Source organism: Heptranchias perlo, chromosome 35 (assembly GCF_035084215.1).
Source record: "Heptranchias perlo isolate sHepPer1 chromosome 35, sHepPer1.hap1, whole genome shotgun sequence".
Lineage (NCBI taxonomy): Eukaryota > Metazoa > Chordata > Chondrichthyes > Hexanchiformes > Hexanchidae > Heptranchias > Heptranchias perlo.
In genome coordinates, this window is record NC_090359.1 from 24,809,024 (window position 1) to 25,017,201 (window position 208,178).

Sequence of the window (208,178 nt, forward strand, 5' to 3'; positions counted from 1 at the left end):
CAACCTCTCCTCATAAGTCCGCCCCCTCATCCCCAGGATTAGCCGAGTGAACCTTCTTTGTACTGCCTCGAGAGCAAGTATGTCTTTTCTTAAGTATGGACACCAAAACTGTATGCAGTATTCCAGGTGCGGTCTCACCAATACCTTGTATAACTGCAGCAATACCTCCCAGAACTAGATGTCGGACAAGCCGTATGACAAGATAAAGGCAGTGGAGGGGTGTAGCGAGGTGGAGTTGGGGTGTGGTCAGTGCACTTGTATCCAGATGTCTTTGGATAATTTGGTCAAGGGGCAGCAGGTCGGTGTGGAAGGGTGGTGGGGGGTCAGTGGTCAAGAATAGATCCTTGGAGGACTCCAGAGGTAATGGTGCAAGGGTAGGAAGAGAAGCCATTGCTGGAGATGCTCTGTCCATGATTGGTAAGAGTGGAACCAGGCGAGGGCAGTCCTGCTGAGCAGAACAACGGCGGAAAGGCGTTGGAGGAGACTAGTGGGGTTGATCACATTTGTGACTTTGATTAGGACCATTTCACTGCTGTGACAGGGGCGGAAACCTGATTGGAGGGGTTCAAACAGGTAGCTGCAGGAAAGGTGATTTGAGAGGCTTTAGAGAGGAACGGGAGGTTGGAGATGGGGCTAGTTTCTAGGGACAGAGGGGTCGAGGTGGGAGGGGGGGTAATGACGGTTTGGGGGCACGGTATCTGCAGAGAGGGAAACCGTTTACAATGTCAGCTAGCACGGGGGCCAGGAAAGGAGCTGGGCGGTCAGCAGGTCAGTGGGAATGGGATTAAACGAATAGGAGGTGGATCTCATGGACAAGATGAGCTCAGAGAGGGCGTGAGAAGAAATAAAACAGGTCCAGGGCTAAGGGAGGGGGGAACCTTAGGGCAAATTTGGCTAACTGGGCAAGGAGAAGGGAGCGGTGTGGTAGAGGTAGCTGAATGGATGGTCTCAATCTTCGTGACAAAGATGTCCATGAGTTTCTCGTGCCTGTTATTGGAGGTTAGGATGAAGGGGGCAGGGGAGAGGAGTTTAAGGAAAGCAAAAGAACAAAAGATCTTGCATTTATATAGCATCTTTCACGACCTCAGAATGACCCAAAGCACTTTACAGCCAAAGAAGTACTTTTTGCAGTGTGGTCACTGTTCTAATGTTGGAAATGCAGCAGCCAATTTGCGCACAGCAAGATCCCGCAAAGAGCAACGAGATAAAGGACTGGATAATCTGATGGTCGAGTGATATATATTGGCCTGGACACCGGGAAGAACTCGCCTATTCTTCGAAATAATGCCATGGGATCTTTTACGTCCACCCGAGAGTTTCATCCGAGGGACGGCGCCTCCAACAGTGCAGCACTCCCTCACTACTGCACCGGGAGGGTCGGCCTAGATTAACAGCTGGTAGCGGATGAAGCCGGGAGTTGTCTTCGCTCTCCAGGATGGTCCCCGAGTGGTTTCGGCAGATGAGAGTGAGGCCCGACAGCTCTTGATGAGGCCGAGAAAGACCTTTGTATCAGATGCCCTCAAGTCTCTGTCCGTTGGACTTGAGGGAACAAAGATCAGGGCCAACAATCAGGGGGGGAAGAGGCTGTAGCTTTCAGTGTTCAAATTAGTTTCATTGTGGTAACCTGGGAACTACCTGATTTTGTAATCTCTGCTGTCGGGGAATTTTCTCTTCTCATCAAAGTCTGGGGGGAAATTTCAGTGAGAAATCAAACAGCATAAATACTGCTCCGCACAACTTTAAAAGCCCCACTTGCAGAGATTAACACGATGGAGATTGTCAGACTGGTTTCAGCTGTCGTGTTCCTCGTTGCGATCTCAGAGGCAGGTGAGTGACAATCCTCCAGTATATCGTACGCACGGCGGATTATTACCGATGTAAACTGTTTCTAACGGGGTGTCCAAGACAACCTGTGAATCTCCTGCCTTGACCTCCCCCACCCCTCGAAAAACCAACTTCAGAAAATTTGGACGTCTAGGGGCGCTAAATTGGGCCGTGCAGCGCCCGTTGTTTCGGCGCGACGCGGCCTCTTCGACATCCAAGATGGCGTCTTGGATGCGCGCGCGCGTTTCCAGCGTGACGCGCGCCGGACGCCATTTTGGTATAGGAGTTAGCGCAGGCGCAGATAACGAACGCTGGAATCATGTAGAGTAGGGAGAAAATGGCTTCAATCAGTGCACAACGCTGATTTAAAGTGACAGACACCATTTTGGGACTTAACGCTCAACTCAACGCACAGTCTTAACCCCGACCGTCTGAACGTGTCTTAGAGTGCCTGGAGGACCCCCCACCAGCGCTATTTAAAGGGACCATGCAGGATTTACAGGTTAGTGGCTGGATTATTGTAACTGGTTTTGGAGGTCTGCTACACTTGAATACTAGGACGCAGGGACATAGCCAAACATTTCGAGCCAGGACGTGCAGGAGTGAAGTTGGGAAATGCTTCTACGCGCAAAGGGTGGGAGAAGTTTGGAACGCTCTTCTGCAAACGGCAGTTGATGCTAGCTCAATTGTGAATGCTAAATCTGAGACTGATAGATTTCTGTGAACCAAGGGTATTAAGGGATATGGGGCTAAGGCGGGTATATGGAGTTAGGTCACAGGTCCACCCTGATCTGATCGAATGGTGGGGCAAAATGCCACCGCCACTTGCTGCCTCCTGATATGTGCCAGCTTCTCCTGCAAGAAAGCGGGAGGTGTGTCTGGGTGATGTGCCTATCATGGTTGAATAGCTGCCAGTGTGTGTGGCCTGTGGGTTGTGGGTGGGCGGCTCGCAACGGTGGTAATGTGTAAGGATGAGAGGGTTGAGTACTGATGGAGTTTGTTGGTAATGGGTGATGGGGGGTGTAGTATGTGGAGCAGTTGGTAGGAGACGCCACTTGACAGTTGACCTCACTCACCTTGACCACTCGTCAAAGCATTGAACTTCTTCCTGTACTGCATCCATGTCCATGATGCTGTGCGCCTGGGCATTGACTTCATCCCCTACTGCCTCCCACTGCCTTTTGGATGTATGTCTGGAGGGCCTCTTGCCCCCCCCACTCCCCCCCATGGATATAGGATGTCCCTCCTTCTGTCCACCTCTTGCACCAAGGCCTCTAGTGCATCAGCAGAGAATCTTGGTGCACGGAGTCTCAGATCAGCAGATTGGTGAGGTCTGGCATGCAGATTGGAGGATGTGGGATTTAGTGGTGTGCAACCTTTATTCAATGTTTTAACATAACTCATCAGTATGTAAAAACAGGGATGGGACCTGCATCTGTGCTTTACGTGTGCGATGTCTGATCTCTGTTCAGACTCCATTCAGACAGCAGGCTGTTATATTCAGCAAATAACAGGTACCAGCTACCTTTAAGAGATTTTCTAACAGACAGCCTGCCTTTAAGAGATTGGAGCTTCCCCCTGCTGGTGGAAAGTGCAAATTGCATGGATTCCTCGTTCAACGCTGATTTCCAATGTAGATTGCAGGTGAGTCCTCAGGCTTGACGAAAATCTCGTCCTGCCTGCGCAGGGACCATGGGGCGCGGGGTAATAGCGGATTGTGCTACCCCCGCCCAAAAACAGGCCCGATACAATTATCCCCCTCTACTGTTTAAAGTGCCCGGGTCCAGAGGGCCGTTCCTCGATTGGTGGATTTTAACCAATCAGGAAGCAGCCTCTGCCCATCCTCCATGGCCGTGGAATTTTGAAGAGTCGAAGATTCCAAGCGTTCGGGTTTCGGGGGAGGGAGGGCGAGGAAAGAAGAGGGAGAAAGTGGAGGGGAAGGAAGGGAGGGAGTACGAAGGGTGCCTCTGAGTAACCAGACACGGCTCACAGTTTGCCCACTGTTTGGGTCTCGGAGAGAAAGAACTTCCCATCGTACGTTGTAATTATCATTTGTCGGCCGACCGACCCACATCTTGAGAGGGGGAGGGGGGTTTCCGTCTTGGGGAGGGGGGTTTCCGTCTTGGGGAGGGGGGTTTCCGTCTTGGGGAGGGGGGTTTCCGTCTTGGGAAGCGAATCCCATTAAGGCAGCTATTCATTAAACCTCGTGACAGCTCTCGGCCGAGGCCTTGCTGTGAAAAAAAATGGCCAAAGAATTCCAAGCTGTGACAGGGAGTTCTGCTTTTTTGCTTTTTGTGTGTACAGCAATCTCACTTTTGGGGGGTCTCACTCTTTGCGTGTATGGCGATCCCTCTTTTGGGGGTCTCACTCTTTGCGTGTACGGCGATCTCACTTTTTTGGGTCTCTTTGTGTTTACGGCGATCCCACTTTTGGGGGTCTTGTTCTTTGCGTGTATGGCGATCTCACTTTTGGGGGTCTCACTCTTTGCGTGTATGGCGATCCCTCTTTTGGGGGTCTCACTCTTTGCGTGTATGGCGATCTCACTTTTGTGGGTCTCTTTGTGTTTACGGCGATCCCACTTTTGGGGGTCTTGTTCTTTGCATGTACAGCGATCTCACTTTTGGGGGTCTCACTGCGCGTATGGCGGTTTCTGTGAGTACGGCTGTCTCAATTTTGGGGGTCTCTATTTTCTGTGAGAATGGCTGTCTCACTCTTTGTGTGTATGGCGGTCTCACTTTTGGGGGATCTCAATGCTCTATGAGTACTGTGGAGTCCCACTCTTTATGTGTGGGAGTCTGCCTTGGTCTAGACTTGGTCTAGGATTCTCACCTTTCCCAGACAGGGTGAGTGAGGGGGAGGGGAGAGGGAGGGTGGAGTACGAGGCCTTGGGTGACATTGCGACTGCAATTCTGATAGTTGCTTCACCTCTGATGAAAATTCCTTGAAAATCTAAATAGCCAGAGGCTCCCCACCAGGTGTCACAGAAGGAAGTTGGGAAAATGTGTTTCTTTTTTTAACATTTACACATTTCCAGATGGCTCCACTTTAATTGCACGAACATGAAATGCAGACAAAAGAAAGATTCCCTCCGATAATTCCTGGCCAAAAAAATTCCTGTACAGCAAATACACAGACTATTAATGACGTTAGCCCCAAATCTCAGGGACTTTCCTGTTCTGTGTGACTCACAGGGTGTGGTTTTCTCTCAAGGCCAACCGGGGGGTGGGGGGGGGGGGGTGCAGACGGGGCCTCGGTTTAACGTCTCAACCGAAAGACGGCACCTCCGACAGTGCAGCACTCCCTCAGTACTGCGCTGGGAGTGTCAGCCTGGATTATGTGCTCAAGTCACTGGATTGGGATTTAAACCCACAATATTCTGACTCTGAGGCAGGAGAGCTACGAACTGAGCCACAATCATAGGAATATAGGAACAGGAGGAGGCCATTCAGCCCCTCGTGCCTGCTCCGCCATTTGATAAGATCATGGCTGATCTGTGATCTAACTCCATATACCTGCCTTTGGCCCATATCCCTTAATACCTTTGGTTGCCAAAAAACTATCTATCTCAGATTTAAATTTAGCAATTGAGCTAGTATCAATTGCCGTTTGCGGAAGAGAGTTCCAAACTTCTACCACCCTTTGTGTGTAGAAATGTTTTCTAATCTCGCTCCTGAAAGGTCTGGCTCTAATTTTTAGACTGTGCCCCCTACTCCTAGAATCCCCAACCAGTGGAAATAGTTTCTCTCTATCCACCCTATCCGTTCCCCTCAATATCTTATAAACTTCAATCAGATCACCCCTTAACCTTCGAAACTCTAGAGAATACAACCCCAATTTGTGTAATCTCTCCTCGTAACTTAACCCTTGAAGTCCGGGTATCATTCTAGTAAACCTACGCTGCACTCCCTCCAAGGCCAGTATGTCCTTCCGAAGGTGCGGTGCCCAGAACTGCTCACAGTACTCCAGGTGCGGTCTAACCAGGGTTTTGTATAGCTGCAGCATAACTTCTGCCCCCTTGTACTCCAGTCCTCTAGATATAAAGGCCAGCATTCCATTAGCCTTATTGATTATTTTCTGCACCTGTTCATGACACTTCAATGATCTATGTACCTGAACCCCTAAGTCCCTTTGGACATCCACTGTTTTTAACTTTTTACCATTTAGAAAGTACCCTGTTCTATCCTTTTTTGATCCAAAGTGGATGACCTCACATTTGTCTACATTGAATTCCATTTGCCACAGTTTTGCCCATTCACCTAATCTATCAATATCGCTTTGTAATTTTATGTTTCCATCTACACTGCTTACAATGCCACCAATCTTTGCGTCATCGGCAAACTTAGATATGAGACTTTCTATGCCTTCATCTAAATCGTTAATAAATATTGTGAATAATTGAGGCCCCAAGACAGATCCCTGCGGGACTCCACTAGTCACATCCTGCCCATTGCAGCTCCTGTCGACATAAACTAAGCAATAGGGACAAAATCAACAACAACTCGCATTACATGGACTTCTGCCTCTATCAGCACGGGGAAGAGAATGAGGATCAACTGCAATTGCTGCTCCTCAGGTGTTCCGCACACCTGAGACCTCCCCCTCCCCCTCCCATCCCCCCGCCCCCCACGAGAGAAAGAAAGAATTGCATTTCTATAGCGCCTTTCACAACCTCAGGACGTCCCAAAGCGCTTTACAACCAATGAAGTACTTTTTGAACTGCTGTGACGTAGGAAACCCGGCAGCCGATTGGCGCACAGCAAGATCCCACAAACAGCAAATGATTGTACCTATCGCAAGAAATATTTAAATGAGTGCACACACTGAGTATTTCAAGTATAACGGAAAGGGAATTTTAAAATTTAATTTCCTTTCTTGTTTTTAGTCAGTCAAGGGAGAAACCTTGATTGTGGAACTGGCAGACTTTCAGTGAAAAAAAATGTAATTTTGAAACAACTTTTAGTGTCTAAAATAAAGTTTCCTGAATTTAAAAGTTTTCGCCACTGATTGAAAGTGAAATCAATTTTCAGTTTACAATGTGGAGCCCTAGTTCAGGAGAAACTTCTTTGCCCAGAGTAGTTGAGGCGAATATCATAGATGCATTTTAAGGGGAAACTAGATAAACACATGAGGGAGAAAGATATAGAAGGTTATGGTGATCGGGTGAGGTGAAGTGGGGTGAGAGGTGATCGTGTGGAGTATAAACGCCAGTATAAACCAGTTGGGCCGAATGGCCTGTTTCTGTGCTGTAAATTCTACGTAATGTGATAACAACCAGATAATCTGTTTTAGTGGTGTCGGTCGAGGGAACGATACTGGCCCAGGACAACGGGGAGAACTCCCACTGCTCTTTTTCAAAAATAGTGGCCGTGGGATCTTTTACGTCCACCTGGGAGGGCAGACGGGGCCTCGGTTTAACGTCTCATCCGAAAGACGGCACCTCCCTCAGTACTGGCACTGGGAGTGTCGGCCTGGATTTTGCGCTCAAGCCTCTGGAGTGGGACATTAAACCGAGGCCCCGTCTGCCCCTCTCGGGTGGATGTAAAAAATCCCACGGCCGCTATTCAAAGAAGAGCAGGGGGGAGTTCTCCCCGGTGTCCTGGGGCCGATATTTATCCCTCAACCAACATCGCTAAAAAAACAGGTTATCTGGTCATTTATCACATTGCTGTTTTGTGGGATCTTGCTGTGCGCAAATTGGTTGCCGCGTTTCCTACATTACAACAGTGACTACGCTTCGAAAAGATGTAAAGCTTGAGGATGTCCTGAGGTTGTGAAAGGCGCTATATAAATGCAAGTTCTTTCTAATGTGGGTGCTCCAGCTGCATTATTGGTAGTCCCCTAATTTGCATAGTGTGGAAATCGTCCTTCTCAAGACACATTTCTCCTCCCCACAGGGCGTCTCTCCTGCGGGAATCAGCAGGATACGGTCGAGGCCCACTCTGGAGACGCTGTCCATTTGCCCTGCCCGTTCACCTGGGTTGGCGAGGACCCCTCGGAGTACATGGTGGTCTGGCAGCTGACCAGGGGAGAGAACCTCACGGTGGTGCACGACCGGGAGAACCACGTGGAAAACACGGAGCAGGACCCCAGGTTCAGGGACAGGACGGGACTGGGGCCGGACTGGTTCACGGAGGGAAACGCTACCCTGAGCATCAGGAAGCTGGACCTCGGAGACGGGGGAATGTACACGTGTCTCATCACCACCATGAACCCGTATAGCAGGGCGATGTGCGCGGAGACGACCGTATCTGTACAGGAAGGTGAGCGAAACTGTTCCCCAGGAAACCGGTCAGGGCTTCAGAGAGAAACCCACTTCAAATTTAAAATTCTCATCCTTGTTTTCAAATCCCTCCATGGCCCTCGCTCCCCCTCCCCTATCTCTGTAACCTCCTCCAGCTCCTACAACCCTCCGAGATCTCTGGGCTCCTCCAATTCTGGCCCCTTGCGCATCCCCCGATTTCCATCGCTCCGCCATTGGCGGCCGTGCCTTCAGCTGCCCGGGGCCCTAATCTCTGGAATTCCCTCCCTAAACCTCACCGCCTCTCTCTCCTCCTGTAAGTTGCCCCTTAAAACCTCCCTCTTTGTCCAACCTTTTGGTCACCCGTCCTAATATCTCCTCCTGCGGCCCAGTGGATGCAAACGATCCAAACAGGGCGTTTTTTGAAGAGTTGTTCTCCCCAGTGCCCTGGGCCAGTATTTATCCCTCAACCATCATCCTTAAAACAGGACATTCAACTCGTCTGCTGTTTGTGGGATCTTGCTGTGCGCGAACAGGCGGTCATGTTTGCCTGCAAAACAACACTTCAAAAGTACTTCACCGGCCGTAAAGGGCTTTGGGGTGTCCTGAGGACGTGAAAGGTGCTTTATAAATCTTTATTTTTGTAGAATGCTTGGACATAAAACTTACCCTCTGACAGTGGGCGGGAGACCCAGAGAGCGAAGGACGGCTTTAATTAACGAGATTCTCTACGATTGCAGGAGCAGGGGGGTCGGACGCGGGGAACGACAGGAGCGAGCCGGATGGCAGAAACCATCAACAAAATCAGGGGAACTCAACGACAGCCACGGAGCCTGAGCAGATCGCAGGACACAATCCTGATCCGGGGCAGATGTCCAGAGAACTGGGTGGGAGGAGCAGCAAGAGATCCAGATCTTATTTGCTCGTTGCGCTAGCGCCAACCCTTCTGTTCCTGGTCATCTGCACCTGCTAACCCCGAGATTCTAACTGTTTTCGGTGAGTTCTTTCTGCCCTCTCAAAGTGAGCAATGCTCGCGCTGGAGAATGGGGCGCTTTCTGATATCTCTGTTACCGTCAAACGTTCCCCATGTCACTGCTTTTTTCAAAAAATTCATTCTCGGGATGTGGGCGTCGCTGGCAAGACCGACATTTACCACCCGTCCCCAGTTGCCCTCGGGTTCGGTACAACTGAGGAACTTGCTAGGCCACTTCAGAGGGGCAGTTAAGAGTTGGCCACGTTGGTGTGGGACTGGAGTCACATATAGGCCCGGACCGGGTAAAGACGGCAGGTTTCCTTCCCTAAAAGGACATTTTGTGAACCAGTTGGGTTTTTTTTAACCACAATCCAATAGATTTGTGGTCACTTTTACTGACGTTGGCTTCTTGTTTCCAGATTTTATGATCTGAATTCAGATTCTCAAACTGGCCAGGGTGGGATTTGAACTCATGGATTATTAGATCAGGCCTCTACATTACTAGTCCAGTAAGATAACCATTACACGACTGTCCCCCAATACCCCCCTCCCTCCTAATATCAAACCCCCCCACCCCCCACATCCTGACCCGGACTGAGATATATCAGCCCTCTGGTACCTCGCCCCATATTTTATACGTGAACCTCGACGGTGAGTGTTGGTGGGCTATTTGACTGTGTGGGGCATCACAGACGAGCCCGACACTCTTCTCATCCGCCGCCCTCACGCAAACACTTTTCGGCAAGTCACTAAATTACCTGCTCATTATCTCATTGCTGTTTGCGGGATCTTGCTGTGCGCAAACTGGCTGCCCCGTTTCCCCACATTACAACAGCGACTCCACTTCAAAATGTACTCCATTGGCTGTAAAGCGCTTTGGGACGTCCTGAGGTCGTGAAAGGCGCTGTATAAATGCGAGTCTCTCTTCCTTTCTTTCGTGCCAGAAGTTTAAGTGCTCTGTCAGAACGACTAAGCTACGTCCTGCCCCCTTTAATGATTTACGAGTTCCCGGGTCTGACTGTGATCATTTACGTTGCAGGTTTGGATTGGCATGGGCGTAGCAAAGTGCAGACGAATGCGATGGTCTTCGAAAGTGGTACCGGACGATCCTGACCCACCACGCTGCCTCCACGAAGGCCTTTCTGTCTGGTGTATGCAGCACTCTGGACATGGAGTCAATGGAGATCTGTCAACCAGCTGAGTGGCTTGTAGCGGGGGGAGGGGGAGGGCCGGGGGAGCAGGATTGGCACCTCGGTGGGTCTGCAGCTCTGTGTGCGTGCCCTCTGACCTCCCACACCCCTGACCCCCAGAGGATGAAGGCACCAATCACGCACCAACGTTCAAGGTCAAGAGTCCGGGTCGAAACTCACCTAGTGGGGGAGGGGGGTGGTCGTCGCCAACCCTCCAGGATTGGCCTGGAGTCTCCAGGAATTAAAGATTAATCTGCGGGACACTGTTGCGGGCAAAGACCCCGGAGAAAAAAAGTCACGGGGGGGGGTGGGGGGGGGGGGGGGGGGAGTGTTATAAAAAACTGTGTTGTTTTCTTTCAACATTTTCCCTTTTTGAGCCATAAAAATGTCGGAGACGGGGTTAAAACGGACTGTTTTGACTGACGGTCATGAATCGTCCAATTGGGTGACGGAGAGCCTGGTCGTTCTCCAGTCGGCTGTGGGAAGGCGGGGCCTCACGGAGATGGACATGTCGGACGACCAATGGCGGGGCCGCTGGAGTCCGGCGGTCACATGATGAACTCCCATCCAGGAGTACGGACCAACCAGAGTTGGCGACCCTAAGCCTGGCGCCTTATTCCTGGTCATCAGCCGGGTCCTGACTGAGCCTTTAGTTTTAAGTTATTTTTTTAATTTGCTGGGATTATCTTCTCGACGTCACCTCGATGTGAATTTTAAGCTCCCAATGTTGCCCGGCGACTCTCGACAGCGATCCCATTTCCGGGTTGAACCGTGAACGTTGGCCGGGGTTCCCGCTCCTGATTGCTCTCCACTGACCCCGGCTGGCAAGTGGATGTTGGACGACAACAGGTTTGGGGGCGCAGCCAACGATGCCTCTGTGGTTGAATTGCCTGGCGACATGAACCAAAAGGGATTATTAGAATCTGGCGTCAAGACGTCTTTGTTTTGTTTCGGAAAGCAAAGAAATCCACTGATGGTCTGGTCGGTCAGTGCATCAATTCTGGCCTTTCACTCTGTGCGGGCTGACGTGTCACGAAAGGTTTGATCGCAGCAGGGTTCTATGGAGCGTCAATAGATGCTGGCAATGTGTACTGGGGGCCAGTGAATGTAACCTGCAGCTTTCATTGTGTCTGGATGAATCATCGTGCCTTTTAAATGCAGTAGAAGCTTTCAATGAATCTCTCTCTTTCTCAGTATGATTCACGCCCTCCCTGTCTTTAGACTCTCTCATAAAGGCTCAGAGTCTCAGATGAATGACGCCCCTTCCCTCAGAGACTCTCTCTTAACGAAACTCTCACACGTGTTTCTCTCTATCTCTCTCTACCTCCACTCTTTTTCTCTTTTTCTCTCTCTCTCTCTCTCTCTCTTCCCTCTCTCTCCTCCTTAGCTATACAAAACCCTGGTTAGACCGCACCTGGAGTACTGTGAGCAGTTCTGGGCACCGCACCTTCGGAAGGACATATTGGCCTTGGAGGGAGTGCAGCGTAGGTTTACTAGAATGATACGGTAGCATAGTGGTTATGTTACTGGGCTAGTAATCCAGCGGCCTGGACTAAAATCCAGAGTCATGAGTTCAAATCCCGCCACGGCAGCTGGCGAATTTAAATTCAATTAATTAAATAAAAAAATCTGGAATTAAAAATACTAGTATCAGTAATGATGGCCATGAAACTACCGGATTGTCGTAAAAACCCATCTGGTTCACTAATGTCCTTTAGGGAAGGAAGCCTCCTGGTCTGGCCTATATGTGACTCCAGACCCACAGCAATGTGGTTGATTCTTAATTGCCCTCTGAAATGGCCTAGCAAGCCACTCAGTTGTAAAAATCTCGCTCAAGAAGGCGACTCACCACCACCTTCTCAAGGGCAATTAGGGATGGGCAATAAATGCCGTGAACGAATAAAAAGAAAAAATACCCGGACTTCAAGGGTTAAGTTACGAGGAGAGATTACACAAATTGGGGTTGTATTCTCTAGAGTTTCGAAGGTTAAGGGGTGATCTGATCGAAGTTTATAAGATATTGAGGGGAACGGATAGGGTGGATAGAGAGAAACTATTTCCGCTGGTTGGGGATTCTAGGAGTAGGGGGCACAGTCTAAAAATTAGAGCCAGACCTTTCAGGAGTGAGATTAGAAAACATTTCTACACACAAAGGGTGGTAGAAGTTTGGAACTCTCTTCCGCAAACGGCAATTGATACTAGCTCAATTGCTAAATTTAAATCTGAGATAGATAGCTTTTTGGCAACCAAAGGTATTAAGGGATATGGGCCAAAGGCAGGTATATGGAGTTAGATCACAGATCAGCCATGATCTTATCGAATGGCGGAGCAGGCACGAGGGGCTGAATGGCCTACTCCTGTTCCTATGCTCCTTTCTTTCTGCCTCTCTCTTTTCACCCCTTTCATTTTCTTCCAGCTCTCTCTCACTTTCTCTCTTTTCCCCCTCTCTCTCTCTCTTCTACCTCTTTCTCTCCGCCTCCTCTATTTTTCTCTCGCTCTCGGGAATCTCTCTGACTCTGAATCTTTCTTACAGACCAGACTTTCTCCCCTTGTCTCACTGAGTCTCCGCCCCTCCCTCGCTGTCCTGGAGAGAGATACATATTTGCAGCATCTTCATATCACTGTTGAGTCTGTCTGGGCCTAAGGAGTGAATTGATTGCCGGATAAATGGAATGTTTATAAAGCTATTCCTCTGGAAACAAAGCAGTATTTTTTGGGGGGGAAATCAATGACTGGAATCACTCGGCTGTAGTTCACCTGGAACCCAATCTCGCTCCTGCGGTCTCTGTGCACCACACACTACCCCAAGCTGTGCAATCAGCCACCGACAACAACATATATATTGTGCCTTTTATAGCAAAAAATCGACACCGAGCCACATGAGGAGATATTAGCACAGGTGACCAAAAGCTTGGTCAAAGAGGTAGGCTTTAAGGAGGAGAGAGAGGTAGGCGTAAAGGAGGAGAGAGAGGCGGAGAGGTTTAGGGAGGGAATTCCAGAGCTTAGGGACCCAGGCAGCTGAAGGCACGGCCGCCAATGGTGGAGCGATGGAAATCGGGAATGAGCAAGAGGCCAGAATTGGAGGAGCGCAGAGATCTCGGAGGGTCGTAGGGATGGAGGAGGTTACAGAGATAGGGAGGGAGGGTACGAGGCCGTGGAAGGATTTGAACACGAGGATGAGAATTTTAAAATCGAGGCGTTGCTGGCCCATTCAGGAAATGAATGGGCGAGGTCGATACGCTGACCTCCTGTCCACACTTGCTGTGGGCAGTGTGGGTTTCTGCCAGTAAAGAAACACAAGGTGGGAAACGTCTTATCAGGTCTGCCACATGGAATCCCACATCTCACCGTTAGTGGGTACGGTCAGGTAGATACAATGCTTGGTTGGACCGCACTTGGATTACTGTGAACAGCTCCGGTCTCCATGTTGTGGGGGTGGGGAGTGGTGGAGGCACTGGAGAGGGTGCGGAGGAGATTTGCTAGGATGATACCAGAACTGAGAGGTTTTACCCATCAGGAAAGATTGAACGGGCTGGGGCTCTTTTCTCTGGAGGAGAGTACTGATGGGTGACTTGATAGATTATGAAAGGGTTTAAAACGTAGAAACATAGAAAGTAGGAGCAAGAGTAGGCCATTCGGCCCTGCTCCGCCATTCAAAATCATCATGGCTGATCGTCTAACTCAGTACCCTGTTCCCGCTTTTTCCCCATATCCCTTGATCCCTTTAGCATTAAAAAATATATCTATCTCCTTCTTGAATACATCTAATGACTTGGCCTCCACTGCCTTCTGTGGTAGAGAATTCCACAGGTTCACCACCCTCTGAGTGAAGAAATTTCTCATCTCGGTTCTAAATGGCATACCCCGTATCCTGAGACTGTGACCCCTGGTTCTGGACTCCCCAGCCATCGGGAACATCCTCCCTGCATCTAGTCTGTCTAGTCCTGTTAGAATTTTATATGTTTCGATGAGATCACCTCTCATTCTTCTAAACTCTAGTGAATATAGGCCTAGTCGACCCAATCTCTCCTCATACGTCAGTCCTGCCATCCCAGGAATCAGTCTGGTAAACCTTCATTGCACTCCCTCCATGGCAAGGACATCCTTCCTCAGATAAGGAGACCAAAACTGCACACAACACTCCAGATGTGGTCTCACCAAGGATCTGTAGAACTGCAGTAAGACATCCCTGCTCTTGTACTCAAATCCTCTTGCAATGAAGGCCAACATACCATTCGCCTTCCTAGGGTAGGATAGGTTTGATCGGGTAGACGTAGAGAAGATGTTTCCACTTGTGGGGGAGACCAGAACTAGGGATCATAAATATAAGATAGTCGCTAATAAATCCAATAGGGAATTCAGGAGAAACTTCTTTACCCAGAGAGTGGTGAGAATGTGGAACTCGCTCCCACATGGAGAACAGATGTTCGCTGATGATTGCACGGTGTTCAGTTCCATTCGCAACCCCTTAAATAACGAAGCAATCCGAGCCCGCATGCATCAGGACCTGGACAACATCCAGGCTTGGGCTGATAAGTGGCAAGTAACATTCGCGCCAGATAAGTGCCAGGCAATGACCATCTCCAACAAGAGAGAGTCTAACCACCTCCCCTTGACATTCAACGGCATTACCATCGCCGAATCCCCCACCATCAACATCCTGGGGGTCACCATTAACCAGAAACTTAACTGGACCAGCCATATAAATACAATGGCTACAAGAGCAGGTCAGAGGCTGGGTATTCTGCGGCGAGTGACTCACCTCCTGACTCTCCAAAACCTTTCCACCATCTACAAGGTACAAGTCAGGAGTGTAATGGAATACTCTCCACTTGCCTGGATGAGTGCAGCTCCAACAACACTCAAGAAGCTCGACACCATCCAAGATAAAGTAGCCCGCTTGATTGGCACCCTATCTACCACCCTAAACATTCACTCCCTTCACCACCGGCGCACCGTGGCTGCAGTGTGTACCATCCACAGGATGCACTGCAGCAACTCGCCAAGGCTTCTTCGACAGCACCTCCCAAACCCGCAACCTCTACCACCTAGAAGGACAAGAGCAGCAGGCACATGGGAACAACACCACCTGCACGTTCCCCTCCAAGTCACACACCATCCCGACTTGGAAATATATCGGCCGTTCCTTCATCGTCGCTGGGTCAAAATCCTGGAACTCCCTTCCTAACAGCACTGTGGGAGAACCGTCACCACACGGACTGCAGCGGTTCAAGAAGGCGGCTCACCACCACCTTCTCAAGGGGCAATTAGGGATGGGCAATAAATGCCGGCCTCGCCAGCGACGCCCACATCCCATTAACAAATAAAAAAAAGTTGAGGCGAATAGCATAGATGCATTTAAGGGGAAGCTCGATAAACACATGAGGGAGAAAGGAATAGAAGGATATTCTGATAGGGTGAGATGAAGTAGGGAGGGAGGAGGCTCGTGTGGAGCATAAACACCGGCATAGACCAGATGGGCCGAACGGCCTGTTTCTGTGCTGTAAATTCTATGCAATGCACAGACTCTGAGCCCTAATCCCGAGGCAGAAAACTGAAGGACTTGCCATTCCACCGCACCTTTCACGACCTCCGGACATCCCCGGAAGCACCAATCTGCGCACAGCAAGATCCCACAGAGCCAGCGAAAGAGGAACAGACGGATGGCAAGAGAGAAACCGAAAGTAAAACAAAAACGAAACGAACCTGAAAAGACTAAACCAGTCACCCTGCCGAACGCCGAATTGACTTCCAAATCGTTTGACTTTAAATGCGTTGGTAATCTCTTAAATGGAATTCATCCTCACTCAATCATTTATCCCCACTCCCCAAGTGACTGAGGCTCTGAGACCCTCCTTACAAATAACAGCTGGGAGCTAGGCTGCCTCAATGCAGGCTCCCTTTAAGGGATATCTCCTTGTTGAAGTTAGCAGCTGCGTTGTGGGATCAGGAAGATCTAATCCTGCGGGAAGAGCCTGGGTCAGTCCTAGTGAAAGGGACCTGATATTGAAGCGGGGGAAGCTCAGGTTGGGTGGCCCCCAGAGCAAAGTCAGTCCAAGGAATTCCCCCTTTATTTTGCTGTAACGCAGTTTGTGTGTGTGTGTGTGGGGAAAAATGCACGACGTGATAATCCTGGGAGCTGGGATCAGCGGTGAGTTCACAGTCTGGTGTTATTTCTGCATCAAGACAAAGACTTTTACTCCCTGCAGACTTTAGCTGGGTCGGTCCGGTCTAGTTCTGACCTCCCCCCATCACTGCAACCTCAAGCATTGTGCTCTTTTGTCATGTTCAAACCTGCAGATGGCCAGGCCTTGGGCAGCACGGCAGTGATTAAAGGGGAAGGACCTACTTTCCCTTTAAAGCACAGATTTCTTTATTGGCCATGATAATTTCTCTATCACCCGTGCTGTTGCACAGCCCAGAATCAAGACCAAGTGTAGTGTTCAGGTGAAGCAGGGTTAGAGGGCAAGGGAGTATTTTAAGAATTTTTTATTATTCGTTCGTGGGATGTGGGCGTCGCTGGCAAGACCAGCATTTATTGCCCATCCCTAATTGCCCCTTGAGAAGGTGGTGATGAGCCGCCTTCTTGAACCGCTGCAGTCCGTGTGGTGAAGGTTCTCCCACAGTCCTGTTAGGAAGGGAGTTCCAGGATTTTGACCCAGCGGCGATGAAGGAACGGCCGATATATTTCCAAGTCGGGATGGTGTGTGACTTGGAGGGGAACGTGCAGGTGGTGTTGTTCCCATGTACCTGCTGCTCTTGTCCTTCTAGGTGGTAGAGGTCGTGGGTTTGGGAGGTGCTGTCGAAGAAGCCTTGGCGAGTTGCTGCAGTGCATCCTGTGGATGGTACACACTGCAGCCACTGTGCGCTGGTGGTGAAGGGAGTGAATGTTTAGGGTGGTGGATGGGGTGCCAATCAAGCGGGCTGCTTTGTCCTGGATGGTGTCGAACTTCTTGAGTGTTGTTGGAGCTGCACTCATCCAGGCAAGTGGAGAGTATTCCATCACATTCCTGACTTGTGCCTTGTAGATGGTGGAAAGGCTTTGGGGAGTCAGGAGGTGAGTCACTTGCCGCAGAATACTCAGCCTCTGACCTGCTCTCGTAGCCACAGTATTTATATGGCTGGTCCAGTTAAGTTTCTGGTCAATGGTGACCCCCAGGATGTTGATGGTGGGGGATTCGGTGATGGTAATGCCGTTGAATTCATCTCACTCCCTTTATTAGAATGATTCCAGGGATGAGGGACTTTAGTTACGTGGATAGACTGGAGAAGCTGGGGTTGTTCTCCTTGGAACAGAGACGGTTGAGAGGAGATTTGATCGAGATATTCAAAATCATGAAGGGTCTAGACAGAGTAGATAGAGAGAAACTGTTCCCATTGGCGGAAGGGTCAAGAATGAGAGGACATAGATTTAAGGTGATTGGCAAAAGAACCAAAGTTGACATGAGGAAAAACTTTTTTACACAGCGAGTGGTTAGGATCTGGAATGCACTGCCCGAGGGGGTGGTGGAGGCAGATTCAATCATGGCCTTCAAAAGGGAACTGGATAAGTACCTGAAAGGAAGAGATCTGCAGGGCTACGGGGACAGGACGGGGGAGTGGGACTAGCTGGATTGCTCTTGCATCGAGTCGGCACGGACTTAATGGGACGAATGGCCTCCTTCCGTGCTGTAACCTTTTCTATGACTCCCATCTCCCTCCCTCCACTCCCCCTTTGGTGCAAGAGCCTTCAGGCGTCTTGCTGCCTCGATTTTAAAATTCTCACCCTTGTTTTCAAATCCCTCCATGGCCCTCGCCCCCCCTCCTTATCTCTGTAACCTCCTCCAGCCCCTACAACCCTCCGAGTTTCTCCAATTCTGGCCTCTTGCGCATCCCCGATTTCCATCGCTCCACCATTGGCGGCCGTGCCTTCAGCTGCCCGGGACCTAAGCTCTGGAATTCCCTCCCTAAACCTCTCCTCCTCTCTCTCCTCCTTTAAAACCTACCTTTTTGGCCACCTGTCCCAGTATCTCCTTATGTGGCTTGGTGTCAGATGACATTCCTGTGAAGCACTTTGGGATGTTTTTGCTATGTTAAAGGCACTATATAAATGCAAATTGATGTTGTACTCTGGAACTCACTTCGACCTCTCTCTCTCTGTAAAGCCTATCTCTCCTCCTCCGCTACGGCTCAGTATCTGTACACACGTGATAGCTGCAGATTGTGGTGGTGACCTAGCCAAATGCAGTCTTCACTCTGTGCCAGCAACGGCACACGAACAACCACGAGGTGAGCGGTTTTGGTGGTGACTGCTGAGGGAGGAATATTGGCCCAGGGCACCGGGGAGAACTCCCCCTTGCTCTTCTTCGAAATAGTGGCCGTTGGATCTTTTACGTCCACCTGAGGGGGCCTCAGTTAAACATCTCGGCTGAAAGACGGCACCTCCCGACAGTGCAGCACTCCCTCAGTACTGGACTGGGAGTGTCGGCCTGGACTTTGTGCTCAAGTCGGCCGAGTGGGATTTGAACCCATGACCTTGTGACTCGGAGGCGAGAGAGAGCAATCAATGAGCTAAGGCTGACACACACAAACACATTTTTAAAAAAAAATCTGAAATCTTTGTGGAGATTATACAGGGACCGTTGGTGTTGTCATGGATACCATTGCCTGTCGTAATCTGACCTTTCCCAATCTGCTGAGACGCTTAGGCCGAGATCCTGGGCATGTGTTGTGAGCGTTCCCCAGCGTCGCTCGAGTGGGCTGGGGGTGCAGCGGGAGCCGATCTCCTGACTCGCCCAGGATTTCGCACTGGGGTGGGAGGGGGTGGAGGGGAGGTGTTGGTGGGCGGGAGGGGTGGGGTTGGGGAGAGATGTGGGGGTGGGGTGGAGGTACGGTTAGCAGGAGGGGTGGGGGGGAGGGGTGGGCTGAAGGTGTGGTGGGGTTGGGGAAGGGTGAGGTAGTGGGGGGAGGGGGGAGGGTTAGCGGGTGGGGTGAGGTGGGGGGGGGTGGGGTGAGCGGGAGGTGGGGGAGGGGTGGGGTGAGCGGGAGGTGGGGGAGGGGTGGGGTTAGCGAGAGGCGGGGAGGGGTGGGGGTGGGGTTAGCGGGGGGTGGGGGTGGGGTTAGTGGGAGGCGGGGGTGGGGGTGGGGTTAGCAGGAGGCGGGGGTGGGGTTCGCGGGAGGCGGGGGAGGGGTGGGGGTGGGGCTAGCGGGAGGTGGGGGTGGAGTTAGCGGGAGGTGGGGGTGGGCTGGAGGTGGGGTGAGGTCCACATTATGTCCACCATATGCATCACACAACATTTTTCCCGAACAGTGGCCGTGGGATCTTTTGCGTCCACCTGAGAGGGCAGACGGGGGCCTCGGTTTCACGTCTCATCCATTAACAGAACGGGTTAACCATTTCACCTCTCTCTTTCCATTGTGATTCAGTGCTTCCCTCCTGTCCACATATTACTGGAAAAACCAATCTGATATTTGAGGTAAATTCTCCAATTCTCTACATGCAATACCTCAGCGATATCACCTGCGAGTATTTTCTTCCAGTTGTTCTATATTCCTGGCTTTGGTTCTCCTCCCTCCCCACTCAGGCTTCCACCTATTCCTGCCTCAACACACCCAGGGGAGTGAGTTGGCCTCTGTCAGTACCAATCTCTGAGCCTGCGCCCAGACCCTGCCTGACAGGCTCTCCCCCAACGGTCCAGCAGAATTTGGACAGTCAGCATATGTGGCCAAATCTCACGGACACACCGCTGTCCCACAGTGTGGCAAGCTGGAAGGCCCAGTATCTTTTCAATTGCAACTCACTCTGGTCTCCATATTTTGAAAAAAGGATATAGAGGCACTGGAGAAGGTGCAAAAAAAGATTTACAAGGATGATACCAGAACTGAGAGGTTATAGCTATCAGGAAAGACTGAACAGGCTGGGGCTCTTTTGAGAAAAGACTGAGGGGGGACCTGATAGAGGTCTTTAAAATTATGAAGGGGTTTGATAGGGTAGATGTGAAGAAGATGTTTCCACTTGTGGGGGAGACCAGAACTAGGGGCCATAAATATAAGATAGTCACCAATAAATCCATTGGGGAATTTCAGGAGAAACTTCTTTCCCCAGAGAGTGGTGAGAATGTGGAATTCGCTAACACAAGGAGTAGTTGAGGCGAATATCATCGAATCATAGAAGTTTACAACATGGAAACAGGCCCTTCGGCCCAACATGTCCATGTCGCCCAGTTTATACCACTAAGCTAGTCCCAATTGCCTGCACTTGGCCCATATCCCTCTATACCCATCTTACCCATGTAACTGTCCAAATGCTTTTTAAAAGACAAAATTGTACCCGCCTCTACTACTGCCTCTGGCAGCTCGTTCCAGACACTCACCACCCTTTGAGTGAAAAAATTGCCCCTCTGGACCCTTTTGTATCTCTCCCCTCTCACCTTAAATCTATGTCCCCTTGTTATAGACTCCCCTACCTTTGGGAAAAGATTTTGACTACCTTATCTATGCCCCTCATTATTTTAGAGACTTCTATAAGATCACCCCTAAACCTCCTACTCTCCAGTCTATCTAACCTCTCCCTATAAGTCAAACCATCAAGTCCCAGCAGCATCCTGGTAAATCTTTTCTGCACTCTTTCTAGTTTAATAATATCCTTTCTATAATAGGGTGACCAGAACTGTACACAGTATTCCAAGTATGGCCTAACTAATGTCTTGTACAACTTCAACAAGACATCCCAACTCCTGTATTCAATGTTCTGACCAATGAAACCAAGCATGCCGAATGCCTTCTTCACCACCCTATCCACCTGTGACTCCACTTTCAAGGAGCTATGAACCTGTACTCCTAGATCTCTTTGTTCTATAACTCTCCCCAACGCCCTACCATTAACGGAGTAGGTCCTGGCCCGATTCGATCTCCCAAAATGCATCACCTCACATTTATCTAAATTAAACTCCATCTGCCATTCATCGGCCCACTGGCCCAATTTATCAAGATCCCGTTGTAATCCTAGATAACCTTCTTCACTGTCCACAATGCCACCAATCTTGGTGTCATCTGCAAACTTACTAACCATGCCTCCTAAATTCTCATCCAAATCATTAATATAAATAACAAATAACAGCGGACCCAGCACCGATCCCTGAGGCATACCGCTGGTCACAGGCCTCCAATTTGAAAAACAACCCTCTACAACCACCCTCTGTCTTCTGTCGTCAAGCCAATGTTGTATCCAATTGGCTACCTCACCTTGGATCCCGTGAGATTTAACCTTATGTAACAACCTACCATGCGGTACCTTGTCAAAGGCTTTGCTAAAGTCCATGTAGACCACGTCTACTGCACAGCCCTCATCTATCTTCTTGGTTACCCCTTCAAAAAACTCAATCAAATTCGTGAGACATGATTTTCCTCTCACAAAACCATGCTGACTGTTCCTAATCAGTCCCTGCCTCTCCAAATGCCCGTAGATCCTGTCTCTCAGAATACCCTCCAACAACTTACCCACTACAGATGTCAGGCTCACCGGTCTGTAGTTCCCAGGCTTTTCCCTGCCGCCCTTCTTAAACAAAGGCACAACATTTGCTACCCTCCAATCTTCAGGCACCTCACCTGTAGCGGTGGATGATTCAAATATCTCTGCTAGGGGACCCGCAATTTCCTCCCTAACCTCCCATAACGTCCTGGGATACATTTCATCAGGTCCCGGAGATTTATCTACCTTGATGCGCGTTAAGACTTCCAGCACCTCCCTCTCTGTAATATGTACACTCCTCAAGACATCACTATTTATTTCCCCAAGTTCCCTAACATCATGGATGCATTTAAGGGGAAGCTGGATCAACACATGAGGGAGAAAGATATAGAAGGTTATTCTAATAGGGTGAGATGAAGTAGGGTGGGAGGAGACTCATGTGGAGCATAAACACCGGCATAGACCAGTTGGGCCGAATGGCCTGTTTCTGTGCTGTAAATTCAATGTAATTCTATGTAATCTGTAATTCCCTTTCAAGGGAGGGCCCCACAGCAGATGACGAACAATTCCCCCGTCATTCTAAATGGTGCAACGTCCCCATCTGCTGGCAGGCAGGCAGGTCTATAGCAACAGGAAGTCCTCTCCACCTGTTACTGTCATTCCCTAATTGTCTGGGCTACAGCAGTTCTTTAGGGAATGGACTTGTTTCTGAAACTGCGGACAACAAAACTCCCCCCTCTCCTCCCGAGACAATAATTGCTAACACCCCTAGGAGTCACCCCACCTTTTCTGGAGGGACATGGGGCCTGGTAACTGAGCCCAGGATGAGGAGGGTTGAACCTGGTACCTGGGTCTGTCACTGGGCACTGAACGTAATAACTCAACCCAGTTCCTGTTTAACAAAGACTCTTGTTTTGAATAAATATTTTTTTGATAGAAGTTTAACTATCGCTACGAATAAGATTAGTCCTTGACTTCCAGCTTTCTCCGTTCCAGGTCTGTCGGCTGCTAAACTTCTCAGTGAGATGGGACTCGACGTCCTGGTGCTGGAAGCCAGGGACAGAGTTGGTGGACGCACGCACACTTTGCATGTGAGAACATTGTCTATTTCGTCAGTTTTGTGTTCGTCAAGCTGAGGGGTGTTAGTGCTGGGAAGAGGACTCATCTCAATTTAGGTACTCAGTCCGGGTTAGATACAGAGTAAAGCTCCCTGTGCACTGTCCCATCAAACACTCCCAGGGCAGGTACAGCACGGGTTAGATACAGAGTAAAGCTCCCTCTACACTGTCCCATCAAACACTCCCAGGGCAGGTACAGCATGGGTTAGATACAGAGTGAAGCTCCCTCTACACTGTCCCATCAAACACTCCCAGGGCTGGTACAGCACGAGTTAGATACAGAGTAAAGCTCCCTCTACACTGTCCCATCAAACACTCCCAGGGCTGGTACAGCACGGGTTAGATACAGAGTAAAGCTCCCTCTACACTGTCCCATCAAACACTCCCAGGGCAGGTACAGCACGGGTTAGATACAGAGTGAAGCTCCCTCTACACTGTCCCATAAAACACTCCCAGGGCAGGTACAGCACGGGTTAGATACAGAGTAAAGCTCCCTCTACACTGTCCCATCAAACACTCCCAGGGCAGGTACAGCACGGGTTAGATACAGAGTAAAGCTCCCTCTACACTGTCCCATAAAACACTCCCAGGGCAGGTACAGCACGGGTTAGATACAGAGTGAAGCTCCGTCTACACTGCCCATAAAACACTCCCAGGGCAGGTACAGCACGGGTTAGATTCAGAGTGAAGCTCCGTCTACACTGCCCTATCAATGTGCCTCGGCCCCATACCTAGGAGAATGCTCCCTGCTCCCTATTGTGACCTTTTTCGGAGCGAGGGAGCACAGAGCAGCAGCTTTCGACAGAGTCGGGTTTCGACAGAATCTATAATTGGGAATGTGGTGAGTGAGGGGATTCGGTGCAGTAAGGGGTGTGAGGTGCATTTGTTTAGACAGCGGAGAGGAGCGTCCCGAGAGCGGGTCACAGCAACAACAAACCAAACTGCAGTGTGACGTCACAGGGAAGGCAGGTAGGTGGTTGGTGGTGATTATCTCTGCTGTTTTCTTCTTTCTTAGGACTGTGCGCTCAGTAACTTATAGAATAAAACTAAATTTAAAAAAAAAATAACTAAACTTAATTTAATAAATTAAACAAGGCCAGTACTTGGTTCAACCTAAAAATAATTTGATTGGCATTGTCGTAATCAATTAAATAAATAAAATAGTTATGACAGGGCAGGAGATGCAGCTGCAATATGTGGGAGCTGCTGGACAGTTTTGTCCAGGGCGACTACATTTGCGGTAAGTGTCTGCGGCTCGAGGAACTTCGGCTGGGAGTTGAGGGGCTGGAGTCCGAGCTGCAGATATTGCGAGGCATCAGGGAGGGAGAAAGTTACCTGGACACTTTGATCCAGGAGGCAGTCACGCCCCTTAGACTAAATACTGTCGAATTGGCATGTGGACAGGGACAGGAGGGTGTGACTGTGAGTGAGGCAGGTACGGGGATCCAGGAGGGAGCGTTGCAGGAGCCTCAGTCCCTGTGATTGTCCAATAGATACGAGGTCCTTGCAGCCCTTGTGGACGAGTGCAGTGACTGCAGGGAGGACGAGCAAACTGGCCATGGCACCGTGGTTCAGGGGGCCATTCAAGTGGGGGGAGTAAGAAGGAATGTGGTTGTTGTAGGTGACAGTATGGTCAGAGGGATAGACACTGTTCTCCGCAGCCAAGAGCGAGAGTCCCGAAGGCTGTGTTGCCTACCCGGTGCCAGGGTTAAGGACATCTCCTCAGGACTGGAGAGAAACTTGGAGTGGGAGGGGGAGGATCCAGTTGTCATGGTCCACGTAGGTACCAACAACATAGGTAGGACTAAGAAAGAGGTTCTGCTGAGGGAGTTTGAGCAGCTAGGGACTAAATTAAAAAGCAGCACCACAAAGGTGATAATCTCCGGATTATTACCTGAGCCACGAGCAAATTGGCACAGGGTAAATCAGATCAGAGAGATGAATGAGTGCCTCAAAGATTGGTGTGGGAGAAGTGGGTTTTGATTCATGGGGCACTGGCATCAGTACTGGGGAAAGAGAGAGCTGTTCCGTTGGGACGGGCTTCACCTGAACCATGCTGGGACCAGTGTTCTGGCAAACCGAATAACTAGGGCGGTAGAAAAGGCTTTAAACTAAATAGAGGCGGGGAGGGCTCAGGTGGGGCGAAGTTTAGATTGATAAAGAGAAAAGACAAGGAAGTAGTACAGGAAAGTGATTGGGTTAATGATAGACAGAGTGTGTCAGGAAGGGACAGAGCGTACAAACATAAGAGTGCACCAGCAAATGGGGCCGGGGTAGGAAAGAATGGTAAAAAGACAAAATGAAAGGTTCTTTATCTGAATGCGCGCAGCATTCGTAATAAGATAGATGAATTGACGGCACAAATAGAAACAAATGGGAATGATCTCGTGGCCATTACAGAGACGTGGTTGCAAGGTGACCAAGGTTGGGAGCTAAATATTCAGGGTTATTTAACATTTCGGAAGGATAGGAGAAAAGGTAAAGGTGGTGGGGTAGCTCTGTTAATAAAGGATGAAATTGGTATAATAGTGAGAAATGATCTTGGCTCAGAAGATCAAGATGTCGAATCAATTTGGGTGGAGGTAAGAAATAGCAAGGGAAAGAAATCACTGGTGGGAGTAGTATATCGGCCCCCGAACAGTAGCTACACTGTAGGGCAAAATATTAATCAGGAAATAAGGGGGGCTTGTAAAAAAGGTAATGCAATAATCATGGGCGATTTTAACTTTCACATCGATTGGACAAATCAAATTGGCAAAAATAGCCCTGAGGAGGAGTTCATAGAGTGTATTAGGGACTGTTTCTTAGACCAATACGTCGGGGAACCAACCAGGGAAGAGGCCATTTTGGATCTGGTAATGGGTAACGAGACAGGATTAATTAATGATCTCAAAGTAAAGGATCCCTTGGGAAGCAGTGATCATAACATGATAGAATTTCACATCCAGTTTGAGAGCGAGGATCTTGGGTCTGAAACTACTGTATTAAACTTAAATAAGGGCAATTATAAAGGAATGAGGGCGGAATTGGCTAAAGTGGACTGGGTAAACAGATTAGATGGTACGATGGTGGATAGGCAGTGGCAAACATTTAAAAAGATATTTTATGACTCGCAACAAAAATAGATCCCTGTGAGGAGGAAAGACTCCACAAAAAGGGTGAACCAACCATGGCTAACTAAAAAAGTCATAGAGTCATAGAGTCATACAGCACAGATAGAGGCCCTTCGGCCCATCGTGTCCGCGCCGGCCATCAAGCCCAGTCTAATCTAATCCCATATTCCAGCATTTGGTCCGTAGCCTTGTATGCTATGGCATTTCAAGTGCTCATCCAAATGCTTCTTGAATGTTGTGAGGGTTCCTGCCTCCACAACCCTCTCAGGCAGTGAGTTCCAGACTCCAACCACCCTCTGGGTGAGAAAGTTCTTTCGCAAATCCCCTCTAAACCTCCCGCCTTTTACCTTGAATCTATGCCCCCTTGTTATAGAACCCTCAACGAAGGGAAAAAGCTCCTGAGTATCCATCCTATCTATGCCCCTCATAATTTTGTACACCTCAATCATGTCCCCCCTCAGCCTCTTCTGCTCCAAGGAAAACAAACCCAATCTTCCCAGTCTCTCTTCATAGCTGAAGCTCTCCAGCCCTGGTAACATCCTGGTGAATCTCCTCTGCACCCTCTCCAAAGCGATCACATCCTTCCTGTAGTGCGGCGACCAGAACTGCACACAGTACTCCAGCTGTGGCCTAACCAGTGTTTTATACAGCTCCATCATAACCTCCTTGCTCTTATATTCTATGCCTCGGCTAATAAAGGCAAGTATCCCATATGCCTTCTTTACCACCTTATCTACCTGTTCCGCCGCCTTCAGGGATCTGTGAACTTGCACACCAAGATCCCTCTGACCCTCTGTCTTGCCTAGGGTCCTCCCATTCATTGTGTAGTCCCTTGCCTTGTTAGTCCCTCCAAAGTGCATCACCTCGCACTTTTCCGGGTTAAATTCCATTTGCCACTGTTCCGCCCATCTGACCAACCCATCTATATCGTCCTGCAGACTGAGGCTATCCTCCTCGCTATTTACCACCCTACCAATTTTTGTATCATCAGCGAACTTACTGATCATACCTTTTACATTCATATCCAAGTCGTTAATGTAGACCACAAACAGCAAGGGCCCCAGCACAGATCCCTGTGGTACCCCACTGGCCACAGGCTTCCAGTCACAAAAACAACCTTCGACCATCACCCTCTGCCTTCTGCCACTAAGCCAGTTTTGTATCCAAAGTGCCAAGGCACCCTGGATTCCATGGGCTCGTACCTTCTTGACCAGTCTCCTGTGCGGGACTTTATCGAAGGCCTTACTGAAATCCATGTATACCACATCCACTGCGTTACCCTCATCCACGCGCCTAGTCACCCCCTCAAAAAATTCAATCAAATTAGTCAGACATGATCTTCCCTTGACAAAGCCATGTTGACTATCCCTGATTAATCCTTGCTTCTCCAAGTGGAGACTAATTTTGTCCTTCAGAATTTTTTCCAATAATTTTCCTACCACTGATGTTAGGCTCACTGGCCTGTAGTTCCCCGGTTTTTCCCTACTCCCCTTCTTGAATAATGGTCAAGGATGGTATCAGGTTAAAAGAAAAAGCATACAACATGGCAAAGATTACTGGTAAGCCCGAAGATTGGGAAAACTTTAAAAACTAGCAAAGGATGACTAAAAGAATAATAAAGAGGGAGAAAATAAATTATGAGAGTAAACCAGCAAGAAATATAAAAACTGACAGTAAAAGCTTCTACAAGTATATAAAAAGGAAGAGGGTAGCTAAAGTAAACATTGGTCCCTTAGAGGATGAGACTGGGGAAATAATAATGGAAAACAAGGAAATGGCAGAGGAATTGAACAGATATTTTGTATCTGTCTTCACAGTAGAAGACACTAATAATATACCAATAATAGTAGAAAATCAAGGGGCAAAGGGGAGGGAGGAACTAAAAACAATCACTAACACTAGAGAAAAAGTACTAGGTAAACTAATGGGTCTAAAGGCTGACAAGTCCCCTGGACCTGATGGCTTGCATCCGAGGTCTAAAAGGAAGTGGCTACAGAGATAGTGGATGCATTGGTTGTAATCTTCCAGAATTCAGTAGATTCTGGAAAGGTCCCAGCGGATTGGAAAACCGCAAACGTAACACCCCTATTCAAGAAGGGAGTGATGTGATAGAGTAGTGTTGGCAGTGCAGAAGGAGATGTGGGGTGGGGGCGGTGATGTGGCAGACGGAGTGTAGGGGAATGAGTAAGTGTACTCACTTTGGTTGACCTACTTAGGTCATTGCAGCGCCTCCTACACTGTATGCAGGTGGGCGATATGTTGGTGGTGCTGGTGACCTCCTCTGCCACTTCGAGCCAGGCCTCCCTGGCGGCAGAGGCAGGCCACTTCCTCCCGTCTGCCAGGGAGAAGATCTCTGACCTCCCCCTCCTCCTCACCCCATCTCGTGGGACCTGGAGTGAGGCATCATTAAACCTGGGAGCAGCCTTCCCCCTGGGCTGCTCCATGCTGTAATTGTGGCTCCTTTCTGCAGCATCAGTCAGTGGAGGACTGCCCCTTTAAATAGGGCTCCTCCAGCTGACGGCCTATGATGCGCGTGTGCAGTCCGCCCGCTGCGCAGCTTTCCAGCACGAAGCCAAGGTAAGTGGCTCCAATTAGGCTGCGATCGCGTGCAGGGCTCCGCGAATTCACTGGGCGCGTTACCCACGTGCCCAGTCGACCCCCCGCTGCCAACCCGCCTCCGTCCTAAAATCGGGCCCAAAGTGTCTGCAAAGGGATATTGACAGGTTAAGCGAATGGGCAAAAATTTGGCCGATGGAATATAATGTGGGAAAATGTGAAGTCATCCACTTTGGGAGGAAAAATAAAAAAGCAAAATATTATTTGAATGGAGAAATACTACAAAATGCTGCGGTACAGAGGGATCTGGGTGTCCTCGTACATGAAACACAGAAAGTCAACATACAGGTGCAGCAGGTAATCCGGAAGGCAAACGGAATATTGGCCTTTATTTCTAGGGGGATGGAGTATAAAAGCAGGGAAGTCATGCTACAACTGTACAGGGTGCTGGTGAGACCACACCTGGAGTACTGCGTACAGTTCTGGTGCCCTTATTTAAGGAAGGACATACTTGCATTGGAGGCAGTTCAGAGAAGCTTCACTCGGTTGATTCCAGGTATGGAAGGATTGTCTTATGAGGAAAGATTGAACAGGTTGGGTCTATACTCATTGGAGTTTAGAAGAATGAGAGGAGATCTTATTGAAACATACAAGCATCCAGCAGAGGCGATAGCCGAGCCGAGCGGAGGGAGCGTCCGATAAAAGGCGGGATTTCAGAGCGCTGAGAGGAGCCGAGCGGAGGGAGCGTCCGATAAAAGGCGGGATTTTAGAGCGCTGAGAGGAGCCGAGCGGAGGGAGCGTCCGATAAAAGGCGGGATTTCAGAGCGCTGAGAGGAGCCGAGCGGAGGGAGCGTCCGATAAAAGGCGGGATTTCAGAGCGCCGAGAACAGCTGAGCGGAGCGGAGGGAGCGTCCGATAAAAGGCAGGATTTCAGAGCGCTGAGAACAGCTGAGAGGAGCCGAGCGGAGTGGAGGGAGCGTCCGATAAAAGGCGGGATTTCAGAGCGCTGAGAGGAGCCGAGCGGAGGGAGCGTCCGATAAAAGGCGGGATTTCAGAGCGCTGAGAGGAGCCGAGCGGAGGGAGCGTCCGATAAAAGGCGGGATTTCAGAGCGCCGAGAACAGCTGAGCGGAGCGGAGGGAGCGTCCGATAAAAGGCAGGATTTCAGAGCGCTGAGTACAGCTGAGAGGAGCCGAGCGGAGGGAGCGTTCGATAAAAGGCGGGATTTCAGAGCGCTGAGAACAGCTGAGAGGAGCCGAGCGGAGCGGAGGGAGCGTCCGATAAAAGGCGGGATTTCAGAGCGCTGAGAGGAGCCGAGCGGAGGGAGCGTCCGATAAAAGGCGGGATTTCAGAGCGCTGAGAGGAGCCGAGCCGAGCGGAGGGAGCGTCCGATAAAAGGCGGGATTTCAGAGCGCTGAGTACAGCTGAGAGGAGCCGAGCGGAGGGAGCGTCCGATAAAAGGCGGGATTTCAGAGCGCTGAGAACAGCTGAGAGGAGCCGAGCGGAGCGGAGGGAGCGTCCGATAAAAGGCGGGATTTCAGAGCGCTGAGAACAGCTGAGAGGAGCCGAGCGGAGCGGAGGGAGCGTCCGATAAAAGGCGGGATTTCAGAGCGCTGAGAGGAGCCGAGCGGAGGGAGCGTCCGATAAAAGGCGGGATTTCAGAGCGCTGAGAGGAGCCGAGCGGAGGGAGCGTCCGATAAAAGGCGGGATTTCAGAGCGCTGAGAGGAGCCGAGCCGAGCGGAGGGAGCGTCCGATAAAAGGCAGGATTTCAGAGCGCTGAGAACAGCTGAGAGGAGCCGAGCCGAGCGGAGGGAGCGTCCGATAAAAGGCGGGATTTCAGAGCGCTGAGAACAGCTGAGAGGAGCCGAGCCGAGCGGAGGGAGCGTCCGATAAAAGGCGGGATTTCAGAGCGCTGAGAACAGCTGAGAGGAGCCGAGCCGAGCGGAGGGAGCGTCCGATAAAAGGCGGGATTTCAGAGCGCTGAGAACAGCTGAGAGGAGCCGAGCCGAGCCGAGCTGCGACCGAGTTCGAAGTGACGTCAGGAATCAGATCGGGACGCGACACAGGGGAGGCACCTGATTGGTGAGTAGGTTCAGGTGAGTATTTCTACTTATCGACAGTAACTGAAGTAAAAGGAAAGGGAAGGTCTGCAGGTCTTATAGGAAGTAGCGTTTATTTTTTAGTGAATCAAGGTCCCTAGTGTAGTTAACATTCTCTAAATTGAGAACAATTTAAAGGAGTAAACTCCTTAAAGGGAGTGGTAAGTAGTTTTTCTTTCCTTTTTTTTCTCTTGACATTGCAGTTGTTGTTAAGCTAACTTAAGGGTTAAGTCATGGCAGGAGATCCCAGAGCCGTGTCATGTTCCTCTTGTGAGATGTGGGAATTCAGGGCTCCTTCCTGTATCCCTGATTCCTTCACCTGCGGGAAGTGTGTCCAGCTGCAGCTATTGTTTGACCGCTTGACGGCTCTGGAGCTGCGGATGGACTCACTTTGGAGCATCCGCGATGCTGAGAAAGTCGTGGATAGCACGTTCAGTGAGTTGGTCACACCGCAGATAAAAATTACTGAGGGAGATAGTGAATGGGTGACCAACAGACAGAGGAAGAGTAGGAAGGCAGTGCAGGGGTCCCCTGCGGTCATCTCCCTCCAAAACAGGTATACCGTTTTGGATACTGTTGGCGGAGATGGCTCACCAGGGGAAGGTGGCAGTGGCCAGGTTCATGGCACCGTGGCTGGCTCTACTGCACAGGAGGGCAGGAAAAAGAGTGGCAGAGCTATAGTGATAGGGGACTCGATTGTAAGGGGAATAGACAGGCGTTTCTGCGGACGCAACCGAGACTCCAGGATGGTATGTTGCCTCCCTGGTGCAAGGGTCAAGGATGTCTCGGAGCGGCTGCAGGACATTCTGGAGGGGGAGGGTGAACAGCCAGTTGTCGTGGTGCATATAGGTACCAACGATATAGGTAAAAAACAGGATGAGGTCCTACAAGCTGAATTTAGGGAGTTAGGAGTTAAACTAAAGAGTAGGACCTCAAAGGTAGTAATCTCAGGATTGCTACCAGTGCCACGGGCAAGTCAGAGTAGGAATGACAGGATAGCTAAGATGAATACGTGGCTTGAGAGATGGTGCAAGAGGGAGGGATTCAAATTCCTGGGACATTGGAACCGGTTCTGGGGGAGGTGGGACCAGTACAAATTGGACGGTCTGCATCTGGGCAGGACTGGAACCAATGTCCTAGGGGGAGTGTTTGCTAGTGCTGTTGGGGAGGGTTTAAACTAATGTGGCAAGGGGATGGGAACCGATGCAGGAAGTCAGTGGGAAATAAAATGGTGACAGAAACAAAAGGCAGTAAGGGAGAGTGTACAGAACATGACCGGACAGATGGTCTGAGAAAGCAGGGCAAAGACCAAGGGAAGTCTAGATTAAACTGCATTTATTTCAATGCAAGAAGTCTGATGGGCAAGGCAGATGAACTCAGGGCATGGATGGGTACATGGGACTGGGAAGTTATAGCTATTACTGAAACATGGATAAGGGAGGGGCAGGACTGGCAGCTCAATGTTCCAGGGTACAGATGCTATAGGAAAGATAGAGCAGGAGGTAAGAGAGGAGGGGGAGTTGCGTTCTTGATTAGGGAGAACATCACGGCAGTAGTGAGAGGGGATATATCCGAGGGTTCGCCCACTAAGTCTATATGGGTAGAACTGAAAAATAAGAAGGGAGAGATCACTTTGATAGGATTGTACTACAGACCCCCAAATAGTCAACGGGAAATTGAGGAGCAAATATGTAAGGAGATTACAGACAGCTGCAAGAAAAATAGGGTGGTAATAGTAGGGGACTTTAACTTTCCCAACATTGACTGGGACAGCCATAGCATTAGGGGCTTGGATGGAGAGAAATTTGTTGAGTGTATTCAGGAGGAATTTCTCATTCAGTATGTGGATGGCCCGACTAGAGAGGGGGCAAAACTTGACCTCCTCTTGGGAAATAAGGAAGGGCAGGTGACAGAAGTGTTGGTGAGGGATCACTTTGGGACCAGTGATCATAATTCCATTAGTTTTAAGATAGCTATGGAGAAGGATAGGTCTGGCCCAAAAGTTAAAATTCTAAATTGGGGAAAGGCCAATTTTGATGGTATTAGACAGGAACTTTCAGAAGTTGATTGGGAGAGTCTGTTGGCAGGCAACGGGACGTCTGGTAAGTGGGAGGCTTTCAAAAGTGTGTTAACCAGGGTTCAGGGTAAGCACATTCCTTATAAAGTGAAGGGCAAGGCTGGTAGAAGTAGGGAACCTTGGATGACTCGGGAGATTGAGGCACTAGTCAAAAAGAAGAAGGAGGCATATGACATGCATAGGCAGCTGGGATCAAGTGGATCCCTTGAAGAGTATAGAGATTGCCGGAGTAGAGTTAAGAGAGAAATCAGGAGGGCAAAAAGGGGATATGAGATTGCTTTGGCAGATCAGGCAAAGGTGAATCCAAAGAGCTTCTACAAATACATAAAGGGCAAAAGGGTAACCAGGGAGAGAGTAGGGCCTCTTAAGGATCAACAAGGTCATCTATGTGCGGAACCACAAGAAATGGGTGAGATCCTGAATGAATATTTCACATCGGTATTTACGGTTGAGAAAAGCATGGATGTTAGGGAACTTGGGGAAATAAATAGTGATGTCTTGAGGAGTGTACATATTACAGAGAGGGAGGTGCTGGAAGTCTTAACGCGCATCAAGGTAGATAAATCTCCGGGACCTGATGAAATGTATCCCAGGACGTTATGGGAGGTTAGGGAGGAAATTGCGGGTCCCCTAGCAGAGATATTTGAATCATCCACCGCTACAGGTGAGGTGCCTGAAGACTGGAGGGTAGCAAATGTTGTGCCTTTGTTTAAGAAGGGCGGCAGGGAAAAGCCTGGGAACTACAGACCAGTGAGCCTGACATCTGTAGTGGGTAAGTTGTTAGAGGGTATTCTGAGGGACAGGATCTACAGGCATTTGGAGAGGCAGGGACTGATTAGGAACAGTCAGCATGGTTTTGTGAGAGGAAAATCATGTCTCACGAATTTGATTGAGTTTTTTGAAGGGGTAACCAAGAAGATAGATGAGGGCTGTGCAGTAGACGTGGTCTACATGGACTTCAGCAAAGCATTTGACAAGGTACCGCATGGTAGGTTGTTACATAAGGTTAAATCTCATGGGATCCAAGGTGAGGTAGCCAATTGGATACAAAATTGGCTTGATGACAGAAGACAGAGGGTGGTTGTAGAGGGTTGTTTTTCAAACTGGATGCCTGTGTCCAGCGGTGTGCCTCAGGGATCGGTGCTGGGTCCGCTGTTATTTGTTATTTATATTAATGATTTGGATGAGAATTTAGGAGGCATGGTTAGTAAGTTTGCAGATGACACCAAGATTGGTGGCATTGTGGACAGTGAAGAAGGTTATCTAGGATTGCAACGGGATCTTGATCAATTGGGCCAGTGGGCCGATGAATGGCAGATGGAGTTTAATTTAGATAAATGTGAGGTGATGCATTTTGGAAGATCGAATCGGGCCAGGACCTACTCCGTTAATGGTAGGGCGTTGGGGAGAGTTATAGAACAAAGAGATCTAGGAGTACAGATTCATAGCTCCTTGAAAGTGGAGTCACAGGTGGATGGGGTGGTGAAGAAGGCATTCGGCATGCTTGGTTTCATTGGTCAGAACATTGAATGCAGGAGTTGGGATGTCTTGTTGAAGTTGTACAGGGCATTGGTAAGGACACACTTGGAGTACTGTGTACAGTTCTGGTCACCCTATTATAGAAAGGATATTATTAAACTAGAAAGAGTGCAGAAAAGATTTACTAGGATGCTACCGGGACTTGATGGTTTGACTTATAGGGAGAGGTTAGACAGACTGGGACTTTTTTCCCTGGAGAGTAGGAGGTTAAGGGGTGATCTTATAGAAATCTATAAAATAATGAGGGGCATAGATAAGGTAGATAGTCAAAATCTTTTCCCAAAGGTAGGGGAGTCTATAACGAGGGGGCATAGATTTAAGGTGAGAGGGGAGAGATACAAAAGGGTCCAGAGGGGCAATTTTTTCACTCAAAGGGTGGTGAGTGTCTGGAACGAGCTGCCAGAGGCAGTAGTAGAGGCGGGTACAATTTTGTCTTTTAAAAAGCATTTGGACAGTTACATGGGTAAGATGGGTATAGAGGGATATGGGCCAAGTGCAGGCAATTGGGACTAGCTTAGTGGTATAAACTGGGCGACATGGACATGTTGGGCCGAAGGGCCTGTTTCCATGTTGTAACTTCTATGATTCTATTCTATGATTCTGAGGGGACTCGATAGGGTAGATGCTGAGAGGATGTTACCCCTCATGGGGGAATCTAAATCTAGGGGGCATAGTCTCAGAATAAGGGGTCGCCCGTTTAAGACGGAAATGAGGAGGAATTTCTTCTCCCAGAGGGTCGTGAATCTTTGGAATTCTTTACCCCAAAAAGCTGTGGAGGCTGAGTCATTGAATACATTCAAGGCTGAGTTAGACAAATTTTTGATCAGCGAGGAGGTCGAAGGATATGAGGAAAAGGCGGGAAAGTGGAGTTGAGGTCAAAATCAGATCAGCCATGATCTCATTGAATGGCAGAGCAGGCTCGAGGGGCCGAATGGCCTACTCCTGCTCCTATCTCTTGTGGCTCTTATGGTCTTTTCTATTTGCACATATGCTATTTAGAAGAGCAGGTGAATTCTCCCCGGTGTTCTGGTCAATATTTATTGGTCAACCAACAGCTAAAAACAGATTATCTTGTCTCTAATCTCAATTGCTCTGGGAGCATGCTGTGCGCAAATCAATCTATCTCTTTCTTTCTCTCTCTCTTTCTCTTTCTCTATCTTTTTAACTCCGTCTCTCTTTCTCTCTCTCGCTCTTTCGCTCTTTCTCTCACTTTCTTTTTCTTTCTCTCTCTTTCTCTTTCTCTCCTTTCTCCTTTCTCTCTTTCTCTTTCTGTTTCTGTCAATCTTTCTTTCTTTCTTACTTTCTCTCTCTCTTTCTCTGTTTCTCTCTCTCTTTCTCTGCTGGGAACAGGCTGCGCCCTGTCTCAGTGTAAATGGGGAAGGTGGGTTGGGGGGGTGGTGGGGGCTGACGTCTCAGGCTGTTGTCCCTCTCTCCTCTGTCCTGCTGCTGGCTCTTCTGCAGCCCACCTGCCTGGCGCCCTCTCGTGACCTTTCTCGTGTGTGTGCCGTTCACTCCGGCAGGACCCGCGATTCGGGTACACGGACGTCGGAGGCGCCTACGTGGGGCCCACGCAAAACCGCATCCTGCGAATGGCCAAGGACTTGGGGGTGGACACGTACCTGGTCGATGATTCGCAATACTGCCTGACTGAGATCCAGGTAAATGGGGCGGGGTGGTTGGTAGAGACTGAATGGCGGGGCCAGTGACAGGACCTCAATACCAACAGTAACCCACCTCACTCACAGGAGTGTTCAGCAAGACCCTGGGTGCCCAGACAGTGACTCTGAGATGCACTTGGTAGCCCCAATGGTTAAAATCCACTTACTAACACAAGGTCCCTGGCACAGACCCAGTGATAAATGGAAGTGGTCCTAAATCCAGTCTGAAGATTCCCTCGTTCCCCGTTTGTTCCAAATGAACTCCACGTATCCCTCGTGACATTAACAGCTGTACAGGAAATGCCTCATTGCTTCAATGGGAATTGTTTTCTTGTTGTGTTATTTTAAAAACAATCTTTAACTTCTAATCGTTTAAAGAGACACTCTTTTCCCCTCCGACCGCGCACACAACTGGAAGGTACCATTGCTTGCCCATGACGATTTCTGGCCCTGACCCCAGTGTATGTGCCTGGAAGGTGGGGGTAAATAGTGACCCAGGGTTCCCGCTCCTGGTCGTACCCGTTGCCGTTTGCTGGAAAGTGTATCCGGTTTGGCTGCGGCCAGGATCGGGCCGGGCTGTGATGGCTCCCACAGGCGAATAGCCTGTCCCCGCGCTCACCGTCTAGGCTCGCGGCCGGTTGGAGGGGAGGCGCGGCTGGCGCCCTGTGGAGTTATTGGGCCTGCAAAAGTTACTGAGCCTACGTTACCCCGCGGTGGCTTCCCTCTCGTAGAATCGTGGAACGGTTACAGCACGGAAGGAGGCCGTTCGGCCCATCGGGTCCGCGCCGGCTCGATGCAAGAGCAATCCGGCTAGTCCCACGCCTCCCGCCCTTTTCCCCGTAGCCCTGCAAACTTTTTCCTTTCAAGCACTAATCCAGTTCCCCCTTTCGAAGGCCATGATTGAACCTGCCTCCACCACTCCCCTCGGGCAGTGAATTCCAGATCCCAACCTGAAGGCCGCGCAGAAACGACGCGCCCAAAGAGAGCGGCTTTGTTCTAACCTGACCCTTGACCTTTCAGGGGTCGGTGCGGAGGTTCGTTGGCGTGATTCCGCCCATTTACAATCCGATCGGCCTCTTGGACCTCAACAACGCCATCCGTACCATCGACAAGATGGCAGCTGAGGTGCGTATCAGCACGCGGAGCATTTAGTCGCCCTTCTAACGGAGGCTCGTGGGGAAGATCTGAGTCTAAAATGGACGTGTTGCGTTTCGATTTGGGGGCGAGCAGCGTGTCCTGGACTAGGAGCCGCAGTCCCTGCAGAAAACATTTACATAAGAACAGTCCGGAACTGACCACTGACTCGGACCCCCTCCCCCGCATGAGCATGTCAAACCCAGGAGTTAAGGATTCAGTCCTCTCCAGTTGGCCGCTAGTTCAGGCGTCATCTTCGCTTGAACTGTCGCCCTCCCTACTACAGGGTCCGGAGTTCATGCTTTTACGGTACTCGCATAAGAGAAACATCTCCAGACTCCGCCCTTGTCCCGGGCTATACTGGTCTGGCTCGGTTCAGCGGACATCGGCTCTGAGCCGCTCTCTTCCATCCGCTGTTTGGCCCCTAAACTCGCCCGTTGACAAATTTATTAAACTGAGTCCGTTGGGTGCAGAATAGCACGGAGATGTTGGTGTGTAGTAGGTTAATTACTGCAGTAATCCCGTACAGGATAGCGCATTGATATGGTAAACAGTAACTACACCCCACACGCCCGCCACAAGCGCGCACACATACACACGTACATACATGCCACACACACACCACACGTGCACACACAAACCACAGCACACACAAACCACAACACACGCACACACACAAACCCCGCGCGCGCATGCACAAACCACACACACACCACACGTGCACACACAAACCACAGCACACACAAACCACAACACACGCACACACACAAACCCCGCGCGCGCATGCACAAACCACACACACACCGCGCGCGCGCACCACACACACACCACACGTACATACGTGCCACAAACACACAAACCACACGCGCACACGTACATACGTGCCACAAACACACACCACACGTACACACGCGCGCACGTACATGCGTGCCACAAACACACGTGCATGCGCGCACACGTACATACGTGCCACAAACACGTGCGCGCACGTACATACGTGCCACAAACACACGTGCATGCGCGCGCACGTACATGCGTGCCACAAACACACGTGCATGCGCGCGCACGTACATGCGTGCCACAAACGCGCGCGCGCACGTACATGCGTGCCACAAACGCGCGCGCGCACGTACATGCGTGCCACAAACGCGCGCGCGCACGTACATGCGTGCCACAAACGCGCGCGCGCACGTACATGCGTGCCACAAACGCGCGCGCGCACGTACATGCGTGCCACAAACGCGCGCGCGCACGTACATGCGTGCCACAAACGCGCGCGCGCACGTACATGCGTGCCACAAACGCGCTCGCGCGCACGTACATGCGTGCCACAAACGCGCGCGCGCACGTACATGCGTGCCACAAACGCGCGCGCGCACGTACATGCGTGCCACAAACACGCGCGCGCACGTACATGCGTGCCACAAACACACGCGCGCACGTACATACGTGCCACAAACACGCGCGCGCACACAATAATAGCACACACAATGTTAGAAGGGAAAGAGAGAAAATAGCAGTCTGTGATCGTGAATGTCTCTCAGAAATTAATATTTAATAAGGGGGTGATTCAAATATATTGAAACGGTTGCTGAAGGGCGAACGGTGGTGGACTTGGGGGGTTTGCGGAAGGTGAAACCCACCCCCCGCCCCCCCCAACCCGAACAACTGCTCAAACTGCACGGAATAATCCAGAGAACGTGAGTTCAAATCCCACCCTGGGCGGTTTGAGAATTTGAATTGAGTTTAAAAAAAAATATCTGGAAATGAAAATCTGGTCTCAGTAAAAGTGACGGTGAAGCTGTCGGATTGTCGTTAAAAACCCAACTGGTTCGCTGATGCCCCTTTAGGGAAGGAAACCTGCCGTCCTTACCCGGTCTGGGCCTGTATGTGACTCCAGTCCCTGCCCAATGCGATTGACTCTTTAACTGCCCTCTGAAGTTAGGTTACATGAACTTTTAATCTCTTTTTAAATTAATTTAAATGTTTGTACCGAAACCGTTACCAGCAGATCATGAAGAAGGCAGCTCACCACCACCATCTTCTCGGGGCAACTAGGGATGGGCGTTAAATGTCGGCCTTGCCGGTGATGTCCTGGGAAGGAATTAAAAAGATCAGGGAACCTTTACACTGCTGGACGGGAGTGGAATCAGCCAGAGGTCCCTCCGCTGGTTGCTGAGAAGGAAATGTGTCTTCTTGTGTTGCAGGTCCCTCGAGCAGCTCCCTGGAAACACCCCAGTGCCAAACAGTTGGACTCCATGACTGCCAAGGAATTCATTGAGCGGATGGTGTGGGCTGAGTACGGGATATTTGCTGCTCAATTACTCTCTCTGGGATTGACAGCCCAGAGTCCAAACGGGAAAATCCAAATGAAAATCCCACCGGAAAATTCTTATCAACGGGGTCTCTGATTCTGTCTCCTCTCGTTCCATGGTCTGTCTCTCCGTTATCCGGTTCTGTGGGGGTCGGTCTGTCTGTCCGTCCGTCTATCGATCTGTCTAACCCTGTCTCCCTGTTTTCCTGCTTCATTAGGGTATCTCTCTCTCTCTTACCCTGTTCTACGCTCTCTCCTGCTCTCTCGCGCTGTCGCATGCTCTCCCGTGCTCTCCCGCTCTTTCCCCTATTCTATGGGGTCTCTCGCTCGCGCTCCCTCTCCCTCTCCCTCCCTCCCTGGCGTGCTCCCTCTCCCTCCCTCCCTGGCGCGCTCCCTCTCCCTCCCTCCCTGGCGCGCTCCCTCTCCCTCCCTCCCTGGCGCGCTCCCTCTCCCTCCCTCCCTCGCGCGCTCCCTCTCCCTCCCTCCCTGGCGCGCTCCCTCTCCCTCCCTCCCTGGCGCGCTCCCTCTCCCTCCCTCCCTCGCGCGCTCCCGCTCCCTCCCTCCCTCGCGCGCTCCCGCTCCCTCCCTCCCTGGCGCGCTCCCTCTCCCTCCCTCCCTGGCGCGCTCCCTCTCCCTCCCTCCCTGGCGCGCTCCCTCTCCCTCCCTCCCTGGCGCGCTCCCTCTCCCTCCCTCCCTGGCGCGCTCCCTCTCCCTCCCTCCCTCGCGCGCTCCCTCTCCCTCCCTCCCTGGCGCGCTCCCTCTCCCTCCCTCCCTGGCGCGCTCCCTCTCCCTCCCTCCCTCGCGCGCTCCCGCTCCCTCCCTCCCTCGCGCGCTCCCGCTCCCTCCCTCCCTGGCGCGCTCCCTCTCCCTCCCTCCCTGGCGCGCTCCCTCTCCCTCCCTCCCTGGCGCGCTCCCTCTCCCTCCCTCCCTGGCGCGCTCCCTCTCCCTCCCTCCCTGGCGCGCTCCCTCTCCCTCCCTCCCTGGCGCGCTCCCTCTCCCTCCCTCCCTCGCGCGCTCCCTCTCCCTCCCTCCCTGGCGCGCTCCCTCCCTCTCCCTCCCTCCCTGGCGCGCTCCCTCTCCCTCCCTCCCTCGCGCGCTCCCTCTCCCTCCCTCCCTGGCGCGCTCCCTCTCCCTCCCGCCCTTTTGACTACCCTACTCGTTGGGGTCTCTCTGTTTCTCTCTCTCTCCCTCTTTCCCTCTCTCTCTATTACCCTGATCTTGGGAGGTCCGTCTCTCTCTGTTACCGTGTTTTTGTGCAGGGTTGGCCTCCCCGTGGTGGAGTGAAGCCTTTTCACCAGGCTGAGCTGGTCGGTGGGGCGGACTATTATGGTATGTTAACCGTGATGTCAGCCGGTAGCTCGGCTGAGCACTACGACTCTCTCCGGCGATTTGCTCTGCCGAGTCCTCGCTGCTAAATTCAGCTGCTCTGTCTCCCTGGCAGGTCCACAAAGATCCTGTTGGACATCTTCATCAAGACCGTGTTCTGCGTGGAAACGCACGAGATCTCGACGCTCTGCGTGCTGTGGGGAATACGGTGCGGGCAAGGCATTGAACGGATGAGCAATATATCTGGTGGGGCCCAGGTGAGGCAGTTAGTTCGAGGTTTGAGGGAAAGCCCCTCCTTGTTTCGTTCAGTAGCTGGCACTAGGGGTCACCAATCATCCAGGATTGCCCTGGAGTCTCCGAGATTTGAGGATTGATTTCCAGGACACTGCTTTGAACATTTCCATTAATTATTGGAGATTGGGGGGGGGGGAAAGGTCAAGAGTCGGGTGACAAAGAATCAGGGAACGATACAGCACAGAATGAGGCCATTCGGCCCATCGTGCCTGTGCTGGCTCTTTTGAAAGAGCTTATCCAATTAGTCCCACTCCCCCTGCTCTTTCCCCACAGCCCTGCAAATGTTTCCCCTTCAAGTATTTATCCAATTCCCTTTTGAAAGTTATTATTGAATCTGCTTCCAGCGCCCTTTCAGGCAGTGAATTCAAAATCGTAACAACTCGCTGCGTTTATAAAAAAATTTCTCCTCATCTCCCCCTCTGGTTCTTTTGCCAATTTAAAAGTTGATTGTTACATGACTCACTGTCAGCCGTGGCCCAGTGGGCAGCTCTCTCGCCTCTGAGTCAGAAGGTCGAGGGTTCAAACCCCACTCCAGAGACTTGAGCACATAATCCAGGCCGGCACTCCCCAGTGCCAGTACCGAGGGAGTGCAGCACTGTCGGAGGCCCCGTCTTTCGGATGAGACGTTAAACCGAGGCCCCGCCTGCCCCCCTCAGGTGGATGTAAAAGGTCCCACGGCCACTATCCAAAGAAGAGCAGGGGGGGAGTTCTCCCCGGGTGTCCTGGTCAATATTTACCCCTCAACCAACATCGCTAAAAATAGATTATCTGATGGCTTTCTCTCCGAGCCGCCATGATCTCATTGAATAATGGAGTAGGCTTGAGGGGCTGAATGGCCTGCCCCTTGTCCCGGTGACTCGTTGACCGTAACCGCGTCCGTTCCTTCTGCCTTGCAGGAGCGTAAGTTTGTCGGGGGAGCGCAGACGATCAGCGAGAGGCTGGCCGAGCGGATCGGGAGGGAGAGGGTCCGCTTGAGTTCGCCGGTGGTCAGAGTGGAGCAGGCGGGCGACGGCGTGACCGTCACCAGCGAAAGGGGCGAGACGTCTGTGGTGAGGAGCGCCCGGCTCCGGTGGAAGGCAGCGGAATCGTCTTGAGCGTGTTCCGGTGGGGAGAGGCCGGGTCTGAGTTTATGTACTGGGGAGGGGCGAGGGGCGAGGGGAGTGACCAGGTGTACTGGAGTCCAGGAACGCCGAGTGGCCTATCTCGGCAGTGCTGCCGCGGGGAGGAGACGGGCACGGACCAGAGTGGGGGATCGGATCTGGTGGGGCCTCCTCCTGGTCGAGGCCTGGGCGTAGGGCACACACCTGGCCTCTCTAACACGCAGCAATCCAGGGGCAAGGGGCGAGGTAATAATCTACTGGGGGGAAAAGAAAGGAACTGTACACCAGGTAGAGGTAGATGCGAAGATTAGGAATCACTTCAACATCCATTAGTTCTCCTTGAGTCTTTTGATTATTCAATATTTTTAATGTTTCATTATTAATGATCTCACGTTCAGTTTGATCAAGGTGCTGATCCCGACAGTGTGAGGGAGAGGGATTAACATCGGTAGAGATACAGTCAGTAACACAGGGCGCTGGGGGGAGAGGGGTTACTGAGTGACAGTGTGAGGGAGAGGGATTAACATCAGTAGAGATACGGTCAGTAACACAGGGCGCTGGGGGAGAGGGGTTACTGAGTGACAGTGTGAGGGAGAGGGATTAACATCGGTAGAGATACAGTCAGTAACACAGGGCTCTGGGGGAGAGGGGTTACTGAGTGACAGTGTGAGGGAGAGGGATTAACATCGGTAGAGATACAGTCAGTAACACAGGGCGCTGGGGGAGAGGGGTTACTGAGTGACAGTGTGAGGGAGAGGGATTAACATCGGTAGAGATACAGTCAGTAACACAGGGCGCTGGGGGAGAGGGGTTACTGAGTGACAGTGTGAGGGAGAGGGATTAACATCAGTAGAGATACAGTCAGTAACACAGGGCGCTGGGGGGAGAGGGGTTACTGAGTGACAGTGTGAGGGAGAGGGATTAACATCAGTAGAGATACGGTCAGTAACACAGGGCGCTGGGGGAGAGGGGTTACTGAGTGACAGTGTGAGGGAGAGGGATTAACATCAGTAGAGATACGGTCAGTAACACAGGGCGCTGGGGGAGAGGGGTTACTGAGTGACAGTGTGAGGGAGAGGGATTAACATCAGTAGAGATACAGTCAGTAACACAGGGCGCTGGGGGGAGAGGGGTTACTGAGAGACAGTGTGAGGGAGAGGGATTAACATCAGTAGAGATACAGTCAGTAACACAGGGCGCTGGGGGGAGAGGGGTTACTGAGTGACAGTGTGAAGGAGAGGGATTAACATCAGTAGAGATACAGTCAGTAACACAGGGCGCTGGGGGAGAGGGGTTACTGAGTGACAGTGTGAGGGAGCTGGATTAACATCAGTAGAGATACAGTCAGTAACACAGGGTGCTGGGGGAGAGGGGTTACTGAGTGACAGTGTGAGGGAGAGGGATTAACATCAGTCGAGATACAGTCAGTAACACAGGGCCCTGGGGGAGAGGGGTTACTGAGTGACAGTGTGAGGGAGAGGGATTAACATCAGTCGAGATACAGTCAGTAACACAGGGCGCTGGGGGAGAGGGGTTACTGAGTGACAGTGTGAGGGAGAGGGATTAACATCAGTCGAGATACAGTCAGTAACACAGGGCCCTGGGGGAGAGGGGTTACTGAGTGACAGTGTGAGGGAGAGGGATTAACATCAGTCGAGATACAGTCAGTAACACAGGGCGCTGGGGGAGAGGGGTTACTGAGTGACAGTGCTGGGTCAGCCTGACCTTACGTTCACCACCCCCCTCCCCGTGGTTTGTCTCCCTAGGGTCGGTTTGCCATCTCGGCAGTGCCACATGCCATCCTGCAGATGATCCGTTTCCACCCTCCTCTGCCAGCCCGGAAGAGGCAGCTGATCCAACGCATGCCCATGGGGTCAGTCATCAAGACCGTTACCTTTTACGATAGAGCTTTCTGGAAAGAGAGAGGTAAGTCACCCGGGGCAACGGGGGGGGGCTGAGAAAAATAACCAAACAGCCCCAAAATCGAACTTTCAACTCCAGCATAGAGCAAGAGAGAGGGCTTCCCTCCACCTCCCCCCACTTTCATACAATCATAGAATGATACAGCACAGAAGGAGGCCGTTTGGCCCATCGAGCCTGTGCCGGCTCTTTGAAGAGCTATCCAATTAGTCCCACTCCCCCCTGCACTTTCCTCATAGCCCTGCAAATTTTTCCTTTTCAAGTATTTATCCAATTCCCTTTTGAAAGTTATTATTGAATCTGCTTCCACCGCCCTTTCAGGCAGCACATTCCAGATCATAACAACTCACTGCGTAAAAAAAAAAGTCCTCATCTCCCCTCTGGTTCTTTTGCCAATCATCTTAAATCTGTGTCCTCCGGTTACCGGCCCTTCTGCCACTGGAAACAGTTTCTCCTTATTTACTCTATCAAAACCCCTTCATGATTTTGAACACCTCTATTAAATCTCTCCTTAACCTTCTCTGCTCTAAGGAGAACAACCCCAGCTTCTCCAGTCTCTCCACGTAACTGAAGTCCCTCATCCCTGGTACCATTCTGGTAAATCTCCTCCGCACCCTCTCCGAGGCCTTGACATCCTTCCTAAAGTGCGGTGCCCAGAATTGAACACAATACTCCAGCTGGGGCCTAAATTTCTCCCTTCCTCTCCTGAAGGTGCTGCCTCCTTGCTGGGGTTCCATGACTGCCAGCTGGACCTCCCAGTTCTCGTCCTGCGTGGCCGTCCCTTACATGAGTATTGTGTCCAATTCTGGGCACCGCACTTTAGGAAAGATGTCAAGGCCTTGGAGAGGGTGCAGAGGAGATTTACTAGAATGGCACCAGGGATGAGGGACTTCAGTTATGTGGAGAGACTGGAGAAGCTGGGATTGTTCTCCTTAGAGCAGAGAAGGCTAAGGGGAGATTTAATCGAGGTGTTCAAAATCATGAAGGGGTTTTGATAGAGTAAATAAGAAGAAACTGCTTCCAGTGTCAGGTGTGCTGGTAACCAGAGCACACAGATAATTGGCAAAAGAGCCATAGGGTGGATGAGGATTTTTTTTTAACGCAGCGAGTTGTGATGATCTGGAACGCGCTGCCTGAAAGGGCGGTGGAAGCAGATTCAATAGTAACTTTCAAAAGGGAATTGGATAAATACTTGAAAAGGAAAAATTCGCTGAGCTATGAGGAAAGTGCAGGGGGAGTGGGACCAATTGGATAGCTCTTTCAAAGAGCCGGCACAGGCACGATGGGCCGAATGGCCTCCTCGTATGCTGTAAGATTCTGTATGAGGGTCGGGCCAGTGAGTAACGCCAGGCTGTAAGGGGATCACTGCCATCTCACCCATTGTCCACATTCTCGCTGCAGTTGGAAGGGAATAGAAGGTTGAATTATGGGGACTGGTTGCACAGACTTGGCTTGTATTCCCATGAGAACAGAAGATCGAGGGGTGACCTGATCGAGTGTTTAAAACCTTAAAAGGATTTGATAGTTTCTCCGTATCGACCCTATTTCCTCTGGTGGGAGAATCAAGAACAAGGGGGCATGACCTTAAAATTAGAGCCAGGCCGTTCAGGGGTGATGTCAGGAAGCACTTCTTCACACAAAGGGGAGTGGGAATCTGGAATTCCCTCCCTCCCCAAATGGCTGTGGATGCTGGGGGACAATTGGAGCTTTCAAGACTGAGGTGGATAGGTTTTGGTTGGGTGAGGGTATCGCGGGATAGGGAGCAAAGGCAGGTCAACGGAGTTGACGCGCATGATGTAATTGAATGGCAGAGCAGGCTCGAGGGGCTGAATGGCCTCCTCCTGTTACATAAGAACATAAGAAATAGGAGCAGGAGTAGGCCAATCGGCCCCTCGAGCCTGCTCCGCCATTCAACAAGATCATGGCTTATCTGATCCTATTGGTCCTTTCTTAGGGAGCTTCTGGTCTGCGTGGCTTAGCTGTTCACTGCTTCAACACGGTGTCAGCCGTGGCTCAGTGGGCCGCTCTCTCTCTTGCCTCTGAGTCAGAAGGTCGTGGGTTCGAGTCCCACTCCAGAGACTTCAGCATATAATCCAGGCCGACACTCCCAGTGCAGCGCTGAGAAAGTGCTGCACTGTCGGAGATGCTGTCTTTCGAATGAGACGTTAAACCCCGTCTGGCCTCTCGGGCGGGCGTATAAGACCCCACGGGCACGGAGAAGAGCAGGGAAGTTCTCCCCAGTGTCCTGGGGCCAATATTTATCCCTCAACCAACATCACTAAAAAAAACCAGATTATCTGGTCAAAATCACATTGCCGTTTGTGGGATCTTGCTGTGTATAAAATTGGCTGCTGCGTTTCCTACATTACAACAATGACTACAGCTAACGAAGCACCCTTGAAGTGTAATGTCCTGAGGCTGTGAAAGACGCTATATAAATGCAAGTCCTTTTTTCAGTGTGTTGAGCCTTTGAAGGAGCTGCTCTGCTCCTTTCATCGTTCGAGTCGGGTTAACCTCCTCTGTCCCTCCATCCCGCCCAGGGTTCAGTGGCTGTTCCATGTCGGACGTCGGGCCTGTCGATTTCAGTATCGATGACACAAAGCCCGATGGGAGTCACCCGGCCATAATGGGCTTCATCCAGGCAGGGACGGCGCGGAGACTGAGCCTGGGAACTCTGGAGCAAAGGTCAGATCGAATGAGAATCTGCAAATTTACTCAACGGGATGATTCGGGATGAGGGGGAAGTCACGAGTGGAAACCAACAAAGACGCCCGTTTACTGTGCGAGAATCAGAACGGTCTCTGGTGGTTTGAGAGAGTGTTGTGCTGTTGTGACTGTCCAATCCCTGGTGGAGAGGGGCTTTTGGGATGGTGTGACTTTCCAATCGGTGGTCATATGATGGGGTGCAGTTGATGTTTGGGACGTCCTGAGGATGTGACGCAGCAAAATATCCAGATTCTTTATCTCTATTGCACCTTATGGCGGTTGGTGGCAGAGTAGTTGGGAGTCAAATTGGAAGAAACTAGTTCTAAAATCACCACGTTCAAGAATACGGCCAAGGACGTACTGCATGAGACCACCAAAGTTGAAAAGAGTAGGCGGGCAGACCGGATTAGAGCAAGAAATGATTATTAAAGGGTGACAAATTTGGGGTTTAAAAGCCTCTAGATTGTTGGAGGAAGGGGAGAGCGAGGGAGGGGAGGAGTTCTTTTTTGACGTCCTGGAGACAGAATGGGTTACGGTTGGAGATGGCAGATAAATCTTGATGTTAACATGGGTGAGGATGCAGGGAGGAGGAAGAGATGTGGGGCGGGTGTGGAGGAGAAGAGAGCAAAGTTAAGAGGAGCGGTGACAAGAAAAGAGAGAGAGAGAGAGAGAGATTGGAGGTGAGATGGGATGTCGAACAGGTGACGAGCCCTCCAGGAATGTGAGGGAGCTCCGACAGCTTGTGCGAAAGTTTTAATGTCTGTTCTTGTCGTTTGGAGATATCCAGACCTTTAATTTTCTTTCTTTATTACTAGGAAGGAATCTGTGTGCCAACATTATGCCAAAATCTTTAAGATGGAGGAGTTTTTGAATGTGAGTGGTGAACCCTGATAATCCTCCTCTCCAATTCGGGAGCAAGTGTTCAGAGCAAACATGCTCCCACAAAGAGAAAGGTTGGGACTGTCCCGGGAGCATAAGGCAAAAAAGGGAAGTTTATGTCTCACACCGAGAGCTCAATACTACAGAAAGCCCAGAGGAGTATAGAAAGTGCAGGGGTTAAATTAAGAAGGAAATTAGGAAAGCAAAGAGAGGGCGTGAAAAAATACTGGCAAGTAAAATTAAGGAAAGCCCAAAGATGTTTTATAAATAGATAAAGAGCAAGAGGATAACTAAGGAAAGAGTCGGGCCTGTTCGAGACCAAAATGTGTGGAGGCGGAAGATGTGGGTATGGTTCTTAATGAATACTTTGCGTCTGTCCTCACAAAAAAGAGGGATGGTGCAGAGATTGAGTATTTCAAACACTCCTCCTTAACTACAATCAAGTTAGGTCAGATACGACCTTCCCTTAACAAATCCAGGCTGACTGTCCTTGATTACTCCGTGCCTTTCTAAATGACGATTAAACATAGTGAGAGAGGAAGTATTAAGGGGTTTAGCATCTTTGAAAGTAGATAAATCGCCAGGCCCGGATGAAATGTATCCCAGGCTGTTAAAAGAAGCAAGGGAGGAAATAACAGAGGCCCTCACCATCATTTTCCAATCCTCCCTGGCTACAGGCGTGTGCTGGAAGATTGGAGGACTGCTGACGGTGTACCATTGTTTAAAAAGGGAGCGAGGGATAGACTGAGTAATTATAGGCCAATCAGCCTAACCTCCGTGGAGGGCAAATTATCACAATCAATTCTGAGGGACAGTATTAATCGTCATTTAGAAAGGCACGGATTAATCAAGGACAGTCAGCATGGATTTGTTATGGGGAGGTCGTGTCTGACTAACTTGATTGAATTTTTTGAGGAGGTAACAAGGAGGGTCGATGAGGGTAACGCGTTTGATGTAGTCTACATGGATTTCATCAAGGCTTTTGACAAGGTCCCACATGGCAGACTGGTCAAAAAAGTAAAAGCCCATGGGTTCCAAGGGAAAGTGGCAAATTGGATCTAAAATTGGCTCAGTGGCAGGAAGCAAAGGGTAATGGGTGTTTTTGTGACAGGAAGGCTGTTTCCAGTGGGGTTCCGCAGGGCTCAGTAATAGGTCCCTTGCTTTTTGAGACATATTAATGATTTAAACTTAAATGTAGGGGGCATGATTAAGAAGTTTGCAGATGATACAAAAATTGGCCGTGTGGTTGATAGTGAGGAGGAAAGCTGTAGACTGCAGGAAGATATCAATGGACTGGTCAGGTGGGCAGAAAAGTGGCAAATGGAATTCAATCCGGAGAAATGTGAGGTAATGCATTTGGGAGGGCAAACAAGGCAAGGGAGTACACAATAAATGGGAGGATACTGAGAGACGTAAAGGAAGTGAGGGACCTTGGAGTGCATGTCCACAGATCCCTGAAGGTAACAGGACAATAGATAAGATGGTTAAGAAGGCATACGGGATACTTTCCTTTATTAGCTGAGGCATAGAATATAAGAGCAGGGAGGTTATGCTAGAACTGTATAAAACACTAGTTAGGCGACAGCTTGAGTACTGCGTATAGTTCTGGTCACCACATGACAGGAAAGGTGTAATTGCTCTGGAGAGGGCACAGAGGAGTTTTACGAGGAGGTTGCCAGGACTGGAGAATTTTAGCCATGAGGAAAGATTGGATAGGCTGGGGTTGTTGTCTTTGGAACAAAGGAGGCTGAGGGGAGATGTAGGAGATGGGCGAGACATATTTGGGAAGTGAGAAGGTCAGGGATTAGAGACTGGTGAATGAGAGTGGGAGATGGTGGATGTGAGATCAGAGGCTAGTACAGAGATTCAGGAGCTGGTTAGTGTCGCTCCATTGGACACCTGTCACATGACATAGCCTCCTTTTAGAAGAGATTTTAAGATGTCTAATGGATGAGCCTTGTCCATCCAAACCTCCTCCTTTCTCTTTACACCTCTTCAGCCTAAAGACTACATTGAGAAGAACTGGATGGAGGAGACTTACTCTGGGGGATGTTATTCAAGCATTTTTGGACCCGGGGTCCTGACTGCCTTTGGAGAGTGAGTTCAGCCAACACAAGAATCTTTTCCTGCAATTCCAACTCTCTCATTCCAAGCAGACAGTTTTCTATTCTTCGAATCAGCTTTTGTGTTTTAACCACTTGTTGCTATAAAGGATAGAGAATTAAGCAAATGCTGAGCTAGCGCAGAGTGTGCACTCACTCCCCAGTGACCCAGTGTGTGTGGGATACACTCACTCCCCAGTGACCCAGTGTGTGGGATGCACTCACTCCCCAGTGACCCAGTGTGTGGGATACACTCACTCCCCGGTGACCCAGTGTGTGGGATACACTCACTCCCCAGTGACCCAGTGTGTGGGATACACTCACTCCCCAGTGACCCAGTGTGTGGGATACACTCACTCCCCAGTGACCCAGTGTGTGTGGGAGACACTCACTCCCCAGTGACCCAGTGTGTGGGATACACTCACTCCCCAGTGACCCAGTGTGTGGGATACACTCACTCCCCAGTGACCCAGTGTGTGGGATACACTCACTCCCCAGTGACCCAGTGTGTGTGGGAGACACTCACTCCCCAGTGACCCAGTGTGTGGGATACACTCACTCCCCAGTGACCCAGTGTGTGTGGGATACACTCACTCCCCAGTGACCCAGTGTGTGGGATACACTCACTCCCCAGTGACCCAGTGTGTGGGATACACTCACTCCCCAGTGACCCAGTGTGTGTGGGATACACTCACTCCCCAGTGACCCAGTGTGTGGGATACACTCACTCCCCAGTGACCCAGTGTGTGGGATACACTCACTCCCCAGTGACCCAGTGTGTGGGATACACTCACTCCCCAGTGACCCAGTGTGTGGGATACACTCACTCCCCAGTGACCCAGTGTGTGGGGGATACACTCACTCCCCAGTGACCCAGTGTGTGGGATACACTCACTCCCCAGTGACCCAGTGAGGGATACACTCACTCCCCAGTGACCCAGTGGGGGATACACTCACTCCCCGGGGACCCAGTGTGTGGGATACACTCACTCCCCAGTGACCCAGTGGGGGATACACTCACTCCCCAGTGACCCAGTGTGTGGGATACACTCACTCCCCAGTAACCCACTGTGTGGGATACACTCACTCCCCAGTGACCCAGTGAGGGATACACTCACTCCCCAGTGACCCAGTGAGGGATACACTCACTCCCCAGTGACCCAGTGGGGGATACACTCACTCCCCAGTGACCCAGTGTGTGTGGGATACACTCACTCCCCAGTGACCCAGTGTGTGGGATACACTCACTCCCCAGTGACCCAGTGTGTGTGGGATACACTCACTCCCCAGTGACCCAGTGTGTGTGGGATACACTCACTCCCCAGTGACCCAGTGTGTGGGATACACTCACTCCCCAGTGACCCAGTGTGTGGGATACACTCACTCCCCAGTGACCCAGTGTGTGGGATACACTCACTCCCCAGTGACCCAGTGTGTGGGATACACTCACTCCCCAGTGACCCAGTGTGTGGGATACACTCACTCCCCAGTGACCCAGTGTGTGGGATACACTCACTCCCCAGTGACCCAGTGTGTGGGATACACTCACTCCCCAGTGACCCAGTGTGTGGGATACACTCACTCCCCAGTGACCCAGTGTGTGGGATACACTCACTCCCCAGTGACCCAGTGTGTGGGATACACTCACTCCCCAGTGACCCAGTGTGTGGGATACACTCACTCCCCAGTGACCCAGTGTGTGGGATACACTCACTCCCCAGTGACCCAGTGTGTGGGATACACTCACTCCCCAGTGACCCAGTGTGTGTGGGATACACTCACTCCCCAGTGACCCAGTGTGTGGGATACACTCACTCCCCAGTGACCCAGTGTGTGGGATACACTCACTCCCCAGTGACCCAGTGTGTGTGGGATACACTCACTCCCCGGTGACCCAGTGTGTGGGATACACTCACTCCCCAGTGACCCAGTGTGTGGGATACACTCACTCCCCAGTGACCCAGTGTGTGGGATACACTCACTCCCCAGTGACCCAGTGTGTGTGGGATACACTCACTCCCCAGTGACCCAGTGTGTGGGATACACTCACTCCCCAGTGACCCAGTGTGTGGGATACACTCACTCCCCAGTGACCCAGTGTGTGGGATACACTCACTCCCCAGTGACCCAGTGTGTGGGATACACTCACTCCCCAGTGACCCAGTGTGTGTGGGATACACTCACTCCCCAGTGACCCAGTGTGTGTGGGATACACTCACTCCCCAGTGACCCAGTGTGTGTGGGATACACTCACTCCCCGGTGACCCAGTGTGTGGGATACACTCACTCCCCAGTGACCCAGTGTGTGTGGGATACACTCACTCCCCAGTGACCCAGTGTGGGGGATACACTCACTCCCCAGTGACCCAGTGTGGGGGATACACTCACTCCCCAGTGACCCAGTGTGGGGGATACACTCACTCCCCAGTGACCCAGTGTGTGGGGGATGCACTCACTCCCCAGTGACCCAGTGTGTGGGATACACTCACTCCCCAGTGACCCAGTGTGTGGGATACACTCACTCCCCAGTGACCCAGTGTGTGTGGGATACACTCACTCCCCAGTGACCCAGTGTGAAGGACCTGCCCATGTTCTATTGACCAAATTATGTTCTTTATCCATTTCCTCCCAATCAATCCTTGTTTTGTTGGGCTACTGCAATCAACAACAACAACTTGTATTTATATAGCACCTTTAACGTAGTAAAACGTCCCAAGGGGCTTCACAGGAGTGATTATCAAACAAAATTTGACACCGAGCCACATAAGAACATATTGGGACAGGTGACCAAAAGCTCAAAGAAGCTACTTTTTTGGTCAAGTTGGTCGGGTTTAGGGAGCGTCTTAAAGGAGGAGAGAGAGAGAGGTTTAGGGAGGGAATTCCAGAGCTTAAGGCCTAGGCAGCTGAAGGCCTGGCCGCCAATGGTGGAGCGAAGGAAATCGGCAAAGCGCAAGAGGGCAGAATTTGAGAAGTGTGGTGATCTCGTAGGGCTGGAGGAGGTTGCAGAGGTAGGGAGTTTTTTAAAAAGAATTTCTGCATTGAAGATGTGACAATGTAGCTTATCTGTTTGCTTTGCAAAAATCCTTAAGATCATAATTGACTACTCATTAGCACCGAAGGTTTTCCACCTTTATTAGTTCTCACGCCCTGTGTGAGAATCTCTGGTGTTCCCGAGACAGCGGTCATGCGATCAGGATATTGTCTGTTGGCATTTCATGTCGCTCCTTGCTTTCGAGGGAGGCGGGCCCACCCTTCGCTGTGCGACTCTCCCTAGCGGCGCAAATGAGATGCGCGCTCCGCGGAATAACCTCTGCCGCAAACATCGACAAACGAGCCTGCGGTTAATTTCCAAGTAAAGAACGCGGTTAACCGCCGGCGTGAAACCAAACGGTCCGAGACACGGGACGCCCCCCGGCTCCCAACGCACCGTGCCCCTGAGCTGCCTCACTGCAAGTCCCACTCCAGAGACTTGAGCACATAATCCCAGGCCGACACTCTCTCAGTGCCGGTACTGAGGGAGCGCTGTGCTGTCGGAGGTGCCGTCTTTCAGATGAGACGTCAAACCGAGGCCCCCGTCTGCCCCTCTCGGGTGGACGTAGAGGATTCCCACGGACAATATTTCGAAGAAGAGCAGGGGAGTTCTCCCCCGGTGTCCAAAGTCCGCATTAATCCCTCTACCAACATCACTAAACCAGATTATCAGATCATTATCACGTTGCTGTTTGTGGGACCTTGCTGTGCGCAAATTGGCTGCCACGTTTCCTACATTACAACAGTGGCTACACTTCAAAAAAGTACTTCATTGGCTGTAAAGCGCTTTGGGACGTCCTGAGGTCGTGAAAGGCCCTAGATAAATGCAAGGTTCTTTTTTGCTGTTTGTCACCCCAAGATTAAGGATTAGCTTTTAATTCTGTTCGAACATGTGGGCGATATTGTGGTATTGCGGACCCCACTCGGGTTAAGTGAACACCTCCGATCCTTTGGGCACCAGCTGACCCACACTGATGACTGATGCTCTGTCACTCCGCCTCCAGTGCCCTGCGCCAGCCTGTTGGCAGGATCCATTTTGCGGGGACGGAATTGGCCGATGAGTGGATTGGTTACATGGACGGGGCAGTGCAGTCGGGCGAGAGGGCGGCTCGAGAGGTGAGTGGACCTCTTCTTAGTTAAGGACGCACGTGGTTTGGGGGAGGGGATCGATGGGATGTGACTGCCCTAACCCTGGTGGGTTTGAGATGGTTTATCACTGGCAAGCCCCTCCTTGGTCTTGAGCAGGTAATCTGGGGCTGGCACTCTGGGGCAGTACCGAGGGAGTGCTGTGCGAGCCCCAATACTGTCTTTGCCCGACTTTCCAGCCGGGGCATCGCGTGGTTAACGCTGGCTGATCGCTGCCCCCACGAGCCAAGAGGTCCTGAGGTCAATTGTACGGTCCGCCATTGCTGCCTGGATGCAGTCGGCTGACCGGGCGCAGACTGGGGACAGAATCTGGCACATTCTCGTGTGAATCTTAGAACAACTAGCAAGTAATCAAAGACAATAACGTCTCCATGTTTACAGATATTGCTCGAGCTCGGAAAAATTCCCGTGGATGAAACCTTCCAGCCTGAACCACCACCACCCGCTGACGTCTCGCTCAACCCGACGGAGAGCTCCTGGTTGACGGGCGCGCTGCCCTCAGTAGACACCCTCCTACGATTCGGTGGGATTGCCCTAGCTGCTGGCCTGGCCTGGTTTTTCCAGTCAAAGCTTTGAAGAGGTGGGCCTGTACCATCTACCACTACAGGGGGGGGGGATTGGGAAGGCACAGCGGCGAGGCAGAAGGCAACAGAACATTTTGCCACAAGGGTCGTCTTCACATCAAACTATCCAGCTGGGAATGGAAGACTTTTTTTATTCAGCCTTGGGTGGTGGGGGTCTGGAACTCACTGCCTGAAAGGGTGGTAGGGGCAGAAACCCTCAACTCATTTAAAAAGTACCTGGATGTGCACTTGAAGAGCCATGACCTACAGGGCTACGGACCCAGTGCTGGAAAGTGGGATTAGGCTGGGTGGCTCATTTTCGGCAGGAGCGGACACGATGGGCCGAATGGCCTCCTCCCGTGCCGTAAGCTTTCTATGATCGGATCTCACATCAGGCCAAAGTTCCTTTTTGTTTTTAAAATCTCTGATTCAAACTTGGCAGGGCAACTCCGTTAATTGATGGAATTTCTTCTTGGCAAGCAGAAGATAAGCCAAACTTAATTTTCCAATCGTTTGGGCAGCTGGTATCTATCAGTTGTATGAACCAGGAAAGTGTAGAATGAGAGACGGCCATTCAGCCCATCTAGGCAATTCCTTCAACGGATCATATGCCATCCACTCCATCATGGACTCTACTCCCAACCCATTGCAGCTCCTGAGCGAAAGTTCTGCAAAATGTCTCCCTGTCCCAAGTGGTAAATGGACATGACTCCAATACATCTGTCCAACGTTGTACCCTACATCATACATCCTGGGTCAGTTGCTTCCTCGACTTTTTGGTTTCAATATAGATAATTGTGAGGTGGTACATTTTGGTAGGGAGAATGAGGCCACATACTCCTTGGAAAATAAGAGTCTAAATAGGGTAGGGGAGCAGAGGGATCTGGGGGTACAGATAAACAAATCACTAGGAGTAGCGACGCTGGTTAATAAGGCCATAAAAAAGGCAAACCAAGCACTGGGGTTCATTTCTAGAGGGATAGAATTGAAAAGCGGAGAAGTTATGTTAAACTTGTATAAAACCTTGGAGTATTGTGCACTGTTCTGGTCTCCGTATTATAAGAAGGATATAGAGGCACTGGAGAAGGTACAAAAAAGATTTACTAGGATGATACCAGAACTGAGAAGTTATAGCTATCAGTAAAGACTGAGCAGGCTGGGGCTCTTTTCTCTAGAAATGAGAAGGCTGAGGGGTGATTATGAAAGGGTTTGATAGGGTAGACGTAGAGAAGATGTTTCCACTTGAGGGGGAGACCAGAACTAGGGGCCATAAATATAAGATAGTCACTAATAAATCCAATAGGGAATTCAGGAGAAACTTCTTTACCCAGAGAGTGGTTAGAATGTGGAACTCGCTCCCACATGGAGTAGTTGAGGCGAATAGCACAGATGCATTTAAGGGGACGCTGGATAAACACATGAGGCAGAAAGGAATAGAAGGATATGCTGATAGGGTGAGATGGAGTAGTGAGGGAGGAGACTCATGCAGAGCATAAACACCGGGATGGACCTGTTGGGCCGAATGGCCTGTTTCTGAGCTGAACATTCTCTGTAACCTTCGTGGTTCTCGGGACCAACATGTTCCACACAACATTTGACCATTTTTATCTATACTTGTCCTTCTAACTTTCAGTCTTTTTCAAAGGGGTTAACTGACACACCATTAACTGGTGTACCTGGAAGCCCTGGTTGCGTCCACTTGTTCTGCACTCAGCCCAAGTTACAGTTGGCTCCTATGTAAGTTGCCGTCATCATGTTGAAACCCTGCACCGTGCCCCCTCTCAGTCTATTCTCCAATGAAAGTAAGTCCGGTTTGGTGATCCTTTCAATGGACCTCAGCCCCCGGACTCCTCCTTGTAATGTTGGTTTCTGAACCCTCGCCAATGCATCAGTCTCCTCGAAAGCTGGATTACCAACGTTGCACGCAAAACTACGAGGCTCTGTTGCCGACGTAGCACCTTGCTACCAGGAAGCATAGAATCTTACAGCACAGAAGGAGGCCATTCAGCCCATCGTGCCTGTGCCGGCTCTTCGAAAGAGCTATCCAATTAGTCCCGCTCCCCATAGCCCTGCAAGTTTTTTCCTTTTCAAGACTACATCCAATTCCCTTTTGAAAGTTACTGTTGAATCTGCTTCCACCACCCTTTCAGGCAGCGCATTCCAGATCATAACAACTCGCTGTGTAAATAAATTCCCCTCATCTCGCCTCTGGCTCTTTTGCCAATTATCTTAAATCTGTGTCCTCTGGTTACCGACCCTCCTGCCAGTGGAAACAATTTCTCCTTATTGACTCTATCAAAACCCCACATTTTGAACACCTCTATTAAATCTCCCCTTAACCCTCTCTGCTCTAAGGAGAACAACCCCAGCTTCTCCAGTCTCTCCACATCACTGAATGTATGAATGAATGTTCCCGGTTTGCTGATTGAGATACTCACGATGTGATTTCTTCGCTGTACTGCAGTGGGAGCGTCAGCCTGGACTATGTGCTCACGTCTTGGAAGTGGGACTCGAACCCACAACCAGAGGCAGGAGTGCTACCAACTGAGCCAAACTGGCACGATGATCAGTTTGTCTCCGGCGAGTGGTTTATCAACCACTTTAACCAGTTGGGTAATGGCCGAGGAGGTTAATCTAGCTGCACAGAGCAGGAAACTAGGAAATTAAGCGGAATTGTGACTGGGTACAGCCCGATCCACCAACACAACCATTCTCAGATTTTGAAAGACTCGCGTTCGAACGGTGGGTTTAGATTTTGATTTTTGTGCGATGGTGTGAAACAGACGATAGTGAGTCGGCAGCCTGTTTTACATCCGTTGACTTCGAAGGTCCTGCCGAGGTGCGATCGCCCGTTTTACGTTATCGGACAAAGTCGAGATCTATTCCCGCGTGTTCAAAGCAGGTGACGTGTCAGTGCGTGCAATCAAAGCCTGAGGTGCGAAATCGCAAAAAAGTGATGGTCAGTCACGTCATTTGCCAATCTTTCAGCTGCGATTTAGTCATTATTTGCTGGTGTAGTTTGCAATAAAAAAAAATTGATCTCTGCTTGGATCCGCCGTCGATTTTACTGAAGCAAACAAACCTCGAGACTATTGCTTTCGGCCAATACCGCGGACCTGTCACCGTTGGTCAGGAGAAGGCCAACAAGCTGGCGCCAACTGAAGGCTCCTTGTGTGTGTGTGTGTGTGTGTGTGCGGACTCGATCCGCAGGAGGAGAAGTGAAGAACTCGTCAGTGAGGAGGTGATGCCCACCTCTGGGCAGAGACCAGACAGAGTTCGCTTTGAAGCCAAAAGCAGAAATTGTTGGCTGCTACTTCCCATTAAACTGCACTAGTTGCACAGACTAATATAATTTAAAAAAAAACAGATTATCTGGTCATTATCTCATTGCTGTTTGTGGGATCTCGCTGTGCGCAAATTGGCTGCCGTGTTTCCTACATTACAACAGTGACTGCACTTCAGAAAGCACTTCGTTAGCTGTAAAGCACTTCGGGACGTCCCGAGGCCGTGAAAGGCGCTATACAAATGCAGGTTCTTTTTTTTAAGGCAGACTTGCAATTGCACAGCACCAGGCCCCCACTTATCGTTCCCCTGCATAAACACATGAATGCTGTCATCCAGGGCAATCATCGCCAAAAGTCTCTTGTTTCCAAGGAGACGCTTTAGCAACACCAAGGCGTTGAACTTTCCTGGAATGCGCCCTTAAAGGGACGTGGCCTTCAAGGAAAAATAATCGGCAAAAATCCTTTCCAGGCTGGAGAGGAGGAACTACATGTCCCCTTTAACTTGATCGCGTCTTGCACAAACACTTTTTTTTTGTGTCTGTGGCAAAAATCACTTACCCGGGACTGAGACTTTGACGTACAAGGTAACAGCTGCAAGCAGCTGTCTGCGTGCACAATCTCTCCGTCCCCGAAAGCTCCGGCTGCTCCCAGTCTGCGAGTTGCAGCTTTCTGAAGCGAATCGTTTTGTCCGCAGGTCGCAGAGATTCTGGGAAAAAAAAGACGAGACGCCAAGGCAGGTCGAATAGGAGGAAGAGACTCCGCCAGTTTCGGCCACGCATGTGGGACTTTTTAGCGCTGCAGGGGGGCTGAGCTATTTCTGTGCCTTCGTTTCTTAAAGGGACCGTCTGGAATAAGCCTTGTGGGGGGGGGGGAGAAATGTTTTTTTTCTGTAAGTCAGTAATCCCAGATCTTGACCCCGTTTGTGTTGTAGGTAATCATATATCTTGCTTTGCCAATGAGTATTTTTTTTCGCACACAGGAGGTCACTGCTCCTTTAATTCTAGTTGCTGTTGAGTTGGATTTGGCAATCTTCCAGGCAAATTAAGTCATCCCCTCGGGGAGCCAGACAGTTGCTGAATTAGAAAACTAAAGTTAGGGACTATCCACAATTATCAGGTGCTTTTCAGCAGAGCAAAATTGACACAGCTGCTCGCCGCCAGATGACTGATAAGATATCGCTCCTCGCCGTCTGGAAATAAATCTGGACGTAAAAGATCCCACGGCCACTATTTCGAGCTCTCCCCCGGTGTCCTGGGGCCAATATTTACCCCTCAACCAACATCACTAAGAACAGATGATCTGATCATTATCACGTTGCTGTTTGTGGGATCTCGCTGTGCGCAAATTGGCTGCCGAGTTTCCCTACATAACAACAGTGACTACACTTCAAAAGTACTTCATTGGCTGTAAAGCGCTTCGGGACGTCCTGAGGTTGTGAAAGGCGCTATATAAATGCAAGCCTCTCTTTCTCTTGTAGAGCTGGTAATTACCCTGGTTCCTGATACAAAGCTGGGTTTGAACTGCCTCGATGCCAGACTTGTACCATTGCGCCCCATCGCTCTTATCCCTTTGCCGATATTTTATTCCTCACTCCCCCCCTCAGAACCGATTTACCTCCCTCCCTTCTCTCCCACTCCTCCAACAGACGTCCCTTCCATTCCCCCCCCCACCCCAACCCAGTGCCTCGTCCCAACTGGCTATTCTGCACACGTGGAGCGGAACGGCTATTCGACCGAGTGGGGCATCGCGGCTGAGCCTGATCCCGTCCTCAACCCAACACTAGTTCCATCTTGATGGGTGGGGTGGGGTGGGTCACTGGATCAGGAGCGAGAGAACCCCCCCCACCCCCCCCCAACCCCTCCCAAACTGGTGCTTTTTTTGTTTCAGCATCCTAATCGAGGGACGCTGAGCCCAAGGGGATTTCCTCTAACTCTCCACGTCCCCGTCCCCCCCCCCCCCACCCCCACCTCCAGTGCCTCGTCCCAACTGGCTATTCCGCACACGTGGAGCGGAACGGCTATTCGACCGAGTGGGGCATCGCGGCTGAGCCCGATCCCGTCCTCACCCCAGCACTAGTTCCATCTTGGTGCGTGGGCGGGTCACTGGATACCGATCAGGAGCGGGAGAACCCCCCCAGACCCCCCCACCACCACCAAACTGGTGCTTTTTTTGTTTCACCATCCGAATCGAGGGACGCTGATGAGCCCAAGGGGATTTCCTCTAACTCTCCACGTCCCCCCCCTCCACAGCAGTAAAATAAATCACTCAGCACACAGCAGATATCGAAATGCAGGGCTTTCCCAGTGTGAATTTCTCAGTACCGCCGATTCAGAAAGAGGGCCTCAGTTCTATTTAAAATCTTTCACAGTGTTGAAGTGGTTGAGTCAAAGACCCAGATCTCCTCCGTTCCCCCACTGCCCACAAAGATCGCTGACCCTTTGCTAAGCAGTAGTTGAAGCGTTTTTTTTTTGGTAAAATACTGGTGAAGTTTGAGCTCGTTTAACGGTTGTGAGGGTGTCACGGTGGGAAGGTGTGCTTTGACTCACTTATGATGTGGAGATGCCGGTGATGGACTGGGGTTGACAATTGTAAACAATTTTACAACACCAAGTTATAGTCCAGCAATTTTATTTTAAATTCACAAGCTTTCGGAGGCTTCCTCCTTCCTCAGGTAAATGTCTCTGAGGAACATTTACCTGAGGAAGGGGGAAGCCTCCGAAAGCTTGTGAATTTAAAATAAAATTGCTGGACTATAACTTGGTGTTGTAAAATTGTTTACAATTGACTCACTTACACACGCGCAATGCCTCGTCTGTTACTGAGGCAGCCTGATCTCAGCCGGAATGGTTGCCAGGGGTGCTGCAATTTGCCCCAGTGCCCTCCGGGTTACAGGCCCCAGCGTGCAGTGGGAGAAACTGGAATAATTACCTGTCCAACCTTCGACCCTCCAGCTCATCCAAAACTCTGCTGCCCCGTATCCTAACTCGGACCAAGTCCCGTTCACCCATCGCCCCTCCCGCCGCCCCGCGGTGCTCGCTGACTTACATTGGCCCCCGGTCCGACAACTCCCCAATTTTAAAATTCTTGACCTCCCGTTCAAATCTCCCAATGGCCTCGGCCACTCCCTGGGCAGAATTTTGACTTCGAGGCAGGAAGGGAGCGGTGGGTGGGTGGGTGGGTGGGTGGGTGGGGGGATAATTTTCGGGTGTGAAACCCGGAAGGTAAGTTGGCAGGGCACGAGGCCAGTAAATTTTACTTCTGGGCTTCGAGCTGATTGACAGGCAGGCTGGGTGCCGGGGCAGGGAGGCCTGCGGAAGCAGGCCGCAGCGGGGATCAGAGGGAGGGAGGGAGGGATCATCGGCCGAGGAGGAGATCAGATGGGCCAGAGAGGACATTGGAGGGGGTGGGGAGGAGATCGGGGGGGGAGGGGGGCCAGGGGGAAGATCGGGGGCCTGGGGAGGAAATTGGGGGGCCGGGGAGAAGACTGGGGGGCCCGGGGAGGAAATTGGGGAGCCGGGGAGGAGATCGAGGGGCCGGGGAGGAGATCGAGGGGCCGGAGAGGAGATCGGGGGGCCGGGGAGGAGATCGAGGGGCCGGGGAGGAGATCGAGGGGCCGGGGAGGAGATCGGGGGGCCGGGGAGGAGATCGGGGGGCCGGGGAGGAGATCGAGGGGCCGGGGAGGAGATCGAGGGGCCGGGGAGAAGATCATGGGGCCGGGGAGGAAATTGGGGGGCCGGGGAGAAGACTGGGGGGCCCGGGGAGGAAATTGGGGAGCCGGGGAGGAGATCGGCGGGGCCGGGGAGGAGATCGGGGGGCCGGGGAGGAGATCGAGGGGCCGGAGAGAAGATCATGGGGCCGGGGAGGAGATCGAGGGGCCGGGGAGGAGATCGAGGGGCCGGGGGGGAAGATCGGGGGCCAGGGAGGAGATCGACGGGACTGGTGCTCTTGATCACCTAATATCTCCTTATGTGGCTCGGTGTCAAATTTTGTTTGTCAGTCGCTCCTGTGAAGCGCCTCGGGACGTTTTACCGTGTTAAAGGCGCTATATAGATGCAAGTTGTTGTCGTTACATAACTAGACTAGTAATCCAGGCCTGCATTAGGAGATGGTGGGAGTTAGGACCCTACGGAAACCATCATAAGATGCTGAGAGACAATGCGGAAGCAGCTGCAGGCAAGCATTTGACTGATCCTGCAATGGGAAGTCGTCCCCCCCCCCCGCCTCCCGCCTCCCCCCGAGCAGTGAGGACGCAGTAAATTCTCCCATTGCAAGGTCAGAACGAAGATTTTCAGCCTCTCGCTGTCAGGCAAATGAAGACTCACGGGCTGCTTCCCGCTCTCTGGGTTTTGGCTGGACTCACACGAGCAGGTAGGCCCCGTTCCGTCTCCATGGTAACGGACCGTTTTCTTTTTTCTCCGAGTGGCGTGAGTGTCGGGAGCATTGCCCTTCCGTGTGTGTGTGTGTTGGCCAAAGAAGGTGGAGGAAGGCGGAGGGACAGCAGCTCCATCTGGAAAGAGAACTGCCCCCCTTCAGGTGATGGATGTGTTTTGTAAGGCTGGCCGCAAAAAAAGGCGGTTTCGTGCTCAGAAAGAAAGGAACTTGCATTTATATAGCGCCTTTCACGACCTCAGGACGTCCCAACGCGCTTTGCAGCCACTTTTGAAGTGCAGTCACTGTTGGGAGACACGGCAGCCGATTTGCGCACAGCAAGATCCCACAAACAGCAACGTGATAACGACCGGGCCGTCGTGTTTTTAGTGATGCTGGTCGAGAGACGAATATTGGGCCCCGGGACACCGGGGGGGAGAACTCCCCCCCCCCCACCTCTGCTCTTCTTGCAATGGCGGCCGCGGGATCTTTTACGTCCGCCTGAGAGGGCAGACGGGCGGGGGGGTGGCCTCGGTTTAACGTCGCATCCGAAAGACGGCGCCTCCCGACAGCGCGGCGCTCCCCCTCAGTACTGGCACTGGGAGTGTCCGCCTAGATTTTGTGCTGAAGGACCTAGAATCTATGAGCTTCTGACTCTGAGGAGAGAGAGCTCCCAACTGAGCCATGGCGCACACCTAAATTGCAGTAGTGATATTATTTGATAGTGAGTGAGAGATTCCGCCCCCCCACCCCCCCCGGTGTCGAACGCTGTTCACGACCCTGAGTACTGAGTCTCTTAGGCCTTGTGTGGTGCAAGGCAGGTATAAGGCCAAGGTTAACTCATGCTTGCCTCACCTCATTGCTTGACCAGCTCTTCAAGTCTCTCTCTGTAGCCTCCTCCAACCTGGCAACCCTCCGAGATCTCTGCGCTCCTCCAACTCCGGCCTCTTGTCCAGCACCCGATTTCCTTCACTCCACCATTGGCGGCCGTGCTCTCAGCCGCCTCGGGCCCTAAGCTCTGGAATTCCCTCCCTAAACCTCTCCGCCTCTCTCTCCTCCTTTAAGACGCTCCTTAAAACCTACCTCTTTGACCAAGCTTTTGGTCACCTGGTCCTAATATCTCCTTATGTGACTCGGTGTCAAATTTTGTCTGATTTACGCTCCTGTGAAGAGCCTCGGGACGTTAAAGGCGCTATATAAATTCAAGTTGTTGTTGTTTAGGCCCCGTTAGACGCGACAGACTAGATGCAGGGAGGATGCTCCCGATGGCTGGGGAGTCCAGAACCAGGGGTCACAGTCTCAGGATACGGGGTATGCCATTTAGAACCGAGATGAGGAGAAATTTCTTCACTCAGAGGGTGGTGAACCTGTGGAATTCTCTACCACAGAAGGCAGTGGAGGCCAAGTCATTAGATGTATTCAAGAAGCAGGTAGATATATTTCTTAATGCTAAAGGGATCAAGGGATACGGGGAAAAAGCGGGAACAGGGTACTGAGTTAGACGATCAGCCATGATCATTTTGAATGGTGGAGCAGGCCTGAAGGGCCGAATGGCCTACTCTTGCTCCTACTTTCTATGTTTCTATGTTAAGCTGTAGAGCTACTATCAGCTCTAGAGATGGGGTTTTTGGCAATGCTATAAATAAATTGAGTATTTTTTCTACAAAACAAAAATAAAATTTCCAGTGCAGTCACGAGGAGGCTATAACTTGTGCTATGATTTCTATAACGTGATTCACTCTTGGAAACTTTCTGATTCCGTTTCGGGTATTTATGACAAACTGCTCACATTAATCATCGCTTAGTATGACCGTTCTTTGCTGAAGCAGGTTGTAGCTTTTAACAGGGCAACCCACACAGGCTTTAATCTTTGCCTTCAGAAGGCCACGGGTTCAAGCCCCTACAGCAGGACTTAATCAGCAGGGTGGGATAATTTACGTCCACCTGAATAGGCAGACGGGGGCCTTGGGTTTAACGTCTCATCGGAAAGACGGCACCTCCGACAGCGCAGCACTCCCTCAGTACTGCAGTGACTCATCGGCCTAGGTTTTGCGTTCGAGTCTGCGGAGCGGGGACTTGAACCCAATGATCTATCTGACTCAGAGGTGAGAGTACCACCAACTGTTAACACCTCAGAACGGTCCTGGAAAGTCTGTACTCGTCTAACATGAATTCCAGTTGGGAGAAGTTCAGACTGTTTCTCCCGCGTTCAATTTTGGACATTGTCCACCTGAGATTTGTTTGCGAGTACAGCGATACCCAGTTGGGTTTGCTTTCTAATCACTCGACTTAATCCTGTTCAAATAACTCTTGGCTCTTCTAAAGATATCAACGGTTGAGTATAACACAGCATGGCTCAGTGTACAAACTATTCTCCTTAGTATTCAGCGATTAAAACCAGGGGGGGTGAGGCCATGAAGGGATTTAAACACAAGGATGAGAATTTTAAGATTGGAGGCTTTGGGGTACAGGGAGCGGGGCGAGGGGTGAGAGGGACTTTGGTGCGGGATAGATACGGGCAGCAGAGCTCTGGACGAGCGGAAGTTTATTCACAGCTAATTAGACCAGGAGGCCTTGAAGAGACAAACCTTTTGCCCACGGGCTCCGCCTTAGCAGCAGAATAATACATTGTCCATCACGGGCCTGTCCTTATGAAACAGGGTGTCATCTGACTTCATGCGAGCAACACCAGGAGGATTCACCAGTATTGTTTGAAAGTTTAGACAAATATTTAGATGGCAGGAAGGCACAGAGTGGGGAAATCTTGAATTTGCAATGGACTATATTTTTCCCATCGAGAACACAATTAGCTCCCTCACCTTCTCCTCAAAACCCAAAGGCGCCAGCTCCTTTGTTTCAACGGTACAGCTTGTTATTTGCAATCTCTGCACCTGTGACCCATCCAAATTCTGGTTTCTTAATTTTCGAGCCACACTTGGAATATTGTGCACTGTCCTGGTCTCCGTATTACAAAAAAGGATATAGAGTCACTGGAAAGAAAAGCAAATAAAAGATTCCCAAGGATGAGACCGGAATTGAGAGGTTATAACTATCAGGAAAGATTAACAGACTGGGGCTCTTTTCTCTAGAAAAGTGAAGGCTGAGAAGTGGCCTGATTGAGGTCTTTAAGATTATGGAAGGGGTTTGATAGGGTAGACGTAGAGAAGCTGTTTCCACTTGTGGGGGAGACCAGAACTAGGGGTCATAAATATAAGACGGTCACCAATAAATCCAATCGGGAATTCAGGAGAAACTTCTTCACCCGGAGAGTGGTGAGAATGGGGAACTCGCTACCACAAGGAGTAGTTGAGGGGAAGCTAGATAAACACATGAGGGAGAAAGGAATGGAAGGATATGGTGATAGGGTGAGATGAAGTAGGGAGGGAGGAGGCTCGTGTGGAGCATAGACCAGTTGGGCCGAATGGCCTGTTTCTGAGCAGTAATACACATCACAAACGGTGACAACATTTCAAAAACAACTCCATTGGCTGTAAAGCGCTTTGGGACGTCCTGAGGTTGTGAAAGGCGCTATATAAATGCAAGTTCTTTCTAATGTGGGTGCTCCAGCTGCATTATTGGTAGTCCCCTAATTTGCATCGTGTGGAAATCGTCCTTCTCAAGACACATTTCTCCTCCCCACAGGGCGTCTCTCCTGCGGGAATCAGCAGGATACGGTCGAGGCCCACTCTGGAGACGCTGTCCATTTGCCCTGCCCGTTCACCTGGGTCGGCGAGGACCCCTCGGAGTACATGGTGGTCTGGCAGCTGACCAGGGGAGAGAACCTCACGGTGGTGCACGACCGGGCGGATCACACGGAAAACACGGAGCAGGACCCCAGGTTCAGGGACAGGACGGGACTGGGGCCGGACTGGTTCACGGAGGGAAACGCTACCCTGAGCATCAGGAAGCTGGACCTCGGAGACGGGGGAATGTACACGTGTCTCATCACCACCGTGAACCCGTATAGCAGGGCGATGTGCGCGGAGACGACCGTATCTGTACAGGAAGGTGAGCGAAACTGTTCCCCAGGAAACCGGTCAGGGCTTCGGAGAGAAACTATCTCTCACTCCACTATTCAGTCTCCCCGTGGCGTTGCACATGTGGAGTGAGGAATTAGTGCAGTCTCCAGGTTTTGTGGAGCTAGAATTAGGCGGGATTCATTCAATCATATTCCAGTCCCCGTTTTAAAGTCATGCCGGTGTCAGCCGTGGCTCACACACTCTCTCTCTCTCTCTCTCTCGCCTCCGAGTCAGAGGGTCGTGGGTTCGAGTCCCACTCCAGAGGCTCGAGCGCAAAATCCGGGCCGACACTCCCAGTGCCGGTACTGAGGGAGCGCTGCACTGTCGGAGGTGCCGTCTCGCGGCTGAGACGTTAAACCGAGGCCCCGTCCGCCCTCCCAGGTGGAGGTAAAAGATCCCACGGCCGCTATTTTGAAGGGGGGCTGGCGAGAACTCAAGTAACGTCTCTAAAATAGGTCATTATCACATTGCTGTTTGTGGGATCTTGCTGTGCGCAAATTGGCTGCCCCGTTTTCAACAGTGACGACACTTCAAAAGTACTTCATTGGCTGTAAGGTGCTTTGGGACATCCTGAGGTTGTGAAAGGCACTATATAAATGCAAGTTCTGTCTTGCTTGCTTTCTTTCATTCTTGCTTTCTTTCTTTCTTGCTTTTTTTCTTTCTTTCTTTCTTTCTTTCTGTCTTTCTTTCTTTCTTTCTTTCTTTCTTTCTTTCTTTCTTGCTTTCTGTCTTTCTTTCTTTCTTTCTTTCTTTCTTTCTTTCTTTCTTTCTGTCTTTCTTTCTTTCTTTCTTTCTTTCTTCCTTTCTGTCTTTCTTTCTTTCTTTCTTTCTTTCTTTCTTTCTTTCTTTCTTTCTTTCTTTCTTTCTTTCTTTCTTTCTTTCTTTCTTTCTTTCTTTCTTTCTTTCTTTCTTTCTTTCTTTCTTCCTTTCTTTCTTTCTTTCTTTCTTGCTTTCTTTCATTCTTGCTTTCTTTCTTTCTTGCTTTTTTTCTTTCTTTCTTTCTTTCTGTCTTTCTTTCTTTCTTTCTTTCTTTCTTTCTTTCTTGCTTTCTTTCTTTCTTTCTTTCTTTCTTTCTTTCTTTCTGTCTTTCTTTCTTTCTTTCTTTCTTTCTTTCTTTCTTTCTTTCTTTCTTTCTTTCTTTCTTGCTTTCTGTCTTTCTTGCTTTCTTTCTTTCTTTCTTTCTTTCTTTCTTTCTGTCTTTCTTTCTTTCTTTCTTTCTTCCTTTCTTTCTTGCTTTCTTGCTTTCTTTCTTTCTTTCTTTCTTTCTTTCTTTCTTTCTTTCTGTCTTTCTTTCTTTCTGTCTTTCTTTCTTTCTTTCTTTCTGTCTTTCTTTCTTTCTTTCTTTCTTTCTTTCTTTCTGTCTTTCTTTCTTTCTTTCTTTCTTCCTTTCTTTCTTGCTTTCTTTCTTGCTTTCTTTCTTTCTTTCTTTCTGTCTTTCTTTCTTCCTTTCTTTCTTGCTTTCTTTCTTGCTTTCTTTCTTTCTTTCTTTCTTCCTTTCTTTCTTGCTTTCTTTCTTTCTTTCTTTCTTTCTTGCTTTCTTTCTTGCTTTCTTTCTTTCTTTCTTGCTTTCTTTCTTTCTGTCTTTCTTTCTTGCTTTCTTTCTTTCTTTCTTGCTTTCTTTCTTTCTTTCTTGCTTTCTTTCTTGCTTTCTTTCTTTCTTGCTTTCTTTCTTTCTTTCTGTCTTTCTTTCTTTCTTTCTTCCTTTCTTTCTTGCTTTCTTTCTTTCTTTCTTTCTTTCTTTCTTTCTGTCTTTCTTTCTTTCTTTCTTTCTTTCTTTCTTTCTGTCTTTCTTTCTTTCTTTCTTTCTGTCTTTCTTTCTTTCTTTCTTTCTTGCTTTCTTTCTTGCTTTCTTTCTTTCTTTCTTTCTTTCTTTCTTTCTGTCTTTCTTTCTTTCTTTCTTTCTTTCTTTCTTTCTTTCTTTCTGTCTTTCTTTCTTTCTTTCTTTCTTGCTTTCTTTCTTTCTTTCTTTCTTTCTTTCTTTCTTTCTGTCTTTCTTTCTTTCTTTCTTTCTTTCTTTCTTTCTGTCTTTCTTTCTTTCTTTCTTTCTTTCTGTCTTTCTTTCTTTCTTGCTTTCTTTCTTTCTTTCTTTCTTTCTTTCTTTCTTTCTTTCTTTCTGTCTTTCTTTCTTTCTTTCTTTCTGTCTTTCTTTCTTTCTTTCTGTCTTTCTTTCTTTCTTGCTTTCTTTCTTTCTTTCTTGCTTTCTTTCTTTCTTTCTTTCTTTCTTTCTTTCTTTCTTTCTTTTTCTTTCTTTCTGTCTTGCTTTCTTTCTTGCTTTCTTTCTTTCTTTCTTTCTTTCTTTCTTTCTGTCTTTCTTTCTTTCTTTCTTTCTTTCTTTCTTTCTTGCTTTCTTTCTTTCTTTCTTTCTTTCTTTCTTTCTTTCTGTCTTTCTTTCTTTCTTTCTGTCTTTCTTTCTTTCTTTCTGTCTTTCTTTCTTTCTTGCTTTCTTTCTTTCTTTCTTTCTTTCTTTCTTTCTTTCTTTCTGTCTTTCTTTCTTTCTTTCTTTCTTGCTTTCTTTCTTGCTTTCTTTCTTTCTTCCTTTCTTTCTTGCTTTCTTTCTTTCTTGCTTTCTTTCTGTCTTTCTTTCTTTCTTTCTGTCTTTCTTTCTTTCTTTCTGTCTTTCTTTCTTTCTTGCTTTCTTTCTTTCTTTCTTTCTTTCTTTCTTTCTTTCTTTCTTTCTTTCTGTCTTTCTTTCTTTCTTTCTTTCTTGCTTTCTTTCTTGCTTTCTTTCTTTCTTCCTTTCTTTCTGTCTTTCTTTCTTTCTTTCTTTCTTGCTTTCTTTCTTGCTTTCTTTCTTTCTTCCTTTCTTTCTTGCTTTCTTTCTGTCTTTCTTTCTTTCTTTCTTTCTTTCTTCCTTTCTTTCTTTCTTTCTTTCTTTCTTTCTTTCTTTCTTTCTGTCTTTCTTTCTTTCTTTCTTTCTTGCTTTCTTTCTTGCTTTCTTTCTTTCTTCCTTTCTTTCTTGCTTTCTTTCTTTCTTTCTGTCTTTCTTTCTTGCTTTCTTTCTTGCTTTCTTTCTTTCTTCCTTTCTTTCTTGCTTTCTTTCTTTCTTTCTTTCTTTCTTGCTTTCTTTCTGTCTTTCTTCCTTTCTTTCTTGCTTTCTTTCTTTCTTTCTTTCTTTCTTGCTTTCTTTCTGTCTTTCTTCCTTTCTTTCTTGCTTTCTTTCTTTCTTTCTTGCTTTCTTTCTGTCTTTCTTCCTTTCTTTCTTGCTTTCTTTCTTTCTTTCTTTCTTTCTTTCTTTCTGTCTTTCTTCCTTTCTTTCTTGCTTTCTTTCTTTCTTTCTTTCTTGCTTTCTTTCTGTCTTTCTTCCTTTCTTTCTAGCTTTCTTTCTTTCTTTCTTTCTTGCTTTCTTTCTGTCTTTCTTCCTTTCTTTCTTTCTTTCTTTCTTGCTTTCTTTCTGTCTTTCTTCCTTTCTTTCTTGCTTTCTGTCTTTCTTCCTTTCTTTCTTCCTTTCTTTCTTTCTTTCTTTCTTTCTTGCTTTCTTTCTTTCTTTCTTTCTTGCTTTCTTTCTTTCTTTCTTTCTTGCTTTCTTTCTTTCTTTCTTTCTTGCTTTCTTTCTGTCTTTCTTCCTTTCTTTCTTGCTTTCTTTCTTTCTTTCTTTCTTTCTTTCTGTCTTTCTTTCTTTCTTTCTTTCTTTCTTTCTTTCTTTCTGTCTTTCTTCCTTTCTTTCTTGCTTTCTTTCTTTCTTTCTTTCTTTCTTTCTTTCTGTCTTTCTTTCTTTCTTTCTTTCTTTCTTTCTGTCTTTCTTTCTTTCTTTCTTTCTTTCTGTCTTTCTTTCTTTCTTTCTTTCTTTCTGTCTTTCTTCCTTTCTTTCTTTCTTTCTTTCTTTCTTTCTTTCTTTCTTTCTTGCTTTCTTTCTGTCTTTCTTCCTTTCTTTCTTGCTTTCTTTCTTTCTTTCTTTCTTTCTTTCTTTCTGTCTTTCTTTCTTTCTTTCTTTCTTTCTTTCTTTCTGTCTTTCTTTCTTTCTTTCTTTCTTGCTTTCTTTCTTTCTTGCTTTCTTTCTTGCTTTCTTTCTTTCTTTCTTGCTTTCTTTCTTTCTTTCTTGCTTTCTTTCTTGCTTTCTTTCTTTCTTTCTTTCTTTCTTGCTTTCTTTCTTGCTTTCTTTCTTTCTTTCTTTCTTTCTTGCTTTCTTTCTTTCTTTCTTGCTTTCTTTCTTGCTTTCTTTCTTTCTTTCTTTCTTTCTTTCTTGCTTTCTTTCTTTCTGTCTTTCTTTCTTTCTTTCTTTCTTTCTTTCTTTCTGTCTTTCTTTCTTTCTTTCTTTCTTGCTTTCTTTCTTTCTTGCTTTCTTTCTTGCTTTCTTTCTTTCTTTCTTGCTTTCTTTCTTTCTGTCTTTCTTTCTTGCTTTCTTTCTTTCTTTCTTTCTTTCTTTCTTTCTGTCTTTCTTTCTTTCTTTCTTTCTTTCTTTCTTTCTTTCTGTCTTTCTTTCTTTCTTTCTTTCTTTCTTTCTTTCTGTCTTTCTTTCTTTCTTTCTTTCTTTCTTTCTGTCTTTCTTCCTTTCTTTCTTTCTTTCTTTCTTTCTTTCTTTCTTTCTTTCTTGCTTTCTTTCTGTCTTTCTTCCTTTCTTTCTTGCTTTCTTTCTTTCTTTCTTTCTTTCTTTCTTTCTTTCTTTCTTTCTGTCTTTCTTTCTTTCTTTCTTTCTTTCTTTCTTTCTTTCTTTCTGTCTTTCTTTCTTTCTTTCTTTCTTGCTTTCTTTCTTTCTGTCTTTCTTTCTTGCTTTCTTTCTTGCTTTCTTTCTTGCTTTCTTTCTTTCTTTCTTTCTTTCTTTCTTTCTTTCTTTCTTGCTTTCTTTCTGTCTTTCTTCCTTTCTTTCTTGCTTTCTTTCTTTCTTTCTTTCTTTCTTTCTTTCTTTCTTTCTTTCTGTCTTTCTTTCTTTCTTTCTTTCTTGCTTTCTTTCTTGCTTTCTTGCTTTCTTTCTTTCTTGCTTTCTTTCTTTCTTGCTTTCTTTCTTTCTTTCTGTCTTTCTTTCTTTCTTTCTTGCTTTCTTGCTTTCTTGCTTTCTTTCTTTCTTCCTTTCTTTCTTGCTTTCTTGCTTTCTTGCTTTCTTTCTTTCTTTCTGTCTTTCTTTCTTTCTTCCTTTCTTTCTTTCTTTCTTTCTTTCTTGCTTTCTTTCTTTCTTTCTTGCTTTCTTCCTTTCTTTCTTTCTTTCTTGCTTTCTTTCTTTCTTTCTTGCTTTCTTTCTTTCTTCCTTTCTTTCTTTCTTTCTTGCTTTCTTGCTTTCTTTCTTTCTTTCTGTCTTTCTTTCTTTCTTCCTTTCTTTCTTTCTTTCTTTCTTTCTTGCTTTCTTTCTTTCTTTCTTGCTTTCTTCCTTTCTTTCTTTCTTTCTTGCTTTCTTTCTTTCTTGCTTTCTTTCTTTCTTTCTTGCTTTCTTCCTTTCTTTCTTTCTTTCTTGCTTTCTTCCTTTCTTGCTTTCTTTCTTTCTTTCTGTCTTTCTTTCTTTCTTTCTTGCTTTCTTTCTTTCTTGCTTTCTTTCTTGCTTTCTTGCTTTCTTTCTTTCTTGCTTTCTTCCTTTCTTTCTTTCTTTCTTGCTTTCTTCCTTTCTTGCTTTCTTTCTTTCTTTCTGTCTTTCTTTCTTTCTTTCTTGCTTTCTTTCTTTCTTGCTTTCTTTCTTTCTTGCTTTCTTTCTTTCTTGCTTTCTTGCTTTCTTTCTTTCTTGCTTTCTTTCTTTCTTTCTGTCTTTCTTTCTTCCTTTCTTTCTTGCTTTCTTGCTTTCTTTCTTTCTTGCTTTCTTTCTTTCTTTCTGTCTTTCTTTCTTTCTTCCTTTCTTTCTTTCTTTCTTGCTTTCTTTCTTTCATGCTTGCTTTCTTGCTTTCTTTCTTTCTTTCTTGCTTGCTTGCTTGCTTTCTTTCTTTCTTTCTTGCTTTCTTCCTTTCTTTCTTTCTTTCTTGCTTTCTTTCTTGCTTTCTTTCTTTCTTGCTTTCTTTCTTTCTGTCTTTCTTTCTTTCTTTCTTGCTTTCTTTCTTTCTTGCTTTCTTTCTTTCTTTCTTGCTTTCTTTCTTGCTTTCTTTCTTGCTTTCTTGCTTTCTTTCTTTCTTGCTTTCTTTCTTTCTTGCTTTCTTTCTTTCTTTCTGTCTTTCTTTCTTTCTTTCTTTCTTTCTGTCTTTCTTTCTTTCTTTCTTGCTTTCTTGCTTTCTTTCTTTCTTCCTTTCTTTCTTTCTTTCTTGCTTTCTTGCTTTCTTTCTTTCTTTCTGTCTTTCTTTCTTTCTTCCTTTCTTTCTTTCTTTCTTTCTTTCTTGCTTTCTTTCTTTCTTTCTTGCTTTCTTCCTTTCTTTCTTTCTTTCTTGCTTTCTTTCTTTCTTTCTTGCTTTCTTTCTTTCTTCCTTTCTTTCTTTCTTTCTTGCTTTCTTGCTTTCTTTCTTTCTTTCTGTCTTTCTTTCTTTCTTCCTTTCTTTCTTTCTTTCTTTCTTTCTTGCTTTCTTTCTTTCTTTCTTGCTTTCTTCCTTTCTTTCTTTCTTTCTTGCTTTCTTTCTTTCTTGCTTTCTTTCTTTCTTTCTTGCTTTCTTCCTTTCTTTCTTTCTTTCTTGCTTTCTTCCTTTCTTGCTTTCTTTCTTTCTTTCTGTCGTTCTTTCTTTCTTGCTTTCTTTCTTGCTTTCTTGCTTTCTTTCTTTCTTGCTTTCTTCCTTTCTTTCTTTCTTTCTTTCTTGCTTTCTTCCTTTCTTGCTTTCTTTCTTTCTTTCTGTCTTTCTTTCTTTCTTTCTTGCTTTCTTTCTTTCTTGCTTTCTTTCTTGCTTTCTTGCTTTCTTTCTTTCTTGCTTTCTTTCTTTCTTTCTGTCTTTCTTTCTTTCTTCCTTTCTTTCTTGCTTTCTTGCTTTCTTTCTTTCTTGCTTTCTTTCTTTCTTTCTGTCTTTCTTTCTTTCTTCCTTTCTTTCTTTCTTTCTTGCTTTCTTTCTTTCATGCTTGCTTTCTTGCTTTCTTTCTTTCTTTCTTGCTTGCTTGCTTGCTTTCTTTCTTTCTTTCTTGCTTTCTTCCTTTCTTTCTTTCTTTCTTGCTTTCTTTCTTTCATGCTTGCTTTCTTTCTTTCTTTCTTTCTTTCTTGCTTGCTTGCTTGCTTTCTTTCTTTCTTTCTTCCTTTCTTTCTTTCTTTCTTGCTTTCTTCCTTTCTTTCTTTCTTTCTTGCTTTCTTTCTTTCTTGCTTGCTTGCTTGCTTTCTTTCTTTCTTGCTTTCTTCCTTTCTTTCTTTCTTTCTTGCTTTCTTTCTTTCATGCTTGCTTTCTTGCTTTCTTTCTTTCTTGCTTGCTTGCTTGCTTTCTTTCTTTCTTGCTTTCTTCCTTTCTTTCTTTCTTTCTTGCTTTCTTTCTTTCATGCTTGCTTTCTTGCTTTCTTTCTTTCTTGCTTGCTTTCTTGCTTGCTTTCTTTCTTGCTTGCTTGCTTTCTTTCTTGCTTGCTTTCTTGCTTGCTTTCTTTCTTGCTTGCTTTCTTGCTTGCTTTCTTGCTTGCTTTCTTGCTTTCTTGCTTGCTTTCTTGCTTTCTTTCTTGCTTGCTTGCTTGCTTTCTTTCTTTCTTGCTTGCTTGCTTGCTTTCTTGCTTTCTTGCTTTCTTTCTGTCCTTTCTTTCTTTCTTTCTTTCTTCCCATCCTTCAGACCAAGAAAGGTCTTTAGTTGAGTGAACAGCCAGGGCTAAGGGAGGGGCTGCTATAATGGGGCACGGTGATCCTGTGCGAGACCCGTATCCTGCCAGGGTTCGCTGCCCACGTGAATGTCGGCTGAGGATAGAATGGGACTTTGCTGCATTGCCCCGACCAGCCGCCCCCCAACCCACCCCACCGCCCCCCTCCCCCGCACCTAGACTCAGAACATGGAAAACGGCCACTTTGGGGAGGGTTGGTCCATTCCTGCGGAACGGCGCAGCCCACGAGTCCTGCCCGCAGCGCAGAAAAGAATACAAGAGGACGACTGGGTCTGAAAGGAAACTCTGGGGCAATGGTGTCGTTTCTGCAATTTCAGGGACCGAGGCACCAGCCACTCTCAAGTCCTCGGGATATTCCGGGAGTTCCTGGGAGAACTTGACTTACGAGGGAGGAGTTCCACCTGATCGCTCGGAGCTCCCAGGAGCAAGCTGGGAGTCAAACGAGGAAACCAACATCGTTGTGTCTGCGATTTTTGTGGTGTTTGTGACCACGCTGATGTCCATCGCCATTTATTTTGCCTTGAAAAGAAGAGGTAAGAGTTTTTATCGGATTGGTAGTGACACTGCGTGGTGAGAGGCACCGCCATCGCACGTGGCCCCAATCCAGTCCCAGTGATCCGTCCCTTTGTAAAATTACATAGAATTTAATGCACAGGAACAGGCCATTCGGCCCAACTGGCCCGTGCCGGTGTTGATGCTCCACGCTGGCCCCCTCCCTCCCTACTTCATCTCACCCTATCGGCATATCCTTCTATTCCTCTCTCCCTCATGTGTTTATCCAGCTTCCCCTTAAATGCATCTACGCTATTCGCCTCAACTCCGCAACAGAATGCGATGCCCCCTGCAGATGAATAGCCGGACAACACTCACCACACACACACATCAGTGATGGCTGGGTTGGGTGTGATGTGGTAACCGAGTTCCACATTCTCACCACTCTCTGGGTAAAGAGGTTTCTCCCGAATTCCTCCTTGGATTTATAAAATGGCAAAGCCCCATTGCCCTACTCCCCCCACCCCCGCCCCAGTCTTGCCACCATTTTGTCTAACCGGCCATATGTTTGTTGCAGTGAAGAATGAAGGGAAAATGAGTGACGTTGGTGGCATGCAGGGCTGGCGGTGATTCCTTGCTGGTTCCAGAGGCCCTGGCCCTGCTCTAGTGCCTCACCCAACCAGCCATCACTGATGCATGTGCTTTGGTGGTGAGTGTTACCTGGCTATTCAACCGTGGGGGGCATCACATTCTGCTCTCCTCGCCCCCCCTCCCCTCCCCAGGGGCTGCTGGATTGTGATCAGGAGCGTAAATGACGGTCAGTCTTCCCTTCCCTTACCCAGGAGACTGAGGTCAATTGTAGGATCTCATCGGTAACGAAAGGAGGTGGGAGAGGGACAGTTTCCTGGGGGGGCTGTATAAGTAGCTTGGGAGGAGGGTAGAACATGGCCTAGTGGTAGTACAGTGCCTGCTAATCAAATGAGACAGGTGCTGGACACTCGCTGACCTCCTGGTATTGCTTTGGCTCTCTGATCCATGGAGGCTAAGTCAAGATGGCAGCAAACATTAGTTGTTTCTCCAGGAGAAACCTCTTTACCCAGAGAGTGGACAGAATCATAGAGTCATAGAGTCATACAGCACGGATAGAGGCCCTTCGGCCCATCGTGTCCGCGCCGGCCATCAAGCCCTGTCTACTCTAATCCCATATTCCAGCATTTGGTCCGTAGCCTTGTATGCTATGGCATTTCAAGTGCTCATCCAAATGCTTCTTGAATGTTGTGAGGGTTCCTGCCTCCACGACCCTCTCAGGCAGTGAGTTCCAGACTCCAACCACCCTCTGGGTGAAAAAGTTCTTTCTCAAATCCCCTCTAAACCTCCCGCCTTTTACCTTGAATCTATGCCCCCTTGTTATAGAACCCTCAACGAAGGGAAAAAGCTCCTTAGTATCCATCCTATCTGTGCCCCTCATAATTTTGTACACCTCAATCATGTCCCCCCTCAGCCTCCTCTGCTCCAAGGAAAACAAACCCAATCTTCCCAGTCTCTCTTCATAGCTGAAGCGCTCCAGCCCTGGTAACATCCTGGTGAATCTCCTCTGCACCCTCTCCAAAGCGATCACATCCTTCCTGTAGTGTGGCGACCAGAACTGCACACAGTACTCCAGCTGTGGCCTAACCAGTGTTTTATACAGCTCCATCATAACCTCCTTGCTCTTATATTCTATGCCTCGGCTAATAAAGGCAAGTATCCCATATGCCTTCTTTGCCACCTTATCTACCTGTTCCGCCGCCTTCAGGGATCTGTGAACTTGCACACCAAGATCCCTCTGACCCTCTGTCTTGCCTAGGGTCTTCCCATTCATTGTGTATTCCCTTGCCTTGTTAGTCCCTCCAAAGTGCATCACCTCGCACTTTTCCAGGTTAAATTCCATTTGCCACTGTTCCGCCCATCTGACCAACCCATCTATATCGTCCTGCAGACTGAGGCTATCCTCCTCGCTATTTACCACCCTACCAATTTTTGTATCATCAGCGAACTTACTGATCATACCTTTTACATTCATATCCAAGTCGTTAATGTAGACCACAAACAGCAAGGGCCCCAGCACAGATCCCTGTGGTACCCCACTGGCCACAGGCTTCCAGTCACAAAAACAACCTTCGACCATCACCCTCTGCCTTCTGCCACTAAGCCAGTTTTGTATCCAAAGTGCCAAGGCACCCTGGACTCCATGGGCTTGTACCTTCTTGACCAGTCTCCTGTGCGGGACTTTATCGAAGGCCTTACTGAAATCCATGTATACCACATCCACTGCGTTACCCTCATCCACACGCCTAGTCACCCCCTCAAAAAATTCAATCAAATTAGTCAGACATGATCTTCCCTTGACAAAGCCATGTTGACTATCCCTGATTAATCCTTGCTTCTCCAAGTGGAGACTAATTTTGTCCTTCAGAATTTTTTCCAATAATTTTCCTACCACTGATGTTAGGCTCACTGGCCTGTAGTTCCCCGGTTTTTCCCTACTCCCCTTCTTGAATAATGGTACTACATTAGCGGTTCTCCAGTCCTCTGGCACATCCCCTGTGGCCAGAGAGGTTCTGAATATATGTGTTAGAGCCCCCGCTCCCACAAGGAGTAGTTGAGGCGAATAGCACAGATGCATTTAAGACTTGAGCCCATCGGCTGACACTCCCAGCGCAGTACTGAGGGAGTGCTGCACTGTCGGAGATGCCGTCTTTCGGATGAGACGTTAAACCGAGGCCCCGTCTGCCCTCTCAGGTGGAGGTAAAAGATCCCACGGCCGCTATTTCGAAGAAGAGCAGGGGGAGTTCTCCCCAGTGTCCTGGCCAAAATGTATCCCTCAACCAACGTCTCTAAAACAGATGATCTGGTTGTTTCATTGCTGTTTGTGGGATCTTGCTGTGCGCAAATTGGCTGCAGCGTTTCCCACATTTACAACAGTGGACTACACTTCGAAAATACTTCATTGGCCGTAAAATGCTTTGGGACGTCCTGAGGTCATGAAAGGCGTTATATAAATGCAAGTCTCTCTTTTCTTTAAGGAGAAGGTATATGAGGGAGAAGGGAATAGAAGGATATATTGATAGGGTGAGATGAAGTCGGGAGGGAGGAGGCTCGTGTGGAGCATAAACACTGGCACAGGCCAGTTGGGCCGAATGGCCTGTTTCTGTGCTGTAAATTCCATGTAATTCTATGTAATATCCTTGAAGCTAAAATTAAATTCTCGCTGCTAAATATAACTTGTATATAACAGGCAGTCGATTTTTTTATTTTGTTTTTTTTTTGCAAGCTCACGAGACGCCTCAGAGGTACAGATTTGTGACCTTTTACAATGTTATACGCAGAGTACCTGAGCTTGGGCACTAGATTTGATGACGTCTTTCATCCATCTTTCAGGTTGCGAGCAACGTAGCTGGGAGGAGCGTGCAGCCCAGGAAACAATGATACGCAACAGTGAAAAGCCACCAGTCTGAGAGGGGTGACCGTGGACTTCCCTCTCCCGATGCCCCGGCATCTTTCGGACACGCTCTGGGTCGGGGTTGTTGATTGGTCCTACAGATACATGAGCTGCATCCCCCTGGGACAACAAAGAGACGCCAAACTATTTTAAACTAAGTGTGTGTTTCCTATTGTCTGTTTGTTCTGCGTGTTTCATTAACCGGAGGCCATCCTGTGCAGACTGTGAAAACATAGATAGGTTTGTTTTTTTACAGTGCTTTAGTACAGATTAATGACACACCAGCTAATGTAGGCAGAACTGGTTTAAACTGTATGCTTTGCAAATCTTATCTTTTGATCAGAATGACACTGAGGTAACTTTGGAGAAGGATGAAACTTTAGACATTAGAAACAGGACCATGACCAGATGGAGGCCCCATTATGGTAGTGTGTATTCAGCAGTTTGTTCCATGATCTAAGGGTCATAAAATTCCCAATAAAGAAAGAACTTTCATTTATATAGCACCTTTCACGACCTCAGAATGTCCCAAAGTGCTTTACAACCAAGGGCATTGCTGCAGGAGTTCCTCAGGGCAGTGTCCCAGGCCCAACCATCTTCAGCTGCTTCATCAATGACCTTCCCTCCATCATAAGGTTAGAAATGGGGATGTTCGCTGATGATTGCACAGTGTTCAGTTCCATTCGCAACCCCTCAAATAATGAAGCAGTCCGAGCCCGCATGCAGCAAGACCTGGACAACATCCAGGCTTGGGCTGATAAGTGGCAAGTAACATTCACGCCAGACAAGTGCCAGGCAATGACCATCTCCAACAAGAGAGAGTCTAACCACCTCCCCTTGACATTCAACGGCATTACCATCGCCGAATCCCCCACCATCAACATCCTGGGGGGTCACCGTTGACCAGAAACTTAACTGGACCAGCCATATAAATACTGTGGCTACAAGAGCAGGTCAGAGGCTGGGTATTCTGTGGCGAGTGACTCACCTCCTGACTCCCCAAAGCCTTTCCACCATCTACAAGGCACAAGTCAGGAGTGTGATGGAATACTCTCCACTTGCCTGGATGAGTGCAGCTCCAACAACACTCAAGAAGCTCGACACCATCCAGGACAAAGCAGCCCGCTAGATTGGCACCCCATCTACCACCCTAAACATTCACTCCCTTCACCACCGGCGCACGGTGGCTGCAGTGTGTACCATCCACAGGATGCACTGCAGCAACTCGCCAAGGCTTCTTCGACAGCACCTCCCAAACCCGCGACCTCCACCACCTAGAAGGACAAGAGCAGCATGGGAAGAACACCACCTGCACGTTCCCCTCCAAGTCACACTCCATCCCGACTTGGAAATATATCGGCCGTTCCTTCATCGTCGCTGGGTCAAAATCCTGGAACTCCCTTCCTAACAGCACTGTGTAAGAACCTTCACCACACGGACTGCAGCGGTTCAAGAAGGCGGCTCACCACCACCTTCTCAAGGGCAATTAGAGATGGGCAATAAATGCCGGCCTCGCCAGCGATGCCCACATCCCATGAACGAATAAAAGAAAAATTAAGCACCATTGAACATATGAAATTGATGGGCTGGAAATGTTCAGCTGGCCCATCCCATGGTGCCTGGACCATCGTGACTAAAGACATCCTCCCTTCCGCCCCCCCACCCCCGGAGCCAAATAATCTCCTGGAAGAGAGGAAAGAAAATAGAGAAAAAAAAACAGGGCCAATAAAGGAAGAAATACCCTGGAAAATTCCTCTCCGCCCCCCCACCCCCCTCAGGCGATCGAAACCAGCCCAGGAGATCACATGGACCAAGTGTTATCTGTAGAGACACTTACCTTGTATATGATGGGATCTCTGCCCCAGTCAGGAACTGGGCCAGCTCCCCCCTGGAAAGCAGAGAGTCGGCACTCACCACACCAGCCGGCAACACATTCCAGAGGCTCACTGCTCTCTGGGAAGAGAGGAACCTCCCAACACCCAGTCTATCCCTACTCTCCCATTGTTTAAACTCGGGTCCTCCGGATCTCCCCAAACTGTTACACTGGAATAATCCATCAATAGGGAGATTGTCCAGCCCTTTCATTATTTTATAGACCTCTATCAGGTCACCTCTAAGTTTAGCCACTGTTGTAATGTAGGAAACGTGGCAGCCAATTCGCGCACAGCAAGATCCCACAAAATGTGATGTGTTTTTAGTTGTTGGTTCAGGGTTAAATATTGTCCAGGAGACCGGGGAGAACTCCCCTGCTCAGCAAGAATTAAACAATGCATGATTGTTTTTTCAAAAATGATATAAAAGAAGGTCTCCAAGCAAAACTCAGTTTGGAACTTTAGCTACCTGAACAGCCTGGACAGACAATTACTCACGTTTCCCGGTGAGATACATGTGAATTTCTAGATGTAGGACTGCGTGTTCTGCTCTGTGTGTAGTCTTAAGATGGATGTTTTGAAACGTTAATAAACAAAGTTAATTCTCAGACGTGTTACTGTCTCTAGCTTTCTCAAATCTGTTCCTAAAAGGGTTAAGGATTATTAATTACACAAATTGGGGTTGTATTCTCTAGAGTTTCGAAGGTTAAGGGGTGATCTGATCGAAGTTTATGATATTGAGGGGAACGGATAGGGTGGATAGAGAGAAACTATTTCCGCTGGTTGGGGATTCTAGGAGTAGGGGGCACAGTCTAAAAATTAGAGCCAGACCTTTCAGGAGTGAGATTAGAAAACATTTCTACACACAAAGGGTGGTAGAAGTTTGGAACTCTCTTCCGCAAATGGCAATTGATACTAGCTCAATTGCTAAATTTAAATCTGAGATAGATAGCTTTTTGGCAACCAAAGGATATGGGCCAAAGGCAGGTATATGGAGTTAGATCACAGATCAGCCATGATCTAATCAAATGGCGGAGCAGGCACGAGGGGCTGAATGGCCTACTCCTGTTCTTATGTTCCTATCCAATACGCAGTCCCCCAGCTAATTGCTGACCCCCACTGTTCACCTGGCCCTGAAGCATTTAAAGTTACTGTGTATCGAGGTGTGTGACAGGCTCAGTGGACCAATGTCCAACTGCACATCCAAATGTACGTTTATTTTATCCTTTCTGACTGTCTCGGGACCTGCGCGCTGGCGTGACGGAAATAAATGATTTTTAGTCTAGGGTTAGCTTGGCCTGTCGCTCAGTCACGACACATAAAGTGTTAAAACCCAGCCTCAATCAGAATCATATCCTAACAGGCTCTCCCTTCCTAACAGCACTATGGGAGAACCTTCACCACACGGACTGCAGCGGTTCAAGAAGGCGGCTCACCACCACCTTCTCAAGGGCAATTAGGGATGGGCAATAAATGCCGGCCTCGCCAGCGACCCCCATGAACGAATAGAAAAAAAAAAATCCCCTGGCCTAAATCAATGCAAATCTTAGTCATAGAGTCATAGAGTTATACAGCACGGATAGAGGCCCTTCGGCCCATCGTGTCCACGCTGGCCATCAAGCCCTGTCTACTCTAATCCCATATTCCAGCATTTGGTCCGTAGCCTTGTATGCTATGGCATTTCAAGTGCTCATCCAAATGCTTCTTGAATGTTGTGAGGGTTCCTGCCTCCACAACCCTTTCAGGCAGTGAGTTCCAGACTCCAACCACCCTCTGGGTGAAAAAGTTCTTTCTCAAATCCCCTCTAAACCTCCCGCCTTTTACCTTGAATCTATGCCCCCTTGTTATAGAACCCTCAACGAAGGGAAAAAGCTCCTTAGTATCCATCCTATCTGTGCCCCTCATAATCTTGTAAGGACAGTTTTGGTCTGGTCTTTGAGTCGATGGCTTGAAGGCAAACAATTACACCATGTAATTTGTTGACTTTCGTGCTTTAAGCTAGACTGTTCAAGCTCTTGTTTCTCGGATGTGGGCAGCATTGACCAGGCTAAAATTTATTGCCCATTCCCTGGTTGCCTCGAGAAGGTGGTGGTAGGCCTCTCTTTGGACCAACTGCGCTCCCTGCACCGATGACGCTCCCGCAATGGCGTTAGGACGGGAAAAATCCCAGCAATGCTCAAGAAATGGCGACGCACGACCAAGCCGGGGATGGTGGGTGACTTGAAGGGGATCTCAGAGGCGATGGTGTTCCCACCACACAGCTACTCTTGTCCCTCACGGCAGTGGAGGTCGGAGGGGAGGGAACTGCTGTCAAAGCGACCGTTGGCGAGTTTTTTTTATTCGTTCATGGGATGCGGGCGTCGCTGGCAAGGCCGGCATTTATTGCCCATCCCTAATTGCCCCTTGAGAAGGTGCAGTGCATCCTGTAGATTGTACATACAGCAGCCAGGGTACGCTGGCAGTGGAAGGGGTGAGGACTGAGTCCAGTGATGGGGGCTCACGCAAACCGCTTTGACGTCACTTGTTCAATAGCTTTGCTTGGTAGTCGAAGCCTAGGACAAGGTCGGTCAGTATCACACTGCTGCCCTCTGAGGACGAGGAGAACCTTATGGATCGAGTAGCTTAAAAAAAAGGGTTTTCTGTTCATTATCCTGGGCATTCTATCAAAGCTCGCCTGGATATCGGGGCCAGTGAAGATCCAGTCAGGGCCGCTTGGAGTGAGGACTTACCTACGCTTGTGGCCGAAAATACAGAAGCCAAAACATCTGGAGTAAGAAAGGTAGACATCTGGGTCACGAGGCCAAATGTGACTCTTGCGATGTGGGTTCAGTGCTTTTGATTTTTGTCACGTTCGTTCTGCCCCAATCTGAAGATCACCCCCTAGGGCTGGGGTGTCTAAGGCCCCGATATTACCAGGGGGGGGGCGGGATGGCAGCAGGGGGGGGCGAACGAATAAAATCCGTCCGTTCCCCACTCGATCGCGGATAAATTGGAGCCGCTTACCGTGGCTTCCGGGTTTCCCGTCGTCAACCTGCGCAGCGGGCGGACTGCGCACCCGCATCACAGGCTGCCAGCTGGAGGAGCCCTATTTAAAGGGGCAGTCCTCCGATGCTGCTCCTGCAGCAAACACCCAAAATTACAGAATGGAGCAGCCCAGGGGAAAGGCTGCTCCCAGATTTACCGATGCCTCACTCCAGTGGATGGGGTGAGGAGGAGGAGGGATCATTTCCACCCAGCGGATGGGAGGAAGCGGCCTGCCTCTGCCACCAAGAAGGCCTGGCTCGAGGTGGCAGAGGAGGTCACCAGCAGCAGCAGCGTATCACGCACCTGGATACAGTGCAGGAAGCGTTTCAATGACCTAACCAGGTCAGCCAAAGTGAGTACACTTACTCGTTCCCCTACACTCCGTCTGCCACATCACTGCCCCCACCCCACAACTCCTTCTGCACTGCCAACACTACTCTATCACATCACTCCTCGCACCCACTCAAACCTCATCCTCATCTTACCTGCACTTCCTCACCTCCCCAGTACTGATCCCACCACTACCACTCAACCCAGTCCTCATACAATCTCATGGCTCTATCTCACACTCACCCTCTGATGCATCTCTTTTACGGTCAGCCTCACCCAAACCAATGCGTTCAGCGGTTGGCCACATCGCCATCACTCACTCACGCCTCTCTACTTTCTCCCCTTATAGGAGAAGAGAGCCCAGAATGCACGGGAGAGGGTGAAGACCAGAGGGGGGCCGCAACATCAGGTCGTCCTCACGGACGCGGAGCAGGAGGCTCTTGAATTGAGCCGCACCCTCGAGTGCCTGTCCGTCGGGGACGCCGAGACTGCCACCCGACAAACGGCTGGTGACAGAACTTTAATATTCAGCACTCACAATAGCAAATGATGTTAACATGCCTCGCCATCTTCAGCACCTCAACATCTGTCATCATACTCAATGTCGCCTTCTGTTCTCTTGCAGGGCCTTCAGCGACCACCGTGACGGCGGAGGGCGATTCCTCAGAAGACCTGCCGGCCTCTGAGGGGGCACCGTCACATCTGAGGGAGCCATCCACCAGCGCAGATACACAAACCTCGGTGGGTCCCCGTCTCTATGTGTGTCTCCCTCTCTCTATCTCTGTGTGTCTCTCTATCTCTGTGTGTGTCTCTATCTATCTGCGTGTGTCTCTCTCTACATGTGTCTCTCTCTTTCTATCTGTGTGTCTCTCTATAGGTGTGTGTCTCTCTCTCTATCTCTGTGTGTCTCTCTCTACCTGTGTGTGTCTCTTTCTCTATATGTGTCTCTCTCTTTCTATCTGTGTGTCTCTCTCTCTATATGTGTCTCTCTCTCAATCTGTGTGTGTCTCTCTATCTCTGTGTGTGTCTCTCTCTTTCTATCTGTGTGTCTCTCTCTCTATGTGTGTCTCTCTCTCAATCTGTGTGTGTCTCTCTATCTCTGTGTGTGTCTCTCTCTTTCTATCTGTATGTGTCTCTAACTCTGTGTGTGTGTCTCTCTCTCTCTATCTGTGTCTCTCTCTCTATCTGTGTGTGTGTGTGTGTGTCTATCTGTGTGTGTCTCTCTCTCTATCTGTGTGTGTGTGTGTCTATCTGTGTGTGACTCTCTCTCTATCTGTGTGTGTGTGTGTGTGTGTGTGTCTATCTGTGTGTGACTCTCTCTCTATCTGTGTGTGTGTGTGTGAGTGTGTCTATCTGTGTGTGTCTCTCTCTCTATCTGTGTGTGTGTGTGTGTGTCTATCTGTGTGTGACTCTCTCTCTATCTGTGTGTGTGTGTGTGTGTGTGTCTATCTGTGTGTGTCTCTCTCTCTATCTGTGTGTGTGTGTGTCTATCTGTGTGTGACTCTCTCTCTATCTGTGTGTGTGTGTGTGTGTCTATCTGTGTGTGTCTCTCTCTCTATCTGTGTGTGTGTGTGTGTCTATCTGTGTGTGACTCTCTTTCTATCTGTGTGTGTGTGTGTGTGTGTCTATCTGTGTGTGACTCTCTCTCTATCTGTGTGTGTGTGTGTGTGTCTATCTGTGTGTGTCTCTCTCTCTATCTGTGTGTGTGTGTGTGTCTATCTGTGTGTGTCTCTCTCTCTATCTGTGTGTGTGTGTGTCTATCTGTGTGTGACTCTCTCTCTATCTGTGTGTGTGTGTGTGTGTCTATCTGTGTGTGTCTCTCTCTCTATCTGTGTGTGTGTGTGTGTCTATCTGTGTGTGACTCTCTTTCTATCTGTGTGTGTGTGTGTGACTCTCTCTCTATCTGTGTGTGTGTGTGTCTATCTGTGTGTGACTCTCTCTCTATCTGTGTGTGTGTGTGTGTGTGTCTATCTGTGTGTGTCTCTCTCACCATCTCTCTCTCTGTCTCTCTCTCAATGGGCAATGTGCGTGACCTTTCTGTTCATGATCCAGGAACAATATCTAGTGGTTTTAATTGGGGACAGCCCCTTGCAAGCGGGCGAGTTTTTTTCCAGAAATTCCCTGCAGCGATCCTGTGGGGAAACCCTTTGTAGTGGAGACTCAGAGGGATTTTGAATATGAATCATAACTCACTGATGAAGGAAATGGACCAATCCCAGCTGTTATCTGGGAGAACCCCGGGGGGGGATTTGTGGAATCACTCAGTAAGGGGCAGAGAGGGCCTCGCTTTCTTGGCCCCTTAGAGTATTGTTCCCTTGTTCTCTGAAGCAGTTTCTTAGACTGGGAGTCTTTTGCTGTACAGGGCCTTGGTCAGACCCCGTCTGGAGTAACTGCGTTCAGTTCTGGGCACCGCACCTCAGGAAGGATATATTGACCTTGAAGGGGGCGCAGTGCAGATTCACCTGAACGATACCAGGGGCTGAAGCTGAGCCAGCCATGGCTCGGTGGGTAGCATGCTCTGAGTCAGAAGATCCATGGGTTCAATCCTCACTGCGGGGACTTGAGCATTTTTTTAAAATCCAGGCCGACACTCCCAGTGCCAGTGCTGAGAGAGTGCTGCACAGTCGGAGGCGCCGTCTTTCGGATGAGATGTTAAACCGAGGCCCCCGTCTGCCATCTCGTCTGGACGTAAAAGATCCCACGGCCACTATTTCGAAGAAGAGCAGGGGAGTTCTCCCTGGTGTCCTGGGGCCAATACTTATCCCTCAACCAAAGCCTAAAACAGATTACCTGACCATTATCACATTGCTGTTTGTGGGATCTTGCTGTGCGCAAATTGGCTGCCTCGTTTGCTCCATTGCAACAGTGACTACACTGCGAAAGTACTTCATTGGCTGTAAAGTGCTTTGGGACATCGTGAAGTAGGCGCTATATAAATGCAAGTCTTTATTTCTTTCTCTCCTCCTGTTACTCAAAGCTCCCCCAGCCCTCCCGATCTCAATCCTCTCCCCACCCCACCCCATTCCCAATCGCTGACCGGTGCTGACCTTCCAAGTGCTGGGGACCGTCCCCAAAGATCCCCGGCTGCGGCCCCCTGCCACTGGTGTTCTCTCCTGCCCGTTTGTCACACTGCCGGGCGGGAGGCTGCCCTACGGTACGTTAACGAGACCCCTGCGGTTTAGATCGGCAGGGCCTCCACATCCCCGGCCTCGCCCAGTTTTTCCTACACTCCCCCTCACCCTCCCCGCAAATATCGGGGCCAATAAAACATTTGTTCACATTGACTGGTGAGACTGTCTGTCAGTGTTCCCTGTCATTTTTTTCGGCCATGTGCCGAATGAATTTGGGTTTGTGGACCGAAGTGAAGGCCATATGCCCCACCGTAAAAAAAAATCAACTTTGATTCCCAAATGGAAAGCCGTTTCCAGTGATGTGCCACAGGGCTCAGTGTTGGGTCCCTTGCTGTTTGTGGTATATATTAATGATTTGGACTTGAATGTAGGGGGCATGATTGGCGAATTTGCAGACGACACAAAAATTGGCCGTGTAGTTGATAGTGAAGAGGATAGCTGTAGACTCCAAGAAGATATCAATGGGTTGGTGGAGTGGGCGGAAAAGTGGCAAATGGAGTTCAACCCGGAGAAGTGTGAGGTAATGCACTAAGGGAGGGCAAACAGTAAAAGGGAATACGCAGTAAACGGGAATATATTGAGAGGGGCAGAGGAGGTGAGAGACCTTGGAGTACATGAGCACAGGTCCCTGAAGGTGGCAGTACAGGTAGATAAGGTTGTGAAGAAGGCATACGGAATGCTCTCTGTTATTAGCCAAGGTATAGAATGCAAAAGCAGGGATGTAATGATGGAACTGTATAAAACGCTGGTAAGGCCACAGCTGGAGTATTGTGCGCAGTTCTGGTCACCACATTACAGGAAGGACGTAATTGCTGTGGAGAGAGTGCGGAGAAGATTTACAAGAATGTTGCCAGAGCTTGAAAATTGCATCTACGAGGAGAGATTGGATAGGCTGGGGTTGTTTTCCTTGGATCAGAGGAGGTTGAGGGGGGACTTGATTGAGGTGTACAAAATTATGAGGGGCCCAGATAGAGTAGACAGGAAGTACCTGTTTCCCCTAGCGGAGAGTTCAAGAACTAGAGGACATCGATTTAAGCTGATTGATGGAAGGATTAGAGGGGACATGAGGAAAAACTTTTTTACCCAGAGGGTGGTGGGTGTATGGAATTCACTGCCTGAATTGGTGGTAGAGGCAGGGACCCTCAACTCTTTTAAAAAGTACCTGGGCCTGCACCTAAAGTGCTGTAAGCTGCAGGGCTACGGACCGGGTGCTGGAAGGTGGGATTAGAATGGGCACCTGGTTGTTCTTCTAGCCGGCATGGACACGATGGGCCAAATGGCCCCCTTCTGTGCTGTATCTTTTCTGTGGTTCTATGGAATAGAACGTCTTTTTAGAAAACATTAATCGGGGTATAGAACAAACAGAACAAATGCACAAAATAATGGATAATTGTAACAATTTAATGTTATGTTGGCTGATAAATTTATATAATTTATGAAATGGGTTTCTTAAGTTGCACTAGGATTGAGCAGACTAGTCTCAATATACGTTATTAAAAATTATCTGATGGGAACAATTCCAATCAGCTTTTTGTTGAATCAGCTTAAAGATCGGCCCTGATCTTATTGAAAGGCAGAACAGGTTTGAGGGGCCGAATGGCCCTACTCCTGCTCCTACTTCTTATGTTGACTCTGATTCAAACAGGAATAAATGGGGCGCAATCAGAATTTTTTAATTGAGTCAAAAATACAAAACAGCTGTCAAATCAGTCAGTGAGAATTTAGGGATAGGGAACAGTTTAATTAATGTAATTGTTGGCCTTTATTTCAAGAGGATTTGAGTACAGGAGTAAAGATGTCTTACTGCAATTATATAGGGCCTTGGTGAGACCGCGCCTGGAGTATTGTGTACAATTTTGGTCTCCTTACCTAAGAAAGGATATACTTGCCATAGAGGGAGTGCAACGAAGGTTCACCAGACTGATTCCTGGAATGGTGGGATTGTCATATGGGGAGAGATTGAGTAGAATGGGCTTATATTCTCTAGAGTCTCGAAGAATAAGAGGGGATCTCATTGAAACATACAAAATTCTTACAGGGCTTGACCGGGTAGATGCAGGGAGGATGTTTCCCCTGGCTGGAGAGTCTAGAACCAGGGGTCACAGTCTCAGAATAAAGGGTGGGCCATTTAGGACTGAGATGAGGAGGAATTTCTTCACTCAGAGGGTGGTGAATCTTTGGAATTCTCTAACACAGAGGGCTGTGGAGGCTCAGTCATTGAGTATATTCAAAACAGAGAGTGATGCTGCCTTTCCCCAAGGATCTTTATTAATAAGAGAACAGTGCAGTCTGTGACCATTTAAGACACATCTTTACAGTAGCTTTAAAAGACAAATTCACGTCAAATCATTTCAATATCATGGTTGTAAAAACCAATCTTAAATAAACTGGTCAAAAATAAAAGTTATGAGGTTTGAATACTTCAATAAAATGAAATCAGTAAAAAGCAGCCTTTCAAGAAGAAGGTACCATTGGGAGGGGGGTGGGGGTGGGGGTGATCACAATTATTGTGACCCGGTAGAACAGGCTACACGGTTACCACAGGCTGTGACCTATAGAAACAACCTTGAACCAACTAAGTGTAACAGAAAATAGCAGGTTAGTGTGGACCTGATAATAAAAGGCCTCTCCCAAAAAGGGGACTTTATAAGTCAGGAGATAGGATCCCTGTGTCTGTATCTTGTGATTGCTTCCTGTGTATATCTGTCAGTATGACCCTGTGTGTGTACATGATTGTGTCTCTGTCCTGTGTGTATATATCTGTCAGTACAACCCTGTGTGTGTACATGATTGTGTCTCTGTCCTGTGTGTATATATCTGTCAGTACGACCCTGTGTGTGTACATGATTGTGTCTCTGTCCTGTGTATATATCAGTCAGTATGCCTGCGTGTGTGTGTGTCTCTCTCTCTGTCCTGTGTGTATATATCAGTCAGTATGCCCGCATCTGTCTGTCTGTCTGTCTGTCTGTGTCTCGGTATGTGTGCACACATCTGCTCAAGTCTAGCTTGTCAGACCCTGAATATTAAACAAGCCCCTCAGGTCTCACTGCCCCATTCCAGGACTCCCTGTCATGTGCTGCTTTAACAATATTTCCCCTTCAGCATTTGATTCCGATACAAATAACAAGCCAGTATACGAAGCCTTCGGAACACAGCAGAGGTGAGCTGACAGGGTGAGCTGAAGTCTATCGGCATCTCCTAGATCAGACGTCGCTGACCCTTTAAATCACCCCGGTGTTGGGACTGTCCACAGACAATAAATCGAACAGGTAAAAAATAACAAACAGTACAAATGATGCAAAAACGCACTGATTTCTGGCGCTATTCGACCGTGGGATTCAGTTCGGTTGCCTCGATGAACACAATAGCTCCTCACGGCCTGGGTGGCTGCGCCCTCTGGTTCCTCGGCTACTTTCGGTCGGTTGCTTCCCACAGTACTCCTCCCGCTCTGCCCCCCCCTGCCCTGCGTGGTAGTTCCGAGCTTGGAGAGTGGCATTTTGCGAATGGTAGTAGTGGAACCACTTGGGGATGGGGGGGGGGGGGGGGGGGGGGGAAAGAGGGGGTGATAAAGGGGGCACGAAGGCTGCCCGTAAAGTCACCCCCCACCCTCGGGTAAAAGAACGAAAATTAAGTTCAACGCGGAGCGGAGAAACGAGTCGCACCAAAGCGTCCCACCCACTGGACGTTCTTCTGGACGGATCTAGTAAACACGCCCTTTAAACAACTCCTCCAGAAGTAAGTCTGAGGAGGGGGAAAGAGAGTAAGGTGCACAGATCTTACGATATTGGCCCAATGCACCTACAAAAGACTTTCCTGAATCACTTTGTCCAAAAGTCTTCCAAAATGGCTCGGCCTATTTGAACGACTCCCTGTTCTTCGCGCCGATTGCTGCTTTGCTCAGCCACTGACGATCGAGTATGGTAAAGGTCCATCTGTTTGCCCACACGAGTGGTCCTCCAGTTCGTTAAATCTTCCTGCTTTACGCTGCCTTTGCTCCTCAAACAGCTCCATCCCGAGCATCGCTGTATGCGCTGTATCGGATGAGTTCAACCACAACAGCTAAACAAAACACAAAAGTTTGACGTTAAAGTCCGCAATTTAACCCTTAGACTGTTGGCAGACCCCGGGAAACGTCTGCCTGCCCCCTGGGCTGACTTTTTATAAAGTTATTTCCAGCTCTCAGTCTGTGACAAGCACTAACAGCAATAAAAAAACAGGGGAAAAAAAAACACTTTACAACAGGACCATTAACCGTAAACAACTGAATCAAACTTCTTCAAAACACAATTCTATGCAAAAATGTAAACACTTTAAACACAGCGAGTGGTTATGATTTGGAGCGCGCTGTCAGAGAGGGTGGTGGAAGCAGATTCAATAGGGACTTTTCAAAAGGGAAAGAGCCAGCAGAGGCTAGATGGGCCGAATCCAAACACTTGCCATTCCCGCTCCTAGTAAGCCGCCCATCCACTGCCAGTTGGCCTCGCTATCCCCACGTAAAGGACTTTTTATTTTAATTCTGCGAGAAGCTCGGCCTCCCACCTCGTTCCCTCCCTACATTCACAGAGGGACTGAACGTGGGACAGTGTCTCTCTCGTTAGCCCACCTGGTCTTTTCTTTAACTTGACGCTCACGAGGGCGATGGCAGCAGCGAGGAGCAGAACGGCAGTCACTAGGATCAGGCCCAACTTCAGCCATTGGCCCTTTGTGGCCCGATCCGCCTCTCCCGAGGATCCACGTTCCTTGTCGGAGTCTCCGGGATACAGGCCGATTCCAACCTGAGGCTCGACCTGATCGCCTTGTCTCGGGCCTCCATGTGCTGTCATGGTGGAGCCTGTTAAAACACCAATGCAAATTGGTTTTAAAATCTAATTATTGTCAGACAAAACTCTTTCAATAAACAGACTGAATCTTGCTGGTAACTTGTGTAGAACTTGCTTTGCAAGTGGAATGCTATTACAGTTATTCACACATAAAACATTTTGATAAGGAGAAACTCTTTCCAGTGGCAGGAGGGTCGGTAACCAGAGGACACAGATTTAAGATAATTGGCAAAAGAACCAGGAGGAGAGAGGAGGAGATTTTTTTTTAAAACGCAGCGAGTTGTGACGATCTGGAACGCGCTGCCTGAAAGGGCAGTGGAAGCAGATTCAATAGTAACTTTCAAAAGGGAATTGGAAAAATATTTGAAGGGGAAAAATTGCAGGGCTGTGGGGGAAGAGCAGGGGGGAGTGGGATTAATCTTTCAAAGAGCCGGCACAGGCAGGATGGGCCGAATGGTAAACATAGGAACAGGAGGAGGCCATTCAGCCCCTCGAGCCTGTTCCGCCATTCAATGAGATCACGGCTGATCTGTATCCTAACTCCGCATCTACCCGTCTCAGCTCCATATCCTTAATACCCACGGCTGGCAAAAATCTATCGATCTCAGGTTTAAAATTATTAATCGAGATAGTATCTACTGCTTTCTGTGGGAGAGGGTTCCTCACTTCTATCACCACTTTGCGTGGAGAAGTGTTTCCTAACTTCTCTCCTGATGGCCTGGCCCTGATTTTGAGGTTACGTCCCCTTGTCCTAGACTTTCCCCACCAGCGGAAAAAGTTTCTCTCTATCTACCCTATCAATTCCTTTCAAAATCCTAAAAATCTCAATCAGACCACCTCTTAACCTTCTATATTCCAGGGAATACAAGCCCACTTTATGTAATCACTGGACATAATCTAACCCTTGGAGCCCTGGTGACATTCTGTTGAATCTGCGCTGCACTCCATCCAAGGCCAATATATCCTTCCTAATGTGCGTTGCCCAGAATAACCCCCTTCTGTGCTGTATGATTCTATAATATCTACAATACACACAGGAGCTGTTATTCTCAAACATACACAGCAGAAAATGATTCTTACTGGGATTGTAGGTGAATCCTGTAGTTTTGTCCTCTCCTTCCTCGTGTTTGTTTGGTCGGGATGTGACTACAATACTCCCTGGATGAAGACTGGTTCCCGGTGTTTCTTTCGTTGTTTCTCTTGTTCCCACATCCTCTTGTGGAGGCAACAAGGCTCTGGTGAAAGGACGAGGTGTTGACTGAAGGGTTGTGGTTCTCTCTTGCCCGTGGAGAGCTGTGACGGAGGAGCTGGATGATGGGGTTGCTTTATGGCCTTGTGGTGCTGATGTAGGAGAAGGTGGCATTGATGGAAGGGCAGGGGTTCTCTCTTGCCCGTGGAGAGCTGTGACGGAGGAGCTGGATGATGGGGTTGCTTTATGGCCTTGTGGTGCTGATGTAGGAGAAGGTGGCATTGATGGAAGGGCAGGGGTTCTCTCTTGCCCAGGGAGAGCTGTGACGGAGGAGCTGGATGTTCGGGTTTCTTTATGGCCTTGTGTAGCTGATGTAGAAACAGGTGCTGGACGAGGAGTTCCTTTTCTGATTTCAGCTTGCTCTTTTGCACCGGTTTGGGAGCCCGTGGACGGTCTGTCTTTTGCAGTCGGACCTGAGGCCGCAAAATATTTGTCGTCAGGTCAACAATTTGTGGACATTTGCATGCTATATCTTCAAGGAGCATCAAAGGACAAAAATCGAGTCCTTTCAACACGGTAAATTCAGCAACTCTAGAAAATGAAACACTTCTTTTTCCGGTTGATGGGATGGCTAGCGGCCTAGGACTCAATTCAGTGGCCCGCAATTCCCTCTTTAAGAAGAGCGGAGCAGTGAACCCTAATAATAAGTAGTACGCTATTGCATTGAAACTTCGAGCAATGAATTACTTTAATCCACTGCGACTGTTAACCGGCAGGTGACGCATTACAGGAGTCTGGAAAGGCTAGTTGTCCCCTCTCCCTAATTTGGTCCCCACTTCCCCACCAACCCCCACCCCCCCCCTCCCATTCTGAGGCACTGACATGCTGAGTTTAGGGTCGCCAACCCTCCAGGATTGTCCTGGAGTCTCCTGGAATTGAAGATTAATCTCCAAGACACAAACCCGGGGAGAAAAATCGCAGGGGCACTAAAAAGACATGCAGGGTTGGCAACCCTAATCGTAAAGGTGCAAACTATCGCACTTGTACAAACAGGAAAGTGTCCGAAATGGATGTTTGGCCCTTGTAGGCTCCTGTAGTGTGATTTGAGAAACAGTGTTCCTAAACCAGGCTCCAATTCACTTGTTGCTAAACCGTTCCGATTAAATCTGCGACCGGGACCAATGGTGGTCAAAGTGGGCCCGAGATTCTCACCTTTGGATCGGGAATCGACAGTGTCTTTCATTTCCTGCACCCAGCCCTCTCTCAGCGACACGCAGAAGCTCTGTCCCGCGTACGTGGTAAATCTGCGAAAATCAGAAATAAATTCGTCACAAACTGAATTCTGAAAAGGCAACAGGTCAATAAAGGCTTGTATTCTCTGGGGTATAGACGATCGAGGGGTGATCTGATCGAGGCGTTTAAAATGGATTCGATGGGGTAGATACGGAGAAACTATTTCCTCTGGTGGGGGGCGATCAAGAGCAAGGGGGAAAAATCTTAAAGTTCGAGACGGGCCATTCAGGAGCGAAATCAGGAAACACTCTTTCACACTAAGGGTGGTAAAAAATCTGGATCTCTCTCTCCCCCCCAAAAGGCTGTGGATGCTGGGGGTCATTTGGAGGTGGAGAGACTGAGATTGATAAATTTCTGTTGGGTAAGGGTATCGAGGGATAGGGAGCAAAAGACAGGTAAATGGAGTTGAGGTACAGATCAGCCATGATCTCATTGATGGCGGAACGCTCTCGATGGGCTGAATGGCCGACTCTTGTTCCTAATAAACGCCAATGAAGATGAAATATGTCCTGTTTGGTGTTGACTGAGGGTTGAGGGAAGCCCACTGGACCAACATGTGATGACAAGACCCTCAAACACGTCCCCAGCACACACCACAAACCAGCAGCTCTACTCCCTGTCCTGATACTGTAGCTCAGAGGAAATATCCTTAACAGCTTATTATTTAACTCAACACTTCAAATTGCTCCCACTGCAAGTGACAGACCTGTACCCACCAGTACTGTACCCCAGTGTTATACAGTGAGGGACCTGTACCCACCAGTACTGTACCCCAGTGTTATACAGTGACAGACCTGTACTCCCCAGTACTGTACCCCAGTGTTATACAGTGACAGACCTGTACCCACCAGTACTGTACCCCAGTGTTATACAGTGAGGGACCTGTACCCACCAGTACTGTACCCCAGTGTTATACAGTGACAGACCTGTACTCCCCAGTACTGTACCCCAGTGTTATACAGTGACAGACCTGTACCCACCAGTACTGTACCCCAGTGTAAAACAGTGACAGACCTGTACCCACCAGTACTGTACCCCAGTGTTATACAGTGACAGACCTGTACCCACCAGTACTGTACCCCAGTGTAAAACAGTGACAGACCTGTACCCACCAGTACTGTACCCATGTTATACAGTGAGGGACCTGTACTCACCAGTACTGTACCCCAGTGTTATACAGTGACAGACCTGTACCCACCAGAACTGTACCCCAGTGTTATACAGTGACAGACCTGTACCCACCAGTACTGTACCCCAGTGTTATACAGTGACAGACCTGTACCCACCAGTACTGTACCCCAGTGTTATACAGTGACAGACCTGTATCCACCAGTACTGTACCCCAGTGTTATACAGTGACAGACCTGCATCCACCAGTACTGGACCCCCAGTGTCACACAGCTCGAAGTAATCTCTCAGACCTCACCGCACCACGATGAGCATAATTTAAATACACAGCTCGGTACTTACTGCAGATACTCGGAGCAGGCTGCATGACTCGGCAAATGCACGTAGCTTTTCAGTACTTTCAACTGAGCTTTGGAAAGCTGGGATTGTAGAATCCGCTGACAGCAGGTGACCCCCGCATTCCCCGAGAGTCGGTTACTGAACACTGTGAATAAAGCACACACACAATGTGTCAGTCACTCACCGGTCTGTCTGTCATTGAGCAAAAGCCAGATCCAAGCAAAGCTTCACAATGAAGGGTTTTTCCCTCTTATCTGTTGCTACGCTCACAGCCTTCGCCTGATGGGTCAAATTTGTGTTTTTATGCTAAAGAAATTGAATGATCAAATAATTTAAATCAAGCAACTTCGAATTGGGAGGATCCCTTTCTGCAATAAACCATCTGCACTCTTAAAGGGGCACTGTCTTCAATTAAAAGGGGCAACAAAGAAGTTTCTGTCTGTCGAAAAGGTGCCCTTTTGAATAATATTAACCCCCCCCCCCCCTAGACGTAAACGCTCAGCCGTGTTCGGGGATAGTTACTTTGGAGTCTGCAGCCGGGCAAGTGGCAGGGCGGGCAATTCGACTGTGCCGGGCATCACATCCCAACCCAAGCCTGTTCGTCCTCCACAGCCAGAGCGGGGAGGGCAGTCGGAGGGAAGCAGGAGCAGAATCCTGGCTTATTTTCAGTGTTCATTCTCCTCTCCTCAATAAGCCTGCGGTATCCCAATGGGGGGGGGGGGGGAAAGAGAGAGAGAGGGAGAGAGGGGGGTGGATGAAGTGGCACATCCTACAGAAACCTAGTCACCCAAAATACAGATGGATAACAGCGTGGTAACTGCACTGAAACTTTATTTAGCAACTCCTCGAACCTGTGAATTTTATAAAACTCTTAATTTTTTTAATAAACTAGTTGAATAAATGGAAGTTAATTTCTATACCTGGGGTTTGCATCTGTAGCACTGAACTAGCGGAATCTCTGTCCTTTAACTGTCTGATTCCCATCGCCTCTGGGACCCAAATCCCAGTCCCCTTTTATCCATTCTGGTCTCTAATCCCGGGTCTGTTTCGCTCTCTCTCCCCCCCCCCCCCCCCCCAGGAGGGTCTTCAGATCAACTCCCCCCTGCCTCCCCCCGACAGTCCCGGGTCGCCCCTTGCATCCACCACCCACTCCGCTCCGCTCCCTCTCAGTGCTACCGGGCCGCCGGGGCTTAGTGGTCCGGGTCTGGACAGGGCTGAACTGAAACACTCACACTGCTTTAGGAGAAACTTACCCGCGACCCAGGAGCAGAGCAAAAGGCAGAGGAGCAGAGTCCGGTGAGGAGGGTCCATCGCCGAGAGAGGAGAAGATAAGAGTCCAGACACCAGAGAGAGAGAGAGAGTCCCCAATCTCAGGGAAAAGCAGACTCCAGACACAAGAGACTTCAGACACAGATAGAGAGTGCAGACACAGAGAGTCCCCAATCACAGGGAAAAGCAGACTCCAGACACAGATAGAGAGTGCAGACACAGAGAGTCCCCAATCTCAGGGAAAAGCAGACTCCAGACACAAGAGACTTCAGACACAGATAGAGAGTGCAGACACAGAGAGTCCCCAATCTCAGGCAAAAGCAGACTCCAGACACAAGAGAGTGCAGACACAGAGAGTCTCCAATCTCAGGCAAAAGGAGACTCCAGACACAGATACAGAGTGCAGACACAGAGAGTCCCCAATCTCAGGGAAAAGCAGACTCCAGACACAGATAGAGAGTGCAGACACAGAGAGTCCCCAATCTCAGGGAAAAGCAGACTCCAGACACAGATAGAGAGTGCAGACACAGAGAGTCTCCAATCACAGGGAAAAGCAGACTCCAGACACAGATAGAGAGTGCAGGCACAGAGAGTCCCCAATCACAGGGAAAAGCAGACTCCAGACACAGATAGAGAGTGCAGACACAGAGAGTCCCCAATCACAGGGAAAAGCAGACTCCAGACACAGATAGAGAGTGCAGACACAGAGAGTCCCCAATCACAGGGAAAAGCAGACTCCAGACACAGATAGAGAGTGCAGACACAGAGAGTCTCCAATCACAGGGAAAAGCAGACTCCAGACTCTGAGAGTCACGATACTGAGTCCCAAATCCCAGGAGCCACTCCCCTCTCCTTCTGCACTTGTAATAAAACTCCTGCCTGTACCAGAGGCGTGAGCCTGTTCTAAACGCTGCCTGACTCACTCATTCAGGAGAGTTATCTCGTGTTGTCCATTTATAGCAGGAGGTGGGTTGAATCACGCCACCCTGCTCTCGAACAAATGAGCCGAAAGAGAGCCTCGCCCCAGGGGGGTTTCCGTTACTCACGGAAATTCCATTCCCTCCAAATTCACAGCCAGTGACAGGGTAACTTTGCCAATCTTCGGATAATCACAGGGAGTTTCCGGGAATTAAAGGTAAACGACGGGACACGGCTGCCAGCATCACATGAGGAAAATCCTAGGGGATAAAAAAAACATTACGTGTTTTTTTACTTTCTTTGAGCTCATTCATTTATTAGTTATAAAAAATATTGGAGATGGGATAAAAGACTGAGAGTGGAGAATGGTCAATCGGGGTTTTCAGAATTTGGTGAGAAATTGGGGAGGTGGGTTTAAGGATAAGGTGGGTTTTAGAATGAGGTGGGGAGGTGGGAGGTGGGTTTAAGGATGAGGTGGGAGGTGGGGAGGTGGGTTTAAGGAGGAGGTGGGGAAGTGGGTTTAAGGAGGAGGTGGGGAAGTGGGAGGTGGGTTTAAGGATGAGGTGGGGAAGTGGGAGGTGGGTTTAAGGATGAGGTGGGGAAGTGGGAGGTGGGTTTAAGGAGGAGGTGGGGAAGTGGGAGGTGGGTTTAAGGATGAGGTGGGGAAGTGGGAGGTGGGTTTAAGGAGGAGGTGGGGAAGTGGGTTTAAGGATGAGGTGGGAGGTGGGTTTAAGGATGAGGTGGGAGGTGGGTTTAAGGATGAGGTGGGAGGTGGGTTTAAGGATGAGGTGGGAGGTGGGTTTAAGGATGAGGTGGGGAGGTGGGTTTAAGGATGAGGTGGGAGGTGGGTTTAAGGATGAGGTGGGAGGTGGGTTTAAGGATGAGGTGGGGAGGTGGGTTTAAGGATGAGGTGGGAGGTGGGTTTAAGGATGAGGTGGGAGGTGGGTTTAAGGATGAGGTGGGAGGTGGGTTTAAGGATGAGGTGGGAGGTGGGTTTAAGGATGAGGTGGGGAGGTGGGTTTAAGGACATGGTGAGAAGGTGGGATTGTTCTGAGTGACCGGCACTAATAGGTTCAAGGGACAACTAGATATGATTCTGAACGTGGAATGGATTTGTTCTGGAGATGGGATTGAGGGGTTTGGTGGGTAGGTGGGATTGAGGGGTTTGGTCGGTAGTTGGGATTGAGGAGTTTAGTGGGTAGATGGGATTGAGGAGTTTAGTGGGTAGATGGGATTGAGGGGTTTAGTGGGTAGATGGGATTGAGGGGTTTAGTGGGTAGGTGAGATTCAGGGGTTTGGTCGGTAGGTGGGATTCAGGGGTTTGGTCGGTAGGAGAACAGATGGAAATGAATGATTTGGTGAATGAGGTGTTTGGGGAGGAGGTGTTTAGGTGGGATTAAGAGATTAGGTCTGTCATTGGGGGTGGAGGAATTTGGTGAGGAGGTGGATGGATGGGATTGAGGAATTTGGTGAGGAGGTGGATGGATGGGGTTGAGGAATTTGGTGAGGAGGTGGATGGATGGGGTTGAGGAATTTGGTGAGGAGGTGGATGGATGGGGTTGAGGAATTTGGTGAGGAGGTGGATGGATGGGGTTGAGGAATTTGGTGAGGAGGTGGATGGATGGGATTGAAGGATTTGGTGAGGAGGTGGATGGATGGGGTTGAGGAATTTGGTGAGGAGGTGGATAGGTAGGAATAAAGGATTTGGTGAGGTGGAATGAATGGTTCCAACATGAAATCAGTTAAGGGAGTCTCAACACAATTTGTAGCAGCCAAGTGACCACAGCACAAAATTGCTCGTAATTTCTGCCAAACCGACGACACCCACAGGATGGCTGGTGCGAGAAATGTACACGGGTACAAGAGAGGGTGACCTTCTGGGGCTGAGGTGCATTGATTGAACAGTGTAGAGGGAGCTTTACTCTGTATCTAACCCTGTACCTGCCCTGTGAGTGTTTGATGGGACAGTGTAGAGGGAGCTTTACTCTGTATCTAACCCTGTACCTGCCCTGGGAGTGTTTGATGGGTCACTGTAGAGGGATCTTCTATTTCTTTACCACAGTTATTGCTGACCCTTGCGGGGGTGTTTTAACCAGCAGAATTTGCAGGCCGCCCACCCAGGAATCTTCATTAGAGGCCTGGCCAAATTTTTGGGTCACATTTACATTCAGGTCAGTTGGGTCCAGGGGTTCGGTTGTGTCTGGAGGTGGGGGGAGCGTGGTGGGGGGTAGCCATGGGCAGCAGCGGCCCTGACATTTCTTGTGGGACCAGGAGCAGCCCTCCAGCTCCTCCTGGCCTCACAGAGATAAGGTTCGAACATACCCTTTGGAGTCTCCACTTCTCCGTCGGGTCTTACTGCGTGGACCGTACGACCCCGAAGATTAGTGTTTGTTAACGAGACCCACCGGCAGAAGCAGCGGAGGTAAACCTTGCCGCAGAACGGGATCGCACCGGCAAATGGAGCCAGCTCGATTTCAACCCCCGTCCCGCCCGGTTTGCGCCGGGAGTTAAAATTCCCCCTTCTGGTGCCGGAAAATGCGACGGAGACGGGGCACCGCCGCTCCAAGCCCCTCGTGGCGCGGGGCGGTTACGCGGAGAGGCGGGACGCGGTTACACGGCTGCGCGCCCGTTCCTGACCTGTCGGAGGGGAGACGCGGTGCGGAGGAAGAGGCCGAGGAGAGATTGAGGCAACCTCCCGTGGCATTTTCAGCAGCTGGATTGGCAGAGGCTGGCACCATCTCGCCTGGCACGTGCCACTCCGGCCTAGAATGGGGCGTGTGCTGTGGAGAAATCAGACACAGCCACGCAAGGAGAGTGGCCTCGAGGGAAAAGTACTCGATTTTTTGTTTTTGCAAATCACCGACTGCGAAAGTCCCCATTCTTCAAATTGCTGCAGTGTAGGGAGTTCCCCCATGACTCCACTCAGTCACTAGTTGTTGCAAGAGCTGGGCCATTCGGGAGTGATATCAGGAAGCACTTTCTTCGCACAAAAGGGTAGTGGAAATCTGGATCTCTGTCCCCAGAAGGCTGTGGATGCTGGGGGTCATTTGCAGCTTTCAAGACTAAGATTGAGAGATATTTTTGGGTAAGGGTATCGAGGGATAGGGTGCAACGGTGAGTAAATGGAGTTGAGGCGCAGGTCTAATCGAATGGCGGAATAGGCTCGAGGGGCTGAGTGGCCTCCTCCTTTCCCTATGTTCCTGTAACCAGGGTCCCACCTGCCTGTTCTGGTGGACATTGAAGATTCCTTGACCCTAAAGCAGCTGGGAGTTCTCCCGATGTCTTGGCTCAATTTCCTCTCTCAACCAGTACGACCAATAAGTAGGGTCATAGAATCATGGAATCATAGAAGTTTACAACATGGAAACAGGCCCTTCGGCCCAACATGTCCATGTCGCCCAGTTTATACCACTAAGCTAGTCCCAATTGCCTGCGCTTGGCCCATATCCCTCTATACCCATCTTACCCATGTAACTGTCCAAATGCTTTTTAAAAGACAAAATTGTACCCGCCTCTACTACTGCCTCTGGCAGCTCGTTCCATACACTCACCACCCTTTGAGTGAAAAAATTGCCCCTCTGGACCCTTTTGTATCTCTCCCCTCTCACCTTAAATCTATGTCCCCTCGTTATAGACTCCCCTACCTTTGGGAAAAGATTTTGACTATCTACCTTATCTATGCCCCTCATTATTTTATAGACTTCTATAAGATCACCCCTTAACCTCCTACTCTCCAGGGAAAAAAGTCCCAGTCTATCTAACCTCTCCCTATAAGTCAAACCATCAAGTCCCGGTAGCATCCTGGTAAATCTTTTCTGCACTCTTTCTAGTTTAATAATATCCTTTCTATAATAGTAAACAATTTTACAACACCAAGTTATAGTCCAGCAATTTTATTTTAAATTCACAAGCTTTCGGAGGCTTCCTCCTTCCTCAGGTGAACGATGTGAAAATGAAATCCTCGAAATGAAATCGCATTTATAATTCACAGAACAATGCTTGGTGAGTACAGACAGTTTTTTCAACTGCCCGTTGCCAAGGCAATCAGTGTGCAGACAGACAGGTGTTACCTGCCAGGTCTCAGAATATACAAATCACCAAAAAAAACAACAAACAAAAAAAAAACAGAGATAGAGAGGTAGAAACATAGAAAAGACAGCAACTGACCCGTTATATTAAAAACAGATAACATTTGTTCGCTGGTGGGGTAACGTGTAGCGTGACATGAACCCAAGATCCCGGTTGAGGCCGTCCTCATGGGTGCGGAACTTGGCTATCAATTTCTGCTTGACGATTTTGCGTTGTCGTGTGTCTCGAAGGCCGCCTTGGAGTACGCTTACCCGAAGGTCGGTGGATGAATGTCCATGACTGCTGAAGTGTTCCCCGACTGGGAGGGAACCCTCCTGTTTGGCGATTGTTGCGCGGTGTCCGTTCATCCGTTGTCGCAGCGTCTGCATGGTCTCGCCAATGTACCATGCTCTGGGGCATCCTTTCCTGCAACGTATGAGGTAGACAACGTTGGCCGAGTCACAGGAGTATGAACCGTGCACCTGGTGGGTGGTGTCCTCTCGTGTGATGGTGGTATCTGTGTCGATGATCTGGCAAGTCTTGCAGAGGTTACCGTGGCAGGGTTGTGTGGTGTCGTGGACGCTGTTCTCTTGAAAGCTGGGTAATTTGCTGCGAACGATGGTCTGTTTGAGGTTGGGTGGCTGTTTAAAGGCGAGTAGTGGAGGTGTGGGGATGGCCATAGCGAGGTGTTTGTCCTCATTGATGACATGTTGAAGGCTGCGGAGAACATGGCGTATTCTATAATAGGGTGACCAGAACTGTACACAGTATTCCAAGTGTGGCCTTACTAATGTCTTGTACAACTTCAACAAGACATCCCAACTCCTGTATTCAATGTTCTGACCAATGAAACCAAGCATGCCGAATGCCTTCTTCACCACCCTATCCACCTGTGACTCCACTTTCAAGGAGCTATGAACCTGTACTCCCAGATCTCTTTGTTCTATAACTCTCCCCAAAGCCCTACCATTAACGGAGTAGGTCCTGGCCCGTCCTGGTCCTGGTCGTCAAAGGATTGTCCTGGAATCTCCAGGAATTGAAGATTAGTCTTCAGGGACATGGCTGGGAACAAACCAGGAGAAATATCACAGCCTGGATGGTGGTGAGAAAGGCCCTCCCCAGCGCGGTCCTCCTAACACGCACGGAATCTCAGCGCCACCGCGAGCTGCCCTCGAGGCTGCTGCGGGGAAGAGACCGTCGTCCATCTCCTGATGGGCCGCCCCCTCGCGCAGAGGGTGTGGAGCGAGATGCGTTGGTATCCGTCCCGGTTCATCCCCCAGCAGTTCGGTGACACAGGACGCTGCGCTGCACGCCCTGTTCCCCGGGACGCACACCGAGACAGGTATCGCCAGCGGCCGGAAGATCATCAACTCGAGTGAAGGAGGCCCTTTGGCCCGTCCGAAACCTGCTGGCCTTCCAGCTGAAGGAGCTGTCCACGACCGAGTGTCGCCGACTGGCGCACTCCAAGGTCCAGGAGTACGTGCTGCGGGACGCACTGAGGCGAGGTGCGGCCTACGCTAAGGCTCTATGGGGAAAGGCCATCGTAAAAAGCCACCCCTCCTTGTATTGTACAGAATGTATTCGAAAAATTGTAATAATGAGATTATAGTGCGTGCGATGTGCACTGTAACACTTTGAACTGTTTTGCTTGAAATTGTGCCTTTTTACTTTAACTGTGTGTATCTTTAAATTTTATGAAATAACATATATTTTGAAATTTAAAAAATTGGGGCGTTAAAAAGAATGTCTTTCAACATTTCTGATTCCAAGTTCTGAAAACCTTGGAAGTGAGAAAGAAAAGGCTGTTTGACTGACAGTCAAGATTCATCCAATCGGGTAACGAAGAGTCTGTGCGCTTTCCGATTGGCCGTGGGAAGGAGGGGAGCTGCGAGGATGGACGCGTCAGGCGACCAATGGCGTGAGTGTGGGGACGGCTCACTTGAAGGGAGGAGGTCATGTGATGAAACCTCCAGGAATCGGTCCAACCAGAGTTGGCGACCCCTCGCCAATAAGAAGGATTTAACTCACCGATTCACCTCATTGGGAGTTTGTGGGGCATGGCTGGTGCGAAAAATGGCTGCCGTGTTTGTCTCCATGACAACCGCCAAAGAAGTTCAAATGTCGTCCACCGTGTGAAATGCTCTGGGTACATTTGGATGTGGTGAGGTGCTTTATTATTACAGATGTATCAACATGTCATCAATGAGGACAAACACCTCGCTATGGCCATCCCCACACCTCCACTACTTGCCTTTAAACAGCCACCCAACCTCAAACAGACCATCGTTCGCAGCAAATTACCTAGCTTTCAAGAGAACAGCGTCCACGACACCACACAACCCTGCCACGGTAACCTCTGCAAGACATGCCAGATCATCGACACAGATACCACCATCACACGAGAGGACACCACCCACCAGGTGCATAGTTCATACTCCTGTGACTCGGCCAACGTTGTCTACCTCATACGTTGCAGGAAAGGATGCCCCAGAGCATGGTACATTGGCGAGACCATGCAGACGCTGCGACAACGGATGAACGGACACCGCGCAACAATCACCAAACAGGAGGGTTCCCTCCCAGTCGGGGAACACTTCAGCAGTCAAGGACATTCATCCACCGACCTTCGGGTAAGCGTACTCCAAGGCGGCCTTCGAGACACACGACAACGCAAAATCGTCGAGCAGAAATTGATAGCCAAGTTCCGCACCCATGAGGACGGCCTCAACCGGGATCTTGGGTTCATGTCACGCTACACGTTACCCCACCAGCGAACAAATGTTATCTGTTTTTAATATAACGGGTCAGTTGCTGTCTTTTCTATGTTTCTACCTCTCTATCTCTTTTTTTTTGTTTGTTGTTTTTTTTGGTGATTTGTATATTCTGAGACCTGGCAGGTAACACCTGTCTGTCTGCACACTGATTGCCTTGGCAACGGGCAGTTGAAAAAACTGTCTGTACTCACCAAGCATTGTTCTGTGAATTATAAATGCGATTTCATTTCGAGGATTTCATTTTCACATCGTTCACCTGAGGAAGGAGGAAGCCTCCGAAAGCTTGTGAATTTAAAATAAAATTGCTGGACTATAACTTGGTGTTGTAAAATTGTTTACAATTATTATTACAGGGTTATGGAAGGGACTGTGGGACCTAATCGGTTACACTAAGACTGTGTGGGTGAGGGCTGTACAGAGAGAAGTGCCCGATGCATGAAACAGGACGCGATGGCCAACGTAAACAAAAAAAAAGGAGACGTGATTCTTGTAAAGACTTTATTATAAAAATAGACTCAATCGTACACAGGAAGGGCATTCAAACATAACCACACTTAAGCTTGGTGTTTAGTTTTAAAACCTGTACACTCATCAACAGAACAGTAACACCGTCGGCAACACGGGGCAGCAGTGCCCACCTACCATCCACCGTAAAGTGGTGGTGGTGGGGGGGAACATCTTGGCACTTTTCCACTCGCATGCTGGTTCTTCTTTTTAATAAAGGAAGGGGCGCACCCAAACCGGAGGCAGCGGACGTTCCCGGCCTTTCCATTGGGAGGGGGAAATCCGAGGGGAGGGTTAACGTTGCCCACTTTTGCTCCGTATCCCTTAATACCCTTACCCTCCGATCCCTCTCTCAACCAGTACGACCAGTAAGTAGGGTTGCCAACGCTCCAGGGTTAATATTGCCCACAACGTGCGGAGGAGATTTACTAGAATGGCGCCAGGGATGAGGGACTTCAGTTAGGTGGAGAGGCTGGGGCTGTTCTCCTTAGAGCAGGCAATTGAGAGGAGATTTGACAGAGGTGTTCAAAATCATGACAGGTTTAGATAAAGGGAATAAAGAGAAACTGTTCCCATTGGCGGAAGGGTCGAGAACCAGAGGGACGCAGATTTAAGGTGATTGGCAAAAGAACCAAAGGCGACATGAGGAAAAACTTTTTTACACGGCGAGTAGTTTTGATCAGGAATGCGCTGCCTGAAAGGGCGGTGGAAGCAGATTCAATCGTGGCTTTCAAAAAGGAATTGGATAAATATTTGAAGAGAAAAAATTTGCAGGGCTCGGGGGGAAAGAGAGGGGGAATGGGACTAACTGGATTGCTCTTACACAGAGCCAGTACGGGCTCAATGGGCTGAATGGCCTCCTTCTGTGATGTAACAATTCTATGATTCTATTCACCAACCACCCTTGCTGGCTGCAGCCAGGCGACGTCAGTGGCTCAGTGGGTCGCACTCTCTCTCGCCTCTGAGTCCGAAGGTCATGGGTTCGAGCCCCACTCCGTGAGACTTGAGCACAAAATCTAGGCCGACGCCCCCCCAGTGCAGTACTGGGGGAAGCGCTGCACTGTTGGAGGTGCCGTCTTTCAGATGGGATGTTAAACGAGGCCCTGCCTGCCCTCTCTGGTGGATGTAAATAGATCCCACGGCCAGTATTTGGAAGAAGAGCAGGGGGAGTTCTCCCTGGTGTCCTGGGGCCAATATTTATCCCTCAACCAACATCGCTAAAAAAACAGCTTATCTGGGTCATTACCACATTGCTGTTTGTGGGATCTTGCTGTGCGCTAATTGTCTGTCGCGTCTCCTACATTACAACAGTGACTGCACTTCAATGAAGTACCTCATTGGCTGTGAAGCGCTTTGGGATGTCCTGAGGTTTTTGAAAGGCGCTATATAAATGCAGGTCATTCTTTCAGTGCAGTTCCAGGTGTGTCGGCTGCATCCCCAGTCCCTCACCACCCACCCACCCACCCCCTGTGCCCATTTCTCCTGCGTGCCATGGAAAGGTCGACAGGTCCTTCAACCGCCCAAGCCGCGCGCCTGAGCTTGGCCCGATGTCCGCATGCGTTTTCGAACTGGGGTTACCTCGCCCCTATGTCTTGTGTTGATCCAGGCTTGGCGTCTGTCTCATAGTGAACAGGAGCAGCGACCCTGCCCCCTAACCAAGGGCACTGAAGCCAATTGTAGTCCCTCTACTGTCACACAAGGTAACTTGATCTAGATGAGGCACTGAACGGAGGGCCTCCTTGCCCATACCCACTGAGCTATCCAGCCCTAAAGATATTTTTGTTTTACAGATAGGATAGGATGCAAATAAATATATAATAGAATTAATTGCACTTGAGCCCTTGACATGCCTTCTTTGATTCAAAATAAGGATTTGTCCCTCCGTGCTCCAACATCCCTGCAGTAATGTGTTGAACCTGCATCAGTTGGGACCAGGCATTGCACAGGTCGGGGTAACAGGCAACTGTTTCCTGAGCTCAGGGCAGAGCAATCAGCAGAGATGAAACTCGTCTCGACAGGAGCCAGGAGAAGACCAGGTAGAAGAAGGATCGGGCACAGAGGGACCAAAGAAGGCATGATGGGTGTGAGCAACCGTTAGACGCATTTCCAGAGAGCAAAGAGCCTGAGGTGGTGGAGTGGGAAGGTGGGTAGGTGGGATTGAGGGATATGGTGAGAAGGTGGGTAAGGTGGGTTGAGGGATATGGTGAGAAGGTGGGTAGGTGGGTTGAGAGATTCAGTGAGAAGGTGGGGAGATGAGGTTGAGAGATTCAGTGAGAAGGTTCGTAGTGGGATTGAGGGATATGGTGAGAAGGTGGGTAAGGTGGGTTGAGGGATATGGTGAGAAGGGGGGTAGGTGTGATTGAGGGATATAGTGAGACAGGGGGTAGGTGTGATTGAGGGATATAGTGAGACAGTGGGTAGGTGCGATTGAGGGATATAGTGAGACAGTGGGTAGGTGTGATTGAGGGATATAGTGAGACAGTGGGTAGGTGTGATTGAGGGATATAGTGAGACAGGGGGTAGGTGCGATTGAGGGATATAGTGAGACAGTGGGTAGGTGCGATTGAGGGATATAGTGAGACAGTGGGTAGGTGTGATTGAGGGATATAGTGAGACAGTGGGTAGGTGTGATTGAGGGATATAGTGAGACAGGGGGTAGGTGTGATTGAGGGATATAGTGAGACAGTGGGTAGGTGTGATTGAGGGATATAGTGAGACAGGGGGTAGGTGCGATTGAGGGATATAGTGAGACAGTGGGTAGGTGCGATTGAGGGATATAGTGAGACAGGGGGTAGGTGTGATTGAGGGATATAGTGAGACAGTGGGTAGGTGTGATTGAGGGATATAGTGAGACAGTGGGTAGGTGTGATTGAGGGATATAGTGAGACAGGGGGTAGGTGCGATTGAGGGATATAGTGAGACAGTGGGTAGGTGTGATTGAGGGATATAGTGAGACAGGGGGTAGGTGCGATTGAGGGATATAGTGAGACAGGGGGTAGGTGTGATTGAGGGATATAGTGAGACAGTGGGTAGGTGTGATTGAGGGATATAGTGAGACAGGGGGTAGGTGCGATTGAGGGATATAGTGAGACAGTGGGTAGGTGCGATTGAGGGATATAGTGAGACAGGGGGTAGGTGTGATTGAGGGATATAGTGAGACAGTGGGTAGGTGCGATTGAGGGATATAGTGAGACAGGGGGTAGGTGTGATTGAGGGATATAGTGAGACAGTGGGTAGGTGTGATTGAGGGATATAGTGAGACAGGGGGTAGGTGTGATTGAGGGATATAGTGAGACAGTGGGTAGGTGCGATTGAGGGATATAGTGAGACAGTGGGTAGGTGCGATTGAGGGATATAGTGAGACAGGGGGTAGGTGCGATTGAGGGATATAGTGAGACAGTGGGTAGGTGCGATTGAGGGATATAGTGAGACAGGGGGTAGGTGCGATTGAGGGATATAGTGAGACAGGGGGTAGGTGTGATTGAGGGATATAGTGAGACAGGGGGTAGGTGCGATTGAGGGATATAGTGAGACAGTGGGTAGGTGTGATTGAGGGATATAGTGAGACAGTGGGTAGGTGCGATTGAGGGATATAGTGAGACAGGGGGTAGGTGCGATTGAGGGATATAGTGAGACAGTGGGTAGGTGTGATTGAGGGATATAGTGAGACAGGGGGTAGGTGTGATTGAGGGATATAGTGAGACAGTGGGTAGGTGTGATTGAGGGATATAGTGAGACAGTGGGTAGGTGTGATTGAGGGATATAGTGAGACAGTGGGTAGGTGCGATTGAGGGATATAGTGAGACAGTGGGTAGGTGTGATTGAGGGATATAGTGAGACAGGGGGTAGGTGTGATTGAGGGATATAGTGAGACAGGGGGTAGGTGCGATTGAGGGATATAGTGAGACAGTGGGTAGGTGCGATTGAGGGATATAGTGAGACAGTGGGTAGGTGTGATTGAGGGATATAGTGAGACAGGGGGTAGGTGTGATTGAGGGATATAGTGAGACAGGGGGTAGGTGTGATTGAGGGATATAGTGAGACAGTGGGTACATGTAACAGGGTCACTTACAGAACATGGTTTAAGGAAACTGGGTTAAGTGCCATCAATAAGGATTGTGCTTGTTGGGCTTAATGATCTTTCCTGTTCCTAAAAATTCTTATGTAACCCAGGAAACAGGGAATGTGAGGAACCAAGGACCAGATCTACCAACCAGTCATGTCATTTGAAGTGATGGAACATTGGGTCAGAATTGGGTTCGTTTTGAGACGAGGTCATGGTTTGGTGACCTATCGGCTGTAACACACAGAGCAGAGGCTTAGAACATATTCTGGAATGATCGTGCAATATTTAATGGCAGCTTAGCTTGGATATTACATGACAGTTTACGTAACATAATGCGAGCACGGCCAATTGCAGGTAACAAGGTAAGGTGCATCGCCCAGCAGTGGCAGAAACAAGGAGCGCGGCCATGGCCGATGGTGCAGGACGTCACCAAGACTGAAAGAGTAGGAGAGACAATGAGGTAAATCAAGATAGGAAAGACCAAGTTTTTGGAGAACCCGAAGGTTGTAAGAAGAGAAGACTGAGACGAGGAGACATAGTTGCTCAGGTCTGAGATACGACTTGCCCCCTTAACGGAGAGAGAAACGAGACAAGTGATGAGAAAGAATGAGCCAGGGTCAGGGACAAGGCGACGGTTCTCGATTTTCGACGTGGAAAAGACGCAGGGAGGAGGAAGGATGTATTTGGCAGTACTTGGTGCAGATAATAACGTGCGTGCTCACCGAGGCCGTCTGGCAGTCGGACAGACCCCGGGCGTGCTGCCTGGCGGGTGACGCTGGGCGTGGTTCCCACGAGATTCAGGGAGGGAGGGATCGATCCGCGGCGGTGCCCGGCTGCAGACTGACGAGCGGCATGTTGCGTCAGGCCGAGGCTCCTGGCCGATCATTCATTGGGCCTTGCGTTGGTCGGCAGGCTCAGGACGGAGGTCGCGGTGGACGCGTGCTGGGCGCGATGTCCTGCTTGATCCCCTCACTCCTCGAACCACGGGTGTTGAAAGCACAAGCGTTTGGCGTGACCTGGTGCGAGCGTCTCGCCTACAAGGAGTCGTAGACACCTTCAGCAATTTCGCTTGGAGCCATTTTATACCTGGTGCCTGAGAGAAAGAAGTTGGGTTTAAAGTCAGAACAGGCCTTATGACGTCGTTACTATCATTTGTTTTTTCATTCATTCTCGGGGTTGTGGGCGTCACTGGCAAGGCCGGCATTTATCGCCCGGAGGGACTTAAAATCCATGCAGTGAATGCCCTGATGTGCCCGGGGTGGGAGGGGGATGTAGCGAGCTGGGAGGGCGGTGGCACATTTCCACTCCAGGAGGGTGAGTCAAATCTGGGTCTCGTGCCTGGAGCTGCGCGGTATCCAGCTACAGCATTACGCTGCTCGCTTCGGAGACGTGAGGACTTGTAGAGCCCGCACCTTCCTGCCTGGGGCCTTCAAGACCATGAGAGATAGGAGCAGGAGTAGGCCATTCGGCCCCTCGAGCCTGCTCCTCCATTCATTGAGATCATGGCTGATCTGATTTTTACCTCAACTCCACTTTCCCGCCCTTTCCCCATATCCTTTGACCCCCTCGCTGATCAAAAATGTGTCTAACTCAGCCTTGAATGTATTCAATGACTCAGCCTCCACAGCTTGTTGGGGTAAAGAATTCCAAAGATTCACGACCCTCTGGGAGAAGAAATTCCTCCTCATTTCTGTCTTAAACAGGTGACCCTTTATTCTGAGACTATGCCCCCCTAGTTTTAGATTCCCTCATGAAGGGTAACATCCTCTCAGCATCTACCCTATCGAGTCCACTCAGAATCTTGTATGTTTCAATAAGATCTCCTCTCATTCTTCTAAACTCCAATGAGTATAGACCCAACCTGTTCAATCTTTCCTCATAAGAAAACCCTTCCATACCCGGAATCAACCTAGTGAACCAGATTTAGTTAACAGCTTAACTGTGCGTGAACATCTATCCAATAGCGATCATAACATGATCGAGTTCAAGATAGTGTTTGAAAGGGAAAAAAGTGAATCAGCTGCTAAGATTCTAGACTTGGGTAAGGCCGACTTCAATGGGATGAGACAGAGACTGTCCACAGTAAACTGGGCAAATCTGTTAATGGGTAAAACGACTGGTGATCAGTGAGAAATGTTTAAAGAAACATTTAACGAGATACAGAACCGGTTTATACCCCTGAGGGGCAAGAACTCTACTTGCCAAAAAAAACAGCCATGGACAACTAAAGAGGTAAGGGACAGTATAAGACATAAGGAAAGGGCATACAAAAAGGCAAAAAATGGCACAGATCCTGGCGAATGGGAAAGATACAAAGATCAACAAAGGGTCACAAAACAGATAGTAAGAGCTACAAAAAGAGAGTATGAAAAGAAACTTGCAAGGGATATCAAAACCAATACGAAGAACTTTTATAGTTATATTAGGAAAAAGAGGGTGGTCAGGAGCAGTGTTGGCCCCTTAAAAACTGAAAGTGGGGATATTGTCATTGACAATGGGGAAATGGCGGACATGTTGAATAATTACTTTGTGTCAGTATTTACAGTAGAAAAAGAGGATAGCATGCCAGAAATCCCAAGAAAACTAATATTGAATCGGGAACAGGGACTCAATAAAATTAACATAAGTAAAACAACAGTAATGAAGAAAATAATAGCACTAAAGAGTGACAAATCCCCAGGACCAGATGGTTTCCATCCCAGGGATTTAAAGGAAGTAGGTGAGCACATTGCAGATGCCCTAACTATAATCTTTCAAAGTTCTCTAGATTCAGGAACTGTCCCTCTAGATTGGAAAATTGCACATGTCACTCCACTTTTTAAGAAAGGAGAGAGAGGGAAACCAGGGAATTATAGACCAGTTAGCCTAACATCTGTTGTGGGGAAAATGCTGGAGTCTATAATTAAGGATAGGGTGACTGAACACCTCGAGAATGTTCAGTCAATCAGAGAGAGTCAGTATGGATTTGTGAAAGGTAGGTCGTGCCTGACAAACCTGATTGAATTTTTTAAAGAGGTGACTAAAGTAGTGGACAGGGGACTGTCAATGGATGTTATTTATATGGACTTCCAGAAGACATTTGATAAAGTCCCACGTAAAAGACTGTTAGTTAAGATAGAAGCCCATGGAATCGAGGGAAAAGTACGGACTTGGTTAGGAAGTTGGCTGAGCGAAAGGTGACAGAGAGTAGGGATAATGGGTAGGTACTCACATTGGCAGGATGTGACTAGTGGAGTCCCGCAGGGATCTGTCTTGGGGCCTCAATTATTCACAATATTTATTAACGACTTAGGTGAAGGCATATAAAGTCTCGTATCTAAGTTTGCCAATGACACAAAGATTGGTGGCATTGTAAGCAGTGTAGATGAAAACATAAAATTACAAAGCGATATTGATAGATTAGGTGAATGAATTCCATTTGCCACAGTTTTGCCCAATGTAAGCAAATGTGAGGTCATCCACTTTGGACCTAAAAAGGATAGAACAGGGTACTTTCTAAATGGTAAAAAGTTAAAAACAGTGGATGTCCAAAGGGACTTAGGGGTTCAGGTACATAGATCATTGAAGTGTCATGAACAGGTGCAGAAAATAATCAATAAGGCTAATGGAATGCTGGCCGTTATATCTCGAGGACTAGAGTACAAGGGGGCAGAAGTTATGCTGCAGCTATACAAAACCCTGGTTAGACCGCACCTGGAGTACTGTGAGCAGTTCTGGGCACCGCACCTTCGGAAGGACATATTGGCCTTGGAGGGAGTGCAGCGTAGGTTTACTAGAATGATACCCGGACTTCAAGGGTTAAGTTACGAGGAGAGATTACACAAATTGTGGTTGTATTCTCTAGAGTTTAGAAGGTTAAGAGGAGATCTGATCAAAGTTTATAAGATATTGAGGGGAACGGATAGGGTGGATAGAGAGAAACTATTTCCGCTGGTTGGGGATTCTAGGAGTAGGGGGCACAGTCTAAAAATTAGAGCCAGACCTTTCAGGAGTGAGATTAGAAAACATTTCTACACACAAAGGGTGGTAGAAGTTTGGAACTCTCTTCCGCAAACGGCAATTGATACTAGCTCAATTGCTAAATTTAAATCTGAGAGAGATAGCTTTTTGGCAACCAAAGGTATTAAGGGATATGGGCCAAAGGCAGGTATATGGAGTTAGATCACAGATCAGCCATGATCTTATCAAATGGCGGAGCAGGCACGAGGGGCTGAATGGCCTACTCCTGTTCCTATGTTCCTATGTTCTCTGAACTGCCACCAATGCAAGTATGTCCTTCCTTAAATAAGGGCACCAGAACTGTACGCAGTACTCCAGGTGTGGTCTCACCAGCACCCTGTACAGGTGTAGCATGGACTTCCCTGCTTTTAAAGGGGGAGGGGGAGGGAGAGGAAAATGAAATGTTTTGAATGTAAATCTGGGATAAAATTCTGGGAAGCATTGCCGGAAGGGTTGGTGGAGGCAGATTCAATAGTAACTGTCAAAGGGGGAGTGGATAAATACTTGAAAGGGAAAAACGTGCAAGGGCCAGAGGGAAAGAGCAGGGGGCAGCAGGACTAATTGGAGAGCTCTTTCAAAGAGCCGGCATGGGCACGATGGGCCGAACGGCCTCCTTCTTTGCTGTATCATTCTATGAATCTATGAAAGAAAGGTTACAAAAAAAAAACCCTTACCCGCTCTTGCTTTCTTTTTGAAGTACATGGTGGCGATGACAGACAGAAGTACGAGGGTGGTGGGAACGAGAATGAGCACAGCCGTCTCACTGGTGGTCAGCCCTTTCTTCTTGCGCCCGCTGTCCCTCTGCCCGCTTGGCGTGGGGGTCTCGTGGGCCGGACTCAGCTGCAGCTCCCGGGAAGGCGGAGGGTGCCCAATCGTCTGTGCCTTCCCCAGGGCGGTGGGGGAGGCCCGGTTACTCGGGGGCCTCGTCTCAGACCCCTCGCATCCTGTACAACGAAGCAGGAAAGCTGCTGTTAGTGGTATCCGAGACTCGTAGGGAGCAGGAGGTGGCCATTCAGCCCCTCGAGCCTGTTCCGCCATTCAATTAGATCTTGGCTGATCTGTATCTTAACTCCATTTACCCGCCTTGGTTCTGTATCCCTTAATCCCCTCACCCAACAAAAATCTATCAATCTCAAGTTATGACATTTTCAATTGACCCCCAGTCTCAACAGCTTTTTGGGGGAGAGAGTTCCAGATTTCCACTCCCCTTTGTGTGAAGAAGTGCTTCCTGACATCACCCCTGAACGGCCTGGCTCTAATTTTAAGGTTCTGCCCCTTGTTCTGGACTCCCCCCACCAGAGGAAATAGTTTCTCTCTATCCACCCTCTCAAATCCTTCAATCTTAAACACCTCGATTAGATCACCCCTTAATCTTCTACACTCGAGGGAATACAGGCCCAGTCTGTGCAACCTGTCCTCGTAATTTAACCCTTTGAGCCCAGGGTGTCTGTAAATACCCCAGGGTCTGGTAAATACCCCGGTGTCTGGTAAATACGGTCAGCGAAGCCGTCCTTCAGAGGAGACCGAGGTCCTGTCTCCCTGTTCAGGTGGGTGTGAAGGATCGCAGGGCACTTTTTTAAGATTAGGGAGTTCTCCTGATTCCCAACCAAACCCGCCGCTGACACAGTGATCCTTACCCTGCTGTGCTGTGGGGCTCCTTGTTGTTTCCCCGTGTGCGACTGTTGACGGGGTGGATGGTGGAGGTTCTGGGGCCGCCGATGAGCTCATCGTGGTTGTGTCTCCCTCAGGTGTCGATGGGTCAGTGCGAGTTTGTTCTTCAGAGTTTCCAGCTCCTTCGCCTTGCTGAGGGTTTCCGGGATTTTTACTGCTGCCTGTTTGGGGAGAGATCGATGTCGTCAGTGCAATGAGACAGGGTTAGATCCCCGAGAGGGACATTTGAATTAACTCAGTGTTTGCCCCCCTCCCAGATCCAGATATTCCAATATTAGAAATTGCAATCCAGTCTGTTCAAAATGTTCTGTAAATGGGAATAGAAAGGCAAGTTAATCATTGGTCCTCAAGCTCATGGCACATTAACTCTCCCATCGAAGTCCATCTCTAGGGTCCATTAATTCTCCCATTGAAACCCCTTCCTCTGGTCCATTAATTCTCCCATTGAAACCCCTTCCTCTGGTCCATTAATTCTCCCATTGAATCCCCTCCCTCTGGTCCATTAATTCTCCCAATGAAACCCCTTCCTCTGGTACATTAGCTCTCCCATTGAAACCCCTCCCTCTGGTCCATTAATTCTCCCATTGAATCCCCTTCCTCTGGTACATTAACTCTCCCATTGAAACCCCTCCCTCTGGTCCATTAATTCTCCCATTGAATCCCCTTCCTCTGGTCCATTAATTCTCCCATTGAATCCCCTCCCTCTGGTCCAATAATTCTCCCATTGAATCCCCTTCCTCTGGTCCATTAATTCTCCCATTGAAACCCCTTCCTCTGGTCCATTAATTCTCCCATTGAATCCCCTTCCTCTGGTCCATTAATTCTCCCATTGAAACCCCTTCCTCTGGTACATTAACTCTCCCATTGAATCCCCTTCCTCTGGTCCATTAATTCTCCCATTGAAACCCGTCCCTCTGGTCCATTAATTCTCCCATTGAAACCCCACCCTCTGGTCCATTAATTCTCCCATTGAAACCCCTTCCTCTGATACATTAACTCTCCCATTGAAACCCGTCCCTCTGGTCCATTAATTCTCCCATTAAATGCCCTTACTCTGGTCCATTAATTCTCCCATTGAAACCCCTCCCTCTGGTCCATTAATTCTCCCATTGAAACCCCACCCTCTGGCACATTAACTCTCCCATTGAATCCCCTTCCTCTGGCACATTAACTCTCCCATCTGACGGATCAGATCACCAACAACAATGTGGGGTAGAGGGACATATCCACAAAAACTTAGTTACTTTTCTGACAGTCACTGCCTTGCAACTACCATCGACCTGAAACATTAATTCTTGTCTCTCTCCACTGATGCTACCTGACCTGCTGAGTGCTCCCAACATTTTCTGTTTTTACACCAGTATTGAGTGTTTGGTTATAACCGAACTCTATCAAACCACCAGGTGACACAGTGATCCTTACCCTGGGCCTGCGCTGAGTCTGCATGTGTAGAACATCCCAAGATTACCCCCAATGTGGGTTCAATTGGTGGCACTCTCGCCTCTGAGTCAGAAGGTCATGGGTTCAAGCTCCAATCCAGGGCTTGAGCTTTTGACCCAGGATGACACTTCACTGCAGTACTGAAGGAGTGCAGCATTGTCGGTGTTGCTGTGCTTCGAGTGAGACGTTGAACTGAACGGAAGATTGGAGGGTTGGAGATAGGTGGCAATGACGGAGAGATAGGTGGCAATGATGGAGAGATAGGTGACAATGACGGAGAGATAGGTGACAATGACGGAGAGATAGGTGACAATGATGGAGAGATAGGTGGCAATGATGGAGAGATAGGTGACAATGACGGAGAGATAGGTGACAATGACGGAGAGATAGGTGACAATGACGGAGAGATAGGTGACAATGATGGAGAGATAGGTGGCAATGATGGAGAGATAGATGGCAATGATGGAGAGATAGGTGACAATGATGGAGAGATAGGTGACAATGATGGAGAGATAGGTGACAATGACGGAGAGATAGGTGACAATGACGGAGAGATAGGTGACAATGATGGAGAGATAGGTGGCAATGATGGAGAGATAGGTGACAATGACGGAGAGATAGGTGACAATGACGGAGAGATAGGTGACAATGACGGAGAGATAGGTGACAATGATGGAGAGATAGGTGGCAATGATGGAGAGATAGATGGCAATGATGGAGAGATAGGTGACAATGATGGAGAGATAGGTGACAATGATGGAGAGATAGGTGGCAATAAGAACATAAGAAATAGGAGCAGGAGTAGGCCAATCGGCCCCTCGAGCCTGCTCCGCCATTCAATCAGATCATGGCTGATCTGGTCCTAACCTCAAATCTAAAATCATGTCCAATTTCCTGCCCGCTCCCCGTAACCCCTAATTCCCTTTACTTCTAGGAAACTGTCTATTTCTGTTTTAAATTTATTTAATGATGTAGCTTCCACAGCTTCCTGGGGCAGCAAATTCCACAGACCCACTACCCTCTGAGTGAAGAAGTTTCTCCTCCTCTCAGTTTTGAAAGAGCATCCCCTTATTCTAAGATTATGCCCCCTCGTTCTAGTTTCACCCATCCTTGGGAACATCCTTACCGCATCCACCCGATCAAGCCCCTTCACAATCTTATATGTTTCAATAAGGTCGCCTCTCATTCTTCTGAACTCCAATGAGTAGAGTCCCAATCTACTCAACCTCTCCTCATATGTCCGCCCCCTCATCCCTGGGATTAACCGAGTGAACCTTCTTTGTACTGCCTCGAGAGCAAGTATGTCTTTTCTTAAGTATGGACACCAAAACTGTATGCAGTATTCCAGGTGCGGTCTCACCAATACCTTATATAACTGCAGCAATACCTCCCTGTTGTTATATTCTATCCCCCTAGCAATAAAAGCCAACATTCCGTTGGCCTTCTTGATCACCTGCTGCACCTGCATACTAACCTTTTGATTTTCTTGCACAAGGACCCCCAGATCCCTTTGTACTGCAGTACTTTCCAGTTTCTCGCCATTGAGATAATAACTTGCTCTCCGATTTTTCCTGCCAAAGTGCATAACCTCACATTTTCCAATATTGTATTGCATCTGCCAAATCTCCGCCCACTCACCTAGCCTGTCTATATCCCCTTGTAGGTTTTTTATGTCCTCCTCACTCTCTACTTTTCCTCCCATCTTTGTATCATCTTCAAACTTTGATATGTTACACTCGGTCCCCTCCTCCAAATCGTTAATATAGATTGTAAAGAGTTGGGGACCCAGCACCGACCCCTGCGGAACACCACTGGCTACTGGTTGCCAGTCCGAGAATGAACCATTTATCCCAACTCTCTGCTTCCTGTTAGATAACCAATCCTCCACCCATGCCAGAATATTACCCCCAATCCAGTGATTCTTTATCTTGAGCAATAATCTTTTATGTGGCACCTTGTCGAATGCCTTCTGGAAGTCTAAATACACTATGTCCACTGGTTCCCCTTTATCCACCCTGTACGTTATGACCTCAAAGAACTCAAGCAAATTTGTCAGATATGACTTCCCCTTCGTAAAGCCATGCTGACTTTGTCCTATTAAATTATGTTTATCCAAATGTTCCGCTACTGTCTCCTTAATAATAGACTCCAAAATTTTACCCACCACAGATGTTAGGCTAACTGGTCTATAATTTCCAGCCTTCTGCCTAATACCCTTTTTAAATAACGGTGTTACATTAGCAGTTTTCCAATCTGCCGGGACCTTTGCCGAGTCCAGAGAATTTTGGAAAATTATTACCAAAGCATCCACAATCCCTACTGCCACTTCCCTCAAGACCCTAGGATGTAAGCCATCAGGTCCAGGGGATTTATCCGCCTTGAGTCCCATCAATTTACTGAGTACCAATTCCTTAGTGATTTTAATCGTATTTAGCTCCTCGCCCCCTAGAGCCCCCCGTTTGTCCACTGTTGGGATATTCTTAGTGTCCTCTATGTAAAGACTGAAACAAAATATTTGTTCAGCATTTTTGCCATCTCCATGTTTCCCACCATTAATTTCCCGGTCTCATCCTCTAAGGGACCTACGTTTGCCTTAGCCACCCTTTTTCTTTTTATATAACTGTAGAAACTCTTGCTATCTGTTTTTATATTTTTTGCTAATTTATTTTCATAATCTATCTTCCCTTTCTTAATCAATCCTTTCGTTACTTTTTGCTGTCTTTTGAAGACTTCCCAATCTTCTATCCTCCCACTAAGTTTGGCTACCTTATATGTCCTTGTTTTTAGTCGGATACTATCCTTAATTTCTTTACTTAGCCACGGATGGCTGTCAGAGATAGTAGGCAATGTCGGAGAGATAGGTGGCGATGACGGAGAGATAGATGGCGATGACGGAGAGATAGGTGGCGATGACGGAGAGATAGATGGCAATGATGGAGAGATAGGTGACAATGATGGAGAGATAGGTGGCAATGATGGAGAGATAGATGGCAATGATGGAGAGATAGGTGACCATGATGGAGAGATAGGTGACAATGACGGAGAGATAGGTGGCGATGACGGAGAGATAGTAGGCAATGTCGGAGAGATAGGTGACAATGACGGAGAGATAGGTGGCGATGACGGAGAGATAGATGGCAATGATGGAGAGATAGGTGACAATGATGGAGAGATAGGTGGCAATGATGGAGAGATAGGTGACAATGATGGAGAGATAGGTGACAATGATGGAGAGATAGGTGACAATGAGGGAGAGATAGTAGGCAATGATGGAGAGATAGGTGACAATGATGGAGAGATAGGTGGCAATGACGGAGAGATAGGTGGCAATGACGGAGAGATAGGTGACAATGACGGAGAGATAGATGGCAATGATGGAGAGATAGGATGGAGAGATAGGTGACAATGATGGAGAGATAGGTGACAATGATGGAGAGATAGATGGCAATGATGGAGAGATAGGTGACAATGATGGAGAGATAGGTGACGATGACGGAGAGATAGGTGACGATGATGGAGAGATAGGTGACGATGATGGAGAGATAGGTGACAATGATGGAGAGATAGGTGACAATGATGGAGAGATAGATGGCAATGACGGAGAGATAGTAGGCAATGATGGAGAGATAGGTGACAATGATGGAGAGATAGGTGGCAATGACGGAGAGATAGGTGGCAATGACGGAGAGATAGGTGACAATGACGGAGAGATAGATGGCAATGATGGAGAGATAGGATGGAGAGATAGGTGACAATGATGGAGAGATAGGTGACAATGATGGAGAGATAGATGGCAATGATGGAGAGATAGGTGACAATGACGGAGAGATAGGTGACAATGACGGAGAGATAGGTGACGATGACGGAGAGATAGGTGACAATGATGGAGAGATAGGTGGCGATGACGGAGAGATAGGTGACGATGATGGAGAGATAGGTGGCGATGACGGAGAGATAGGTGGCGATGATGGAGAGATAGGTGGCGATGACGGAGAGATAGGTGACAATGACGGAGAGATAGGTGGTGATGACGGAGAGATAGGTGGCGATGACGGAGAGATAGGTGGTGATGACGGAGAGATAGGTGACGATGACGGAGAGATAGGTGACGATGACGGAGAGATAGGTGACAATGATGGAGAGATAGATGACGATGACGGAGAGATAGGTGGCGATGATGGAGAGATAGGTGGCGATGACGGAGAGATAGGTGACGATGACGGAGAGATAGGTGACGATGACGGAGAGATAGGTGACGATGACGGAGAGATAGGTGGTGATGACGGAGAGATAGGTGGTGATGACGGAGAGATAGGTGGTGATGACGGAGAGATAGGTGGCAATGACGGAGAGATAGATGGCGATGACGGAGAGATAGGTGGCAATGATGGAGAGATAGGTGACGATGACGGAGAGATAGGTGACGATGACGGAGAGATAGGTGACGATGACGGAGAGATAGGTGGTGATGATGGAGTGATAGGTGGCAATGACGGAGAGATAGGTGACAATGACGGAGAGATAGATGGCGATGACGGAGAGATAGGTGGCAATGATGGAGAGATAGGTGACGATGACGGAGAGATAGGTGACGATGACGGAGAGATAGGTGACGATGACGGAGAGATAGGTGACAATGATGGAGAGATAGGTGGCAATGATGGAGAGATAGGTGACGATGACGGAGAGATAGGTGACGATGACGGAGAGATAGGTGACGATGACGGAGAGATAGGTGACGATGACGGAGAGATAGGTGGTGATGACGGAGAGATAGGTGGTGATGACGGAGAGATAGGTGACGATGACGGAGAGATAGGTGACGATGAAGGAGAGATAGGTGACGATGACGGAGAGATAGGTGACAATGATAGAGAGATAGATGATGATGATGGAGAGATAGGTGACAATGACGGAGAGATAGGTGGCGATGACGGAGAGATAGGTGGCGATGACGGAGAGATAGGTGGCAATGACGGAGAGATAGGTGACGATGACGGAGAGATAGGTGACAATGACGGAGAGATAGATGGCGATGACGGAGAGATAGGTGGCGATGACGGAGAGATAGGTGGCAATGACGGAGAGATAGGTGGCGATGACGGAGAGATAGGTGACAATGACGGAGAGATAGGTGGCAATGACGGAGAGATAGGTGGCGATGACGGAGAGATAGGTGACAATGATGGAGAGATAGGTGACGATGACGGAGAGATAGGTGACAATGATGGAGAGATAGGTGACGATGACGGAGAGATAGGTGACAATGATGGAGAGATAGGTGACGATGATGGAGAGATAGGTGACAATGACGGAGAGATAGGTGACAATGACGGAGAGATAGGTGGCGATGACGGAGAGATAGGTGACAATGATGGAGAGATAGGTGACGATGACGGAGAGATAGGTGACAATGACGGAGAGATAGGTGGCGATGACGGAGAGATAGGTGACAATGATGGAGAGATAGGTGACGATGACGGAGAGATAGGTGACAATGATGGAGAGATAGGTGACGATGATGGAGAGATAGGTGACAATGACGGAGAGATAGGTGGCAATGACGGAGAGATAGGTGACGATGACGGAGAGATAGGTGACAATGATGGAGAGATAGGTGACAATGATGGAGAGATAGGTGGTGATGACGGAGAGATAGGTGACAATGATGGAGAGATAGGTGACAATGATGGAGAGATAGGTGGTGATGACGGAGAGATAGGTGACAATGATGGAGAGATAGGTGACAATGACGGAGAGATAGGTGGCGATGACGGAGAGATAGGTGACGATGACGGTGAGATAGGTGGCAATGACGGAGAGATAGGTGACAATAATGGAGAGATAGATGGTGATGATGGAGAGATAGATGGTGATGACGGAGAGATAGGTGACAATGATGGAGAGATAGGTGACAATGATGGAGAGATAGGTGACAATGATGGAGAGATAGGTGGTGATGATGGAGAGATAGGTGACAATGATGGAGAGATAGGTGACAATGATGGAGAGATAGGTGGTGATGATGGAGAGATAGATGGTGATGACGGAGAGATAGGTGACGATGATGGAGAGATAGGTGACAATGATGGAGAGATAGGTGACAATGATGGAGAGATAGGTGGTGATGATGGAGAGATAGATGGTGATGACGGAGAGATAGGTGACAATGATGGAGAGATAGGTAACAATGATGGAGAGATAGGTGACAATGATGGAGAGATAGGTGACAATGATGGAGAGATAGGTGACAATGATGGAGAGATAGGTGGTGATGACGGAGAGATAGGTGACAATGATGGAGAGATAGGTGGTGATGACGGAGAGATAGGTGGCAATGACGGAGAGATAGGTGACGATGACGGAGAGATAGGTGGCAATGACGGAGAGATAGGTGGTGATGACGGAGAGATAGGTGGCGATGACGGAGAGATAGGTGGCAATGACGGAGAGATAGGTGGCAATGACGGAGAGATAGGTGGCAATGACGGAGAGATAGGTGACAATGATGGAGAGACTGGGCAGCAGTGATGGTGAGGTAGGAGACCATGATAACGCAGAATAGTCAGCATGTATGCACTCCCCATCATTGCAACCTCCCCCTAAATGTTACGTGTAGGGGAAGTAAAGTACTTATATAGAGGGAGCCCAACCAAACCCGCCGCTGACACAGTGATCCTTACCCTGCTGTGCTGTGGGGCTCCTTGTTGTTTCCCCGTGTGCGACTGTTGACGGGGTGGATGGTGGAGGTTCTGGGGCCGCCGATGAGCTCATCGTGGTTGTGTCTCCCTCAGGTGTCGATGGGTCAGTGCGAGTTTGTTCTTCAGAGTTTCCAGCTCCTTCGCCTTGCTGAGGGTTTCCGGGACTTTTACTGCTGCCTGTTTGGGGAGAGATCGATGTCGTCAGTGCAATGAGACGGGGTTAGATCCCCGAGAGGGACATTTGGTTCATTAGTTCTCCCGTTGAAGCCCATTCCTCGGGTATATGAGTTCCCCCATTGAAGCTCCTCCCTCTTTGATATTCTGCAGTTGAAGCCCATCCCTCTAGTACAGGAGCTCTCACATTGAAGACCATCCCACTGGTACATGAACTGACCCATCAGGTGAATCAGATCACCAACAACACACAATTTTATGAATGGGGACATAGCCACAAAGACATCATCACTTTCCTGATAGTCTCTGCCTTGCAGCCACCACTATTGAGTGTTTGGTTACAACTGGACACCAGCAAACCACCAGGTGACACGTTGATCATTACCCTGGGCCTGTGTTGAGTCTTCCGGATTGCACGTTTTTTCCTTGTGTGTGGTGGTCACTGGTGTGGAGGTGGGGGCAGCAGATGTTGACGTTGACCGTGTGGTTTTGCCAATCCCAGGTGTGGTGTTGCGGGCGCCGGCGTGCTTTTCAGGTTTGTTGTTCTGTGCTGCGTCTCGCTGGGACGTCTTTGCTGTTTGAGAAGATTCGTTAGGTCAGAAATAGGACAGAAACTATACAGCAATAGGTTAACAGTGATGGAGAGATGGGATAGAATGATGGAGAGACAGGATGGAATGATGGAGTGACAGGATATAATGATGGAGAGACAGGATGGAATGATGGAGAGATAGGATAGAATGATGGAGAGACAGGATAGAATGATGGAGAGACAGGAAGGAATGATGGAGAGATAGGATAGAATGATGGAGAGACAGGATAGAATGATGGAGAGACAGGATTGAATGATGGAGAGATAGGATAGAATGATGGAGAGACAGGATAGAATGATGGAGAGACAGGATAGAATGATGGAGAGACAGGATAGAATGATGGAGAGACAGGATTGAATGATGGAGAGATAGGATAGAATGATGGAGAGATAGGATAGAATGATGGAGAGACAGGATGGAATGATGGTGAGATAGGATAGAATGATGGAGAGATAGGATGGAATGATGGAGAGACAGGATAGAATGATGGAGAGACAGGATAGAATGATGGAGAGACAGGATGGAATGATGGAGAGATAGGATGGAATGATGGAGAGACAGGATAGAATGATGGAGAGACAGGATAGAATGATGGAGAAATAGGATAGAATGATGGAGAGATAGGATGGAATGATGGAGAGATAGGATAGAATGATGGAGAGACAGGATAGAATGATGGAGAAATAGGATAGAATGATGGAGAGACAGGATAGAATGATGGAGAAATAGGATAGAATGATGGAGAGATAGGATGGAATGATGGAGAGACAGGATAGAATGATGGAGAAATAGGATAGAATGATGGAGAGATAGGATGGAATGATGGAGAGACAGGATAGAATGATGGAGAGACAGGATAGAATGATGGAGAAATAGGATAGAATGATGGAGAGACAGGATAGAATGATGGAGAGATAGGATGGAATGATGGAGAGACAGGATAGAATGATGGAGAGACAGGATAGAATGATGGAGAGATAGGATAGAATGATGGAGAGACAGGATAGAATGATGGAGAGACAGGATAGAATGATGGTGAGATAGGATAGAATGATGGAGAGATAGGATGGAATGATGGAGAGACAGGATAGAATGATGGAGAGACAGGATAGAATGATGGAGAGACAGGATAGAATGATGGAGAGATAGGATAGAATGATGGAGACACAGGATAAAATGATGGAGAGACAGGATAGAATGATGGAGAGAGGATGGAATGATGGAGAGATAGGATAGAATGATGGAGAGACAGGATAGAATGATGGAGAGATAGGATGGAATGATGGAGAGACAGGATAGAATGATGGAGAGACAGGATAGAATGATGGAGAGACAGGATAGAATGATGGAGAGACAGGATGGAATGATGGAGAGACAGGATAGAATGATGGAGAGATAGGATAGAATGATGGAGAGACAGGATAGAATGATGGAGAGACAGGATAGAATGATGGAGAGACAGGATGGAATGATGGAGAGATAGGATAGAATGATGGAGAGACAGGATAGAATGATGGAGAGACAGGATAGAATGATGGAGAGATAGGATGGAATGATGGAGAGACAGGATAGAATGATGGAGAGACAGGATAGAATGATGGAGAGACAGGATAGAATGATGGAGAGAGGATGGAATGATGGAGAGATAGGATAGAATGATGGAGAGACAGGATAGAATGATGGAGAGACAGGATGGAATGATGGAGAGACAGGATAGAATGATGGAGAGATAGGATAGAATGATGGAGAGACAGGATGGAATGATGGAGAGACAGGATAGAATGATGGAGAGACAGGATGGAACGATGGAGAGACAGGATAGAATGATGGAGAGATAGGATGGAATGATGGAGAGACAGGATAGAATGATGGAGAGACAGGATAGAATGATGGAGAAATAGGATAGAATGATGGAGAGACAGGATAGAATGATGGAGAGACAGGATGGAATGATGGAGAGACAGGATAGAATGATGGAGAGACAGGATAGAATGATGGAGAGATAGGATAGAATGATGGAGAGACAGGATGGAATGATGGAGAGACAGGATAGAATGATGGAGAGACAGGATAGAATGATGGAGAGACAGGATAGAATGATGGAGAGACAGGATAGAATGATGGAGAGATAGGATAGAATGATGAGAGACAGGATGGAATGATGGAGAGATAGGATAGAATGATGGAGAGATAGGATAGAATGATGAGAGACAGGATGGAATGATGGAGAGATAGGATAGAATGATGGAGAGACAGGATAGAATGATGGAGAGACAGGATAGAATGATGGAGAGATAGGATAGAATGATGGAGAGATAGGATAGAATGATGAGAGACAGGATGGAATGATGGAGAGATAGGATAGAATGATGGAGAGACAGGATAGAATGATGGAGAGACAGGATAGAATGATGGAGAGACAGGATAGAATGATGGAGAGATAGGATAGAATGATGGAGAGATAGGATAGAATGATGGAGAGACAGGATAGAATGATGGAGAGATTGGATAGAATGATGGAGAGATAGGATAGAATGATGGAGAGATAGGATAGAATGATGGAGAGATAGGATATAATGATGGAGAGATAGGATATAATGATGGAGAGATAGAATAGAATGATGGAGAGACAGGATAGAATGATGGAGAGACAGGATAGAATGATGGAGAGATAGGATAGAATGATGGAGAGACAGGATGGAATGATGGAGAGACAGGATAGAATGATGGAGAGACAGGATAGAATGATGGAGAGACAGGATAGAATGATGGAGAGATAGGATAGAATGATGAGAGACAGGATGGAATGATGGAGAGATAGGATAGAATGATGGAGAGATAGGATAGAATGATGAGAGACAGGATGGAATGATGGAGAGATAGGATAGAATGATGGAGAGACAGGATAGAATGATGGAGAGACAGGATAGAATGATGGAGAGATAGGATAGAATGATGGAGAGATAGGATAGAATGATGAGAGACAGGATGGAATGATGGAGAGATAGGATAGAATGATGGAGAGACAGGATAGAATGATGGAGAGACAGGATAGAATGATGGAGAGACAGGATAGAATGATGGAGAGATAGGATAGAATGATGGAGAGATAGGATAGAATGATGGAGAGACAGGATAGAATGATGGAGAGATTGGATAGAATGATGGAGAGATAGGATAGAATGATGGAGAGATAGGATAGAATGATGGAGAGATAGGATATAATGATGGAGAGATAGGATATAATGATGGAGAGATAGAATAGAATGATGGAGAGACAGGATAGAATGATGGAGAGACAGGATAGAATGATGGAGAGATAGGATAGAATGATGGAGAGACAGGATAGAATGATGGAGAGATAGGATAGAATGATGGAGAGACAGGATAGAATGATGGAGAGATAGGATAGAATGATGGAGAGATAGGATAGAATGATGGAGAGACAGGATAGAATGATGGAGAGATTGGATAGAATGATGGAGAGATAGGATAGAATGATGGAGAGACAGGATAGAATGATGGAGAGACAGGATAGAATGATGGAGAGACAGGATGGAATGATGGAGAGACAGGATGGAATGATGGAGAGACAGGATAGAATGATGGAGAGACAGGATAGAATGATGGAGAAATAGGATAGAATGATGGAGAGATGGGATATAATGATGGAGAGATAGGATGGAATGATGGAGAGACAGGATAGAATGATGGAGAGATAGGATAGAATGATGGAGAGACAGGATAGAATGATGGAGAGATAGGATAGAATGATGGAGAGACAGGATAGAATGATGGAGAGACAGGATAGAATGATGGAGAGACAGGATAGAATGATGGAGAGACAGGATAGAATGATGGAGAGACAGGATAGAATGATGGAGAGACAGGATAGAATGATGGAGAGACAGGATAGAATGATGGAGAGATAGGATAGAATGATGGAGAGACTGGATAGAATGATGGAGAGACAGGATAGAATGATGGAGAGACAGGATGGAATGATGGAGAGATAGGATAGAATGATGGAGAGACAGGATAGAATGATGGAGAGACAGGATGGAATGATGGAGAGACAGGATGGAATGATGGAGAGACAGGATGGAATGATGGAGAGACAGGATGGAATGATGGAGAGACAGGATAGAATGATGGAGAGATAGGATAGATTGATGGAGAGATAGGATAGAATGATGGAGAGATAGGATGGAATGATGGAGAGACAGGATAGAATGATGGAGAGACAGGATAGAATGATGGAGAGACAGGATAGAATGATGGAGAAATAGGATAGAATGATGGAGAGATAGGATATAATGATGGAGAGATAGGATGGAATGATGGAGAGACAGGATAGAATGATGGAGAGATAGGATAGAATGATGGAGAGATAGGATAGAATGATGGAGAGATGGGATGGAATGATGGAGAGATAGGATAGAATGATGGAGAGATAGGATAGAATGATGGAGAGACAGGATGGAATGATGGAGAGATAGGATATAATGATGGAGAGACAGGATAGAATGATGGAGAGACAGGATAGAATGATGGAGAGATAGGATAGAATGATGGAGAGATAGGATATAATGATGGAGAGATAGGATGGAATGATGGAGAGACAGGATAGAATGATGGAGAGATAGGATAGAATGATGGAGAGATAGGATAGAATGATGGAGAGATAGGATGGAATGATGGAGAGATAGGATAGAATGATGGAGAGATAGGATAGAATGATGGAGAGATAGGATAGAATGATGGAGAGACAGGATAGAATGATGGAGAGACAGGATAGAATGATGGAGAGATAGGATAGAATGATGGAGAGATAGGATATAATGATGGAGAGATAGGATGGAATGATGGAGAGACAGGATAGAATGATGGAGAGATAGGATAGAATGATGGAGAGATAGGATAGAATGATGGAGAGATAGGATGGAATGATGGAGAGATAGGATAGAATGATGGAGAGATAGGATAGAATGATGGAGAGACAGGATGGAATGATGGAGAGATAGGATAGAATGATGGAGAGACAGGATTGAATGATGGAGAGACAGGATGGAATGATGGAGAGATAGGATATAATAATGGAGAGATAGGATGTAATGATGGAGAGACAGGATAGAATGATGGAGAGATAGGATAGAATGATGGAGAGATAGGATGGAATGATGGAGAGATAGGATAGAATGATGGAGAGATAGGATAGAATGATGGAGAGACAGGATGGAATGATGGAGAGATAGGATAGAATGATGGAGAGACAGGATAGAATGATGGAGAGACAGGATAGAATGATGGAGAAATAGGATAGAATGATGGAGAGATAGGATAGAATGATGGAGAGATAGGATAGAATGATGGAGAGATAGGATAGAATGATGGAGAGACAGGATAGAATGATGGAGAGATAGGATAGAATGATGGAGAGATAGGATAGAATGATGGAGAGACAGGATAGAATGATGGAGAGATAGGATAGAATGATGGAGAGACAGGATAGAATGATGGAGAGACAGGATAGAATGATGGAGAGACAGGATAGAATGATGGAGAAATAGGATAGAATGATGGAGAGATAGGATAGAATGATGGAGAGACAGGATGGAATGATGGAGAGATAGGATAGAATGATGGAGAGACAGGATAGAATGATGGAGAGACAGGATAGAATGATGGAGAGACAGGATAGAATGATGGAGAAATAGGATAGAATGATGGAGAGATAGGATAGAATGATGGAGAGACAGGATGGAATGATGGAGAGATAGGATAGAATGATGGAGAGACAGGATAGAATGATGGAGAGATAGGATAGAATGATGGAGAGACAGGATAGAATGATGGAGAGACAGGATAGAATGATGGAGAGATAGGATGGAATGATGGAGAGATAGGATATAATGATGGAGAGACAGGATAGAATGATGGAGAGATAGGATGGAATGATGGAGAGATAGGATATAATGATGGAGAGACAGGATAGAATGATGGAGAGATAGGATGGAATGATGGAGAGATAGGATATAATGATGGAGAGACAGGATAGAATGATGGAGAGACAGGATAGAATGATGGAGAGACAGGATAGAATGATGGAGAGATAGGATGGAATGATGGAGAGATAGGATATAATGATGGAGAGACAGGATAGAATGATGGAGAGATAGGATAGAATGATGGAGAGATAGGATAGAATGATGGAGAGACAGGATGGAATGATGGAGAGACAGGATAGAATGATGGAGAGATAGGATAGAATGATGGAGAGATAGGATAGAATGATGGAGAGATAGGATAGAATGATGGAGAGATAGGATATAATGATGGAGAGATAGGATGGAATGATGGAGAGATAGGATAGAATGATGGAGAGACAGGATAGAATGATGGAGAGATAGGATAGAATGATGGAGAGATAGGATAGAATGATGGAGAGATAGGATAGAATGATGGAGAGACAGGATAGAATGATGGAGAGACAGGATGGAATGATGGAGAGACAGGATAGAATGATGGAGAGACAGGATAGAATGATGGAGAGATAGGATATAATGATGGAGAGACAGGATAGAATGATGGAGAGACAGGATAGAATGATGGAGAGATAGGATAGAATGATGGAGAGACAGGATAGAATGATGGAGAGATAGGATGGAATGATGGAGAGACAGGATGGAATGATGGAGAGACAGGATAGAATGATGGAGAAATAGGATAGAATGATGGAGAGATAGGATAGAATGATGGAGAGACAGGATGGAATGATGGAGAGATAGGATAGAATGATGGAGAGACAGGATAGAATGATGGAGAGATAGGATATAATGATGGAGAGACAGGATAGAATGATGGAGAGACAGGATAGAATGATGGAGAGATAGGATAGAATGATGGAGAGACAGGATAGAATGATGGAGAGATAGGATGGAATGATGGAGAGATAGGATAGAATGATGGAGAGACAGGATAGAATGATGGAGAGACAGGATGGAATGATGGAGAGACAGGATGGAATGATGGAGAGACAGGATAGAATGATGGAGAGACAGGATAGAATGATGGAGAGACAGGATGGAATGATGGAGAGACAGGATAGAATGATGGAGAGACAGGATAGAATGATGGAGAGATAGGATAGAATGATGGAGAGACAGGATAGAATGATGGAGAGACAGGATAGAATGATGGAGAGATAGGATAGAATGATGGAGAGACAGGATAGAATGATGGAGAGACAGGATGGAATGATGGAGAGACAGGATAGAATGATGGAGAGATAGGATAGAATGATGGAGAGACAGGATAGAATGATGGAGAGACAGGATAGAATGATGGAGAGATAGGATAGAATGATGGAGAGACAGGATGGAATGATGGAGAGACAGGATAGAATGATGGAGAGATAGGATGGAATGATGGAGAGACATGATAGAATGATGGAGAGATAGGATAGAATGATGGAGAGACAGGATGGAATGATGGAGAGACAGGATAGAATGATGGAGAGACAGGATAGAATGATGGAGAGATAGGATAGAATGATGGAGAGATAGGATGGAATGATGGAGAGATAGGATGGAATGATGGAGAGACAGGATAGAATGATGGAGAGACAGGATGGAATGATGGAGAGATTGGATGGAATGATGGAGAGATAGGATGGAATGATGGAGAGACAGGATAGAATGATGGAGAGACAGGATGGAATGATGGAGAGACAGGATAGAATGATGGAGAGATAGGATGGAATGATGGAGAGACAGGATGGAATGATGGAGAGACAGGATAGAATGATGGAGGGACAGGATAGAATGATGGAGAGACAGGATAGAATGATGGAGAGACAGGATAGAATGATGGAGAGATAGGATGGAATGATGGAGAGATAGGATGGAATGATGGAGAGACAGGATAGAATGATGGAGAGACAGGATGGAATGATGGAGAGACAGGATAGAATGATGGAGAGATAGGATGGAATGATGGAGAGACAGGATGGAATGATGGAGAGACAGGATAGAATGATGGAGAGACAGGATGGAATGATGGAGAGATTGGATGGAATGATGGAGAGACAGGATAGAATGATGGAGAGATAGGATGGAATGATGGAGAGACAGGATGGAATGATGGAGAGACAGGATAGAATGATGGAGAGACAGGATGGAATGATGGAGAGATTGGATGGAATGATGGAGAGACAGGATAGAATGATGGAGAGATAGGATGGAATGATGGAGAGATAGGATGGAATGATGGAGAGACAGGATTGAATGATGGAGAGATTGGATGGAATGATGGAGAGACAGGATAGAATGATGGAGAGATAGGATGGAATGATGGAGAGACAGGATAGAATGATGGAGAGACAGGATAGAATGATGGAGAGATAGGATGGAATGATGGAGAGACAGGATGGAATGATGGAGAGACAGGATGGAATGATGGAGAGATAGGATGGAATGATGGAGAGACAGGATAGAATGATGGAGAGATAGGATAGAATGATGGAGAGACAGGATGGAATGATGGAGAGACAGGATAGAATGATGGAGAAATAGGATAGAATGATGGAGAGACAGGATGGAATGATGGAGAGACAGGATAGAATGATGGAGAGATAGGATGGAATGATGGAGAGATAGGATGGAATGATGGAGAGACAGGATAGAATGATGGAGAGACAGGATGGAATGATGGAGAGACAGGATGGAATGATGGAGAGATAGGATGGAATGATGGAGAGACAGGATAGAATGATGGAGAAATAGGATAGAATGATGGAGGGACAGGATGGAATGATGGAGAGATAGGATGGAATGATGGAGAGATAGGATGGAATGATGGAGAGATAGGATGGAATGATGGAGAGACAGGATAGAATGATGGAGAGACAGGATGGAATGATGGAGAGACAGGATGGAATGATGGAGAGATAGGATGGAATGATGGAGAGACAGGATAGAATGATGGAGAGATAGGATGGAATGATGGAGAGATAGGATGGAATGATGGAGAGATAGGATGGAATGATGGAGAGACAGGATAGAATGATGGAGAGACAGGATGGAATGATGGAGAGACAGGATGGAATGATGGAGAGACAGGATGGAATGATGGAGAGATAGGATAGAATGATGGAGAGACAGGATAGAATGATGGAGAAATAGGATAGAATGATGGAGAGATAGGATGGAATGATGGAGAGATAGGATGGAATGATGGAGAGACAGGATAGAATGATGGAGAAATAGGATAGAATGATGGAGAGACAGGATAGAATGATGGAGAGATAGGATGGAATGATGGAGAGATAGGATGGAATGATGGAGAGATAGGATGGAATGATGGAGAGACAGGATAGAATGATGGAGAGACAGGATGGAATGATGGAGAGACAGGATGGAATGATGGAGAGACAGGATGGAATGATGGAGAGATAGGATGGAATGATGGAGAGACAGGATAGAATGATGGAGAAATAGGATAGAATGATGGAGAGACAGGATGGAATGATGGAGAGACAGGATAGAATGATGGAGAGATAGGATGGAATGATGGAGAGACAGGATGGAATGATGGAGAGACAGGATGGAATGATGGAGAGATAGGATGGAATGATGGAGAGATAGGATGGAATGATGGAGAGACAGCATAGAATGATGGAGAGACAGGATAGAATGATGGAGAGATAGGATGGAATGATGGAGAGATAGGATGGAATGATGGAGAGACAGGATAGAATGATGGAGAGATAGGATGGAATGATGGAGAGACAGGATAGAATGATGGAGAAATAGGATAGAATGATGGAGAGACAGGATGGAATGATGGAGAGACAGGATAGAATGATGGAGAGATAGGATGGAATGATGGAGAGACAGGATGGAATGATGGAGAGACAGGATGGAATGATGGAGAGATAGGATGGAATGATGGAGAGACAGGATAGAATGATGGAGAGACAGGATAGAATGATGGAGAGACAGGATGGAATGATGGAGAGATAGGATGGAATGATGGAGAGACAGGATAGAATGATGGAGAGATTGGATAGAATGATGGAGAGACAGGATAGAATGATGGAGAGATAGGATGGAATGATGGAGAGACAGGATAGAATGATGGAGAGATTGGATGGAATGATGGAGAGACAGGATAGAATGATGGAGAGATTGGATAGAATGATGGAGAGACAGGATGGAATGATGGAGAGACAGGATAGAATGATGGAGAGATAGGATAGAATGATGGAGAGACAGGATAGAATGATGGAGAGATAGGATAGAATGATGGAGAGACAGGATGGAATGATGGAGAGACAGGATAGAATGATGGAGAGACAGGATGGAATGATGGAGAGACAGGATAGAATGATGGAGAGACAGGATAGAATGATGGAGAGACAGGATAGAATGATGGAGAGACAGGATAGAATGATGGAGAGATAGGATGGAATGATGGAGAGATAGGATGGAATGATGGAGAGACAGGATAGAATGATGGAGAGACAGGATAGAATGATGGAGAGATAGGATGGAATGATGGAGAGACAGGATAGAATGATGGAGAAATAGGATAGAATGATGGAGAGACAGGATGGAATGATGGAGAGACAGGATAGAATGATGGAGAGATAGGATGGAATGATGGAGAGACAGCATGGAATGATGGAGAGACAGGATGGAATGATGGAGAAATAGGATGGAATGATGGAGAGACAGGATAGAATGATGGAGAGACAGGATAGAATGATGGAGAGATAGGATGGAATGATGGAGAGACAGGATAGAATGATGGAGAAATAGGATAGAATGATGGAGAGACAGGATAGAATGATGGAGAGACAGGATAGAATGATGGAGAGACAGGATAGAATGATGGAGAGATAGGATGGAATGATGGAGAGACAGGATAGAATGATGGAGAGACAGGATAGAATGATGGAGAGACAGGATAGAATGATGGAGAGATAGGATGGAATGATGGAGAGACAGGATAGAATGATGGAGAAATAGGATGGAATGATGGAGAGACAGGATGGAATGATGGAGAGACAGGATGGAATGATGGAGAGACAGGATAGAATGATGGAGAGATAGGATGGAATGATGGAGAGACAGGATGGAATGATGGAGAGACAGGATGGAATGATGGAGAGACAGGATGGAATGATGGAGAGATAGGATAGAATGATGGAGAGACAGGATGGAATGATGGAGAGACAGGATGGAATGATGGAGAGACAGGATAGAATGATGGAGAGACAGGATGGAATGATGGAGAGACAGGATAGAATGATGGAGAGATAGGATGGAATGATGGAGAGACAGGATGGAATGATGGAGAGACAGGATGGAATGATGGAGAGACAGGATGGAATGATGGAGAGATAGGATAGAATGATGGAGAGACAGGATGGAATGATGGAGAGACAGGATAGAATGATGGAGAGATAGGATGGAATGATGGAGAGACAGGATGGAATGATGGAGAGACAGGATGGAATGATGGAGAGATAGGATGGAATGATGGAGAGACAGGATAGAATGATGGAGAGACAGGATAGAATGATGGAGAGACAGGATGGAATGATGGAGAGATAGGATGGAATGATGGAGAGATTGGATGGAATGATGGAGAGACAGGATAGAATGATGGAGAGATTGGATAGAATGATGGAGAGACAGGATGGAATGATGGAGAGACAGGATAGAATGATGGAGAGATAGGATAGAATGATGGAGAGACAGGATAGAATGATGGAGAGATAGGATAGAATGATGGAGAGACAGGATGGAATGATGGAGAGACAGGATAGAATGATGGAGAGACAGGATGGAATGATGGAGAGACAGGATAGAATGATGGAGAGACAGGATAGAATGATGGAGAGACAGGATAGAATGATGGAGAGACAGGATAGAATGATGGAGAGATAGGATGGAATGATGGAGAGATTGGATGGAATGATGGAGAGACAGGATAGAATGATGGAGAGATAGGATAGAATGATGGAGAGACAGGATAGAATGATGGAGAGATTGGATGGAATGATGGAGAGATTGGATGGAATGATGGAGAGATTGGATGGAATGATGGAGAGACAGGATAGAATGATGGAGAGACAGGATGGAATGATGGAGAGATTGGATGGAATGATGGAGAGATTGGATGGAATGATGGAGAGATAGGATGGAATGATGGAGAGATAGGATGGAATGATGGAGAGACAGGATGGAATGATGGAGAGACAGGATGGAATGATGGAGAGACAGGATCGAATGATGGAGAGATAGGATAGAATGATGGAGAGACAGGATAGAATGATGGAGAGACAGGATAGAATGATGGAGAGACAGGATAGAATGATGGAGAGATTGGATGGAATGATGGAGAGATTGGATGGAATGATGGAGAGATAGGATGGAATGATGGAGAGATAGGATAGAATGATGGAGAGACAGGATAGAATGATGGAGAGACAGGATGGAATGATGGAGAGACAGGATAGAATGATGGAGAGACAGGATGGAATGATGGAGAGATTGGATGGAATGATGGAGAGACAGGATGGAATGATGGAGAGACAGGATGGAATGATGGAGAGACAGGATAGAATGATGGAGAGACAGGATGGAATGATGGAGAGACAGGATGGAATGATGGAGAGACAGGATAGAATGATGGAGAGACAGGATGGAATGATGGAGAGACAGGATCGAATGATGGAGAGATAGGATAGAATGATGGAGAGACAGGATAGAATGATGGAGAGACAGGATAGAATGATGGAGAGATAGGATGGAATGATGGAGAGATTGGATGGAATGATGGAGAGACAGGATAGAATGATGGAGAGACAGGATGGAATGATGGAGAGACAGGATGGAATGATGGAGAGATTGGATGGAATGATGGAGAGACAGGATAGAATGATGGAGAGATTGGATGGAATGATGGAGAGATTGGATGGAATGATGGAGAGATAGGATAGAATGATGGAGAGATTGGATGGAATGATGGAGAGACAGGATAGAATGATGGAGAGATTGGATGGAATGATGGAGAGACAGGATAGAATGATGGAGAGATTGGATGGAATGATGGAGAGACAGGATAGAATGATGGAGAGATTGGATGGAATGATGGAGAGACAGGATAGAATGATGGAGAGATTGGATGGAATGATGGAGAGACAGGATAGAATGATGGAGAGATAGGATGGAATGATGGAGAGATTGGATGGAATGATGGAGAGACAGGATAGAATGATGGAGAGACAGGATGGAATGATGGAGAGATTGGATGGAATGATGGAGAGACAGGATAGAATGATGGAGAGACAGGATAGAATGATGGAGAGATTGGATGGAATGATGGAGAGACAGGATAGAATGATGGAGAGATTGGATGGAATGATGGAGAGACAGGATAGAATGATGGAGAGACAGGATGGAATGATGGAGAGATTGGATGGAATGATGGAGAGATTGGATGGAATGATGGAGAGATTGGATGGAATGATGGAGAGATAGGATAGAATGATGGAGAGACAGGATAGAATGATGGAGAGACAGGATGGAATGATGGAGAGATAGGATAGAATGATGGAGAGACAGGATAGAATGATGGAGAGATTGGATGGAATGATGGAGAGATTGGATGGAATGATGGAGAGATTGGATGGAATGATGGAGAGATAGGATAGAATGATGGAGAGACAGGATAGAATGATGGAGAGACAGGATGGAATGATGGAGAGATAGGATGGAATGATGGAGAGATTGGATGGAATGATGGAGAGATTGGATGGAATGATGGAGAGATAGGATAGAATGATGGAGAGACAGGATAGAATGATGGAGAGACAGGATGGAATGATGGAGAGATAGGATAGAATGATGGAGAGACAGGATAGAATGATGGAGAGACAGGATGGAATGATGGAGAGATTGGATGGAATGATGGAGAGACAGGATAGAATGATGGAGAGATTGGATGGAATGATGGAGAGATTGGATGGAATGATGGAGAGATAGGATGGAATGATGGAGAGACAGGATAGAATGATGGAGAGACAGGATGGAATGATGGAGAGATTGGATGGAATGATGGAGAGACAGGATAGAATGATGGAGAGACAGGATGGAATGATGGAGAGACAGGATGGAATGATGGAGAGATTGGATGGAATGATGGAGAGATTGGATGGAATGATGGAGAGATTGGATGGAATGATGGAGAGACAGGATAGAATGATGGAGAGACAGGATGGAATGATGGAGAGATTGGATGGAATGATGGAGAGATTGGATGGAATGATGGAGAGATTGGATGGAATGATGGAGAGACAGGATAGAATGATGGAGAGACAGGATGGAATGATGGAGAGATTGGATGGAATGATGGAGAGACAGGATGGAATGATGGAGAGACAGGATAGAATGATGGAGAGATTGGATGGAATGATGGAGAGATTGGATGGAATGATGGAGAGATTGGATGGAATGATGGAGAGACAGGATAGAATGATGGAGAGACAGGATGGAATGATGGAGAGATTGGATGGAATGATGGAGAGACAGGATGGAATGATGGAGAGACAGGATAGAATGATGGAGAGATTGGATGGAATGATGGAGAGATTGGATGGAATGATGGAGAGATTGGATGGAATGATGGAGAGACAGGATAGAATGATGGAGAGATTGGATGGAATGATGGAGAGACAGGATAGAATGATGGAGAGATAGGATGGAATGATGGAGAGATAGGATAGAATGATGGAGAGATTGGATGGAATGATGGAGAGACAGGATAGAATGATGGAGAGATTGGATGGAATGATGGAGAGACAGGATAGAATGATGGAGAGATTGGATGGAATGATGGAGAGATTGGATGGAATGATGGAGAGACAGGATAGAATGATGGAGAGACAGGATAGAATGATGGAGAGATTGGATGGAATGATGGAGAGATTGGATGGAATGATGGAGAGACAGGATAGAATGATGGAGAGACAGGATGGAATGATGGAGAGATAGGATAGAATGATGGAGAGATTGGATGGAATGATGGAGAGATTGGATGGAATGATGGAGAGATTGGATGGAATGATGGAGAGATAGGATAGAATGATGGAGAGACAGGATAGAATGATGGAGAGATTGGATGGAATGATGGAGAGATTGGATGGAATGATGGAGAGATAGGATAGAATGATGGAGAGATTGGATGGAATGATGGAGAGATTGGATAGAATGATGGAGAGACAGGATAGAATGATGGAGAGATTGGATGGAATGATGGAGAGATTGGATGGAATGATGGAGAGATAGGATAGAATGATGGAGAGACAGGATGGAATGATGGAGAGATTGGATGGAATGATGGAGAGACAGGATAGAATGATGGAGAGACAGGATGGAATGATGGAGAGATTGGATGGAATGATGGAGAGATAGGATAGAATGATGGAGAGACAGGATGGAATGATGGAGAGATTGGATGGAATGATGGAGAGATTGGATGGAATGATGGAGAGACAGGATGGAATGATGGAGAGACAGGATAGAATGATGGAGAGACAGGATAGAATGATGGAGAGATAGGATAGAATGATGGAGAGATTGGATGGAATGATGGAGAGATTGGATGGAATGATGGAGAGACAGGATAGAATGATGGAGAGATAGGATAGAATGATGGAGAGACAGGATAGAATGATGGAGAGACAGGATAGAATGATGGAGAGATAGGATAGAATGATGGAGAGACAGGATGGAATGATGGAGAGATAGGATAGAATGATGGAGAGACAGGATAGAATGATGGAGAGACAGGATAGAATGATGGAGAGACAGGATGGAATGATGGAGAGATAGGATAGAATGATGGAGAGACAGGATAGAATGATGGAGAGATAGGATAGAATGATGGAGAGACAGGATAGAATGATGGAGAGATAGGATAGAATGATGGAGAGACAGGATGGAATGATGGAGAGATAGGATAGAATGATGGAGAGATAGGATAGAATGATGGAGAGATTGGATGGAATGATGGAGAGATTGGATGGAATGATGGAGAGACAGGATAGAATGATGGAGAGATAGGATAGAATGATGGAGAGACAGGATAGAATGATGGAGAGACAGGATAGAATGATGGAGAGATAGGATAGAATGATGGAGAGACAGGATGGAATGATGGAGAGATTGGATGGAATGATGGAGAGACAGGATAGAATGATGGAGAGACAGGATAGAATGATGGAGAGACAGGATAGAATGATGGAGAGACAGGATAGAATGATGGAGAGATTGGATGGAATGATGGAGAGACAGGATAGAATGATGGAGGGACAGGATAGAATGATGGAGAGACAGGATGGAATGATGGAGAGACAGGATAGAATGATGGAGAGATTGGATAGAATGATGGAGAGACAGGATAGAATGATGGAGAGACAGGATGGAATGATGGAGAGACAGGATGGAATGATGGAGAGACAGGATAGAATGATGGAGAGATAGGATAGAATGATGGAGAGATTGGATGGAATGATGGAGAGACAGGATAGAATGATGGAGAGACAGGATAGAATGATGGAGAGACAGGATGGAATGATGGAGAGACAGGATGGAATGATGGAGAGATAGGATAGAATGATGGAGAGATTGGATGGAATGATGGAGAGACAGGATAGAATGATGGAGAGACAGGATAGAATGATGGAGAGACAGGATGGAATGATGGAGAGATTGGATGGAATGATGGAGAGACAGGATAGAATGATGGAGAGACAGGATAGAATGATGGAGAGACAGGATAGAATGATGGAGAGATAGGATGGAATGATGGAGAGATAGGATGGAATGATGGAGAGACAGGATGGAATGATGGAGAGACAGGATGGAATGATGGAGAGATAGGATAGAATGATGGAGAGATTGGATGGAATGATGGAGAGATTGGATGGAATGATGGAGAGACAGGATGGAATGATGGAGAGATTGGATAGAATGATGGAGAGACAGGATAGAATGATGGAGAGATAGGATAGAATGATGGAGAGATAGGATGGAATGATGGAGAGACAGGATGGAATGATGGAGAGACAGGATGGAATGATGGAGAGATAGGATAGAATGATGGAGAGATTGGATGGAATGATGGAGAGATTGGATGGAATGATGGAGAGACAGGATGGAATGATGGAGAGATTGGATAGAATGATGGAGAGACAGGATAGAATGATGGAGAGATAGGATAGAATGATGGAGAGATAGGATGGAATGATGGAGAGACAGGATGGAATGATGGAGAGATTGGATGGAATGATGGAGAGACAGGATAGAATGATGGAGAGACAGGATAGAATGATGGAGAGATAGGATAGAATGATGGAGAGATAGGATGGAATGATGGAGAGATTGGATGGAATGATGGAGAGACAGGATAGAATGATGGAGAGATAGGATAGAATGATGGAGAGATTGGATGGAATGATGGAGAGACAGGATAGAATGATGGAGAGACAGGATGGAATGATGGAGAGACAGGATAGAATGATGGAGAGATAGGATGGAATGATGGAGAGACAGGATAGAATGATGGAGAGACAGGATAGAATGATGGAGAGACAGGATAGAATGATGGAGAGATAGGATAGAATGATGGAGAGATAGGATGGAATGATGGAGAGACAGGATGGAATGATGGAGAGATAGGATGGAATGATGGAGAGACAGGATAGAATGATGGAGAGACAGGATAGAATGATGGAGAGATAGGATAGAATGATGGAGAGATAGGATGGAATGATGGAGAGACAGGATGGAATGATGGAGAGATTGGATGGAATGATGGAGAGACAGGATAGAATGATGGAGAGACAGGATAGAATGATGGAGAGATTGGATGGAATGATGGAGAGACAGGATAGAATGATGGAGAGACAGGATGGAATGATGGAGAGACAGGATGGAATGATGGAGAGATAGGATAGAATGATGGAGAGATTGGATGGAATGATGGAGAGACAGGATAGAATGATGGAGAGACAGGATAGAATGATGGAGAGATTGGATGGAATGATGGAGAGACAGGATAGAATGATGGAGAGACAGGATAGAATGATGGAGAGACAGGATGGAATGATGGAGAGACAGGATAGAATGATGGAGAGACAGGATGGAATGATGGAGAGATAGGATAGAATGATGGAGAGATAGGATGGAATGATGGAGAGACAGGATGGAATGATGGAGAGATTGGATGGAATGATGGAGAGACAGGATAGAATGATGGAGAGACAGGATGGAATGATGGAGAGACAGGATAGAATGATGGAGAGATTGGATGGAATGATGGAGAGACAGGATAGAATGATGGAGAGATAGGATGGAATGATGGAGAGACAGGATGGAATGATGGAGAGATAGGATAGAATGATGGAGAGACAGGATAGAATGATGGAGAGACAGGATAGAATGATGGAGAGATAGGATAGAATGATGGAGAGACAGGATAGAATGATGGAGAGATAGGATAGAATGATGGAGAGACAGGATGGAATGATGGAGGGACAGGATGGAATGATGGAGAGATTGGATGGAATGATGGAGAGACAGGATAGAATGATGGAGAGACAGGATGGAATGATGGAGAGACAGGATAGAATGATGGAGAGATAGGATAGAATGATGGAGAGACAGGATAGAATGATGGAGAGATAGGATAGAATGATGGAGAGATAGGATAGAATGATGGAGAGACAGGATAGAATGATGGAGAGATAGGATAGAATGATGGAGAGACAGGATAGAATGATGGAGAGACAGGATAGAATGATGGAGAGACAGGATAGAATGATGGAGAGATTGGATGGAATGATGGAGAGACAGGATAGAATGATGGAGAGATTGGATGGAATGATGGAGAGACAGGATAGAATGATGGAGAGACAGGATAGAATGATGGAGAGACAGGATGGAATGATGGAGAGACAGGATAGAATGATGGAGAGACAGGATAGAATGATGGAGAGATTGGATGGAATGATGGAGAGATTGGATGGAATGATGGAGAGACAGGATAGAATGATGGAGAGACAGGATAGAATGATGGAGAGACAGGATGGAATGATGGAGAGACAGGATGGAATGATGGAGAGATAGGATAGAATGATGGAGAGACAGGATGGAATGATGGAGAGATTGGATGGAATGATGGAGAGACAGGATAGAATGATGGAGAGACAGGATGGAATGATGGAGAGACAGGATGGAATGATGGAGAGATAGGATAGAATGATGGAGAGACAGGATGGAATGATGGAGAGATTGGATGGAATGATGGAGAGACAGGATAGAATGATGGAGAGACAGGATAGAATGATGGAGAGATTGGATGGAATGATGGAGAGACAGGATAGAATGATGGAGAGACAGGATAGAATGATGGAGAGATTGGATGGAATGATGGAGAGACAGGATAGAATGATGGAGAGACAGGATAGAATGATGGAGAGACAGGATAGAATGATGGAGAGACAGGATAGAATGATGGAGAGATTGGATGGAATGATGGAGAGACAGGATAGAATGATGGAGAGATTGGATGGAATGATGGAGAGACAGGATAGAATGATGGAGAGACAGGATAGAATGATGGAGAGACAGGATAGAATGATGGAGAGATTGGATGGAATGATGGAGAGATAGGATAGAATGATGGAGAGACAGGATAGAATGATGGAGAGACAGGATGGAATGATGGAGAGACAGGATGGAATGATGGAGAGACAGGATGGAATGATGGAGAGACAGGATAGAATGATGGAGAGACAGGATGGAATGATGGAGAGATTGGATAGAATGATGGAGAGATAGGATAGAATGATGGAGAGACAGGATGGAATGATGGAGAGATTGGATGGAATGATGGAGAGATAGGATGGAATGATGGAGAGACAGGATGGAATGATGGAGAGACAGGATAGAATGTGGAGAGACAGGATAGAATGATGGAGAGACAGGATAGAATGATGGAGAGATAGGATAGAATGATGGAGAGATTGGATGGAATGATGGAGAGACAGGATAGAATGATGGAGAGACAGGATAGAATGATGGAGAGATAGGATAGAATGATGGAGAGACAGGATAGAATGATGGAGAGATTGGATGGAATGATGGAGAGATAGGATAGAATGATGGAGAGATAGGATGGAATGATGGAGAGACAGGATGGAATGATGGAGAGACAGGATAGAATGATGGAGAGACAGGATGGAATGATGGAGAGATTGGATAGAATGATGGAGAGATAGGATAGAATGATGGAGAGACAGGATGGAATGATGGAGAGATTGGATGGAATGATGGAGAGATAGGATGGAATGATGGAGAGACAGGATGGAATGATGGAGAGATTGGATGGAATGATGGAGAGACAGGATGGAATGATGGAGAGACAGGATAGAATGATGGAGAGATAGGATAGAATGATGGAGAGACAGGATAGAATGATGGAGAGACAGGATAGAATGATGGAGAGACAGGATAGAATGATGGAGAGATAGGATAGAATGATGGAGAGACAGGATAGAATGATGGAGAGACAGGATAGAATGATGGAGAGACAGGATAGAATGATGGAGAGATAGGATAGAATGATGGAGAGACAGGATGGAATGATGGAGAGATAGGATAGAATGATGGAGAGACAGGATAGAATGATGGAGAGACAGGATAGAATGATGGAGAGACAGGATAGAATGATGGAGAGACAGGATGGAATGATGGAGAGACAGGATAGAATGATGGAGAGACAGGATAGAATGATGGAGAGACAGGATAGAATGATGGAGAGATAGGATAGAATGATGGAGAGACAGGATAGAATGATGGAGAGATAGGATAGAATGATGGAGAGATAGGATAGAATGATGGAGAGACAGGATAGAATGATGGAGAGACAGGATAGAATGATGGAGAGATAGGATAGAATGATGGAGAGACAGGATAGAATGATGGAGAGACAGGATAGAATGATGGAGAGACAGGATAGAATGATGGAGAGATAGGATAGAATGATGGAGAGATTGGATGGAATGATGGAGAGACAGGATAGAATGATGGAGAGACAGGATAGAATGATGGAGAGATAGGATAGAATGATGGAGAGACAGGATAGAATGATGGAGAGATTGGATGGAATGATGGAGAGACAGGATAGAATGATGGAGAGATTGGATGGAATGATGGAGAGACAGGATGGAATGATGGAGAGACAGGATAGAATGATGGAGAGATAGGATAGAATGATGGAGAGACAGGATAGAATGATGGAGAGACAGGATAGAATGATGGAGAGATAGGATAGAATGATGGAGAGATAGGATAGAATGATGGAGAGATTGGATGGAATGATGGAGAGACAGGATAGAATGATGGAGAGACAGGATAGAATGATGGAGAGATAGGATTGAATGATGGAGAGATAGGATGGAATGATGGAGAGATTGGATGGAATGATGGAGAGACAGGATAGAATGATGGAGAGATTGGATGGAATGATGGAGAGACAGGATGGAATGATGGAGAGACAGGATAGAATGATGGAGAGATAGGATAGAATGATGGAGAGATTGGATGGAATGATGGAGAGACAGGATAGAATGATGGAGAGACAGGATAGAATGATGGAGAGATAGGATAGAATGATGGAGAGATAGGATAGAATGATGGAGAGATTGGATGGAATGATGGAGAGACAGGATAGAATGATGGAGAGACAGGATAGAATGATGGAGAGATAGGATAAAATGATGGAGAGATTGGATGGAATGATGGAGAGACAGGATAGAATGATGGAGAGACAGGATAGAATGATGGAGAGATAGGATAGAATGATGGAGAGACAGGATAGAATGATGGAGAGATAGGATAGAATGATGGAGAGATAGGATAGAATGATGGAGAGACAGGATAGAATGATGGAGAGATTGGATGGAATGATGGAGAGACAGGATAGAATGATGGAGAGACAGGATAGAATGATGGAGAGATAGGATGGAATGATGGAGAGACAGGATAGAATGATGGAGAGACAGGATAGAATGATGGAGAGATTGGATGGAATGATGGAGAGACAGGATGGAATGATGGAGAGACAGGATAGAATGATGGAGAGATAGGATAGAATGATGGAGAGACAGGATAGAATGATGGAGAGACAGGATAGAATGATGGAGAGACAGGATAGAATGATGGAGAGACAGGATAGAATGATGGAGAGACAGGATAGAATGATGGAGAGACAGGATAGAATGATGGAGAGACAGGATAGAATGATGGAGAGACAGGATAGAATGATGGAGAGACAGGATAGAATGATGGAGAGACAGGATAGAATGATGGAGAGATTGGATGGAATGATGGAGAGACAGGATAGAATGATGGAGAGACAGGATAGAATGATGGAGAGACAGGATAGAATGATGGAGAGACAGGATGGAATGATGGAGAGATTGGATGGAATGATGGAGAGACAGGATAGAATGATGGAGAGACAGGATGGAATGATGGAGGGACAGGATAGAATGATGGAGAGACAGGATGGAATGATGGAGAGACAGGATAGAATGATGGAGAGATTGGATGGAATGATGGAGAGACAGGATAGAATGATGGAGAGACAGGATAGAATGATGGAGAGACAGGATAGAATGATGGAGAGACAGGATAGAATGATGGAGAGACAGGATAGAATGATGGAGAGATTGGATGGAATGATGGAGAGACAGGATAGAATGATGGAGAGACAGGATAGAATGATGGAGAGACAGGATAGAATGATGGAGAGACAGGATGGAATGATGGAGAGATTGGATGGAATGATGGAGAGACAGGATAGAATGATGGAGAGACAGGATAGAATGATGGAGAGACAGGATAGAATGATGGAGAGATTGGATGGAATGATGGAGAGACAGGATAGAATGATGGAGAGACAGGATGGAATGATGGAGAGATTGGATGGAATGATGGAGAGACAGGATAGAATGATGGAGAGATTGGATGGAATGATGGAGAGATAGGATGGAATGATGGAGAGACAGGATGGAATGATGGAGAGACAGGATAGAATGATGGAGAGACAGGATAGAATGATGGAGAGACAGGATAGAATGATGGAGAGACAGGATGGAATGATGGAGAGACAGGATAGAATGATGGAGAGACAGGATAGAATGATGGAGAGACAGGATAGAATGATGGAGAGACAGGATAGAATGATGGAGAGATAGGATAGAATGATGGAGAGATTGGATGGAATGATGGAGAGACAGGATAGAATGATGGAGAGACAGGATAGAATGATGGAGAGATAGGATAGAATGATGGAGAGACAGGATAGAATGATGGAGAGATAGGATAGAATGATGGAGAGATAGGATAGAATGATGGAGAGACAGGATGGAATGATGGAGAGACAGGATAGAATGATGGAGAGACAGGATGGAATGATGGAGAGATAGGATAGAATGATGGAGAGATTGGATGGAATGATGGAGAGATTGGATGGAATGATGGAGAGACAGGATAGAATGATGGAGAGACAGGATAGAATGATGGAGAGACAGGATAGAATGATGGAGAGATTGGATGGAATGATGGAGAGATAGGATAGAATGATGGAGAGACAGGATAGAATGATGGAGAGATTGGATGGAATGATGGAGAGATAGGATGGAATGATGGAGAGACAGGATAGAATGATGGAGAGATAGGATAGAATGATGGAGAGATTGGATGGAATGATGGAGAGATAGGATAGAATGATGGAGAGACAGGATAGAATGATGGAGAGATTGGATGGAATGATGGAGAGATAGGATGGAATGATGGAGAGACAGGATAGAATGATGGAGAGATAGGATAGAATGATGGAGAGATTGGATGGAATGATGGAGAGACAGGATAGAATGATGGAGAGACAGGATAGAATGATGGAGAGATAGGATAGAATGATGGAGAGATTGGATGGAATGATGGAGAGATAGGATGGAATGATGGAGAGATAGGATGGAATGATGGAGAGACAGGATAGAATGATGGAGAGACAGGATAGAATGATGGAGAGATAGGATAGAATGATGGAGAGATTGGATGGAATGATGGAGAGATAGGATGGAATGATGGAGAGATAGGATGGAATGATGGAGAGACAGGATGGAATGATGGAGAGACAGGATAGAATGATGGAGAGACAGGATAGAATGATGGAGAGACAGGATAGAATGATGGAGAGACAGGATAGAATGATGGAGAGATAGGATAGAATGATGGAGAGATAGGATAGAATGATGGAGAGACAGGATGGAATGATGGAGAGACAGGATAGAATGATGGAGAGATAGGATAGAATGATGGAGAGATAGGATAGAATGATGGAGAGATAGGATAGAATGATGGAGAGATAGGATAGAATGATGGAGAGATAGGATAGAATGATGGAGAGATAGGATGGAATGATGGAGAGACAGGATGGAATGATGGAGAGATTGGATGGAATGATGGAGAGACAGGATAGAATGATGGAGAGACAGGATAGAATGATGGAGAGACAGGATAGAATGATGGAGAGATAGGATAGAATGATGGAGAGATAGGATAGAATGATGGAGAGATAGGATGGAATGATGGAGAGACAGGATGGAATGATGGAGAGATTGGATGGAATGATGGAGAGACAGGATAGAATGATGGAGAGACAGGATAGAATGATGGAGAGACAGGATAGAATGATGGAGAGACAGGATAGAATGATGGAGAGACAGGATAGAATGATGGAGAGACAGGATGGAATGATGGAGAGATAGGATGGAATGATGGAGAGATAGGATGGAATGATGGAGAGACAGGATAGAATGATGGAGAGACAGGATGGAATGATGGAGAGACAGGATAGAATGATGGAGAGACAGGATAGAATGATGGAGAGACAGGATGGAATGATGGAGAGATAGGATAGAATGATGGAGAGACAGGATAGAATGATGGAGAGACAGGATAGAATGATGGAGAGACAGGATAGAATGATGGAGAGACAGGATGGAATGATGGAGAGACAGGATAGAATGATGGAGAGACAGGATAGAATGATGGAGAGACAGGATAGAATGATGGAGAGACAGGATGGAATGATGGAGAGACAGGATGGAATGATGGATAGACAGGATAGAATGATGGAGAGACAGGATGGAATGATGGAGAGACAGGATAGAATGATGGAGAGACAGGATGGAATGATGGAGAGACAGGATAGAATGATGGAGAGACAGGATAGAATGATGGAGAGACAGGATAGAATGATGGAGAGACAGGATGGAATGATGGAGAGATAGGATAGAATGATGGAGAGACAGGACAGAATGATGGAGAGACAGGATAGAATGATGGAGAGATAGGATAGAATGATGGAGAGACAGGATAGAATGATGGAGAGATAGGATAGAATGATGGAGAGACAGGATAGAATGATGGAGAGATAGGATGGAATGATGGAGGGACAGGATGGAATGATGGAGAGACAGGATGGAATGATGGAGAGACAGGATAGAATGATGGAGAGACAGGATGGAATGATGGAGAGATAGGATAGAATGATGGAGAGATAGGATAGAATGATGGAGAGATTGGATGGAATGATGGAGAGACAGGATGGAATGATGGAGAGATAGGATGGAATGATGGAGAGATAGGATAGAATGATGGAGAGATAGGATAGAATGATGGAGAGATTGGATGGAATGATGGAGAGACAGGATGGAATGATGGAGAGATAGGATAGAATGATGGAGAGATAGGATAGAATGATGGAGAGATAGGATGGAATGATGGAGAGACAGGATAGAATGATGGAGAGATAGGATAGAATGATGGAGAGACAGGATAGAATGATGGAGAGACAGGATAGAATGATGGAGAGACAGGATAGAATGATGGAGAGACAGGATAGAATGATGGAGAGATAGGATAGAATGATGGAGAGACAGGATAGAATGATGGAGAGATAGGATAGAATGATGGAGAGACAGGATAGAATGATGGAGAGACAGGATAGAATGATGGAGAGATAGGATAGAATGATGGAGAGACAGGATAGAATGATGGAGAGATAGGATAGAATGATGGAGAGACAGGATAGAATGATGGAGAGACAGGATAGAATGATGGAGAGATAGGATAGAATGATGGAGAGACAGGATAGAATGATGGAGAGATAGGATAGAATGATGGAGAGACAGGATAGAATGATGGAGAGACAGGATAGAATGATCGAGAGATAGGATGGAATGATGGAGAGACAGGATAGAATGATGGAGAGATAGGATGGAATGATGGAGAGATAGGATAGAATGATGGAGAGACAGGATAGAATGATGGAGAGACAGGATAGAATGATGGAGAGACAGGATAGAATGATGGAGAGACAGGATGGAATGATGGAGAGACAGGATGGAATGATGGAGAGACAGGATAGAATGATGGAGAGACAGGATGGAATGATGGAGAGATAGGATGGAATGATGGAGAGATAGGATGGAATGATGGAGAGATAGGATAGAATGATGGAGAGACAGGATAGAATGATGGAGAGACAGGATAGAATGATGGAGAGACAGGATGGAATGATGGAGAGATAGGATGGAATGATGGAGAGATAGGATGGAATGATGGAGAGATAGGATGGAATGATGGAGAGATAGGATAGAATGATGGAGAGACAGGATAGAATGATGGAGAGACAGGATAGAATGATGGAGAGACAGGATAGAATGATGGAGAGACAGGATAGAATGATGGAGAGACAGGATGGAATGATGGAGAGACAGGATGGAATGATGGAGAGACAGGATAGAATGATGGAGAGACAGGATGGAATGATGGAGAGACAGGATGGAATGATGGAGAGACAGGATAGAATGATGGAGAGACAGGATAGAATGATGGAGAGACAGGATAGAATGATGGAGAGATAGGATGGAATGATGGAGAGATAGGATAGAATGATGGAGAGATAGGATGGAATGATGGAGAGACAGGATAGAATGATGGAGAGACAGGATAGAATGATGGAGAGATAGGATGGAATGATGGAGAGACAGGATAGAATGATGGAGAGACAGGATGGAATGATGGAGAGACAGGATAGAATGATGGAGAGACAGGATGGAATGATGGAGAGACAGGATGGAATGATGGAGAGACAGGATAGAATGATGGAGAGACAGGATGGAATGATGGAGAGACAGGATAGAATGATGGAGAGACAGGATAGAATGATGGAGAGATAGGATGGAATGATGGAGAGACAGGATAGAATGATGGAGAGACAGGATAGAATGATGGAGAGACAGGATGGAATGATGGAGAGACAGGATAGAATGATGGAGAGACAGAATGGAATGATGGAGAGATAGGATAGAATGATGGAGAGATAGGATGGAATGATGGAGAGATAGGATAGAATGATGGAGAGACAGGATAGAATGATGGAGAGACAGGATAGAATGATGGAGAGACAGGATAGAATGATGGAGAGATAGGATAGAATGATGGAGAGATAGGATAGAATGATGGAGGGACAGGATGGAATGATGGAGGGACAGGATGGAATGATGGAGAGACAGGATAGAATGATGGAGAGACAGGATAGAATGATGGAGAGACAGGATAGAATGATGGAGAGATTGGATGGAATGATGGAGAGACAGGATAGAATGATGGAGAGACAGGATAGAATGATGGAGAGACAGGATAGAATGATGGAGAGATAGGATAGAATGATGGAGAGACAGGATGGAATGATGGAGAGACAGGATAGAATGATGGAGAGATAGGATAGAATGATGGAGAGACAGGATGGAATGATGGAGGGACAGGATGGAATGATGGAGAGACAGGATGGAATGATGGAGAGATAGGATAGAATGATGGAGAGACAGGATGGAATGATGGAGGGACAGGATGGAATGATGGAGAGACAGGATAGAATGATGGAGAGATAGGATAGAATGATGGAGAGACAGGATGGAATGATGGAGGGACAGGATGGAATGATGGAGAGACAGGATGGAATGATGGAGGGACAGGATGGAATGATGGAGAGACAGGATAGAATGATGGAGGGACAGGATAGAATGATGGAGAGACAGGATGGAATGATGGAGGGACAGGATGGAATGATGGAGGGACAGGATGGAATGATGGAGAGACAGGATGGAATGATGGAGAGACAGGATAGAATGATGGAGAGACAGGATGGAATGATGGAGGGACAGGATGGAATGATGGAGAGACAGGATGGAATGATGGAGAGATAGGATAGAATGATGGTGAGACAGGATAGAATGATGGAGAGATAGGATAGAATGATGGAGAGATAGGATAGAATGATGGAGAGATAGGATAGAATGATGGTGAGACAGGATAGAATGATGGAGAGATAGGATAGAATGATGGAGAGATAGGATAGAATGATGGAGAGATAGGATAGAATGATGGAGAGATAGGATAGAATGATGGAGAGATAGGATGGAATGATGGAGAGATTGGATGGAATGATGGAGAGACAGGATAGAATGATGGAGAGATAGGATGGAATGATGGAGAGATAGGATAGAATGATGGAGAGATAGGATAGAATGATGGTGAGACAGGATAGAATGATGGAGAGATAGGATAGAATGATGGAGAGATAGGATAGAATGATGGAGAGATAGGATAGAATGATGGTGAGACAGGATAGAATGATGGAGAGATAGGATAGAATGATGGAGAGACAGGATAGAATGATGGAGAGATAGGATAGAATGATGGAGAGACAGGATAGAATGATGGAGAGACAGGATGGAATGATGGAGAGACAGGATAGAATGATGGAGAGACAGGATAGAATGATGGAGAGACAGGATGGAATGATGGAGAGACAGGATAGAATGATGGAGAGACAGGATAGAATGATGGAGAGATAGGATGGAATGATGGAGAGATAGGATAGAATGATGGAGAGACAGGATAGAATGATGGAGAGATAGGATGGAATGATGGAGGGACAGGATGGAATGATGGAGAGACAGGATAGAATGATGGAGAGACAGGATAGAATGATGGAGAGACAGGATAGAATGATGGAGAGACAGGATAGAATGATGGAGAGACAGGATAGAATGATGGAGAGATAGGATGGAATGATGGAGAGATTGGATAGAATGATGGAGAGACAGGATAGAATGATGGAGAGACAGGATAGAATGATGGAGAGACAGGATAGAATGATGGAGAGATAGGATGGAATGATGGAGAGATTGGATAGAATGATGGAGAGACAGGATAGAATGATGGAGAGACAGGATAGAATGATGGAGAGACAGGATAGAATGATGGAGAGACAGGATAGAATGATGGAGAGATAGGATAGAATGATGGAGAGACAGGATAGAATGATGGAGAGATTGGATAGAATGATGGAGAGACAGGATAGAATGATGGAGAGACAGGATAGAATGATGGAGAGATAGGATGGAATGATGGAGAGACAGGATGGAATGATGGAGAGATAGGATGGAATGATGGAGAGATTGGATAGAATGATGGAGAGATAGGATGGAATGATGGAGAGATAGGATGGAATGATGGAGAGATAGGATGGAATGATGGAGAGACAGGATAGAATGATGGAGAGACAGGATGGAATGATGGAGAGACAGGATAGAATGATGGAGAGACAGGATAGAATGATGGAGAGACAGGATAGAATGATGGAGAGATAGGATGGAATGATGGAGAGATTGGATAGAATGATGGAGAGACAGGATAGAATGATGGAGAGATAGGATGGAATGATGGAGAGATAGGATGGAATGATGGAGAGATTGGATAGAATGATGGAGAGACAGGATAGAATGATGGAGAGACAGGATAGAATGATGGAGAGATAGGATAGAATGATGGAGAGACAGGATAGAATGATGGAGAGACAGGATAGAATGATGGAGAGATAGGATAGAATGATGGTGAGACAGGATAGAATGATGGAGAGATAGGATGGAATGATGGAGAGACAGGATAGAATGATGGAGAGACAGGATGGAATGATGGAGAGACAGGATAGAATGATGGAGGGACAGGATGGAATGATGGAGAGATAGGATAGAATGATGGAGAGACAGGATGGAATGATGGAGGGACAGGATGGAATGATGGAGAGACAGGATGGAATGATGGAGGGACAGGATGGAATGATGGAGAGACAGGATGGAATGATGGAGGGACAGGATGGAATGATGGAGAGACAGGATGGAATGATGGAGGGACAGGATAGAATGATGGAGAGATAGGATAGAATGATGGAGAGACAGGATGGAATGATGGAGAGACAGGATAGAATGATGGAGAGACAGGATGGAATGATGGAGAGACAGGATAGAATGATGGAGAGATAGGATAGAATGATGGAGAGACAGGATAGAATGATGGAGAGACAGGATAGAATGATGGAGAGACAGGATGGAATGATGGAGGGACAGGATGGAATGATGGAGAGACAGGATGGAATGATGGAGAGACAGGATAGAATGATGGAGAGACAGGATAGAATGATGGAGAGACAGGATAGAATGATGGAGAGACAGGATTGAATGATGGAGAGATAGGATAGAATGATGGAGAGACAGGATGGAATGATGGAGAGACAGGATAGAATGATGGAGAGACAGGATAGAATGATGGAGAGATAGGATAGAATGATGGAGAGACAGGATAGAATGATGGAGAGACAGGATAGAATGATGGAGAGATAGGATAGAATGATGGAGAGATTGGATGGAATGATGGAGAGACAGGACAGAATGATGGAGAGACAGGATAGAATGATGGAGAGATAGGATAGAATGATGGTGAGACAGGATAGAATGATGGAGAGATAGGATAGAATGATGGAGAGACAGGATAGAATGATGGAGAGACAGGATGGAATGATGGAGAGACAGGATAGAATGATGGAGAGATTGGATGGAATGATGGAGAGATAGGATAGAATGATGGTGAGACAGGATAGAATGATGGAGAGATAGGATAGAATGATGGAGAGACAGGATAGAATGATGGAGAGACAGGATGGAATGATGGAGGGACAGGATGGAATGATGGAGAGACAGGATGGAATGATGGAGGGACAGGATGGAATGATGGAGAGACAGGATAGAATGATGGAGAGACAGGATAGAATGATGGAGAGATAGGATAGAATGATGGAGAGACAGGATAGAATGATGGAGAGACAGGATAGAATGATGGAGAGACAGGATGGAATGATGGAGAGATAGGATAGAATGATGGTGAGACAGGATAGAATGATGGAGAGATAGGATAGAATGATGGAGAGACAGGATAGAATGATGGAGAGACAGGATAGAATGATGGAGAGACAGGATAGAATGATGGAGAGACAGGATGGAATGATGGAGGGACAGGATGGAATGATGGAGAGATAGGATAGAATGATGGAGAGATAGGATGGAATGATGGAGAGACAGGATAGAATGATGGAGAGACAGGATAGAATGATGGAGAGACAGGATAGAATGATGGAGAGACAGGATAGAATGATGGAGAGACAGGATGGAATGATGGAGAGACAGGATGGAATGATGGAGGGACAGGATGGAATGATGGAGAGACAGGATAGAATGATGGAGAGACAGGATAGAATGATGAGAGACAGGATGGAATGATGGAGAGATAGGATAGAATGATGGTGAGACAGGATAGAATGATGGAGAGACAGGATAGAATGATGGAGAGACAGGATAGAATGATGGAGAGACAGGATAGAATGATGGAGAGACAGGATGGAATGATGGAGGGACAGGATGGAATGATGGAGAGACAGGATGGAATGATGGAGGGACAGGATGGAATGATGGAGAGATTGGATGGAATGATGGAGAGACAGGATAGAATGATGGAGAGATAGGATAGAATGATGGAGAGACAGGATAGAATGATGGAGAGATTGGATGGAATGATGGAGAGACAGGATAGAATGATGGAGGGACAGGATGGAATGATGGAGAGACAGGATGGAATGATGGAGGGACAGGATGGAATGATGGAGAGATTGGATGGAATGATGGAGAGACAGGATAGAATGATGGAGAGATAGGATAGAATGATGGAGAGACAGGATAGAATGATGGAGAGACAGGATAGAATGATGGAGAGACAGGATAGAATGATGGAGAGACAGGATAGAATGATGGAGAGATTGGATGGAATGATGGAGAGATTGGATGGAATGATGGAGAGACAGGATGGAATGATGGAGAGATTGGATGGAATGATGGAGAGACAGGATAGAATGATGGTGAGACAGGATAGAATGATGGAGAGATAGGATAGAATGATGGAGGGACAGGATGGAATGATGGAGAGACAGGATAGAATGATGGAGAGATAGGATGGAATGATGGAGGGACAGGATAGAATGATGGAGAGACAGGATAGAATGATGGAGAGATTGGATGGAATGATGGAGAGACAGGATGGAATGATGGAGGGACAGGATAGAATGATGGAGAGACAGGATAGAATGATGGAGGGACAGGATGGAATGATGGAGAGACAGGATAGAATGATGGAGAGATAGGATGGAATGATGGAGAGATAGGATAGAATGATGGAGGGACAGGATGGAATGATGGAGAGACAGGATAGAATGATGGAGAGATAGGATGGAATGATGGAGAGACAGGATAGAATGATGGAGAGACAGGATAGAATGATGGAGAGATAGGATAGAATGATGGAGGGACAGGATGGAATGATGGAGAGACAGGATAGAATGATGGAGAGATAGGATGGAATGATGGAGAGACAGGATGGAATGATGGAGAGATAGGATGGAATGATGGAGAGATAGGATAGAATGATGGAGAGATTGGATAGAATGATGGAGAGATTGGATAGAATGATGGAGAGACAGGATAGAATGATGGAGAGACAGGATAGAATGATGGAGAGATAGGATAGAATGATGGAGAGATTGGATAGAATGATGGAGAGACAGGATAGAATGATGGAGAGACAGGATAGAATGATGGAGAGATAGGATAGAATGATGGAGAGACAGGATAGAATGATGGAGAGACAGGATAGAATGATGGAGAGATTGGATAGAATGATGGAGAGACAGGATAGAATGATGGAGAGACAGGATAGAATGATGGAGAGATAGGATAGAATGATGGAGAGATTGGATAGAATGATGGAGAGACAGGATAGAATGATGGAGAGACAGGATAGAATGATGGAGAGATAGGATAGAATGATGGAGAGACAGGATAGAATGATGGAGAGACAGGATAGAATGATGGAGAGACAGGATAGAATGATGGAGAGACAGGATGGAATGATGGAGGGACAGGATAGAATGATGGAGAGATAGGATGGAATGATGGAGAGACAGGATAGAATGATGGAGAGACAGGATAGAATGATGGTGAGATAGGATGGAATGATGGAGAGACAGGATGGAATGATGGAGGGACAGGATAGAATGATGGTGAGATAGGATGGAATGATGGAGAGACAGGATGGAATGATGGAGGGACAGGATGGAATGATGGAGAGACAGGATAGAATGATGGTGAGACAGGATAGAATGATGGAGAGATAGGATAGAATGATGGAGGGACAGGATGGAATGATGGAGAGACAGGATAGAATGATGGAGAGATAGGATGGAATGATGGAGAGACAGGATGGAATGATGGAGAGATAGGATGGAATGATGGAGAGATAGGATGGAATGATGGAGAGACAGGATGGAATGATGGAGAGATTGGATGGAATGATGGAGAGACAGGATGGAATGATGGAGAGACAGGATGGAATGATGGAGAGATTGGATGGAATGATGGAGAGATAGGATGGAATGATGGAGAGACAGGATAGAATGATGGAGAGACAGGATAGAATGATGGTGAGATAGGATGGAATGATGGAGAGACAGGATGGAATGATGGAGGGACAGGATGGAATGATGGAGAGACAGGATAGAATGATGGTGAGACAGGATAGAATGATGGTGAGATAGGATGGAATGATGGAGAGACAGGATGGAATGATGGAGGGACAGGATGGAATGATGGAGAGACAGGATAGAATGATGGTGAGACAGGATAGAATGATGGAGAGATAGGATAGAATGATGGAGGGACAGGATGGAATGATGGAGAGACAGGATAGAATGATGGAGAGATAGGATGGAATGATGGAGAGACAGGATGGAATGATGGAGAGATAGGATGGAATGATGGAGAGATAGGATAGAATGATGGAGAGATAGGATAGAATGATGGAGGGACAGGATGGAATGATGGAGAGACAGGATAGAATGATGGAGAGATAGGATAGAATGATGGTGAGATAGGATAGAATGATGGAGAGATAGGATAGAATGATGGAGGGACAGGATGGAATGATGGAGAGACAGGATAGAATGATGGAGAGATAGGATAGAATGATGGTGAGATAGGATAGAATGATGGAGAGACAGGATAGAATGATGGAGAGACAGGATAGAATGATGGAGAGACAGGATAGAATGAAGGAGAGACAGGATAGAATGATGGAGAGACAGGATAGAATGTTGGAGAGATAGGATGGAATGATGGAGAGATAGGATGGAATGATGGAGAGACAGGATGGAATGATGGAGAGATTGGATGGAATGATGGAGAGATAGGATGGAATGATGGAGAGAGAGGATGGAATGATGGAGAGATTGGATGGAATGATGGAGAGATAGGATGGAATGATGGAGAGACAGGATGGAATGATGGAGAGATAGGATGGAATGATGGAGAGACAGGATGGAATGATGGTGAGATAGGATAGAATGATGGAGAGACAGGATAGAATGATGGAGAGACAGGATAGAATGATGGAGAGACAGGATAGAATGATGGAGAGATAGGATATAATGATGGAGAGATAGGATAGAATGATGGAGAGATAGGATAGAATGATGGAGAGATAGGATAGAATGATGGAGAGACAGGATGGAATGATGGAGAGATTGGATGGAATGATGGAGAGATAGGATAGAATGATGGAGAGATAGGATGGAATGATGGAGAGATTGGATGGAATGATGGAGAGATAGGATAGAATGATGGAGAGACAGGATGGAATGATGGAGAGATAGGATGGAATGATGGAGAGATTGGATGGAATGATGGAGAGACAGGATGGAATGATGGAGAGACAGGATAGAATGATGGAGAGATTGGATAGAATGATGGAGAGACAGGATAGAATGATGGAGAGATTGGATGGAATGATGGAGAGATAGGATGGAATGATGGAGAGACAGGATGGAATGATGGAGAGACAGGATGGAATGATGGAGAGATTGGATGGAATGATGGAGAGATAGGATGGAATGATGGAGAGACAGGATGGAATGATGGAGAGATAGGATAGAATGATGGAGAGACAGGATAGAATGATGGAGAGATTGGATGGAATGATGGAGAGATAGGATGGAATGATGGAGAGACAGGATGGAATGATGGAGAGATAGGATGGAATGATGGAGAGATTGGATGGAATGATGGAGAGATAGGATAGAATGATGGAGAGATAGGATGGAATGATGGAGAGACAGGATGGAATGATGGAGAGATTGGATGGAATGATGGAGAGATAGGATGGAATGATGGTGAGATAGGATAGAATGATGGAGAGACAGGATAGAATGATGGAGAGACAGGATAGAATGATGGAGAGACAGGATAGAATGATGGAGAGACAGGATAGAATGATGGAGAGATAGGATAGAATGATGGAGAGATAGGATAGAATGATGGTGAGATAGGATAGAATGATGGAGAGACAGGATGGAATGATGGAGGGACAGGATGGAATGATGGAGAGATAGGATGGAATGATGGAGAGATTGGATGGAATGATGGAGAGATAGGATAGAATGATGGAGAGATAGGATGGAATGATGGAGAGATAGGATGGAATGATGGAGAGATAGGATGGAATGATGGAGAGACAGGATGGAATGATGGAGAGACAGGATGGAATGATGGAGAGACAGGATGGAATGATGGAGAGACAGGATAGAATGATGGAGAGATAGGATGGAATGATGGAGAGATAGGATGGAATGATGGAGAGACAGGATGGAATGATGGAGAGACAGGATAGAATGATGGAGAGATAGGATGGAATGATGGAGAGATAGGATGGAATGATGGAGAGATAGGATGGAATGATGGAGAGATAGGATAGAATGATGGAGAGATAGGATAGAATGATGGAGAGATTGGATGGAATGATGGAGAGACAGGATAGAATGATGGAGAGACAGGATGGAATGATGGAGAGACAGGATAGAATGATGGAGAGATAGGATAGAATGATGGAGAGACAGGATAGAATGATGGAGAGATAGGATGGAATGATGGAGAGATAGGATGGAATGATGGAGAGATAGGATGGAATGATGGAGAGATTGGATGGAATGATGGAGAGACAGGATAGAATGATGGAGAGACAGGATGGAATGATGGAGAGACAGGATAGAATGATGGAGAGATAGGATAGAATGATGGAGAGACAGGATAGAATGATGGAGAGATAGGATGGAATGATGGAGAGACAGGATGGAATGATGGAGAGATAGGATGGAATGATGGAGAGATAGGATAGAATGATGGAGAGATAGGATAGAATGATGGAGAGATAGGATATAATGATGGAGAGATAGGATAGAATGATGGAGAGATAGGATAGAATGATGGAGAGACAGGATAGAATGATGGAGAGACAGGATAGAATGATGGAGAGATAGGATGGAATGATGGAGAGATAGGATAGAATGATGGAGAGATAGGATAGAATGATGGAGAGACAGGATAGAATGATGGAGAGACAGGATAGAATGATGGAGAGACAGGATAGAATGATGGAGAGATAGGATAGAATGATGGAGAGATAGGATAGAATGATGGAGAGATAGGATAGAATGATGGAGAGACAGGATGGAATGATGGAGGGACAGGATGGAATGATGGAGAGACAGGATGGAATGATGGAGAGACAGGATAGAATGATGGAGAGACAGGATAGAATGATGGAGAGATAGGATAGAATGATGGAGAGATAGGATAGAATGATGGAGAGACAGGATGGAATGATGGAGAGATAGGATAGAATGATGGAGAGATAGGATAGAATGATGGAGAGACAGGATAGAATGATGGAGGGACAGGATGGAATGATGGAGAGACAGGATGGAATGATGGAGAGACAGGATAGAATGATGGAGGGACAGGATGGAATGATGGAGAGATTGGATGGAATGATGGAGAGATAGGATGGAATGATGGAGAGATAGGATAGAATGATGGAGAGATAGGATGGAATGATGGAGAGACAGGATAGAATGATGGAGAGACAGGATGGAATGATGGAGAGATTGGATGGAATGATGGAGAGATAGGATGGAATGATGGAGAGATAGGATGGAATGATGGAGAGATAGGATGGAATGATGGAGGGACAGGATGGAATGATGGTGAGATAGGATAGAATGATGGAGAGATAGGATGGAATGATGGAGAGATAGGATGGAATGATGGAGAGACAGGATGGAATGATGGAGAGATAGGATAGAATGATGGTGAGATAGGATAGAATGATGGAGAGATAGGATGGAATGATGGAGAGACAGGATGGAATGATGGAGAGATAGGATAGAATGATGGTGAGATAGGATAGAATGATGGAGAGACAGGATAGAATGATGGAGAGACAGGATGGAATGATGGAGAGACAGGATAGAATGATGGAGAGACAGGATAGAATGATGGAGAGATAGGATAGAATGATGGAGAGATAGGATAGAATGATGGTGAGATAGGATAGAATGATGGAGAGACAGGATAGAATGATGGAGAGACAGGATGGAATGATGGAGAGACAGGATAGAATGATGGAGAGACAGGATAGAATGATGGAGAGACAGGATAGAATGATGGAGAGACAGGATAGAATGATGGAGAGACAGGATAGAATGATGGAGAGATAGGATAGAATGATGGTGAGATAGGATAGAATGATGGAGAGACAGGATAGAATGATGGAGAGACAGGATGGAATGATGGAGAGACAGGATAGAATGATGGAGAGACAGGATAGAATGATGGAGAGACAGGATAGAATGATGGAGAGACAGGATAGAATGATGGAGAGACTGGATAGAATGATGGAGAGACAGGATAGAATGATGGAGAGATAGGATAGAATGATGGAGAGACAGGATAGAATGATGGAGAGACAGGATGGAATGATGGAGAGACAGGATGGAATGATGGAGGGACAGGATGGAATGATGGAGAGATTGGATGGAATGATGGAGAGACAGGATAGAATGATGGAGAGATAGGATAGAATGATGGAGAGATAGGATGGAATGATGGAGAGACAGGATGGAATGATGGAGAGATAGGATAGAATGATGGAGAGATAGGATAGAATGATGGAGAGACAGGATAGAATGATGGAGAGATAGGATAGAATGATGAGAGACAGGATAGAATGATGGAGAGATAGGATAGAATGATGGAGAGACAGGATAGAATGATGAGAGACAGGATGGAATGATGGAGAGATAGGATAGAATGATGGAGAGATAGGATAGAATGATGGAGAGATAGGATGGAATGATGAGAGACAGGATAGAATGATGGAGAGATTGGATGGAATGATGGAGAGACAGGATAGAATGATGGAGAGATAGGATGGAATGATGGAGAGACAGGATGGAATGATGGAGAGATAGGATAGAATGATGGAGAGATAGGATAGAATGATGAGAGACAGGATAGAATGATGGAGAGACAGGATAGAATGATGGAGAGATAGGATAGAATGATGGAGAGACTGGATAGAATGATGAGAGACAGGATAGAATGATGGAGAGACAGGATAGAATGATGGAGAGATAGGATAGAATGATGGAGAGACTGGATAGAATGATGAGAGACAGGATAGAATGATGGAGAGACAGGATGGAATGATGGAGAGATAGGATAGAATGATGGAGAGACAGGATAGAATGATGGAGAGATAGGATAGAATGATGGAGAGATAGGATAGAATGATGAGAGACAGGATAGAATGATGGAGAGATAGGATAGAATGATGGAGAGACAGGATAGAATGATGGAGAGATAGGATAGAATGATGGAGAGATAGGATAGAATGATGGAGAGACAGGATAGAATGATGGAGAGATAGGATAGAATGATGAGAGACAGGATAGAATGATGGAGAGATAGGATAGAATGATGGAGAGACAGGATAGAATGATGAGAGACAGGATAGAATGATGGAGAGACAGGATAGAATGATGGAGAGATAGGATAGAATGATGGAGAGACTGGATAGAATGATGAGAGACAGGATAGAATGATGGAGAGACAGGATAGAATGATGGAGAGATAGGATAGAATGATGGTGAGATAGGATAGAATGATGGAGAGATAGGATAGAATGATGGAGAGACAGGATGGAATGATGGAGAGATAGGATAGAATGATGGAGAGATAGGATAGAATGATGGTGAGATAGGATAGAATGATGGAGAGACAGGATAGAATGATGGAGAGACAGGATAGAATGATGGAGAGACAGGATAGAATGATGGAGAGACAGGATAGAATGATGGAGAGACAGGATAGAATGATGGAGAGACAGGATAGAATGATGGAGAGACTGGATAGAATGATGGAGAGACAGGATGGAATGATGGAGAGATAGGATAGAATGATGGAGAGATAGGATGGAATGATGGTGAGACAGGATAGAATGATGGAGGGACAGGATGGAATGATGGAGAGACAGGATGGAATGATGGAGAGACAGGATGGAATGATGGTGAGACAGGATAGAATGATGGAGGGACAGGATGGAATGATGGAGAGACAGGATGGAATGATGGAGAGACAGGATGGAATGATGGAGAGACAGGATAGAATGATGGAGAGATAGGATAGAATGATGGAGAGACAGGATAGAATGATGGTGAGACAGGATAGAATGATGGAGAGACAGGATGGAATGATGGAGAGACAGGATGGAATGATGGAGAGACAGGATAGAATGATGGAGAGACAGGATGGAATGATGGAGAGACAGGATGGAATGATGGAGAGACAGGATGGAATGATGGAGAGACAGGATGGAATGATGGAGAGACAGGATGGAATGATGGAGAGACAGGATAGAATGATGGAGAGACAGGATAGAATGATGGAGAGACAGGATGGAATGATGGAGAGATAGGATGGAATGATGGAGAGACAGGATAGAATGATGGAGAGATAGGATGGAATGATGGAGAGACAGGATAGAATGATGGAGAGATAGGATGGAATGATGGAGAGACAGGATGGAATGATGGAGAGACAGGATAGAATGATGGAGAGATAGGATAGAATGATGGAGAGACAGGATAGAATGATGGAGAGACAGGATGGAATGATGGAGAGATAGGATGGAATGATGGAGAGATAGGATAGAATGATGGAGAGACAGGATAGAATGATGGAGAGACAGGATGGAATGATGGAGAGATAGCATGGAATGATGGAGAGACAGGATAGAATGATGGAGAGACAGGATGGAATGATGGAGAGATAGGATGGAATGATGGAGAGATAGGATAGAATGATGGAGAGACAGGATGGAATGATGGAGAGATAGGATGGAATGATGGAGAGACAGGATATAATGATGGAGAGACAGGATGGAATGATGGAGAGATAGGATGGAATGATGGAGAGACAGGATGGAATGATGGAGAGACAGGATATAATGATGGAGAGACAGGATGGAATGATGGAGAGACAGGATAGAATGATGGAGAGACAGGATAGAATGATGGAGAGATAGGATGGAATGATGGAGAGACAGGATGGAATGATGGAGAGACAGGATATAATGATGGAGAGACAGGATGGAATGATGGAGAGACAGGATAGAATGATGGAGAGACAGGATATAATGATGGAGAGACAGGATGGAATGATGGAGAGACAGGATATAATGATGGAGAGACAGGATGGAATGATGGAGAGACAGGATAGAATGATGGAGAGATAGGATAGAATGATGGAGAGACAGGATAGAATGATGGAGAGACAGGATAGAATGATGGAGAGACAGGATAGAATGATGGAGAGACAGGATGGAATGATGGAGAGACAGGATGGAATGATGGAGAGACAGGATGGAATGATGGAGAGACAGGATGGAATGATGGAGAGACAGGATGGAATGATGGAGAGACAGGATGGAATGATGGAGAGACAGGATAGAATGATGGAGAGACAGGATGGAATGATGGAGAGACAGGATAGAATGATGGAGAGACAGGATGGAATGATGGAGAGACAGGATAGAATGATGGAGAGACAGGATAGAATGATGGAGAGACAGGATGGAATGATGGAGAGACAGGATGGAATGATGGAGAGACAGGATGGAATGATGGAGAGACAGGATGGAATGATGGAGAGACAGGATGGAATGATGGAGAGACAGGATAGAATGATGGAGAGACAGGATGGAATGATGGAGAGACAGGATAGAATGATGGAGAGACAGGATGGAATGATGGTGAGACAGGATAGAATGATGGAGGGACAGGATGGAATGATGGAGAGACAGGATAGAATGATGGAGAGATAGGATGGAATGATGGAGAGACAGGATAGAATGATGGAGAGATAGGATGGAATGATGGAGAGACAGGATAGAATGATGGAGAGATAGGATGGAATGATGGAGAGACAGGATAGAATGATGGAGAGACAGGATGGAATGATGGAGAGATAGGATAGAATGATGGAGAGACAGGATGGAATGATGGAGAGACAGGATGGAATGATGGAGAGACAGGATGGAATGATGGAGAGATAGGATGGAATGATGGAGAGACAGGATAGAATGATGGAGAGATAGGATGGAATGATGGAGAGACAGGATAGAATGATGGAGAGATAGGATAGAATGATGGAGAGATAGGATGGAATGATGGAGAGACAGGATAGAATGATGGAGAGACAGGATAGAATGATGGAGAGACAGGATAGAATGATGGAGAGATAGGATAGAATGATGGAGAGATAGGATGGAATGATGGAGAGACAGGATGGAATGATGGAGAGACAGGATAGAATGATGGAGAGATAGGATAGAATGATGGAGAGATAGGATGGAATGATGGAGAGACAGGATGGAATGATGGAGAGACAGGATAGAATGATGGAGAGATAGGATAGAATGATGGAGAGATAGGATGGAATGATGGAGAGATAGGATGGAATGATGGAGAGACAGGATGGAATGATGGAGAGACAGGATAGAATGATGGAGAGACAGGATAGAATGATGGAGAGATAGGATGGAATGATGGAGAGACAGGATGGAATGATGGAGAGACAGGATAGAATGATGGAGAGACAGGATGGAATGATGGAGAGACAGGATAGAATGATGGAGAGACAGGATAGAATGATGGAGAGACAGGATGGAATGATGGAGAGACAGGATAGAATGATGGAGAGACAGGATAGAATGATGGAGAGATAGGATGGAATGATGGAGAGACAGGATAGAATGATGGAGAGATAGGATAGAATGATGGAGAGACAGGATAGAATGATGGAGAGACAGGATAGAATGATGGAGAGATAGGATAGAATGATGGAGAGACAGGATAGAATGATGGAGAGATAGGATAGAATGATGGAGAGACAGGATGGAATGATGGAGAGACAGGATAGAATGATGGAGAGACAGGATAGAATGATGGAGAGATAGGATAGAATGATGGAGAGACAGGATAGAATGATGGAGAGACAGGATAGAATGATGGAGAGACAGGATAGAATGATGGAGAGATAGGATAGAATGATGGAGAGACAGGATAGAATGATGGAGAGACAGGATAGAATGATGGAGAGACAGGATAGAATGATGGAGAGACAGGATAGAATGATGGAGAGACAGGATAGAATGATGGAGAGACAGGATGGAATGATGGAGAGACAGGATAGAATGATGGAGAGACAGGATAGAATGATGGAGAGACAGGATAGAATGATGGAGAGACAGGATAGAATGATGGAGAGATAGGATAGAATGATGGAGAGACAGGATGGAATGATGGAGAGACAGGATAGAATGATGGAGAGACAGGATAGAATGATGGAGAGATAGGATAGAATGATGGAGAGACAGGATGGAATGATGGAGAGATAGGATAGAATGATGGAGAGATAGGATGGAATGATGGAGAGACAGGATAGAATGATGGAGAGACAGGATGGAATGATGGAGAGACAGGATAGAATGATGGAGAGACAGGATAGAATGATGGAGAGACAGGATGGAATGATGGAGAGACAGGATAGAATGATGGAGAGACAGGATAGAATGATGGAGAGACAGGATAGAATGATGGAGAGATAGGATAGAATGATGGAGAGACAGGATGGAATGATGGAGAGATAGGATAGAATGATGGAGAGATAGGATGGAATGATGGAGAGACAGGATAGAATGATGGAGAGACAGGATAGAATGATGGAGAGACAGGATAGAATGATGGAGAGATTGGATGGAATGATGGAGAGACAGGATGGAATGATGGAGAGACAGGATAGAATGATGGAGAGACAGGATAGAATGATGGAGAGATAGGATAGAATGATGGAGAGACAGGATGGAATGATGGAGAGACAGGATAGAATGATGGAGAGACAGGATAGAATGATGGAGAGATAGGATGGAATGATGGAGAGATAGGATGGAATGATGGAGAGACAGGATGGAATGATGGAGAGACAGGATAGAATGATGGAGAGATAGGATGGAATGATGGAGAGACAGGATGGAATGATGGAGAGACAGGATAGAATGATGGAGAGATAGGATGGAATGATGGAGAGACAGGATAGAATGATGGAGAGACAGGATAGAATGATGGAGAGATAGGATGGAATGATGGAGAGACAGGATGGAATGATGGAGAGACAGGATAGAATGATGGAGAGACAGGATAGAATGATGGAGAGATAGGATAGAATGATGGAGAGATAGGATGGAATGATGGAGAGATAGGATAGAATGATGGAGAGATAGGATGGAATGATGGAGAGACAGGATAGAATGATGGAGAGACAGGATAGAATGATGGAGAGATAGGATAGAATGATGGAGAGATAGGATAGAATGATGGAGAGATAGGATGGAATGATGGAGAGACAGGATGGAATGATGGAGAGACAGGATAGAATGATGGAGAGATAGGATAGAATGATGGAGAGATAGGATGGAATGATGGAGAGATAGGATGGAATGATGGAGAGACAGGATGGAATGATGGAGAGACAGGATAGAATGATGGAGAGATAGGATGGAATGATGGAGAGATAGGATGGAATGATGGAGAGACAGGATGGAATGATGGAGAGATAGGATGGAATGATGGAGAGACAGGATAGAATGATGGAGAGATAGGATAGAATGATGGAGAGATAGGATGGAATGATGGAGAGATAGGATAGAATGATGGAGAGATAGGATAGAATGATGGAGAGATAGGATGGAATGATGGAGAGATAGGATGGAATGATGGAGAGATAGGATGGAATGATGGAGAGACAGGATAGAATGATGGAGAGATAGGATGGAATGATGGAGAGACAGGATAGAATGATGGAGAGATAGGATAGAATGATGGAGAGATAGGATGGAATGATGGAGAGATAGGATAGAATGATGGAGAGATAGGATAGAATGATGGAGAGATAGGATGGAATGATGGAGAGATAGGATGGAATGATGGAGAGACAGGATGGAATGATGGAGAGATAGGATGGAATGATGGAGAGATAGGATGGAATGATGGAGAGATAGGATAGAATGATGGAGAGATAGGATAGAATGATGGAGAGATAGGATGGAATGATGGAGAGACAGGATGGAATGATGGAGAGATAGGATGGAATGATGGAGAGATAGGATGGAATGATGGAGGGATAGGATGGAATGATGGAGAGACAGGATGGAATGATGGAGAGACAGGATAGAATGATGGAGAGATAGGATGGAATGATGGAGAGATAGGATAGAATGATGGAGAGATAGGATAGAATGATGGAGAGATAGGATGGAATGATGGAGAGACAGGATGGAATGATGGAGAGACAGGATGGAATGATGGAGAGATAGGATGGAATGATGGAGAGATAGGATGGAATGATGGAGAGATAGGATAGAATGATGGAGAGACAGGATGGAATGATGGAGAGACAGGATAGAATGATGGAGAGATAGGATAGAATGATGGAGAGATAGGATGGAATGATGGAGAGATAGGATAGAATGATGGAGAGATAGGATAGAATGATGGAGAGACAGGATGGAATGATGGAGAGACAGGATAGAATGATGGAGAGATAGGATAGAATGATGGAGAGATAGGATGGAATGATGGAGAGATAGGATGGAATGATGGAGAGATAGGATAGAATGATGGAGAGATAGGATGGAATGATGGAGAGATAGGATAGAATGATGGAGAGATAGGATAGAATGATGGAGAGATAGGATGGAATGATGGAGAGATAGGATAGAATGATGGAGAGATAGGATAGAATGATGGAGAGATAGGATGGAATGATGGAGAGATAGGATAGAATGATGGAGAGATAGGATAGAATGATGGAGAGATAGGATGGAATGATGGAGAGATAGGATAGAATGATGGAGAGATAGGATAGAATGATGGAGAGACAGGATGGAATGATGGAGGGATAGGATGGAATGATGAGAGACAGGATGGAATGATGGAGAGACAGGATAGAATGATGGAGAGATAGGATAGAATGATGGAGAGATAGGATGGAATGATGGAGAGATAGGATAGAATGATGGAGAGATAGGATAGAATGATGGAGAGATAGGATGGAATGATGGAGAGATAGGATGGAATGATGGAGAGACAGGATGGAATGATGGAGAGACAGGATGGAATGATGGAGAGACAGGATGGAATGATGGAGAGATAGGATGGAATGATGGAGAGACAGGATGGAATGATGGAGAGACAGGATAGAATGATGGAGAGACAGGATAGAATGATGGAGAGACAGGATAGAATGATGGAGAGATAGGATGGAATGATGGAGAGACAGGATAGAATGATGGAGAGATAGGATAGAATGATGGAGAGACAGGATGGAATGATGGAGAGATAGGATGGAATGATGGAGAGACAGGATGGAATGATGGAGAGATAGGATGGAATGATGGAGAGACAGGATGGAATGATGGAGAGACAGGATAGAATGATGGAGAGACAGGATGGAATGATGGTGAGACAGGATAGAATGATGGAGAGACAGGATAGAATGATGGAGAGACAGGATGGAATGATGGAGAGACAGGATAGAATGATGGAGAGACAGGATGGAATGATGGTGAGACAGGATAGAATGATGGAGAGACAGGATGGAATGATGGAGAGACAGGATGGAATGATGGTGAGACAGGATAGAATGATGGAGAGACAGGATGGAATGATGGAGAGACAGGATGGAATGATGGAGAGACAGGATGGAATGATGGAGAGACAGGATGGAATGATGGAGAGACAGGATGGAATGATGGTGAGACAGGATAGAATGATGGAGAGACAGGATAGAATGATGGAGGGACAGGATGGAATGATGGAGAGACAGGATGGAATGATGGAGAGATAGGATGGAATGATGGAGGGACAGGATAGAATGATGGAGAGACAGGATAGAATGATGGAGAGATAGGATGGAATGATGGAGGGACAGGATGGAATGATGGAGAGATAGGATGGAATGATGGAGAGACAGGATGGAATGATGGAGAGATAGGATGGAATGATGGAGGGACAGGATGGAATGATGGAGAGACAGGATGGAATGATGGAGAGACAGGATGGAATGATGGAGAGACAGGATGGAATGATGGAGAGACAGGATAGAATGATGGAGGGACAGGATGGAATGATGGAGAGACAGGATGGAATGATGGTGAGACAGGATAGAATGATGGAGAGACAGGATGGAATGATGGAGAGACAGGATGGAATGATGGAGGGACAGGATGGAATGATGGAGAGACAGGATGGAATGATGGAGAGACAGGATGGAATGATGGAGAGACAGGATGGAATGATGGTGAGACAGGATAGAATGATGGAGGGACAGGATGGAATGATGGAGAGACAGGATGGAATGATGGAGAGACAGGATAGAATGATGGAGGGACAGGATGGAATGATGGAGAGACAGGATGGAATGATGGTGAGACAGGATAGAATGATGGAGAGACAGGATGGAATGATGGAGAGACAGGATGGAATGATGGAGAGACAGGATGGAATGATGGAGAGACAGGATGGAATGATGGAGAGATAGGATAGAATGATGGAGAGACAGGATAGAATGATGGTGAGACAGGATAGAATGATGGAGAGACAGGATGGAATGATGGAGAGACAGGATGGAATGATGGAGAGACAGGATGGAATGATGGAGAGACAGGATGGAATGATGGAGAGACAGGATGGAATGATGGAGAGATAGGATAGAATGATGGAGAGATAGGATGGAATGATGGTGAGACAGGATGGAATGATGGAGGGACAGGATGGAATGATGGAGAGACAGGATGGAATGATGGAGAGACAGGATAGAATGATGGAGGGACAGGATAGAATGATGGAGAGATAGGATAGAATGATGGAGAGATAGGATAGAATGATGGAGGGACAGGATAGAATGATGGAGAGATAGGATGGAATGATGGAGAGATAGGATGGAATGATGGTGAGACAGGATGGAATGATGGAGGGACAGGATGGAATGATGGAGAGATAGGATAGAATGATGGAGAGATAGGATGGAATGATGGTGAGACAGGATGGAATGATGGAGAGACAGGATGGAATGATGGAGAGATAGGATAGAATGATGGAGAGATAGGATGGAATGATGGTGAGACAGGATGGAATGATGGAGGGACAGGATGGAATGATGGAGAGATAGGATAGAATGATGGAGAGATAGGATGGAATGATGGTGAGACAGGATGGAATGATGGAGAGACAGGATGGAATGATGGAGAGATAGGATAGAATGATGGAGAGATAGGATGGAATGATGGTGAGACAGGATGGAATGATGGAGGGACAGGATGGAATGATGGAGAGACAGGATGGAATGATGGAGAGACAGGATAGAATGATGGAGGGACAGGATAGAATGATGGAGAGATAGGATAGAATGATGGAGAGATAGGATAGAATGATGGAGGGACAGGATGGAATGATGGAGAGATAGGATAGAATGATGGAGAGATTGGATGGAATGATGGAGAGACAGGATAGAATGATGGAGAGACAGGATAGAATGATGGAGAGACAGGATAGAATGATGGAGAGACAGGATGGAATGATGGAGAGACAGGATGGAATGATGGAGAGACAGGATGGAATGATGGAGAGACAGGATAGAATGATGGAGGGACAGGATAGAATGATGGAGAGACAGGATAGAATGATGGAGAGACAGGATAGAATGATGGAGAGACAGGATAGAATGATGGAGAGATAGGATAGAATGATGGAGGGACAGGATGGAATGATGGAGAGACAGGATTGAATGATGGAGAGACAGGATAGAATGATGGAGAGACAGGATAGAATGATGGAGAGATAGGATAGAATGATGGAGGGACAGGATGGAATGATGGAGAGACAGGATAGAATGATGGAGAGACAGGATAGAATGATGGAGAGACAGGATAGAATGATGGAGAGACAGGATGGAATGATGGAGAGACAGGATGGAATGATGGAGAGACAGGATGGAATGATGGAGAGACAGGATAGAATGATGGAGAGACAGGATGGAATGATGGAGAGACAGGATAGAATGATGGAGGGACAGGATAGAATGATGGAGAGACAGGATAGAATGATGGAGAGACAGGATAGAATGATGGAGAGACAGGATGGAATGATGGAGAGACAGGATAGAATGATGGAGGGACAGGATAGAATGATGGAGAGACAGGATAGAATGATGGAGAGACAGGATAGAATGATGGAGAGATAGGATGGAATGATGGAGAGACAGGATGGAATGATGGAGAGACAGGATAGAATGATGGAGAGACAGGATAGAATGATGGAGAGACAGGATAGAATGATGGAGAGACAGGATAGAATGATGGAGAGACAGGATAGAATGATGGAGAGACAGGATGGAATGATGGAGAGATAGGATGGAATGATGGAGAGACAGGATGGAATGATGGAGAGACAGGATAGAATGATGGAGAGATAGGATAGAATGATGGAGAGACAGGATAGAATGATGGAGAGACAGGATAGAATGATGGAGAGATAGGATAGAATGATGGAGAGACAGGATAGAATGATGGAGAGACAGGATAGAATGATGGAGAGACAGGATAGAATGATGGAGAGACAGGATGGAATGATGGAGAGATAGGATAGAATGATGGAGAGACAGGATAGAATGATGGAGAGATAGGATAGAATGATGGAGAGACAGGATGGAATGATGGAGAGACAGGATGGAATGATGGAGAGATTGGATGGAATGATGGAGAGATAGGATAGAATGATGGAGAGACAGGATAGAATGATGGAGAGACAGGATAGAATGATGGAGAGATAGGATGGAATGATGGAGAGATAGGATAGAATGATGGAGAGACAGGATGGAATGATGGAGAGACAGGATGGAATGATGGAGGGACAGGATGGAATGATGGAGAGATAGGATAGAATGATGAGAGACAGGATAGAATGATGGAGAGATAGGATAGAATGATGGAGAGATTGGATAGAATGATGGAGAGACAGGATAGAATGATGGAGAGATTGGATAGAATGATGGAGAGACAGGATGGAATGATGGAGAGACAGGATGCAATGATGGAGGGACAGGATGGAATGATGGAGAGACAGGATAGAATGATGGTGAGACAGGATAGAATGATGGAGAGATAGGATAGAATGATGGAGAGACAGGATAGAATGATGGAGAGACAGGATAGAATGATGGAGAGATTGGATAGAATGATGGAGAGACAGGATAGAATGATGGAGAGACAGGATAGAATGATGGAGAGATAGGATAGAATGATGGTGAGACAGGATAGAATGATGGAGAGACAGGATGGAATGATGGAGAGACAGGATAGAATGATGGTGAGACAGGATAGAATGATGGAGAGATAGGATAGAATGATGGAGAGACAGGATAGAATGATGGAGAGACAGGATAGAATGATGGTGAGACAGGATAGAATGATGGAGAGATAGGATAGAATGATGGAGAGACAGGATAGAATGATGGAGAGACAGGATAGAATGATGGAGAGACAGGATAGAATGATGGAGAGACAGGATAGAATGATGGAGAGATTGGATAGAATGATGGAGAGACAGGATAGAATGATGGAGAGATAGGATAGAATGATGGAGAGACAGGATAGAATGATGGAGAGATAGGATAGAATGATGGAGAGACAGGATAGAATGATGGAGAGATAGGATGGAATGATGGAGAGATAGGATGGAATGATGGAGAGACAGGATAGAATGATGGAGAGACAGGATGGAATGATGGAGAGACAGGATGGAATGATGGAGAGACAGGATGGAATGATGGAGAGACAGGATGGAATGATGGAGAGACAGGATGGAATGATGGAGAGACAGGATGGAATGATGGAGAGACAGGATAGAATGATGGAGAGACAGGATAGAATGATGGAGAGACAGGATGGAATGATGGAGAGACAGGATAGAATGATGGAGAGACAGGATGGAATGATGGAGAGACAGGATAGAATGATGGAGAGACAGGATAGAATGATGGAGAGACAGGATGGAATGATGGAGAGACAGGATGGAATGATGGAGAGACAGGATAGAATGATGGAGAGATAGGATGGAATGATGGAGAGACAGGATGGAATGATGGAGAGACAGGATAGAATGATGGAGAGATAGGATGGAATGATGGAGAGACAGGATGGAATGATGGAGAGACAGGATAGAATGATGGAGAGATAGGATGGAATGATGGAGAGACAGGATGGAATGATGGAGAGACAGGATAGAATGATGGAGAGACAGGATAGAATGATGGAGAGATAGGATGGAATGATGGAGAGACAGGATGGAATGATGGAGAGACAGGATAGAATGATGGAGAGACAGGATAGAATGATGGAGAGATAGGATGGAATGATGGAGAGACAGGATGGAATGATGGAGAGACAGGATAGAATGATGGAGAGACAGGATGGAATGATGGAGAGACAGGATGGAATGATGGAGAGACAGGATAGAATGATGGAGAGACAGGATAGAATGATGGAGAGACAGGATAGAATGATGGAGAGATAGGATGGAATGATGGAGAGATTGGATGGAATGATGGAGAGACAGGATGGAATGATGGAGAGATTGGATGGAATGATGGAGAGATTGGATAGAATGATGGAGAGACAGGATGGAATGATCGAGAGACAGGATGGAATGATGGAGAGACAGGATAGAATGATGGAGAGACAGGATGGAATGATGGAGAGACAGGATGGAATGATGGAGAGACAGGATGGAATGATCGAGAGACAGGATGGAATGATGGAGAGACAGGATAGAATGATGGAGAGACAGGATGGAATGATGGAGAGACAGGATGGAATGATGGAGAGACAGGATGGAATGATGGAGAGACAGGATGGAATGATGGAGAGACAGGATAGAATGATGGAGAGACAGGATAGAATGATGGAGAGACAGGATAGAATGATGGAGAGATAGGATGGAATGATGGAGAGACAGGATGGAATGATGGAGAGACAGGATGGAATGATGGAGAGACAGGATAGAATGATGGAGAGACAGGATAGAATGATGGAGAGACAGGATAGAATGATGGAGAGATAGGATGGAATGATGGAGAGACAGGATAGAATGATGGAGAGACAGGATGGAATGATGGAGAGATAGGATAGAATGATGGAGAGACAGGATAGAATGATGGAGAGATAGGATGGAATGATGGAGAGACAGGATAGAATGATGGAGAGACAGGATAGAATGATGGAGAGACAGGATGGAATGATGGAGAGATAGGATAGAATGATGGAGAGACAGGATAGAATGATGGAGAGACAGGATGGAATGATGGAGAGACAGGATGGAATGATGGAGAGACAGGATAGAATGATGGAGAGACAGGATAGAATGATGGAGAGACAGGATGGAATGATGGAGAGATAGGATAGAATGATGGAGAGATAGGATAGAATGATGGAGAGATAGGATGGAATGATGGAGAGACAGGATAGAATGATGGAGAGACAGGATGGAATGATGGAGAGACAGGATGGAATGATGGAGAGATAGGATGGAATGATGGAGAGACAGGATAGAATGATGGAGAGACAGGATGGAATGATGGAGAGACAGGATGGAATGATGGAGAGATAGGATAGAATGATGGAGAGACAGGATAGAATGATGGAGAGATAGGATGGAATGATGGAGAGATAGGATGGAATGATGGAGAGACAGGATAGAATGATGGAGAGACAGGATAGAATGATGGAGAGATAGGATAGAATGATGGAGAGATAGGATGGAATGATGGAGAGACAGGATAGAATGATGGAGAGACAGGATGGAATGATGGAGAGACAGGATGGAATGATGGAGAGATAGGATAGAATGATGGAGAGACAGGATAGAATGATGGAGAGATAGGATGGAATGATGGAGAGACAGGATAGAATGATGGAGAGACAGGATGGAATGATGGAGAGACAGGATAGAATGATGGAGAGACAGGATAGAATGATGGAGAGACAGGATAGAATGATGGAGAGACAGGATAGAATGATGGAGAGACAGGATGGAATGATGGAGAGACAGGATAGAATGATGGAGAGACAGGATGGAATGATGGAGAGACAGGATAGAATGATGGAGAGACAGGATGGAATGATGGAGAGACAGGATGGAATGATGGAGAGACAGGATGGAATGATGGAGAGACAGGATGGAATGATGGAGAGACAGGATAGAATGATGGAGAGATAGGATAGAATGATGGAGAGATAGGATGGAATGATGGAGAGACAGGATAGAATGATGGAGAGACAGGATGGAATGATGGAGAGATAGGATAGAATGATGGAGAGACAGGATAGAATGATGGAGAGACAGGATGGAATGATGGAGAGATAGGATAGAATGATGGAGAGACAGGATAGAATGATGGAGAGATAGGATGGAATGATGGAGAGACAGGATAGAATGATGGAGAGACAGGATGGAATGATGGAGAGATAGGATAGAATGATGGAGAGACAGGATAGAATGATGGAGAGACAGGATGGAATGATGGAGAGATAGGATAGAATGATGGAGAGACAGGATAGAATGATGGAGAGATAGGATGGAATGATGGAGAGACAGGATGGAATGATGGAGAGACAGGATGGAATGATGGAGAGACAGGATAGAATGATGGAGAGACAGGATAGAATGATGGAGAGACAGGATAGAATGATGGAGAGATAGGATGGAATGATGGAGAGATAGGATGGAATGATGGAGAGACAGGATAGAATGATGGAGAGACAGGATGGAATGATGGAGAGATAGGATAGAATGATGGAGAGACAGGATAGAATGATGGAGAGACAGGATGGAATGATGGAGAGATAGGATAGAATGATGGAGAGACAGGATAGAATGATGGAGAGACAGGATAGAATGATGGAGAGACAGGATAGAATGATGGAGAGACAGGATAGAATGATGGAGAGATAGGATAGAATGATGGAGAGACAGGATGGAATGATGGAGAGATAGGATAGAATGATGGAGAGACAGGATAGAATGATGGAGAGATAGGATAGAATGATGGAGAGACAGGATAGAATGATGGAGAGACAGGATGGAATGATGGAGAGATAGGATAGAATGATGGAGAGACAGGATAGAATGATGGAGAGATAGGATAGAATGATGGAGAGATAGGATGGAATGATGGAGAGACAGGATAGAATGATGGAGAGACTGGATAGAATGATGGAGAGACAGGATAGAATGATGGAGAGACAGGATAGAATGATGGAGAGACAGGATAGAATGATGGAGAGACAGGATAGAATGATGGAGAGACAGGATAGAATGATGGAGAGATAGGATAGAATGATGGAGAGACAGGATGGAATGATGGAGAGATAGGATGGAATGATGGAGAGATAGGATGGAATGATGGAGAGATAGGATAGAATGATGGAGAGACAGGATAGAATGATGGAGAGACAGGATAGAATGATGGAGAGACAGGATGGAATGATGGAGAGATAGGATGGAATGATGGAGAGATAGGATAGAATGATGGAGAGACAGGATAGAATGATGGAGAGACAGGATAGAATGATGGAGAGACAGGATAGAATGATGGAGAGACAGGATAGAATGATGGAGAGACAGGATAGAATGATGGAGAGACAGGATAGAATGATGGAGAGACAGGATAGAATGATGGAGAGACAGGATAGAATGATGGAGAGACAGGATAGAATGATGGAGAGATAGGATAGAATGATGGAGAGACAGGATGGAATGATGGAGAGATAGGATGGAATGATGGAGAGATAGGATGGAATGATGGAGAGATAGGATAGAATGATGGAGAGACAGGATAGAATGATGGAGAGACAGGATAGAATGATGGAGAGACAGGATGGAATGATGGAGAGATAGGATGGAATGATGGAGAGATAGGATAGAATGATGGAGAGACAGGATAGAATGATGGAGAGACAGGATAGAATGATGGAGAGACAGGATAGAATGATGGAGAGACAGGATAGAATGATGGAGAGACAGGATAGAATGATGGAGAGATAGGATAGAATGATGGAGAGACAGGATGGAATGATGGAGAGATAGGATGGAATGATGGAGAGATAGGATGGAATGATGGAGAGATAGGATAGAATGATGGAGAGACAGGATAGAATGATGGAGAGACAGGATAGAATGATGGAGAGACAGGATGGAATGATGGAGAGATAGGATGGAATGATGGAGAGATAGGATAGAATGATGGAGAGACAGGATAGAATGATGGAGAGACAGGATAGAATGATGGAGAGACAGGATAGAATGATGGAGAGACAGGATAGAATGATGGAGAGATAGGATAGAATGATGGAGAGACAGGATGGAATGATGGAGAGATAGGATAGAATGATGGAGAGACAGGATAGAATGATGGAGAGATAGGATAGAATGATGGAGAGACAGGATAGAATGATGGAGAGACAGGATGGAATGATGGAGAGATAGGATAGAATGATGGAGAGACAGGATAGAATGATGGAGAGATAGGATAGAATGATGGAGAGATAGGATGGAATGATGGAGAGATAGGATAGAATGATGGAGAGACAGGATAGAATGATGGAGAGACAGGATAGAATGATGGAGAGACAGGATAGAATGATGGAGAGATAGGATATAATGATGGAGAGACAGGATGGAATGATCGAGAGACAGGATAGAATGATGGAGAGATAGGATAGAATGATGGAGAGACAGGATAGAATGATGGAGAGACAGGATAGAATGATGGAGAGACAGGATGGAATGATGGAGAGACAGGATAGAATGATGGAGAGACAGGATGGAATGATGGAGAGACAGGATGGAATGATGGAGAGACAGGATGGAATGATGGAGAGACAGGATGGAATGATGGAGAGACAGGATAGAATGATGAGAGACAGGATGGAATGATGGAGAGACAGGATAGAATGATGGAGAGACAGGATGGAATGATGGAGAGATAGGATAGAATGATGGAGAGATAGGATAGAATGATGGAGAGATAGGATGGAATGATGGAGAGACAGGATAGAATGATGGAGAGACAGGATGGAATGATGGAGAGATAGGATAGAATGATGGAGAGATAGGATGGAATGATGGAGAGATAGGATAGAATGATGGAGAGACAGGATAGAATGATGGAGAGACAGGATAGAATGATGGAGAAATAGGATAGAATGATGGAGAGACAGGATGGAATGATGGAGAGATTGGATGGAATGATGGAGAGACAGGATGGAATGATGGAGAGATAGGATAGAATGATGGAGAGATTGGATAGAATGATGGAGAGATAGGATGGAATGATGGAGAGATAGGATGGAATGATGGAGAGATAGGATAGAATGATGGAGAGATAGGATGGAATGATGGAGAGACAGGATGGAATGATGGAGAGACAGGATAGAATGATGGAGAAATAGGATAGAATGATGGAGAGACAGGATGGAATGATGGAGAGATTGGATGGAATGATGGAGAGACAGGATGGAATGATGGAGAGACAGGATAGAATGATGGAGAAATAGGATAGAATGATGGAGAGACAGGATGGAATGATGGAGAGACAGGATAGAATGATGGAGAAATAGGATAGAATGATGGAGAGACAGGATGGAATGATGGAGAGATTGGATGGAATGATGGAGAGACAGGATAGAATGATGGAGAGACAGGATAGAATGATGGAGAAATAGGATAGAATGATGGAGAGACAGGATGGAATGATGGAGAGATTGGATGGAATGATGGAGAGACAGGATGGAATGATGGAGAGATAGGATAGAATGATGGAGAGATTGGATAGAATGATGGAGAGATAGGATGGAATGATGGAGAGATAGGATAGAATGATGGAGAGATAGGATGGAATGATGGAGAGATTGGATGGAATGATGGAGAGATAGGATGGAATGATGGAGAGATAGGATAGAATGATGGAGAGATAGGATGGAATGATGGAGAGATTGGATGGAATGATGGAGAGACAGGATGGAATGATCGAGAGACAGGATAGAATGATGGAGAGATAGGATAGAATGATGGAGAGACAGGATAGAATGATGGAGAGATAGGATGGAATGATGGAGAGATAGGATAGAATGATGGAGAGATAGGATAGAATGATGGAGAGACAGGATAGAATGATGGAGAGACAGGATAGAATGATGGAGAGACAGGATGGAATGATGGAGAGACAGGATAGAATGATGGAGAGACAGGATGGAATGATGGAGAGACAGGATAGAATGATGGAGAGACAGGATGGAATGATGGAGAGACAGGATGGAATGATGGAGAGACAGGATGGAATGATGGAGAGACAGGATGGAATGATGGAGAGACAGGATAGAATGATGGAGAGATAGGATGGAATGATGGAGAGATAGGATGGAATGATGGAGAGACAGGATAGAATGATGGAGAGACAGGATGGAATGATGGAGAGATAGGATAGAATGATGGAGAGATAGGATAGAATGATGGAGAGACAGGATAGAATGATGGAGAGACAGGATAGAATGATGGAGAGACAGGATGGAATGATGGAGAGATAGGATAGAATGATGGAGAGACAGGATAGAATGATGGAGAGATTGGATGGAATGATGGAGAGATAGGATGGAATGATGGAGAGATAGGATAGAATGATGGAGAGACAGGATGGAATGATGGAGAGATAGGATAGAATGATGGAGAGATAGGATAGAATGATGGAGAGACAGGATAGAATGATGGAGAGACAGGATAGAATGATGGAGAGATAGGATGGAATGATGGAGAGACAGGATAGAATGATGGAGAGACAGGATGGAATGATGGAGAGATAGGATAGAATGATGGAGAGACAGGATAGAATGATGGAGAGACAGGATGGAATGATGGAGAGATAGGATAGAATGATGGAGAGACAGGATAGAATGATGGAGAGATAGGATAGAATGATGGAGAGACAGGATAGAATGATGGAGAGATAGGATGGAATGATGGAGAGACAGGATAGAATGATGGAGAGACAGGATGGAATGATGGAGAGATAGGATAGAATGATGGAGAGACAGGATAGAATGATGGAGAGACAGGATGGAATGATGGAGAGATAGGATAGAATGATGGAGAGACAGGATAGAATGATGGAGAGACAGGATGGAATGATGGAGAGATAGGATGCCGGGATAATTCCGAATAACGAGCATGCACGCATACCCCATCACTGTATCCTCTGCCTAATTGTTCTGAGTTGGGAAAGAGTAGAATTAATATATGTTGCGCTTTGAATTGAAGAAGCAAAGCAATAATTTCTCCCTTCTGGTCAACAGTCTGAAAGGATTGAGTAGGATTGACAGTAGCTACCTTTATTGATTCGTTTCATCAGGAGCTTTGCCCAGTCCTTCTTTGGATCCACACACAGTGTCCCAATCTTACGATGTTTGAATCTGTAAAGGAAACCAAGTCTTTCAGGGGGCTTTAAAGCCGGTGCAGATGTCACAATGGATTGCTCAATCAGAGGGTCGACCGCATGGTACAGAACGATGTAGGAGAGAGCCACATTCTCCTCTCTGATTCCCCCAATCCACGTTAACAACAGCATTGCTGAGAGGAGGGGCTGAATTGAGGCCAGCTATGAAAACAATGAGGGTGGGACAGAGGGAAGTTAAGAACATTGAAGGAAGAGACACGGTCGGGCTACTGTTGCACACTCATTAGGGACTGGACGTAAATCAGCACCAAGGGAGGCCCAAGAGCATAGTCAGCATGCTTAAAATTCAACCAATTCCTTGCAATTGCTGGGATTCTTTGATGGGACAATGGGGACGGAACTTTATATTGTGTCTAACCCGTGCTGTACCTGCCCTGGGAGTGTTTGATGGGACAATGTAGAGGGAGCTTTACTCTGTATCGAACCCGTGCTGTACCTGCCCTGGGGGTGTTTGATGGGACAGTGTAGAGGGAGCTTTACTCTGTATCTAACCCATGCTGTACCTGCCCTGGGAGTGTTTGATGGGACAGTGTAGAGGGAGCTTTACTCTGTATCTAACCGTGCTGTACCTGCCCTGGGAGTGTTTGATGTTGACAAAAAGTTGGAACTTGTTCAATCTCACAGCGAGTGCATTGACTGATATAACAATAATAAAACAACAATTGATAAAGACAGTTAAATAAAACTGTTGCTGGCATTTGGACAGTTACATGGGTAAGATGGGTATAGAGGGATATGGGCCAAGTGCAGGCAATTGGGACTGGCTTAGTGGTATAAACTGGGCGACATGGACATGTTGGGCCGAAGGGCCTGTTTCCATGTTGTAAACTTCTATGATTCTATAAATAAAACTGTTGCTGGCAGTGATGCTGAACTGAACTCTGGAGTCATCGCTGAGCGGCAGTATGAACAACCCATTAATTTTCACTGTAATACCAATGACGCAGTTGCTTGAAATGTAGATAAATCAAAGAGTTTCTAATCTAGGGACTCAAGCACAAGTTTGGCCAGAACGTGTGAGGGGTAAGTACTGGGAGAGAACTTTATCTGAGGTGTTAAGAATGGCCTGGTTGTTGCTGAGAGCTCTTGCCTTCTGAAGTAACCCATCCAAACCATCACCGATCCAATTAACCTATGTTATCAACAGCATCAACAACTTGCATTTATGTAGCGCCTTTAACGTAGTAAGGCGTCCCAAGGCGCTTCACAAGAGCCTAATCGGACAAAAATTGACAGCCGAGCCACATAAGGAGATATTAGGACAGGTGAGCAAAGGTTTGCTCAAAGAGGTCGGTTTTAAGCGGCGTCTTAAAGGAGGGGAGAGAGGGGGAGAGGTTTAGGGAGGGAATTCCAGAGCTTGGGGCCCAGGCAGCTGAAGGCACGGCCGCCAATGGTGGAGCGAAGGAAATTGGGGATGCGCAAGAGGCCGGAATTGCACACATTGTAATCAGAAAGCACGGCAGGAGAGATCTGACACATACACGACAGGAGAGATCTGACACATACACGACAGGAGTGATCTGACACATACACGACAGGAGTGATCCGACACATACACGACAGGAGTGATCTGACACATACACGACAGGAGTGATCCGACACATACACGACAGGAGTGATCTGACACATACACGACAGGAGTGATCTGACACATACACGACAGGAGTGATCTGACACATACACGACAGGAGAGATCTGACACATACACGGCAGGAATGATCTGACACATACACGACAAGAGAGATCTGACACATACACGACAGGAGTGATCTAACACATACACGACAGGAGTGATCTGACACATACACGACAGGAGTGATCTGACACATACACAACAGGAGTGATCCGACACATACACGACAGGAGTGATCTGACACATACACGACAGGAGTGATCCGACACATACACAACAGGAGTGATCCGACACATACACGACAGGAGTGATCTGACACATACACAACAGGAGTGATCCGACACATACACGACAAGAGAGATCTGACACATACACGACAGGAGTGATCTAACACATACACGACAGGAGTGATCTGACACATACACGACAGGAGTGATCTGACACATACACGACAGGAGTGATCCGACACATACACAACAGGAGTGATCCGACACATACACGACAGGAGTGATCTGACACATACACGACAGGAGTGATCTGACACATACACGACAGGAGTGATCTGACACATACACGACAGGAGTGATCTGACACATACACGACAGGAGTGATCCGACACATACACGACAGGAGTGATCCGACACATACACGACAGGAGTGATCCGACACATACACGACAGGAGTGATCTGACACATACACGACAGGAGTGATCTGACACATACACGACAGGAGTGATCTGACACATACACGACAGGAATGATCTGACACATACACGACAGGAGTGATCTGACACATACACGACAGGAGTGATCTGACACATACACGACAGGAATGATCTGACACATACACGACAGGAGTGATCTAACACATACACAACAGGAGTGATCTGACACATACACGACAGGAGTGATCCGACACATACACGACAGGAGTGATCCGACACATACACGACAGGAGTGATCTGACACATACACGACAGGAGTGATCTGACACATACTCACACGACTGCCATGTTGTGGGTGCCACAGACGCCAATCATTTGATAACTTTTTTCGAACTGGTTGAAGTATCCCGGCTTCACGTCTTTTCCCACATAACCCGGACAGCAGGCCAGGCCCTGATTCTCCAACTTATTCGCCAAGACTTGGGGAGGAAACAAAACCAATCTGGTGAACTTCACTCAAAGAGGAGACACCGTTCTTTCACAGCTAGACTTCCTGTTAACACGTGGGTTTAGAGTGTGTGTGTGTGTGTGTGTGTGTGTTGGGGTGTGTGTGTTGGTGTGTGTGTGTGTTGGCGTGTGTATGTGTTGGGGTGTGTGTGTGTTGGCGTGTGTATAGGTGTGTGTGTGTGTGTGTGTGTGTTGGGGTGTGTATAGGTGGGTGTGTCTGTGTGTGTGTGTGTGTGTTGGGGTGTGTGTGTTGGTGTGTGTGTGTGTTGGCGTGTGTATAGGTGGGTGTGTCTGTGTGTGTGTGTTGGAGAGGGCGTGAGTGTTCGACTTGTTTGTGGGGGTCTGTTTGTACATTTTACCTGCTCTGGGAGTGTTTGATGGGACAGTGTAGAGGGAGCTTTACTCTGTGTCTAACCCGTGCTGTACCTGCCCTGGGAGTGTTTGATGGGACAGTGTAGAGGGAGCTTTACTCTGTATCTAACCCGTGCTGTACCTGCCCTGGGAGTGTTTGATGGGACAGTGTAGAGGGAGCTTTACTCTGTATCTAACCCTGTGCTGTACCTGCCCCTGGGAGTGTTTGATGGGACAGTGTAGAGGGAGCTTTACTCTGTATCTAACCCTGTACCTGCCCTGGGAGTGTTTGATGGGACAGTGTAGGGGGAGCTTTACTCTGTATCTAACCCGTGCTGTACCTGCCCTGGGAGTGTTTGAGGGGACAGTGTAGAGGGAGCTTTGCTCTGTATCCAACCCGTGCTGTACCTGCCCTGGGAGTGTTTGATGGGACAGTGTAGAGGGAGCTTTGCTCTGTATCTAACCCGTGCTGTACCTGCCCTGGGAGTGTTTGATGGGACAGTGTAGAGGGAGCTTTACTCTGTATCTAACCCTGTACCTGCCCTGGGAGTGTTTGATGGGACAGTGTAGAGGGAGCTTTACTCTGTATCTAACCCGTGCTGTACCTGCCCTGGGAGTGTTTGAGGGGACAGTGTAGAGGGAGCTTTGCTCTGTATCTAACCCGTGCTGTACCTGCCCTGGGAGTGTTTGATGGGACAGTGTAGAGGGAGCTTTGCTCTGTATCTAACCCGTGCTGTACCTGCCCTGGGAGTGTTTGATGGGACAGTGTAGAGGGAGCTTTGCTCTGTATCTAACCCGTGCTGTACCTGCCCTGGGAGTGTTTGATGGGACAGTGTAGAGGGAGCTTTACTCTGTATCTAACCCGTGCTGTACCTGCCCTGGGAGTGTTTGAGGGGACAGTGTAGAGGGAGTTTTGCTCTGTATCTAACCCGTGCTGTACCTGCCCTGGGAGTGTTTGATGGGACAGTGTAGAGGGAGCTTTGCTCTGTATCTAACCCGTGCTGTACCTGCCCTGGGAGTGTTTGATGGGACAGTGTAGAGGGAGCTTTACTCTGTATCTAACCCGTGCTGTACCTGCCCTGGGAGTGTTTGATGGGACAGTGTAGAGGGAGCTCTGTATCTAACCCCTGCTTTCCTGATCTTGAATGGAATGCATGTCATTCTATAACAGTAATATCCCTCACAAATCAAAGACACTGGCCCCTTTAACTGTCAATCATCAAAAGGCCCCAAACAATTCCTAAGATACCGACCACTAACTTTATATAAACGAGAGCCACTGTAACCAAACCCCTGCCCAGTAGAAGGGCCGAATGTCCTTGGTGGTGAACCAGTTAAAAGTATCCGACAAAACTAACGAGCAAGCCACCCCCGGAGCATGTCGGTGTACCTGGGTAGAATATTCCCAAAAACCACAGGCAAAGCCAGGAGGCACAACGATCCGATGATCCCATTTCATTGACTTTCCCTGTTAGGCTGGAATCGAAGCAGCTGCACGCAGATTGGCTGGAGTGGCAGTGAAATGATTTGTAGTGACCCTCAGGGATTTTCAAACTCAAATAATGCAAGAATTTGGCAAGGCACCAGAGCCTGTAATGCATCAATGTGCCAGTCCAGTTCAGTGAGTTTATTCAGTGAGTAAGAATACATTGGCGGGTTACATAAAAGGGAGCACTAAAGTCTTTTATGACCATTTAACCAGTAAAAAGAAGGGTGAGCCCAGTCAGAGACCAAAGAGGAGACCTTCTTGTGGAGGCCGAAGGCATCACTGATTTACGGACTGAGCATTTTGCATCTGCCTTTGCAAAAGAAGAGTATGCAGCCAATCTCACTGTAAAGGAGCAGGTAATCGAGAAATTTGAAAGGATAAAAACAGATAAAGAGGAGGAACTTAACGAGTAGAAATGAGGACAGATGAGGAAACTGCCTTCAACGCAGCTAGCTTCATTTTAACTGCGGTCAGTGCTCAGCACATAATGTAACCCCACACCACTCAGAGGAACAAACCCATCACTGGTTGCCCTTTGAGAAGGTGGTGGTGAGCCGCCTTCTTGAACCGCTGCAGTCCGTGTGGTGAAGGTTCTCCCACAGTGCTGTTAGGGAGGGAGTTTCCAGAATTTCGACCCAGCGACGATGAAGGAACGGCCGATATATGCCCAGTTCAGGATGGTGTGTGACTTGGAGGGGAACGTGCAGGTGGTGTTGTTCCCATGTACCTGCTGCTCTTGTCCTTCTAGGTGGTAGAGGCCGCGGGTTTGGGAGGTGCTGTCGAAGAAGCCTTGGCGAGTTGCTGCAGTGCATCCTGTGGATGGTACACACTGCAGCCACGGTGTGCCGGTGGTGAAGGGAGAGGGTGAATGGGCTGCCGATCGAGCTTACCCCAAGCGACAGAACAGCTGTAATATACAGTCGCTTTTTGAGGGAGAACAGTGTTGTAATCGGAAGTGTTTAATTCTGGCTATATTGTGCATAGCAGGGACTAGCAGCTCACTGCCAGCAGAGCAATACAATGGAAAGAGGAAATCAGAGCCACCTCTTTTTTAAAAGATAAAAACATAAAAAGCCAACATTTAGCCTGCCGCTGAAATCTCCAAGTGAGGGCAGCGGTGGAGGACAAGCTTACGGTTAACTGGACACCAGCAGGAAGTTAAAATTTAGTGTGATATAAATCTGACGCTTTTGTCAGTCGGTCTGACTCAATTATATACTTTTAAACAGTACAATAATAAATAAATAACAGCAGTCGTGCTGCATATATTTTTACAGTGATCGTTCAGCTTGTTTCCTTGTAAGTGGAAGATAATAATTAGTTGCCAACTGCTGCCAAACTACAATATAAGTAATGTACTTCTGTAGCCTTTTTGTTCCCTTAATCTCAACATTTACAGAAGCTACCTGGTCTGACTGTCAATGGCTACAGACAGACACACTGATTAAAAAGAGACAGATTGATAAAAGCCTTCAAAATGGGGACTGCAACCATGCTAATTTTAATAACGTCAGTTCAATTTTTTTTTTAGAAGCTGCAAATCAAACAAATGACTCCCAAAGGATGTTTGTAGTTGAATTGAGCGGCTTGGCCTCTCTCTTCAACATCTGTCTCAGACTAATTGCTGCTGAAGCAAATTTTTTCCATCGCTTGGGGGGTTGCAGGTGGGGGGTCGGAGAGGAACTTTCCAGAGTATTTTGTCACTTATTAGCCCTGGGTTTTTTCTCTGGTATTTTGCCTCTCCTGGGAGATTATATGGCCGTGGCGGGGGTGGAGGGGGGTACGTGGGGAGGAGGGAGTGCGAGGGAGGGTGGGATGTGTCTAGTCATGATGCTCTGGCCGTCATGGTGTGGGGCAGGCTTGATGGACAAGCTGGTCCTTTCGTGCCCGTCAATGTCCGTATGAACCTGTATCAAGTGATGTTGGGACGTGATTTCCGAGCGAAGCTGGTTTTTAACCCTTCGGCACCCACAACAAGATTAAAGAAGCAAACCCCGTTCTAAATCTTAGACAAAGATGCTTCGGTTTTTGTCACAACCGGCTCTCAGCCGCCTCCTTTGCAGGTTGAAAAGCCCCAATTTTCACCCATCATAACTCAGCCCCTCCAATGCTAGGGGTCAGTCTCAAGCCTCTTCTCCGAAGTACCTTCAAGACTTGAGTGTCTCCTCGAACGTCACTGTGAATGGAACTTGGATCTGGACGCAACATGCTGTCAGAACTGAGCACTGTAGAGTTTCATCTTGGTCTCACCTCTGAGTCCTCTACTGTTTTGTTTCAATCACTCCTCATTTTATTTACTTTGTTGATTGCTGCACTGCAATGATTGGGCATATTGAGTGCCAAGTCCTACTAAACCCCCTAGATCTCTTTCAATTTCATCCTTAGATTTGACAGAATGGTACCAGGGGACGAGGGACTTCAGTGATGCGGAGAGACTGGAGAAGCTGGGATTGTTCTCCTTAGAGCAGAGAAGGTCAAGGGGAGATTTAATTGAGGTGTTCAAAATCATGAAGGGTTTTGATAGAGTAAATAAGGAGAAACTGTTTCCACTGGCAGGAGGGTCGGTAACCAGAGGACACAGATTGAAGATAATTGGCAAAAGAACCAGAGGGAAGGTGAGGAGAATTATTTTTTACGCAGCGAGTTGTGATGATCTGGAACGCGCTGCCTGAAAGGGCGGTGGAAGCAGATTCAATAGTAACTTTCAAAAGGGAATTGGAAAAATACTTGAAAAGGAAAAAAAATTCAGGGCAACGGGGAAAAAGCAGGACTAATTGGATAGCACTTTCAAAGAGCCGGGACAGGATGATGGGCCGAATGGCCTCCTTCTATGCTGTGGGATTCTATTGTTAGCTAATTCAACACCATTCATAGTGTACCCATTTCTCCCTGCTGTGTGCAGTACTCTAACTTGTCTCTGTTATATTTCATCTGCGGACTTACATATTCTGTCTAATTTATTTCCCACTGCTTCTCCCAATTTGGTATCGCCTATCGTCATGGCCAATTTGAGTTGAGTTTCTGAATTCAAACCATTAACGTGTGGATATAAATAAATGTTCGAAAACAGCTAACATCAAACAGTGAAACTGGCACCATTTTAAATCAGCTATAATCCTTTTTCAAATATGAGGATGTGGCTCTGTTTATTTTGGAGGAGAGAGAGAGAAGGAAATGAGCTCAGTTTGAGAGTAGTCTTTGGTGAAAACATGATCCTAAATTTGGACGGGCTCCAGAGGGAATTTTTTGTTGAAAATATCCCCCATTGTCCACCACAAAGGAAATAATAATATGACTGGACGTCTTCTGACTTTGTACGGTTGTGTAAAATGGGTGATAGCAAATCGGCAACCTGTTTTACATTGCCCTCGGTTTTTATTTCCATCGTCCATGATGGTCCATGATAAGGGAGAGAGTATATGGACTGTGGAAGGAGATTAAATAGGTGGGGAGAGTCCATGATAGGGGAGAGAGTATATGGACTGTGGGAGGAGATTAAATGGGTGGATAGAGTCCATGATAGGGTAGAGAGTATATGGACTGTGGGAGGAGATTAAATGGGTGGGGAGAGTCCATGATAGGGGAGAGAGTACATGGGCTGTGGGAGGAGATTAATTACTCTGAGGAAGAGAGAGGGCAACAGAAAGGAGAGAAAGAATGAGAACAAAAAAGGCAAAGGGAGAAGAAAGAGAGAGAGTGGGTGAGAGCATAAAAAGGGGGTGAAGAGAGGGAGATCAGGAGGGGAGAGGGGAAGATCGGGGGGGATGAGGAGAGGGAGATCGAGAGGATATCGGGGGAATGGGGGAGATCATGGGGGGAAATCGGGGTGGAAGAGGGGGACATCGGGGGTGAAGAGGGGGAGATTGGGGGGACATCGGGGGGGGGAAGAGGGGGAGATCGGGGGGGTGAAGAGGGGGACATCGGGGGAGAAGAGGGGGAGATTGGGGGGACATCGGGGGGGGGAAGAGGGGGAGATCGGGGGGGTAAAGAGGGGGACATCGGGGGAGAAGAGGGGGCGATTTGGGGGACATCGGGGGAAGAGGGGGACATCGCGGGGGGAAGAGGGGGAGATTGGGGGACATCAGGGGGAAAGAAGGGGGCATCGGAGGGGAAGAGGGGGAGATTGGGGGGACATCGGGGGGAGGAAGAAGGGGGCATCGGAGGGGAAGAGGGGGAGATCGGGGTGGGGGGAAGAGAGGACGATCGGAGAGGGAGGCACCAGACATCGGAGCAGGGTGGGAAGGTAAGTTAATTTAATGTTTTAACTTTATGCAATGGTTTGTTATTTAATTTATTTTGTTTCTTTCTCCCTGATCCGACCCTTCACCCTGGTTTCACCAGGCGTGTATCAGAAGCCGTGGGAAAGCCGCCCAGATAAGTTAAAAATCATTCTAACTACCTAATATATCACAGGTAAAGTGCCTCAATGAGATACGTTTGGTTCTTTAACTATCATCTGGCTTTAACTGCCGGTGGGACTTCTGCACTCGGGACGCCCGCCCGCACACAGGGGCGTCTGTGGCAAACTCGGAAGTCGGCAGGTTGCAGCCGGCTTCTGAACCCCCTCTGCATTTCTGCAATGTTCGCAGCCCCCCCCGTCCCGGCCCCCAACGCACCCGCAATTTAAGTTTAAAACTGAGCCCATTATTTCCCTGTAAAGAGAAAAGAGAAAGTTCTCGGAGAGACTGTCCCTCCATGTTTGTGGTGCAGCTTTACCACAGAGTAACACATTGCAAGAGTACAGACGATACATACAACTATACGGTCAGGCTACATTTGGCCTTGGTGTCCCTAGACTGCGGAGGACCAAATTCAGACTGGGTTCATCTCCTGACCAATATCAGGAGAACCTTGGACTTCCCTATTCTATCCTGCATCCGAAACTCTCGGCATTGGTGCGCAAATTCCCACATGAGGACCGGCTGGTGGTGCCCACAAAACCCCCACAAGAGGCATCTGGGCAAATCTGGTACCGCCAGTGTGGTGCTCCATCGAAGGGAGGCCGGGTTGGAGACGGGGCTACAGCACTGTAGACACCTCATGGTTGGTGAAAACGGAGAAAAAAATAAAACGAATACAATAAACACCCGCTGAATTATAATTAGACTGAAACCTACCTGTCACTGGCAGCAGCATCGCCAAGGTAACCGACGCCATCATCCTCGAGATGGCAATCTGAAGCTGCATGTCCTTCTGTTTTGCGAATTGAACTCAAGAGCTACGTATATGTATTGCAGCAGCTGAGAGAACCAGCTCTGTCCTCTCTCAACAACAAGTAAAAGTCTGTAAATTCTTTCAACTAATACGACACTTCAAAAAGAGTTCCTTGTGGCTTGACTGCTGGGGATTTCCACGTGAGTTGGCCGTGTGTAGGCGGGAGTTGCAAAAATCATATGTTCCCTCCTGATTTTTGTCAAGCACTACAGTGCCACTGTGAGGATTCTGAAGGCAGTGTTTCTCCGGCACAGAGAATCGATGAGATTTACAGATCCATCTCGGCCTCCTCCCGATATCCCCACCATCACAGAAGCCAGTCTTCAGCCAATTCGATTCACCCCACGTGATATCAAGAAACGGCTGAGTGCACAGGATACAGCAAAGGCTATGGGCCCCGACAACATCCTGGCTGTCGTGCTGAAGACTTGTGCTCCAGAACTAGCTGCGCCTCTAGCCAAACTGTTCCAGTACAGCTACAACACTGGCATCTACCCGACAATGTGGAAAATTGCCCAGGAAGTCCTGTCCACAAAAAGCAGGACAAATCCAATCCGGCCAATTACCGCCCCATCAGTCTACTCTCAATCATCAGCAAAGTGATGGAAGGTGTCGTCGACAGTGCTATCAAGCGGCACTTACCAATAACCTGCTCACCGATGCTCAGTTTGGGTTCTGCCAGGACCACTCAGCTCCAGACCTCATTACAGCCTTGGTCCAAACATGGACAAAAGAGCTGAATTCCAGAGGTGAGGTGAGAGTAACTGCCCTTGACATCAAGGCAGCATTTGACCGAGTGTGGCACCAAGGAGCCTTAGTAAAATTGAAGTCAATGGGAATCAGGGGGAAAACTCTCCAGTGGCTGGAGTCATACCTAGCACAAAAGAAGATGGTAATGGTTGTTGGAGGCCAATCATCTCAGCCCCAGGACATTGCTGCAGGAGTTCCTCAGGGCAGTGTCCTCGGCCCAACCATCTTCAGCTGCTTCATCAATGACCTTCCCCCCATCATAAGGTCAGAAATGGGGATGTTCGCTGATGATTGCACAGTGTTCAGTTCCATTCGCAACCCCTCAGATAATGAAGCAGTCCGTGCCCGCATGCAGCAAGACCTGGACAATATCCAGGCTTGGGCTGATAAGTGGCAAGTAACATTCGCGCCAGACAAGTGCCAGGCAATGAACATCTCCAACAAGAGAGAGTCTAACCACCTCCCCTTGACATTCAACGGCATTACCATCGCCGAATCCTCCACCATCAACATCCAGGGGGTCACCATTTACCAGAAACTTAACTGGACCAGCCACATAAATACTGTGGCTACGAGAGCAGGTCAGAGGCTGGGTATTCTGCGGCGAGTGACTCACCTCCTGACTCCCCAAAGCCTTTCCACCATCTACAAGGTACAAGTCAGGAGTGTGATGGAATACTCTCCACTTGCCTGGATGAGTGCAGCTCCAACAACACTCAAGAAGCTCGACATCATCCAGGACAAAGCAGCCCGCTTGATTGGCACCCCATCCACCACCCTAAACATTCACTCCCTTCACCACCGGCGCACCGTGGCTGCAGTGTGTACCATCCACAGGATGCACTGCAGCAACTCGCCAAGGCTTCTTCGACAGCACCTCCCAAACCCGCGACCTCTACCACCTAGAAGGACAAGAGCAGCAGGCACATGGGAACAACACCACCTGCACGTTCCCCTCCAAGTCACACACCATCCCGACTTGGAAATATATCGCCGTTCCTTCATCGTCGCTGGGTCAAAATCCTGGAACTCCCTTCCTAACAGCACTGCGGGAGAACCTTCACCACACGGACTGCAGCGGTTCAAGAAGGCGGCTCACCACCACCTTCTCCAGGGGCAATTAGGGATGGGCAATGAATGCCGGCCTCGCTAGCGACGCCCACATCCCATGAACGAATAAAAAAAAGTCACAGGTGCAGGTGAAGGAACTGACACAGGTGAAGGAGCGGACACAGGTGCAGTTGAAGGAACGGACACAGGTCCAGGTGACGGAGCGGACACAGGTACAGGCGAAGGAACAGGTACAGGTGAAGGAACAGATATAGGTACAGGTGAAGGAACTGTCACACGTACAGGTGAAGGAACGGACACACGTACAGGTGAAGGAACGGACACAGGTGCAGGTGAAGGAGCAGACACAGGTGCAGGCGAAGGAACGGACACAGGTACAGGTGAAGGAACGGACACAGGTACAGGTGAAGGAATGGACACAGGTGCAGGTGAAGGAGCAGACACAGGTACAGGCGAAGGAACGGACACAGGTACAGGCGAAGGAGCGGACACAGGTACAGGCGAAGGAAAGGACACGGGTACATGTTAAGGAGCAGACACAGGTACAGGTGAAGGAGCGGACACAGGTACAGGCGAAGGAACGGACACAGGTGCACGTGAACAAACAGACACAGGTACAGGTGAAGGAGCGGACACAGGTACAGGCGAAGGAAAGGACACAGGTGCACGTGAACAAACAGACACAGGTACAGGCGAAGGAACGGACACAGGTACAGGTGAAGGAACGGACACAGGTACAGGCGAAGGAACGGACACAGGTACAGGTGAAGGATCGGACACAGGTGCAGGTGAAGGATCGGACACAGGTGCAGGTGAAGGAATGGACACAGGTACACGTGAACAAACAGACACAGGTACAGGCGAAGGAACGGACACAGGTACAGGTGAAGGATCGGACACAGGTACAGGTGAAGGATCGGACACAGGTGCAGGTGAAGGAATGGACACAGGTACACGTGAACAAACAGACACAGGTACAGGCGAAGGAACGGACACAGGTACAGGTGAAGGAGCAGACACAGGTACAGGTGAAGGAACAGACACAGGTACAGGTGAAGGATCAATCAGAGATACCAATCGAGAGCAGTCACCCAGGTCTCTTATCCCTGTTGCAAATGAGGAAGGGATGTGTTGGTCTCAAGAGCAGGGTGATGGAGAATGTGCTTCTCACTTTTGCACACATTTTTTGTGTGGTCAAACACCACCTGAACTTTGACTTAAGTCCAAACCAGTTCTCTTCATGAAAACCATGGGATTGACATGAAGAAACTTGATGGCCAATGGGCACCATGTGCCACTCAGTGCCATAGTGGGTGCCCTCGGGCATCACACTTTAGGAAGGATGTCAAGGCCTTGGAGAGGGTGCAGAAGTGATTTACCAGAATGGTACCAGGGATGGGGGACTTCAGTTATGTGGAGAGACTGGAGAAGCTGGAGTAGTTCTCCTTAGAGCAGAGAAGGAAGATTTAATAGAGGTGTTCAAAATCATGAGGGGTTTGATAGAGAGTAGATCGAGAGAGGGTCGGTAACCAGAGGACACAGATTTGAGATAATTGGCAAAAGAACCAGAGGGGGAGATGAGGAGAATTTTTTTTACGCAGCGAGCTGTTATGATCTGGAATGTGCTGCCTGAAAGGGCGGTGGAAGCAGATTCAATAATAACTTTCAAAAGGGAATTGGATAAATACTTGAAAAGGAAAGATGTGCAGGGCTATGGGGAGCGGGACTAATTGGATAGCACAGGCACGATGGACCGAATGGCATTCCCTCTGTGCTGTACCATTCTATGATTCCACGAGCATTGGCCAAGCTCATGTCTTGTTGAACCGTGCTCGGCTGTGATCAATTCCAGGTTCCAGAGGGAAGGAGACATTGGGATATCCCACCGCGTCTCTCAGTCCTCTACTTTGTCCTTCACTTAAAACACGTCAGTTTTTTGGGCTGATTTTTCAACTGGTCTCGCAAAGGTAAAGACTTTGAGGTAAAAGTTTCCATGGGAAGGGAGGGGGGGAGGTTGGCCCCATTTCCAGCTGTGACTTCTGCAGGTGATCGGCAGAAATAGCATCAACAGCCATTTCTCCGGGACTCCCACTGACCTTCCGACGAGTTTAAAGGGGAGATCGGGATAAACCCCTAGGAAATTTTAACCCCTGGCCCTTGCTTCTGGTCTACTGCCAGGGGTTAAAATTTCCAAAGAAGCCCATGGAATCGAGGGAAAAGTACGGACTTGGTTAGGAAGTTGGCTGAGCGAAAGGCGACAGAGAGTAGGGATAATGGGTAGGTACTCACATTGGCAGGATGTGACTAGTGGAGTCCCGCAGGGATCTGTCTTGGGGCCTCAATTATTCACAATATTTATTAACGACTTAGATGAAGGCATAGAAAGTCTCATATCTAAGTTTGCCAATGACACAAAGATTGGTGGCATTGTAAGCAGTGTAGATGAAAACATAAAATTAGATTAGGTGAATGGGCAAAACTGTGGCAAATGGAATTCAATGTAGACAAATGTGAGGTCATCCACTTTGGATCAAAAAAGGATAGAACAGGGTACTTTCTAAATGGTAAAAAGTTAAAAACAGTGGATGTCCAAAGGGACTTAGGGGTTCAGATACATAGATCATTGAAGTGTCATGAACAGGTGCAGAAAATAATCAAGAAGGCCTTTATACCCCCTTGTACTCCTCTGACTGGAGTACAAGGGGGCAGAAGTTATGCTGCAGCTATACAAAACCCTGGTTAGACCGCACCTGGAGTACTGTGAGCAGTTCTGGGCACCGCACCTTCGGAAGGACATATTGGCCTTGGAGGGAGTGCAGCGTAGGTTTACTAGAATGATACCCGGACTTCAAGGGTTAAGTTACGAGGAGCGATTACACAAATTGGGGTTGTATTCTCTAGAGTTTCGAAGGTTAAGGGGTGATCTGATCGAAGTTTATAAGATATTAAGGGGAACGGATAGGGTGGATAGAGAGAAACTATTTCCGCTGGTTGGGGATTCTAGGAGTAGGGGGCACAGTCTAAAAATTAGAGCCAGACCTTTCAGGAGCGAGATTAGAAAACATTTCTACACACAAAGGGTGGTAGAAGTTTGGAACTCTCTTCCGCAAACGGCAATTGATACTAGCTCAATTGCTAAATTTAAATCTGAGATAGATAGCTTTTTGGCAACCAAAAGGTATTAAGGGATATGGGCCAAAGGCAGGTATATGGAGTTAGATCACAGATCAGCCATGATCTTATCGAATGGCGGAGCAGGCTCGAGGGGCCGAATGGCCTCCTCCTGTTCCTATGTCCCTAGGGGTTGACGGCACTTCTGGAAAACTCCTGCAGCATCATACGTGACCCGCCCATATACGGTAACTGTCAATCCATCGTGGTGCAACCAACAGGCACTAGACTCTGGGCCAGCAAACTCCAACACTGCCCTCGGAATCAGTCTCCGGGCCTCGATTCATGGTAAGTATCCCACTGTACTGTATTGATGAGAGTATGAGACGTGTGGAGTGTGGGGATCTCGGAGTGCGATCAGGGTCTAAGTTTTAAGTTTTAAGGTGCCATGTTGAGATCTCTGCGCTCCTCCATTTCTGGCCTCTTGCGCATGCCCCCGATTTCCATCGCTCCGCCATTGGCGGCCGTGCCTTCAGCGGCCTGGGGCCCTAAGCTCTGGAATTCCCTCCCTAAACCTCTCCGCCTCTCTCTCCTCCTCTAAGACGTTCCTTAAAACCTACCTCTTTGACAAAGCTTTTGGTCGCCTGTCCTACTCTATCCTTATGTGGCTCAGTCTCAAATTTTCTTGATATCGCTCCTGTGAAGCACCTTGGGACATTTTACTATGTTAAAGACGCTATATTAATGTAAGTTGATGTTTTATAATGTCGGTAACCATAAGGCATACATTTCAGATCGCCACCAAAAGAAGGAAGGGTCAGTTTGTTTAACGCAAAGGGTTATCTCCATAATCGCTTTTAAAAAGGAAATGAAGAAATATTTGAAATAAAAACATTTTTAAAAGATCAGGGGAAAGATGGAGGTGAGTGGGCCTAACTGAAAGTAAGCTCTTTCAGAGAGAGGGCACAGGGGCGATGGGCCGAATGGGAGTTCCATTCCCCTGCCCTTTCCCCATTCAGCCCATCGCCCCCGTGCCCTCTCTCTGAAAGATCTATCCCCTTTGTCCCATTCCCCTGCCCTTTCCCCATTCAGCCCATCGCCCCTGTGCCCCCTCTCTGAAAGATCTATCCCCTTTGTCCCATTCCCCTGCCCTTTCCCCATTCAGCCCATCGCCCCTGTGCCCCCTCTCTGAAAGATCTATCCCCTTTGTCCCATTCCCCTGCCCTTTCCCCATTCAGCCCATCGCCCCTGTGCCCCCTCTCTGAAAGATCTATCCCCTTTGTCCCATTCCCCTGCCCTTTCCCCATTCAGCCCATCGCCCCTGTGCCCCCTCTCTGAAAGATCTATCCCCTTTGTCCCATTCCCCTGCCCTTTCCCCATTCAGCCCATCGCCCCGTGCCATCTCTCTGAAAAATCTATCCCCTTTGTCCCATTCCCCTGCCCTTTCCCCATTCAGCCCATCGCCCCTGTGCCCCCTCTCTGAAAGAGCTATCCATTTCGCCCCATTCCCCTGCCCTTTCCCCAGAACCTTATAAAAAATGGACAAGTAGGTGGAATCCTCCAGCCTTCAGCATGTCCCAAGGCCCCCTGCCCCCTCCCCGTGGGCCCCTCTAAGTGAGTGTCAACACAGTAGCTCCACAGAGTCTGAGTTCCTGACCAGCGATACTGTGTCCACAGGAAGCATTAGATCATCCCTTCCCTCCTTTTTATACATCGCACTGTGACATTTCATGGTCCAGTTCCTCTTATTGGGGCTCTGTGCTGCTTGGAACTCGTATCTTACCCAGTTAGGACCTCACCTCTGGAGGACGAACAGTGACTGCTGTTGGAGGGGAACCAAAAAAAAAGGAAATGATGGCCATTTGATGGAACCTTGGAGCCTCCATTTTGCAGTTAGCATTAACCATTGGACATCTTGTTTCCAGACTTACTCAGTGGGCAGAGCTTTATTAGTGGCAGTGAGTGGTTGTTTCATTTTGCACAATGTTATAGACAATATCATTGGTTTGTAATCTTTCACTGTCCCTCCGGTGAGTGATGTTGCCCATCGATTGAGGGGTAAATTTCCAGGAATTGGGGCATCCAATTACTTGCCCGATTTGAGTGTCATGGTTTGAACCTCGTCACCCCTATTGATGCACCTTCCCCTGGGGCACTGCTTCTTGACGCGGTGAGAAGGCCAGCGTGCTCCTGGGACCCCAAGAGCTTCGCCAGCGAGAGTATAACTCCTGGTCAGGTCCGCCCGAGCCAGAGAGGTCGAAAGGTAGGAGGGAGCCAGACTAAAGGCGGCGCACTGCTCTGCCTGTTGGGGGGTGGCGAGTTCGGCTAACTGCCCATGGGGAAAAAAAAGCTTTTCGTTGCGGAAACGGCCCAGAGACAAGATGAGCCTGTCAATGAGCCACGATGGGCCGAATGGCCTCGTTCTGTGCTGTAAGATTCGGAATATAAACATCCACTGTGGAGAATTGTGATCTGCTGGATGTACAGAAAGGATGCCGTGACCTCAGGACGTCCCAAAGCACTTGACAGCCAATGAAGTACTTTTGAAGTGTAGTCACTGTTGTAATGTAGGAAATGCGACAGCCAATTTGCGCACAGCAAGATCCCACAAACAGCAATGTGATAAATGACCAGATAATGTGGGGTTTTTTTTAGTGATGTTGGTTGAGGGATAAACACTGGCCCAGGACACCCTCCTCTTCTTTGAAATAGTCCTATGGGATTTTGGATCCACTTGAGAGGGCAGATGGTTTTGCGTCTCTTCCAAAAGACGGCACCTCCAACAGTGCCGCACCCCCTCAGTACTGCACTGAAGCATCAGCCTAAAATTATACTCAAGTCCTCTTGGAGTGGGGCTTGAACACATGACCTATCTAACTCAGGAGGCAACGAGCGTTATCCCACTGAGCCACAACCGACATTTTGGCAAGATGATACTCCAATCAGAGTCAAATATCTTGCTCTGGGCCGACAGCCCTGGAAGAGATGGGTTAGCCCGTGTGTCACTCGGCACAGGAGACTCCAACTAACTCACTCACTCACTCACTCACTCACTCAAATGATGCAGCCAGGTTAAACCGCAGTGTTCAATCTCCCGAATGGCCATGAAAATTGGAACCGTTTTTATTTTGCTCAATTAGGAACTGTTTTAAACACACTCGGGTTGCAGTCTGTTGTCAAATAAGTAATAATGAAATTAGTAAAAAGTAAATAAAAGTTTGGATAATATTTTCAAGTTGGAACAAAGAATTTTAGCAAGTTAGATGTGTCTTCAGATTCATGATAACCGACACTGGATGAAGCAAGTTCCAAGTTATGCACGAGATTGTAGGTAAAATTAAAGTCAAGTGGAAAATGTAGGATAAAGAGAGAAAGAAAGAAAGACTTTCACATCCTCATGATGTCCCAAAGCTCTTCACAACCAATGAAGTACTTTCGAAATGTTCTCACTGTTGTAATGTAGGAAACGCGGCAGCCAATTTGCGCACAGCAAGATCCCACAAACAATTAAAGAAATGACCAAATCATCCCCTTTTTTTTTTTAGGTGCTGGTTGAGGGATGAATATTTGGTCAGGACACCAGGGGAGAGCCCCTACACGTCTCTGAAATAGTGGCCCGCGGGATCTTTTCAGGTCCTGCAAGGGCGGACGGGGCCTCGGGTTTGCGTCTCGTCAAAAGGACGGCTCTTACTGACAATGCAGCACTCTCTCACTGGAGTGTGGATCTAGATTGTGGGCAGCATTTTAGCACCCGCTGTCGGGTGCGTTCCTGGCGGGGGAGGGGGGGGGGCCCCGAAAATCGGGAAATCCCGGAGCGGGACCAGAGCCCGCCTCGAACCCGCGCACTTCCGGGTTCCCCGCTGACGCGCCGGTGTGCGCGCGCAGCCCCCGCTGGTGGGAATCCCGCAGGCAATTAAAGCCAGCGGGATGCCACTTGAAGACATTTATTTCGCTTGTTCAGGTCATTAACTGACCTGATTAAAGGATTATGTGAGGAGGGGTGGGATTTTAGAGCAACCTGGGACTGTTTCCCGTACTGGGGGAAACACTCCCAGGTCAAATGGACGTGTTGCAGCTGTCAGCCTGTGGCAGCTGCAAAGGTCCATTTGACAGGTCGGGGGGTGGGGGAGACCCTCACCCATTGCAGGAGGCCACTCTGTCACTTGGGACAAAGTTTGGCCTCCACCACCCTCCTCCCGACAGTCAAAGTCACCAACCTGCACACTTACCCCGGGGTCCGGAGACATGTACCTACCTTGCGGACCCCCTCAAACGTACATCTTGCGGATGGGGGCCGCCGTAGCTGCAGTCATGACCCCCTCGGAGGGCGAACAGCATCACCAGCCTCGCCATCCACGCCGTCCACCTCTGACACGTGGAGCTCCACAACAGAGTGCTGTGACACATCCACCTGCACAGCAGGAGGGAGGGCAACCGCAGAGAGAGATGCGTCGCAGAGGGCACTACCCTCGCCACAGGGTCCACAGACCGAGGCTCAGCTTCCTGGACCTCTCTGAGCAGCAGTGCACACGGAGGCTCAGAGTCACTCGACATGTAGTCGTGGACATCTGCAGCCTCCTTCATGCCGAGCTGCTCCCGGCTGGCCCGAGCACCAGCTTCTTACCTGTCGCTGTCAAAGTCACCACTGCCCTCAACAACTTCTCCTCCGCATCCTTCCAGGGTGCCACCGGGGACATCGCCGATGTCTCCCAGTCGTCTGCGCAGAAGAGCACTGCAAATACACCTACACCCACTCTGCAGTGACACAATGGGTGGCATCAGGTGTGGGTCTTCATATTGATCCTCAGGAAAGGGCATTATTGCACAAACCGGACAAGATTTGCAAAGACGTGGCAGTAGTGGTGCCAATATAATATGTAATGTGAGTTGATCAGAAATTAAATATAAGTAAAAACCATGACAAACCCTCAAACACCCTTGTGCATCCCCTTCATGCTCACGACACATTTGCCTTACGCTGCCTACTGCACATATGTGATGCCTGCCCTGTGGCTGCAGCACAGGTAGTGGCAGGTTGAGTGAGGCTGGCCGTGAGAGAGATGCACGAGAGGGTGAGTATGAGATAGAGCCATGAGATTGAATGAGGATTGGGTTGAGTGGTAGTGGCGGGATGAGTACTGGCGAGGTGAGTAAGTGCAGGTAAGATGAGGATGAGGTTTGAGTGGGTATGAGGGGTGATGTGACAGAGTAGTGTTGGCAGTGCCGAAGGAGATGTGGGGTGGGGGCGGTGATGTGGCAGACGGAGTGTTGGGGAATGAGTAAGTGTACTCACTTCAGCTGACCTACTTAGGTCATTGCAGCGCCTCCTGCACTGTATGCAGGTGGGCGATATGTTGGTGGTGCAGGTGACCCCCTCTGCCACCTCGAGCCAGGCCTTCCTGGTGGCAGAGGCAGGCCGCTTCCTCCCGCCCGCCAGGGGGAAGATCTCTGTCCTCCCCCTCCTCCTCACCCCATCTAATGATACCTGGATTGAGGCATCATTAAACTGGGAGCAGCCTTCCCCCTGGGCTGCTCCATGCTGTGATTTTTTTCTGTTTGTTGCAGCATCTGTCAGTGGAGGACTGCCCCTTTAAATAGAGCGCCTCCAGATGACAGATCTCACTGCGCATGCGCAGCCCGCCCAATGCACAGATCAGCAGTGGGGAACCCGGAAGACCAGGTAAGTGAATCCAATTATGCTACGATCGCGCAGGTGGCTGACTGATATCGCCGGGCGCATTACCCACACGCCCGATAGCCCCCCCGCCGAGAACCCGCAGCCCTGGCGTTTAAGTCACTGTGAGTGGGATTCAAACCTGCAGACTTTTATAACCCAGGGATGAGCATGCTACCAACTGAGCCACAGCGTGACACCTAAAAAGGACAGAAGTTACCTGAGGGAAGCTAAGGTTTAGTGGTTAGTGATCTGGCAGGAATCTAAAGCATCATGAAATCTGGACTGAGGTCACAGTAACCTTTGAATCAAGCGAATCAAATTATTGAGCCCTCGAAGGACAAAAGGATCTGTTATTTGCAAATTCCAATCAGATGGGGAATGGTTGACAGCTGTTTACGAATGAGACCCTACAGGCTAACTCATTATCAAAAGCCCAACTACCATTAGAGAGCGGTTCTAAAAGGGAGTCTTTGTGCATTGTAAACCGTAGGAAATTCTGGGCAAGGATTGTGTGTCAAATTGCTCACTAACACTGGTCTTTGAATTGGCTCGGCTGACAGTTCTCCATCCAGAGCTGTTGGAGAATACATACTGCAGCTTTTCTTCAGTTTCCAATGTTGTCCAACGTGACAGTTGGCGCGCTGAGCTGGGCGGGTGAGGGTGGCAGAACTGCTGCCTCACTAATCTACGATAGATGCCCTCCTCAAAGGTCTCGGAGATGAACAAGCTGAGTAAAATATATAATCTGAAGAAGAAATTTAAACGCTTGTGGGTGGACTCGTTCCCTATTGTTTTATAGGTTTTTGCACTGCTAGTTTCTTGCTGTTTTCATTCGCTTCTGTGTAATCATAATTCTTTTGAATAAATATGATTACTAGTTTTAGCCTGAACACCTGAGGGTAGGAGCAAGGGGCAGTGGGCCTATCCCCAACCTTCCTACTCTCCCCCTCATTTCTAAACCATCCATTAACAGACTTACCTTATTACAGGTCTATCAAACACAATAATCGAGGTGGTCTGTCCAGGCCAGATTTACTGGGGACTTAAAGTAGCCCCCTGAATCTCCAGCCAATTTCAGGCATTGGGCACTTCGCTGTCATTACTGTAGTAAAGTGGTCCTCAGGGTGGAAGATCTGCTGTTCTACCAGTGTGTGCAGTCTCTTTGTTAGGTAAGGGTATTAAGGGATGCGGAGCAAAGGCAAGTTGAGGTACAGATCAGCCATAATCTAATTGAATGGCGGAACAAGCTCGAGGGACTGAATGGTCTCCTCCTGTTCCTAGTTTCCTTTGGTGATGGACAGCAGTTATTTTCAAGAAATCCCTCATCACAAGGCAGATCCGGAGCATATGAAGAGTATCTCGTGTAATTTACTGCATTGCTTCCTCTCAACACATCGTCTGAGCCCTTGTTATCATTGATGTAGGTTCGTGTGGAGAGAAGATCAAGGAGCAAAGGAATTAATCATAAAGTCAACTGGCAAGAAAGGGGAAATCTTGCAACCCTTCCCGGTTTATGGATGGAAAATAGGAGAGACAGATATCAAGACAGAGAGAGATCAAAAGAGGGAGAGACAGACAGGCGGACAGAGACCAAGAGAGAGGGAGGGAGAGAGACGGAGACTGAGGTGGAGGGGAGAGAGAGTGAGAGAGAGAGATCGAAACAGGGAGACAGAGACGGAGGGAGAGAATCAGAGACGGACATAAAGGGAGAGAGGCAGAGATTGAGAGAGACAGATCGAGAGAGGGAGAGACAGACAGGCAGACAGAGACCAAGAGAGAGGGAGGGAGAAAGACAGAGACTGAGATGGAGAGAGAAAGGTAGAGGCCAAGAGAAAGAGAGAGACAGAGATTAAGAGAGAGCGATCGAGAGAGGGAGAGACAGACAGGCAGACAGAGACCAAGAGAAGGGAGGGAAAGAATCAGAGACTGAGATAGAGGGGGAGAGAGAGTGAGAGAGAGAGATAGGCAGAGACCGAGAGGGAGAGACAGAGATTGAGAGTAAGGTCGAGCGAGATGCAAAGAGGGAGAGATGGAGAGACTGAGAGGAAGAGACAGATGGAGAAAGAGGGGGAGACAGAGATTGAAATCGAGGGAGAGATAGAGATTGAGAGAAAGGTCGAGTGAGAGGCAGAGAGAGAGGGTGAGATGGAGAGGGGGAGAGGGAGAAAAAGTAGGATGAAGAGACAAAGAGAGAGAGACTGAGCTCAGTGAAGGGGAGCGAGCTAAGAGACAAACAAAAAGTTCTGACGGAAGGTCTTTGACCTGAAACGTTAACTCTGATTCTTTCTCCACCGATGCTGCCTGACTTGCTGAGTGTTTCCAGCATTTTCTGTTCTTATTTCAGGTCTCCAGCACGCTTGCCTTTCCAGTTCCACCAGTCAGTCAGGCAGCCACCTGCGAGTTGTCCGATTTCCAAGCTCCACCTGTGGAGTTTCTGAACGCAGTGTGTGGCTCCCATTCCTGGATGGTTTTTGCTTTTGTCTCCTGGTAGCTCAGCTTTTGCCTGCTGGACAATCCCAGCAGGACCACTTGGCGACAGAGCCGACCGGAATTTTACAGTTGTGTCATAAACCCGGCAGCAAATTGCGTCCGTGGTAAAAGAGTGCAGACCCCCGCTACAAAATTGTGCCTGGGTCACGATGGGCGAAATGTGCCTAGGACAAGGAAACATCGGAACAGGAGGAGGCCATTCAGCCCCTCGAGCCTGTTCCGCCATTCAATTACATCATGGCTGATCTGTATCTTAACTCCATCTACCTGCCTTGGTTCCGTATCCCTTAATCCCCCTTACCCAACAAAAAACTATCGATCTCAGTCTTGGAAATTTTCAATTGACCCCCGGCCTCAACAGCTTTTTGGGGGAAAGAGTTCCAGATTTCCACTCCCCCTTTGTGTGAAGAAGTGCTTCCTGACATCACCCCCTGAACGGCCTGGCTCTAATTTTAAGGTTCTGCCCCCTTGTTCTGGACTCCCCCCACCAGAGGAAATAGTTTCTCTCTATCCATTCTATCAAATCCTTTAATCATCTTAAACAAAGAACTTGCATTTATATAGCACCTTTCATGACCTCAGTACATCCCAAAGCCCTTTACAGCTAATGAAGTACTTTTTGAAGTGTAGTCTTTGTTGTAATGTAGGAAACACAGGAGCCAATTTCTGCACAGCAAGATCCCACAAACAGCAATGAGATAATCTGTTTTTTAGTGATGTTGGTTGAGGGATAAATGCTGGTCAGTACACCAGGGAGAACTCCCCTGCTCTTCGATCCAAACAGTGGCCACTGGACCTCAGTTTAACATCTCATCTGAGAGATGGCACCTCTAGACAGTGCAGCACTCCCTCAGTGCTGCACTGGGAGAGACAGCCTGGACTTTGTGCTCAAGTCTCTGGACTGGGACTTGAACCCACAACCTTCTGACTTGGAGGCGAGAGAGTGCGACCCACTGAGCCACGGCTGACGTGGTTAACACACAAACGAGGCTGGCCGACCAACTTGCCGTGGTCCTGCCCCCACCCCCCCAACCGACCTCTTTAGACACACCCGGATCGAATTTCTAGCCCGTGTACTTCCCAGTCAGAGTCACGAGGTAACAATTGAAAGGGGGAATCCTGGCTGATTTTACCCTTCGTCAGCCCAGGAACGCCGAGGCCTTTTTTGTAACAGGCCCCACTGTCACTCCAGCCGAGATCAGCTCACCCCAAAACAAACTCAGAATCAGGCTCCGGGCCTTCCTGCTCTACGTTTCCACCGGCGGGAGGGTCAGTAACCAGAGGACGCAGACTAAAGATGATCGGCAAAAGAAGCAGGGGGAGACGAGGAGAATTCGAATGGAAAGGGCGAGGGGAGTGAGACGAAACGGAAAAGCTCTTTCAAAGAGCCGGCACAGTCACGATGGGCCGAATGGCCTCCTTCCGTGCCGAGAGATTCTACGCAGCTCAGTCACACACTGGGGCAGTGCGCTCACCGACTAAGTCACCATTTTTATATCAGATACGTTTTGTTTGTGAGTGAACACACTGCCGTTTGCATCAAATGTCACTCTGGGTTTGAACCTGAAGGTGGTTAGGGTGGTGTTGAGAGTAAGAGAAAGCTGCTCTTGTGGGCGTCCGGGGAGGCAGTGATAGCCTCGTCGGCACAGGAGCAGCCCCTGAGGTCGTCAACACTTACGATAGGGAAACCAGATTGCAAGCTCTAAATTTTGAATTCCCTGCACCGCCCAGCCTCAGACTTTCAGATTAGATCAGCTACGTTTTTAGAAGCAAATTATGTCAGAGAAAAGTCCCAAAGTTTTTCGATGATCAAGTAATTGATTCTCCGCTGAGGATGTTTTGCTGTGTCTTATTATTACAAGATTGGGAAAGTACAGACACATTAGGGACACATGCCTTTTCCATTTTCCACAGGGATTAGCACTTAAACAAAGAGGTTCCACAGAATTTCCCACAATCCCGAAACGTTCGATGATCTGCTGGCGGCCTTTTTATTTCTCAATTGTCTTTTAAGCTGTAAACCTGCTGTTCAGTATAGGTTCAAATCCCGCTCCAGAGACTTGAGCACAAAATCCAGGCCCACACGCCCAGTGCCAGTACTCAGGGAGTGCCGTCTTTCGGATGGGATGTCAAACCGAGGCCCCGTCCGCCCTCTCAGGTGGACGTAAAAGGTCCCACAACACTATTTCGGAGAAGGGCGGGGGGAGTTCTCCCCGGTGTCCTGGGCCAATGTTTATCCTTCAACTAACTTCATTAAAATAAATCTGGTCGTTATCTCATTGCTGTTTGTGGGATCTTGCTGTGCGCCAAAAAAAATTGGCCACCGCGTTCGCTACATTGCAAACAGTGACTACATTTCAAAAAGTGCTTCATTTGGGACGTCCTGAGGTCATAAAAAGCGCTGTAGAAATGCCAGTCTTTCTTTTACTAGGATTCCCTTCAGTGAGGTTCTCAATGAGGTTTTGAAATGGAGACATTGGGTGGTGAGCATCACTTCCTGATCATGATGTTACAATGGGGAACTCTCTGTACAGAACATTGAGGAAATAAGGTCCTTTGGAGTTCATGCCCCTTTAATAAGGGGGGGTTTGGTCCATTGGGATTCTATATAATGGGAGGGAATGGGAGGGGGTTTGGTCCATTGGGATTCTATACAATGGAAGGGAATGGGAAGGGGTTTGGTCCGTTGGGATTCTATACAATGGGAGGGAATGGGAAGGGGTTTGATCCATTGGGATTCTATACAATGGAAGGGAATGGGAAGGGGTTTGGTCCGTTGGGATTCTATACAATGGGAGGGAATGGGAAGGGGTTTGGTCCATTGGGATTCTATACAATGGGAGGGAATGGGAAGGGGTTTGGTCCATTAGGGATTCGAATCCAATCCAACTGAGTTTGAGCCTTGAGTTGAAGAGAAGGGGTGGGACAATGATTCCAGGGCCACTGGCACCCTCCAGTAGAAGTGGCCAATCATGTGTCGGCTTAGACAATGTCAGCAGGCTATTCGACTGTGAGGCCTCACTACAACTGAGCCCAATCTGATCCTCATCCAAACATCCACAAGAGGTTCACTGTTGGTCAGTTGAGGGGGAGGTGACTGGATAGCGACCGGGAGCAGGAACCCTGGCTTATTCCTTTCCTCTCGAACACACAATCTACTGAGGATCTGGATGAGATCCACTGACTCCTCACACATCAGAAGCGTCGAACCTGGGACCATCCTCTGCCCCAACCAGGGCAGTACGCCTCACCAATGGCCTCGCTGGGAGAGCGGATTGGAGAGATGCACCAGCCCAGGATCACTTGATGGTCACATTCAGCCTTCCAGTGGTTGATGTAGAAGTGGGGGTGGGGTGCATGGCCCATCGCTGTCTCCTCTCGCCATTAATAACGCAAAAACCTCAACTAAAGGTTCAAATTGAATAAATGTAGGTTGATCGAAGCTAAGATGAGAAGACAATGGTTTGTGGCTCCCACGTTAAAGCCCCAAACCGAACCATAAAAGAGGAACTGTGGAGGACACACATTAGTCACACAATTAAAAATAGACCACCTTCACATATTGAAAGTACACTGATGAGATTTGTTCCATGGGACGTGCAACGTGAGCATAAACATGGTTGCCTGGGTAATCATCCCAGGATTTT

The 208,178-nt window shown here is 47.3% G+C and overlaps 5 protein-coding genes across 8 annotated transcripts; 3 read left to right on the plus strand and 2 right to left on the minus strand.

The window, feature by feature from the left end:
- The first annotated feature begins 1,765 nt into the window (after positions 1-1,765).
- On the plus strand, positions 1,766-10,491 carry LOC137302479 (V-set domain-containing T-cell activation inhibitor 1-like). The gene is made up of 4 exons (XM_067972171.1): positions 1,766-1,827; positions 7,719-8,084; positions 8,803-9,058; positions 10,075-10,491. The coding sequence occupies exons 1-3, from the start codon at positions 1,770-1,772 to the stop codon at positions 9,033-9,035; spliced, it is 657 nt and encodes a 218-aa protein (XP_067828272.1). The 5' UTR covers positions 1,766-1,769; the 3' UTR covers positions 9,036-9,058; positions 10,075-10,491.
- A 5,400-nt stretch (positions 10,492-15,891) lies between these two features.
- Positions 15,892-57,391, plus strand: LOC137302478 (amine oxidase [flavin-containing] B-like). Of its 2 annotated transcripts, XM_067972169.1 has the most exons (13): positions 15,892-16,376; positions 22,671-22,765; positions 35,696-35,833; positions 36,854-36,958; positions 39,175-39,266; positions 40,723-40,864; positions 41,798-41,950; positions 43,768-43,927; positions 46,462-46,606; positions 47,443-47,500; positions 49,506-49,603; positions 53,643-53,754; positions 54,166-57,391. In XM_067972169.1, the coding sequence occupies exons 1-13, from the start codon at positions 16,340-16,342 to the stop codon at positions 54,358-54,360; spliced, it is 1,530 nt and encodes a 509-aa protein (XP_067828270.1). In that variant the 5' UTR covers positions 15,892-16,339; the 3' UTR covers positions 54,361-57,391. The 2 variants fall into 2 exon arrangements, with proteins under 2 accessions (XP_067828270.1, XP_067828271.1); XM_067972170.1 differs by lacking the exons at positions 15,892-16,376; positions 22,671-22,765 and adding an exon at positions 30,397-30,556.
- A 4,437-nt stretch (positions 57,392-61,828) lies between these two features.
- Positions 61,829-80,087, plus strand: LOC137302480 (CD276 antigen-like). The gene is made up of 4 exons (XM_067972172.1): positions 61,829-61,999; positions 65,642-66,007; positions 73,953-74,168; positions 77,548-80,087. Exons 1-4 carry the CDS (start codon positions 61,942-61,944, stop codon positions 77,622-77,624), a joined length of 717 nt encoding a protein of 238 aa, XP_067828273.1. The 5' UTR covers positions 61,829-61,941; the 3' UTR covers positions 77,625-80,087.
- Positions 80,088-88,119: 8,032 nt separating this feature from the next.
- LOC137302180 (polycystin-1-like protein 3) lies at positions 88,120-96,978 on the minus strand. Of its 2 annotated transcripts, XM_067971843.1 has the most exons (6): positions 95,987-96,971; positions 94,737-94,878; positions 93,186-93,277; positions 91,865-92,446; positions 90,568-90,795; positions 88,120-90,023 (listed from the first exon to the last, which is right to left on the minus strand). In XM_067971843.1, exons 1-6 carry the CDS (start codon positions 96,042-96,044, stop codon positions 89,962-89,964), a joined length of 1,164 nt encoding a protein of 387 aa, XP_067827944.1. In that variant the 5' UTR covers positions 96,045-96,971; the 3' UTR covers positions 88,120-89,961. The 2 variants fall into 2 exon arrangements, with proteins under 2 accessions (XP_067827944.1, XP_067827945.1); XM_067971844.1 differs by lacking the exon at positions 91,865-92,446 and having other exon boundaries at positions 95,987-96,978.
- Positions 96,979-108,595: 11,617 nt separating this feature from the next.
- Positions 108,596-191,565, minus strand: LOC137302482 (integumentary mucin A.1-like). 2 transcript variants are annotated; one of them, XM_067972173.1, is made up of 8 exons: positions 191,336-191,565; positions 184,209-184,350; positions 181,447-181,529; positions 122,703-122,891; positions 122,126-122,320; positions 113,969-114,163; positions 113,006-113,275; positions 108,596-109,425 (listed from the first exon to the last, which is right to left on the minus strand). In XM_067972173.1, exons 1-8 carry the CDS (start codon positions 191,403-191,405, stop codon positions 109,367-109,369), a joined length of 1,203 nt encoding a protein of 400 aa, XP_067828274.1. In that variant the 5' UTR covers positions 191,406-191,565; the 3' UTR covers positions 108,596-109,366. The 2 variants fall into 2 exon arrangements, with proteins under 2 accessions (XP_067828274.1, XP_067828275.1); XM_067972174.1 differs by lacking the exon at positions 122,703-122,891 and having other exon boundaries at positions 191,336-191,562.
- Positions 191,566-208,178: the final 16,613 nt, after the last annotated feature.

Bases quoted from the DNA above. Each gene is read 5' to 3' on its own strand.
- LOC137302180 (XM_067971843.1), bottom strand. From the start codon at position 96,044: ATGGACCCTCCTCACCGGACTCTGCTCCTCTGCCTTTTGCTCTGCTCC. The intron at 94,879-95,986 runs GTAAGTTTCTCC...CTTTATTCACAG, and splicing joins GCTCTGCTCCTGGGTCGCGG to TGTTCAGTAACCGACTCTCG. The intron at 90,796-91,864 runs GTAAGAATCATT...GTGTTTTAACAG, and splicing joins AGGATTCACCTACAATCCCA to GCTCCACCATGACAGCACAT.
- LOC137302482 (XM_067972173.1), bottom strand. From the start codon at position 191,405: ATGCAGCTTCAGATTGCCATCTCGAGGATGATGGCGTCGGTTACCTTG. The intron at 184,351-191,335 runs GTAGGTTTCAGT...TTCCTCCCCAAG, and splicing joins GATGCTGCTGCCAGTGACAG to TCTTGGCGAATAAGTTGGAG. The intron at 181,530-184,208 runs GTGAGTATGTGT...TTTCCTTTACAG, and splicing joins ACCCACAACATGGCAGTCGT to ATTCAAACATCGTAAGATTG.
- LOC137302478 (XM_067972169.1), top strand. From the start codon at position 16,340: ATGCACGACGTGATAATCCTGGGAGCTGGGATCAGCG. The intron at 22,766-35,695 runs GTGAGAACATTG...TCACTCCGGCAG, and splicing joins GACGCACGCACACTTTGCAT to GACCCGCGATTCGGGTACAC. The intron at 40,865-41,797 runs GTGAGGCAGTTA...TCTGCCTTGCAG, and splicing joins ATATATCTGGTGGGGCCCAG to GAGCGTAAGTTTGTCGGGGG.
- LOC137302479 (XM_067972171.1), top strand. From the start codon at position 1,770: ATGGAGATTGTCAGACTGGTTTCAGCTGTCGTGTTCCTCGTTGCGATC. The intron at 1,828-7,718 runs GTGAGTGACAAT...TCCTCCCCACAG, and splicing joins CGTTGCGATCTCAGAGGCAG to GGCGTCTCTCCTGCGGGAAT. The intron at 8,085-8,802 runs GTGAGCGAAACT...CTACGATTGCAG, and splicing joins GACCGTATCTGTACAGGAAG to GAGCAGGGGGGTCGGACGCG.
- LOC137302480 (XM_067972172.1), top strand. From the start codon at position 61,942: ATGAAGACTCACGGGCTGCTTCCCGCTCTCTGGGTTTTGGCTGGACTC. The intron at 62,000-65,641 runs GTAGGCCCCGTT...TCCTCCCCACAG, and splicing joins GGCTGGACTCACACGAGCAG to GGCGTCTCTCCTGCGGGAAT. The intron at 66,008-73,952 runs GTGAGCGAAACT...CTGCAATTTCAG, and splicing joins GACCGTATCTGTACAGGAAG to GGACCGAGGCACCAGCCACT.